Raw genomic sequence first — 288,358 nt, forward strand, 5'->3', positions numbered from 1 at the left:
GGGAGGAGGGGGTAACTTTTTAGTTTTAAAAAAAATTTTATGAATAGAAAAACGCTTCACTACAGATAAGGCTATTGTGAACTTTCTGAGGGAGGAGGGGGAAACTTTTTAGTTTAAATAATTCTAGGAGGAATTGGGTTTTGTTGGATGGTATGGAAAAATGGTACATGTTCAATATTCGGGAGACGTACGAGTAGAAAAAATGCTTCACTACAGATAAGGCTATTGTGTCTTTCTGAGGGAGGAGGGGGGGTAACTTTTTAGTTTTAAAAACACGTGTTAAATATTCGGGAAACATACGACTAGAAATGAACATGATATTTCAACTTTATGAAATAATGCTTATTTCACATAAAAAATAAAACTTTTTTTTCTACAGATTAAAGATATAGCACCACCACCGACACCATTGAGTGATGAACCAAGTGTATTTACAGGACCAATTCTGTCACCACCAACGGAGTTCAGTGATGAACCTACACTAGTTCTAGAGGATATGGAGTGGCATAGGGGGTCCCTTAATGATGTGTTTGGGGATATGACTAGCCTAGACGACTTAAGCTGTGATATTGACATGCTTGAGGATCCGGAGTGGACAGATAGCTTTATGTGTTATCATTTAAGTAATGTTACTATTGCATCTGAACTAGGTCCTCATAAATAAATTCCATCACAGTACAATTCAGGCTGGATTGATCAATTGTCCCCGAACACCTTGGAATATGTACTAGGAGACCTCATGCCACATCCCCCCAATATGATTGAACAGTCTGGGAGTGGTGGTGTTATGGAAAGCTCCTGTCACCCTCCTCCATCATTCCAATTAATGACATAGATGGTAGTAGTAATACAACAGCAAGAATATCCCCTCTTCCGGATTTTTTCCGTTCTAACTCTGCCTTGCAACACACGTTGCTTTACAGCGCCCAATTCGGCGACCTTTTAAATTCCTTAGTGTCAGGGGATATAATAACAGATCCCCTGGTTATTACAAATTCATATACTGATAAGACTCGAGCCATTCTTGAACAACAAATAAGGGTGTGGGGAATGAGGGTCAGTTTAAAGGCATCAATATCACTAAGAATGTTTTTATTAATGAAAATGCAGGGAAGATGTATTCAAAATGCTTGCACACAGACATGTTGGCCATTCACCTGAATTTATGAAATTATCGGGTGGTCTTTCTAAATTGGGCTAATAGTATTCAAAGTAAGTGGGAAAATAATAACGATGGGGGTAGTGGATCTGTGGTTTTATTTATTGAAAGTTTAAATGTTAATATTTGTAGGTTTAAAAAGGATTTTATTGTAAGAGGTGGTCATGGGGGAGGGAGGACAATTGAATTAAAATATAATGCAGATTTAGAGGGGCGGAGAGGCATACAACGAATCTGTTTCGATACGAGGCTACAGTGTTTCAAGTATGCGTTTTTAATTGCAGCATACAGACTAAGTAAAAAATATGTTTTTAATAAGAATTAGTATAAAATGACATTTTATGGGAGGATGTGCTCAAAAGTCCAAAAAATAGAGTTTACTCGTTTAAAAGAACAATTCCCCGTGACGTTCAAAAGCATAAGTCCTGTTGAGCATGCTCATGCACATTTAAAGATTGTTGTCACAGTGTTACGGTATGAACCATAATTTGGAGTGGGCTCGTTTTTCAATAAGATGGGTATATTTTATTCAGCTTGACCTCTTTTAGTTACGTGTATAGATTGCTGTGCGAGGTTTCTATCCCCCCCAATCAAGTAATTTAATACAACTAGCTATGTAGGTACGACTGCGCATTCAAGTAGGTGTCTTAGGTTGGGTAGGCAGCGGAAAGGTGTGTATTATTACTGTCCAACATGCCTCTCAAGATTTCGCTCTGATTTAAAGTTAAACCATCATATGAAACACTGTAAACGTCATGGATACAAGGCTGTGGAGACGGTAAGCGGAAATAGAGTGATCTTACGTTTTAAAAATTTTCAAATCATGATCCTACAGAGCAATAAGATCAGTTTGGACTGCAAAGCTAAGCTCACGGACGTGTGTGATCCGTCAAATTCAAATCGTGTTAAAGTACATGAAGCTATAGGGGTCTCTTACGCTCAGGCACAACAAGATTCCAATAATACTATACAAGTGCTGGATGTAGTGGAGATATTTAGTGACAGAGAAAATTACAAGCACTTGGTATTGGTCAGTCTCAAAACAGCGAACGATGCAATTTCTTGGGCTCATTATACAAGCTCTTCCATGCTCCTATCACCAGATGACATAGTGACTATTAAGAATCGTAAACGTTGTTGGGTGTTCAAAAAGGAATTTGATGATTGTATTAGGACGGGGGGGAGGAGGAAGGTGATCGCGCCTGGTTATATATGGCATAACATTCATTCGAGGAGGGATAGCTTTAGAAGAATAGTAAACCATTCAAGCAATTTTAACGTTAGAGGACAATATTTCTTACCCTTTTTTATAAACAAGTCCAATTGCGACTTAAAGTTTGTTCTTCCGGCGTTGGCCCGCATTGCCAAGGGAGGAGTTGTAGATGACGCATGGATAGATGGTTCTTTTTCATATAATATCATACCCAAATCATCGGAGAAGCTACTGCTGCTAGAATTCACGTGGAAAACAGTTGACAAGGGTAACACGTGCCTGAATTAAATCCGTTTTTAAAACTCTTTCAGCTTCTTCCCCAAATCCTTAATTCAATTGATTCAGGTACAAGAAAAGTGCTAGTTTTGATAGCTTCCTCCTCCTCAAACGGCGCTTTCCTGATGATGAAATGCATGATTTATTAACTTGTAATGGCATATTTACTTATAATTATTGCAACTCTGGCTCGAGGCTAGATGAGGTGTCACTACCGCCAATTGAAGCTTTTTAAAATTCTCTTACTGAGAGTGAGTACACCACTAGCGACTAGGAATTTGCTAAGAGTGTCTGGGTAAAGAACGGGTGTAAAAATGGGTGGGATTATTGTAAACTATACTTGGCCAGTGGCGTACTCACTCTTCTGGACATTGTGTGCAAACCCCAATCTATGGGGAATTTGGGTTGGATTTAGGGTATTTTTTTTCCACTCCCCATCTGGTGATGGACTTGATGCTTAAAATCAGCAAAGAAGAAATAGGTCTGATCACCAATGTGGATCAGCATCTGTTTGTAGAGAGATCAATGAGGGATGGGTATGTTTTTCACGGGGATCGTATCATGAAAACTGATCCGAGTGGACAGCACACCGATGAAAAGTCGGACGCAGTTTTTTTGGATATGAATTCTCTTTACCCATCGGCAGTGTCTCACTACTGTTTACCGTGTGGCAATTATAGATGGCTTGACAATCTGTGTGCTTAGAATTTCCCCGAAATTGCCAGCTTTGAGGTGACTATGACACAGGGATGGTTTTTTGAACTTGACGGTGAAATACCCATGGAAATCCATGACTCGGTAAAAGACTTTGTTTTTCCGTGCATAAATAGACCGGTGGGTAGGGACTCTCTGAACCCCTACAATTTATCTTTAGTAGAGGATTGGAGTATGTACTGGGTACCTTCAAGACAAAAACTAATTGCCGAACTCAACCCGAAACAGAATATCGTTGTTCATCACGTGCTATTGTAATGGATGGTGTCCGATGGTTTCAAAGTCACAAAGATTCATAGAGCCCTCTAGGATTATCAACAACTTTTCACGATTACGTTCATTTACACCTTTGCCAGAAGGCGATCGCAAGTAAAAGCAAAGGCAAGACAAGAAGTATGTGAGCTCGGCTTGAACTCAGCGCCTGACTATCAGGGTGAAGGTAAACATAACGTACTTTGATGCTAGGTACTGACTACTCTTAAATATTGTGCTTGAATTAGTGCGGCTCTATGATTCACATCATTCGAAATCTTTTACTCTGATATGGTTCTCCTACATCGTAAGAAAAGAAACAGTGTATTAAATAAAAATATTGCAGGCGGAAGTGCAATAACTGAAATATCCAAGAAACTCCTGTTGTCATTTTATTATAATGTATGCAAGGTATAGTGGCCGATTGAGGGACAAGTTCAAGTATATTACAGGGACACTGATTTACTCCTGTTATAAGTCAACACTAAAAATCTATTCAATGATTTGGAAAATAGTGAGTAAATTAGCTCACGAATGGACTACACTAATTGGGACGAATCCGTCTACCCAGAACTAGTGAAACGCCAGGCCCCAAATCAATTGTTAATGTTAAAATCTGAGACGGGTAGCGATCTGATATCCAGTGGTGTGTTTCCTGGTCCGAAGGTATACTGTGTGGAAACGCACAGCAAGGATATCAAACAAGTTTGCAAGGGGTACCTACACACTTTATAAAAAATAATTTTGACATGAGTGTGTATAGAAACTGTGTGGAACATAGTTTAGTGCCAAGGGCGAAAGTCATGGCGATTCACTCCTTACAATTTAAAAACTACACAGTTAGAGTTGAGAAAAACGCCATGTCTGCCATATCAGGCAAAGTCTGTGTACTTGAAGATGGTGTGAAGATACTACCACACGTTAATTATTTAATCTCAGACCGAGTTTAATGTATAGATTACATAAAACAACTCGGTCTAAAAAAATTAACTTAAATTCACTAAAAAAAAAAAATATATATAAATTGGGTGGGAGGGTTTTTTGGGTAATTAGGTGTTTTTTTTTATTCTTTTTTTTTCCTTTATCACAAACAATTTTCAATGTATGTGTGTGTGTGTGTGTGCAAGGCAGATCAATTTCCACTATTTAATGCCAGCCCCGGCCCGGGCCCACCGCAGCGGGCCCCCGGCCGCCGCAGCGGCCACCCCCCGGGGGGGGGGGAGGGGGGGACCCCAAAATTTAAAATGTTGTAAATAAAAGTGTATGATATTACTTCACAAGTGTGCATTAGTCCAATAAATGTTGTATTTTTTTTTTATAAAAAAAAAAAAAAGTGTATTTATTTAAGTGTTTTTTTTTTCTTGTGGTTATGTAAATGTTGTATTTTTTTATTATAAATAAATTAAAAAAGTGTTTTTTTTTCATGTTTAATGTGCTTTTTTCAATGTAGTATTTTTTTTTAAGTATTGTCACCTTTTTTATGTATATAATAAAAGAAAATATTATTCATCTTATTCTCGTTATTATTCTTGAACGGAGTAGTAGTAATAGGGAAATTATTTAGTCATTAGACAGCCATAGTCTACAGTTAGTTGTCTAGGTAAACTGTTGAAGGGAACATGTATCAATTTAAAACACCATTCAGATCGTTTCTGTGTGGACAGTCAATGTCTGGCAAAACAACACTCTTAAATAAAATAATTAAAAATTGTGATAAAATGTTTGTGGAAAAGCCGAAAAAAATCTACTATTGTTACAGTATTTGGCAGGAGTCATATGATAAAATAAAAGCATTTGCTGCCACCACCATGGGATTGGTGTAGATACAATTCATAAAGGGACTTGATGTTTTCAGCATTATTGAACCAAACTCTTGGCTTATCATTGACGATCTGGCTGAATCCATTTAACAATGGTCCCAGGAAATACTACAACTGTTCACTGTTCATTCTCATGACGAAGAGATTTCCGTTACTCTGGTTCTACACACTCTCTTTCATCAGAGGAAATGTATGTGAGCATTTGTATTGAACTGTACATACTACATCATCTACAGAGTTGTTCGTGATTCTAGCTCGCTAATAACTCTCAATAAACAAATCTACCCAGGCACCCCTAAATTTCTGCTATTAGCATACAATCAGGCAACCAATAAACTCTAAGTCTTCATCCTATTGGATCTTAATTAAAATAAACCCGAGGATCTACGTGTAGTCACAGATATTTTTGACAATGAAATTACAGTATATCTCCCCGTGAGCAGCAAAAAGATCTATTAGTTGCCATCATGACACTGAAGAAACTACATGAAAAGAGACATTTGTTTTCAGTTCTAAGTACTTCAAAACTTCCGCTTAGGAAAGCCATACTCAAACACGGTATTTACAATGATTTCATTAATCTAATATCCGAACTTTGTTTAAATTTGACCGAGGGTACTGTTCAAGTGCCAGAAGTAGTTAAGCAACAGGCAAAGAAACATCGTACTCTTGTACATAAATTGGCCTCTAAAAATAAAGGAAATAATTTTAAACGGAAGCGACTTTTTCAGGCCGGCGGTAGCTTTTTCATACTTTTACTACCAATAATTGCAGGACTTGTAAACAGTTTTGTATAGAAAGAGAATGGCAAAATCCTATAAATTGACTCCAATAGAACTAGCTCTCTCGCCCGTCGAAAACTTTGAGAACAATCTGAGTAAATTCATTGAGAATAAAAATATTGAGGACGATAAAAAACAGCTTTTACTTAAAGATGCACTTAGCCGAGTGGACAAACACAAGTCCTATCGGTCGAAGACCACTGCTGCTATTGACTCCAAAAAAGAATCATCTCCTCAGCATTCTGATGCTGCTGGAACACATTTGATGAAGGAGTATTTGGATTCGATTGTTTGTAAATTTGTAAATATAATCCCCCAATAATTTCGTCAACAATTAAAACGACTCCTAGCCTATCTCCTGGAAAGTGGTCATGATCATATTCAAGTTGAGAGCAATGGGGAAGGAATTATAATTCGGGGCAAGAGCTATGATCTAATTGATTTAATCTTTGATATGGTTACAAATCGTAAAGGACTATTATCATTTGACACTCATCTATACAACTTTCTAAATACATTAAACTTCCCCAAAAGTCTTATTGGCAATAGACAAATTCTAAAAAAAATAAATGAACTTGCATTATCATCATCATCATCATCATCAACAACACTGAGACCATTAAAAAATGAACTTGAAGAAGAAGAAGATTTTAAATCAATTTTGGAAAATACTAGCACACCACTCATAGCTAGACAAAAGCGCAGACGCATCAAGTCAACGTCACCATCACCAACACCACGACCAACAACCAGTGTAGACAAGGGTAGCGGACGTTACACAACGGGTTTACGTTCAAAATGGTTGAAGTTCTGAAAGGTGTTTATGAAAATATTGGTGAGGCGGGGAGTTTAAGTTCCCCCACCACTCTTTCCAAAGTCACTTGTGTTCACACTAAAAGTGAACAAGACTATCTACAAAATGAACTAAGTTACACTCTGCATAGAAATCATAGACTTCGTGCCAATCAATATCGAAAAACTAAAGCCTTTTACCCATTGCGAATAATGCAAGCAGATATCCTGACTCTAGATGAGCTTCAAAGACGTCATAATACACCGTACAAGTACATTCTACTTGCAATCAGTGCTTATAGTCGCTATGCATATGCAATTCCTTTGCGATCAAAGAGAGGTGTTGAAGTTGCTCAGGCATTTGAATGTATTCTCGAACAGGATTTATATAAAGAAATTCAAACGGATCGTAGTAGTAAATTTTTTAATTCCCATGGTGAGAAAGTACTAGAGAAATGTAATACACTGTTCTATCATAGTCACAGTCCTATAAGGGCTACCATGGCTGGACGATTAATAAAGACTATTCGACTTTTAATTTCAAGATATAGTATATTGAAAAATACTCCGGCTTTAATTCATGATCTTGATAAAATCATGTCGAATTATAATCAGTGATCTCATCAATCATTATCTAACTCTGTGCCTACGAAAGTTCATTATTCGGAACATGATAAAATTGACAATTTTCTTAAACAGTATTCCAATGAATCGTCGGCTTTCAAGAAGAAGAAGACAAACAAATTGAATGTTGATAATACCGTTCTATTTCATAGAACAATAATTTTTTTGAAAGGGGGACTTACTTTTTGTCCAACGAACTTTTGAAAGTGACAAAAACCCAAGACACTAGACCCATAACTTATCACCTGCGTGATACTAAAGATGAAGAGATTCTCGGCAGCTTTTATGTCTCAGAACTACAAAAAGTTAAAATTGCTAGTGAAATCTATCAAATTGAAAAGATATTAAAGACAAGTACTCGCAGGGGTAAGAAACAGTTACTTGTTTTGTGGCTAGGATACAACTCTGATTTTGATTCTTGGATCGGTGTTGAAGATATTGACAATACCCCAAGATTTCTATGTAAATTTCATGTCCAACGTTTGCGATCCTCTCTACATCGACTTGAGTACGACAAGTGATTTTTGGACAAAACTCCCCTACCTTCAAATTTGCCAGTGGATATGAAGTTTCTCTTGTCGACCATATTCTCAAAAATATCTATGACATTCTGAAAAAGGATCGTGTGTATGATATAATAGTTATACAACTCGATTTGAATATGAATGGGTTGGGCTCTGTCGACTATGGATGAGTTGAAGCACTGAAATCTAGGGACTATCCACATGTAAGATTGAAATACATTGAATATGATAATATGGGAGATTTGTGTCGTAAAATCAATAGAAAAATCTCATATCGCAGGAATTGTACATTTCATTTTAATTATTCATAGGAACGTGATAAGATTTACATTAGCTCACCTGTTGACACTGAAACAATTATTCTCAATAATAATTTGAGAGACGTTCTTGGCTTTAAACAGAATATGATCAATGGGAAAAATGCTGGCACCGTTTACGGGATCGATCAAGTTATTTTTGCTGATTATCCACCTGGTTTTGCCTCGGACTCTTGCATATTTCTCTATGCATCCTTTGTGGAAACATCGAGAGTCGGTAATTCAAATGTCCCCCTCCTACGTGTTCTTGAACGAAAAACTACTCATGAACTTGTTCATCACTATAATATAAAGTATCTTCCGTATGTTCCTGTAAACACTTCATATTTGGAACTCTGTCAGTTAACACTAAGAAGTGAATTGGGTGATCCTCTAGCAATAGCAAAAGGCTTAGCAGTGATTACATGTCATTTTCGACCCGTTCTCAACGACAGCACAATCACCTAAAATGAACAATAGGAGAATTCCATTTGTCTGTCCCGATATCGATTGTTATGTTGGTGCTTTGAGTCCACGTCAAATAGGCAATGGATTGGACTACTAAAAGGGGCGTACTACAATGTCTGGCTATGGTCTTGGTAGCTGGTTTGCTAGGCTATTTCGTTCTCCACTACCCCTTGCCAGAAAATATCTTGTAACTGCTGCATCAAATTTTGCTTCCTCCACACTAAAGGACTGGGGGTCGGGCAAGAATTTCAAGGAGAGTGTTAAGGGATATGTTAGATCTTCAGCTAGAGCCGTTGGTGAGCAATAAAATCTCGGCAAAATGGGGAGGGATTTAAAAGGATGCGTGCGCGTCATTCACTCATCAGTCTCCACCCAGGCAGGAAGCAAAGGACATCAACAAGGACTTTGAGAAAAGAAACAACGAAGACCAATCAGCAGCAGAAGAAGAAAGAGAAAAAGTTTGTTAGATCAAAGAAGAATTTCTTCTATTAAGATGACTTATCTCCCCCACAAGGAAGCATATCCATCAATTAGTTCCTCATTGAATCTATTCAATGCTGAAATTGTTGATGTCAGTGTGAATTATGGCTACTATGAACAATTTCATCCTCAACAACCTCAACAAGTGTCCTCAATGTACGTTTAGAGTGTACATTTGCCAATGCTCTGACTGAGAGTATCACGCTAATATCACTGAGTCAATTTGAAACCTATTGGGAAATCACACCCGACGGGAGTGTTCTACTAGACCTTGCACCATGAACACAAACCAAATAATCAACGTATTTAGTATGGATCCATATATGTCCCAGTACAAGTCCTATTGCGTACCTTCGGACTTCATTGAAAAAATTGCAAGTGTTAACAATACCTTAATCATTGTTAATAGCAGTCCATCGACTTTGAAGACAGACCAGTGGTTTTTCATATTTCAAACAGCGAAGAACATTGAATTTTTTTACCCTCTTGGTCTGTCATAAAAATTCTACGCTCCATAAATCAGCAACTTAATTGAAAGCAGGGGAAAAACCATTATTCAAAAACAACGAAGAGTACAGGATTTAATGACTAAGACATGTGGCTTTCATGCACTACTCTTTTTCATATTCAGACGTCGTGGCTACACCTACAAGCAGTTTCTCAACATCTACGTTGACTTACCTCAATTGAATGACTTTCTGATGATTTACTTACAAGTTTATTTGATATTTATTGTAGTGCCCTAAGAATTAAATATTATAAAGATTTATGTTAAATTTCTTATTAATAAAAAAAAAAAATTTATATACATGATAAAACGACTTTTCTACTCTTTAGATTTCATCCACTACTAGGTATTTGTCGACAACAACTAGTGCAGGTAGATTATCTGAATTCACAGTGTACTGATCCTGATGTACTGAAATGTCAGGGTTACATTTTCTACAGTAGAGTGTGACTTCACTCTTGTCATATCTCTTTGTATAGTCAATGACACTATTCTCCTTCATTCTATAGAATTCACATTTTTCAATTTGCTTATTTGAAGCAATTTCACAAACAATGTCCTCAAGTGTCGAATCACATTCCGTCACAGCAAAATAAAAATCAGTGGGATTATAATCATAAAACCCAGTCTCTTCACAACGGTAACTTAGAAAACATATTCTTTTGTTGTTCCAACGGTTGAATTGTTGACCCAGGTCCTCCTCCCAGAACAATCTAAAACCACGACGAGACTAATCTCGTAGCAATAAACTAAAATCACGGTTAGGATTCTTTCCAATCATACCGGGGTATGTATTCTCCGACTGATTACATTTATCATAGTGACAATTGGAGCATAGTTGGCCTTTAGGATGAGTTACACATCCCTTCAAGACAGGAATTACAACCTCTAATTTGTACAGCATATCCTCTATACAATTTACACGGTTTGCATAATCTACACTTTTCTTCATGCTCCTCAATCATTGCACAATTCTCACATGATGATGACCAGCTGCCCAGTGTGTACATACATAACGGACATGTATGGAACATTTTGTCATGTCTTGACACTCTCACTACCACAATGAAACTGAGCTAGCAACAACAACAATTGTCTGAGAGAGAGAGAGAGGAGTAAATCATCCTGGAGCACCATCTTTCTTATGAAAAAAGTCCTAAATTTTTAAACTAATTTTTAAAAGCATTTCCATAATATCATTGTGCCGTGTCGTGATCAATATATCAATAAATTGTGTAAATGCATTTGGAACACGACGTAGAAGTTTCATACAATAGTCTCATTATAGATAATCAGTTTTATTTATATCAGCAAGCATTTACCGAGAAAATGTCTTTCTTCGAATAGACAGCTCTAGAAAATCATCATCTAGAATCAAACGTTTTTCCATAAGAGGTATATTCCTCATGATTCGCTCGTTCTTGAATCTATCCATTTCTTTAGAGTCCTAAATCTCTCACAACCGACTTTAGACTATTCAGAATTTCCTATTGTACCCTAGAAACTATACGCTAGTCTACTATTGAAAGAAAATATATAATTGATTTAGAAACATTTTTATTGATCATAATTACAATAATAATAATATTCACTGATGCATTTTGTTTTCATCAGTATATTTCGATAGGACATCTAATGCTGACCGAAGTTTATTTATATGGAGAATTTTCACTTTTCCAGCAAAACATAGTTGCTCCTCCTGCTTATACTGAATTAATGATATCACGTATCTAGCATACATAATGTCCCATTCAAGGCATAGTCTACAGCCAGCGGTTATTTCCACAGCTACATTGGGTACTCGTATATCGTTGCTGCTGCTGCTGTCGGTTCCATAATTAATCTCCAATAATGTAAATGCACCACTCATTTTTTTTTTCTCCACTAATATCCTCTCAAAGAAACTATTCTCTCACTGAATTCAATTCTCTTACTAATATGAACTACAATGAAAATTACTCCTTACATTTGAATCCAACTACTAATCAAGTTAGTGTGTGACCGCCGCTCTCTCTCTGTTTGACCCCCAAAAAATGCGTGTTACCTCATAAAAAACCCGTCTGCTAAGCCAATGTAACGTTCCTAGTAATAGGTGAATGATCCTGGTAAGCCAATGTACCGGTTAAACTACACGCATATTCATGTAGTTTTTTTTGTAGGTTTTCAATCTTATACACCCTTACTGTGGGTTTTTTTGTAGGTTTTCAATCTATTATCCCCTTACTACTCTCAAGTTGTTCATTCATTGACGCATTATAGAACCGTTTTTGTTTTTTAGTTTGTTTCAGCTTAGCATGACACAAGACAAATAGAAGTGACAGAATAGATGGAAAATATATAATTTGGGCTACATATTTGCACACCAGGGGGGGGGGGTAAAGTATTTGGACATTGTGAAGCTAGAAAACTTACTAGCTTCTTACTACAGAATATGCAGAAAAATTATACCTAACATATCAGGCATGCAGACCCGCTATACTTTTCCCCCCCCCCCCTAATGTGCAAATGTATAGCCCAAATTTGTTTCTAAAGTATTTTATTTTATATTACTTTGGTATATTTCATTAAGATTGAGCGTCAGAGAAACATATTAGAATAATGTTAGGTAGGGGGTATATCATAGAAACATATTAGAAGAATATTAGGTAGTGGGGTATATCATACAAGTACCCTGAGGCTTTAGATTTTGTTTAATAAAAATCATATCAAGTAGGCTTTTAAATTGAAAAGGCAATAAATTAAGGCATGTTGAATTTCATAATAAATTCAAAAAAGGGCTTAGACAACCGATATTTCTGTTTACTGTAATATTTTATATTACACAAAATAAAATCATAATACTCACCCTGTTCGTGTAAGTTTATAAGAAATTTAGTTGGGAAATGACACCCAAAGTTTTGTCAGGGAACAATGTTCACCCAAAGCAGCAAAAACAGGCAGCTTATAGAAATAAAAAAAAACAAAAACATCGAAACTTTAAATCCGGATTTTTTTTTTGGCGGGGGGGAGGGAGGGGAGGGGAGGAGTTTGAACAGTTATATAGTCCATGACTCTAGTGTAGAGTATGGTATCGGTAGAAAAAAGCAGAAGAAAAAAAATATAAATCATAGATATCGATTGAGTAAAAGCAAATTAAACTTCGGGTATAGTTACCTTTCTTTCAGAATAGGGTAGTAAAAACTTAGAAAAGCGTGAGTTATTAAGAGACGGGGTAATTTAGGTGATGAGTGAAGCTTTTAGTCTAACTTAAGTTGGCAATTTTTGCAACAAAATATTTTGATACTAACATTACACAACACCACAAAAATGTTCGAATAATCGATATTTTCAAGTCCTCCACCAATATTTCTCCACAGCCCATCGCTGTTTACGCTAAAGTTTTCAGAACCTTTAAAAGCTTCTTGTTCCAATCCAAAGGTCTTTGTGTTTCAGCAGTCGTTCTTAAAAAATAGGAACCTTTAGCGCAAAGAGCGAGGATTTGAGGAGGGGACATCCAAATTCATATATGAAATGATTCAAAAATCCCCCCTCCCCCCATGAAATGATCAACAGCCCATCCTTAATAATAGCTGATGCGCAACTTCACGTCAGTAAACAAAATTCCATGAAAAATCTAATGATATACTTCGTTAAATCAAGCATTGAGATAAAAGTCCATATTAACCATTTACCACGAATCGACTACATGCCTTTTCAGCAACGAATGTGCCACTGTGTGGCATTACATCCTCTGCAATTGAGAAGGTGAAATATAGTTATGATACTTGTAAATCGAGAACTTTCAAAATAGCAACTTATATTCACATAGCAACTTGGTCTTCTTTGGGGCAAAATCGTATATTGGTGCCAAAAAGTTGCAGAAAATACCTCTTTCCTGTGGCATAATCTTTTTGGTCACTTAAAAAGGGCACAATAACTTTTAATTTATGTTTCAATGGGCCCTCGCCCAATCTTCTAGGAACATCAGTTCGATGCGACCACCCATGTAAAATATATATGAAAAGGTTTGAAAGAGTGAGTGGGGGGAGGGGCTTGAAAGGAAAAAGCTTGAATTTTGATTCATTACCGGGGTTATTTTTGGAATAGGTCTATCGTTTTGTGCTGAGGGATGATAGCTCCCTTCTTATTGCAGATTTTGTTTGTGTACAACGTACAAGATTCAATTATGTACTTACTGGCGCATAGGAGTGGTGTAATTAAATTTAAAAATAGGGGTTGGAAAATGGAATAGTTGTGTCCATTACATTTAAGGGAGTCTTAAATAAACTGCTCTTAGCGATAAACTATGGGCTCATGTAATAAGGCTCGTATATAAGGCTCATACTATAAACATCATAACAGTATTGTTTCACTAGCAACAATGTCAACACTTTTTAACATAAAACTAAATTCGGAAAAAAAAACTCGGAAAACACGGCTTTCAATAACGGGCTAGTTTGTCAGGATCCCGCAACGGTTGGAATTATTACAAACTGGTTCATTTGAGTCAGTTTTTCTTATAAATCTTGCATAAACAGTGGTACGACAATTTTCAAAATAAAAGCAAAATGAAATGGCACCAATTTTTTTAAGTATGGTTACTCCCCCCTCCTGACCCTACCGTTTCTCGATGTTGATATGTATAACGTGAACATAATTTAAACAGCTGCAGCAACAAATAACAGTTAGTGAACTGGAAGCTATTAACCCGGCAGCAAGCCTCAAACCAGATAAAACTATAAATCAACAGTTAAATTTTGACTAATTGACTTACTTATTATAGAATTTCTTATGCAAGCTATTAAATAACTTTATAATTCTTAATAAAGATTTTATGAGTATTAAACATGCTAATTAAAAGATAATTAAGCACATACACTACATTCTAAAATCTCTTTGATAAATTGTTTCTTTGTTCAACAAAATTACTTAGAAAAGAAATTATTTAGCAAAGAGAATTTCTCCTTCATTCATATAGGTAATTTTAAGGGTGAGTTTTCATATAAAGAAAACTCATCATGGAAATCGCCCTTACACAATTTTTGGAGAGCTGTGATATTGAGGGCACGATGAAGCTGGCCTCTTTAAATTGGAGCTTGATCAATTCAAATAAATAAAAAAACAAGTTTTTTAAAAGAAAGTAAGGAGCGATATTGAGACAAACATACACTATTCCATATATGAAAGGGGCTGTCCCCTTCTAAACGCCTCGCTCTTTACGCTAAATTTTTTTTTGTTTTAAAAAATAAAATTGTGAGGCAGAGTCAAACTTTAGCGTAAAGAGCAAGGCGTTGAGGAGGGGACAACCCCTTTCACATGTGGAATAATTTCTGTTCTTTTTAGGTTTAAATGTCGCTCCTTACTTTCAGTTTAAAAAAAACTTTTTTTATTTATTTAATTTCTGAACGTTTTTGAATTAATTCAGGTTTGATTTTGACTCACCGTATATGAATAACTAAAACGAAATTCGCATATCAATTTTATTTTTTTTGGCTAAATGGCTTTCTCAAAATTTTGTTCTGACGTAACTTACGAATTAACTTACGTAACGAACTTCTAAATTCGTATGGTTTTATTACGTATATAAGGGAATTCGCCCCCCAGTTAATACCTCGCTCTTTACGCTAAAGTTTTAATTTTGTTCGAATCAAAAACCCCTGAATCACAAAGGCCGGTTAATTAGAATAGATAGTTCTTTTGAAAATAATTAAAAAACTTGAGCGAAAAGAGCGAGGTATTGACTAGGGGGCGAACCCCTTCATATACGTAATAATTTCTGTTCGTTTTAAGCTTTAATGTTGCTCCTTACTTTTGATTGAAAAAAACTTGTTTTTTTTTATTTAATTTCTGACCGTTTTATAAATAATGCTGGGAAATCCGGCGCCCCCCTTGATAGAAATGTCCCTCCCCCCCCAAGGAAATATCCTCCATCGAAAGATCCTCACTTGTAACCCCAAGGGGGAAACAACCCCTAAAAGTCATAGAACTTTAATGAAAATCACACCATCAAATTCAGCGTATCAGAGAACCCTACAATAGAAGTTTCAAGCTCCTATCTGCAATTAAATAAAAAAAACAAGTTTTTTTTAACTGAAAGTAAGGAACGACGTTAAAAGTTAAAACGAACAGAAATTATTCCATATATGAAAGGGGCTGTCACCTCCTCAACACCTCGCTCTTTACGCTAAAGTTTTTTATTGTTTAAAAAACGTCAAACTTTAAGGACGTAAAAAACGTCTGACTGAGAACGTCAAACTTTAGCCTAAAGAGCGAGGCGTTGAGGAGGGGACAGCCCTTTTCATATACGGAATAATTTCTGTTCGTTTTAAGTTTTAACGTCGTTCCTTACTTTCAGTTAAAAAAAACTTGTTTTTTTTAATCTAATTTTTGAACATTTTTGAATTAATGCAGGTTTTGATTTTGGTACATGAATAATTAAAATAAATTTGCATATTAATTTTACTTTTATTTGGTTAAATGGCTTTCTCGAGACTTGTTTAATTTTATTTAGGAACGTTTTTATTCGTAATAAATATACGTAACTTACCAATTAACTTAAGTAACGAACTTCTATATTCATATATCTTTAATACGTATATTATGGGGTTCGCCCCTAGTCAATACCTTGCTCTTTAAGCTAAAGTTCAAATTTTGTTCCAAAAAAATGACCGCTTAATCACAAAGGCCGTTAATTAGAATAAATAGCTCTTATGAAAGTACTAAAAAAATCTTTGGCTTAAAGAGCGAGGTATTGACTAGGGGGTGAACCCGATCATACATGTATTATTTTCCGTTCTTTTTAAGTTTTGATGTTGCTACTTAATTTCAGTTGAAAAAATTGTTTTTTTTATATTTAATTTCTGATCTTTTTTTTAAATAATGCTGGGAAATCCAGCATCCCCTGCATAGCAATTTCGCTTCCCCCATGAAAATTTCCTTCATGGAAAGATCCTCCCACATATATATATATATATATATATATATATATATATATATATATATATATATATATATATATATATATATATATATATATATATATATATATATATATATATATATATATATGCTGAGAGGGTGGCCAACCCCCGTCTTATTGTTAAGACAATAGTTTGTTCTGGAAATCTATACTTTATCACGAAAAGCAAATGCATTGAATGAGTTGTTTTTTATCAAAGCATTGTTGCGTAAAAGTTAAGCATTGTTGTAAAGGGGAAAAGGAGTGTGAGGGTGGCAGCATTCCTTACATTCAGGTTAGCCCTGTGTTTAGCATTAAAAACGAACACAGATCAAATAAAAAAATGAATGAAAGTAAGGAGCGACACAAAAATTCGAGGGAACAGAAATAGACCTGCATATGAGATGGCTGCTCATTTCTCAACCCCCACTCTTTACGTTGAAATTTGACTTTTGCCATTGCGCTTTGAGAATAAACGCTCAATCACAAGGACAAATGAAACTTGATAGATTATTTCTGAAAATGCTTCAAAAATGATTTAATAAAAAATTATAATTTTCAAATGGAAGTAAGGAGTGCTATTAAAACTTAAAGCAAATATGAATTATTCCATGTACGGGGGCCTTCCTCAACCCCTTGTTCTTTGCACTAAGGTCTTATAGGGCTGTAAAAACGCTTTTTATCACACTTAAACGACTCTTGTGTTTGATCAGTCATTATTAAAGAATTGTAACAAAAGTCGAACTTTAACCTAAAGAGCAGGAGGTTAAGGAGGGACCAGTCCCACATATAAGTAACAAATTAAGCTCGTTTTAAATTTTAACACCGCTTCCTATTTTCATTAAAAAACAAACACATATTTATTATTTAATTCCTGATCATTTTTTTAATCATACCCAGGCCTATTCAAGATATAACGGGGGCTATTGCCTCCATAAGCCCCCAGTGCTTATTGTTATTTTGTATAAATATTTCTACTTAAGTTCTAACAGAAATAAGTATAAAAATATTAAAATCAAGGAAACTATGGGGATCGCTTTAATAATATTGAAGATTTTTGGGTGGGTCAGGGAAGGGGACAGGCCCGAATGCCAGCCCTCTTGTGAATTAACCTATGATCATTAATTTTTAACTGCATCTACCTCTTGTTGATCTGCATTAGTTTCACATTTTCATGTTGGTACGTTTTGCTAACTTACTATTTAAGGGCGGATGACAAAAAAATAAATGACTTGAACGCATCATCTACAGAATAAATGGGTCAAATATCATGACGTAGATGCCCAAATTGGTAAAAAGTCGCTTGACCATCTGCTATGCCAGGAAATACCGCCTGTTCTTCAATAGTCGGAGGATTTGCTAAATTTATATTAATAACCGGTCTTTGATCTCATCTGGATTTTTTCATAGTTTGTTGTGACAATTCCATTGAATATCAAACTGATTTTCGAAGTAACACCATAAACTAGGTATTCTTTTCTTAGACTACACTTCCGTTCAATGACGAACAAATAAATTTTCAAATGGGAATAAATACATTTATTGAGACACTGAAAAAAACAGGTACAAAAGTCCAGATATTTCGATCACAAATACAGGGTTCCATTGCAACTGAACCACCGCGTAACTGAACCCCAACCGACTGTAACTGAACCACTGTACATCTGAACCACCGTGCAGCTGAACCACCATGCAGCTGAACCACCATGCAGCTGAACCACCGTGCAACTGAACCCCCGTGCAACTGAACCATCGTGTAACCGAACCTTTTTGTAACTGAACCCTCGTGCAATTGAACCCCATTTAACTGAGGCCTCATGCAACTCAACCCCCGTGCAACTCAACGCTACTTAGCTAAACATCCGTGTAACTGAACCCCCGTGCAACTGAACGACCGTACAACTGAACCACTATGCAACTGAACCAATGTGCAACTGAATCCTCGTATAACTGAACTCTCGTGCAGCTCAATCACCGTACTTGCCTTGGGTAAAACACAAGTTAGAATCTTTACATGCTCAATCTTGTTGGAATTGTTTGCTTTTTAAATTCATAATATAAATCACTTCAAGATGATTAATAAAAAAGCTCTGTTTTGTTGTCACAAAAACCAAGAAAATTGGACGTCATCAACTCTTAAGGCCAAAATTTATTTCTCCATTTTCTGTTAATGGGGTCCACGAGAAAGTCCACGAAAATAGTCCAACTAAAAAAAAAAAACTACTATATTGACAAAAGCAGGTTGGGATCCCCTCAGAAAACGTTTGTCAAACCTTCGTGACTTAAAAGGGTTCCGTAGCAATTGATGAACTAGAACATAATAAACGCTCTTCATCGATTCGAAAGGTCACACTACATAACACTGCCATTCAACCACTAAAAATAACGCCATCTCTAAGCAACATTCATGCATCCAGAGAAAATATGAGTAAAATCTTTGAAATTGTCAAGTGCAACGGGTCAGACCTCTAAATCCAAGTGCGCAATTCATTGATCAGTAGCAACCTGGAAGATATTGCCATCATGCATGCGACAATCCTTTGGTAAAGAAACAAGCTTCCCATTTCAACCTGAATATGTGATTGGATCTAATGAGGGCCCTCAAACCTTGAAAAAAAGTGCTCATTTTATAGCCTCAACAATATTATTGAAGTAGGGGAGGTCGGGGTTCTACTGGACGTAGGTTAAACCAGACGCTCTCAATTACTAATTGGTTAAAAATTTTACAAAAATTAGTAAGAATGCCATTTAACCTTCATATACCAAGGAAGAATTCCCAATGTGGTTACTGATTTAAAAAAAAGTTAAACTGCAAAAACTGTTCCAGGTAGGTCTTGTTTTTCTGCCACTTTGAATATTTATGTGTTAAGCTATAAGTATAATACCGGAAAGTTTTTCGCTTGTTTCTCTAAATTCTCTTGTCATAGTAGATTCGAGAAAAAGTAATGCTATCTTACTTATCTTTAATGCTCTTAGTCCAGATGACTTTCTCTTTCAGGTCGTAAAGGGGGAGGACGGTTGATTCGGACTTTTTTTTTCGGGTTGAACCGGACGGTGTCCGATTCTACCCTACATGGGTAAGAGTAGATGATTGCTTTCTTTCTTTGCTTACGACCATGAATCTCGAATGGATCTTAAATGTAGAGCATAAACATCTTCAAACTTAAATTAAATCATGATTTCTTTTTTTTTGTAAACAAACGCGTACTTGGTCACTTCAAATTTTACCAAAACAAAATTTACCATAAAATTAGAGAAAAAGATTGCTTGTGGATTTCAGTACCAGGTTCGATCTCTCTCTCTCTCTCTCTCTCTCTCTCTCTCTCTCTCTCTCTCTCTCTCTCTCTCTCTCTCTCTCTCTCTCTCTCTCTCTCTCTCTCTCTCTCTCTCTCTCTTTCTCTTTTGATTTTGTTGCAATTCTTTAAGAATGATCACTGAATCACAAATGCCGTTTAATTAGAATAAATAGTACTTTTGAAAGTACTAAAAAAAACTTAAGCGTCAAGAGAGACGTATTGACTAGGGGTCAAGCCCCCTCATATACGTATTATTTTCTGTTCGTTTTAAGTTTTAATGTTGCTCCTTACTTTCAGTTGAAAAACTTGTTTTTTTTATTTAATTTCTGATCATTTTTCAAATAATGCTGGAAAATCCGGCACCCCCTTTATAGAAAATTCCCTTCCCCCGTGAAAAATTCCTCCATAGAAAGATCTTCTAACACACCTCCCTCCCCGCCAGGAAATACCCCCCCCCCTGAAATTGCCTTTATACTTCCCAATAATTGATGCTATATGTAAACAATGGGCCAAGTTCATAACTTGCAGCCCTACCTCCGAGGACTGTGCAGGATTAAGTGATTCTCACAGACATAGCTGTTAGATTTTTCAACTATGCTGAACAAAATGGCTATCTCAGAATTTTGATCAGGTGACTTTGTGTAAAAATGAGCGCGGGAAGGGGCCTAGTTGCCCTCCGATTTTTATGGTGACTTAAAAAGGGCACTAGAACTTTTAATTTTCATTCGAATAAGTCCTCTCGAAATATTTTAGGACCACTGGGTCGATACGATCATCCCTGGAAAAATAAAACAAACAAATAAACACGCATCCGTGATCTTTCTTCTGGCAAAAAATACAACATACCACATTTTTGCAGATAGGAGCTTGAAACCTGTACAGTAGAGTTTTCTGACACGCTGAATCTGTTGGTGTCATTAGAAAATGTGCCAAAGAATCATTAAGATTCTTATACTTTTAGGGGGTGTTTCCCCCTTTTTTCGAAAATCCGACAAATTTTCTCAGGCTCGTAACTTTTGATGGGTAAGACTTAACTTGATAAAACTATATATTTTAAGTCAGCATAAAAAACCGATTCTTTTGATGTATCTTCTGGTATCAAAATTCTGTTTTTAGAGTTTCTGTTACTATTGAGCCGGATCGTTCCTTACTCACAGTTCGTTACCACGAACTGTTTGATACCGGGAAATCCGGCTCTCTCTCCATGAAAAATTCCGGTATTTGTTTATTATACGCCTCTCACTCATGTTTTCGATCTGTGAAACTCGAGAAAAAAACCGGTTTCTTTATTAGTTTCTTCGTTTCTTTAGAAACAAGTTTGGGCTATATATTTGCGTATTGGGGGGGGGGGGGAGGGGGTTAACTTATAGTGGGTGTGCACGCAAAATGTGTTTTGTACATTTATTCTGCATATTATGAAGTAATAATTGTTTTCTGACTTCTAACAGTCCAAATACTTTAACCCCCACCCCCTATGTGCAATATATAGCCAAAATCATATATTCCCCATTTATTCTGTCACTTGTCTTTGTCTTGACTCACGCTAAGCTGAAACAAACTAACGAAGAAACCGGTTTTTTCTTGAATTTTACACAACATAAACTTGACTGAGTGGCGTATAATACACAAGCACCTAAATTCCTTCCGACTACGGAAAAAAACTCAAATAAAATTCTTAAATTTGAAAAGCATTATTTTCCACGAGGGGGGGGGGCATTTACCTAGGGTATTTTCCATGGGGGGGGGTATTTTCCGCGGGGAGGTACTTTCTGGGGGGATAACCAACGGGGGGGGTAAACGTATAGAACCCTATTTATCTATCTATCTCTCTCTCTCTACCTCTCTCGACTCTTGCAGAGTTAAGAGCAGTTGATTGTTTTATTTTTTGTTTCTTTGCTTACGACTATGTTTTTTAATGCCCAGAAAGTAAACACAAGAGACGCTTGGGGACCGTGGTCCATATAAGGAAAATCTGAGAAAGGCAGTCCGAGCACATTTAGAAAGAAGGATGTCTATCCGAGCGGCTGCAACTCACTTCAAAATGAAGAAATTGCTCTTCTAACCTTTTAGCCGACTCCAACCCTTAGATATTGGTGTTCTTGGTCTTTTCCAGAGTGGTTTTAATCTAAGGTTCAATGAATTGCTCGAGTAAAACCCTGAAAAAAGGGTGTGTATTCACCAAGTGGCTGAGCTTTATCTTGTGCCTTTCCTGGAAAATTTGTATCTTGCCAATGTTATTTCTTCTTTCAAAAAGGCTGGAATCTAGACTTTCGATAGAAATGACTTGAGAGAGGTGCATTTCCTCCCATCCAAAGTGACAGACCAACTCATTCAATATCAAGCAAGTTCACCAAAAAGGGAACATCTAGAGCTACGGATACTGTAACAACCGATCGAGTGGGCCAGTGTCAATTAGTATTATACTTTTCTTAAAAACGCAGGGAGCATCTTTTGATTTTGGATGGCCGTTGTGTATACCTGCAATAGATGAAGGAGGAGCATCCTGTCTACGACAAATCTAATCAATCTCAGGTGTCAATAGCTTCCGGATATATATTGTTGACAAGTAGTGCGTGTCCAGAATCCTTTTAAAGGAAGAGGAAGTCATTTTGTATACAAATGTCCTTCACGGATCCCTGCCCAACAGAAATAAAATTATTTTATTTAGCTCTCGAAAAAAAATATCAAACATGCATGGATATTACAATAATTTTAGCTAATGATGATTGAGGGGTTCAACTAAGTGACTGGTATTTGTCAAATTTCAGGGGAGGGATCTGAACCTCAACACAGCTTTTCCTCTCTAGTAATTGTAGAACAAAAATCTATTTATCTCACCAGTACCTACAGAAACAGTCGTAGGCAACATATTCACAAATTATTATTTTTATCAAACAGTTGGTGGTAACAAACTGTAATTAAGAAGCGGTTCGGCTCAATAGTAACCAAAACTCTAAAAAACGGAATTATGATATTAATACATATATCAAAAGAATTTGCTTATTATTTTGATTCCAAATATAAAAGATTCATTAAGTTGTGTTACTAATCAAAAGACATGAGGCAGAGAAATTTTGCCTGATTTGGAAAAAGGGGGAAGCACCCCTTAAAAGTTGAGGAATCTTAATAAAAATCACACCATCAGATTTAGTGTATCGTATAGCCCTACCATAGATGTTTCAAGCTCCTATCTACAACAATGCAGAACTTTGTATTTTTGCCAGAAGAAAGATCGCGGATGGGTGTTTATTTGTTGTTTTTTTTCTTTCTTTCCTTCTTTTTTTCCCCAAGGAGAGATCGTATCAAACCAATGGTCCTAGAAGATCGGCAGAGGGCCCATTCGAACTGAAATTAATAGTTTCAGTGCCCTGCTTAAGTGACCAAAAAGATTGGAGGACATTTAGCCCCCCGAGCTCCCTCAACCAAAATTATCTGATCAAAATTTTAGATAGGCATTTTTACCACATGTCTCAAAGGTCCAATAACTATACTTTTGATGATTGGTGATGGGGAAAGGGCTGTAAGCGGTATCAAACGTATTGGTATCAAGCGTTTTTTTTTTTTCAATCTTGGTTTTGTGTCTTCTATATGATTACGTGAAGAACCTGTCTCTATTAAGACTGATTACTTTAATTCCTAGACAATACTGGTTTCAAGGCTGTTCAGGGAATTTTTCAAGAGAAGAGTATTTCATGGAAAAGAAATTTTGTGGGGCAATTTTCCAGGAGAAATTTTACATCGGGGGGAGAGGATTTCCTAGCATTATTTGAAAAACCGTCACAAATAAAATTTAAAAAAATCAACTTAAAGTAAGGAGCAAGATTAAAACTTGAAACAAAAAGAAATTATTTCGTATATAAGGGGGACTGCCCCCCCCCCCCCACAAAATTTAAATGTAAGTATCTTGGCAATGTCGTTACCATGTGGTACATCATGCATTTGGCGTCATTATTATAAAACCATAAGAAATTAGATTTTAAAAAACAATTTTTTAAAACTGAAAGTAAGGAGTGACATTCAAACTTAAAACAACCAGAAATTATTCCGGATATGAAAAGGGCTACCCATTCTCAGTAACTCACTCTTTACGCTGAAGTTTTTTATTAATTTAAAAAACCAAGTTGTGACAAATAATCAAACTTAAGCGTAAAGCAGGGGGTATTGAGGAAAACTTTAAAACGTATACAACTTATTATCAAACGTATGTAAAACGTGTATAGAGTTTTATCCCTATAAAACGCATATTTACACAACAGTTTATATAACAGTTGCGATTCTTTTGATTTTGCTCAACAAAATCGTATAAAATTAAGTGAAAACTAAGCAATAGCATACCCCTCCTGGAATAAGTTTCAATTTTTAGATTTCTCTACCTTCTAGACCGAATTTTTTTCAGTTATCCACAAAACTACAACTGATAAGCAGAGTTTTGGCAAAATTTTCGTTAATTACGGTCTTCCACAAAATATGCTATGAATAAAATCGACAAATATTACCGCAAATTCGCAAAGATATGAAGAAAGAATGCAAAACAGTCAGAGCATATTAAATAATGACCAAGACCAACTTCGAATTTGGTATATTATGAAGGAGTAGTTTTTGTAAGGGAAAAAATACTGACAAGATTTTTCATAGGGGCCTGATGATGGAAAACAATTTTTATGCCTACAAAGCGTCATTTCTTTCATAGACTTACTTGACTTAACTTAAGTCATCTTCCAGCTGACCAGCGTAGAGAGGGACGATATTTTCTGCCCCCAGGCTTGACAGTCTTAAACCAATATGAGGGCTTCGTCTGGGAGGACGTTAACCAGGGTCAAAAATAGTCAAGGCTGTCCCGCCAGCTGTACTAAGATCTCCCTCGTGGTCGCCTCCATTTGTGGGATGAAAGGTCGAAGTCAAGTGCGATCTTCGTAGGAGCTTCTGATGAAATTTGGAGTGAATGACCGGACTGCTGAAGGGTTCCAATAGCCAGTTACCAATACAGTGGTAACTGGACAGTCAATAATATAAGTATACCTTTCGAAATGAAGTCATAAGACTTCAGTATTTTAATTCCTCTGAGGTGCTTTCATTTTACTACATCAACTGACCTGAGGATTGGTGAAGCATCAGGCTTGCATAAATAAGGGCTGGAACGACTGACTAGAGGGTTGTTTGTTTTTATTGACCTGTCGTAAATAGTTTAAGACCAAACAGGCTGGCTAGATAACCTTTGACTGGCTAGCTGAGTCTTCCACTGGATGAAAATCGCTAATGTTCGGTTTTGTTAGTATTATACTTATCTTTTTTTTCTTTTTTTTTGTTGAACTATGCACGTGTAACAGATAGAGCGTCACAAGCCCATGCAACCTTAGGCGTGACACTTGATTATAGCTAAGTATGATACCTAGATTCTGAAAGACCCTGGGGTAGGCTCCACCCTCTCTGATGGGTTGGTGCTACCTTGTTTGGGAGTGTATGATTAGGGGTTCACATCATATTTAGTGGCATGTGACGATGGACATGTTTACCACTCAAACGAACTCCCATCACTCCCTTTTTCAATTTTAATGTACGAGCCATAATATTGGTTTTAGTGTCGCAATTCTGGAAAAATTTGTATGTAATAAATTCCTCAGTCCTAAAATATGGTGAAAATAAGATGATTGTCTATGCCATATCAGCCTATGAAGGAGTTAGCTTCTGTGCCTGTTATGGTGACTGTACAACGTCAAGTAAAATAAGTATAAAAAAAAATTTTCGGCACTGGTCAGCTCGATGATGACTTAAGTTAAGTCAAGTAAGTCTATGTCGACATTCCCAAACAAAATCAATCATCTCATAATTTTTACGAAAAAGAGTCAAAAAGCTAGAAACATTCTTCCAGTGAAGCTTTTCCCAATAATTGACCGATAGAGTAGAACTCTGCTTCTGTTTTTTTTTTTTTTTTTTTTTTTTTTTATGTCACCTAATAATTCGTTTTTTAAAGCGGCATCTAATTAGACATTGAAATGTAGATGTCATATTTTAAGCTTGATATTTCTTGCAAATCATTATTATCTGCACTTTACTTTTTTTTACATTTTTTTTTTTTGTATTTCGAGCAGTATGTTTTCATCTGTTATGAAATCAACAAGATAAGAAAGAAAATCATCATAATAAACCAGATTACTGAAAAAAAGTAATAAAGGTAAACTTACTGTAAAATAAATTATGATATTCATTCCGGTTTGTCTGAGCAATTTATATTTGTTAATTTTATTCAAGAAAAAACTTTTAAATATATTTTTTGTTTTCAGAAAAGCGCAAACGACACTCTGGCCTTTAAAAGGGTTAGGGGGCGTTAGCACTACTACTTTTTGTGTTCATTTCTGTTTGTTTAAGTTTGATTTGATTATTCATTGTAATCTATGGCCATTTTGGGTCTCATTTATTCATTAATGGTAATATTTTTTCGATGCAGGATCGAAAATAAAAATAAGGCGTCTTCATGGCCTGAAATTTTAACTAGATCAATAAGAAAAGCAATAATAATTTTTGCAATAAGAATCAATACAGCCTATGCCTTTACAGCCATTTTTTTCCTGAAATATTTATTGTCCTTGATACGCTCTCCTTCGTCTTCTCAAGTGAAAATTTCAAATTTAATTCCCTTCATTCAAATATAAATCTCTCCATTTATATCTAATATTCCCCCAAAATTTAAGCTGTGAATCCTTTAAGCTGTGAAGGAACTGTGTCCCAAGGACTCATGCGTATCAAGTGCTCGAAGCCACTCCTTATACGTCTTTCCTTTAAGCTGTGATCCTTTAAGCTGTGAAGGAACTGTGTCCAAAGGACTCATGCGTATCAAGTGCTCGAAGCCACTCCTTATACGTCTTTTTGACAACCTGGATGCACATAGTGTCTTTTGACTAACTTCAACATCCCCTTCCATGTGCCTGGGAAGTTTCAACTTACTAGCCTAAGCTGTTCCTGAGAATTGCAGAAATGCCCTTTCAACAACCTGGATACAAACAGTCTTTAGTCTTTTTTTTTTTTTTTTTTTTACTTAAACATCCAGATCAAAATGCCCAGGAAGTTTTCACTTAATACCCTTAGATTGCAGATTTGCCCATTTGAAAACCTACATGCACATAGTATTTTTAGATTTGGCTCAACGTCTCACTCATCATTCCCAAAAATTTCTAGCCTTTTGGAGACCCAGGATCAAACCCCCCTTCAAAATAATGAAACCTATATGTAAACATTGGGCGACTTACATAAGTTCCAGCTCTTGTCCCAGGAGCTGTGAGGGGGAGGAGTTCCTGAGACACAGTAATTATACCTGTCAATTATTTGGAACAATATTGGGACCTCAAAATTTTGATTGGAAGTCTTCGGAGGTTGAGCCAAGAAAGAACGGACGGCTAAATAGGACTTGGGAGGGGTTTAATTGCCCTATAATCATATTTGAAAATTAAAAAGAGTCAATGAGCTTTTAATTTCCGATTGGATGAGCCCCCTCCAAAGTTTCTAAAGTAACTCCTTCCGTAACGACAAAAAAAATTAGGGTGAAGCCATATTGGTCTTTACTTAGGTAACGTTATTGCCTATGATTTGCCGTATTTGTTATGATTTGCGTATTTGCCGTATCTTATGACGTATCTTGATTACCTATGACTATGAAATATGTTTTGATTCTAACATTAGGGCTCTACTGTCTCATCAGGACGGAAGTCAAAACTTGGGATATATTCATTTTCGTCTTTTTACATGAAAAAATTCCTAATTTGGTAAATTAGTATGTATTTCAAAAAGCTTACCTTAATTCGGAAGAAGTCTCAACTAGAAGTTTGACGCAATCTAGGCACCCTCTTGCTGCTGCGTAGTGAAGTGCAAGAACGTTATTTGCTGATTTGTCAGCTGAGGCTTGTTCGCCTTCCAGTAACAACCATCGAAGAACATTAAGACGCCCATATCTAAAAAGCAGATATTGATGAATGAAAACATAACCTTATGTATGAATGAATAATATAAGGTATAACAATTCAATTCATATTTCAGGCCTATATACAATATAACCAACAAACTTAGGAAAATTTAATCGTACGATTCTATAGTATGCCCAAACATCAATACGGCTTCGTTATAGAGTTTAGTTGTGGTCACGTACTGCAGCCACTTGTGGCTATCTCGACGATACACATATGCCTGATATCTACCTTTTCTTGGGAAGATTTGACGTATCTTGTGCATTTGAATTAGATATACATGAGCAGCCGCCTCTGAGTTTGCATAAACGAGTGGTGTCCCCCTTTCCTTTATTCATGTTACTACTATTTTATCAGAATCTTAGAGCCAAACTAAGGGTTTTGGCAAAACCAAAAAAACCCTCAATTTGGCTTTCAGATTTAATAAAATTTAATGCCCATTAAATTAAAATTAAAAAATGAATTTATGTCCGAATGACTTTATTCTATAGAATAAAAATCCTAGCTTAATGCATGTACATTTGTAATGCTTTTAAAGCAATCATAGGCATTATTACCATTTTTAAACAAATTTTTGGGATTGGATTCTGTATAAATTGCAGCAGCAAGATAATGTTAAAGCAGCTAAACTATGCCTTTAGTCCCAGAATAAATTTTCATTACAAAGCAGCCCGATGAAGTTTCAATAATATGTTTACACTGCATGCATTACAGTGGTTATATTAATAAGAGGATTTTTACGATTTTAGCAACAAAAGTTTTTCGAAAATTAGTTAGACTGACCAGAATATTCTTAAAATTTGTACCACTGGTCGTGTTTTTTTACTGGCAATATGCACTTTAAAGAGGTAAGGACATAAAACTGAATTATATGACTTCATGTCCTAATTTTTACGGAGTTCCTCTCCTTTGAATCCGGGAAGGAAAGGCTTTAACATGAAAAGCTTAAAGGCCTAAATTTTGTCCAAATTAAAAAAAATATTTTTCCGTTTTGGAAAATTTTACACCTATCGGTTTGAACTTTATGTTTTAATATCTGTTATCTATGATATTATTGAACTTATTTTTCAAAAAAAAAACTTTCAAGCTCCATTCTAATTACTTTTTCCTTAGAATAAACAGAGTTGAAAGTTACTGTATTTAGTATACTTTGAGAAGACCAATCAACAACATGTATAGAATATTTTCCACAGAAATATGGATAGCTTATGATGTATATTTTCCAGAGAAGACAGTGACAGTACATTTAGCTTACAAGCTCTGAATTACATGACGTCTGAAAAAGCCTATACGCAAACGCAACAGGTTCCACCAAAAGGGAAAGATGAGCTAAGCTTCCAAGCTGAGAAATCATGGGGTCTATGAATGTAGGTTGGCTGAGAATTTCTACGGTTCGAAAATGTACGACCTCATGACCACAACCCCAGCCGGTTACTTTAAAGGAATACGGCTTCTCACTGGCTCCTCTGTAAGGCAGAGTGTAAGTCTATACGACGAAGCTGGGAATAAGCTGGACCTAAACGCTATTAATAAGTATTTAGCATGTGTTTGCAGAAGCAATTCACCCATTTCCAGTGTTCCCCTCTTACCTGTTATATCTGATACCTGTGATTTTCCCTCACGAAGTTGCAAAGGTTCTTGAAAGACTTGACCCCCATAAGGGAACTTACCCCGGAGATATTCCAGCAACCCTGTATAAAGAAAACGCAGCTTTTCTAGCTGAACCTCTGACTGCCTTTTAAAACCAGTGTCTGTTGAGTGGTACCTTTACGGATGATTATAAAAAAAAGTCATAACGCCAATGTCTAAAGTTTCGAACGGATGAGTGACCTACGACCTATATCTTTAACCCCTATTGTATCTAAAGTTTTCCAACATTTTCTAAAGAAATGGTTACTAGAAGATTTCTGTGATAAATTAGATCCCTTTCAGTATGGATTTTCAAAGAATATAGCACAGTAAATTATCTCACCGAAATTGTGGAAGAATCCCTGGAGCATTTAGGAAATAAAGATGCATTTGTAGAAATATTGCAAGCAGACTTAGAAAAGGCTTTCGACAAATCAAGCCATCCAGATATTAAGTTATGACAGATTGTAGATCTTTTTTAGTCCGGATAGTTTATAGTTTTTTACACGAAGGGCAACAGTGTGTTAGTGCTGCTGGGGTACAGTCGGATTTCTTGAACTTTTCTGTGGAATACCCTAAGGTACCAAAACGGGACCTGTTTCATTTTTAATAATGTGTAACAAAATTGCGACTTGGCATGAAAATAGAGCCAAGTTTGCAGATGATTTATCATTGCTGATAATTCAGAAGCTAGGATCCATGTTTAGTACGGATGGCATAATTCACCGTTTGGAGGCTGACTTTGAAGAAAAACGGCTTTCAATTAATAGGAAAAAGTCAGCACTTAAGAGAGTCTCGTTTTTGAAAAAAGAGATTCCTAGTCTAAGTGATATAAATGTGCCAATTATAAATAATATGAAAATTTTAGATGTGACTTTTAACTCAAAAATATCATGGACGGATCATGTAAATAATAGTACTAAGAAGGCGAATATAGCAGTGCGTAATCTAGTTACAATTCGACGATTCGGTTTTAGTCGTTTTTCTCTGTTGAATTTGTATAAACTGTACATTTTGAGTATTTTAGAGTATGCTGGTCCTGTGTGGAATCTGAGGCTAAGTAAAGAGCAAAGAAATGACCTTGAGAATGTGCAGAAACGAGTTACCCGTATGATATTAGGTCCAAAATTCACGAATTGCGATGATAGCCTTAAAATCCTAGGCCTAGAAAGACTTGATGCCAAGCGACACCATTTTACAATGGCCTTTGGACAGAAGCTTTTGAAGTCGAGCAAGCATCGAGGCTAACTCCCTGAACCAGCTCAAACAGGGTATGATACAAGGCACCAGAATAAACTGGAGATTTGTAAGCCCGCGGTTACCGACCGATACAGATTGTCTTTTCGACAATTTTTTGTCTCATTTTAATAAGTATCATCAGTCTAATTTAACTGATGTTATTTCATATAATAAATTTGTATCGTATCGTAATAAGTACAACAGATTACTTTTATTACTTAGCTTTACATTTTCAGTTTCAGAAACAGCCTAGATTTTATGCCGAGTTTTGCTTGCACGAAACCGATTTTTTTTATTTTTGGCATCTATAATCTATTTTGATTTAAAGCTTAGATGTCACTCTCGGACACAAGCTTCTGAGGAAAAAGTAATACAGTTGTCTAAAAAAGAAGTCGTAAGAAGAAAAAATTTTAGAGACTAACATTAATTAAGCCTTTGAAATAAAGAAGGAAAGGTGGCCTACCGGTGTTTTGGAAATGAGTACTTCAATCAATTTTTACGAAGTTAACTCAATTACATATTACACATTGATGTTTTAAACATTAATTTACGTGTAATGATATACCATAAGATTAGAGATAAATAAAACCCTTTATAAAGTAATTTTTATCAACTTAATATTAGCAAAAATAGAGATTTTCTATTAGAGATTCTCTAAGTAAATTAAGATCAATATTCATTAAGGTGAAGCTGTTTAGAGAACTTGAGACCTTAATTCACTTTTTATATGTTTCAGCCAGTGTCTGCAATAGCGATCCTAACATAGTAAACAGCGACTATTTTTGTCCATATATATTGACTATTTTTGTCCATAGTAAACTGAGACTATTTTTTTTTGTCTCAGGCGCCTCCAAAACCCCTCGCAGCATCGAATCAAAACTTTGAGATAGCGATTTTGTTTAAATAGTCGCTTTGATATAATCCCATCGATATGGTTCTCGCAGCCGCGGGGCAATAGCCCTAAATTGTATAAATTATTGATTGCTCATATATATATTTTTAAAACAGTTCATGGTTACGAATTGTAAGTAAGGAGCGACTCGGCTCAATAGTAACCGAAACTAAAAAAAAACATATTTGATAACAATATTTTTTTTCGTCTTAAGAAAGATCACGGATGCGTGTTTTTTTTTTCCAAGGATGATCGTATCGAACGAGTGATCCAAGAATCACTTGATTGGATATCAGAAGTTTTAGTGCCTTTTTAAGTGAGCAAAAAGATTGGAGGGCAACTAACCCTCCTCCCATGCCCCTTTTCTCCCTAAGTCATCCGATAAAATTTTTTTAGATAACCATTTGATTCGGCATTAAAGTTAAAAGATTCAACAACTATGTCTTTGGGGATGGCATAGCCCTGCAAAGTCCTTGGGGAAAGGGATGTAATTTGTGCAATTTGCCCATCATTAATGTACAATGTTTGCTATAAGGAAATATACGGACATCCTTTTGGGGGTATTTTCTACGGAGGGGGGGGGGTATTTCTTTGGCGGAGGAGGACTTTTTTATGGGGAAAAAATTATTTTAAATGTTCTCACTTTTGTAAACTTAAGAAATCAAAAATTAATCAATATTTTAAAGAATGAATTTCCGCATATGTATATTAAACTGACAATGCACATTTTTTCAGTAACTTCATTTGAATTTTTTTAGTAAAGTACAAATTATATTCTGGCTTTCAGAAAGCATAGGGGTTTATAACCCTACTAGTATTAATTTCTGCTCGTTTTGAGTTTGACTCTGTTATTTATTTTAATTTCTGTTTGTTTTGGGTTTCATTTATTTATTGATACTGATTTGTTGTAGTTGTATGTTTGGTAAATTATTTGATTCCTTTTTTTGTTTTTTATTTTGGTTTATGGAGTTCTTTAATTTTTTTTAGAAAAACTTATTTTGTGGAAACAGTTTCTTTAATTAATTCTTTAAGACAGGCTGCTCAAACACAAGGGCTGTTGAACTTGAATGAGATGTATTTTAAAGAACTTTAACGCTTAAGCGTAAAGATGAGGTTGAGGAAGGAGCCTCACTCATATGCGTAATGCTTTCTGTCCGTCTTAAGTTTTAATGTTGTTCCTTACTTTCAGATCATAAACTTTTTTTAATTAGTAGAAAAGGCGGGCTTGTTTGGTATTTGCTCCCAGCAAGCTTTGAACTTTAAAAAATGGTTCCTTAGACAAAGATTTTGAGGAGTGCTCCAAGGGTATGCTACTGAAACGACGCATGCTTCAAAGGACGTTATGGGCTTTCAAAACGAGTCAGTTGCAATGTTACTAGAGACTATTAACTTTTTATAGTCGTAGAACCGTAGAAGTAGTTGCATTAGAAACTTTGAAAGGGACTCATTCGACTGGGAATTGAAAGTTCTAGTCCTCTTTTTAATAGACGAAAGTGATTAAAGGGCAATTAGCCCCCCTCCCGACACCCTGTTTTCCCCAAACGCATCTGACCGAAATTGTGACAGGACCATCTTGTTCAAAATAGTCCAAAGTACACATAACAATGCCTCAAGGGTTGACGCAACCCACCTTATTCCAGAATAAGGGTTATAAGCTATGCCCTGGGGACAAACAAAGTTTTTATGGAATGGTTGGTCATACAAACTTCGGATGCGCATTTAATTAGAAATTGGAATTTTTAGTGCCCTTTTTTCAGAGTCAAAACTGATTTAAGGGTAGCAAGCCCTTACCTCCCACCTCACACTCATCAACCCCCCACCTCACGCCCATCATCTCCCAAACAAATATCCAATAAAAATTTTGATACAACTATTTTCTTAAGTATTGTTGAAAGGTCCAGTAATTATGCCTTTGGGGATATCACCCTACCCCCCCCCCCCCCAACAGCCGTCAAGGCAAGGGCTTTAAGTTAGGCGATTCGTTGATTGTTTACAAATAGCAGATGTTAGTATATACCAAGGTACTACTTTGCGCAGGCCCCCGTACCAAACAGGTTTTTCTGTTAGGTAAACAGGTCATTACACTCGGTCATTACACTCTTTGCCGATAGGAATGAGTACAACTTGATTGGTGATTAGGATTTGAATAAAAGTAATAGTTTTATTTACAATTGATATTATTAATATACTTGAATTCAAAGATAATAGTTTTTTTATTTGCAATGATATTTGTGGAGAAAAAAAAAAATGAGTGGGGCATTTACATTATGTGAGATTAATGATGGAACTGACAGCAGCAGCAGCGATGATATACGAGTACATACTATAGCTGTGGAAATAACCTTTGGCTGTAGACTATGTCTTGAATGGGACATTATGTATGTGAGATATTTGATATTATTAAGCAAGTTTATGCAGGAGGAGCAGCTATATATTTCAGGAACATTAAATATTCTCCATATGAATAAACTTTGGTCGGCGGTAGATATTCTATCGAACTATATTGATGAGAACAAACTGCATCTGTGAATATTATTATTGTAACTATGTTAAATAAAACTGTTTCTAAATCAATAGTATTTTTTTTTTCTTTTTCTATAGTATACAAATGTATATTTTTTAGGTTATCAAAAAGATATTATTTTGAGTATGTTGTTGGTTGTGATAGAGTTATGAAGTTTAAAAAGTGATAGATTCGAGAACGATCGGATCATAAGGTCTCTAGGTCATATTGACAAAAGTTTAATTCTAGATGATGATTTTCAAGAGTTGTCTATTCAAAGGAAGATATTTTCTCAGGGGATGCTTGTCGATATAATGAAAACTTAATCTCCATCATTAGACTATTGTATGAAGCTTCTACATCGTGGTCCAAATGAATTTACACAATTTATTGATATATTGATCACGACTCAGCAAAATGATATTGTGGATATGCTTTTAAACATTAGTTTTTAGAAATTTAGGACTTTTTTTTTCATAAGAAAGATGGTGCTCAAGGATGATTTACTCCTCTCTCTCTCTCAGACAATTTTTTTTTTTTGTTGCTAGCTCAGTTTCATTGTGGTAGTGAGAGCGTTAACACATGACAAAATGTTCCATACATGTCCGTTATGTATGTAAACACAGGGCAGCTGGTCATCATGTGAGAATTGCACAATGATTGAGGAGTATGATGAAAAGTGTAGATTATGCAACCCATGTAAATTGCATAGAGTATATGCTGTACAAATTAAAGGTTGTAATTCCTGTCTTGAAGAGGTGTGTGACTCTCGTCCTTGAGGCCACCTATGCTCCAATTGTCATTATGATAAATGTAAGCAGTGGGAGAGTACATATCCCGGTATGATTGGAAAGAATCCTAACCTTGATTTTAGTTTATTGCTACGAGATTGGTATCGTCGTGGTTTTAGATTGTTCTGGGAGGAGGAACCGGGTCAGCGATTCAACTGTTGGAACAACAAGAGAATATGGTTTCTACGTAATTGTTGTGAAGACACTGGGTGTTATGATTATAAGCCCACTGATTTTTATTTGGCTGTGACGGAATGTGATTCGACACTTGAGGACACTGTTTGTGAAATTGCTTCAAATAGGCAAATTGAAACATGTGAATTCTATAGAATGAATGCGAATAGTATCATTGACTATACAAAGAGATATGACAAGAGTGAAGTCACAATCTACTGTAGAAAATTTGACCATGACATTGCAATACATCATGACCAGTGCACTATGAATTCAGATAATCTACCGGCACTAGTTGTTGTCGACGAATACCTAGTAGTGGATGAGATCTAAAGAGTAGAAAAGTCGTTTTATCATGTGTATAATTTTTTTTTTTTATTAATAAAAAATTTAACATACATCTTTGGAACATTTTATTCTCAGGGCACTAAAATCAATATTAAATACACTTGTAAGCATATTCTCCACTAGAAAGTCGTTTAAGTGAGGTAAGTCAACGCAGATGTTGAGAAACTGCTTGTAGTTGTAGCCACGAGTTCTGAACATGAAAAAGAGTAGTGCATGAAAACCATATGTCTTAGTCGTTAAATCCTGTACACTTCGTTGATTTTGAATAATGGTTTTCCCAGTGCTTTCAATAAAGATGCTGATGTATGGAGCGTAGAATTTATACTATAGGCCAAAATGATCAAAAAATTCAATATTCTTTGCTGTTTGAAAGATGCATAGCCAATGGCCAGTCTTCAAAGTCGACGGACTGCTATTAACAATTATTAGGGTATTGTTAACACTTGGAATTTTTTCAATGAAGTCCGAGGGTATGCAAAAGGACTTGTACTGGGACTTGTATGGATCCATACTAAATACGTTGATTATTTGGTTTGTGTTTATGGTGAAAGGTATAGAAGAAAATTGCCATCAAGTGTGATTTTCCAATAGGTTTCAAATTGTCTCAGTGATACTAACGTGATACTCTCGGCCAGAGCATCGGCACACGTACACTCTAATCATAAAGTCAAATTTCATACTATGGTCACATCCTGCGTGACTGACATGTCCAAAACAATTACCTCATGATTTCTTGAAAACATAGAATTAGTTATTCCATTTTCAAAATGTTGAAAGTCATGATCTAGGGATTGCATGGTCAACTCGTACAGAGTTCTATAGGATTTTTTGTCAAATGATAGAGTGTACAGTGGAATAACATTCACTTTGCACAAGAGGCTAGATAGACCGAACAAATTAAAATCATGGGGATATTCAGTCCAGGATCCAACGGCACTGCCACTCTTCACAAAGGCCGAAGCCAATTTTGATGGGATTTCTCCATTGATAAATGATGAATCGCTATAGCTACGAGAACCGGTGGCAATGTGACGTTGATTGGTGATTGTATGGGGAATAAGAAGTTTAATGTTGTTACCATTGGCTCTTAGCTTTTCCACTGCCAATGCAACAGAGCTCATAACTTGTTGTTTTCGAATGTGGAGATTTGCCGATGTGATAATAACATTTGCATCGGGTGCTGCAGGAAGTGTTTTTCTCAAAATAAAATTCGATGGGGCCATCTGCAACTTTATGTAAATCTTGACATTGGGGGGTAGCCATTGGGATATATTGAATATCTCATGATTTAATTTTCCAACTAGATGATACTCCTGGATCACTGCTTTAGTCAACTCACCGTCAGTATCAATACCTGTTCGATATTCATAACCCAATGATTGTCCTCTCATCTCCTTGTATGCCTTTGGCGTCATCATCATAAATTGTATGTAGCTTGCATAGTTGGATAAATTATTGCTAGTGCTCACCAATGTCCCATTTATAAATAAATTAATTGGTTTGAATAGGTTGTGTAGAATACAGTTTTCATAGGAGAGACCCTCGCCGGCATTTGGAGTTGTATTATCTTTCTTTTTCTTCACCACAACATTTAAATCAATAAATGTTGATGACAAATCAATTAAAGAGTCTTTATTTGAAAATATTAGACAGAGTATATGGTCCGAGATATGGTGGAGAGGGTGAAATTGTTCATTGTAGCCATGCTGGAAGCAAACATAAACGTACTCGGAACTACACGGAGTCAATGAGTATCCAGGCTAAGGATTAGGTTCGTGGTATGGTACATAAACCATCCTAGGATAAGAAATTCTTATTTGATCTCGCAATCTTTTTCTTCTTCTTCTGCTGCTGCTGATGCGGATTGTCGTGCGTTGTTTTATTTCTGAAAGTCCTTGTTTATGTCCTTTTCTTCCTGCCTGGGTGGAGACTGATGAGTGAATGACGCGAACGCATCCTTTTCAATCCCTCCCCATTTTGTCGAAATTTTAATTGCTCACCAACGGCTCTTGCTGAAGATCTAATATTTTCCTTAACACTCTCCTTGAAATTCTTGCCTGACCCCCAGTCCTGTAGTGTAGTGGCAGCAAAATTCAACGCAGCAGGTACAAGATATTTTCTGGGCTGGGGTAGTACAGAACGAAATAGCGTAGCAAACAAGCTACCAAGACTATAGCCAGACATTGTAGTACGCCCCTTGTAGTAGTCCAATCCATTGCCTATTTGACGTGGACTCAAAGCACCAACATAACAGTCAATATCGGGACAGACAAATGGAATTCTTCTATTGTTCATTTTGTAGGTTATTGTACCGTCGTTGTCGTTGACAATGGGTCGAAAATGACATGTAATAAATGCTAAGCCTTTTGAAATTGCTATTGGATAACCTAAATAAGTTATTATTGTTAACTTACAGAGTTACAAATATGAAGTGTTTACGGGAATATAATGAAGATGCTTTATATTGTAGTGGTGAACATGGTCTTGATTGGTTTTTCGTTCAAGAACTCGTAGGAGGGGAACATTTGAATTACCAACCCGATATGTTTCCAAAAATGAAGCTTAGAGAAATATGCAAGTGTCCATTGAGAAGCTGGGTGCGTAGTCTACATAGATAAAATTGTCACTACCTCTGAAATTTTCTTTCCAAATAAAACGGTTTTTGAAACAAAGAACCTCACGTAAATTTTCATTGAGGAAAATTCTTTCATTCTCATATGGATTGGTAATATAAATTCTCCTTTGTTCCGTCAAGTAATTGAAAGTGGAACTGCCTTTTTTTCGACTTGCAATTTTTTGTTGATAACTCGACACAGTTCATGCATGTTATTGTATTACATGTAGGAGATGTTAGCACTAGTGTACTGATTAGAGTCAAAAGTTGCCATTGCACCTTCATCACAGAATTCAAACGTTCGTATTTTTATTTCATATTTAAGACCCTTTCTTAGGATGTCATAGGTATTTTAGAGAATACATTCGACAAGAGCCACTTCATACGCACCGTCAAATTTGACGACAGGGCAGAGTTTTGTTCAAAAATCACTTGTACTATTCAAGTCGGTGTAGAGAGGATTAGAAACATTGGACATGAATGTTACATAGAAATGACGGGGCATTGTCAATATCTTCAAAACCAATCCAAGAATCAAAATCAGAGTTGTATCCTAGCCAGCGAACAAGTAACTGTTTCTTACCCCAGCGAGTACGTGTCTTTAATATCTTTTCAATTTGATAGATTTCACTTTTTGCAATTCAAAGTCATAAAAGCCGCCGAGAATCTCTTCATCTTTGGTATCACGCAGGCGATAAGTTATGGGTTTAGTGTCTAGGATTTTTGCCACTTTAAAAAGTTCAGTGGACCACAAGTAATTCCCCTTTTCAAAAACATTAGTTGTTCTATTAATTCGAACCGTATCACAAACATTGAATTCATTTTTCTTCTTCTTCTTGACTTTTGATTCTTTGGAATATTGTTTAAGAAATATGTCAACTGTATAATGATCCGAATGATTAACTTCTGTTGGTGTAGAGTTGGACAATGATTGATTAGGTAGTTGATTATAAATCAACATGATTTTATCTAGATCATGAATAAAAGCCGGCGTATTTTTCAATGTAAAATATCTTGAAATTAAAAGTCGAATAGTTCTTATCAATCGCTCGGCCAATGCAGCCTTTATAGGACTGTGCGTATGATAGAGCAATGTACTATACTTCTTTAGTACTTTTGCAACATGAGGATTAACAAATTCACTACCGCAATCCGTTTGAATTTTTTTATATGAATACTGTTGGAGAATACTTTCAATGGCCTGAGCAACTTCAACACCTCTCTTTGATTGCAATGGAATTGCATATGCATAGCGACTAAAAACACTGATTGCAAGTAGATTGTACTTGTACGGTGTATTGTGACGTCGTTGAAGCTCATCTAGAGTCAGGAGATCTGCTTGCATTATATGCAATGGGAAAAAGGATTTAGTTTTTCGATATTGATTGGAACGAAGTCTATGATTTCTATGCAGAGTGTAACTTGGTTCATTTTGTAGATAGTCTTGTAAAATTTTTGTGCGAATACCCTTGACTTTGGAAAGAGTTGTGGGAGAACTTACACTCCCTACCTCTCCAATATTTTCATAAACACCTTTCAGAACTTCAGCCATTTTGAACGTAAACACGTTGTGTAACGCCCACTAACCTTTTGTATACTGGCTGCTGCTGCTGGTGGTGGGGACACTGACTTGATACGTCTTCGCTTTTGTCTAGCTATCAGTTGTGTTCTATTATTTTCAGAAATTGATTTAAAATCTTCTTCTTCTTCAATTTAATATTTTATTGTTGATGATGATGATGATGATGATGATGCTTGTTCAGGTAGATTTTTTAGAATTTGTCTATTTAAAATTAGACTTTTGTTGACGTTTCATGTCTTTATAAATTTTTATCTACTAGTGTAAAAATATAATAGTCATGTACGATTTTTAACCATGTCATACATTAAATCAAGTAGATTATAGCTATTGCCCTGAATTATAATCCTTTCTCCATTGCTCTCAACTTGAATTTGATCACTTTCCAAGAGATAGATTAGGAGTCGTTTTAGTTTTTCAAAAAATTAGTTTGGCCTTATATTTACAAATTTAAAATAAAATTAAAAAAATTACAACTTAGTTAATTTTTTTCCAGCAGCAGCAGCAGCAGCAGCAGCAGGAGACACATTAGAAGATGATTCTTTTTTGGGATCAGCAGCAGCAGCAGCAGCAGTGGGCTTTGATCGATAGTGTTTGTCCACTCGGCGAAGTGCATCTTGAAGTAAAATCAGTTTTTTATCATCATCAATAGTTTCATTGTCGAGGAATTTACTCAGATTGTCCTCAAAGTGTTCGACGGGCGAGAGAGCGAGTTCTATTGGAGTCAATTTATAGGGTTTTGCCATTCTCACTAGAGAAAACTGTTTACAAGTCCTGCAATTATTGGCAGTGAAAGTGTGAAAAAGCTACCGCCCGCCTGAAGAAGTCGTTTCCTTTTAAAATTCTTTCCTTTCTTTTTATAGGCCAATGTACGTACAATGGAACGATGTTGCTTTGCCTGTTGCTTAACTACTTCTGGTAGTTGAACATTACCCTCGGTCAAATTTAAACAAAGTTCAGATATTAGATTAATGAAATCATTTTCAATACCGTGTTTGAGTATTGCTTTTCTAAGCTGAGGTTTTGAAGTGCTTAGAACTGAAAACAAATGTCTATTTTCATGTAGTTTCTTCAGTGTCATGATAGCGACTAATAGGTCTTTTTAGTGTTCACCGGGAGATATGCTGTAATTTCATTGTCGAAAATATCTGTGACTACACGTAGATCCTCGGATTTATTTTGATTAAGATCCAATAGTATATAACCGTGGGGTTTATTAGTTGCCTGATTGTATGCCAAGAGCAAAAATTTAGGGGCACCTGGATAGATTTGTTTATTGAGGGTTATTAGCGAGCGAGAATCACGAACAACTCTGTAGATGATATAGTAGGTACAGTTCAAAGCAAGTGTTTGCATACATGTGCTCTGATGAAAGAGATTGTGTAGAACCAGAGTAACGGAAATCTTTTCATGATGAGAGCAAACAGTGAACAATTGCAACATGTGCTGAGACCATTGTTCAATAGATTCAGCCAGATCGGCAATGATCAGCCAAGAGTTTGGTTCAATAATGTTGAAAAAATCAAGTCCCTGTATGAACTGTATCTGCATCGATCCCATGGTGATGGTGGCAGCAATTGATTTCATTTTATTGTATGACTCCTGCCAAATACTATAGCAATAGTAGATTTTTTTCGGCTTTTCCGCAAACATTTTATCACAATTTTAAATTATTTTAGTTAAGAGTGTTGTTTTGCCCGACATTGAGGGCCCACACAGAAACGATCTGAACGGTGTTTTAAATTGATACATGTTCCTTTCAACAGTTCACCGGGACAACTAACTGTAGACCCTAATTGTCTAATTAATAAATAATTTTTTTCCCTACTACTACTACTACTACTACTACTACTACTACTACTACTACTCTGTTCTTCAAGAAGAAGAAGAAAAATAAAAAGACAAAAGACAAATAATAATATTTTTTTATTTTATTATATGCACATAAAAAAAAATTAACAATACATTGAAAAAAAAAATACACTTTTTTAAATTTATTTATAATAAAAAATACAACAACATTTACATAGGTATACACACTTTTTTTTTTTTTTATTTATAGAGAGAAAAAAAAACATTAAATTAGAGAGATATCACTTGAAAAAATACACTTTTTTTTTTTAATTTATTTATAAAAAAAAAATACAACAGCAACATTTACATAGGTACAGAGAGAGAGAGAGAGAAAAACACTTTTTTTTTTGTTTATAGAGAAAAAAAAAATTAAATTACACAGGGAACTTGAAAAAAAAAAAAAAAAATCTGCGCAAAGTCAAAAAAAAAAAAAAAAAAGATAAATTTGGTGACGGTGCGCCCCCCCCGCTGGCGGCGGCCCCCCCCCCCCCCGGGCCGCGAGGCCCCCCCCCCCCCAAAGGCCGCGAGGCCCCCTCCCCCCCAAAGGTTTTTTTTAGGTAATTATTTACAGGACTTTATTTAAACCGAGACTTTCCCGGTGGGCAGTACATTCGGTCCGGTCTGAAGTTAAATAGTTACCCAGGGGGCGGGTGGTCACGCCATCTTGACAAACATAGACCTTGTTGGAAATGGTACTCATGGCTATTTTCTCTACATTTACAGTATAGTTCCTGTAGTTTAATGAACGAATTGCCAACAATCTGGCTCGTGGAATTGTATTTTGAACAATACAATTCCTATAAATGTCCATGTCGAAATTCTTGTCCACATAGCGCGTGGGTACTCCTTTGCAACGTTTCTTGATTTCTTCGTCGTATGTCTGTATAAAGTACACCTTCGGACCTACAAACATACCATGGGAAATCAAGTCGTTACTCGTTTCAGATTTAAAAAATAAAAGCTGATTGGGCACCCGACGTTTTAATAGCTCAGGGTAAAGATCACCACTCCAATTGGGGTAGTCCATTCGTGAAGTGATAATTTCACCGTGCGCCAAATCATCAATTAGATTTGGTGTTTTTACTTTGAGCAGTAGAGAATCCGTGTCACTGTAGCAGACCTCTACTTGCCCCTTTTCCGGCCACTGTACCCTAGCCACATTGTAGTAGAATTCCAACATGAGCTTTTTTGAGATCTCCAAGATAGCACTGCCTGCAGCAATATTTTTATTCAAGACAATGCGTCTTTTTTTCCTATTCAAAAGTACCATGTCCGGGCCAATGATTGTAAAGGAAGTGTAATTGGGATCGGCAATAATTCGAGCACATTGTTCGGGATCGGTCACAACGTCACAACGATTCCTATTGCGAACACTCTCACAAATTTTGCCGAAAGCCGAATTTAAAATGAGCTTATAAATTTCTTTTTAGGCTTTCGTCTTTGCTGCAGAACGTTTGATGACAAAAGTGTCAACAAATGTTTTTAAATAATGCTTTTGGCTAAATTCGAGGGCTCGGTTACCATTTCTGACTTTGAAACCGTTTTTACAAATCCATTTTAATGCTACATGATGTACAACTATGTTTTTTTTCGGCAGAAGGTCAGCAATAAGTTTTTGTTTTGAAGGTGACCAATGCAATCCGTCTACCTCGACTAAACGCCTATTGCAAGGGCACAAAGAGTCCCTAGTCATAGGTCTATTGATACACGGGAAAATACAATCCTTTACTGAATAGTGAAGCTCAACTGATATCTCCCCCTCAATTTTAAAAAACCATCCAACCGATCAATTTTATTCAACACTGTCGTCAATGTTGGGGAAATGGGGAGCTTGAGGGTCATTGAGCCATTTATAGTCGCCGCAAGGTAGTGCATACTGGGACATGGCCGTGGGGTAGAGAGACTTCATATTGAGGAAAACCTCATTCGATTTTTCCCACGTATTCTCTCCCGTTGGATCAGTTTCCAAGATACTGTCCCCGTGAAACACAAAACCCCCCCTCATTGACCTTTCGATGACCAGGTGCTGATCACTGTCAGTAAGTAGCCCGATTTTTTCCCCACTAATTTTCAGGATGAGGTCCATCACTAGATGAGGCGAAGAAAAATAATACCCCAAATCAAGATTAAACTCCTCATAGATTTTATCCGTATTTTTACAAATAATGTCTAAAATAGTTAACACGTCACTCGACAAATACAGCTTGCAGTAGTCAAATCCATTTTTACACCCTCCCTCTGCCCAAACTTTCTTAGCAAAACTGTATTCCTTAAGGGTGCACCTACGATCGTGAAGACTGTCGTAAAACGATTCAATACAAGGAATTGCCTCCTCGGCGAATCTCGACATGGAACAATAATAATCATAAGGATATATGCCCTTGACCGTTAACAAATCATATAAATCATTTGGAAATTGTTGCTTGAGAAGGGGGAAAGCATTGCTGCCGTCATCGTTTTTCTGCACTTGAATTAATTCGCTCAATGATTTGGGGAAAAAACTGTAGGAATCTAAAAAGTGAATTTTATTCGTGTACTCAACGCCGGCTTCAACAAATTTTCACATAAATTCCAACACAAGCAACTTTTCCTCGAATTTAGATATGATTTTGTACGTAAAGCGGTTTATCACCCATGGATCATCATCATCCACTGTTCCATTTCTTTGAAGATATGACAATGCAGGTAGCACAAACTTCAGATCGTAGTTAGAGTTATGTATAAAAACTGGTAGAAAAAGTTGTTGTTTAATTTTTAAATTACACAAATTATGAGCCCACCCCCGAAAGTTACTTTGCCCAGTTGAATTGGGGTCAATAAGATGATTGTGGTCCTGCACCGCGTTTTTTGGGGCACAGATACTCTTACACACCCAGCAAATTGTTCCCTTTTCCAGAGTCAGCTGCTCTTTATCCGACAAGGTCATCGGATAATTGGTATGACGTACTCGTGAAATTGCCCTGTTTGTCGTTTTTATTAAAGAAACCAATAAATTTTCCAGACAACCCACCTCGGCCATAGTTAAAAAAAACTCGACCAATATCATTTGAATGTTGGCGTTTTGACGGGCTTGCGCATAGGAACACGCAACTAGTTTGTGTTCCTTGACTATATTTGGCCTTGATGGGTCTGATACCTCAACCAGTCTTGTTTCACAATCTAAAGACACTTTATCAGATTGCAGAAGAGAATTTTGAAAATTTTTAAATTGTAAAATGTCTTTGCCTTCTACCGGCATTTCTATTCTTTGATTTCCATGAAGTTTGCAATGCCCCATGTGATCTGATAACGTTCGCTCAGATCTAAATGGGGAAAGGCACATGGAGCAATAGAAACGTTCACCTTTCTTCACGCTTTGACAGAGGAGTCGACTTATCGCCGTAACGGGGAAAAAATGACCATAAGAATTTACATCTTTGGGAGCCTCATAAATAACCCATACCAAATTTTTAAAATTTTCCACCATCGGTGTCCTCACCGAGTACAAAATCCCTTTTTTATTTGGTTTTTTCCCCCCATCGACAAATTCAATGTCATACTGGAGAACACCCCCCCCCCCCCCCCCATTGTAATTTTCTTTCTAGAAAAATCTACTCTATTTAAATGACCACCGTTATTTTACCAAACAAAAAAAAAAGATTAAATTATGGAAAATTTTTACACCGTTAATTGCAAGTCCGTCAAGATTTTTCATTGTTGAGTCTCGGTTTAATGTCTTATGGGCCGCTGCTAAAAACGCATATTTAAAGCATTGAAGTCCAGTGTCAAAATTGAAACCCTGAACTCCTCCTGTAGTCGACAAATCTGGGTGACATTTTATTCCTTTACCTATCCCACCCCTTAAAATAAAGTTTTTTTAAATCTACTGAGATTCAGATCCGTGCGTTCAATGTATAAAATTGTGGAACCGCTCCCCCTCTCACTAAATGTATCCAAAGTTCAAATTAGTTTATTTACCCAGCTGAAAAAGTTGTCTTAAAAATCTTTGAGACCTGTGTTAAAAGTCTGGGTACGTTTCGAAAAATTACCATAAAAAACTTCTCCAGGAGTTCACTTTTATAAATACACTGTTTGGTTCACCGATGCTGTATTTACCACTCGACATCACCAATTCTGTATCTGGCTCTCACCAATTGCTCAAATTCTGTCGATATAGCTATGGAGATTTTTAACGGGGTCAGTTAAAATAATGCCAGCGTTTTCTTCGGGAAGGCTAAAATCTAACCTGTATGTTTGCAAATGGCTTAGAGCAGACTCTAACAGATAAAAATCAGGCAAGTCAGGGGATGTAGTCCTGTTTTCATGTCCTGACCCAGTCTGTTAAATCACATAGGAGGGATGTGACATGAGGTCCCCTAGTACAGATTCTAAGGTGTTTGGGGACAATTGGTCAAGCCAGCCTGTATTGTCCTCTGATGGTATTTCATTATGAGAACCCAGTTCAGATTTACTTGTAGCATCATCATCTAAATATTCACGCATGAAACTATCTGTCCACTCTGGGTCCTCAAGCATCTCGATATCACAAGTTAAGTCATCCAGGCTGGCCATTTCCCCAAAAACATCGTTAAGGAATCCCTCATGCCACTTCATATTCTCTAGAACCAGTGTAGGTTCATCCCTGAACTCTGCTGGTGGTGACAGAATTGGTTCTGTAAATATACTTGCATCATCATTCAATGGTGCCGCTGGGGGTGCTATATTTTTAATCTGTAGAAAAAAAAAGTTTTTTATTTCGTATTTAAAATAATCATTATTTTTTTTTTTTATAGTTAATAAACTTTTGTCAATTTATCATAGTAATTTTCAAACCACCTGAACAATTAAAATAAGAAGAAAAAAAAGTTAAATTGTCTTATTTATTTCATAATGTTAACTTAACTTTTTAAAAAAAATATTTTTTTTTTTTTTTGTCGGGAAAATTTAGTCTTATTAGAAGGGTAAGTTCGAAAAAGAGAATGATATAAAAAATTAATTGTTTTATTCAAAATTTTTTTTTAAAATAAAAACGAAAAATATGAGTCAAATTCGATTATTTGAGCCTCTTCATTATAACTGTAGATGAAATTTGACCATTGTTCGACTGATGCAGTATGCTGTACGAGCAATTGCTCCTCGGCTTCAGTTAAAGGAAACGAACTCCATATGTCAGAGGTTGGTGGTGTTGTTACTTTCTCAATAATCCGTATTTTCCTCTGTATTTTGCCAATGGATTTTTTTGACCTGGGCTAAATAAATACTTGTAAGAGAGAAGAACTTTTTTCTCCGTCCATTTTAACAATTAAAATGTTGGATGGTCCTTTTTAGAGCCCCCCCCCAAACCCCTCCCGGAGAGAACCCTTGGGACCCGGGAGCTTCCTTCGATGTAGGAGGATCGATACCCTTTCCGAGTTGGAGGGGGTATCGGCCTTCACAACACTTCAAATAGAACAGTCTCAAATTCTTTTTCTTGAACCTTTCAAAAAGGCAATTATTTGCCTGAGTTGTTTCAAAAATAATCATATATTCTTTTGCATGTGAAAGGCATAATAGGTAATTAGTCAAAGGACTCTTCTTCTTATAGTAAAAACATATCCTGTTTCAAGAAGCTCATTTAGAATTCAATGTAGATCAAAAGCAATGGGATATTTGATAAAGCGAAAATGGTTTTAGCGCAATTATACCCGTTTAAGGCATTTATAATTAAAAGTATATTAAAAACGATGGGATCTTGGTTATAAGTTACAATGTAAGTTTTTTTTTTTTATATTTAGAAATGCATGATAAGCACTCCTTTATATATATTGATAATTTGGTTAATGAAAGAAAATTAAATAGCTTAGAAACAAATTTTAAGTTTTTTTAAAAAGCTATGCGCCTGATAAAATTTTGTCTTATTTTTTTGAAAATATTGATAGAAAAAAAAATTATGTATATACTTAAAAATTCTGACTGGACTTCGAGATCTGAACTCTTTGGCAAGACTTGAGGGGGGTTTGCCATGGAACCAACGCGGGGGTCAGAGGGCTCTGTCACTATAAGTTGAGTGCTCGATGCACGATCCCGAACGTGTGTAACTTTTCTAGCGAATTTGATAACAGACGCTCTTGCGGCCTGTATTAATAAAGGTTCGTCATATCTCGCTTTCGTCTCAGAAGGGGGATTATTGCACGTCTCTTCTTCCTTTAAAAAAAAACAAAAAAAATTTAGCATGGAGCACAAATTTATTTTTGGTTTTTTGAAAATAATTCAGTTTATTAGACATCTAAAGTAGTTTAAAAAAAATCTTTATTTAAAAATCAGGGGTTTATAAATTAATTTTTTTTGCAATTTAATATTAATTCGAAAAAAAAAGGGTTTGCCAACAAATTTTAAAAAACATTAATTTTTTCTTTTTTTTTTTTTTTTTTTAAAGAGGAGGGAAAAACCCCCAAAAAGGGAATTAATTTTTATTAAAAAAACACCGTTGGATTCAGCGTATAAGAAAACTCTATTAAATAGCTTTCAATCTCATATCTGCAAAAATCTTCAACTTTTGTATTTTTTGTCAGAAGAAAAATACAGGAATATAGAAGTTAATTTGTAAAGATATCCATTTAGGAAAAGAAAAGTAAAATTTTTGTGCAAATAAAAGCTACATTAACTAAAAAATGTTCAGAAATTAAATAAAAGTTTTTTTTTAAAACTGAAAGTAAGGATCGAAATTAAAAATAAAAGTATTTATTGTAGTTTGTTAGGGGACGTTCCCCTTCCTCAACGAATCTAAAATTAATAATAATATTTAAAGTTTATACAAACTTTTTTTTTTCAAAAACTAAAAAAATTGATATGAAATTGAGAAACAGTACTATTCCCCAAAGAAACTTTTCAACAATTTGAGCGCGAGCATGCAAAAGTTACTCGACGTTTACCCATTTTATTTTTGTTCGAACTTGTGTGACAACACCCTCTCCAGCTCGGATAACTTTCAATAACATCAAATACTCAGAGACACTTCCTCTAGACGATAAAAGCTCCACTCTGGAGCCCCATTCGAACGGAAATTAAAAGTTCTAATGTCCTTTTTAAGTAACCCAAAAAAAAAATGGAGGGCCTCTCGACCCCCCTCCCACACTTTTTTTTTCCAAAAGTCATCCGCCGTGAACTCGTACTTAGACAAACCCCGGTTTTCTACAGATCCTTGTTATTTTAACCCCCCCCCCCAAAACTCGCGAACTGGTTTTAAAACGCAATCTTGTACGTCGATTCATAAATATAAATAATTTTATTTCTTATCGGGATTTATGAATTATTCATTACAGTTTTTCAAAAAAAATAAAAATTGTAAACATACATATGATGGATAGATTTTATTTACATAATAGAAAAAAAAGCGTGCTTTGACGTTTCTATCGAATACAGTTGTCATATTCTTAAGATTTTGTATTGTTGGAGGGGAGGGGGGCTGTCCCTCTGAAATTTGAATTTACTAGTAAAACGTTTTTCTTTATTTTTTTTGGGGAAATAAAAGAATGAAAAGTGTACTCACATTGAAAATAGACAAATCCATTGTTTTCAAAAGTTAAAAATTTTTGGTTTAATATAAAAAATTTCTTAATTCATAATTAAAAATGGAATGCTGTTTGGGGGAATTTTATAGGTTTTTTTCTTTAAATTAATTAAATTTTTGCATTAAAAGTTCTTTTTTTTTTTTTTTTTTTAGAAAACCTATCAATAAAGTTTTTATATTGTAAAATTAAAAAAATTTATATAATAAACTGAACAACAAAAAATAGTTGTCATAATAAAAAAAAACATGTCTGCCAAGCCATGTAGAGCTCATTGTAATAGGCAAATGACCCTGGTAACCCAATTACTTGAAAGTACACACACAACCTGTTTGGTACGGGGGCCTGCGCAAAGTAGTACCTTGGTATATACTGATGTTACTGACTTTCCACAAAGATTATTATTACATAATTATTATTTATTATTATTACTACTATTATTACAGCTATTACTACTTATTTCTAATACGGGTTTTCAAAGGGCGTAATTCAGGAATAACTGAGTATATTAATTCGGAACTTTCTAGAAAATGATACGGGAGATTACCAATTGACAAGATATTAGATGACCGATTGAAAGGTTATATTTGCATGCTAGTACTACTAATACAGCTAACATCCCTACAACTGCTACCACTACTACAACTATTACCGCACTAGTACATTTAAAATATTGAGGGCAAGTTTTTAGCAAAATCAAAAGACACTATGTGCATACACATTGTCAAAAGGGTGTATCTCAACAATGGATTTGGGTATTATGTTGGAACTTTCAGAGATTACTTAAAGGGGAAGATCAATTAACCAGGAAGTAATATGTGCATGCTACTACTAATATTACTAATACTACCACTGCTAAGTTTATTACTACTATTACTATAGCTACTACTTATGTAACAACTACTTGTAAGGCTATGAGCAATAAGATGACAAATTCAAGAAGCATATGGAAATACAGGTTATCAAAAGGACATATCGCCAATGTCAAAGCAACAGCTAATTGTATTAAGTAGAAAATTTCACGACTCGATGAGAGGGATGTTCAACTAACCAAAAGTCAATACGTTAATACTTCTGCTACTGCTAACACTAGTGCTGTTACTATTAATGCTACTACTGTTAATGCTAATACTACTGCTGTGACTACTATTACAACTATACATAAGGGTATGAAGGTGAAACTTTCAGGGAATTTTCAGGAGGAAGACCGACTGTGTCATCAAAATATTTAAATTCTTTGTTTATATTTTAGTTTCACTGTCTAATAAAAGGACCCATCCCTATTTGGAACACTTATTGATTTCGTCATAGAAAAGGCAGTGTGGTCATGGAAAATACCAACGTTCGTGGTAATGAACTGTAAGTCAACAGCGACCCGGCCCAATAGTAGCCGAAACTCTAAAACTCTAACGATACCAGTAGATACATCAAAAGAATCGGATTTTTATGCTGATTTCAAATATGTAAGTTTCATCAAGTTTAGTCTTACCCATCAAAAATAACGAGCCTGAAAAAATTTGCCGTATTTTTGAAAAAAAGGGGGAAACACCCCTTAAAACTATTATAATCTTAAATCAAACCATCAGATTCAGCGTAACAGAAGACCCTACTGTAGATGTTTCAAGCTCCTATCTACAAAAATATGGAATTTTGTATTTTTTTGCCAGAAGAAAGATCACAGATGCGTATTTATTTGTTTTTTTTTAGGGTTGATAGTATCGACCCAGTGATCCTAGAATACCGCGAGAGGGCTCATTCAAACAAAAATTAAAAGTTCTAGTGCCCTATCTAAGTGACCAAAAAATTAGAGGGCAACTAGTCCTCCTCCCATGCTAATTTTTTCCCAAAGTCACCCGATCCAAATTTTGAGATAGCCATTTTGTTCAGCATAGTCGAAAATGTAATAACTTTGTCTTTGAGGATGACTTAATCCTCCACAGTATCCATGGGAAGGGCTGCAAGTTATGAACTTTGCCCATTGTTTACATGTACGAATTGGTTATTGGGAAGTATACAGACGTTTTCAGGAGGGATCTTTTCTGGTGGGGGGGGGAGGGGTTCGGAGAGGCGGTTACGTGGGAGGATCTTTTCATGGAGGATGTTTTCATGAGAAAGGGCCATTTCTATGAAGGGGGTGCTGGATTTCCCAGCATTATTTAAAAACAGTCGGAAATTAAATAAAAGAAATAAGTTTTTTTTCAACCGAAAGTAAGAAGAAAAATCAAAACTTAAAACGAATATAAAATATTACGCATATAAGGGAGTTCACCCCCTAGTCAATACCTCGCTTCTTAAGTTAATGTTTTTTTTAGTACTTTCAAAAGAGGTATCTATTTTAATTAAACGGGATTTATGTCATTCTTAAAGAATTGGAACAAAATTCGAACTTTAGCGTAAAATGCGAGATATTAACTAGGGGGCTAACCTCCTCATATACGGAATAATTTCTTTTCGTTTTAAGTTTTAACGATGTTCCTTACTTTCAGTTAAAAAAACTTGTTTTTTTATTTAATTTTCTATAAGAATCCATAGTTTGGCTTACTATTTGTATGTTCGGAGAAACTTTTTCAATAATTTTTAATTCTAGCACAAATGGTATTGTTTAATTTAGTGTTATACCTCTTCAAGTTGACCAGAAAAATAAAGCTTAATACCATTCCAAAAAAAGTTACCTAGGCTCTTTGATATCCTGGATGCACTTAAATCCTTTTGCTTTATTTAAATTGTAATAGCAGAAGTAGTAATAACAGAATCTCTAAAAGTTTCAACTTAATACCCCTAGTCGCTCTCGACATATTGCTGAGGTGTCTTATTGTTAACTATACGCACAGAACGTTTTGATCTTTCGCCTGGCAAAAAATATAAAATTCCACATTTTTGCAGTGGGAGGGTGAACCCTCAACACCAAGGTTCTCTAATACGCTGAATCTTATGGTGAGATTTTCAATAAGATTTCTTGAATTTTGGGGGATGTTTCGCCCTTTTTCGAAAATTAGGCAAAATTTGTCAGGCTCGTAGCTTTTAAAGAATAACATTAAACTTAAGAGAACTTATATATCTGGAGTAAGCATACAAAAAAAATTTTTTTGGTGTATCATTTGCTGTAAAAATTCTGTTTTTTAGAATTTCGGTTACTATTGGGCCGAGTTGCTCCTTAGTTACAGTTCGTTACCACGAACTGTTTGATCTAAAAAGGAAACCAAGAAAATAACCAACAGGCAAATATTTCATAACAGAATTGATGAATGATATCTGGATAAACAATGATATCGAGATATTTTGACAGTGAAGTCCGGGTGCTCCCTAAATTTTGGGACAACCTCTGTGCAGTTACTTACCTGGAGGAAATTTTGGGACAACCTCTGTGCAGTTACTTACCTGGAGGAAATTTTGGGACAACCTCTGTGCAGTTATTTACCTAGAGGAAAAGGTTTGAATCCGTTCCGCTCGCAGCATGAACAGTTCCTCAATTTCAACAGGGTTATCTATATTTCTTGTATAATACGTTTTCTTTGGTTTTCTAGAATTGACACCACCACACCCAAACACCCCTTATCCCTTCTGCAGCAAATTTATAAGGAAATGTATGTCTCTGTGACTTCTTCTTAATGGATGAAGATGTGAAAAGAGAATACTCGGTATAGCTATAAAATTACAGAGAGCAGGAAGACAAAAAAACAACAAATTGAATAGAAAAACTTACATTTTGCACATTTTCAAGAGAAGCCTGGCATGCCACTATCCTTTAAAATGGTCACATGATAGTGGAAAAGGGATTCACAACCCAAAAAAACGGTACTAGAAAATCCACGTATATTGACAGAGAATAACAAGAATCCTTTCGTTCTTGCATCGAGAATAAAATAGATTAGTCAAGCAACTACTATTTAACACAAAAGAAAAGCAACAAATAAATACCTGATGAAAGGCCAAAATAAAATAACTATTCCCTAAAGCAGCCAATTATTTATAAAATGACCTTATTTTATTGTCTGCTACAACTGTGGCAGAACATCAACTTCTCAAATGGTCTCTAATTAAAATAAGATTAACTTCTCAGATCACCTTAAAAATATGACGAACGGAAAGAAAAGACATTAGATTTTTTTGAGCTAATTAGAGAATAAGTTTAAAATTCAAACGGAAGAGAAATTGTGCCCTACAAAAAGATCATCTCTCGCTAAATCTTGCTTTCCTACAGCCACGTTTTTATTATTACGGTAACGGACATACACGTGTATCTAGTGTTGTGGATTTTTTCTATTTTTGAATCATCGAAATCACAGGTATAAATACAATCTTAACATCAAATGAATTTTCCAAAATGACTTATGCTTCTTAACGTATTAAATAAAAAAAAAAGTTTTTTTAACTGAAAGTAAGGAGCGACATTAAAACATAAAACGAACGGAAATTATTCCGTATATGATAGGGGCTGTCCCCTTCTCAACGCATCGCTCTTTACATAAAAGTTATACTCTTTCTCATAACTATTTTTTTAAATAATAAAAATCTTTAGCGTAAAGAGCGAGGCGTTGAGGAGGGAACAGTCCCTTTCATTTACGGAATAGTTTCTGCTCGTTTTAAGTTTTAATGTCGCTCCTTACTTTCAGTTTAAAAAGAAACTTTTTCTTAATTTAATTTTTGAATGTTTTTAAATTAATGCAGGTTTTTGTTTTGACTCACCGTACTTTAATAATTGAAACAAAATTTCCATATTCATTTTACTTTTATTTGGTTAAATGGCTTTCTCGGAAGTTGATTAATTTTATCTACCAATTTTTTTATTATTAATAAATATACGTAACTTACGCATACTTATGTAACGAACTTCAGTAGTACCCTATCAGGAGCTCGTGACCCTCACCCCTGCTGCCATCTACAATTTAGTTTAATGCTGACGGGACATAATTTATTCAAGGATTATCGATCGAGTCTAATGTGTGTGTGTGTCAAGGTCAATCGATCTGTTGTTGTTTGGCAACGTGCGACTGACAGGTGTGATTATAAACGTAAACGCTGGGGGACATAATTTATTCAAGGATTATCTATCGAGTCTAATGTGTGTGTGTCAAGGTCAATCTATCTGTTGTTGTTTGGCCACGTGTAATGGAACGAAGGGTGATTTACATAATCGATGGGGGACATAATTTATTCAAGGATTATCGATCGAGTCTAATGTGGGTGTTTCAAGGTCAATCGATCTGTTGTTGTTTGGCCACGTGCGAATGACATGAGGGGTGATTTACATAATCGATGGGGGAATTATTGATTCACGAGCGTGGGGAATTATGAAACAATATGGTCGTAGAGTCCCTAGGGAGAAAGATTACGTAATCGCTCAATAATAACTCCGGGACGAAGGTTGCACATGCGCATTGAATTCTAACGGGAACAATGTTATTGATCTAGGACTCGAGGGGGAAGTGAATTTCCGAGAACTTGATTGCGTCATCGATTGGGAATTTTATTTATCCGATAACAGGAAACAGTTTGATCACGTATTTCCTTCTCAGCCAATCAGAAGGCTTGTTTACATATTAGCGGTGGTGGGAATATAAGGAACGGGTTTTTTGCTATAGTTTTATTAGTCTGTGAATAGAATTCAAAGGAGTGAGAAGAACAGTTTTGACTTTACTCATTTGGATATATATTTGTGTTGACGATGGCGATGAGTGGAATGTTTACCCTATTAGAAGTTGATAGTGGAGTTGATGATAATAGTACAAGAGCACCAAACATTGCGGTGGAAATCACGAAAGGATCACGGCTTTGTCTGGAATGGGATGCATTATATGCAAGATATGTGATATCCTTGAGCAAATTTAAAATGGAGGATCAATTATGTTTCGCCGCTAAAGTTGATATAGCACACGTGAATAGACTTCAATGTGCTTTAAGTGCATTGATGAAACATATTGAAGACAATAAACAGTATCGCTGATTGTACATGCTCTGTATTATTGATGTTGTTGTTGTAATTATTCAATAAAATTGTTTCGAAATCGAAAATGTTCTCTTTCTTTTCTGGTTAGGGCTAACGAATCAGGATCAGTCTAGAGTCAGCAGTTGGAGTGAAAGGACTGAAAAATGAATAAATTTGAGAAAGAGAGAATTATATCAAATCTAGTGTTTATTGAAAAAAATTTTATTTTGGATGATGATTTTATCGTGTTATCTCTTAAACGCATGATATTCTCTTGTCGGGGAACACTTGAAAATATAATTAGGAGTGTTTCCCCCCCCCCCCATTGGACTATTGTATGAAACTTTTAAAATGTGATTCAAGTGCTTATAGTAAATTTATTGATATATTAATTGGAACAAAGCAGAATCATATTGTGGATATACTTTTGAAAACATTGCCAATGGATTCAATGTAGATGGCTCCCCCATCATTCGAAAGAGGTAACGTCACAGAGCTACTCCTCTCTCCCACCATTTCCCTCACATTGAATTTATCGAGCGAAGACGATCAGTTTCGTTTTATCTGTGAGTGAGTTGACATCGGAAACCGAAAAATGTTCTATATATGTCCATTGTGCATGTACACTCTTGGCAGTTGGAATCAATGTGAGACTTGTACAATTATAGATGGCTATAGTGAAAAGTGTAAATTATGTAATCCTTGTAAATTACATAGAGGCTATGCAGTACAAATTAAAGGATGTAATTCATGTCTTGAGGAGGTGTGTGATTCTCATCCTAGAGGGCACCTGTGCTCCAATTGTCACAATGATAAATGTAATCAGTGGGAGAATACTTACACCGCTCTGATTGGAAAGAATCCTAAACGTGATTTTAGTTTATTTCTACGAGATTGGTATCGTCGATGATTTAAATTATTATGGGAATAGGAATCTGGTCTACGATTAAACTGTTGGGGTAACAAGACAATTTGGTTTATACGTCATCGTTGTGACGACACCACCTGCTACGACTATAAACCAAGCGATTTTTATTTGGCTGTGACAGAATGTGATTCACCACTTGAAAACAATGTTTGTGATATTGCTTCAAATAGACAGATTGAAACACGTGAATTACCTAATATGAATGCAAATAGTATCATTGACTATAAAAAGAGATATGACAAGAGTGAATTTACATTGTACTGTAGAAAATGGGACCCTGACTTTGCTGCCAATCAATATCAATATACATTGAATTCAATTTATCTGCCGGAATTAGTGGTTCTTGACAGTTGCCTATACATCGAAGATGAAGAAATCTAAAGTGAAGATTTAGAGACATTGTTGTATATATATATGCATTTTATTAATAAACAAATTTACAAACAATCTATGTTCAAATATTTATTCCGTTGTAATATCCATATTTATCACTGTTTTTATGTATACTACCTCAGGAGGTTCTATTATTTGAACCTCATCCTCCTCCACTGATATAATATTTATGGGAGAGGGTATCTCCTCAGCAAATAAATCCTCGGACTCACTCCTCAACAGATCCCCCTCCACTGGCACAATATTTATGAGAGAGGGTATCTCCTCCGCAAATAAATCTTCACGCACTCGAACTTGCGGGATATGTACTCGAACCGAGGACCCACTCCTCAAGAGATCCACCGCTCTACATGTACAGAGAAGTTCTTCCTCCTCCTCAGGGGTGATCTCGATGCTCTCGTTCTCTGCACATGTAGCTAGAAGATTCTCCTCCTCCTCGATAGTGAGCCCCCACTCGCTCCATACATCCTAAAAAGGTTGAGAACACTATGGTCAAAAGCTCTGTGGAAAGGTATAGTCTTCATGAATATACTGAGGGGTGTTCTATAAATTTAATAAAAAGGGTTACTTATTTTTTTCATTTTATCTATAATTTTGTCTGTCTAAATTCATCAATTAGCCATTCGTGGGTTTTTTTTTTATTATTTTTTACATACGGTGCGATTTTTAATGTCATTTATAGAAGAATGTATGAGATTTAATGTATGTAATGAAAACAGGAAAAAAAACTTTTCAAAGAAATATGTTTTTCAATGAAAAGTAAATAGCTACGACATTAAATCAAAGAGAGCAGAAATAAAGTTGAATAATTGCTTAAACGTAAATTTTCTGTAAACATACTTCTAATTAATCACTCCTAAAAAGGTAAGTATTATTCTTATACTCTAGTTCCATGAAGAAAAAGCAAGTTACTATTAAAGAATAAATGAAACCAAAACGAACAGCTATGACTGAATTTATATTTTAGTTTCAAGAAGCAAAAGTAGTTAATACTTCCATGGATTTGACTTATAAAGCTGGAAACCTAAAGTGAGATTTATGAAAATGCACAAATGTAATTTTTATTTTCTACGATAAATACGATAAAGAGATAAAGAGAGCAAAGAGAGCTGAAATAAAGTTGAATAATTGCTGAAACGTAAATTTTCTGTAAACATACTTCTAATTAATCACTCATAAAAAGGTAAGTATAGACCGCTCATCCTCTATGGTGGAGGAGCATGCACAGCTGGCTAAAGCAGTTAACATTTGCCTGGAAGCTCGAAATGTAGAGTGAGATTTTGGAAAATGCAGAAATTTAATAATGGTTCTTGGAAATTTTCGGTTTGATTATGAAATAAGAAATTTTTTAAAACATGAAATTTTTTGCAATTAAAAACGAACAAAAATTAATTAAAAAACTTTCCGAAAAATATGTTTTCAAAAGAAAAGTAAAAGTCATTTTAAACTTAAGCTCAGCAGATGCAAATACCATTTAAAATTTAAACTCGAAACAATCAGAAATTACTATTAAAGAATAGATGAAACCAAAACGAACAGCTATGACTGAGTTTATACTTTAGTTTCAAGAAGCAAAAGTAGTTAATACTTTCCTGGATTTGACTTATAAAGCTGGAAACGTAAAGTGTGATTTATGAAAATGCACAAATGTAATTTTTATTTTCTACGATAAATACGATAAAGAGATAAAGAGAGCAAAGAGAGCTGAAATAAAGTTGAATAATTGCTTAAACGTAAATTTTCTGTAAACATAGTTCTAATTAATCACTCCTAAAAAGGTAAGTATAGACCGCTCATCCTATATGGTGGGGGAGCATGCACAGCTGGCTAAAGCAGTTAACATTTGCCTGGAAGCTCGAAATGTAAAGTGAGATTTTGGAAAATGCAGAAATTTAATAATGGTTCTTGGAAATTTTCGGTTTGATTATGAAATAAGAAATTTTTAAAAACATGAAATTTTTTGCAATTAAAACGAACAAAAATTAATTAAAAAACTTTCCGAAAAATATGTTTTCAAAAGAAAAGTAAAGGTCATTTTAAACTTAAGCTCAGCAGATGCAAATACCATTTAAAATTTAAACTCGAAACAATCAGAAATTACTATTAAAGAATAGATGAAACCAAAACGAACAGCTATGACTGAGTTTATATTTTAGTTTCAAGAAGCAAAAGTAGTTAATACTCCCCTGGATTTGACTTATAAAGCTGGAAACGTAAAGTGTGATTTATGAAAATGCACAAATGTAATTTTTTATTTTCTACGATAAATACGATAAAGAGATAAAGAGAGCAAAGAGAGCAGAAATAAAGTTGAATAATTGCTGAAACGTAAATTTTCTGTAAACATAGTTCTAATTAATCACTCCTAAAAAGGTAAGTATAGACCGCTCATCCTCTATGGTGGGGGAGCATGCACCGCTGGCTAAAGCAGTTAACACTTGCCTGGAAGCTCGAAATGTAGAGTGAGATTTTGGAAAATGTAGAAATTTAATAATGGTTCTTGTAAATGTTTTAAATATGAGCCATTCTATTGAGAAAACACGCCAAACTTAAAAAAAAATGCACAATGTTCCCGAATAACCTATTAATTGAGTCATAAATAGAATAATTCATAAAAATTTTCAAATAGCTCCTGTGACGTTATTTTTATTATTATCATTTCTATTGAGTAATCAAACAACAGTTCGAACAAACTGAAAATGGTACATATTGAAATAATAAATTCTTCTATAACATTCTTACTAAAAATAATTTTATAATAGATAATGGATATATTTTATTATTTTTTGACATAATATTTATTAAAAAAAAAAAATTTAGAAAAAATAAAAAATTTTCCTTTATTACCTCTGCAATACAGCTAAAAATGAAGAATTCATACACATTTTCAACTAGCTAAAGTGTATATGTTTTAAATATGAGAAATTCTATTGTTTAAACACACAAAAGTGATAAATTTATATTTATTTAAGATTTTGTAAAATTCTATTCGTATAAAAATTTATTATAAATTAAAAATTAAAAATATATAAAGTGAATATTTTTTATATATGTGCCTTAATATTGCGTGAACACACAAAAGTTAGGCATCTATCAAATTGTTCCTTTATTACAAAAGCATTACAGATAAAAATGTAGAATAAATAAAATTTTAATAAAAGATAATTGTACTATTAAAATTATATAGCAATTAAAATGAGTAATAAACCAAAAGTGTTAATTAAAGCGAATAGTTACTTTTATTACTCAGCAATAAGGCTAAAAATGTATTATTCATTCAAAATATAAAAATGCTAAAGGGTAAATATATTTTTTAATAGAAATTATATTGCGAAATAACTACTCATATAGAAAAAATGACTTATGTTCCTTTTTTAAATATTAAATACGTCTAAAAAATATTAATTAATACCCATATTAAACTAGCTAAAGGGTAAAAGTTTTAAATATGAGCCATTCTATTGTAAAAAAAGTAACCATTAAGAAAAAATTAAATATTTTACTTGAGTAAAAATTCTATTCGTCTAAAAATTTATTTTTCTGTATAAATTTCTTAAAGAGCAATTGAATATGTTTTATTAATGAGCCTGACAATTGCTTTATATAGCAAAAGTTAGACAAAATGCTATTTGTTCATGTTTTACATCTGAAATACGGCTAAACATGAAACTTTAAGCTGGAAACGTAGAGTGAGATTTTTGAAAATGTATAAATATGATCTTTATTTTTGAAGAGACATTCTGAATTCTATTCGAGTCATGCGATCGTGTTCAAAGACTTCGTGTTAACGTTGTGTAAGTAAGGAGCGTCCCGGCTCTATGGTAACCGAAACTCTTGAATACAGGTTTTTAGCTCCATGAAGGTAAAGCAAGTTGACATTTCCTTTAAAGAATCAGATTTCAATGCTGATTTTAAATATCTAGTTTAGTCCTACCCATCAAAAGTTACATGCCTGAGAAAATATGACTGATTTTTGGAAAATGGAGAAATACCCCCTAAAAGTTATAAAACCTTAATGAAAATCACATCATCATATTCATCGTATCACAGAACCCTACTATAGAGGTTTCAAGCTCATATCTACAAAAAATGTGGAATTTTGCTTTTTTACCAGAAGAAAGATCACGGATGCGTGTTTATTTTTATTTATTTATTTTTTTGTTCCAGGGGTTTTCGTATCGACCCAATGGTCATATAATATCATTGGAGGACTTATTGAAACGGAAATTAAAAGTTCTAGTTCTCTTTTTAAGTGATCAAAATGGAGGGCAAATAGACCCCCTCCCAGGCTCATTTTTTTCCAAAAGTCACCTGATCAAAATTATGACTTTCAGGGTCGAGTATTTCTAGCAAAAAATATAGTTAATTCTAATTAGTGGTATGCAAAATGTGGCTTACAGATACCTAATTTACAGATTTGGATATTCCAAATCGTAACGTTTTTGTAAGAAAAATTATAGAAATAAAATATATTTCTATGGTTCAAATATGTAAAATCCATAGGGGAAAATATAAATTAAAATTTAAACATACATTAACCATCGAAGGACCGGTGACTTCATTTGAACTATTCATTACTTTATATATATATATATCTTTATTTCAATATGCACTGAGGTTGATGTCATCTAAACACTAAATAATATGCGGTAATAACGGTATATTTCCTTTCCATAATCAAATTAATAAATGTTGACCTATAGGTTCATGGAAAACAAGTTCATTTTATGTCTTCTTTTCATTTGCATAAGTCCCCCAATGACATAAGCCATTCTATGAATTGTTTTTCAGAAATAAAGTTATTTTTTTTATGTGAACAAAGTAACTCCTGATATTTGAAATTTCTCGTCATAATGTTAATATTTTTCCAAAATCTTATAATCAATTTTTAGATGTATCTTTTCTTCAACATAATTAAAAGCCACAATAACTCTTTCTTTAGAGATAAAATGGACTCTTCAGCATTGGGGGGATAGCCTTTTAAGTTATGAAATTTATAAATAAACCGATATAAGTTGGGGCTTGAAAAGATTTGTACTCCAACTCGAAACACAACAGTCGAGAGAGGGATCATTCTAATTGAAAAAGATTCTAGTGATCCTTTTAAGTAACAAAAATAATTGGAAGGGCAACTAGCCTTCACCCTCCCGCATCACCTTTTTCCTAAATCGTCTAATGGGAGCCACGGATCCGAAGGCTGACCACGGACGGACACCACACCACCCGGGATCACAGACTGAAGGCCCACCGCAGGTGGGTCCCCCCACCCCCGGACTCATAAGCTATAGGTCCACCGATGGTGGGACCCCCCCCCACCCTCGGGGTCACAGACCAAAGACCACCACGGAACAGAAACCCCCAGGGGTCACAGGCCGAAGGCCGACTGCAAACGATCGGAGCCCCAGTGGGACCCCCCCCCCGGCCTCATAAGCCAAAGGGGTCGATCCCCACCCCAGGGGCCACCGGCTGACGGCGGCACAGTCTGGGTCTCCATCCCCAGTATTGGTTTGGTTAAGTGGTCTTAACCTAACCCAGTTTAGGTTAGGTTACCTAACCTAACTAGGGTTAGGTTAGGTTAGGTTAGGTTAGGTTAAGTGGCCGGCCACTTAACCTAACCTAACCTAACCTAACCTAACCCTAGTTAGGTTAGGTAACCTAACCTAACCTGGGTTAGGTTAAGACCACTTAACCTAACCTATCCTGGGGATGGAGACCCAGACTGTGCCGCCTTCAGCCTGTGGCCCTGAGGTGAGATCGACCACTTGGCTTATGAGTCTGGAGGTGGAGGGTCCCACTGGGGCTCCGATCGTTGCAGTCGGCCTCGGCCTGTGACCCTGGCGGATCCTGTTCCGTGGTGGCCTTGGTCTGTGACCCCGAGGGTGGGGGGGTCCCACCATCGGTGGACCTTTAGCTTATGAGTCCGGGGGTGGGGGATCCTACCTGCGGTTGGCCTTCAGTCTGTGATCCCGGGTGGTGTGGTGTCCGTCCGTGGTCATCCTTCGGATCCGTGGCTCCCATTAGACGAGTTAGGAAAAAGGCGATGCGGGAGGATGAAGCTAGTTACCCTTCCAATTATTTTTGTTACTTAAAAGGATCACTAGAATCTTTTTCAATTAGAATGATCCCTCTCTCGACTGTTGTGTTTCGAGTTGGAGTACAAATCTTTTCAACCCCCAACTTTTATCGGTTTATTTATAAATTTCATAACTTAAAAACCTATCCCCCCGGTGCTGAAGAGTCCATTTTATCTCTAAAGACATAGTTATTGTGGCTTTTAATTATGTTGAAGAAAAGATCCATCTAAAAATTGATTAGACGATTTTGGAAAAATATTCACATTATGACAAGAACTTTCAAATATCAGGAGTTACTTTGTTCACATAAAAAAATAACTTTATTTCTGAAAAACAAGTCATAGAATGGCTTATGTCATTGGGGGACTTATGCAAATGAAAAGAAGACATAAAATGAACTTGTTTTCCATGATCCTATAGGTCAACATTTATTAATTTGATTATGGAAAGGAAATATACCGTTATTACCGCATATTATTTACTGTTTAGATGACATCAACCTCAGTGCATATTGAAATAAAGATATATATATATATAAAGTAATGAATAGTTCAAATGAAGTCACCGGTCCTTCGATGGTTAATGTATGTTTAAATTTTAATTTATATTTTCCCCTATGGATTTTACATATTTGAACCATAGAAATATATTTTATTTCTATAATTTTTCTTACAAAAACGTGACGATTTGGAATATCCAGATCTGTAAATTAGGTTTCTGTAAGCCACATTTTGCATACCACTAATTAGAATTAACTATATTTTTTGCTAGAAATACTCGACCCTGAAAATCATAATTTTGATCAGGTGACTTTTGGAAAAAAATGAGCGTGGGAGGGGGCCTATTTGCCCTCCATTTTTGATCACTTAAAAAGAGAACTAGAACTTTTAATTTCCGTTTCAATAAGTCCTCCAATGATATTATATGACCATTGGGTCGATACGAAAACCCCTGGAACAAAAAAATAAATAAATAAAAATAAACACGCATCCGTGATCTTTCTTCTGGTAAAAAAGCAAAATTCCACATTTTTTGTAGATATGAGCTTGAAACCTCTATAGTAGGGTTCTGTGATACGATGAATATGATGATGTGATTTTCATTAAGGTGTTATAACTTTTAGGGGGTATTTCTCCATTTTCCAAAAATCAGTCATATTTTCTCAGGCACGTAACTTTTGATGGGTAGGACTAAACTATATATTTAAAATCAGAATTGAAATCTGATTCTTTAAAGGAAATGTCAACTTGCTTGACCTTCATGGAGCTAAAAACCTGTTTTCAAGAGTTTCGGTTACCATTGAGCCGGGACGCTCCTTACTTACAATTCGTTAACACGAACTCTTTGAATGCGATCGCATGACTCGAATAGAATTCAGAATGTCTCTTCAAAAATAAAGATCATATTTATACATTTTCAAAAATCTCACTTGACGTTTCCAGCTTAAAGTTTCATGTTTAGCCGTATTGCAGAGGTAAAAATTGAACAAAGTGCATTTTTTCTAACTTTTGTGTGTTTTCTCATATTTAAGTCTAGATTTTATTAAGATATCCAATTTGATTTTATAATATTTTAAAGACTAAGTCAGCTTATTACGAATCGAATATTTAATCAAGTAAAATTTTGAATTTCTTCTAACGTTTTATTGTTTATATAATAGAATGGTTCATAATTATTACATTTACACACTAGATATTTGAACATGTGTATGAATTCATGCTGTAGTTACGTATTGCATTTGTGTTTATTGTACATTTTGCATTCTGTCTAACTTTTGTGTGTTTACGTAATTTTTATTCACAATTTTGTAAAAGAAACCCTCTATAAAGATTAAATTTTTAATTTCTAATAAATTTTTATACGTTTTGAATAGGTAATACAGTAACTTGTTTAATTTTTCTTAAATTTGTGTGTTTTTTCTATTTAATTCCAATATAAATACCAATTTACCCTGATATTTTTTAAATATTGTTGTAATTCTAAATTTTTAGCCGTAAGGCATTTTTAATAAAGGAACATTTTGCATTTTTTCAATTGTTTGTGTGTTTTCTCTAAATATAGGCACTTTTATAAAAAATTATCACTTTAGAAATAATAAATTTAGAATTTAAAATAAATTTTTATACTAATAGAATATTAAAAAATTGTAAATAAATATAATTTTATATCGTGTTTTTTTTGACACACTTTAATTTCACTAAATTTAAAAAATTTAACTCTATCTATTTTAAAATGTGTATGAATTCTTCATTTTTAGCCGTATTGCAGAGTTAAAAAATTTACAATTTGAATTGTTTCTAACTTTTGTGTGTTTTCGCAAGATACTCGCACAAAAAACAACAATTTACCATTATAGATATGATTAATATTATTAAGTCTAAAATTTTTTAAGTATTTAATATTTCATTCAGTAAACTGTTTCATTTTTTCAAACTGTTGTGTTTTTTCGAATTAGAAAGTTTCATAATTACAATAATTTTAATAGCGATCGATGAATATTTGTATTAATTCTAGATTTTTAGCCGTATTGCAGTGGTAAGACGGGAAAATTTTTCATTTTTTCTAACTTTTGTGTGTTTTCGCAATAGAATGGTTTATATTTAAAACATTTACAAGAACCATTATTAAATTTCTACATTTTCCAAAATCTCACTCTACATTTCGAGCTTCCAGGCAAGTGTTAACTGCTTTAGCCAGCGGTGCATGCTCCCCCACCAGAGAGGATGAGCGGTCTATACTTACCTTTTTAGGAGTGACTAATTAGAACTATGTTTACAGAAAATTTACGTTTAAGCAATTATTCAACTTTATTTCTGCTCTCTTTGCTCTCTTTATCTCTTTATCGTATTTATCGTAGAAAATAAAATTACATTTGTGCATTTTCATAAATCACACTTTACGTTTCCAGCTTTATAAGTCAAATCTTGGGAAGTATTAACTACTTTTGCTTCTTGAAACTAAAATATAAACTCAGTCAGAGCTGTTCGTTTTGGTTTCATATATTCTTTAATAGTAATTTCTGATTGTTTCGAGTTTAAATTTTAAATGGTATTTGCATCTGCTGAGCTTAAGTTTAAAATGACCTTTACTTTTCTTTTGAAAACATATTTTTCTGAAAGTTTTTTAATTATTTTTTGTTCGTTTTTAATTGCAAAAAATTTCATGTTTTAAAAAATTTCTTATTTCATAATCAAACCGAAAATTTCCAAGAACCATTATTAAATTTCTGCATTTTCCAAAATCTCACTTTACATTTCGAGCTTCCAGGCGAATGTTAACTGCTTTAGCCAGCTGTGCATGCTCCCCCACCATATAGGATGAGCGGTCTATACTTACCTTTTTAGAAGTGATTAATTAGAACTATGTTTACAGAAAATTTACGTTTAAGCAATTATTCAACTTTATTTCAGCTCTCTTTGCTCTCTTTATCTCTTTATCGTATTTATCGTAGAAAATAAAAATTACATTTGTGCATTTTCATAAATCACACTTTACGTTTCCAGCTTTATAAGTCAAATCCAGGAAAGTATTAACTACTTTTGCTTCTTGAAACTAAAATATAAACTCAGTCATAGCTGTTCGTTTTGGTTTCATCTATTCTTTAATAGTAATTTCTGATTGTTTCGAGTTTAAATTTTAAATGGTATTTGCATCTGCTGAGCTTAAGTTTAAAATGACTTTTACTTTTCTTTTGAAAACATATTTTTCGGAAAGTTTTTTAATTAATTTTTGTTCGTTTTTAATTGCAAAAAATTTCATGTTTTTAAAAATTTCTTATTTCATAATCAAACCGAAAATTTCCAAGAACCATTATTAAATTTCTGCATTTTCCAAAATCTCACTTTACATTTCGAGCTTCCATGCAAGTGTTAACTGATTTAGCCAGCTGTGCATGCTCCCCCACCATATAGGATGAGCGGTCTATACTTACCTTTTTATGAGTGATTAATTAGAAGTATGTTTACAGAAAATTTACGTTTAAGCAATTATTCAACTTTATATCAGCTCTCTTTGCTCTCTTTATCTCTTTATCGTATTTATCGTAGAAAATAAAAATTACATTTGTGCATTTTCATAAATCTCACTTTACGTTTCCAGCTTTATAAGTCAAATCCATGGAAGTATTAACTACTTTTGCTTCTTGAAACTAAAATATAAACTCAGTCATAGCTGTTCGTTTTGGTTTCATCTATTCTTTAATAGTAACTTGCTTTTTCTTCATGGAACTAAAGTATAAGAATAATACTTACCTTTTTAGGAGTGATTAATTAGAAGTATGTTTACAGAAAATTTACGTTTAAGCAATTATTCAACTTTATTTCTGCTCTCTTTGATTTAATTTCGTAGCTCTTTACTTTTCATTGAAAAACATAGTTCTTGGAAAAGTTTTTTTTCCTGGTTTTATCACAGACATTAAATCTAATACAGGATTCTATAAATTACATTAAATATCGCTCCTTATTTAAAAAATAATAAAAAAAAAACCCACATCTGGCTAATTGATGAATTTTAGACATACAAAATTATAGATAAAATGAAAAAAATAAGTAACCCTGTTTATTACATTTATAGAACACCCCTCAGTATATTCATGAAGACTATACCTTTCCACAGAGCTTTTGACCATAGTGTTCTCGACCTTTTTAGGATGTATGGAGCAAGTGGGGGCTCACTATCGAGGAGGAGGAGAATCTTCTAGCTACATGTGCAGAGAACGAGAGCATCGAGATCACCCCTGAGGAGGAGGAAGAACTTCTCTGTACATGTAGAGCGGTGGATCTCTTGAGGAGTGGGTCCTCGGTTCGAATGCATAACCCGCGAGTTCGAGTGCGTGAAGATTTATTTGCGGAGGAGAGACCCTCTCTCATAAATATTGTGCCAGTGGAGGGTGATCTGTTGAGGATTGGGTCCGAGGATTTATTTGCTGAGGAGATACCCTCCCCCATAAATATTATAACAGTGGAGGAGGATGAGGTTCAAATAATAGAACCTCCTGAGGTAGTATACATAAAAACAGTGATAAATATGGATATTACAACGGAATAAATATTTGAACATAGATTGTTTGTAAATTTGTTTATTAATAAAATGCATATATATATACAACAATGTCTTTAAATCTTCACTTTAGATTTCTTCATCTTCGATGTATAGGCAACTGTCGTGAACCACTAATGCTGGTAAATCATCTGGATTCACTGTATATTGATCTTGATTGACGGCAAAGTCAGGGTCACATTATCTGCAGAATAATGTAACTTCACTCTTGTCATATCTCTTTGTATAGTCAATGATACTATTTAAATTCATATTATTAAATTCGCGAGTTTCAATCTGTCTATTTGAAGCAATATCACATACAGTGTTTTCAAGTGGTGAATCACATTCCGTCACAGCCAAATAAAAATCGTTTGTTTTATAGTCATTGTAGGTGTTGTCGTCACAACGATGACTTAGAAACCAAATTGTCTTGTTACCCCAACATTTGAATCGTATACCAGATTCCTCTTCCCAGAATAATTTAAATCCTCGACGAGACCAATCTCGTAGAAATAAACTAAAATCACGTTTAGGATTCTTTCCAATCATAGCGGTGTAAGTATTCTCCCACTGATCACATTTATCATTGTGACAATTGGAGCACAGGTGTACTCTAGGATGAGAATCACACACCTCTTCAAGACATGAATTACATCCTTTAATTTGTACTGCATAGCCTCTATGTAATTTACAAGGATTACATACTTTACACTTTTCACTATAGCCATCTATAATTGTACAATTCTCACATTGATTCCAACTGCCACGAGTGTACATGCACAATGGACATATATAGAACATTTTTTGGTTTCCGATGTCAACTCACTCACAGCTAAAACGAAACTGATCGTCTTTGCTCGATAAATTCAATGTGATGGAAATGGTGGGAGAGAGGAGTAGCTCTGTGACGTTAGCTCCGTCGAATGATGGGGGGAGCCATCTACATTGAATAATTTGGCACTGTTTTCAAAAGTATATCCACAATATGATTCTACCTTGCTTCAATTAATAGATCAATAAATTGAGTATATGCATTTGAATCACATTTTAAAAGTTTCATACAATAGTCCAATGGGGGGAATCACTCCTCATTATATTGTCAAGTGTTCCCCGACAAGAGAATATCCTGCGTTTAAGAGATAACTCGAGAAAATCATCATCCAAAATCAAATGTTTTTCCATAAACACTAGATTTGATCTCATTCTCTCTTTCTCAAATGTATTCATTTTTCAGTCCTTTCACTCCAACTGCTGACTCTAGACTGATCCTGATTCTTTAACCATAACCAGAAATGAAAGTGAACATTTTCGATTTCGAAACAATTTTATTGAATAATTACAACAACAACATCAATAATACAGAGCATGTACAATCAACGATACTGTTTATTGTCTTCAATATGTCTCACCAATGCACTTAAAGCACATTGAAGTCTATTCACGTGTGCTATATCAACTTTAGCGGCGAAACATAATTGATCCTCCATTTTAAATTTGCTCAAGGATATCACATATCTTGCATATACTGCATCCCATTCCAGACAAAGCCTTGAACCTTTTGTGATTTCCACCGCAATGCTTGGTGCTCTTGTACTATTATCATCAACTCCACTATCAACTTCTAATAGTGTAAACATTCCACTCATCGCCATCAACACAAATATATATCCAAATGAGTAAAGTCAAAACTGTTCTTCTCACTCCTTTGAATTCTATTCACAGACTAATAAAACTATAGCAAAACTCCCTTCCTGATATTCCCACCACTGCTAATATGTAAACAAGCCTTCTGATTGGCTGAGAAGGAAACACGTGATCTAACTGTTTCCTGTTATCGGATCAATAAAATTCCCAATCGATTACGCAATCAAGTTCTCGGAAATTCACTTCCCCCTCGAGTCCTAGATCAATAACACTGTTCCCGTTAGAATTCAATGCGCATGTGCAACCTTCATCCTCGAGTTATTATTGAGCGATTACGTAATCTTTCTCCCTAGGGACTCTACGACCATATTGTTTCATAATTTACCACGCTCGTGAATCAATAATTCCCCCATCGATTATGTAAATCATCCCTCATGTCATTCGCACGTGGCCAAACAACAACAGATCGATTGACCTTGACACACCCAAATTATACTCGATCGATAATACTTGAATAAATTATGTCCCACATCGATTATGTAAATCACCCCTCTTTAAATTTCACGAGGACACACAACAACCGATCAATTGACCTTGACACACAAACATTAGAATCGATCGATAATCATTGAATAAATTATGTCCCCCAACGATTATGTAAATCACACCTCATGTCATTCGCACGGGGCCAAACAACAACAGATCGATTGACCTTGACACACACACATTAGACTCGATCGATAATCCTTGAATAAATTATGTCCCGTCAGCATTAAACTAAATTGTAGATGGCAGCAGGGGTGAGGGTCAGGACCTCCTGATAGGGTACTACTAACTTCTATATTCATATATTTTTAATACTAAAATTAGGGGGTTCGCCCCCTAGTCGATACCTCGCTCTTTACGGTAAAGTTCGAATTTTGTTCCAATTCCTTAAAAATGACCCTTAATCACAAAGGCCGTTAATTACAATAAATAGCTCTTATGAAAGTACTAAAAACAAATCTTTGGCTTAAAGAGCGAGGTATAGACTAGGGGGTGGACCCAATCATATATGTAATAATTTCTGTTCGTTTTAGGTTTTAACATTGCTCCTTACTTTCAGTTGAAAAACTTTTTTTTAATTTAGTTTATGATCGTTTTTTTTTAATAATGCTAGGAAATCCGGCGCCCCCTTCATAGCAATGTGCCTTCCCCCATGAAAGCTTCCTCCATAGAAAGATCCTCCCACATAACCTCCGACATGCCCACCCCACCACAACCAGAAAAAATCACCCCTGGAAACGTCTGTATACTTCCCAATAACCAATACTATATGTAAACATCGGGTAAAGTTCATAACTTTCAGCCCATCCCCCGGGGACTTTGGGGGATCAAGTCATCATGAAAGAAATAGTTATTATTTTTTCGACCATGCCGAACAAAATGGCTATCTCAAAATTTTGATCGGGTGGTTTTGGAAAAAAAGGGGCGGGGAGGAGGCCTAGCTGCCCTCCATTTTTTGGTCAATTAAAAAGAGCACTAGAAATTTTAATTTCTGTTAGAACGAGGGGGAGTTGGTTGGTCAATCATGTGGGAGCCTCCTCTTTCTTATTCATGTATGTTGATATAACCAAAATCTATCTTTATTGTATAAATTCAAATAAAGAAAAAAGAGGCGCCATTGTACGCCACTAAGAGTACAGTACCAATTTTCTCTTACCAAGGATGGGAGAGGGGGTTAAGATCATGGGGGTATGGAGGGGGGCAGGGGGATTCTTTCTCCCCTAGAACTTCAAATTTACACTAGATATGGTTGTAAAAGCAGATGGTTGAAAAAGCAGATGGCTAAAAAAGCAGTTGATAAAACGAAGATGACTAAAAAAGCTGGAAATAAACAGCCAAAATGACAGAATAAAAGTCAAACAAGAAGCAATTATCCATAATGTCTTGGAGATTGTTAGCTCTGATCCAAGTATATTAATGCTGAAGCTTATTGATGATTTTTGGTGATACTTATTAATAAAGATTTCATAGGTATGATAGAGCTTGCTGGCAATGTAAGGTTTTTTGAACTGACAATATAACTTCAGCTTCCCCCCACCACCCTTCATCACAGAATGATCTTCACCCTCCCCCCCCTCCTAGACAAGAAGCTACCTACGCCTAAGGTTCAGATCCCTTGGAAGCCCCTCCTTAGACTAAACTCATGAACTATATGAAGTCATTATTAGAATTAATTCCTGCAAGAGTACCTGTATTGAGGTGAAAATTAATATTTTGTTTTATATCATGCCTGTCATAAGATAATTTTTACTGCCGTATGGTAATTGATAACAATGTGTCTGCTTGGACTTATAAGATCTTTAACAAAATCATTATAAACATTGACTATTTAACAGTGCCATTTTCATAGCAGCATCATTCCTTGCAAGATCAAATCGGCTATTCAGGAAGCACGATGTAACATTTCATCATTCTTTCACAATTCGTTTGAACCTATGATAGCCAAACTCTGCGCAGTTTTGCTTTAAAAATATTTATTAAACATACTTATGGAATAGCAATGGAACTGGTTGAGGCCAGGCCAGAATTCACGCATAGGCTCGGGCCTAGAGGCTTAAAAAAAACACCGAGGGATTTTTTTCTTACCAAAACCGGACTGATGTGATTTATCGTCAAAGTACCAGGTGCACTTTGCTGCTGCGCTGCCTATTCACAGAAAAGTGAATTACAAACAAAGTTGGAATTCCGCGGTAGTTTAGAGACTGTCGGATGTCTCCCAAGAATGGCGGCTGAGAGCTTGGTATCACCTCTCTCTTGCATTACTTTTGGCTCATCACTCATCAGTCGCCTTCTTTTTAGGGCTACCACTATCCCCGAATTTTCGGGATTTCTCCGTAAATTACATGGGTCTGGAGGCGCCAAAAACGGTTGGGTCTAGGGACGCTAAAGACTTAAATCCGGCCCTGGTTCAGACAAAGTTCTTTTTTTTAATAATGTAAAAGCGAACGCTACGCGCACCTCGAAGTAAAGAAGGATCCGATGATCAGGGAATTTAGTATTTAAAAATTTCATGAATTTACCCAAAGTAGTCTACATGGTAATCGCACGCATCAGCGGGTCGAATTACTTTAAAAAGTAGAGTTGTGACCAAGAGTCAAAATTTAGCGTAAAGAGCGAGGTGCTGAGGAGTGAACAGCTCCTTTCTTATACGGAATAATTTCTGTTCGTTGTAAGGGTACTTACGTATTATAGCGACCCCACTCAAGAAGTGAAGTTATGTTAGTCATAATGGAATATACCAAAATATGATGAAAAGATAATACTTTAGTATCAAAATTATGGAAATTACATGGAAGCCGCCAAGAACGCATATATCAAATACCCAGCCTATCCTAACCAACTCTATACATTAAATATATAATTAAAATCTACCTGGATGGTAGTTTATCTCACTCAGGCTAAGCTAATTATCTCCGAGTGTACACAGAGCAACCGGTTTTACAACAGACCAAGAAAACAGTGGGATTGCTATAATAAACAAGTACCGCTTCAGGTTTTAATGTCCCTCCTTACTTTCAGTTGAAAAAACCTTTTTTTATACTCAGTTTAAGTTTAGCATTTATATACCAGTAGGTCAAACCATTCAAATGCCTTAAGAGGAAGAACAGATGCTTACTTTTTGACTTACTTGACTTAAGGCTCCTGCCGAGGGTTCGGCGTAGAGAACTATGAGACTAGGTGCCTCCAGGTTGACCTATCGCTTGCCAGGATCGCAGCTTCTTCCGCCGGGATGCAGGCTTGGGTGAGGAATTCATCGACTTTATCTTTCCACCTAGTGGGTGGGCGTCCTCTGGGTCGCTTCCATCCGTGTAGGGTGGGGTCGAAGTCGAATAGACCCGTGCTGGGGCTTCGCGTGGCATGCGAAGGAGGCGGCCGTACCACCGAACAGCACGCTGGGCGAGCTGCGTCGAGAAGGGAGTTTGAGCCGTACGAGACAGGAGAGTCTGGTTGCTAACGAAGTCAATCCAGTGAAGTCTTTCGATTCTTCGGAGATGTTTCGTCTGAGCGACATCGACGGCGCTGAGGATAGATTTTCCAGCTGGCCACGTCTCCGCTCCATACAGCAGGACGGTGCTGACTGACGTATTGTAAATGCACATTTTGGTAAAGCGGCTTATGTTTGGCTTTTGCCAGATGCTGCTAAGCCTCCCAACAAGTGCTGAAGCTTTGGCAATTCGAGATGTAAGCTCTTTTGTGATCAAGCCATCATTCGACAGAATAGATCCCAGGTAAGTGAAGTCTTCAACTATATCTACTCGGTTGCTTCCGATGTTGACTTGCTTGACAGTAAACAGGACATGGGGGGCTCAAGGAGCATAACTTTGGTTTTCTGCCAGCTGATCTTCAGTCCAACTTTCGAGGCTTCTTCTGAGAGCACCTGGAGAGCTTTGGTGATCTTTACGACGGTGCTCGCAACTGGCACTATGTCGTCGGTGAAGTCAGCATCAGAGAGTAGTTGGTCTCCGAACTGAAGACCAAACTGAAAGCGATTCGTTGTTCTAGTTATAACATGATCTAAGACGCAGTTGAAAAGCTCAGGAGCGGTGGGGCAACATTGCCGGACGCCAGTCTTTACCGAGAATGTGGGACTGCGTCTTCCGTTGACTTTCACGCAGCTTTCCGTATCCTCATACAGCTTTTCAAAGAGTGAGCAATACTTTTTTGGGTAGACCCGTAGTTCTTAGCATCAGCCAAAGTGAACGGCGATCAACAGAATCGAAGGCAGCCTTAAAGTCCACGAATGCGATGTACGCTTTTTGGTGGAACTCTCGCGTCTTCTCGATCAACTGGCGCATAGTAAACATTTGCTCGGTCGCCAACCTGCCGGGCATGAATCCGGCTATCTGGGCTCTTCTCTTTCTACGCAAAAAGGTGGAACACCTGTCCAGGAGTGACATGGCGAAGAGTTTACCAGGAACGGAGAGAAGCGTGATCCCACGATAGTTGGAACAGATTTGACGGCTGCCCTTACGTTTCCAGAGCGGCAATATGATGCCAGCACGCCAGTCATTTGGTATGCTTTCCGTCGTTCATACAGCTGAGAAGATTAGCTGGAGCCACAGAATCATCGCTGCACCCCCGTACTTGAGGAATCCTGCAGAAATACCACAGACGCCGGGGGCTCGATTATTATTTAACCATTTTACAGCATTTTGGGTCTCAAAGGTGGTAAACGGTTGCGACACGAGGTCGGAAGTAGCCTCGCGTGTGGTCATTGCTGCTTGAATCAGATCAGGGTCGAGATGAGCAACTGCTTCGGCATTCAGAAGCGTTGAGAAGCGGCTACTCCAGGCAGAGAGTTAGCCTACATCGTCATCCGGCATGCTTCCGTCAGCAGACAAAACACGGCTCACGGTGGAAGTCTTCCGTTCCGTCAGCTCGCGAAGGTGTTTGTACAGGGAGCAGGTGTCTCCTTTTCTTGAGGTATCTTCAAAATCGCTGGCTTTCTTGTCGACAAAGGTCTTCCTATCACTGTGCAGTAGGCTATTCCGCAGGCCATTGAGTCGTCTGCACTCTGGCATATTCTTTGCTAAGCGGGCCTTCCGGCGCAGCTCGATTAGAGACAGAGTCTCCTGGGATATCCAGGGTTTATTTTTGTGTCTACTGTGACCAATGGTACTGCCAGCCGAATCGAGTATATTATCTTTGAAAGACTTCCAGGAAACTTCAGGGTCGTCCAGAACTTTGAGGCAGCTAAACCGGTTAGAGATATCGAGAGCATACTTCTGTTGCATCTCAGATGTAGCCAGACTGCTCAGATCGAGCTTGGGAGGCCGTCTTTCTTGTCCTTGTGCTCTCAGGCGTAGCCTCAGTGTGGCGACTACCATCCTATGGTCTGTGTTTCCAAGCTCGGCCGACCTATAAGTCTGGCAATTTGTTATTGACGAGCGCCAGCGACCCGAGATCTTAACATAATCGATCATCTGCTTTGTCTGGCCGTCGTTAATATACCAAGTGTATTTGTGTATATCTCGTCTCTGAAAGAGCTTGTTTGATATGACCAGATTATGCATATTGCAGAGCTGGAGGAGTCTTAGTCCGTTGTCGTTCAGTGAATCTGGAGTCACAGAGCCGAGAACACTTCTCCACACGCCCTCCCTGTCATTTACCGTTGCGTTAAGGTCTCCCAGAAGAGTGACGATGTCGTGGGGTAGGACTCTAGACAGGGTTGTTGAGAGCTCCACATAGAACTGATCCTTCGCTTCCGCAGGACTCGGATTGGTGGGAGCATAGCATATAATAATTGTACACTTTCCATGCTTGTGCTGGAGCTAAGCCATCAGTATTCTATCTGAAATTTGTTTATAGGAGAGAGGGCATCTTTTGGCTCTGGCGTTCAGCGCGAGGGCTACAACATTTGTCTTGCTTTTTGGGTCACCAGACCAGATCAGATGATATCCTTCATCAATATCCTCGAAATCTCTTCCGACAAGGCGGGTTTCCGTAAGGCCAACCATAGCTATATTGAAGCGTTTTAGCTCATAGGCAAGCATTGATTTAGCTCCAGGAAAGTTGAGTGTGAGTACGTTCCAGGTGGCAAGTCGTATTCCACCTTCGTCAATAAGGTTCATTCGATGGTCTGAAATCGGTCCAGGGACTTGCTGGGGTTGTGGAAGGTAAAGGGGGGGGGTAGGTCATCCGAGGCAGTATCATTGTTTTCCGTTGCGGTAAAATTTTCGGGTGGAGGGTTGCAGGCCCAACCGACCCTAGGCCTGGGATCTAATTAGAGCTAAGACTTGCCTAGAAACTGAGAGTCCTGGGGTGGGCTCCACCCACCTCATAAGGTTGAGGCTGCCCATTAACATGGGCTTACTTTTTGGCGTTCGAAAATTCGCAAAAGACATGAAAGGGTTTATTTGGTTTAAATTAGAGGCACTCTTTTAAAACTCATACCGTATTTGCAAAGAACTTTCCAAAACATCATTCGATGTTAGAAATTACTCAATTTTAGAAGATGCATTATTGAATTATAGAATGTATTACGATTGTTTTATGTATAGCGATAATTACAGAATTATAATTATCTATAAGGTATTGCGATTCTTTTATGCATAAAAAATGCACATATGATTGAAGGAGTTTATATTTAATGAGAAAGAATCAGAGCCCTTTTGGACTCAAAGCTTCGAAAATGTTTTTACTTCGAAGAATATTTTGCATTCTATTTTTCAGGTTGTTCGATTAGAAAATTAGAATTGAAGGTGAAGTATTTTTTACCATCTCAAAAACCCATTATCTAGTTCAAGTGTAATCTTCCTTACAATCCAGTATAACCTGATCACCCAATTTCTTTTCTGGCACAATTTAACCCGTTTCCCATTTAATATCAAAGGCCATAGGCTAGAAAAAAAGGTAGATTTCAACGCACTTTCTGAGATTGAACATCCTTCAATCAAACAAAAATGGATAGTCATGTCCAGGTCATGTCAATAAAAAAAAACATTAAAAATTGCTATGAGCGTCTTCCTGCCCTAAGTTATGCCGTAGACGTTTGAAGCCATACTGAGTGCATACAGCTATTGCAGTTGTATTCACAACAAGAATAATTCCTAAAACATTACCCAAAGATACGTTTTATTATGGTTGCATCGGCAGCTGCAACCTAGTAAAGAGCGAACCACTGCCCACAGTAATCTAAAGTTGAAAAACGGGTTTTCAAGAAAACTGCTTGTGAAAAAAATTGCCTTCTGACTCTGACTCAGGAATGGTAACTATTATTTTGGTTAATCTTAAAAGTAAAAGTTTATTGCGAAAAGAAATTTATGGTGATTTCGAAAAAAGCCTGAAACCCCTTGAAAATGGCGTCAGATCGAAATAAAATGTGTACCATTGGAATCAGAATGGTCCAAAAAAATTTTTAGAATAATTACAGTCCCCCACCTTGAACACCAAGGAGAACTACATTTGTGCATGGGTAGCACTAATGTCTCCTTTTCCCCCCTTTTTTTCACCAGGGCTAGCGATTGACCAAAACATCATAGAGAGATGTTTAATCACTCATTCGAATGGTAATTAAATTTTCTAGTGCCTTTTTAAAGTGACCAAAAAGATTGGAGGGCAACTAGCCCCCTCACTACAGGCCCCCGCCCCCCCTCCCTCCTAACCTTGTTTTATAAAGCTCAAAGGTCCAATATATATGGTTTTGCTGATGATACGGCCCTCCATAGTCCCTGGGGAAGGGCTGTATGCGGTATCGGTCGTCTCGATATCGCGCGTGTTGGTATCGGGCACATTGGTATCGCATGTATCGTATTGGGAATATCGGTATTGGCATTCGTTGTTTTTTTTCAGTCATTTTCTAGGCTATTTTTAAAGCATGTCCCGGCAAGGTATCATGGTTGCAGCAGTAGCTGCAACCTAGTAAGAGCGAATCACAGCTCATTGTAACCAAAGTTAAAAAAAACACGATTTGAAAAAAAACTGCCTGGTGAAAAAAAATGCCATCCGACACTGATTCAGGAATGGTAACTATTATTTCGGTTCGTTTTAAAAGTAAAAGTTAATTGAAAAAAGAAATTTAACTTGATTTTGAAAGAGCATAAAAACCCTCAAAAATGGCGTCAGATCAAAATGAAAAGTGTACCATTGGAATCAGCATGGTCAAAAACCTTGCTCAGTATTGGTGTTATAGCTGGCGAGACCAAAATACTGCTTAATAAATCAATCCAATATTTCTGTATGTTGTTCAATTACTTCGCAGTTATTAGAAAATATTTAGTTTTATGCTTATGTTTTTAAGATAATTTTAATTGTATACTGAAAGTTACTGATGTCAAAACTGGTGTAAGACTATGAAAAGCTTTATAGATTCGTTTAATGTAGTCCGGCTACATACTCACTTTTGACTCTTAAATCTGTAATCCTGTTTTTTATACTTGACTTTTGTGTTTCCAGTAAAGCACTAGTTTTGTATATTCCTAAAAGCATAGGGAAAGATAATTAGCTGGTTTATTTGTACTAGTTTTATTGATATATATTAAATAGGCTGGGCAGTAATAATTTTTGTCCGTTTTAAGTTTCAACTTCGCTCTTTACTTTCCTCGGAAAAACTTTTTTTTTTAAATTGATTTCCTTAAGAAGCCCCTTTTTCATGAGTTGTTTCATTAAGTAAATTTAACGTCACACAACAAGAGCTAAACTTTGAATCAGTTTAGAGTATTGGAGCCAGGATCATATTTTGAATTAGGACTATGTTGTTCATGGAAACGTCGCATTTGCAACGAGGGTATTTTACAAGGGTTACGTTATCAAAAAGTGGTGATAGGTGTATTCCCTTGGAAAATTCCCTTTGAAATATCCCCTTGGACAATCCCCCAAAAAAATTCTCCGTGGAGAATTCCAGCAGAAAATCCCCCAGTGAAAATACCCCCTGTCGGAGATTCCTACAAGCATATTAAATTAAACAGTCAAAGAGAAATTATAACAACTAAAAATAATGAAGACAAGAAGAAATTTTTGAATATTCTATCTATATTCTAGAATACCCTACAGAATTTTTTTTTTTTTATTCTAATTGTTGTTTTTTTTCGTGTTTTGGGGGGCCGTGTTATTCTATTATCAATAATACTACTACCAACTAACTTCAACGACAAGCCGCCTGAAACCAACACAGCTTGTCCTCCATCCCATTGTATTCAAAGCCTCCCTCTTTACACCCTCCCAGGATGCTCAAACGTCCGTATATCTTTCCTCATGACCTCCCCCCTCCCATTCGGGGACGGAGAGCTTTGGGTCTGGCCCTAGATGGTTGGCTGGCAAGGACGATCTTTGGCAATCTATCATTCTTCATTGACAGAGAAGTATCCTAGCCACCCCAACCTTTCTCTCAGTACAGTCGAGAAAGTGGGTTGAGCCAGATTTTTTATACAGGTTACTGTTTGAAATACGATCAGTCAAATGTTCACCCAAAACTATCATAAAGTTATCATAGCAGAATAAAATAAAGATTAGAGAAAATAAGCTGAAAATATGAAATAAGTGGCAAATATAGAAGAGTTGATTTATGTGCACAGAGACAACAGGCCGGGATAAGAATTACGAGCAATTACTTCCCATGGACTTGGTCTGGTACTGACCAGAGACATCACTAGCCAAAATATTTGCGGGGGGAGAGAAAAGGGCAATGGACTTTACCGACAGGCTGATAATTTTTTTTCCAAGCTGATTTGAGTAATATTGCTATTAAAATTGCTTAATTTTTTGTTCTTTACCGATAAAGATTGATCTTCTTTGATTGGTATTACTTCATATACTTCCAACAGCCCATTTGCTCTAAATGAAATTATTTTACCGACTCAAATTTTTTATTCAACTGGCTTAAAACATTGGGGGAGGGGTGTCCTCACTCCCCATACGTGACACCTCTGCCGACAACTATAATACATGTTAGCAGTTGACCCCTCTTGAACGAGAGCGTGTCCACTGGGCTTCCAGCAAAGGTTTTCCCGTCTGATGTACCTTAAAGAGGCATTTTCTTTTCTCTGATTTTCTTTAAATAAAAAGGAATCAAACTCTAAGTCAGAGCCAAGCAAATTTAGAATTGACAGAGCTGCTTATTCCAAAAAAGCAAGCAATTGTTTAAGTAACCAAGGTTTCAAAAAGTCATCAAGCCCTGTGGACAAAAAAGTATTGGGCATTGTCAACTAGGCATGCATCTGAAGGGTTTTCCCGTTTGAAGGACCTTTACTTGTATGGACTACCTGACTTTTCAGGAAAAGAATGTGCAACCGTGAGGAATTATTTCTTCCGCAAATGGGCAGCTTAGCATATATATATTTTATACTTATAAATCGGATGGTTATTTCAGAATTTCTAATGGCTGTCAACTTGGTCCTCCATGTGGCAAAACCGAAGTTTGGTAAAACAAAATGGAAAGAAAACGTCACTTTCCCGTGGTAGAGCTTGTTGGGGGGTTTTTAATTTCTTTTCGAATGAGCCCTATCCCGATCTTCTGGGACCATCGTTTAGGTACGATCACCTCTGGGGAAAAAGCACCAAATAAATACGCGTCTGTGATCTTTGCTTTGGGAAAAATACAAATTCCATATTTTTATAGGTGAGAGCTTAAAACCTCTAAATTAGGATTCACTGATATGATGAATCTTATGGTGCGATTTTCATTTAGATCACATGGCTTTTGGGGGATGTTTCCCCCTTTTTTGATGTATGTATATGAAAAAATAATCTTTTGATAGTATGGTGCTATAAGACTGTACGAAAATATAAAAACAAGGTTAATGAGCAATAAAAAGAAAAAAGAACATATTTGAAATTAATAAAATAAAGCCTTTCGACCAATATTGTGTCAAAGGAACAAGGCTAATGATAAAAAAAAGAAAGAAAAAAGAACTTGTTTGAAATTTACAAAATAAAGCTTTTTTGATCAATATGGTTTTAAAGGAATGTAGAAAATCTAAAAACCCGGTTTATGGGCAATAACAGAAAATGTTTCAAATTAAGAAAATAAAACCTTTCGACTAATATAGTGTTAAAGGAGTATACAAAAATGTATAAGAACAAGGTTAACGATCAATAAAAAGAAAAAGAACTTGTATGAAATTGAGAAAATAAAGCCTTATGACTAATATAGTGTTAGAGAAGAGTACGAAAATGTAAAAAAGTTTCATTGAGAAATAAAAAGAAAATAATTTGTTTGAAGTTAATAAAATAAATTAGAAAATTGATAAATTGATTTATCAAAACAAGGTTAATGAAAAAACCTTGTTTATAAAAACAAGGTTGATGAGCATTAATAAAAAGAGGTTATAAAAAGGTTAATAAAAAGAAAAAATAAAAACACGGGCGGCCGAAAAGCGTAGAGAAACCCTAACATGGTGGGATATAATCTCACCCGTTCGGTCCAAAAAACAATATAAAATAAACTAAGCTAAGAAATCAGAGAAAAGGCGTAAATTAGAGAGGTCGAGGAGGACGACCGGCCCAAAAGCCTCCTGAAATAGCATATGGGGGAAGGTCTCCCATACGATTAGAAAAGTAATAAACTAGAACTGTGAGTCCCCAAAATGTCAATCTGTCCGTTTGCCCCCGACGATCTAGATAGGTCAGAAGTCGGGGAAAATTCGTTAAGAGCCTTAATCCTGGTTTTTGCAAATGGCATCATGTACTATGTTATTACATCATATAAGCATTTCTTATGACATCAAATATGACATCGTTTAAGTATTCTCTCATATGATATCATGCATATCATAAATAAGATTATTGAGTTTCCAACGCAACAGCTAGTTATATAAAATAATGTCTGTTGAAAGGCCAAAAAAAACGAAAGTTTGCAGTTGCAGTTACTCTAAATGATGATTCTTTGGAACCAACACCTGAACTATCAAACGTGATAAGATGTGAAATTTGACAACCTGGGCCATCAATTGCGACAACACCAACACGGACAGCTAAAGCAAAGGCCATTGCTAAATTGTCTGAAGGAATCAAAATCCAAAAACGTGTAAATAATGAAAATGAAGAAGAAAGGCACGGGCCGTTCGAAGATATGCGAAAACAACAATTAGAGCATGTTAAAAATGAAAATGAAGGGCAAACACACACGCGGATAGAAGACATACGACAACGAACAACTGAGGGAGTCAAAAATGAAAATGAAGAGCAGGGAATCAATGCAAATCAACCTGGACAGCGAGAATCAAAATGTGTTAAAATTGAAATGATAGCGAGATTTGGGATTTTGACGTGGATAAGATCATCAATGCCTACAATACCTTTGTTAAAAGAACAAAGGTTCGGCAATATGTTTTTCATAATGATGAAAAATAAGCCGAGGTGTAACCAAGCAAACAAATTGAAAATGGTAGCGACGATGATTGGGTTTCGGCTTTTGGCATGGATAAGGTCATCAATACCTACTACACTTTTGAAAATCATAAATATGGACTGTATAAATCGTTGGAAGAAAAAGAAGTTTTTGCCCCACCACCTGAACAATTAAAAGAAACAAATGTTCGTTGATATGTCTTTCACAATGACAAAAGACAAGCCGAGGCAAAAGTTAAAGGTCCAATAAAAAAAAAGTAGTTTTACAAAGGCACTACTTCTAATTTTAGGTTTATTTTGACGTCATGACATAAAAAAAAAGGCTCAAATTGTCTGCGTTTAGAAGACAAGCAACAGTGAGAATATATATAATAGCCGGCCGCGTGCCGAGTACCGGGGCCCGACACGAATACAGTTAGTTCCATTTTCCCGTATGAAAAACCTGCGATTCATGGTTAGTGAATAGCAAGGTGAACTCTTAATTCACTATGCTTTGATTGGTTCCAAAAATGTTACACAGTGTTGGGAGCGGCAGGAAAGTCAATCGGCTTATTATACATGATATTATAAAAGATAAGCAGTTAGGCAACTTCTTCTATTGAAATTATCAGTAACAAAGTTTTGCAATACCCTTTAACACTAATACTCGATTAAATATTTAATTTTATAGTAAATAAATCAAATATTTAATATCCTACTAATAAAAGGCATAAACGTACTGGTCTCCAGCGTAATTTATCTATAATTACATTTTAATTAAATTTGATTTAATTTAAAGATATTACCCCTAATTGTCGAAAATTTTAAAGGGTCGACTATGATAATTTTTATAATATAGGGATTAAGATCCTTCAGGGCCATTGCTGGCGCATAGGGCCTCCTATACAATTCTTATAAACTTTTCGACAATTTTTTGCAGTAAAAAACATCGTATTATAAAGAAATTCGCAATTTTTATTTTACAAAAAAATTCGTCCTATTTGGAAAAGTGTTAATACAACTACCCAGTAAAACACTGAGATAAATAAACAATGGGACACAAATAAATAATAAATCTATCACCATCTCTAATAGAAAATAATTAACAAATAGATTAGTGCGTGTACAGCTCCATTTTTAACTTGATGTATGGACACAAACTGACGTAAGGGGCAGCAAGTTTTCTTTGAGAAATTCAAAAAAATTATTGTGAAGAGATTTTAGGAGGATGAACATGAAGCAGAATATATCAACTTTTCACTGTATTAGGAAATAGCGGCATAAAGTTTAAAACAATTGAATCTTCTGACTGGATTCTTGGGATTCAAATGTTCGATAATTCTATAAATAAATTTGGATAATTAATTAACTAGAAATAAATGAATTAATTAAATAGTTGACTTAAAAATCAATTTAAAATATATAGAGAAAAAGGAGTTTTAAGTATTTTTACATTTTGTATCTTTTTTTTCAGTTATTAGATGCACTTTCAAACAGTTCGTGGTAACGAACTGTAAGTAAGGAGCGACCCGGCTCAATGGTAACCGAAACTATAAAAATGGAATTTTGATACCAATAGATGCATCAAAAGCATCATATTTTAATGCTGATTTCAAATATATAAGTTTCATCAAGTTTATCCTACCTATCAAAAGTTACGCGCCTGAGAAAATTTGGCTGATTTTTGAAAAAAGGGGGAAAGACCCCCTAAAAGCTATAGAACCTTAATGAAAATCACACCATCATATTCAGCGTATCAGAGAACCCTACTGCAGAGGTTTCAAGCTCCCATCTGCAAAAATGTGGATTTTTGTATTTTTTGCCAGAAGAAAGATCACGGATGCGTGTTTATTTGTTTTTTTGTTTTTTTTGTTTTTTTTTTTTTTTCCCAGTGGTGATCGTATCGATCCAGTGGTCCTAGAATATCGTGAGAGGGCTCATTCGAACGGTAATTAACAGTTCTAGTGCCCTTTTTAAGTGACCGAAAAAATGGAGGGCAACTAGGCCCCCTCCCACGCTCATTTTTTCCCAAAGTTACCCGATCAAAATTTTGAGATAGCCATTTTGTTCATCAGGGTCGAAAATATGATAAATATGTCTTTTAGGATGACTTAATCCCCCGAAGTTCCCGGGGGGAGGGCTGAAAGTTATGAACTTTACCCAATGTTTACATATAGTATTGGTTATTGGGACGTATACAGACGTTTTCAGAGGGAATTTTTTCTGGTAGCGGGGGGGAGTGGTTTGGGGGTTATGTGAGAGGATCTTACAATGAAGGAAGTTTTCATTGGAGAAGGGACATTGCTATGAAGAGGGCGCCGGATTTCCCAGCATTATTTAAATAGAGATCAGAAATTATATATAAGAAAAACAAGTTTTTTAACTGAAAGTAAGGAGCAACATCAAAACTTAAGACGACAGAAAACATTACGTATATGATTGGGTTCATCCCCTAGTCAATACCTCGCTTTTTATGCCAAAGATTAATTAGTACTTTCATAAGAGCTATTTATTCTAATTAACGACATTTGTGATTAACGGGTCATCAAAGAATTGGAACAAAATTCAAACTTTAGTTTAAAGAGCCAGGTATTGACTAGGGGGCGAAACCTCTAATAAACGTATTAAAAATATAAGAATATAGAGGTTCGTTACGTAAGTTAATTCGTAAGTTACGTATATTTATTACTAATAAAAACGTTCGTATATAAAATTAAACAGATTTCGAGAAAGCCATTTAACCAAATAAAAATAAATTAATATTCAAATTCTTTTTTAATTATTCATGTTCGGTGAGCCAAAATCAAAATCTGCATTAATTCAAAAACGTTCAAAAATTAAATAAAAAAAACAAGTTTTTTTTTAACTAAAAGTAAGGAACGACGTTAAAACTTAAAACTAACAGAAAATATTAAGTATATGAAAGGGGCTGTCCCCTCCTCAACGCCTCGCTCTTTAGGCTAAAGTTTGAAATTCTCACAACTCTATTTTCTTTAAAAAGGAGACAGCCCCTTTCATATACGGAATAATTTCTGTTCGTTTTAAGTTTTAACGTCGTTCCTTACTTTCAGGTAAAAAAACTTTTTTTTTATTTAATTACCTGTAGAGAACAAACTTTTTCTTTTTCCGGTTCCTTTGCACAAGGAACCGGAAATTCACGTATTGTAAATTCACGTATGGTTACCGTGATTTCAAGCATTTCAGCAACGTGATCTGCGCTGTTTGCATTACTGTCTGTAGGGTACTCCCTGACTACTTAGAAGGCCCCATAAAATGTGAATTTAAAATTACGCATTAGAATTAACATAATGCCAATCTTAGTACAAAAACAACAATGTTTGGAAAAACAAAAATTAGCTAATGAAAGCATTTCCCCGCATTAAATGGCACGTATTTAAACAAGACAGTAATGTGGTATACCTATAAAAGTTAGACTTATAGATTTGACTGAGTAGGACATCCCTTCTTAAAAAGAAAAATGGGGGTTGGAAAATACAATAAAAATGTTACGGATTACGCATTATCCCGCTATAAAGCATTATCCCGTCATTTTTAAAGAATTGGAACAAAATTCGAAATTTAGCTTAAAGAGCAAGGTATTGACTAGGGGGCGAATTCCCTAATATACGTATTAAGAATATATGAATATAGAAGTTCGTTACCTAAGTTAATTCGTAAGTTACGTATATTTATTGCTAATAAAAACGTTCGTGAATAAAATTAAACAAGTTTCGAGAAAGCCATTAACCAAATAAAAATAAAATTAATATGCAAATTTTGTTGTAATTATTCATGTACGGTGAGCCAAAATCAAAACCTGTATTAATTCAAAAACGTTCAAAAATTAAATAAAAAAATTAGTTGTTTTAGTTGTTTAACTTTAATACTTAAATGAAACACTACATTAGCCTAATAATAGTACTTAATACTTGGAAAACGGTCATTGAAAGAAAAAAGAACTCTTAACACTTGGAAAAACACTTAAAAGTTTACGCTGTATAAAACTTGAGAACAAACCGGTTTCTTCGTTAGTTTTTTTCAGCTTAGCGCGAGACAAGACAAAGACAAGTGACAGAATATATGGGAAATATATAATTTGGGCTATATATTTGCAAATAAGGGGGGGGGGCTAAAGTATTTGGATAGTTTGAAGTCACAAAACAATTCTTTCTAGGTACGGCCACTAAAAAAAATACAGAAGAATAGCCAGGTAACTGGAAATTTTGTTAACTAAAAAAAAAAAAAAAAAATCTCTGTATAAAGCAAATGTAATGTTTCATAAGTGTTATTTTCCGCGGGGGGGTATTTTCCATGGGAGGGTGTTTTCCGCGTGGGTATTTTCAGGGGGGAATATTTTCCGGGGGGGGGGGGGGTATTTTCCGGGGGGAGGTATTTTACGTGTGTGTGGGGTATTTTCCATGGGGTAATCACCGGGGGGGGGGGGTAAAAGCCTAAAACCAATGTCGACATCGACATTCACTGGTGTATGTCCGAAATTTTTATCTGCTTGGATTAAATTTCCTTTACGAATCCACTTTTTCAGTTTTATGCAAACTTTCATGGTAAAAGTTATGTCAAATTAGGTTATAAATCTCAGAATTGTGTTAAAAACCTGACCTAATCCAACCTGTTACCAACAAACTTTGCATAAAACTGGAAAAGTTGAGTGGCAACGAGGACTAAATCCAAAGAGAAAAAAGAGAAAAAATGGTGTTTCGGACATTAAGCGGTGAATGTCGACATTCACCGATTTCGGACATTCACGGTAACATATACATAATATTTCAGGGGTGGTCTCTTTCGTATGAGTCCAGGGTGCTGTCAATTATTTCTTTCACTTCAATTTGCCAAGTATCGAGGAACCCCTCCGTCGTAGGTTTTAAAAATACCTACATTTAGTAGTTTTATTGAAAACAAGCTCTTTTCTATTTTATTGAAAAAATTTAAAAGAACAAAATTGCCCCTCCCTAGATACAAAAAAGTTGCTCCTCTCCTACAAAGTACGGAAATAATTTACTTACAGTATGCTTTAAAAATAATCAAACAGTTCGTGGTAACGAACTGTAAAATTCCACATTTTTGCAAATAGGAGCTTGAAACCTCTACAGTAGGGTTGTCTGATACGCTGAATCTGATGGTGTGATCAAACAGTTCTTGGTAACGAACTGTAAGTAAGGAGCGACCCAGCTCAATGGTAACCGAAACTCTAAAAAACGGAATTTTGATACCAATAGATACATCAAAAGAATTAGATTTTAATTTTGATTTCAAATATGTAAGTTACACCAAGTTTATTTCTACCCATCAAAAGTTACGCGCCTGAGAATATTTGGCTGATTTTCGAAAAAAGGGGGAAAGACCCCCTAAAAAATATAGAACCTTAATGAAAATCACACAATCATATTCAGCGTATCAGAGAACCCTACTGCGGAGGTTTCAAGCTACTATATACAAAGCTGTTGAATTTTGCATTTTTTGCCAGAAGAAAGATCACGGATGCGTGTTTATTTGTTTGTTTGTTTGTTTTTTTTTGTTTTTTTCCCCAGGGGTGATCTTATCGACCCAGTGGTCCTAGAATATCGGGGGAGGGCTCATTCGAACGGAAATTAAAAGTTCTAGTGCCCTTTTTAAGTGACCGAAAAAATGGAGGGCAAATAGGCCCCCTCCCACGATCATTTTTTCCCAAAGTCACCCGATCAAAATTTTGAGATATCCATTTTGTTCAGCAGGGTCGAAAATATGATAACTATGTCTTTTAGGATGATTTAATTCCCCAAAGTCCCTGGGGGGAGGGCTGAAGGTTATGAACATTACCCAATGTTTGCATATAGTATTGGTTATTGGGACGTATACAGACGTTTTCAGAGGGGATTTTTTCTGGTAGCGGGGGGGAGTGGTTCGGGGGTTATGTGGGAGGATCTTACAATGAAGGAAGTTTTCATGGGAGAAGGGACATTGCTATGAAGGGGGCGCCGGATTTCCCTGCATTATTTAAATAAAGATCAGAAATTATATATAAATAACAAGTTTTTTAGCTGAAAGTAAGGAGCAACATCAAGACTTAAAACGATAGAAAACATTAAGTATATGATTGGGTTCATCCCCTAGTCAATAGCTCGCTCTTTAAGCCAAAGATTATTTATTACTTTCATAAGAGCTATTTATTCCAATTAACGGCATTTGTGATTAAGGGGTCATTTTTAAAGAATTGGAACAAAATTCGAACTTTAGCTTAAAGAGCAAGGTATTGGCTAGGGGGCAAACTCTCTAATATACGTATTAAAAATATAAGAATACAGAGGTTCGTTACGTAAGTTAATTCGTAAGTTACGTATATTTATAACTAATAAAAACGTTCGTAAATTAAATTAAACAGGTTTCGAGAAAGCCATTTAACCAAATAAAAGTAAAATTAATATTCACTTTTTTTTAATTATTCATGTACGGTGAGCCAAAATCAAAACCTGCATTAATTCAAAAACGTTCAAAAATTAAATAAAAAAATAAGTTTTTTTAACTGAAAGTAAGGAACGACGTTAAAATTTAAAACGAACAGAAATTATTCCGTATATGAAAGGGGCTGTCTTGACTTTCTCACAACTCTATTTTTTTAAACAATGAAAAACTTTAGCGTAAAGAGCGAGGCGTTGAGGAGGGGACAGCCCCTTTCATATACGGAATAATTTATGTTCGTTTTAAGTTTTAACGTCGTTCCTTACTTTCAGTTAAAAAAAACTTTTTTTTTATTTAAAATAGCAAACAGAGCCATAATAAACATGTTCTCGTCTTTATTCAAAAGATTGTGGTTTCATCGTGGCTAAATCTTGGAATATTTAATTAGCATCAATCAACACAAAATTTAGGCCTAAGGCATTGTCAGTTATAAAATTTGACACGTCTCATCAATTAATTGCAAAAAGAAGATTTCTTGAAGGACGAGATTTAACATCTTTTTTTTGAGATTTCACTCGGCATTGGGCTATTTATTTCCTCTTTACGTTACTATTCCTGTAGGACATCTTTCAAGATTTCAACCATATTGGGTTATTTCTCAATTGTCTACACCAGGGGTCTCCCAACTTTCCAGCCTTAGGGCCATACTGATTGCTCAAGTAAGTTCCGAGGGCCAAAACCATATTATCATTGTTGTTGGTGGTAAAAAGTTAAATAGTCCACTGATGAAAAAAAAAGTCTAAAAAAGTACGCTACGTTTAAAAGGGGCTGCAAATCGGACTAAAGTCTGCAAAACGGCAACACTGCACTAGCGCAACCACAAGTCAGTTCCTATGACACTGTTGTGAAATAAAATAGTGCGTACCTCCTTAAAACGTGTTTGTGCGTGTTTAAGTTTAGTACATCTTTGTAATAGTATTTTGATTTGAATTGTTGCTTTTGTGTGTGATTTAGCAGTATGGAAAAGTAGCGAAAAATTGATAGTGAATGCAGAAAATTTAAAGATCAGTACAACATTCAGTATTTCGTAATTGAATCCAGTAACAATGCAATATGTTTGATTTGCAATGAAAGAATATCCGTTCTCAAGGAATATAACATTAAAGGTCATTATGAAACAAATCATTTTCAAAATTATTCAAAATATACAGGGAGTTTGCGGACAGAAAAATTCGAAGCTATGAATTGAGGATTGGAATGGCAACAATCTTCATTTACAAAACTCAAAACTGGACAAGAGGCTGCAACTCGTGCCAGCTTTCGTGTGGCTTCTTTAAATTGCAAAACATGGAAAATCATTCACCGATGGAGAAATTATCAAAGAATGCATAATTGCAGTAGCCGAAGAATCTGCCCTGAAAAGGTGAATTTATTAAACACTGTCAGTATGTTAGCAAATACTGTGGCTCGAAGGGTAGAAAACATCGCTGAAAATACATCCTCTCAACTGTTCCGACAAAAATGGGCGTGTTGAGTGGTTTTCTTTGGCCGTTGATGAGTCAACGGATGCATCAGATACTGCTTAGGTTCTGATTTATATTCGAGGAGTAGATAAAAGCTATGAAGTGCATGAAGAACTTTTTGATATGTATATTATTCTTGACACAACTGCTGCTACAGATATTTTTAAAGGAGTTGAAATGGCCATTAATCAAAAGAACCTTCGATGGAAAAACTTGAAATGTATTACAATTGATGGAGGCAAACACATGAGCTTACATTGTATCATTCATCCACAGTCTTTGTGCGGAAAATGTTTGGATATGTGTGAAGTTCTGAAACCAGTCATATCAACTATTAGTCTTATCCGATTTTTTGGGCTAATCTCTGACAATTCCGGCAATTTATTGAAGAGATTCGAGAAAATGACTTAGCCTATCATACTGCCGTGCGTTGGCTTAGTTGTGGGAAAGTCCTTCGGCGCTTTTTTGAACTTCGAGCAGTGATCGAATTTTTTTTGAATGAAGAGCATCGCCCTCTTACTGAATTACAAAACAACGTATCGCTGTGAAAGCTAGCATTCTTTATTGATTTGACAAAACATGTGAACTAACTGAATTCGAGATTGCAAGGAGAAAACCAGCATCTTCCTGATTTATACACTAATATCAAAACATTCCGGAAGAAATTGATGCTGTTTCAATCACAACTACCAAGTAAATGTTTTTCACGTTTTAAAACATGTGAAACATTTAGCCGCACCACTGAGACTGAGTTTCCTATCGATTTTGCAATCGAAACTACGAGTGCTTTTAAAATAAATTTTGATACTCATTTCTCGGACTTGGATGCCATTGCAAATCAAATTAAGATTTTTCAGAATGCTTTTAATACTGACATTGAAACCCTAGCCCCGGAACTTCATGGAAATGATTGATCTACAGTACAGTAATATAACTAAGAACAAATATCAAACTCATCTTTGTTCGAATCTGATAAGAGTCTTCTACTGACACGACTTGATAATTTGCATAAATACGCTCGTGGGCTGTTTTCTGTTTTTGGTACTACTTATTTGTGTGAGAAGACCTTCTCCAAAATTAAGTACACAAAAAATGTTTACAGATCTAAATTAACTGATGAGCATCTTAAATCTCTGTTAGCCATTGGTACAAGTAAAATTAGTCCAGAACTACAAACTATTGTCAGTGGAAAATCTCAATTACAAAAATTTCATTAGTATTTCATATGTCATTATGCTTGTTATAAGTTATGTTTTTATTTTAAATGTATAAAATGCTAGCTGGATTCATTTCAATAATTTGTTAGTTATTATATATTGAAATTAAATTGTCTGCATGTTGTACATGTCTTTACTCATTACAATTCTGTATTTTTTTATCCAACTTATTACAAAAACGATAACAATAAACCTACAACAATGTTATGAGGATTTAGCCCATTACTATATCAATGTAGATGTCATATTAATAATTATTCAACATAAAATTAGAAGACTTCAGTAAACTAAATTTAATATGCTATAAAAAATATGTTCTCTATAAGGAGTTTTCAAGTATGCTAGCTCTGCGCGGGCTGGACAAAATCTGTCCGTGGGCCGGATGTGGCCCTCGGGCCGTAGTTTGGAGACCCCTGGTCTACACCTTTGGTACTTTTTTTTTGCTTAGTTATATAGCAATTTATATAGGTGCACAAAAATGCCACAGTAAGTAGGGGTCAGAAGGTTTTTTGGAGGGGAAAAGGAAGGACAGTTTATGATGCCTCAAAAAGCATACTTAAGGTAACAAATTGTCAAAGCCTCCTACAAAGAGTGCTATTGAAACAATTTGATAGAGGTTCCTTTTCCGGAAATTATCCGGAAATCCGACTTTCCTAGACAAATGTACTATTATCTTCTTTTTCTTAAGTTTCCAAGATTCTGCGTCGCACTTGGCTAGTTAAAACCAAGGTCGCAACAAGAGGGAGTTTTAGAGAATTTCCTTGGTCAAACGCCAAACTAGGCTATTAAAATGTGCAGAAATAAATCAGTAGCCTTTCTTCACTGTCACCTTTAGAGGTAGTATCTGATATTTTGTCACTTCTAATATACATTTCTAAAAACACTGCTAATCTGTTCACACAAAGAGGATCGTCAGGGCAATATATGATCAATCAAACTTTGTTCCTCCTTATCAACATCGCCCTGCTGATTATCCCTTTGAGAATTAAATAAAAAAAAAAATTTTTTAACTGAAAATAAGGAGCGACATTAAAAATTAAAACGAACAGAAATTATTCCGTATATGAAAGGGGCTGTCCCCTCCTCAACGCCTCGCTCTTTACGCTAAAGCTTTAAATTGTTTAAAAAAATAGAGCTGTTAGAAAGAGTCAAACATTAGCGTAAATAGCGAGGTGTTGAGGAGGGGACAGCCCCTTTTTATACGGAATAATTTCTGTTCCTTTTACGTTTTAATGTTGCTCCTTACTTTCTGTTAAAAAATTTGTTTTTTTTAATTTAATTTCTGAACGTTTTTGAATTAATGAAGGTTTTGATTTTGACTCACCGTACATGACTAATTAAAACAAAATTCGCATATTAATTTTATTTATTTTTTTGGTTAAATGGCTTACTCGAAAGTTGTTTAATTTTATTTACGAACGTTTTTATTAGTAATAAATATACGTAACTTGGGAATTAACTTACGTAACGAACTTCTATATTCAAAGTTCAAATTCTGTTCCAATTCTTTAAAAATGACCCCTTAATCACAAAGGCAGTTAATTAGAATAAATAGCTCTTATGAAAGTACTAAAAAAAACTTTAGCGTAAAGAGCGAGGTATTGTCTAGGGGGCGAACCCAATTATATAGGAAATAATTTCTGTTTTTTTAAGTTTTGAAGTTGCTCCTTACTTTCAGTTGAAAAACTTGTTTTTTTTATATTTAATTTCTGATTGTTTTTTTTTAAATAATGCTGGGAAATCCAGTACCCCTTCATAGCAATGTCCCTTCCCCTACGAAAACTTCCTCCATAGAAAGATCTTCCCATGTAACCCCCGATCCACCCCCCCCCCCTACCACTAAAAATCCCCCCTGAAAACGTCTGTATACTTCTTAATAACCAATCCTATAGCCTATGTAAACATTGGGCAAAGTTCAGAACTTGCAACCCTTCCCCCGGGGACTGTTGGGGATTAAGTCATCCTCAAAGACATAGTTATTATATTTTTCGACCATGCTGAACAAAACGACTATCTAAAAATTTTGATTGGGTTATTTTGGGAAAAAACGGGCGTGGGAGGGGGCCTAGTTGCCCTCTTTTTGTCACTTAAAAAGAGCACTAGGACTTTTAATTTCCGTTCGAATGAGCCCTTCCACGATGTTCTAGGACCACTGGGTCGATACGATCACTCCTGGGGAAAAGAAAAAACAAAAAAACGAATAAACACGTGTTCGTGATCTTTCTTCTCACAAAAAAATACAAAATTCCACATTTTTTCAAATAGGAACTTGAAACCTCTACAGTAGAGTTCTCTGATACGCTGAATCTGATGGTGTGATCAGACAGTTCGTGGCAACGAACTGTAAGTAAGGAGCGACCCGGCTATATGGTAACCGAAACTCTAAAAAACGGAATTTTGATGCCAATAGATAGATCAAAAGAATCAGATTTTAATTCTAATTTCAAATATATAAGTTTCATCAAGTTTAATCTTACCCATCAAAAGTTACGCGCCTGCGAAAATTTGGCTGATTGTCGAAAAAAGGAGAAAAAACCCCCTAAAAGTTATAGAACCTTAATGAAAATTACACCATAATATTCAGCGTATCAGAGAACAATACTGTAGAGGTTTCAAGCTCCTATCTACAAAAATTTGGAATTTTCCATCTTTTGCCAGAAGAAACATCACGGATGCGTGTTTATTTGTTTTTTTTTTCCCCCAGGGGTAATCGTATTGACACAGTGGTCCTAGAATAACGTAGGAGGGCTCATTGGAACGGAAATTAAAAGTTCTAGTGCCCTTGTTAAGTGACCAAAAAAAATGGAGGGCAACTAGGCCCCCTCCCACGCTCATTTTTTTCTCAAGGTCACCCAATTAAAATTTTAGATAGCCATTTTCTTCAGCATAGTCGAAAATCTAATAAATATGTCCTTTAGGATGACTTAATCCCCCACAGTTCCCAGGGGAAGGGCCGCAAGTTATGAACTTAGCCCTTTGCTTACATTTTGTATTGGTTATTGGAAATTATACAGACATTTTCAGGAAGAATTTTTTTCGGGGGGGGGGGGGCGGGAGGCGGGGGTTACTCGGGAGAATCTTTCCGTGGAGGATGTTTCTTTGGGGTAAGGGACATTTCTATGAAGGGGGCGCCGTATTTCCACGCATTATTTAAAAAACGATCAGAAATTAAATTAAAAAAAAACAAGTTTTTTCAACTGAAAGTAAGAAGCAACATTAGAACTTAAAACGAACGGAAATTATTACGTATATTAGGGGGTTCTCCCCCAAGTCAATACCTCGCTCTTTACGCTACAGTTTTTTTTTTAGTGCTTTCAAAAGAGCTATTTATTCTAATTAAACGGCCTTTGTGATTCAGGGGTTTGTGAATTAAATTTTCTTTAACTTTTAACGTAAAGAGCGTGGTATTGACTAAGGGAAGAACCCCCTCATATACGTAATAATATATACGTAATAAAAAAAAAAACAATAAAAAAAACAAGCAATATACGTAAAATTTAAGGCCAAGTGCCTTAAATTTTAGTTTTTTGGGGTTTAGGTAGGGGAAAGTTACCTAGATTAGGTTAGGTCATGTATTTAATATATGCTTTGTTTTACCCCTACCCCCCTAATGTGCAAATATATAGCCCAAATTTGTTTCTAAACTATTATATTTTCATCACATTTTGTTGGATTTCATTAGCATTAACCAAACTTCACTTCTCCCATGCTGCCTAGCTAATAGAACAGTACCGACTTGACCTATGCCCCCTCCCAAGGTCAGGCGGTACTGTTGTATTAGCTGGAACCCACAAGGGAACCACACGAGAAGTCAAGTTTGGTTAATGCTAATGAAATAAAACAAAATATGATGAAAATATAATAGTTTAGAAATAAATCTGGGCTATATATTTGCACATTTGTGGTGTGGGGGGTAAAGAATATTATATATTAAATACGTAACCTAACCTAGGTACCTTTTCCCCCCTAAACCCCCCCCCCCCCAAAAAAAAAAGTTTAAATATTGTAAACGCAAAGACAAACAACGGTTTGCAATCCAATTCTCTATTGAAAGAAACCCGTTGGACAAGTTTCTTAAGTATCTTCCCTATATGACATATCGTGTAAAACTTCTTCGTATAAGCCTAGATATTGGGTCGGCCTTGAATTTTACTTTTATCAAAGTCAAATCTGTAATACCCTGCTTCTCACCTTCCCCCTAATGTGTGTCACTTAGTAAAATTACCGTTGAAATGCGTTTTTTTCCTGAGGTATCCTTTTTTTATTAAACTCGTACTAAGTGTGTCCTGGAAAAACTCACTCTTAAATTAAATTTCTAGAATTATCATAATAAGACAACTTCCTTGGAAAGTCTTATTCCCTTTGCACATGATTGACTTCCACTAGAAAATATAGGAGAAAAAACTAAGTTGTAAAAGTTCTTCCTGACAGCGTTGATAATTATTCTGAGATTATTCCGATGTGTAGGGCCATTTAGAGGGCAATAACCTAAACTTATATTCCAGAAGTCTTAAAAACAGGTCATATCTTAAGGTCCGTTTCATTTTGAGAAGGTCAGTAGCCATCATCTTCGTGACATAATTGTATAAGAGGCAAAAATAGCTTGTGTTATCGGAGCTGGGGGGTTAAGAAGTAATTCTAAAATAAAACGTTATATTATAAAAAAACGAAAGTAATTCTGACCTGTTTCTTCTGCTATGATTATCTTGGCAAACATGTCCACTAAATAATGTGTGTTTATCCTTAATTTTTCCAAGTAAAGCTTTTTTGCCAACGATGTAACAATGATCAACCACTAGCGTCTGTATATCACTTTTCATGGTATGGCAACAAGGTTTGAATGGGTATTGATTTGTTGTTACAAAACTTGAGCGGTTCGCAACATTAATTAAGATCTAATTCAAGGTAACTTTCTCGCAAGAGCGTGAGAGTGACAATTTTTTACTTTTTTCTGGTAGAATGATACAAATTAGCATGTTTAATGCATCACTCGCATTTTTGCATCTTGCATTTTGATTAATTTTGGCCATAATTGTCTCTGGCAGTTCACTTCTGTTTTTCTTTGTTCTTGATGGGTTTTTTTTTTTTCACACAAGGTGTTTGATTCTGATAATAAGAGCATACTAGAGTAACAATTTTTTTTTACAATTGAAAACAGTCAGATTAAAAAAAAGGCCTTTCACTGGATAGACCAGTGAGAGAAAAAGTTTGCAAGATAAAACCTACGCGAGAATAGGAGCCTAGTTAGGGTAGACACAAAAAGCTGTGGATTGAGATAGATCTTAAAATTCTCACCCAAAATCTTCTAATTTTGGTGTTTTTCTCATTATGTCTTGTACATTCCACATAATTCTTATGTTATCTTGCTTTGTTGTTTTGCAGCCTGAGAAAGACTTGGTCTTTTCTCAGGATTTTTTTTCCGAAAAGTTATTTTTGGCACAGACTCAGGACTTAGCTCGTTTCTGTACTGAATTAAATAAAAAAAAAGTTTTTTTTTTCCTCTGAAAGAAAGGAGCAACTTAATTAAAAGTTAAAAGGAACAGAAACTATTGCATATATGAACGGGGCTGTCCCCTCATCAACACGCCGCTCTTTACGCTAAAGATTAGCGTAAGTAGTGGTGCTCGTTTGGAGATAGTTCCCATGCAATTTGGCGCATGATGAACGACCCTCCACGTGCTTCTGGATATCCGGCAAGCCACAGGGGAACCAAATGCACCTAGGGACGGTTGGATTGACAGCCCTCCTCCCAAAACCCTTAATGCTACGAATGGAATCAGATATATTTTAGCCTCGAATATGTATTCTCAAATCTCGGCTCGACCCCGGACCGCCCAAGGACGATCCTCTCTGAACATCGTTGACCAAGATGGCACCAATGTGGCCATCTGGAACGTCCTGACGCTGAACCAACCCGGTTCGAAGCTTCTTTTAGCAAAAGAACTAAAAAAAAATATAAAGTCACAATAGCTGGAGTCACCGAAACACACCTCCCTGGACATGGTGAAGAGGACCTAGGTGAAGGACGCACATTGCTGTGGTCTGGCGGTAGCCAAAGAAGAGGAGGCGTTGGCCTAGTACTGAACAGTGCTGCACGTAGGGCCCTCCTGTCATTCGCACCAGTATCGCCTAGACTCCTGACCGTAAGACTGGATGGGAAGCACGGCAAAATAACTGTCATTAAGTGCTATGCCCCCACAAACGACGCTGATGAAGAAGACAAAGACGATTTCTATAACCTGCTTAGTTCTGAACTATCTTCTGTACCTCCCCATGACTACCTCCTCCTCCTAGGAGACTTGAATGTAAGTATTTCAAACGAATCAGGCCTGTGGGATCTCCCTGTTAGACCTGTTACAGTGGATAGCCTAAACGATAATGGAGAGAGGCTGCTGAATTGCTGTCTGGCCCACAATCTAACGATTGCGAACACATGGTTCCAGAGACCAAATATAGCCAAGTACACCGGGTATAGCAATGATGGATCAACAAAGAAGATGCTTGACTACATCATCGTACGTCGACGATGGCTGTCGTCTGTCCAGAATTGCCGCACCTACCGTGGCGCTGAGCTCGGGAAAACCGACCACCGGCTGGTAGCAGCCAAAATTAGGCTCCGCCTCAAAGCTATGAAGAACAGCCAGTCTTCTCGGAAAATTGATGCCGGTCGCATCCAACAGGACCCCGCTCTGGCTGAGCGGTACCATGTGAAGATATCCAACAGATTTGAGGTCCTCGGCCAATGGGATGATAGTGCAGTTGCATGGAAGTCCTTCAAAGAGAACACTCTTGCGGCAGCAACTGACGTTGTTGGAATGAGGCAACGGAGGAAAAAGGACTGGATTAGTAATCACTCCCTTGCCATCATAGAGCTCAGGCGAGAAGCACGTCTTGGCGGGGACATGGCTACATACAGACTGCTAAACAAAGAGCGCAATTCCATGCTGCATAAAGACCGCAAGGCTTTTATTGACAGCAAGGCATCCGAACTGCAAGAGGCCGCCAAGAAAAAGGACAGTGGAGCCACCTACAAGATTCTTCGTGAGCTCTCAGGTCAGCACACTCAAACTACGTCATATCTTCGAAGCGCTAGCGGTGAGAATATCTACGACCAATCACAATGCCTCCGCCAGGTGGAGGACCACTTTGAGAAACTGCTCAACTCAGATCCACCAGACCAGACGGACCACGAGCTAGCGGCTGCTGCGACTAATACCATACCTGCTCCTGATGGTCCTGAATTTACAACTGAGGAGATAAAAGCTGCCACCCGCAAGCTAAAGAATAACAAAGCGCCAGGAATATGTGGCCTAACATCGGAATTCCTTAAAAATGGGGGTCCAGCCATGATCCTCTGGCTACAAATGCTGTTTAACCTTGTGTGGCACTCTGAAAAAATCCCCTCAGACAATTATCGTGGCATAACTTTACTCTCAGTTCCTGGAAAGCTCTTCGCTATGCTGCTTCTCAAACGGGCAACAAGCTACCTCCATGCCCTCCGTCGCCCCCAGCAAGCTGGCTTCATGCCAGGCAGGTCCACCACCGAGCAAATCCATACGATTAGACAGCTAGTAGAGAAAACTCTTGAATATAAGAGGAAGGCATACATTGCCTTTGTCGATTTTCGATCTGCCTTCGACACTGTCGATAGGCTGTCACTATGGCTAATCCTCCAGTCTGCTGGCGAACCCACGAAAATCGTGCGTCTCCTCAAAGAGCTGTATAATAACACTGAAAGTGCGGTGATCGTAAATGGACGGCCTTCCGGATATTTCAAAATTAAAAACGGTGTCCGGCAAGGATGTGCCGCTGCACCTGAGCTCTTTAACTGTGTAATAGACCACATCCTGAATAAAACACAGCAGGTGCAGTCGTTTGGCATAGGCTTTGCTGGAAGTTCTTTCAGACGTCGACTTTGCCGACGACGTGACGCTAATATGCAAAAACATTAGTGACCTCAAAACTACACTGGAAACACTGGCCTCTGCCAATGAGAAACTCAGTCTGAAAATAAATTGGTCGAAGACCAAGATAATGACCGTTGAGAAAACGCCGTCCAACCCCCTGTCATCTGTGGAAATTTGTGGCCAAACTGTAGAGGTAGTCAAGCAGTTTACCTACCTTAGTTCAATTGTCTGCTCAAACGGAAGCCTAGATGTCGAAATATCAGCAAGAGTGGCAAAAGCAAACTCAATCTTCGGTCGCCTTCTAAAAACAGTCTTCCATAAACCCCAGATCAGCCGCCTCAACGAAGCACGAATATATTCTGCTTCGGTTGCCAGCGTTATGCTCTATTCTGCCGAGACTTGGTCGTGGACTCAGACCCAGACGCTGAAGGTAGATCCAGACGAAACACCTCCGAAAAATCGAACGCTCCCGATGGTCCGACAGGGTACGAAATTCGGAAATCCTCAGGTCATTCAAACTCCCACCCCTGTCCGAGCAGCTTGAGTCTCGCTCGCTGCGTTGGTATGATCATCTGCTCTGTCTGCCTGCCCAAACACCCGCCCGGCTCATCTTCGATTTCGAGCCAGCTTCAAACGGATGGAGGCGTCCTAGGGGAAGACCACGCACCAGATGGGCCGACGTCATCCGTGATCGGCTCGCCTCCAGAAACTTCAACCCGGCTGAAGCGACAACCCTCGCCCTGAACCGACCACTCTGGAGAAGACTGACAGCGCTGACGACTGGTTCCCTCTACGCTGGCGACGCTGCCGAGCAAGAGCTTTAAGTAAGTAAAAGTAAAAGTAGCTTCAAATAGAAATTATTTTTAAAAAGACAAAGTTTTTCCGAGGGAGGTAAAGAGCAAAGTTGAAACTTAAAACGGACAAAAATTATTACTTCACAGCCTATTTAATATATATTAATATAACTAGTACAAATAAACCAACTAATTATGTTTCCCTATGCTTTTATGATTATAGAAAACTAACGCTTTGCTGAAAACACAAAATAATATAGGTGTTTTGGTACAGTAAGAGCAAACCAATTAAGGACACTTTTTATAAAGTCAAAATATTATCAATCCCTTTTAGGATCAATCCCTTTTAAGATAAAGCAACAATCTATTTTAGGATTGCCTTTATTTTTTTACGATTAATTTGGTATCACTTCTGCACAATGGCTCAGTTCAATTATTGGCTCTCGTTTTGGTTCTTAAAAGGACGTGTCATGATTAGTTTGTACACAAGTTTGAAGTAAAGCCATCTTGATAGTATTATGACTATAGACTAGATTTAGAATTTGTATCATAGCTTGAAATTCACTCTTGTATAGAGAGAAATAATTGGATTTCTAGAGTTCATATTATGTCTTGTTTGATCTTCATTTCAAGTGATACGAAAGTATATTCCTCACAATTTAAGACTGTATATTACCTACTATTAGTATTATAGCTGGCGAGACCAAAATGATGCTTGATAAATCAATCCAAAATTTCTGTATGCTGTTCAATTACTTCGCGGTTATTAAAAAATATTTAGTTTTACGCTTATGGTTGTAAGATAATTTTAATTGTATACTGAAAGTTACTGATGTCACAAATGGTGTAACACTGTAAAATTTTTATAGATTCGTTTAGTTTTGTCGGGCTACATACCCACTTTTGACTCTTAAATCAATAATCTTGTTTTGTATACTTGACTTTTGTGTTTTCAGAAAAGCGCTAGTTTTGTATAATCATAAAAGCATAGGGAAACATAAGTAGTAAGTTATATAAAGCTTTCACACCTACATTCAACCCTACAAGAATATGCTCAAAAGTGTACGCACTTTCACACCTACGCCTGAGGCATGGATATGCGTGTAGTTTAACCGGTACATTGACTTGCCAGGGTCAGTCGCCTATTACTACGAACGGTTCTTGCCCTACCAAACGGGTTTTCTAATGTGACACTCATTTTTTTGGGGTCAATCGGTGCAAAGTGCTATGGGCTTCCTTGAAAAAATACCATTTTAAAAAAAAAATAAACATGTATCAATGTTCTTTCCTCTGGCAAAAAAAATGCAAATTCCAATCAAAACTGGTCAAACATGTTAATAACCTGTAAGTTAGAGCTATCTGATAACTCGTTCAGTATCGCATATATTATTAGCGGTATCAATGGTATTTAATTTGCGTAAAGCTATCTCGATTTGCCAAAACTTTTATCGTTCGCATAAAACTAACTCAATTTGCTAAAATGGTATTCTATTTGCGTAACTCTGCTCTGAATGTCCTTAATGAGGATATAAATAATATAGAATGACATTGTGTCTTGACCTAGCTTTACCTCTCCGATGTGGTCTGTATAATACACAAGTAACGTTTGAAAAGTATTGTCAATTTAAAATAGGATCTTAAGTTCCCTTCGCCCCCCATTTCTGAGGGGGAAGGGGATGGTAGGAGAGGGGAGGGGGAGTCAATTTTGGAGATTTCTGATAACAAGTACCATTCATTGCGATCGTAGCTCTATGTTGGCTCGTTTTAAATACTTCAGCTTATCTATTCATTTGTGTTAAATAAAAATCTGGAATCTGGAAAATGAAAAAAATAAGTATTTAAACAAAATGTACGATGCTGCTAATTAAATAATAGTAGGCTACACTCAGAATTGTTTGCATGAGGGTACAGTTAAAGAGGTCTCACTTGCACGAGGGTTCAGATGCATGATGGTTCACTTGCTTAGGGTTCAGTTACACGGGGATTCAGTTACAATGGAACCCACACAAAAACAATGGGGCACACATAAAAGCCAAATGAATGACATTGCGACTTGACCTAGCTTTACCTCTCCGATGTGGTCTGTATAATACACATCTGGGGAGGAGAGAATGGAGGTAAGTATTTAGTTTAAGAAATGCTAGGAGGATTTAAGTTTTGTGGGTAGGGTGAGAAATGGTACTTATTCAATATCCTCGTAAACATTATACCTCATTCTTTTATTCTAACTTAACTTCTAGGAATAGGACTTCATTCCATCGGCTAAATTAGTTTATTCATCTATAACGGTGAACAAAAAGACTATTAATTCTCCGTATTCTTCTGATCATGCGCCCATTCCTCCTTCTCTCTTCTTCTTCTGATCATGCGCCCACTCCTCCTTCTCACTCGGGGTCAGTTGACGTCTCAGTATCCGGTAAAAATTGCATATTCCACTCGTTCTCCACACCTCATAATATCCATCATGAGTAATATAGTGGGAGTCATCGATCTTAGGTTCCCGATTTAGACATGAAAATTAAAAGGCTTAAAATATATGGAATTTGTATAAGCTGTAATGGGCAAAAATTATTACTTCACGATCGATCTTATATACATAAAGATAATGTATTAAAAAGACCGTCAAAAATTTTTTTTTTTCAGTGTAAGCCCGTGCAACTTCTATGGTAAGCACCATTTATCAGATAGCTAAGGAGGGTTCAGTTACATGAGCGTTCAGTTAAAGAGGGTTCAGTTGCATGGGGGATTCAGAAGCTTGGTATTCAGTTAAAGAATACCTCCTCGACAGGTATATTTTTTTAGTGTATTTTATAGCTATTACCAAAACGTCTAGCATAAAGAGCAAGGTATTTCGGAGGGGGGCAGCTCGCTTCATATACGGGATAATTTGCATTCGTCTAAGTTTTTAATGATGTTCCTTATTTCCACTTGAAAATGCTTATTTTTTAATTTAATTGGGATGAAAAGTTAAAGTCTAGCTTAAAGAGCAAGGTATTTAGGAGGGTACTGTTCACTTCATATACCGGATAATTTCTATTTGTCTTAGTTTTAATGATGCTCCTTATTCCTTGTTGAAAATGCTTAGTTTTTAGAAGTCACCTCTTGCATACACAATGGAGAAATTTCATTAAAAAAATTATGAAAAAATTGTAAGGCCCGTGCAACTTCTATGGTAAGCACCATTTATCAGATAGCTAAGGAGGGTTCAGTTACATGATGGGTTCAGTTAAAGAGGGTTCAGTTGCATGGGGGATTCAGAAGCTTGGCATCGATAAATAAATGAAACCCAAAATGAACAGAAATTACAAGAATTAACCTATGCAGACTGAAAACAATCAGAAATTTACCTAAGTTGGGCGTGAACCCCATTTATATTCCCAAGACAAGAACAAAATATGCACTTTATTAAAAAAAACAAGTGACTCCGCAATATCAGGTTAATTTACATATGTTGATTTCTAGCAATCAAAATTTTAATATCATTTGGTATGTGTATCATTTCCCCCCAAATTTTTAAGATGGTACATTTTTATAAATAAAAAAAAAGCTCATTAACATTCTACGGTACTGCTATATTAGCTGTAAACCCTACAGGACGTAAAGTTTGGTTAAAGCTAATGCAATAAACAAAATAGGATAAAAATGTAATAGTTTAGAAACAAAATTCAGTTTTTGCAAAAAAAAAATAAATAAATAAATATCGGAATGCTATATGATTCCTTTGTCAGTTATATTAAAATCTGCAAAATGGCAACTAGTTAAAGAGATAAAAACTGGTAAAACTGAAAAAAATAAATAATATATAAATTAACAAATGTTTAAAAAACAACATAAAAAGGGGATATGGAAAAAAAAGAAGAAAAAAAAAGAAAAACGAGCTGTTTCCTTTATCACATAAGAGATAAGATAAAATTTATGTACAAATTAAAAAATATTCCCCAAAATTTTTAAGATAGTACATTTTTATAAATAAAAAAAAAGTTTAGTAAAATTCTACGGTACTGTTCTATTAGCTGTAAACCTTACAATAAGTAAAGTTCGGTTAATGCTAATGAAATAAAACAAAATAGGATAAAAATGTAATAGTTTAGAAACAAAATTCAGTTATTGCAAAAAAAATAAATAAATAAATATCGGAATGCTATACGATTCCTTTGTCAGTTATATTAAAATCTGTAAAATGGCAACTAGTTAAAAAGATAAAAACTGGTAAAACTGAAAAAAATAAATAATATATACATTAACAAATGTTTAAAAAAAAACAACTTAAAAAGGGGATATGGAAAAAAAGAAGAAAAAAAGAAAAAACGAGCTGTTTCCTTTATCACATAAGAGATAAGATAAAATTTATGTAGAAATTAAATGCATTTAATACTTTTCATTTAAACTTAAAATATGCTAAAAGAAGGTTCTCGTGAAACTATTGCAGTTTCAATAAAAATTACTGAATTACAAAATCAAAATTAAATTGCATTTACTACTTTTCGTTTAAACTATTGCAGTTTCTATAAAAATTTGAAAGCTAAAAGTTAAAAAGCTGCTCACCAAGTTAAGCGAAATAAAAGCGTCTATTTGTGTTCCACTTCATGATTCGAATTGTAAGAAGGAACTGAGCACACATCACTCCATTTTTAAGGTATTTTATATGTTATATCATGAAAATTAAAAGAAATTAAGCCCCATTCTTATCAGATTCAAACGCTTAATATCCCCAAGCATATGCGGCAACGGTTAATTATTACGAAAATCATAAGGGAGAGGAATCTATATCTTGGGAATTAGAAGAAATTAAACCTCTTCTTATCAGATTCAAACGCTTAATAACCAAAGCATATGCGACTCAAATTTCACTTTAGAGTGCTAACGTGTATCTGATGAAACAATTTAAGTCCAGTATCAGAATTCCTATCAAGTCGAATAGTAAAGCAAAAACGAAAACAACTGCAAAAAAACCCTAATTTTAAACACTTTTTGGGAAACAAGGTGAAAGTAAAGTGCAACTTGTATAAATGAAACCCAAAACGAACAAAACTACAATAATTAACCGAGTCAAACTCAAAACGAGCAGAAATTAACATAAGTTGCGCGCAAAACCCCTATGCCTTCCCAAGACACGAACAAAATTTGCACTTTACTGAAAAAATACAAATGGTTTTACTTTTACACCTTTAATAAATCAAATGTTATTAACATTTTGATTACTAAATATCAGTATATGTATATTAAACTGACAATGCACATTCACTTGTATTTTTCAGTAAAGTGCAAATTTTGTTCTGGTCTTGGGAACCCAAAACGAACAAAAACTACAATATTTAACCGAGTCAAACTCAAAACGAGCAGATTTTGTTCTGGTCTTGGGAACCAAAAACGAACAAAAACTACAATAATTAACCGAGTCAAACTCAAAACGAGCAGAAATTAACATAAGTTGGGCGCAAAACCCCTATGCCTTCCCAAGACACGAACAAAATTTGCACTTTACTGAACAAATACAAATCAAACGCTTTCTGGGTCTCATTACAAAAATGACGTTCCTTGCAAAAACATAAGTTGTTCCCACAAAAGGATTTTTGTTCTTAATTAGAAAAAATTAAAAAAAAAAAACTTTTTACACAAAATAAGTTTTTCAAAGAAAAGTAAAGAACTCCATTAAACAAAAAATTAGCAAAAATAAAATCAAATAATCTACCAATCGTGAAACTGCCACAAATCAGCATCGATAAATAAATGAAACCCAAAATGAACAGAAATTACAATAATTAACCGAGTCAAACTCAAAACGAGCAGATTTTGTTCTGGTCTTGGGAACCCAAAACGAACAAAAACTACAATAATTAACCGAGTCAAACTCAAAACGAGCAGAAATTAACATAAGTTGGTCGCAAAACCCCTATGCCTTCCCAAGACACGAACAAAATTTGCACTTTACTGAACAAATACAAATCAAACGCTTTCTGGGTCTCATTACAAAAATGACGTTCCTTGCAAAAACATAAGTTGTTCCCACAAAAGGATTTTTGTTCTTAATTATAAAAAATTAAAAAAAAAACACTTTTTCCACAAAATAAGTTTTTCAAAGAAAAGTAAAGAACTCCATTAAACAAAAAATTAGCAAAAATAAAATCAAATAATCTACCAATCGTGATACTGCCACAAATCAGCATCGATAAATAAATGAAACCCAAAATGAACAGAAATTACAATAATTAACCGAGTCAAACTCAAAACGAGCAGATTTTGTTCTGGTCTTGGGAACCAAAAACGAACAAAAACTACAATAATTAACCGAGTCAAACTCAAAACGAGCAGAAATTAACATAAGTTGGGCGCAAAACCCCTATGCCTTCCCAAGACACGAACAAAATTTGCACTTTACTGAAAAAATACAAATCAAACGCTTTCTGGGTCTCATTACAAAAATGACGTTCCTTGCAAAAACATAAGTTGTTCCCACAAAAGGATTTTCGTTCTTAATTAGAAAAAATAAAAAAAAAAACACTTTTTCCACAAAATAAGTTTTTCAAAGAAAAGTAAAGAACTCCATTAAACAAAAAATTAGCAAAAATAACATCAAATAATCTACCAATCTTGATACTGTCACAAATCAGCATCAATAAATAAATGAAACCCAAAATGAAGAGAAATTACAATAAATAACCGAGTCAAACTCAAAACGAGCAGAAATTAACATAAGTTGGGCACGAACCCCATATGCCTTCCCAAGACCAGAACAAAATTTGCACTTTACTGAAAAATACAAGTGAATGTGCATTGTCAGTTTAGTATACATATACTGTTATCTAGTAATCAAAATGTTAATATCATTTGATATGTGTCTCATGTCCCCCAAAATTTTTAAGATAGTACATTTTTATAAATATAAAAAAAGTTTAGTAAAATTCTATGGTACTGTTCTATTAGCTGTAAACCATACAAGAAGTAAAGTTCGGTTAATGCTAATGAAATAAAACAAAATAGGATAAAAATTTAATAGTTTAGAAACAAAATTCACTTATTGCAAAAAAAAAATAAATAAATAAATATCGGAATGCTATATGATTCCTTTGTCAGTTATATTAAAATCTGCAAAATGCCAACTAGTTAAAAAGATAAAAACTGGTAAAACTGAAAAAAATAAATAATATATACATTAACAAATGTTTAAAAAACAACATAAAAAGGGGATATAAGTTAGGCGCAAAACCCCTATGCCTTCCCAAGACACGAACAAAATTTGCACTTTACTGAAAAAATACAAATCAAACGCTTTCTGGGTCTCATTACAAAAATGACGTTCCTCGAAAAAACATAATTTGTTCCCAAAAAAGTATTTTCGTTCTTAATTAAAAAAAAAAAACACTTTTTCCACAAAATAAGTTTTTCAAAGAAAAGTAAAGAACTCCATTAAACAAAAAATTAGCAAAAATAACATCAAATAATCTACCAATCGTGAAACTGCCACAAATGAACATCGATAAATAAATGAAACCCAAAATGAACATACATTTTTTTTGGAGGGGGAGGGAGGGATTTCTCCGTGGAGGTAGGGCTAGATTTTTTTAGACGTTCCTTGCAAAAACATAAGTTGTTCCCACAAAAGGATTTTTGTTCTTAATTAGAAAAAATTAAAAAAAAAAAACTTTTTCCACAAAATAAGTTTTTCAAAGAAAAGTAAAGAACTCCATTAAACAAAAAATTAGCAAAAATAAAATCAAATAATCTACCAATCGTGAAACTGCCACAAATCAGCCTCGATAAATAAATGAAACCCAAAATGAACAGAAATTACAATAATTAACCGAGTCAAACTCAAAACGAGCAGATTTTGTTCTGGTCTTGGGAACCAAAAACGAACAAAAACTACAATAATTAACCGAGTCAAACTCAAAACGAGCAGAAATTAACATAAGTTGGGCGCAAAACCCCTATGCCTTCCCAAGACACGAACAAAATTTGCACTTTACTGAACAAATACAAATCAAACGCTTTCTGGGTCTCATTACAAAAATGACGTTCCTTGCAAAAACATAAGTTGTTCCCACAAAAGGATTTTCGTTCTTAATTAGAAAAAATAAAAAAAAAAACACTTTTTCCACAAAATAAGTTTTTCAAAGAAAAGTAAAGAACTCCATTAAACAAAAAATTAGCAAAAATAACATCAAATAATCTACCAATCGTGATACTGCCACAAATCAGCATCGATAAATAAATGAAACCCAAAATGAACAGAAATTACAATAATTAACCGAGTCAAACTCAAAACGAGCAGATTTTGTTCTGGTCTTGGGAACCAAAAACGAACAAAAACTACAATAATTAACCGAGTCAAACTCAAAACGAGCAGAAATTAACATAAGTTGGGCGCAAAACCCCTATGCCTTCCCAAGACACGAACAAAATTTGCACTTTACTGAACAAATACAAATCAAACGCTTTCTGGGTCTCATTACAAAAATGACGTTCCTTGCAAAAACATAAGTTGTTCCCACAAAAGGATTTTCGTTCTTAATTAGAAAAAATTAAAAAAAAAACACTTTTTCCACAAAATAAGTTTTTCAAAGAAAAGTAAAGAACTCCATTAAACAAAAAATTAGCAAAAATAAAATCAAATAATCTACCAATCATGAAACTGCCACAAATCAGCATCGATAAATAAATGAAACCCAAAATGAACAGAAATTACAATAATTAACCGAGTCAAACTCAAAACGAGCAGAAATTAACTTAAGTTGGGCGCGAAACCCCTATGCCTTCCCAAGACCAGAACAAAATTTGCACTTTACTGAAAAATACAAGTGAATGTGCATTGTCAGTTTAATATACATATACTGTAATCTATTAATAAAAATGTATTTTTTTTAGAGTCGCGCGCGACTCTAAGTGGACCTAGATCAACCCAACTTTTTGGATATCTCTCTCACTATGACTCTGTTTGTGTGTCGTGTCTGTCTAATTCCCGAGCTTATTTCCCCGACAAAAACATACAGGGTATCTTTTTTAAAAGCGTGGCATGTCAAGCTAATGAGTGTTTTAAATTTAGAATTACAGATATGAATTAATTAATAGCTTGCTCTCATGCTCTTACAAAACTCCTGGTTAATACAAAAATCGCGAAGACTAAAAGCTGTAGTGGATTAAATAAAAAAAAACTAGTTTTTTTCCACCTGAATGTAAGGAACAACACTAATAGTCGAAATGAGCATAAATTATTCCATATATGAAGAAACTGTAAGGATGTTCGTATTGTAAAGCACCAGTTTTTTCAAAGAGTTCATGGTAACGAACTGTGAGTAAGGAGTGACACAGCTCAATAGTAACCAAAACTCTAAAAACCAGAATTTTGATACCCATGGATAAATCAATAGAATCATATTTTTATTCTGATTTCAAATATATAAGTGATTTCAAATCATTGAATTTAGTTTTATCAATCAAATTTTATGCCCCTGAGAAAATTTGCATTATTTTTGAATAAAGGATGAAACTCCCCCTAAAAGTCATAGAACTTTAATGAAAATAATACCATCCGATTAAGCGTATGAGAAAACCCTACTTTGGAATTTTAAAGATCATATCTCCAAAAATGGGGACTTTCTTTTTTTTTGTTTTTCAGAAGAAAGATCACAGATGCGGTTTTATTTTTTTTTATTGTGTTCGTGGTTACGAACTGTAAGTAAGGAGCGACACGGCTCAATAAACAAAATTTTAGTAACACATTCTACACTGTGAGCAGTGTAAAAACAAATCCTCTTGATATTATTTGAAGAAATCATTACATAAAAATTAAATTAAAAACAAAAACATATTTTTCCAATTGAAAGTAAGGAGCAACATTAGAACTTAAAACAAATGAAAATATTAGGTATATGAAGGAGATTGCACTGCTCATCAACACCTCACTCTTTGCGCTAAAATCTTGGTACTTTTAAAAGAGCTTCTTATTGTTCTAATTAAACGAACCTTGTGTTTTAGGAGTCGTTCTTAAGGAATTGGACCAAAATTCAAACTTTAGTGCAAAGAGTGAGGTTATGAGAGGGGAATCCCCTTCGTATACGTAATAATTCTCTTCGTTTTAAGTTTTAATTTTGCTCCTTACTTTCAGTTGAAAAAACTTTTTTTATTTATTGTATTATCGTTTTCTAAATAATGCCAGTAAATCTAGCCCCACCTCCAAGGAGAAATTCCTCCCTCTCCCTCCAAAAAAAAAAATGTATGTTCATTTTGGGTTTCATTTATTTATCGATGCTGATTTGTGGCAGTTTCACGATTGGTAGATTATTTGATGTTATTTTTGCTAATTTTTTGTTTAATGGAGTTCTTTACTTTTCTTTAAAAAACTTATTTTGTGGAAAAATTTTTTTTTTTTAGTTTTTTTGTCTAATTAAGAACGAAAATCCTTTTGTGGGAACAACTTATGTTTTTGCGAGGAACGTCATTTTTGTAATGAGACCCAGAAAGCGTTTGATTTGTATTTTTTCAGTAAAGTGCAAATTTTGTTCGTGTCTTGGGAAGGCATAGGGGTTTTGCGCCCAACTTATATCCCCTTTTTATGTTGTTTTTTAAAAATTTGTTAATGTATATATTATTTATTTTTTTCAGTTTTACCAGTTTTTATCTTTTTAACTAGTTGGCATTTTGCAGATTTTAATATAACTGACAAAGGAATCATATAGCATTCCGATATTTATTTACTTATTTTTTTTTTGCAATAAGTGAATTTTGTTTCTAAACTATTACATTTGTTTCCTATTTTGTTTTATTTCATTAGCATTAACCGAACTTTACTTCTTGTATGGTTTACAGCTAATAGAAGAGTACCGTAGAATTTTACTAAAAAATTTTTATATTTATAAAAATGTACTATCTTAAAAATTTTGGGGAACATAAGACACATATCAAATGATATTAACATTTTGATTACTAGATAACAGTATATGTATATTAAACTGACAATGCACATTCACTTGTATTTTTCAGTAAAGTGCAAATTTTGTTCTGGTCTTGGGAAGGCATATGGGTTTCGAGCCCAACTTATGTTAATTTCTGCTCGTTTTCAGTTTGACTCGGTTAATTATTGTAATTTCGGTTCATTTTGGGTTTCATTTATTTATCGATGCTGATTTGTGGCTGTTTCACGATTGGTAGATTATTTGATTTTATTTTTTCTAATTTTTTTTTTAATGGAGTTCTTTACTTTTCTTTGAAAAAATTTTTTTGTGGAAAAAGTGGTGCAAATTTTGTTCTGGTCTTGGGAAGGCATAGGGGTTTCGCGCCCAAATTATGTTAATTTCTGCTCGTTTTGAGTTTGACTCGGTTAATTATTGTAATTTCTGTTCATTTAGGGTTTCATTTATTTATCGATGCTGATTTGTGGCAGTTTCACGATTGGTAGATTATTTGATGTTATTTTTGCTAATTTTTTGTTTAATGGAGTTCTTTACTTTTCTTTGAAAAACTTATTTTGTGGAAAAAGTGGTTTTTTTTTTATTTTTTATAATTAAGAACGAAAATCCTTTTGTGGGAACAAATTATGTTTTTGCAAGGAACGTCATTTTTGTAAGGAGACCCAGAAAGCGTTTGATTTGTATTTTTTCAGTAAAGTGCAAATTTTGTTCGTGTCTTGGGAAGGCATAGGGGTTTTGCGCCCAACTTATGTTAATTTCTGCTTGTTTTGAGTTTGACTCGGTTAATTATTGTAGTTTTTGTTTGTTTTGGGTTCCCAAGACCAGAACAAAATCTGCTCGTTTTGAGTTTGACTCGGTTAATTATTGTAGTTTTTGTTCGTTTTGGGTTCCCAAGACCAGAACAAAATTTGCACTTTACTGAAAAATACAAGTGAATGTGCATTGTCAGTTTAATATACATATACTGATATTTAGTAACCAAATGTTAATAACATTTGATTTATTAAATGTGTAAAAGTAAAACCATTTGTATTTTTCAGTAAAGTGCAAATTTTGTTCGTGTCTTGGGAAGGCATAGGGGTTTTGCGCCCAACTTATGTTAATTTCTGCTCGTTTTGAGTTTGACTCGGTTAATTATTGTAGTTTTGTTCGTTTTGGGTTTCATTTATACAAGTTGCACTTTACTTTCACCTTGTTTCCCAAAAACTGTATAAAATTAGGGGTTTTTTTTGCAGTTGTTTTCGTTTTTGCTTTACTGTTCGACTTGATAGGAATTCTGAAACTGGACTTAAATTATTTCATCAGATACACGTTAGCACGCTAAAGTGAAATTTGAGTCGCATATGCTTTGGGTATTAAGCGTTTGAATCTGATAAGAAGAGGTTTAATTTCTTCTAATTCCCAAGATATAGATTCCTCTCCCTTATGATTTTCGTAATAATTAACCGTTGCCGCATATGCTTGGGGATATTAAGCGTTTGAATCTGATAAGAATGGGGCTTAATTTCTTTTAATTTTCATGATATAACATATAAAATACCTTGAAAATGGAGTGATTTGTGTTCAGTTCCTTCTTACAATTCGAATCATGAAGTGGAACAAAAATAGACGCTTTTATTTCGCTAAACTTGGTGAGCAGCTTTTTAACTTTTAGCTTTCAAATTTTTATAGAAACTGCAATAGTTTAAACGAAAAGTAGTAAATACAATTTAATTTTTATTTTATAATTCAGTCATTTTTATTGAAACTGCAATAGTTTCACGAGAACCTTCTTTTAGCATATTTTAAGTTTAAATGAAAAGTATTAAATGCATTTAATTTGTACATAAATTTTATCTTATCTCTTATGTGATAAAGGAAACAGCTCGTTTTTCTTTTTTTTCTTCTTTTTTTCCATATCCCCTTTTTAAGTTGTTTTTTTTAAACATTTGTTAATGTATATATTATTTATTTTTTTCAGTTTTACCAGTTTTTATCTTTTTAACTAGTTGGCATTTTACAGATTTTAATATAACTGACAAAGGAATCAAATAGCATTTCGATATTTATTTATTTATTTTTTTTGCAATAACTGAATTTTGTTTTTAAACTATTACATTTTTATCCTATTTTGTTTTATTTCATTAGCATTAACCGAACTTTACTTCTTGTATGGTTTACAGCCAATAGAACAGTACTGTAGAATTTTACTAAACTTTTTTTATATTTATAAAAATGTACTATCTTAAAAATTTTGGGGAACATTTTTTAATTTGTACATAAATATTATCTTATCTCTTATGTGATAAAGGAAACAGGTCGTTTTTGTTTTTTTTTCTTGTTTTTTTTCAATATACTCGTTTTTTTTTTTTTTTTAAAAAATTGTTAATGTATATATTATTTATTTTTTTCAGTTTTACCAGTTTTTATCTTTTTAACTAGTTGCCATTTTGCAGATTTTAATATAACTGACAAAGGAATCATATAGCATTCCGATATTTATTTATTTTTTTTTTTTTGCAATAACTGAATTTTGTTTCTAAACTATTACATTTTTATCCTATTTTTTTTTATTTCATTCGCATTAACCAAACTTTACTTTTTGCATGATTTACAGCTAATAGAACACTACCGTAGAATTTTACTAAACTTTTTTTATATTTATAAAAATATACTATCTTAAAAATTTTGGGGAACATAAGACACATATGTAATGATATTAACATTTTGATTACCAAATAACAGTATATGTATATTAAACTGACAATGCACATTCACTTGTATTTTTCAGTAAAGTGCAAATTTTGTTCTGGTCTTGGGAAGGCCTAGGGGTTTCGCGCCCAACTTATGTTAATTTCTGCTCGTTTTGAGTTTGACTCGGTTAATTATCGTAATTTCTGTTCATTTTGGTTTTCATTTATTTATCGATGCCAAGCTTCTGAATCCCCCATGCAACTGAACCCTCTTTAACTGAACCCTCATTTAACTGAACCCTCCTTAGCTATCTGATAAATGGTGCTTACCATAGAAGTTGCACGGGCCTTACAATTTTTTCATAATTTTTTGAATGAAATTTCTCCATTGTGTATGCAAGAGGTGACTTCTAAAAAATAAGCATTTTCAACAAGGAATAAGGAGCATCATTAAAACTAAGACAAATAGAAATTATCCGGTATATGAAGTGAACTGTATCCTCCTAAATACCTTGCTCTTTATGCTAGACTTTAACTTTTCATCCCAATTAAATTAAAAAATAAGCATTTTCAAGTGGAAATAAGGAACATCATTAAAAACTTAGACGAATGCAAATTATCCCGTATATGAAGCGAGCTGCCCCCTCCGAAATACTTTGCTCTTTATGCTAGACGTTTTGGTAATAGCTATAAAATACACTAAAAAAATATATCTGTCGAGGAGGTATTCTTTAACTGAATCCCAAGCTTCTGAATCCCCCATGCAACTGAACCCTCTTTAACTGAACCCTCATGTAACTGAACCCTCCTTAGTTATCTGCTAAATGGTGCTTACCATAGAAGATGCACGGGCTAACACTTAAAAAAAAAAAAAAAAATTTGAGGGTCTTTTTAATACATTATCTTTATGTATATAAGATCGATCGTGAAGTAATAATTTTTGCCCATTACAGCTTATACAAATTCCATATATTTTAAGCCTTTTAATTTTCATGTCTAGATCGGGAACCTAAGATCGATGACTCACACTATATTACTCATGATGGATATTATGAGGTGTGGAGAACGAGTAGAATATGCAATTTTAACCGGATACTGAGACGTCAACTGACCCCGAGTGAGAAGGAGGAGTGGGCGCATGATCAGAAGAAGAAGAGAGAAGGAGGAATGGGCGCATGATCAGAAGAATATGGAGAATTAATAGTCCTTTTGTTCACCGTTATAGATGAATAAACTGATTTAGCCGATGGAATGAAGTCCTATTCCTAGAAGTTAAGTTAGAATAAAAGAATGAGGTATAATGTTTACCAGGATATTGAATAAGTACCATTTCTCACCCTACCCACAAAACTCTAAGTCCTTCTAGCATTTTTTAAACTAAATACTTACCTCCATTCTCCCCTCCCCAGATGTGTATTATACAGACCACATCGGAGAGGTAAAGCTAGGTCAAGTCGTAATGTCATTCATTTGGCTTTTATGTGTGCCCCATTGTTTTTGTGTGGGTTCCATTGTAACTGAATCCCCGTGTAACTGAACCCTAAGCAAGTGAACCATCATGCATCTGAACCCTCGTGCAAGTGAGACCTCTTTAACTGAACCCTCATGCAAACAATTCTGAGTGTAGCCTACTATTCTTTAATTAGCAGCATCGTACATTTTGTTTAAATACTTATTTTTTCATTTTCCAGATTCCAGATTTTTATTTAACACAAATGAATAGATAAGCTGAAGTATTTAAAACGAGCCAACATAGAGCTACGATCGCAATGAATGGTACTTGTTATCAGAAATCTCCAAAATTGACTCCCCCTCCCCCTCTCCTACCATCCCCTTCCCCCTCAGAAATGGGGGGACGAAGGGACCGTAAGATCCTATTTTAAATTGACAATACTTTTCAAACGTTACTTGTGTATTATACAGACCACATCGGAGAGGTAAAGCTAGGTCAAGTCACAATGTCATTTTATATTATTTATATCATCATTAAGAACATTCAGAGCAGAGTTACGCAAATTGAATACAATTTTTGCAAATTGAGTTAGTTTTATGTAAACGATAAAAATTTTGTCAAATCGAGATAGCTTTACGCAAATGAAATATCATTGATACAGCTAATAATAGATGCGATACTGAACGAGTTATCATATAGCTATAACTTACAGGTTATTAGCACGTTTGACCGGTTTTGATTGGAATTGTTTTTTTTTTGCCAGAAGAAAGATCATTGATACATGTTTATTTTTTTTTTAAACTGGTATTTTTTCAATGAAGCCCATAGCACTTTGCACCGATTGACCCCAAAAAAATGAGTGTCACATTAGAAAACCCGTTTGGTAGGGCAAGTACCGTTCGTAGTAATAGGCGACTGACCCTGGCAAGTCAATGTACCGGTTAAACTACACGCATATCCAGGCCTCAGGCGTAGGTGTGAAAGTGCGTACACTTTTGAGCATATTCTTGTAGGGTTGAATGTAGGTGTGAAAGCTTTATATAACTTACTACTAACATAATTAGCTGGTTTATTTTTACTAGTTATATTAATATGTATTAAATAGGCCGTGAAGTAACAATTTTTATCCGTTTTAAGTTTCAACTTCGCTCTTTACTTCGCTCGGAAAAACTGTTTTTTAAAATTAATCTTTGTTCTTTTTTGATTAAAAATTTAATGCAGAAACAACGCTGCCGTGATCTTTTTTATTTATTAATTATAAAAAAACTTTCAGAAAAATAAGTTTTTCAAAGAAAAGTAAAGGCTATTTTAAACTTAAGCTCAGCAGATACAAATACCAGTTAAAATTCAAACTCAAAACGACCAGAAATTACTATTAAAGAATAAATGAAACCCAAAACGAACAGAAATTAAATAAACAATCATAGCAAAAAACATACAAACCACCAGAAATTACTATTAAAATATATATGAAACCCAAAAGGAACAGAAATCAAATAAAAAATCATAGCAAAAAACATACAACAAGTAATAATATAAATGAATAAATAGATCCTAAAGCGAGTAATGCTTAGATTGAATATGAAAATCAAGCTTAAAACGAAAACAAATATTTTGCTATTAAAGTATAAATGAAACTTAAAATGAACAGAAATTAAATAAACAATCAATGCAAACAAACATACAATAGATATTAATGTAAATTAGTAAATAAATCTGAAAACGAGTGAAACTTAAATTGAATATGCAAATCAAGTTTGAACCGAATAAAAATAACTACAAACAAGAGTTTGGGTATCGTATTACTGCAGAAGCCTAAAACCTACTGCGCCGTTGGCGCTTTCCTGAAAACAATTCTTTGGAATATTTTCACTTTTGTAACTTTAAGAAATCAAAAATTAATTAAGATTCTAGGGAATAAATATCAGCATATGTATATTAAATTGACAATGCACATTTTTATTCAGTAAACTCATTCGAATTTTTTTCAGTAAAGTACAAATTATATTCTGGCTTTTAGAAAGCATAGGGATTTTGAACCCTACTCACATTAATTTATGCTCGTTTTGAGTTTGACTCTAATATTTATTTTAATTTTTGTTCGTTTTGGGTTTCATTTGTTTATTGATACTGATTTGGGGTAGTTGTATGCTTGGTAGATTATATGATAGTCCGGACGCCAGGTGTTGAAAATGTCAACCATACCACGACGGAATGGGGCTGCTACGAGAATTAGCCTACCCTCCACCCCCTAAATTGACCATGCGGATTCAAAAGTACCAATGGCACTTGCTTGCGAGTGGTGGAACACTCCAAAACTTGACATTTTATTATATTTTGGTGTTTCAGGCAAGAACATGCACGTTCCACAAAGTTTGAGGTGCAGTTTTCCGTTAAAATAGAAATGCCTAGAAGCCATAGAATGTTTTCATAACAAACTAACACGATTAGTGACAAAAAATGGCAGAGTTAAAAAAAATGGCAAAACTATATGAGTCTTGAACAGTCTTGGAAAGTATAAACAAAATCAAATTGAATATTAGATATATAATGATATTAATTGTTGAAAGATCTATCAGTTCAAGATTTTTTCACTGTAATTTTTATTTTCATTGTCAATGCTGTAAGAACTGGAAAATAATAAATTTGTAATATACGAGTAATTCGTTTTCAGTGAAACACCAATGACGCAGAAGGCTTTAGGTTTTTACAGTTAAAGAAGGGGGCAGTATCCAAATTTTGCTTGTAGTGAAACTATATTTGTCTTGACCATTCTTGAAAAGAACTAATAAATTAATCTGAATATTTGATGCATAATGATATTAATTGCTAAAAGCTCATCAGTTCAAAATTTTACTGTAATTTTAATATTTATTTTCAATATTGAGTACAAAAGAAAACATTTGTAATATAATCCGTTTTCAGTAAAGCGCCAATGCCGCAGTAGGTTTTAGGCTTCTGCAGTGAGACGATACCCAAACTCTTGTTTGTAGTTATTTTTATTCTATTCAAACTTGATTTGCATATTAAATTTAAGTTTCAATCGTTTTAAGATTTATTTATTTATTTACATTAATATATATTGTATGTTTGTTCGCATTGATTGTTTATTTAATTTCTGTTCGTTTGAAGTTTAATTTATACTTTAATAGCAAAATAATTGTTTTCGTTTTAAGCTTGATCTTCATATTCAATCGAAGCATTACACGCTTTAAGATCTATTTATTCATTTATATTATTACTTGTTGTATGTTTTCTGCTATGATTGTTTATTTAATTTCTGTTCGTTCTGGGTTTCATTTATTCGTTAATAGTAATTTCTGGTCGTTTTGAGTTTGAATTTTAACAGGTATTTGTATCTCCTGAGCTTAAAACGTTTAAAACGGCCTTTACTTTTCTTTGAAAAACTCATTTTTCGGAATTTTTTTTTTATTAATTTTTGTTCGTTTTTGATTGCAAAAAGTTTCAAGTTTGTATGGCATGGGGGGGGGGGTTCTTACTGTCCGATTATTCTTGACTTTAAAAAACGGATCTAGAACATTAAATTAAAATTGAATGAGGCTTTTTTTAAAGTCTATACGATTACCTCTTGGATATAAACCTTATATATGAATAATAGACAGCTTGCATAACTTGTGGACAGCGATTGACAACAATGAATGGATTGAAAAAATAGCTCCAATAAGGGGGTCTAGACCATTTCACTTGCCGACACAAAGGGATCCCGACTGTTTGGAATTGACCTTAATAGGAATTTGTGTGCCAAAACAATTTTGCATCTATCACAGAGTATGTATTTTAACCTTATAATTGGATAATTATAATAGATTTCCTATGTGTTCTTCCCATAAGTTATAAACCCCCCTTAATAAGTTATGCCCCAGGGAATAGCTTACAACGCCTACCCCTGGGCCCTGGTGGGCTGTTTCAACACCGGAGTTCTTTGTTATCAGAACTTAAAACTATTTTAACAAAATGTCTATTTCAAAATTTTTAACTGATGCTTTTAGGGCGTGGAGGAGGTAGAGGGGCTATTTGCCCTTCAATCTCTTTTGACTCTTAAAAAGTGAACAAGAACTTGCAATTTTCAATCAAATGAGCCCTCTCTAAAGTTTATACGAGCATTTCTACCATAAGAAATAATATTAAGAATTCGGAAAATCCTTAAATTACAAGCCGTGCCGTGAGGACTTTTGGGGAGTTGTAATCATCAAAAACCTAATTTCTAGAACTTAAAACTACATTTAATAAAATGGCTGTCCTGAAATTCTCAGTGTATATGTTTGGGGAGAAGATGGGCATGAGAGGGGGGTTAGTTGCCCTCAAATCACTTTCGACTATTAAAAAGAGCAGTAGCCCTCGGAATTTCCAATCGAATGAGCCTTTTTTGAAGTTTCTACGACACCGCCTTCAATAAATACCTCATATGCCACCAGGGCATAACTTAAAACACTTGCCCTGAGGGCTGTGAGGGTGTATTGTACTCAAAAATATATTTTCTATCTGGAAATCAACTCTGCTTACCAGATTGACGATCTGGAAATTTGAATTGGTGGTGTTTAGATAATTGATTGGCGTGGGGGTGATGGGGTCTAGTTACACTCCAATCACTGTCGACTGTTAAAAAGGACACTAGCTCTTTAATTTCCAATCGAATGATCCTTTTTTGAATTTTCTACGACACCGCCTTCTATAAAAACCTTATATGCCCCCAGGGCATAACTTAAAAGCCTTGCCCTGAGGGATGTAGGGGAGTATACTCCTCAAAAATATATTTTCTATCTGGAAATCAACTACGCTGAGCAAAAGGGCTATCTCAAAATTTTGATTGGATGTGTTTGGGGGAATGATGGGGGTGGGGGGGGGGGGCTAGTTGCCCTTCAATCATTTTAAACTATTAAAAAGGGAACTATCCCTTTGAATTTCCAATCGAATGAACCTGTTTTGAAGTTTCTACGACAACGCCTTCTACAAATACCTTATAGGACCCAGGGCATAACTTAAAATCCGTGCCCTGAGGGGTGTGGGGGATTGTCCTCCACAAAAACATATTTTCTATATGGAAAACAACGAAGCTGAAGAAAATGGCTGTCTCCAAATTGTGATGGGATGTTTTTGAAGGAATGAAGGGCGGGGGGGGGGGGGGCTAGTTGCCCTCCAAACACTTTCGACTATAAAAAAGGGCGCTCGCCCTTTGAATTTCCAATTGAATGTGCCTCTTTTGAAGTTTCTACGACGACGCCTTCTATAAAAACCTTATATACCCCCAGGGCATAACTTAAAACTCTTGCCCTGAGGGTTGTGGGGGAGTGTCCTCCTCAAAAACATACTTTCTATCAGCAAATCGACTATGATGAACAAAATGGCTATCTCAAAATTTTGATTCGATGTGGTTGGGGAAATGATGGGCGTGGGAGGAGGAGCTAGTTGCCCTCCAATCACTTTCGACTATTAAAAAGGGCACTAGCCCTTTAATTTCCAATCGAATGAGCCTGTTTGAAGTTTCTACGATAACGCCTTCTGTAAAAACCTTATTTGCCCCCAGGGCATAAACCACCCCTTGGGCTCTATCGGTTTTGGGAGATGTTAATACACAAAGACAAATGTGCTGCCAGGGAATCAACTCCATTGAACAAAAATGGCTATAACAAAATTCGGAGTTTTGTCGTGGATTGAACTAATTAGAGGAGGGGGGGACTAGTTTACCACCAGTCAATTTAGACTATTAAAAAGGACACTAAATCTTTGAATTTTAAACAAAATGAGCGCTTTTTGAATTTACCATGATTGAGCATTTTATAAAAACCTTACATTCCCCCAGAGCATAACTTTAAAAACCATGCTTTGATGTTATTCGTGGTGTGTCCTCCTAAAAAAAATATTTTGTAGGTGAAAATCAAATAAGCTGAACTTAATGGCTGGCTCAAAATTTTAATTGAATGTGTTTGGGGAAACGATTGGCGGGGGAGGGGGAGATAGTTGACCTCCAATCAATTTCGAATATTAAAAAGGGCACTATCCATTTGAATTTCCAATCGTTTGAGCCTTTTTTGAAGTTTCTACAACAAAGCCTTCTATATAGACCCCGTTGCCGCGCCGGCGGATCGACCGAACGCCGCCGACGAGAGGCCCGGGCGAACGCCACCGAAGTGTCGTAATGCCACCGGCGAGCCGCAGGCACACCGCAGGCACGCCGCTGTCGGCAGAGGCGGCGGCGTTCGGTCGACTTTAAATTGTTTTTGCGGCAATTCTTTATTGCTTCAACCGCAAAGTCGGAGATTTTCCTTCTCGTGTGGTATAGTATTTCGATTTTCCTGATTAAAAATCAAGCAGAGCTTGCACTATCCCCGAATTTTCGGGTATTTCCCCTAAAATCTATGCGTCACCCTGAAAACAAATTTGGTTCCCCGAATCCCTGAAAATCACGCAATCACGATGTCACCCCTAGCGATTTATCACCAATGACTTTCCCTGCCAAATATTACTTTGCACACCATAATTCTTCACTACTCTCTTGTTGATTAATTTTTGTCTCTTTTATTACTTTGCATAAAAACCAGACAGATGCAATATGCTATTGCAAATATTGCAATATACACAGTTTTTCATATGTTGACAAAAAAAGTATCGTCTTCATGAAATGAGTTTAAATCATTTCGAATGCAGTTTCCCAATCGCTATTTCTTACATCATTCGTAGTCAAGAATTTTATTTTCAAGTTGAATAGAATTATAGAAAGCATTCACTACTATACAGCTTCAGCCTTTTGTTGGATTTTGAAATTGATAGCCGACAGATTGTTTCTACAGCTGAATTGTAAGTTTGCAGCTTCTTTTTTTGCTGTTTTTATATAAGATTTTCTTAATTTTTAATACTCAATTATTTAACGCCTGATAGAAAATACAATCTTATTTCTGGAAAATTTTTACCCCCCCCCCCCCCAAAAAAAAACAACCTTCAGATGAGACAAAATTTAGCTATAGACTAAGCTATGTACAAGGTTGGGGAATTAAATATTGAACCGGAAGTTACCCCAAAAATATGATTCATAAATAAAATTTAAATTATTGCCTATAGGGGGGGGATAGGGAGCTATCATTTTAAAATGATAATACCTCTTTTTTTATTGAAAGCAGGGATGCCAAAAAGATGATTTTTTTTTTTTCATTTTAAAGTGGAGACAGAAAAAAATGAAATCAATTTCCCTGGGAAACCATTGACATATTTTGATAGACTCTGGACCCCCCATAGGGACTTGTTCATTGTCTTGGGTATTTTGCGATTTCTCATAAGCTACTGGCCTAATTTGGCTTTTGTGTGTGCTCCCTTTTAATTAGATTCTTTGTATCTTATTGAATGCCATGGCGAATCTATCACTCACTTTTCCAAAAATTTGAGGTATATCTAAATAATTTCGACATTTTTGTTGTTGTCTTTGTACCCCTTTGCTTAAACCCTCAATTTTTTTTCAAGGAACACTAAGCTGTTTAACGTATTTTGCGTGTTTTTTTGAACCGTATAGTGACCTAGTTATTTATTAAGTAAATTATTTTTCTAATGAAAGCTGGGGCGGTATCCTATCAAGGTGGTATCCAGAGGGAGGGGATAGGGAGGTATTATATTTAAATGATAATAGCTCTAAATTTTATTTATTGAAAGCAGGGATCCCAAAAAAGCAGAGACAGCATCCTATCAAGGTGGCAGCATCCTATCACATCATACCGGCGGCGCGCCGCCAACATCTTACCGGCGGCGCGGCGTGGCGCGCTGTTTTTGGCCCCGCCGCCGCCGGTCTTCCCTCATCGGCGCGGCGCCGGGGTCTACTTATATGCCCCCAGGGCATAACTTATAACCCTTGCCATGAGGGTTCTGGGTGAGTGTCCTCCTCTAAAACATATTTTCTATCTGGAAATCAACTACGCGGAACAAAATGGCTATCTCAAAATTTTGATTGGTGTGTTTGGGGAAATGATGGGTGTGAGGGGGGGGGGCTAGTTGTATTCCAATCACTTTTGACTATTAAAAAGGGCACTAGCCCTTTAATTTGCAATCGAATGATCCTGTTTTGAAGTTTCTACGACAACGCCTTCTATAAAAACCTTATATGCCCCCAGGGCATAACTTAAAACCCTTGCCCTGAGGGTTTAGGGGGTTTGTCCTCCTCAAAAACATATTTTATATCTGGAAATCAACGACGCTGAACAAAATGGCTATCTGAAAATTTTGATTGGATGGGTTTGGGGAAATGAGGGGCGGGGGGGGGGGAGGGGACTAGTTACACTCCAATCACTTTCGACTATTAAAAAGGGCACTAGTTCTTTAATTTCCAATCGAATGAGCATGTTTTGAAGTTTCTACGATAACACCTTGTATAAAAACCTTATATGCCCCCAGGGCATAACTTAAAACCCTTGTCCTAAGGGTTGTGGGGGAGTATCCTCCCCCACAAAAATATATTTTCTATTTGGAAATCAACTACGCTGAACAAAATGGCTATCTCAAAATTTTGATGGGATGTTTTGGGGGGAATGATGGGCGTGGGGGGGGGGCTAGTTGCCCTCCAATCATTTTCGACTATTAAAAAGGGCACTGGTTCTTTAATTTCCAATCGAATGAGCCTGTTTTGAAGTTTCGACGACAACGCCTTCTATAAAAACTTATATGCCCCAGGGCATAACTTAAAACCCTTGCCCTGAGGGTTGTGGGGGAGTGTCCTCCTCAAAAATATATTTTCTATCTGGAAATCAACTACGCTGAACAAAATGGCTATATCAAAATTTTGTTTGGATTTGTTTGGGGAAATGCGGGGGGTGGGGGGGGGAGGGGGGGTAGTTACACTCCAATCACTTTCGACTGTTAAAAAGGGCACTAGCTCTTTAATTTCCAATCGAATGATCCTGTTTTGAAGCTTCTACGACAGCGCCTTATATAAAAACCTTATATGCCCCCAGGGCATAACTCATGACCCTTGCCCTGAGGGTTGGGGGGGAGTATCCTCCACAAAAATATATTTTCTATCTGGAAATCAACTACGCAGAACAAAATGGCTAACTCAAAATTTTGATTGGCTGTGTTGGGGGGAATGATGGGCGTGGGGCGGGGGGCTAGTTGCCCTCCAATCATTTTCGACTATTAAAAAGGGCACTAGAACTCTCAATTCCCAATCGAATGAGCCCCCTTGGAAGTTTCTACGACGACCCCTTCCATATGAAGTGCCTCTGGGAATAAAAAATAATAATAAAACATTGGAGCCGTATGGCCTTTACAATAGGCAATGCTACAGCGTTGCCTCTGATACGGAATAATGTATGTTCGTTTTAATTCTAATGTCACTTCTTAGTTTCAGTTGAAGACTTATTTTATAATATAATTACTAATTACCACTGTTCTAGGGGAGATAGGGTATGGCAAAAAAACGCAGCAAACAATCTAGATAGCTAAGAAGAGTTTTGTTCTATAAGACAAGGTTTTTTATCCATAATTCGCAAAAGAATACATGTTTTTCAGGAGTATTTGTTTTTCGAGGATCAAAAAGTTGTTTTTACTCGGCTAACTTCACCAGACAAAGCCATAATGAAAACAGGGCTTTATAAATCGCCTATTGACTAGCCGAAACTAGAAGGCTTCTGCAACATAAGAAAGCTTTTTAAGGGATCATTTAAAAGCTTATATTTATGCTTAATCTCTTTTTGTAAATTTGGCTTTATAGAACAATCCCACGAAGTACACTTTCGGTTGTTTCCCCAACCTTTTTAACTGAAACAAGTGCCTTTTCCAATGAAATTACCTAGAAAAGGTAATTTCAAAACCTAGACAAGAGCAAAAACTGAGAGAGCAAAAATGTCAATCTTCCTCGATTATTACTGTCGTTAGGAATTCACAGGCTTTATAGACGAGTAAAGACAGAAGATTTAACCCCAATCGGTTTTGAAATCAAATCCTATGTTCAGTTTTTGTTTTGTTTAAAAATTTTTTACTTCGCCTAAATGGTTTCCATCCTAATTTTTTACTTTTAATTTATGAAACTTATTAAGAGGGTCTAGAGGGGGAGTATATGTGAGGGAAATTATAGTCCAAAGCCCCAGTTAAGGGCTTTGGACTATAATTATTGCAATGGTACAGTTTCATGCTTCCAAACTCTTCCACTTAAGAAGTGGTACCAAAAGTGCCGTTTTTAGTGCTATATGGTACTTTTGGATGGTAAAATCGATAAAAAGCACGTAGATATGAGTAGTAGCCTAAGTTTAAAATCTGTCTTCCCGGGATATACCTTAAAAATTAGTGCCATTAAACATCACTTTTTAAAGTTCTGCTAGCCCAATAGCCCCACACTGTAAAAAATAAATCGTTTGAGATTCAACAAAAATTGTTAGTAATGTTTATCAACAACAAAATTTAAATTTCAATAGCTAAATTTGAATATTGGAGACCATTTCGGAATTACATGGTCATTATTGAATTTCCAATGTGTTGAGAAACAAAAATGTTGAATTCCCATACCCGAATTGAATTTTCAGTTTGTTGACAAAACAACATGTTGGATTTTAAGATCCTTATTGGATTTCCATCTTGTTTGCTGGATTTCCCGTTCTCTTATTGGATTTCCATTACTAGCGTTGTTTAATTTCCTAGGTCTACAGTCTAATATCTAGTTCTCAGGATTCAGTTTCCCTTTCTTCTTTCTGAAGCATCAATAAATACAAAAAAACAATCTCATTTATTTTACAAGAACAGAAAATTACAACAAAAAATTTCTCCCAGACAATATGACACCATTTAACGGCCGCATTTCTTATGCTGGAAATCAGTAAATCAATGGCGTAGTAGCAGGCCGACAGAAGACACTTGAGTAAGAAATATCTTCCAATCAGGAAAATAGTGACACATGGACCTGAAGTGAAATCAAATCGAGGCATAAATAAAAGAAAGACTTCCCCCCCCCCTTTTCTACCTCTAGAGGTGAACGGTTGCAATAATAATGCTACGAATCCTGTCTTTTCTGAATACCTTTGACTTACTCATCATATCTCATCAAATCTCTTGTTCGCCGCCTCATAAAATCTGTGTGTTATAAAACTGAAACCTTGCAAAATAGATCTTCTGCTTAGATGAAATACAACAAAAAATTTTTCAGCTTCACAACTTTGCTCAATCCCAATAAGGTTTTAAAGATATACAAATACATTTCCTACATTTTGAAGAAAAAAACATTGTTATGGCTTAAAATTCTCCTCAAATAACAGGAATTGCATTTTTGAACTAAACCTTGAGAAAAAGAAACTGATAAAGGAAAATTAAGGTAAACTGTTGCTTTGTCAAAATTTCAATAAGTATATACCTGTCATGTAGGCAAATTTAAGGACCCTCTAGAGGGAAGGGGAGTGGAGGTAGGCACTTCAAAATACCTTCCCTTGACATACTTCGATACTTATGTACTATTGGAACACATGCGCTAACTTATACAGGGAAGATGCGGGTTTCTTTCGAAATGGGTTTCTTTCAATAGAGAAATGGATTGTAAAACGTGGTTTGTTATTGGGTTTACAGTATTTAAACTATTGTTTAATGCGGTTTAGGGAAAAAAAGGTACTTAGGTTTGGTTAAGTATTTAATATATGCTATGCTTTACCCCCCCCCCCTAATGTGCAAATATATAGCCGAAATTTGTTTCCAAACTATTATATTTTTATCCTATTTTTGTTGTACTTCATTAGCATCAACCAAACTTCATTTTTCACGTATTTTCCAGATAGTACATAAGTACCCATACTTTAGCCTGTAGACAAATCCCTGAAAGTTTCATTTTCCTAACCAAACCCCTTTCCAAGATAGCCAAAAGTAGCTAAAGTAGAATTGGTATTGTTCTATTAGCTGTAAGCCACGCAAGATAGATGATAAAAGAAACTAGTCAAATGGGTTCTTTTAATGGAGAATCGGATTGCAAGCAGTGGTTTCCAACTGCGTTTATAATATTGAAACTATAGTTTTGTTGGATTTAGGGGGGGGGTAAAGGTACCTAGGTTAGGTTACGCATTTAATATATGCTATGCTTTAGCCCCCCCCCCCCCCCCCCCCCCCTCAAGTACAAATATATAGCCGAATTTTATTTCTAAACTATTACATTTTTATCCTATTTTGTTTTATTTTATTAACATTAACCAAACTTCACTTCTTGCATGGTTTACAGCTAATAGAACAGTACCGTAGAATTTTACCAAACTTTTTTTTATTTATAAAAATGTACTATCTTAAACATTTTGGGAAACATAAGACACAAGTTATCAATATTAATAAACTAAACTGAATACTTACCATCACAATCAGAATGTCTTCTCTCTCTGATCTGAATGCCCCCTGGGTAAAATCGTCGCTTCGTCGTTTGAAGGTCTTAACATTAGATCTACTTATGTATTATACGTTTGTAGGTAGTTGAAGGAGATTTTGGTTTTTTTTTGTCAAATTGATCTCAAATCATAACATTCGAAAACAAAATAAGAGACAAATTAGGTCTTGGGAGGAGGTTTAGCTGCCATCTAATCTTTACGGTCTCTTAAAAAGGACACTAGAACAAAAAAACAACAAATAGAACGCATCCGTGATCAGTCTTCTGGCAAAAACATAAATTCCACATTTGTGCAGATAGGAGATCATAACCCCCGCAATAACATTTTCTGATACGCTGAATCTGAAGGTCTGATTTACATTAAGGTTTATTCACCTTCTCGGGAGCGCATCTCCAATTTTCTAACAACAGGCACCCTTTTTTCAAAACCCTTTTTTCTCTTAAGGTTTGGAGCGTTTGGTGATTAAATATTAAACATAATAATATTTATATTGTTACAATCTGCATAAAAACCCAATTCTTATCAAAATTCTGTTTTTGAGTTTCGGTTACAATTGAGTTGAGTCGCTCCTTAATTACAGTTTAGCACTATGAACTGTTTGATAAAAGTTATTGGACTAACGTCCTTTTTTTTAATTAATCCTGTAGCAAACCGGAGTTTTTGAAGCACGATTCATGCTATTAAGTGTAGTATTTCTGAGTCCAGTTGAAATGTGCACCACTTTAGAAAATTCTCTTTTTTGGGGAAGCCTTTGGTTCCTTTACGTGTACGTAATGGACTGAAACAACCCTTACAGGCGTTTTCTTTTATTCGATATATTTGCTTACTTGGTAATTCAACGTAAGCAGCAAATTCATGCCAAATCCAGGGAAGAATTTTTTTTTTGAAAAGCTTTTTGTGCTTCATTACAAAAATTACATTAACCGCAAAAAAATAAGTCGTTCCCAAAGAAGGATTTTCGTTCCTAATTAGAAAAAATTGAATTCAGAAAGCAATATATTTTCACCGTTAGTACTGTTAAGGTTAGGGTAGCATCTTAAGAAATTTTCTACAGAAACTCACAAAAAATGTATTTTAAAAAAGCGATTGTAAAAGTTTAAAGATAATTTTTGTACATAAATTTCTGCGTGTTCATTTTGCAGACAAGAAAGCTCAACTTAAAAAGTAAAAATATATTCCTTTATTTTTATAATCAAAATTCAATTAGCATTCCCCTTTTTCTGCTATAATTCAACTACTTAGATTGAATTTGTACTGAACATAGTAAGTTCAATAATCCTACGTACAGTCAGCTTTCAATTGATATTTAGGATACTTCATATTATTGTTGAAATTCAAAACGTGCTTATAAATGTAGCCTATTTACGGTGAAAATTACATTTTTTTCTACTGAAAAGTACAATCTTAATAATTTCAATAATTTGTTGGAATTCAATAAGCAAGTCACAATTCCAACAGAAAAATTAGATTTTTTGTGTGACTTATTTGAATTAAATAAGTAAGTCACAATTCCAATAGAGAAATTGGATTTTTTTTTGACTTGCTTGAATTCGAGCCAAACATTTTCTTGGAAATCAATTTTTTTTTACAATGCAGTTTTTCCAATTAAGACACGACACCAAAAGTGCCGTTTTTAGTGCCATTTGAACTTGATGATGGTGGAATTTATATGAAAGACGTAGATATGTGCAATACCTTTTATATGAGCTATCAAAGATCTACCAACGATGTTCTGGTAGCCTGCTAGTGCCACCCTTTGAGAAATAGAACAAAAAGTTTCATTTTAGTACCATACGGCACTTACAGATGGCAGAATTTAAAAAAAGCACGTAAATATGAGAAATAGCTTTTGAATGAGCCATTAAGAATCTCTTTATGATGTTCTGGTAGCTCGTTAGACCTGTAGAAAAAAAAAAAAAAAAAAACGGGAGACAGATCAGTGCTACCGATGCAAAAAGTGATTTCAAGTGTTGTTCAGGGAGGGGGACTTTAAATTGCCTGTACAAGGTTTTGACCATGTTGATTCCAATGGTACAATTTTCATTTTCATATAAAGCCATTTTCGAGGGTGTGGCTTTTTTTCGAAATTAACATAAATTTCTTTTCGCGATAAACTTTTACTTTTAAGACGAACCGAAATAATAGTTAACGTTCCTGAGTCAGCGTCAGATGGAAATTTTTTCAAAGCACGTTTTTTAACTTTTGGTTACTATGGGCTGTGGTTCGCTCTTTACTATGTTGCAGCTGCCCAGGGTTGCCACCCTGACCTGGAAGAATTTACTAAATTGGAGAGGAAAAATTTACTAGATCGCATCTGTTTTTACTAAATGCTAAAAAAAATATTTTGCGCGTGTGGCTACGCCGTACGCGCACCATCAAGCATCGATTTTTACAATAGGAGCACAATGAGTTTCATTTTTTCTACTGTTTTTCTCCTTTCCTCTTTTCGTTTTGCTTTTTTTCCCCTTTCCTCTTTTCTTTCGTTTTCATAGTATGATTGAAAATTCCGGAAACCTACAAGTTCATATATATATATATATATATATATATATATATATATATATATATATATATATATATATATATATATATATATATATATATATATATATATATATATATATATATATATATATATATATATATATATCTGCATATTAATTATATACATATATATATATATATTTCCCAAACAGAAAAACGCAAAACGGTACGATTATCATGTCAAAAAATGTGGTTCTTATCCCAGTAAGTTTCTTTATATTTTTCTGCCCATGTCCGCCAGATTTCAAGCTCTTATCATAAAATGACGATGATTGATGCTTATATACTTAACTTTTTATTTTAAGTAGTGTGGGAGTATCTTAATACATATTTCAATTACTTATTTCGTCATTTATATTTTCAATAAATGCGACTCATGCGTTAAAAATATACTTTCAAGTTGAATCTTGGTTAAATATATTTAAAACATTTTATAGATAAATGAAAAACTAAGAATGAGTTTTTATTGTAAATTTTACGAGTGGAAAAGTAATTTAAAACCTATGTATCGATTGAAACACTTTTAATATAAAATTGTTATAAAGACTGTTAAACTTTCCAATAGTCTTATCTTAATAATCATAGAAGTTTTACAATTTTTGAATAGCCTCAGCAGGGAGATCCAGTTAACGCCGGTCACTCTAAATTGAGGCTTCAATTAGTATATCTAGGGTTGCCACTGTTATTAGTATTTACTAGATCTAGTAATTCAGAGAATCTAGCCAGTGGTGCCAAACGTAGTGTTGGGCGATAATTTGATCAAACGATATATCGAAATATCCATATTTTTACTTTCGATAATCGATATATCTATTTTGATATTTCTGATCAGTTTTTATTCAGATTAACTCTTGGCTTTGCAAAGTTAAAAAAAATTGGGTACTTATCTGTTAGCCACTACACACTCGAGAATCTGAATCTATAAAATCATACAACAACCGGTTTATTGCTGTTTGTATAAGGTTACAATTAGCTTCGATTCAGTGGAAAACTACATTGTAGCTATGTTTTAATAAATATTTAGTTGGTATTTTGGTTTATTTAGGTTAGGTTACTTATTACATGCAGCCCCGCTATACTTAACCCCCACCCCACCATCCCCCTAGTGTGCAAATATACAGCCCAAATTATATATATATGATTGATGATTTTATATGATGATTTTTTTTTACATATGAAAAAGATGATTGATATCGAATCTACACGGGCCAAAATTAATCCTTCTCTCCTTTGGCGTTTTCTGTCCTCTAAAAGCGATGAGTCTTTATCCGCATCTTCTATCCCTGATTCTGAATGGTACGCATATTATAGATTCAATATATATTATTATATCCTATCTATTTCCCAGGCATAGCGGTTGTTTCTACCCCATACCTGTAGATCCAAATTCTCGAATGTGTACTGGCTGATAGAAAAATACCAACAATTATAATAAAAGTGTATTTTGCACAATTTTTTTAAACTTTGAATAATAGAAAATCAAGCAATAAAAACAAACTTCGATTACAAGAGTGAATATCATAGAAATCTAGACTTGAAATTACTCGGGCTCAGGGTAAAGAAAGATGATCTACTGACTAGTTCTGGCTATTCAAACTCAGCAACATGTCAATGTTTTTTCCCTGAGCATTTGTTCTACCTTTCAGTGATTAAATAAAAAAAAAAGAAAACAGGTTTTTTCAACTGAAAGTAAGGTTGAGCATTAAAACTTAAAACGAACAGAAATTATTCCGTATATGAGAGGGATGCCCTTCATATACGTTTTTTCTAGTATTTTTAAAACAAGCTTCTTATTCTAATTAAATAGCCCTTGTGTTTCAGGAGTTGTTTTTAAATAATTGGAACTCTTTAAAGGAGGGTGTAACTCCCCTCGCATACGGTAGGGTTTCTTTTTGTTTCAAGTTTCAATATGTCTCCCGAGTTTCCGTAAAAATTTTTTTTTTTTATTTAATTTTTGGTTGTTTTCATTTAATACCAGGAAATCATCACTACATATCCGTCCCTGCTGAAAAATCCACCCAGATATTTTCTTGTGGACAATTTCGCCTAGAAATTTCTCTAACGCCTATTTTCATTTGAAAAAAAAAGACTTGTCTTTCATTTAATTTTTGATCTTTTTCAAATCATGCCGGAAAACCCCTTCAACAGGAAATTTTTCATTGAAATCCCATCCTCCGAATGGAAAGTTTCTTCCACGGAAAATCCTCTGATGAAGAATTTCTCCCGTGAAAAATTTCCACATGGAGAATATCTCCTGCGAAAAATTCCGCCACGAAGAATTGCTCCCACTGAAAACTTTCCCATGGAAAATGTCCCCCGTGGAAACTCCCTCCCTCCCAAAAAAAAATCTCCCAGGCAATTTTAACCTCTCTGAAAATTTACCCCGGACAATTTCCCCGGAACATCTCTAAATGTTAAATTGAATCGGCAAAGAGAAGGTAAAATAAATTTGATATAAGAGTTCTGGCAAATTCTCCCGTGTAATACTTCTCCTTGTAAGTTCATCTTCGGAAACTTCCCTGCCCATGGACAATTCTCCCGTGGAAAACCCCTTTCGGAAAATTCCCCTCCCTAAAAATGTCTGTTTACTTCCAAATAACAAATACTATTTGTAAGCCATAGGCAAAATTCATAACTTACAGCCCTTCACCCGGGTACTATGGGGGGATCATGACAATTTCCTCGGAACATCTCTACATCAAAAATTGAATCGGCAGAGAAACATGACGACGAATTTCGTATAGGAGTTATGACAAATTCTCCGTTGTAAAAGTCCCCCTTTTTAGTTCATCCCCTGAAACTTCCCTGCCCATGTTAAATTCTACCTGTGGAAAATCCCCCCACCGAAAAGCCCCCCTCCCCTGAAAAGGCCTGGTTACTTAGAAATAAAAAATACTATACGTAAACAATAAACAATAGGCAAATTCATAACTTAAAGCCCTTTCCTCAGGTTGCGGGGAGTCAGGTTATCTCCGGTGGAACATTTTTTCGATCTTTCAACTATGGTGAACAAAATGAATATCTCAAAATTGGGATCGGGTGTTTTCAGGGAAAAAGTGTGTGGGAGAGGGCTATTGGCTCTCCAATATCTCGGGTCACTTTAAAAGGGAACTAGAACTGTTATTTTCTTTCGAACGAGCACTTTTCCAACATTCTTGGGCCTTTGAATTGATGCGATCACGCTGGCGAAAGAAAGAGGAATAAATAAACATGCATCCGTGATTTTTATTCTGACAAAAAATACAAAATTCTACATTTACGCTGACGGGAGGTTAAAATCTTTACAAGTTGGGTTCCATGATATGCTGAATCTGATGGTACGCTTTTCTTTAAGATTCTTTGACTTTTTGGGGTTTCTCCCCTTTCCCAAAAATCACGAAAATTTTCTCAGGCTCGTATCTTTTGATGGGAACACTAAACTGAATGAATCCTATATATTTGGATTCAGCATAGAAAGCCAATTCTCTTTTATATGAGCAAGGCCTATCAGCTTAGAAGGCATTAATACAGCCAAGGCCTTTTGGAGGTTCTCAGCAACATTTGGAAGTCCTCCTGACTAAACGTATTTTGAGTTCGAGAACAGGCTATGCCAATTTATGAATGCAGGCATGTATGCTGTTTATCAGCATGTATGAGTCAATGGATTAAATACATCATTGTTCTTCTTCCCGGCCACTTTCCAAACAATTTTCTATGTTGGATCTTTTCTGCATGACTTTCACCAGTAGCAGAAAAGGCCGAAAATAGTCAAATATGTTCAAATATCGTTTTCGATATCGATATTTTCGTTTCGATATTCGATATCGATATTTGCTCTGATATATCGATATATCAATATCGATATTGAATATCGCCCAACACTAGCCAAACGTGGTACAATTGTACCATTTTGCTACATTTCACCTCTACTGATACACTCAGGGTTGCCTCCGTTAATAGGATTTTACTACGTCTAGTAAAAAAAAAAATCTAGTAAATTTAGAGGATCCAGTAAATTTAGCAAAATCTAGCAATAAGTTTATAATAAGCAAAACTCTTTTTATTTTCCATGAATTCAGGGAAAAAAGTTACCGTAAACACATGACAATTTCCAATGTTTGCTTTTATGTTTTACAATTTAAAATTTTACTTGTCTGTTTCAGAGACAGACAAGTAGTCACCCATTTTAATAAACAGACACTTCACTTCCGGCGTCTAAAGGTCGACAAAATCAGCTTTCTGTGTATCAAATCTTACCAAATAAAAATGAAGCTATAATGACTCTTGGATTTGTGATGATCGGGAATCTATTGGAATCAAAACAAAAGCCAACCACCCAAGGTGATTAGATGAATCTCCTCAGTTTGAAAATTTTTATTGAGAAAAAAGGAGCATGTTCTTCATTTTTATTTGGTAAGATTTGATACACAGAAAGCTGATTTTGTCGACCTTTAGATTCCGGAAGTGAAGTGTCTGTTTATGAAAATAGGTGACTACTTGTCTGTCTCTGAAACAGACAAGCAAAATTGTAAATTGTAAAACGGACAAGCAAAAATTGGAAATAGTCATATGTTTACGATAATTTTTTCCCCTGAATTCATGGAAAATAAAAAAAGTTTTGTTAACTATAAACTTTTTACTAGTTTTTGGGAAATTTACTAGATCCTCTAAATTTACTAGATTTTTTTTTACTAGATCTAGTAAAATCCTACTGACGGTGGCAACCCTGATTGTATCAGTAGAGGTGAAATGTAGCAAAATGGTACAATTGTACCACGTTTGGCTAGTGTTGGCCGATATTCAATATCGATATTGATATATCGATATATTAGAGCAAATATGGATATTGAATATCAAATCAAAATCATCGATTTCGAAAAAGAAATGTGAACTTATTTGACTATTTTCGGACTTTTCTGCTACTGGTAAACGTCCTGCAGATAAGATTCAACACAGAAAATTGTTTGGGAAACGGGCAAGAAGAAGAACAATAATGTATTTAATCCATTGACTCATACATGTTGATACACAGCATACTTACCTGTATCCATAAGTTGGTATAGCCTGTTCTCAAACTCAAAATATGTTTAGTCAGGAGGACTTCCAAATGTTGCTGAGAACCTCCAAAAGGCCTTGGCTGTATTAATGCCTTCTAAGCTGATAGGCCTTGCTCATATAAAAGAGAATTGGCTTTCAATGCTGAATCCAAATATATAGGATTCATTCAGTTTAGTGTTCCCATCAAAAGATACGAGCCTGAGAAAATTTTCGTGATTTTTGGGAAAGGGGAGAAACCCCAAAAAGTCAAAGAATCTTAAAGAAAAGCGTACCATCAGATTCAGCATATCATGGAACCCAACTTGTAAAGATTTTAACCTCCCGTCAGCATAAATGTAGAATTTTGTATTTTTTGTCAGAATAAAAATCACGGATGCATGTTTATTTATTCCTCTTTCTTTCGCCAGCGTGATCGCATCAATTCAAAGGCCCAAGAATGTTGGGAAAGTGCTCGTTCGAAAGAAAATAACAGTTATTGTTCCCTTTTAAAGTGACCCGAGATATTGGAGAGCCAATAGCACCCCTCCCACGCCCTTTTTCCCTGAAAACACCCGATCCCAATTTTGAGGTATTCATTTTGTTCACCATAGTTGAAAGATCGAAAAAATGTTCCTCCGGAGATAACCTGACTCCCCGCAACCTGAGAAAAGGGCTTTCAGTTATGAATGGGCCTATTTTTTACGTATATCATTTTGTATTGGTCAGTAAACTGGCCGTTGTCGGGGCGGGGGACTGTGCTGGGGGGGGATTTTCCACAGGTAGAATTTCACATGGGCGGGGACGTTTTAGGGGCTGAACTAACAAGGGGGAATTTTACAACGGAGAATTTGTCAACTCCTATACAAAATTCGTCATAATGTTTCTCTGCCGATTCAATTTCTGATGTACAGATGTTCCGAGGAAATTGTCATGATCCCCCCACAGTACCCGGGTGAAGGGCTGTAAGTTATGAATTTTGCCTATGGCTTACAAATAGTATTTGTTATTTGGAAGTAAACAGACATTTTTAGGGAGGGAAATTTTGCGCAAGGGGATTTTCCACGGGGAGAATTTTTCATGGGCAGGGAAGTTTCCGAAGATGAACTTATAAGGAGAAATATTACACGGGAAAATTTGCCAGAACTCTTATATCAAATTTATTTTACTTTCTCTTTGCCGATTCAATTGAACATCTATAGATGTTTCGGGAATATTCTCCGGGGTAAATTTTGAGAGAGGCTAAAATTGCCTGGGAGATATTTTTGTGGGAGGAAGGGAGGTTCCAAGGGTGAATTTGTTAATAGGACAATTTTCAGTGGGAGCAAGTCTTCGTGGTGAAATTTTTTACAAAAGATATCCTTCATATGGAATTTCTTTACTGGAGAAATTCATCATGAGAGGATATTCCATGGATGAAACTTTCCATCCAGAGGAAGGGATTTCAATGAAAAATCTCCTGTTGAATGGGTTTTCCGGTATGATTTGAAAAAGATGAAAAATTAAATGAAAGACAAGTCTTTTTTTTCAAATGAAAATAGGCGTAAGAGAAATTTCTAGGCGAAATTGTCCACAAGAAAATATCTGGGTGGAATTTTCAGCAGGGACGGATTTGTAGTGATGATTTCCTGGTATTAAATGAAAACAACCAAAAATTAAATAAAAAAATTTTTTTTTAACGGAAACTAGGGAGACATATTGAAACTTGAAACAAAAAGAAACCCTACCGTATGCGAGGGGAGTTACCCCCTCCTTTAAAGAGTTCCAATTATTTAAAAACAACTCCTGAAACACAAGGGCTATTTAATTAGAATAAGAAGCTTGTTTTAAAAATACTAGAAAAAACGTATATGAAGGGTATCCCTCTCATATTAGGAACAATTTCTGTTAGTTTTAAGTTTTAATACTGAACCTTACTTTCAGTTTAAAAAAACTGTTTTCTTTTTTTTTTATTTAATCACTGAAAGGTAGAACAAATGCTCAGGAAAAAAACATTGACATGTTGCTGAGTTTGAATAGCCAGAACTAGTCAGTAGATCATCTTTCTTTACCCTGAGCCCGAGTAATTTAAAGTCTAGATTTCTATGATATTCACTCTTGTAATCAAAGTTTGTTTTTATTGCTTGATTTTCTATTATTCAAAAGTTTAAAAAAATTGTGCAAAATACACTTTTATTATAATTGTTGGTATTTTTCTATCAGCCAGTACACATTCGAGAATTTGGATCTACAGGTACGGGGTAGAAACAACCGCTATGCTTGGGAAATAGATAGGATATAATAATATATATTGAATCTATAATATGCGTACCATTCAGAATCAGGGATAGAAGATGCGGATAAAGACTCAACATAATTTCAGTACCGTGAAGTTCTGGAGTTAGGGTTCAGAACACGACTTAGGTCATTCACTTGAATCAGGAATAACAGTGGGCCCGAAATTGAGCCTTGTGGCACATCGAAGTTAACAACGGTGTCATTCAGCGGATCGTTTCCTATATAAACACGTCGGCTACTAAGGTAAAACCGGAACCATCGTAAAATCTCTCCTCTAGCTCCAATGTGCTCTAGTTTACCTAGTAGAATACCATGATCCGTACTATCGAAAAGTTATTTTTATGTCAAGCAAAATAGCAGCTGGTACAAGTCTCAGGTCAAGTGCTTTATTAATGAATAGGCTTAGTGATGAAATGAATAGGCTTAGTGATTTGATAAATAAAAATCTGGTAATGTAATTAGAATTGGTGAGGTTTCAATGCTAGCACCACTCTGTCCACCTTCAACCTCAATAAGAGGGATTGGGCGTTGAGGAAGATCGCCCAACTCGCTGAGCATAACGTCTAGTTTATTGGGACTTAGTTGATTAGCCATGTCGAATTTATTTAGTGGAATATTTTGTTCTTGAACTGTACATGGTTGAGTCGGTGTGGTATCCATTAAAAGAGTGGTTAGAGTATCTCCAAAATATTAATTTAAAAAGCTATTTTTCCCTTCTGGGTCCTCATCCATGTCAGTGGCATAGGTCAAGTCATCTAAGTTATCGAGATCACCAAAACACTCTTTCAAAATTCCCTGTGCCATTCAAAGTCAATGTCAATAGATAGTAACTCAATAACTTGAGCATAGTCTTGAAATTCCGTTGACGGTGAGAATATTGTTGTATCCTCAATTATATTACCTGACCCTTGAGTTGATGATTGTGATGGATTTTTTTATGAGTCTATTAAAGATGCTCTTCTCGATATTTGTTCTGTTTCATCTTCTAATCGTAAGTCTAAGAATACTTTTCCTCTAAATCCTTGGATGACCCCTGGTCTCCTTAGGAGTTGTAGGAGAAAAAATAATCTCTGGAGGGCTTTAAGTCTGCTAGCCCTTCAATGAAAGCTATTTGCTTTCAGTGATTTAAAATTTATAGGAATATTTATAATTCTGTTTGTCGAAAGGCCAAGTCCCAGTATTATTTTAATTGATTTTCAGATTGTAGTAAAGATATACGAAAAACTTGGCAGGTTATAAATTCTGTGCTTGGGCCCTCTTTTCAGTCTCCATCAGCCCCTTCTTTTTGGATCTTGATGGCAAAATCATCGAAGGTGAACTAAATGTTCAAGATGCATTTACTTCATATTTTGCGAATATTGGTAAAAGGACCGCTTCGGCTGTTGGTTCTTCTCCTTCAGGATTCAACTTCAGGTCTTATCTTGGGCCACCTTGTATGAAGTCAATGTTTTTGGAACCAGCGACGGAGAAAGAAATTGCTAAAATTGTTATGGGATTTGAAAAATTGTTCGTCGTCTGGCCCTGATAACATTCCTACTAAAGTAATTAAGTTCATACTTCCTTCCATTATTTATCCCTTAACAAAACTTATTAACCTCTCCTTTCAGCATGGTATTTTCCCGAGTAGTCTCAAGCGTGCTCGAGTCATCATATTATATAAGGGGGGGACACGAAATGATCCAGCCAACTATCCGCCAATTTCTTTGTTGTCTGTGTTTTGCAAAATATTTTAGAAGGCGATGCTTTCTCGTCTTAATCATTTTCTTACTTCTAAACATTTTTTTCACGATTTTCAATTTGGTTTTCGAGCAAATCATTCGACTGAGCATGCTTGTGTGGTTTTACTGAATTATCTTCACTCTGCCATAGACTCCCACTTGATTCCTGCTGCTTTGTTTCTGGATGTTCGTAAAGCCTTTGATTCTTTAACCCACAGCGTTCTTCTATTTAAACTTTCTCATTTTGGCGTAAGAGGTTATGCGTTTTATTGGTTCAAGTCTTTCTTGTGTGGTAGAATAATTTCTATTGATCCATTTTTTCGCTCACCATCAAGTGTTGACCAGGGGGTCCCTCAAGGGTCAATTTTAGAGCCGGTACTGTTTTTAATGTATATAAATGACCTAATTTTTGCAGTTAGAAATAAAAATCCTCTTTATTGCTGTCGTCTATGTCATCCAACAGTTTCCCTTACCCATAATTATAGTTTGCATACCTCGGAGTCTCTTGTAACTGTTGCCGATGATACCACCCTTATTACTTCTGGGAGAACAGAGGATGAGGTTCGTACAAAGCTAGTGGACCTCTTTGAGAGAGTTTCAATTTGGTTTGATGATAACTCTCTTGCCTTAAATGTTTCTAAAACTAGATTTTAATTTTTTTTTCTCGTATATCCCAGGCTTGCCCTCAATTATCTGAAATTCATATATCCAAACGCTTTATTAGTAGACCAAAGGATGGCCATGGCCGTTTCCTAGGTATCCTCCTAGATGAAAATATATCTTTCAAACACCATATTGATTTGATTAAAATGAAGGTATGCAGAAACCTCGGTATTCTAAGAAAACTAAAGCATATCTTCCCAGGACCAATTCTAAGAATCCTATTTCATAGCTTAATTCATTCTTATGTTTCCTATTGTTCAGTCATATGGATGTCTGCTTTCCCTTCTTTTCTCAAACCGCTTTTGAATATTTATGATAAAGCTATAAATCTTATCCAGGATGTAAATCGTTCGGCAACTAAACTGTTACTCGATATTAAAAAACTTTATATTCTTTCCTGTGCGTCTTTCGCTTTTCTTCAGCTCCATGGTAATATTCCTAGGTCCCTTAGGTTTACGTCTTCTTTTGTATCTGATCGGTCAAATTATCAACTCCGTAGTTCTCAAAAATATCCAAATTCCCCATACACCAACAATAAGATCCGATTTTAATCCTCTTGTTAATTGTCATTTGACATGGAGCACCCTTCCCGATTCGGCTCGAGAATGCCACTCGTTTGGCACCTTCAAAAGACTAGTAAAAAAATATTTGTTTTCATGTGATTAATTTGCTTTACTTTTTCCTGCTGCCAATATTTTATTCATTTTTTTTTTTTTTTTTTTTAGATGTTGTGATTCACTGTATTTGATAAAGTTTATTTAGTGAACCATCCTTGTTTTTTTTGTTTTTTTTATGAAGCAAATGTTTCACATGTTAAAAGTTCAAATGCGTATGTTTATATGTTTAAATATTAATGTTATGTCTATATTGTTTAAATCTTAAGCGTTTAAATGTTTAATGTTTATTTGATATTTTCATAATCCCCCTCCTACAGGCCATGGAGCCTTTGTTGGGATTTGTAGATTGTTATGTAATTATTTTACTGATATATGGAAAATAAACCTATCCATTTATCTATCTATCTATAAGTTACATACTACAGGTTATTAAGGCAGGCTTAAAATTTAGAACATTTACACGATTTCACTAATCCAGGGGTTTTTCACTAATTCAGGGGCGAAAAACGACTAATTCGTCGTTTTTCGCCTCGCTTTTAGATGGTGTTCGTCCAGTATTTTATACAAGTTTTGCCCCGAATGTAACATGTTCTCTAGGTTTTTTACTATATACACGTCGTTGTACGCGTCAAACCTACACATAGGATACTACTCTTAATCATAAGAAAGCATGTGGATCCAGGTTCTCAAAAGGGATTCTCTGTGATATGTCAAGAACAGCTGAGGTTATGAAATTCAAATTTTCAGGGAGTGTTGAGGGGGATGTTCAACTAAATCAAAATACTCTATGTGTATCCAGATTGCCAAATAAACGCATCTCCAGTATCTGAGGAATCGCTAAGGATGTTAGTTTGAAACTTCCACGGAATATTAGGAGAGATGTTGGACTGAATAAAAAGACACTATGTTTGTCCAAGTTGTCAAAAGGACGTATGGGCAATATCTTAGGAGCAGCTGAAGGTATAAAGTGGGAACTATCAGGGAATATTGAGTTTTTTTTTAACTAGAGCAAAAGATAGTATGTGCATCCAGGTTGTCGAAAGAGCGTATAAGCAATATCTCCGTGACAGTTAAGTGTATAAAGTCGAAACTTTCAAGAGAGAGATATCGATGAGGATGCTGAACTAAATTAAAAATCACTATCTGAATAAAGATTGTCAAAAAGGCACCTGCGCAATATCTCAGGAACAGCAGTTTGTGCAACTGCCCATTAAATAGTGCATATGTGCAAGATCTGAGGAACAGCTAAGGGTGCTAAGTTGAAACCTTAGGGGAATGTTGAACTAAATCAAGACACACAATGTATATTCATATTGGCAAAATCCTGGGATTCGACCGGGCCCCGGTACTGGGCACGCGGCAGGTTTGTATATATTTGATTTTCTAGTTATGTATTAGCATAATCATCGTTGAACTAAGAAATTTAGGCGTGAATTCAATTCCTTCTTCCTGTTTATCCTTCACAGCGTCATGCATTTTACAGGATTTGTATTCTACTAGTATTTGTTGTAATTCTCGCTGTTGCTTCTCTTCTAGCCGCAAACTTTGTTTACGATTCAACGTGATCATCGTTGTCGTTTATCTTTCAAACTATAGACTTTATTGTTCATTTTCATTCATCATTACCCCATATATTTTTTCCATGCCTTTTATTTTAGTAGTTCGTGTTCATTCATCATCTTGTATAATTTAGTAAAACGTCATAGATACAAAAAAAAACGTCTTTTCCAGCTTCTAACAACAGATCGCTATGCAAAATTTTTGTTTGCAATTCAATATGATTCTCGGCGCTCTCGTTTGTTCCATGTCTTTTGCTTTGGCTGTTGCGAGTAGAATAGGTCTATGCAGTTTGCCAAGGCCCCCGTACAAACAGGTTTTTTCTAGTAGTTACAGATCATCACACTCTTTGCCAAGAGGAACGACGCAATTTCAAAGTTAAATGTCTTTTTTTTTTTTACAGATAATCACACTATTTGCAAATAGGAAAGACGCAATTTAAAAGTTCAATGTCTTTTTTTTTATTTCAAAAAAACCGGTGTCTCTTCTTTTTTACTCGCCTATTATTTTTTGTATATATTTAGGTTCCATATTTGATTCTCCATCAGTTTCGAGTCGTTTATATTCGAGATAGCATTTTTTGTAATTACATAGAAAAAATGGATAATTCTAACTTTTTTCTGGTGAGTAAAAAATATTCGCATTATTAAAAAGAAATTGTCATTAAGTTAAGGAAGAAATTCTTTCCTTACACTAGAACTAAGGGATACTTATACACTTAGAAGCCTGTTGTTTTTAGGAGCTGAAAAAACCTCTAATTCTCTTATAGGTTGAAATTTACGGTGTGATTTTTTTTATCAGGATCAATGGGTCTTTTAGATGTTTTTTTTGAAAAAAAGTGCTTAGCTTTTAGATCAGTAATTTGGGAATTAGAATAAAATGTTGATTTTTTTAATGTATTAATTGTTACAAAAGTTTCTTTTTTTATCAAGATCAGTGGCTTTTTTTTTTTTTCTTGGTATTTTTTTGAAAATAATTCCAGGCCATTCTGCATTTAAGGTGTGATTTTTTTTTATAGGGATAAATGGGTCTTTTATATGTTTTTTTTTGAAAAAAAGTGCTTAGCTTTTCTATCATTAATTTGGTAATTAGAATAAAATTTTTATTTTTTTAATTTTTTTATTTTTAAAAAATCTAAATTTTTTATCAAGATCAGTGGCTTTTTTTTTTATCAAGATCATTGTTTTTTTTTTTTAGGGGTTGTTTTTTAAAAAAATAAATGCCCGTCTTCCGTTTTTTTTTTATTTTTTATAAAGATCAGCTGCCTTTTTCATGTTTTTTTTGAAAAAAAAAAGTGATAATCTTTAGATCGTTAAAGTGAGATTATAAAAAAATTTTTATTATTTTAATTTATTAATTTTTACAAAAGCTTACTTTTTTATTAAAGTGCTATTTTTTTTTTTATCACGATCAGTGATTTTTTTAGGGGTGTTTTTTTTGAAAATATTTCCTGACCCGTCTGCGTTTAATAATCTCGTACATAAATTTATTGCTTTAAACACCCACACCCCCCCCCCATTTCCTCAAAAATAAAATTTGTTACCTTATAACCCTCTTTAATAAATAACATTTTTAGCTATAGTTTTTATTTAAAGGAAGTAATTATATCATAATAGGGATTTACTGAGCCGTGCTAATTAACTTTTCTAATTCTGAAATTTCTATTTATGTCTACATTTGATTGAAATCTGATAGTTTTACTTGACTGTCATATGCAATTCTTCTCCATATTGTTTAATAAGGAACGCAAATACTGCTTTTTAAGTTTGAATTTACAAATACAGTCACGGAAGCATGGACATAGGAGGGGGAGGGTGGAGGGGGAGGAGCAGTTTATAAAAGGTCCTCCATCCCACAATCAAAACCTCTTATTTTTAAATAAATTTGTCTAACATAAACTCAATTATTTTCCAAAAACCCAAAATTCATTTTTGCTACATGCTAATTTTTTTTTTTTTTTTTTTAAGGAAGAAGAGACTTGAAATAATCCCCCTTCCGAGAAGAAAGCAAAATATGGCGAACCTTCATTAATACAGCCCACAAGAGCGTCTGTTATCAAATTCGCTAGAAAAGTTACACACGATCATGCATCGAGCACTCAACGTATAACGACAGAACCCTCTGACTCCTGCGCTGGCTCCCTGGCAAACCCCCCTCAAGTATTACAAAGGATTTCAGATATATAATACCAGTTAGATTGTGTAAGCATATACATATTTTTTTTTCTATCCTTATTTTCAAAAAAAATAAGACAAAATTTTCTCAGGGGCATATATTTTTAAAAACTTAAAATTTGTTTTTAATCTATTTAATTTTCTTTCATCAAACAAATTAATTATATTTATGGAGTGATTATCATGCATTTATATAACAAAAAAAAACCTTCCCTCTTAACTTATAAATAATTTGAATTATAATGAAATTTTCCTTTTAGACAAAAAAAACTAACTATTTGAAAAAAAAAAAAAACGAAAGTTAAAAAAAATTCTCCAAAAAAGTTAAAGCGCAAATTTATAAATGTATTTTAGTGCCGAATTCATTTGATAAAATATGTTATAATTTATAAGATCTATAACCGCCTTTTAAGCCGATTTGAATTCTAAGTAGGGTCATATGCAAATTGGACTTTGAATAGCCAGATGTTTATCTTCAATAAGCAATGTACACAGCGAAAAAAGGTTTTTTGATAATTTCCAAATATGTCTTCGCGGCAATGTTAAGAAGCATTATTTGGATGAAGCGGTTTATGGCCATTTCATTGAAACACTTAGGTGTTTTTCAAGAAAAAAATTTGAGACTATTTGAACAGTGTTGTGAAATCTGATACCCCTCCAACGCGGAACGGCCATCGATCCTCCTCCCTCGACGGAAGCCCCCGGTTCCCAAGGGTTCTCCCTGGGAGGGGTTTGGGGGGGGGGGCCATCCAACATTTTAATTGTTGATATGGATGGAGAAAAAAGTTCTTCTCTCTCTTACCAGTATTTATTTAGCCCAGGTCGAAAAAATCCGTTGGCAAAAGACAGAGGAAGATACGGATTATTGAGAAAGTGGCACCACCGAGCTCCGACATATGGAGTTCGTTTCCTTTAACTGAAACCGAGGAGCATCTACTCGTACAACATACTGCATCAGTCGAACAATGGTCCAATTTCATTAACAGTTATAATGAAGAAGCTCAAAGAATTGAATTGGACTCATATTTTGCGTTTTTATTTTAAAAAAAAATTTGGAATAAAACCATTATTTTTTTCTATCATTCTCTTGGTCTTACTTACCCTTCTAATACGACTAAATTGTCCCTACAAAAAATATTTTTTTTTTTAAAATTGTCATTTTAAATTATTAAAGACATAAGGCAATGTAAATTTTTTTATTCTTTTAATTGTTAAGGTGTTGGGACAATGACTATTAGAAATTGACAATATTTTATTAACAATAAAAAAAAAATAATGATTATTTTACATAAAAATAAAAAACTTTTTTTTTTCTACAGATTAAAAATATATCACCCCCAGCGGCAACACCAGTGAGTGTTGATGCAAGTATATTTACAGAACTATTTATGTCACCACCAGCAGAGTTCAGGTATGAACCTAAACTGGTTCTAGAGAACATGGAGTGGCATGAGGGGTTCCTTAATGATGTTTTTGGGGAAATGGCCAGCCTGGAGGACTTAACTTGTGATATTGACATGGTTGAGGACCCAGAGTGGGCAGATAGTTTCATGCGCGAATATTTAGATGATGATGCTACATGTAAATCTGAACTGGATCCTCATAATGAAAATCCATCAGAGGACAATACCGGCTGGCTTGACCAATTGTCCCAAAACACCTTAGAATATGTACTAGGGGACCTCATGTCACAACCATCCAATATGACTGAACAGACTGGGTCAGGACATCAAAACATTACTACGTCCTCGAATTGGCTGATTTTTATCTGTTAGAATCTGCTCTAAGCCATTTGAAAACGTACAAGATAGATTTTAGCCTTCCCGAGGAAAACGCTGGCATTATTTTAACTGACCCCATGAAAACTCTCCATAGCTTTATCGACAAAATTCGAGCACTTATTGATATTGAGATCCAGAAATGGGGAGGTCGGGGGGGAATTAAAGCATCAGTGAACCAAAAAGTTTCTTTGCAAACGGGGACATCTGGGGATATTTTTTATTGTCATTTTTCGACGGGCACCCAGACTTTTTACCCAGGTCTAAACGATTTTGAAGACAACTTTTTCAACTGGGTAAATAAACTAATTTCAACTTTGGATACATTTAGCGAGAGGGGGAGTGGTTCCACCATTTTATACATTGAACGAATGGATCTGAATCTCAGTAGTTTTAAAAAAAAAACTTTATTTTAAGGGGAGGGAGGGGTAACAAAATAAAATGCCACCCAGATTTGTCGATTACAGGAGGAGTTCAGGGTTTTAATTTTGACACTGGACTTCAATGATTCAAATATGCATTTTTAGCGGCGGCCCATAAGACATTAAAAAATGAATCAAAAATGAAAAATCTTGACAAACTTGCACGTAACGGCGGGAAAAATTTCCCTAAAGTAACTTTTGATTTTTGAGATTTATAAGATCCGTTGTAAATTAAATAAAGAATCAGATGCTAGAACTCACCGTACACTCGGGTGGGGGGTGGATGGGGACGCCAGACCGACCCTTCAGGGGGCGCGTGGTTGAAAAAAACGAATACCACAGTAGTTGTGTACTAGGTGAGGACACAGATGGTGGAAAATGTTAAAAATTGGGTATGGATTATTTACCAGCCTCCCAAAGATGTACATTCGTATGGTCATTTTTTCCCAGTTACGGCGATAAGTCGACTCCTATGTCAAGGCACTACCAAAGGAGGAGAATGTTTTTATTGTCCCATGTGTCTTTCCCCATTTAAATCTGAGCAAACTTTTTCAGATCACATGGGACATTGCAAAATTCACGGAAATCAAAGAATAGAAATGCCGGCAGAAGGCAAAGACATTTTACAATTTAAAATTTTTCAAAATTTTTTTTTACAATCTGATAAAATGTCTTTGGATTGTGAAACAATACTGGTTGAGGTATCAGACCCATCAAGGCCAACTATAGTCAAGGAACACACACTTGTTGCATGTTCCTATGCACATGCCCGTCGCGATTCCAACAATAAAATGCACTTGGAAGAGTTTTTTTTTAATATGGACGAGGAGGGCAGTATGGACAAGTTATTGGTTTCCTTAATAAAAACTACAAACAGGGCAATTTCACGATTACGTCATACTAATTACCCGATGACAATGTCGGATAAAGAGCAACGGGCGTTGGAAAAGGGACCAATTTGCCGGGTGTGTAGGGGTGCCCTTGCCCCAAAAGACGCAGTGCAGGACCACAATCACCTTATTGACCCCAATTCAACGGGAAAAAGTAACTTTCGGGGGTGGGCTCATAATTCGTGTAATTTAAAAATTAAACAACAACTTTTTCTACCGGTTCTTATACATAACTCTAACTATGATCTGAAGTATGTTCTACCTTCATTGGCACATCTTCAAAGAAATGGAACAGTGGATGATGATGATGATGCATGGGTGATAGACAGCTTTACGTACAAAATCATACCTAAATCATCGGAAAAGTTGCTGGTTTTGGAATTTATGTGGAAATTTGTTGAAGCCGGTGTTGAGTACACGAATAAAATTCGCTTTTTAGATTCCTACAGTTTTTTCCCCAAATCATTGAGCGACTTAATTCAAGTGCAGAAAAACGATGACGGCAGCAATGCTTTCCCCCTTCTCAAGCAACGATTTCCAAATGATTTATATGATTTGTTAACGGTCAAGGGCATATATCCTTATGACTTTTATTGTTCCATGTCGAGAGTCGCCGAGGAGACTATTCCTTGTATTGAATGGTTTTACGACAGTCTTCACGATCGTAGTTGCACCCCCAATGAAGACAGTTGATCTAAAAAATTGGATGCAGAATACGGAATCATAACGTGATTTGACGACCGTTAGATATATGGTTCTTGGGAAGTTTTAAAAAGCTTAGGCATTAGACGTAAAAATACATATAATACATATGATTGAGGTTGTAGTGATGGGTGGTATTATTTTTCTTCGCCTCATAGCTTGCTATACATGATCCCGACCATCAGTTGTGGCAAAATTGGGATGATCACAGACATTGATCAGCATCTGGTCAGCGCGGAGTCCCTGAGGGGGGGTTTTGTTTTTCACGGGGACCGTATCTTGGACACTGAGCCTACTGGGGAGAAGACGGGGACAGAATCGAATGCAGTTTTCCTCGATATAAATTCTCTCTATCCCTCAGCCATATGCCATTATGCACTACCTTGCGGTGACTATAAATGGCTCAATGACCCTCAAGCTCCCCATTTCCCCAACATTGGCGACGACAGTGTTGAGGAGAATGGACCGGTGGGATGGTTTTTTGAAATTGATGGAGAGATACCAGTCGAGCTTCACGATTCAGTAAAGGATTTTGTTTTCCCGTGTATCAATAGACCTGTGACTAAAGACTCTTTAAGTCCCCGCAATAGGCGTTTAGTCGAGGTGGACGGCTTGCATTGGGCGCCTTCAAAACAAAAACTTATAGCGGACCTTTTGCAGAAAAAAAACATAGGTGGACACACTTGATATAGCCAATTTATATTTTAATACTTTTAAAAGTTAACAAGTTTTCACAGGTAACTCTAGTGTATTAACAAGAACTATTTTTAAACATGTTCATTCTAATTTTAAGTCAAAAGTTCTTAATACCATAAGCACAATGTCCAATAACTGTTGACAATAAGTTAAAAGAAATAGTTAGGTAGTATGTGTGAGAGTGTCAGCACTCGGAAGCGGGGCGCCTTTGTGACCAATAACGACCCATGCGCCCGAATTCTTTCCGGTCTTACATATAATTCCTTTACAATCATTGGCCCGGACATGGTACTTTTGAATAGGAAAAAAAGACGCATTGTCCTGAATAAAAATATTGCTGCAGGCAGTGCTATCTTGGAGATCTCAAAAAAGCTCAAGTTGGAATTCTACTACAATGTGGCTAGGGTACGGTGGCCGGAAAAGGGGCACGTAGAGGTCTGCTACGGTGACACGGATTCTCTACTGCTCAAAGTAAAAACATCAAATCTAATTGATGATTTGGCGCAAGGTTAAATTATCAGCTCACGGATTGAATACACCAATTGGAGTGTTGGTCTTTACCCTGAGCTAGTAAAACGTCAGGCGCCCAATCAACTTTTATTTTTAAAATCTGAAACTGGTAGCGACTTGATTTCCCGTGGTATGTTTGTAGGTCCGAAGGTGTACTTTATACAGACATACGACGAGGAAATCAAGAAACGTTGCAAAGGAGTACCCACGCGCTATGTGGACAAGAATTTCAATATGGACATTTATAGGAATTGTATTACTGAAAATACAATTCCACGAGTCAAATTGTTGGCAATTCGTTCGTTGAAGTAAAAGAACTATACTGTAAATGTAGAGAAAATAGCCATGAGTACCATTTCCGACAAGGTCTATGTTTGTCAAGATGGTGTGACCACCCTCCCCCTTGGACACTATTTAACTTCAGACCGGATCGAATGTACTGCCCACCGTGAAAGTCTCGGTTTAAATAAAGTCCTGTAACTAATTTCCTAAAAAAAAAACCTTTGGGGGGGGGGGGGGGGCCTCGCGGCCTTTGGGGGGGGGGGGGGCCTCGCGGCCCGGGGGGGGGGGGCGGCCGCCGCCAGCGCGGGAGGCGCACCGTCACCAAAGTTATCTCTTTTTTTGGACTTAGAGCAGATTTTTTTTTTTTTTTTTTCCATGGTCATCTAGAAATTAATATTTTTTTCTCTGTAAAAAAAAAAAAAAAAAAAAAAAATGTTTTTCTCTATCTCTGTAAATTACATTTAAATGTTGTTGTTGTATTTTTTTTTTAAAAAAATTTAAAAAAAAAATTTATTTTTTAAATTTCTCTATCTATATTTTAATGTTTTTTTTTTTTTTTCTCTGTAAAAAAATTTTTTTTTTTTCTGTGTTTAACTATTTAAATGTTGTTGTTGTTGTTGTATTTTTTTTATTATTAATAAATTTTAAAAAAAAGTGTATTTTTTCAATTTATTGTTACTTTTTTTTATCTGCATATAATAAAAGAAAAAAAATATGATTATTTGTCTTTTTGTCTTTTGGAAGAACAGAGCAGTAGGGAAAAAAAAAATTATTTAGTAATTATACAATTAGGGTCTACAGTGAGTTGTTCTCCAGGTGAACTGTTGAAAGGAACATGTATCAATTTAAAACACCATTCAGATCTTTTCTTTGTGGGCCCTCAATGTCGGGCAAAACAACACTCTTAACTAAAATAATTAAAAATTGTGATAAAATGTTTGCGGAAAAGCCGAAAAAAATCTACTATTGCTATAGTATTTGGCAGGAGTCGTACAATAAAATAAAAGCAATTGCTGCCACCACCACCACCATGGGATCGATGAGGCAGATACAGTTCATACAGGGACTTGATGTTTTCAACATTATTGAACCAAACTCTTGGCTGATCATTGACGATCTGGCTGAATCCATTGAACAATGGTCTCAGCAAATGTTGCAATTGTTCACGTTTCGCTCTCATCATGAACAGATTTCTGTTACTCTGGTTCTACACAATCTCTTTCATCAGAGCAAATGTATGCGAACACTTGCTTTGAACTGTACCTACTATATCATCTAAAGAGTTGTTCGTGATTCTAGCTCGCTAATAACCCTCAATAAAAAGATCTATCCAGGATCCCCTAAATTACTGCTCTCAGCATACGATCAGGCACCTAATAAACCCCACGGTTATATCCTGTTGGATCTTAATCAAAATACACCCGATGATCTGCGTGTAGTCACAGATATTTTCGACAATGAAATTACAGTATATCTCCCGGTGAACAATAAAAAGACCTATTAGTCTCTATCAAGACACTGAAGAAACTACATGAAAATATGCACTTGTTTTCAGTTCTAAACACTTCAAAACCTCAGCTTAGAAAAGCAATACTCAAACATGGTATTGACAATGATTTCATTAATCTAATATCTGAACTTTGTTTAAATTTGACCGAGGGTAATGTTCAACTGCCATAAGTAGTTAAGCAACAGGCAAAGCAACATCGTTCCAGTGTACGTACATTGGCCTCTAAAAAGAAAGGAAAGAATTTTAAAAGGAAACGACTTCTTCAGGCGGGCGGTAGCTTTTTCACACTTTTACTGCCAATAATTGCAGGACTTGTAGACAGTTTTCTCTAGTGAGAATGGCAAAACCCTATAAATTGACTCCAATAGAACTCGCTCTCTCACCCGTCGAACACTTTGAGGATAATCTGAGTAAATTCCTCGACAATGAAACTATTTATGATGATAAAAAGCTGATTTTACTTCAAGATGCACTTCGCCGAGTGGACAAACACTATCGATCAAAACCCACTGCTGCTGACCCCAAAAAATAATCATCTCCTCAAGAGTCTCCTGCTGCTGCTGCTGCTGTAACAAAATTAAAGATGGTGTATTTGTTTTAATTTTTTTTTAAATTTGTAATTCTAAGCCCCAAAAAATATCGTTAAAAAATAACACGACTCCTAACCTATCTCTTGGAAAGTAATCAAATTCAAGTTGAAAGCAATAGGGAAAGGATTATAATTCAGGGCAAGAGTTATAATCTACTTGATTTAATGTATGACATGGTTACAAATCGTAAAGGACTATTATCATTTGACACTCGTCTATACAACTTTATAAATATATTAAACTTCCCCAAAAGTCTTATTGACAATACACAAATTCTAAAAAAATTAAATGAACGTGCATCATCATCATCATCAACATTAAAAGATGAACTTGAAGCAGAAGAAGATTTTAAATCAATTTTGGAAAATACTAGCACACCACTGATAGCTAGACAAAAGCGAAGACGTCTCAAGTCAACGTCTCCGTCACCAGCAGCAGCCAGTAGACAACAGTGTAGTTGACATTACATATTGTGTTTACATTCAAAATGTCTGACGTTCTTAAAGGTGTTTATGAAAATATTGTCAAGGCGGTGCGTTGCAGCTCCCCCGCAACTCTTACCACAGTCAAAGGTGTTTACGCTCATATTGTACAAGACTCTCTACAAAATGAACCCAGATAAACTCTGCGTAGAAATCATAGACTTCGTGCCAATCAATATCGAAAAACTAAAGACTTTTACCCATTGGATATAATGCAAGCAGATCTCCTGACTCTAGATGAGTTTCAAAGACGTCACAATATACCGTAAAAGTACATTCTACTTGCAATCAGTGTTTTTAGTCGCTATGCATATGCAATTCCATTGCGATCAAAGAGAGGCGTTGAAGTTGCTAAGGCCATAGAAAGTATTCTCGAACAGGATACATATAAAAAAACTCAAACGGATCGTGGTTGTGAATTTGTTTATCAGCCTGTTTCAAAAGTACTATACAATCATAGTACGCATCTATATCATAGTAATAGCCCTATAAAGGATGCATTGGCTAAACGATTGATACGAACTATTTGACTTTTACTTTCAATATATTTTACATTGAAAAATACTCCGGCTTTTATTCATGATCTAGATAAAATCATGTTGATTTATAATCAACGACCTCATCGATCATTGTACAATTCTAAACCAACTGAAGTTCATCATGATGATCATAATACAATTGACACCTTTCTTAAACAATATTCCAATGAATCACAAGTCAAGAAGAAGAAGAAGAAAAATAAATTCAAGGTTGGTGATCCTGTTCGAATTAATAGAACAACTAATTTTTTTGAAAAGGGGACTTACTTGTGGTCCACCGAACTTTTTAAAGTGGCAAAAATCCTAGACACTAAACCCATAACTTATCGCCTGCGTGATACCACAGATGAAGAGATTCTCGGCGGCTTTTATGACTATGAATTACAAAAAGTTAAAAATGCTAGTGAAATCTATCAAATTGAAAAGATATTAAAGACACGTGCTCGCAGGGGTAAGAAACAGTTACTTGTTCGCTGGCTAGGATAAAACTCTGATTTTGATTCTTGGATCGGTGTTGAAGATATTGACAATGCCCAATGATTTCTATGTAACTTTCATGTCCAGCGTTTCCGATCCTCTCTACAATGACTTGAATAGGACAAGTAATTTTTGGACAAAACTCTCACCCGCCATCAAATTTGAAAGTGCATATGAAGTGTCTCTTGTCGACTGTATCCTCAAAAATACCTACGACATCCTGAGAAAGGATCGAGTGTATGATATAAAAGGTATACCATTCGAGTGGACTATGAGTGGATTGGTCTTTGCCGACTATGAATGGGTTGAAGCACTTAAATCTAGTGACTATCCACATGACGAATTTAAATATATTTAATATGATAATATGAGGTATTTGTGTCGTACAATCAATATAAAAATATCATATCGTCAGAATGGTACATTCAGTTTTAATTATTCATTGGAACATGATAGGATTTACATTAGCTCACCTGTTGACACTGAAACAATTATTCTCAATGACAAGTTGAGAGATGTTCTTGGCTTTAAACAGAATATGATCCATGGGAAAAATGCTGGCGCCGTTTACGGGATGGATCAAGTTATTTTTGCTGATTATTCACCTGGTTTTGCCTCGGACTCTTGCATATTTCTCTAAGCATCCTTTGTGGAAACGTCGAGAGTCGGTAATTCAAATGTACCACTCCTACGTGTTCTTGAACGAAAAACAACTCATGAACTTGTTTATCACTATAATATAAAGCATCTTCAGTATGTTCCTGTAAACACTTCATATTTGGAACTCTGTCAGTTAACACTAATAAGTGAATTGGTTGATCCTCTAGCAATAACAAAAGGCCGAGCAGTGATTACATGTCATTTTCGACCCATTGTCAACGACGGTACAATCACCTAAAAAAATGAACAATAGAAGAATTCCATTTGTCTGTCCCGATATCGATTGTTATCTCGGTGCTTTGAGTCCACGTCAAATAGGCACTGGATTGGACTACTACAAGGGGCGTACTACAATGTCTGGCTATGGTCTTGGTAGCTGGTTTGCTAGGCTATTTCGTTCTGCACTACCCCTTGCCAGAAAATATCTTGTACCTGCTGCATCAAATTTTGCTGCTTCCACACTACAGGACTGGGGGTCGGGCAAGAATTTCAAGGAGAGTGTTAAAGAAAATATTAGATCTTCAGCAAGAGACGTTGGCGAACAATTAAAATCTCGACAATATGGAGAGTTGTTGAAAAGGATGCGTTCTAGTCATTCACTAATTAATCTCCGGCCAGGTATGAATCACAGGAACTCTACAAGTACTTTTAGAACTAAAACAACGAAAAACAAAAAGCAGAAGCAGAAAAAGAAGAAAAAACCGAGTGTTAGATCAAAGACTGAGTTCTTCTCTTAAGATGACCGATCTCCCCCACAAAGAATCATATACATCACTCACGTCCTCATTGAATCTATTCAATGCTGAAAATATTGATGTCAGTGTCAGGTATGGCTATTATGAACAATTTCATCCCCAACAACCCCTCTCGGAGAATTTACACTTTGAGATATTTTACAATAAAGACTATTTCATTTATTTGTCATAAACATTTATTGATTTAAATGTTGTGGTGAAGAAATAGTCAGAAAATACAATTCCAAATGCCGGTGATGGTCTGTCATATGAGAACTGTAGTCTGAATAACCTCTTCAAACAAATTAATTTATTTATTAATGGTACATTGGTGAGCACCAGCAATAATTTATACAACTATGGAAGATACATACAATTTATGATTATGACGCCGAAGGTGTACAAGGAGATGAGAGGACAATCATTGGGCTATGAATATCGAACAGGTGCTGATACTGACGGTGAGTTGACTACAGCAGTGACCCAGGAGTATCATCTAGTTGGAAAATTAAATCATGAGATATTCAATATATCCCAATGGCTTCCCCCCAATGTCAAGATTGACATAAAGTTACAGATGGCCCCATCGAATTTCATTCTGAGAAAAACACTTCCTGCAGCATCCGATGCAAATATTATTATCACATCGGCAATTCTCCATGTCCGAAAACAACAAGTTATGAGCTCTGTTGCATTGGCAGTGGAAAAGCTAAGAGCCAATGGTAACAACATTAAACTTCTTGTCCCCCATACACTCACCAATCAACGTCACAGTGCCACTGGTTCTCGTAGCTATAGCGATTCATCTTTTATCAATGGAGAAATCCCTTCAAAATTAGCTTTGGCCTTTGTGAAGAGTGGCAGCGCCGTTGGATCCTGGACTGAATCCCCCCATGATTTTAATTTTTTTGGTCTATATAGTCTTGTGTGCAAAGTGAATGGTAGTCCACTGTACACTATATCGTTTGATAAAAATTCATAGCAAACTCTTGATGAATTGAATCTTCAAGTCCGAACTCATTACTATCACATATTTGAAAATGGACGCCCTAATTAACTTTTTTCAAAATATCCTGTGTTGTGAGTTTTGTTTCTGTCGTGCCCACAGGGTTTAAGCATAGTACGAAAAGCTACTGTAAAGTTAGTGTTTAAAATTTACAATGATCTGGCACAGAGTATAAAGATACTCTAAATCAGCCAATTTGAAACCTTTTATAACATCCCAACTGACGGCAGTGTTCTACTAGACATTGAACCATGAACACAAACCAAATAATCAATGTATTTAGTATGGATCAATACATGTCCCAATACAAGTCCTATTGCATAACCTCGGACTTCATTTAAAAAATTCCAAGTGTTAACAATACCCTAATCATTGTTAATAGCAGTCCATCGACTTTGAAGACTGGTCATTGGCTATGTATCTTTCAAACAGCGAAGAATATTGAATTTTTTGATCCTCTTGGCCTCTCGTATAAATTCTACGTTCCATACATCAACAACTTTATTGAAAGCAGTGGGAAAACCATTATTCAAAATGAACGAAGAGTACAGGATTTAACAACTAATACATTTGGCTTTAATGCACTACTCTTTTTCATGTTCAGATGTCGTGGCTACACCTACACGCAGTTTATCAACATCTACGTTGACTTACCTCAATTGAACGACTTTCTAGTGGAGAAAATACTTACAAGTGTATTTAATATTTATTTTAGTGCCCTAATAATAAAATTTTCTAAATATGTATGTGAAATTTTTTATTAAAAAAAAAAAATTATATACATGATAAAACGACTTTTCTACTCTTTAGATTTCATCCACTACTAGGTATTTGTCGACAACAACTAGTGCAGGTAGATTATTTGAATTCACAGTGTACTGATTCTGATGTACTGCAATGTCAGGGTCACATTTTCTACAGTATAGTGTGACTTCACTCTTGTCATATCTCTTTGTATAGTCAATGATACTATTCGCATTCATTCTATAGAATTCACATGTTTCAATTTGCGTATTTGAAGCAATTTCACAAACAGTGTCCTCAAGTGTCGAATCACATTCCGTCACAGCTAAATAAAAATCAGTGGGCTTATAATCAAAACATCCATTGTCTTCACAACAATGACGTAGAAACCATATTCTCTTGTTGCTCCAACAGTTGAATCTTTGACCTGGTTCCTCCTCCCAGAACAATCTAAAACCACGACGATACCAATCTCGTAGCAATAAACTAAAATCCCGGTTAGGATTCTTTCCAATCATACCGGGATATGTACTCTCCCACTGCTTGCATTTCTCATAATGACAATTGGAGCATAGGTGGCCTCTAGTATGAGAGTCACACACCTCTTCAAGACAGGAATTACAACCTTTAATTTGTACAGCATATCCTCTGTGCAATTTACATGGGTTGCATACTCTACACTTTTCATCATACTCATCAATCATTGTTCAATTCTCACATGATGACCAGCTGCCCTGTGTATACATACATAGTGGACATGTATGAAACATTTTGTCATGTGTTAACACTCTCACTGCCACACTGAAACTGAGCTAGCAACAACAAAAAATTGCCTGAGATAGAGAGAGAGAGAGAGGAGTAAATCATCCTTGAGCACTATCTTTCTTATGAAAAAAAAGTCCTAAATTTCTAAAAACTAATGTTTAAAAGCATATCCACAATATCGTTTTGCTGTGTCGTGATCAATATATCAATAAATTGTGTAAATGCATTTGGACCACAATGTAGAAGCTTCATACAATATTATAATGATGGAGAATAAGTTTTCATTATATCGACAAGCATTCTTCGGGAAAATATCTTCCTTTGAATAGACAAGTCTAGAAAATCATCATCTAGAATCAAACGTTTGTTCATAAGAGTTAGATTCCTCATGATTCGATCTTTCTAGAATCTATCCATTTTTTAGGGTCCTAACTCTTTCACAACCAACTTCAGACTAATCAGAATCTCGTTTTGTACTCATAATATACGCTAGTCTACTACAGAAAAAAAGAAAAAATACTATTGATTTAGAAACAGTTTTATTGAACATAATTACAAGAATAATATTCACTAATGAATTTTGTTCTCATCAATATATTTCGATAGAACATCTAATGCTGACCGAAGTTTATTTATATGGAGAATATTAACTTTTCTAGCAAAACACAGCTGTTCCTCCTGCTTAAATTTTCTTAATGATATCACATATCTCGCATACATAATGTCCCATTCAAGACATAGTCTACAACAATCAGTTATTTCCACAGCTACATTAGGTACTCGTATATCATTGCTGCTGCTGCTGCTCTCAGTTCCATCATTAATCTCCAATAATGTAAATGCACTACTTATTTTTTTTTCTCCACTAATATTCTCTCAAATAAAAAACTAATCTCTTTGAATTCAATTCTCTTACTAATATGAATTGTAGTGAAAACCATTCCTTATATTCAAATCCTAATCGCCAATCAAGTTATACACGTTCCTCTTGGCAAAGAGTGTGATGACCTGTAACTACTAGAAAAACCTGTTTTGTACGGGGGCCTTGGCAAACTGCATAGACCTATTCTACTGTTGCGATCCTCACTATCGCTTGTTTTCTAATCACATAATTATTCGTGCTTCATTTTTGTTAAGCATCCCCTTGAACATTTTTTCCACGAAACTACGAAAACTTCAAAACTACGAAAGTATTTCAAAACTACTAAAATAAAAATTGTAATTTTACAAAGGTGCTACTTCTAATTTTATGTCCCTCTGCTTAAACAAAATACAAACAACATGACATGATTTAACTGACAGTGGTTGAAAATGATACGTCGTCTGAACAGCGAGAATTTTTTTTCTGTCTAATAGCCCGGACCATCAAATGTGACAAGACACATCCAAACTGCTGTAGCAAAGTGAATGGAAAAAATGTTCAAGGGGATGCTTAACAAAAATGAAGCACGAATAATTATGTGATTAGAAAACAAGCGATAGTGAGGATCGCAACAGCCAAAGCAAAAGACATGGAACAAACGAGAGCGCCGAGAATCATATTGAATTGCAAACAAAAATTTTGCATAGCGATCTTTTGTTAGAAGCTGGAAAAGACGTTTTTTTTTGTATCTATGACGTTTTACGAAATTATACAAGATGATGAATGAACACGAACTACTAAAATAAAAGGCATGGAAAAAATATATGGGGTAATGATGAATGAAAATGAACAATAAAGTCTATAGTTTGAAAGATAAACGACAACGATGATCACGTTGAATCGTAAACAAAGTTTGCGGCTAGAAGAGAAGAAACAGCGAGAATTAGAACAAATACTAGTAGAATACAAATCCTATAAAATGTATGACGCTGTGAAGGATTAACAGGAAGAAGGAATTGAATTCACGCCTAAATTTATTAGTTCAACGAAGATTATGCTAATACATAACTGGAAAATCAAATATATACAAACCTGCCGCGTGCCCAGTACCGGGGCCCGGTCGAATCCCAGGATTTTGCCAATATGAATATACATTGTGTGTCTTGATTTAGTTCAACATTCCCCTAAGGTTTCAACTTAGCACCCTTAGCTGTTCCTCAGGTCTTGCACATATGCACTATTTAATGGGCAGTTGCACAAACTGCTGTTCCTGAGATATTGCGCAGGTGCCTTTTTGACAATCTTGATTCAGATAGTGATTTTTAATTTAGTTCAGCATCCTCATCGATATCTCTCTCTTGAAAGTTTCGACTTTATACACTTAACTGTCACGGAGATATTGCTTATACGCTCTTTCGACAACCTGGATGCACATACTATCTTTTGCTCTAGTTAAAAAAAAACTCAATATTCCCTGATAGTTCCCACTTTATACCTTCAGCTGCTCCTAAGATATTGCCCATACGTCCTTTTGACAACTTGGACAAACATAGTGTCTTTTTATTCAGTCCAACATCTCTCCTAATATTCCTTGGAAGTTTCAAACTAACATCCTAAGCGATTCCTCAGATACTGGAGATGCGTTTATTTGGCAATCTGGATACACATAGAGTATTTTGATTTAGTTGAACATCCCCCTCAACACTCCCTGAAAATTTGAATTTCATAACCTCAGCTGTTCTTGACATATCACAGAGAATCCCTTTTGAGAACCTGGATCCACATGCTTTCTTATGATTAAGAGTAGTATCCTATGTGTAGGTTTGACGCGTACAACGACGTGTATATAGTAAAAAACCTAGAGAACATGTTACATTCGGGGCAAAACTTGTATAAGATACTGGGCGAACAGCATCTAAAGTGAGGCGAAAAACGACGAATTAGTCGTTTTTCGCCCCTGAATTAGTGAAAAACCCCTGGATTAGTGAAATCGTGTAAATGTTCTAAATTTTAAGCCTGCCTTAATAACCTGTAGTATGTAACTTATAGATAGATAGATAAATGGATAGGTTTATTTTCCATATATCAGTAAAATAATTACATAACAATCTACAAATCCCAACAAAGGCTCCACGGCCTGTAGGAGGGGGATTATGAAAATATCAAATAAACATTAAACATTTAAACGCTTAAGATTTAAACAATATAGACATAACATTAATATTTAAACATAAGCATTTGAACTTTTAACATGTGAAACATTTGCTTCATAAAAAAAACAAAAAAAAAACAAGGATGGCTCACTAAATAAACTTTATCAAACTACGCTGAATCACAAAATCTAAAAAAAAAAAAAATGAATAAACTATTGGCAGCAGGAACAAGTAAAGAAAATTAATAACATGAAAACAAATATTTTTTTACTAGTGTTTTGAAGGTGCCAAACGAGTGGCATTCTCGAGCCGAATCGGGAAGGGTGCTCCATGTCAAATGACACTTAACAAGAGGATTAAAATCGGATCTTATTGTTGGTGTATGGGGAATTTGGATATTTAGAGAACTACGGAGTTGATAATTTGACCGATCAGATACAAAAGAAGACGTAAACCTAAGGCACCTAGGCATATCACCATGGAGCTGAAGAAAAGCGAAAGACGCACAGGAAAGAATATAAAGTTTTTTAATATCAAGTAACAGTTTAGTTGCCGAACGATTTACATCCTGGATAAGATTTATAGCTTTATCATAAATATTCAAAAGTGGTTTGAGAAAAGAAGGGAAAGTAGACATCCATATGACTGAACAATAGGAAACATAAGAATGAATTAAACTATGAAATAGGATTCTTAGAATTGGTCCTGGAAAGATATGCTTTAGTTTTCTTAGAATACCGAGGTTTCTGCATACCTTCATTTTAATCAAATCAATATGGTGTTTGAAAGATATATTTTCATCTAGGAGGATACCTAGGAAACGGACATGGCCATCCATTGGTCTACTAATAAAGCCTTTGGATATATGAATTTCAGATAATTGAGGGCAAGCCTGGGATATACGAGAAAAAAAAAATAAAAATCTAGTTTTAGAAACATTTAAGGCAAGAGAGTTATCATCAAACCAAAAAAAAGGTCCACTAGCTTTGTACGAACCTCATCCTCTGTTCTCCCAGAAGTTATAAGGGTGGTATCATCGGCAAAAGTAACAAGAGACTCCGAGGTATACAAACTATAATTATGGGTAAGGGAGACTGTTGGATGACATAGACGACAGCAATAAAGAGGATTTTTATTTCTAACTGCGAAAATTAGGTCATTTATATAAATTAAAAACAGTACCGGCCCTAAAATTGACCCTTGAGGGACCCCCTTGTCAACACTTGATGGTGAGCGAAAAAATGGATCAACAGAAATTATTCTACCAGACAAAAAAGACTTGAACCAATAAAACTTATAACCTCTTACGCCAAAATGAGAAAGTTTAAGTAGAAGAACGCTGTGGGTTAAAGAATCAAAGGCTTTACGAACATCCAGAAACAAAGCAGCAGGAATCAAATGGGAGTCTATGGCAGAGTAAAGATAATTCAGTAAAACCGCACAAGCATGCTCAGTCGAATGATTTGCTCGAAAACCAAATTGAAAATCGTGAAAAAAATCTTTAGAAGTAAGAAAATGATTAAGACAAGAAAGCATCGCCTTCTCAAATATTTTGCAAAACACAGACAACAAAGAAATTGGCGGATAGTTGGCTGGATCATTTCGTGTCCCCACCTTATATAATATGATGACTCGAGCACGTTTGAGACTACTCGGGAAAATACCATGCTGAAAGGAGAGGTTAATAAGTTTTGTTAAGGGATAAATAATGGAAGGAAGTATGAACTTAATTACTTTAGTAGGAATGTTATCAGGGCCAGACGACGAACAATTTTTCAAATCCCATAACAATTTTAGCAATTTCTTTCTCCGTCGCTGGTTCCAAAAAAACATTGACTTCATACAAGGTGGCCCAAGATAAGACCTGAAGTTGAATCCTGAAGGAGAAGAACCAACAGCCGAAGCGGTCCTTTTACCAATATTCGCAAAATATGAAGTAAATGCATCTCGAACGTTCAGTTCATCTTCGATGATTTTGCCATCAATATCCAAAAAAGAAGGAGCTGATGGAGACTGAAAAGAGGGCCTAAGCACAGAATTTATAACCTGCCAAGTTTTTCGTATATCTTTACCACAATCTGAAAATCAATTAAAATAATACTGGGACTTGGCCTTTCGACAAACAGAATTATAAATATTCCTATAAATTTTAAATCACTGAAAGCAAATAGCTTTCATTGAAGGGCTAGCAGACTTAAAGCCCTCCAGAGATTATTTTTTCTCCTACAACTCCTAAGGAGACCAGGGGTCATCCAAGGATTTAGAGGAAAAGTATTCTTAGACTTACGATTAGAAGATGAAACAGAACAAATATCAAGAACAGCATCTTTAATAGACTCATAAAAAGTCCATCACAATCATCAACTCAAGGTTCAGGTAATATAATTGAGGATACAACAATATTCTCACCGTCAACGGAATTTCAAGACTATGCTCAAGTTATTGAGTTACTATCTATTGACATTGACTTTGAATGGCACATGGAATTTTGAAAGAGTGTTTTGGTGATCTCGATAACTTAGATGACTTGATCTATGCCACTGACATGGATGAGGACCCAGAAGGGAAAAATAGCTTTTTAAATGAATATTTTGGAGATACTCTAACCACTCTTTTAATGGATAACACACCGACTCAATCATGTACAGTTCAAGAACAAAATATTCCACTAAATAAATTCGACATGGCTAATCAACTAAGTCCCAATAAACTAGACGTTACACTCAGCGAGTTGGGCGATCTTCCTCAACGCCCAATCCCTTATATTGAGGTTGAAGGTGGACAGAGTGGTGCTAGTATTGAAACCTCACCAATTCTAATTACATTACCAGATTTTTATTTATCAAATCACTAAGCCTATTCATTTCATCACTAAGCCTATTCATTAATAAAGCACTTGACCTGAGACTTGTACCAGCTGCTATTTTGCTTGACATAAAAATAAGTTTTCGATAGTATGGATCATGGTATTCTACTAGGTAAACTAGAGCACATTGGAGCTAGAGGAGAGATTTTACGATGGTTCCGGTTTTACCTTAGTAGCCGACGTGTTTATATAGGAAACGATCCGCTGAATGACACCGTTGTCAACTTCGATGTGCCACAAGGCTCAATTTCGGGCCCACTGTTATTCCTGATTCATGTGAATGACCTAACTCGTGTTCTGAACCCTAACTCCAGAACTTCACGGTACTGAAATTATGTTGCGACTAGAAATTTCGAGCAACGATAAAAAAATGGATGAACTTGTGGCATTCGCGGATGACACTACAATGGCTTCCTTTGACACTGAGATGTCAGCGCTCCAGAATAAACTTGAGGTCATCCTAGAAGAAACCTACATTTGCATGGATGACAAACGATTTGTAATAAATGTTGACAAATCTTGCGTTCTCTACTTCTCAAGAATTGGAACACTTCACCCGGAAGTATTGGGAATAACGACTTCTTGAGGAACAATCAGACGACCAAAAATGGCTATGCCAGGTACCTAGGTGTTCTCCTTGACGAAAACTTATCCTTTGTACATCACATCCAAACTGTGGAGCTGAAGCTCTCCAGTAATCTTGTGATTATCAGGAAACTGAAACACACATTCCCTCAAAAAACCCTTCGTCTACTTTATAATGGACTTATCAAGCCTCATCTGCAGTATTGTTTGTCAATTTGGCAGTCAATATTTACTTCCCACCTGAATAAGCTTGATTCAATCCAAAAACGTACCCTGAAAATTATCGGAAATATGGAGGATTTTCTTTCCTGTGAATCACTTTATCATTTATCACTCTCAGCTATCGTTTTCAAATTTTTGTTCGGAATACTTCCATGGGCATTCCACAGTCTATTCCAGTTCGTATTGGGACAACATCCTAAGAACACGAGATCTGCCTCAAACCTTTTGGTGAGACGAACACCTACAGTACGGTTGGGTTTGTCACCGGATGTGGCGTGCGTCAAAGTTTGGAACGTGTTTCCACAAGAGCTGAGATGTAGGAGCTCCTTTGGTCTTTTTAAAATGATTTGAAGAACTATCTTATTGAAATCCAAAAATAGAGTTAATTAATAGTTGCGATTGTTTTTAAAATTTTATTAAAATTATATCGTTTTTTTTTTTGCTTTTTATTTATTTATTATTAGTTTGTAAGTTTAAAGTAGCTGTGATTTTGGGTAGGATGGGGGAATCTCTTAGATAATGGATTGTATGGATGAGGGATGTGGTTGTGTTGAAGAGGAAAGTGAGAGTCGTAAAGCGTTATTAGGAGGAATCATTATTTTTTAAGGGACTAAAAGTGCATTTTATGCAATGAGATGTTTATTGATGTTTATTTATTTCTATTTGTTTTAATAAAAATTAAATTAAAAAAATATATACAGATAAGGGAGTGGCGTGATAGGGACAGTCTAAAAGTGTCAATAGCATAAAAATCGTTTTATTTAAATGAAAATGCGGGTGAGGTTTATTCAAAGTATGTACATACTGAGACGCTACCAAAAAGTCTGCATTTGCAAAATTATGAAGATATATCTATGGAGTGGGTCATTAGTATAGTGGCTAAATTAGATACTTATAATCTATTTTGGGGGGTAGTGGGGCAGTGATTTTCTTTATAGATAATTTACATTTAAAGGTATGCCTGTTTAAAAAATTTTTTATTTTAAGAGGTGGGGGAGCGGGGCCAAGGGCCTTAGTTTTAAAATATAATTCAGATTTGGAAGGATGTCAAGGTATCCAACGAATCTTTTTCAACACAAGGCTAAAGTGTTTCAAATATGCTTTTCCTATCGTCGACTTCTGACCCCTGCAAGATAATGCTTCTAACACAAACTTGGACAAATGGGTACATAACGGGGTTGGGGAGGGGTAAAGGTTTCTTAAAATAGAGTTCAATTGTTTAAATGGTCAGTATTCTTTAACACTCAAAGGGATACGTAATTTTGAGGAGGCTAATGAGCAATTAAAGACTGGTGTTACTGTGTTATAATATGAAACAAAATTTGAGGAGGTTGATCACAGTGATAAAAAGGGGTTTATATTTCCAGTGAGGGCTCCGTCCATTGAATCACTGAAGTATGTGGTATGGCTTCTATACACGCCTCCTACAGAGACTTATTCATTTGAACATTTTAATCCAATTATAGACATTAGTAGGGTTCTGGGGGAAGGGAAAAACGTGGAGTACGCTACTATAGTCCGGCTTGTATTTTCATATTTTGGACTTATTTAAAACTAAAACATCAAATGAGACACTGTAAACGTCATGGGTACCAGTCTGTGGAATCATTTAACGGTTACGAGGTAATCTTACTTTTTAGAGATTTCCAGAATTCACTCTTACAGAGCAACAAGATCTGTTAGACTGCGAAGCCAAAATCACAGATGTGTACGATTTATCAAATCCAAATCGTGTTAAGAAACATGAAGCCATAGCAGTCTCTTATGCCACGGCCCAAAGAGATTCTGGTAATACTATGCAAGTAGTAGATGTAGTTGAAACATTGGGTGGGACAGATTGTATGTGCACATCCTTGACAAAACTTATTATAACAGCAAATAAGGCACTCAAGCGTTTGCGTCATACACATTATCTAATGACTCTATCACCAGAGGACAGGTTGGCCGTTAAAAATCGGAAAATATGTTAGGTTTGTAAGGGAGAATTTGATAAGGGTAAAGGGGAAGGGTGCAAAGGGAAAGGGGGCAAGAGGAAGGTACTCGACCATGATCATTTCTGGCAGGAAATTTCATCGGGAGGGAGAAATTTTTGGGGGGTGGCCTATCGATCATGTAATGTAAACGTTAGTGAGCAATATTTTATAACTATTTTTATACACAATTCCAATTATGATAAGTTCATTTTCCCGCCGTTGGCGCGTACGCAGAAGGGGGAAGTTGTAGATGACGCATGGGTAGACGGTTCTTTTTCCTATAATATCATACCCAAATCATCTGAGAAGTTGCTGCTCTTCGAATTCAAATGGAAAACAGTAGATAATGGTCGTACTTGCCTGAACAAAATCCTATTTTAAGGCTCCTTTAGTTTTTTCCCCAAATCCCTAATCCAATTGATTTAGGTACAGAAAAGCGGCAATTTTAAATAGTTTCCTCCTCCTTAAACATCGCTTTCCAGATAATGAAATGTATGATTTATTAACGTGTAAGTTCATATATGCCTATGACTACTATAACTCAACCTAGAGGCTAGGTGATGTGTCACTGCCTTCTATCGAAGCATTTTATTATTCACTTCATTATCTTCAATGTACCACTGCCGACTATGAATTGCCAAGAGGGTTTGCGCAGAGGGTGGATGTAAAAATGGGTGGAATTTTTGCAAAATGGACTTGGCAAGCGATATAATGACGTCATTGGATACTGTATGTAAGAACGGATAAAATCTATGGGGAATTTGGGTTGGGTTTGGGTTGTTATTTTTCAACTCCTCGTCTGGTGATGGATTTAATTCTAAAAGCCATCAAAGAATAAATAGATCTGATCACCGACGTGGATCAGCATCTATTTGTATAAAGATCAATGAGGGGTGTGTATGTTTTCCACGGGGCCCGTATCTTGAAAACTAATCTGACTGGACAAAATAGCACCAGTAAAAAGTCTGATGCAGTTTTTTGGATATGAATTCCCTTTATCCGTCGGCAATATTTTACTACTGTTTGCCATGTGGTAGTTCCAAATGGCTTAACAATCCTTGTGCTTCAAATTTCCCCAATATTGCCTCCGTTGAGGAGAATGGGCCGCAAGGATGGCTTTTTGAAATTGATGGTTAAATACCGGTGGAACTTCATGACTCGGTAAAGGATTTTGTTTTCTCTTACATAAATAGACCGGTGACCAAGGACTCTTTGAGTCCATACAATTTATTTTTGGTAAAGGATAGGGGTATGCACTGGACACCTTCAAAGTAAAAACTTATTGCCGACCTTAATCCAAAACACAATATCGTTATTCATCATGTACCATTGCGGTGGATAGTATGCAATGGTTTCAAGGTCACAAAAATATATAGAGCCCGCTAATTTTACCATAAGCCATACATGAAAATGTTTATTGATACTTTTGTCAGTAAACGTTCATAAGCGAAAACGAAGGTTGAAAAAGAAATCTATAAGCAAATTTTAAAATCTGCCTTCGATAACTTAAGCTAAGTACATTTGTGATAATGCTAGGTGGGTGTGGGGTGGTGGGAATATTTTTTGTTGTTGACCAAAATTTGTGTGCATTTGTAAGGTAGAGGTATATTTCAATGTTTTTCATAATTTAAAAAATTTGCACCCACCGCAACGGGTCCACTTTTAGCCCGGCCACCTCCTGGGGGTGGAGGGATCCCCACCCCACATATAAAATGTATTGTGTATTTATTATTGTTGCAAATAAAATGAAAAAAAGAAGTGTTTTAAGCTGCTGTGCTATTATGTTGATTAAATTTGTCGGATATATATATTGTTAATAAAAGTATTTTTTTCTGATAATTAAAATTCTGTTGATTAATTGTAAAATTTGTCTGTTCAAAATAAAAGAAAATATGATTCTAAATTGGTGTTGTTGTAGTTTTTGAAGGGCGCAGTAGTAGTAAGAATGTGATAGGGAAATTATTTATTCACCGTACAACTATAGTTTACCTTTAGTTGTAGGTGAGCTGTTGAAGCCAAAACAATATATATCAATTTAAAACACTATTCAGATCGTTTCTGTGTGGTCCATCTGTGTCGTGCAAAGCAACACTCTTAATTAAAATAATTAAACATTGTGGTAAAATATTAACGGAAAAGACGAAAAAAACTACTATTGCTATAGTGTTTGGCAAGAGTCATATGATAAAATAAAAGCTATTTCTACATCTCTGCAGGTACAATTCATACGGGGACTTCATGTTTTCAGTATTATTGAACAAAAGTCTTGGCTTATTATTGATGATTTAGCTGAATCCATTGAACAGTGGTCTCAGGAAATGCTACAATTGTTTACTGTTTGCTCACATCATGAATAGATTTCCGTAACTCTAGTTCTACACAATCTCTTTCATCAGAGCAAATGTATGAGGGCACTTACTTTGAAGACTTTCAGTCTTCAACCAAAGTTCAGCCTGTTAGCACCTATTTGGTTTATGCCTTTCCGAATTAAACTCAGTTAATTCAGTGACAAAGCTGATTAGCTGTGACCTAACTTCCGGATTTTGTCACCAGCCATCAGGTAAATTGAACTTTTTAACCCTTTATATTAATCAACCAAATGATTAAAGGACAACCAAAGGACTTTAAGAAAGTGTCCTGAGCGTAGATTAAGGGCAACAATCAATTGCCTGGTATGTAGTACTTGCAACTCTTCCGTTCATAAGCAATGTGCGGGGATAGAATTTCCCCAGTGGAATAAGAACTGGTTATGTTTAGGTTGTTCCTTGAAGCAAAACATCACCAAAAATGAAGAATATACCACCCCTAATTCTTCGAAAGCTAATGATACCCCACGAGGCCGATTGTCAGGAATAAATTCTACCTTAAAAGAAATTTTAGAGGATATCAGGTCGCCCCCCTTTGCCCCGCCTTGCCAAAGGGATGGTAAAGCTTTAATTGCAGCCCAAAGCAAGTGTCAGCCTACTCTCCTACCGTTTTTAACCAGTGTTGCCAGACTGACTTTCTGCTAGGAACTAAAGATGCCAGTACCCAGACTGGTTTTGAATCTAATTGTGAGCCTTCTAATGATGCCTCCTGCCAGACTGAAAATTTTCCTTGCTGCAATTGTGATTCCAGCCCCCTATATGGCCCTTCTCACCCCTCCCTCTTAGTGCTGAAAAAAAACTCGAGTTCATTACCAACGAAATTTCTGCTTTCATTGATCTTAGGGGACATATAATTAAGAACACAATTAAGTATGTGAATAAAAATCAACAAATCGCTAATTTGAAACCAACTGCAGTTCAATTCAGAAGCGAAAACTCTAAACACATGAATATTAATGAAAAAAGTGTTAATTCAAATCTGAATTTAATCAGTGACCTAGTTCCATAGGTCAGTGACAACTTAAATGAGAACTCAATCAATATTCTAGATCCAGAGATCAGTGACAATTTAAGTGTAAACTCAGCTAATATTCCAGACCCAGGGGTCAGTGACAAACTCGAGTATTATTAGTAAATCGGTTCCTGAAGTCAAATCAGGGAGGAATTCTATTGCCTGCCGATTTCACTTGGCCAACAAGTGTATAAGAAAGAGTGATTGTACCTTTGTTCGCCCATGTATGTCTTTTTAAACTACTGGTAGCTGTAACGACAATTATTGCCCCATTCCAAACCTGCCATAAATTTCAAAGTGGTCTATGTTATGAAACTAAGTGCGTGTTATTACATTTGAAAAACAGGGATTAATGTGCTATAGCCAGGTGCAGTAAAACTTTTAATATGAAAATAGTTACAAGTTCTCAATCAACCCTCAAGCGGAGCCCCCTTTATTCAATTAGTAAAATTAGCTCATCTGCGCATACTCTTCGTTTTTTATGCCAAATCCACCCTGATCACTCAAAAATCTTCCACCTTTACCATCCAGAAAAAAAATCCATATTCTCAGCGAAATCCCTTCCCCCTCAACCTTCTAGTTAATCCTTCCCAAGTTGATAGCCCCTCCCAAGCCCTGAAAATACCACCGTCTTATTTCCCTCCCAAATATTATCAGACAAGAGTAACCCAGGTTTAAAAGATGTGGCTCCTTTCTCCCAAACCCTCCTTGCTCCAACTCACCGAGAAGTTCCTACTTCTTCATATCAAAATATCCTATCACCAGCCTCAAGAGCCGTTTTCCCTACCCCCAAACTTATAAATAGTGCTAAAAAATCATCCCTTAACTCCAAGCCCCAAACGGAAAGAACATCTTGGTATGCTAATCGGTTCAAGTTATCTGAGTTCCTACTTACCAGTGCCGAGAGTCTAAACTTCGAAAAACTAACTAAACTCGAGGCTATAACTGAAATTCAGAATATTGACGTCATAGCTGTAACAGAGGTTCAGGCACAAAACCCTGAATTCCTTATAATAAAAAATTACTCCTAGTTCCTTAAGCTTCGTCCTTCTGACCACCCTCTCGGTAAAAAAGGGGGAGGTATTTTATTCTTTGCTCAAAATAAACTTCAGCCGAAACTCATTTCCACTCCTAACCTCTCCGATTATGATAAATTCCTCTGGCTTAGTCTAAAACCAAAGGTTCTTCCCCGTCCTTTTAATATAATAGTAGCAGCAGTTTTTTCTTATTCCCCAAACCAAAATATCGACCAAAAACGTAAATTTTTATAGTAATTCCAGACAGGTGCTGACTTTGTTTTTTCCAAGTATCCAAATGGTGGTATTTTTTTTTTACTAGTTGATGCAAATGACCTCAAGATGGACTCTATTTGTACTTGTCTTAATATTAAACAATTAGTTAAATTTCGACAACAAGAGGAAACACGTTCTTGATGTCATTTGTTCTAACATGAACAAGTTTTACAGTCCTCCCCTAGCACTGCCTCCATTAGGTGGTAGCTACCATTACTGTCTCATTTTATCCCCTTCCTTGCCTTTACTATACTCGTTCGAACCCGAACGCGGATCTTACTGTCCCTTCAGTAATTTGGATCTTTTTTCATTAGGCTCATGGTTGTCAAAGGAATGTTGGCCCGACATTATTGATCTGAATAATCTTGATGACAAAATCCTTACTTTCCACAAAAAACTGAATGACAATTATATGGCTCATTTTCCCGAAAAAAAGTTTAGAAAATGCTCTAATGATAAACCCTATACAAATGATTTTATTAAAATCTTAATCCGGAAAAAATGAATTTATTCAAAAGAGGTAAACTAGCGGAAGCAAATAATTTAAGAAAATATTAAAAACAAAAAATTAGAAAATCTACCAGAACTTATTATAAAAATAAAGTTAAAGACATATTCCAGGATAAACCCAAAAATTGGAATTCGCAGATCAAAATACTTGCCGACAAGAGACCAGAACCACTTAACTTTAATTTACATGAGCCTCCAAAGACAACAGCAAATAATTTGAACGAGTTCCTTGATTCAATTGTCCAAAGCCTCCCTCCCCTATCCTTTGTAGCTCCTAGTGTTGCAACCCCCTTTAATTTCCCTAACATTTCCCCATTTGACGTGGTAAAAAAATTGAAAAATTAAAAAAAAACAAGCACTTGCCCACTGGATATTCCTGTCCTAATTATTAAAGCCTTTAGTGATCACCTCTCAAAGCTGCTTTCTATTCTTTTCAATCAATGCACTCAATCTGGACTGTTCCCTTCCCTTTGGAAACAAGGTTTCATAGCTCCAATAAAAAAGAAAAACGGCAAGCCTGGCTTTGACTGCATGTGTCATTTCTTTCTGACTTTTATCTTTTCAAAAGTATATGAAAACTTTCTTGCGGACAGGCTCATTGATCAAGTCCATCCCCTCGTTGATCTTAGGCAGTTCGAAAAACTCAAATCTACATCCACCTCACATTACCCTATCCACTTCGTTAACTCCATGGGGAGACTACTTGAGAGACCAAACACCTGGCTAAACCTAATTTCTGTTGACCTACAAAAGGCTTTCGACCTGTATAACCATAATATCTTGGTAAAAAACTTATCGAAGAATTTCAGGTCGAGACATTTTCAGTAAAGCTCGTTGCCTAATTTCTTTCTAATATATCACTGGCAGTCAAATATCAAGATTGCTATCCCAGCCACCTTCGTATTCACAATGGCATTCCCCAAGGTACTATTCTTGGCCCCCTCCTGTTTTCCGTCATCATCAAAAGCCTTTCAATGGATTTCCCTGACAGGTGGTAATTTGTCGACGACCTAACAGTTGTAGAGACATGTTATAAAAATATTTATAGCAATCCAATGGGTATCCTCCATGACATTGCAGGCGAGGCTTCTTCTCTTGATATGACGGTTAATCCTTGTAAATCCGTCATAGTATCTGTCACTTTCATGAAGTTCCCTCTTCTTTTCCTTCATCCTATTCTTCCTGAGATTTCAGCTGCTTCCTTTAAACTTCTAGGTGTTATCATACCTTCTGATTTGAAGTGGGACACCCATGTAAATAACATCCTCCGTCAGTTACTAAAGGTATATATTTCTGTTGTACGTCCTTTGTTCGAGTACGCTTGTCCTGTCTTGCATCCGGGCCTTTCAATTGATGCAGCCAAAAAAAAATCAAAAATATTCGAAAAAAAGCCATAAGGATTATTTATAAAGAAGGCAAGGTTCCATATTCCTACCTAATTGAAACTTCAAAACTTAATACCCTCGAGTCCAGAAGAAAAAAAATTACGCCTCTGTCTTGGGAAGTCAGCACAAATAAACCCCCGTACTGAAAACCTCTTTCCTAGCCACCACTCACCCATAAGAAATCGCCACCCCTGTATAGTGTCCCATTCCATCCCCATCCTTTCTCCCATACCCTTTCTACCTTACGTTATAAAAAAAAACTTTTATTCCCTTTTTTACAAAAACAACCAACCAAAATCACAACCCGTAAGTTTGCCAAAAAATTAAACTGTTTTGTATATATTATTTTTTATTTTGGAATATTTGGTTATTTTGTTTGTTACCCTTTTTATCTTTTTATATTATAACTTATAATTTTTTTATAATTATGACCTATATTTAAGAATTTTGTATTTTCAGACTGTTACCTGTTGTGTTTCGTTACAGTGGGAAATATGTAGGGGGGGGGAGGTAGTTGCCATCCAATGTCTTGACTCTAAAAAACTGGAATAGGACGGTGAGTTTCTGATACACTGAGACCCTATCGAAGTTTTACGGACATCCCTTCCAAACGAGTTATGTATTATAACAGGACAAGATTGGAGACGCCTGCCCTCGGGCTCTGGGGGGCTGAGGTAGCCCTAGAGTTTTCGTTATACTACCATTGGAATATTTTTAAATAAATGGCTATCTCAAAGTTTCTTATAAGATGGGTTTGAGGAAAAATGCGTGGAGTGAAGGAGCGTGGGGGGCTTGATACCCTCCGATATCTTCTGACGTTAAAAAGTGAACTAGAACTTTCAATTTCCAATCAAATGAGTCCTCTGAATTTTATAAGAGTATTACCTCTTTAAGACCTATATATGCACCCAGGGTATAACTTATAACCATTGCCCTGAAGACTGTGGGGGAAGTGTCATGCTCAAAGATATAATTTCCAGATCTTTCAACTACGTTGAACAAAATGGCTATCTCAAAATTTTGATCGGATGTGTTTGGGGAAATGGTGGGTGTGGAAGGGGGTGTTATTTGCCTTCCAATCACTTTTGACTATTAAGAAAGGCACTAGCCATTTAAATTTCCAATCGAATGAGCCCTTTTAGAAGTTTCTACGACAATGCTTTCTATAAAAAAAAACTTATATTCCCACAGGGCATAACTTACAACCTTTGCCCTGAGGGCTGTGGGGGGGGGGTTCATCCTAAAAGATCTAATTCCTTGAATTTTCAACTACGTTGAACAAAATGCCTATCTTAAAATTTTATTGGATGTATTTGGGGAAAAGGTCGGCGTGGAAGGGTATGTTAGTTGACTTCCAATCAGTTTTGACCCTTGAAAAGGGCACTAGAACTCTCGATTTTCAATTCAATGGGCCCCCTTTGAAGTTTATACGACGACCCCTTCTATATGAAGTGCCTTTGGGAAAAAATAATAAATAAATAATGAAACATTGGAGCCGTATGGCCTTTACTATAGGCAACGCTATAGTGTTGCCTCTGATTTAGTTTATGAAAAGTATCCGTTGAGCTGGACTAGCAAGAAAAGCATCGAGACGTGCTTAAAATCGAAGAAAAAAGCAATCGAAGCGAAGCGCAGATCGTCCCCAAGGTCGACTGACAGGTATCCATTCCAGCGAGACGGCGTGTCGTTTGCAAAAGTTGTATATCTCAATAAGAAAACAAAGAAGACAAACGATCCCTTCATATGAATTAAAGACTTCGAAGATACTGTGTAAGCAGTTTGCGAGAAACGATGAGTCAGCTGGGGGAAACACAACACGAACTATCATAAAACATTTTATCTGAGTTTCACGAGTTTAAAGAATGTTTCCAAAAAACATGCAAGTACTCTTCCTGAAAGCAAAGACTTAGGAAAAGGGTGGCCTCGAAAGGATGAGCAAAGTGACGCATTTGAAGAACTGCAGCATTCTCCAAGGCAAATGATTATGAACTGTTGGCGATCAACAACATGGTTGATAAAATGAGTAAATTTCTAGGGGAAAAGCACAGGAAAAGAGTGATCAACAAAAAGTGTGGGAATTGACTCATATTCTCTGGTATTTGCTCAAAGAAGAATATCATGACGTTAAATTGTAGAATCCATGCTTGAAGAATTGTGCTTTGAAGATGAGGAGATTAACATCAACGGAAGGAAATATGAGGGTTTCAAGACAGAAAATCGCTTACTTAAGGGCAATATCAAAGACGTAACATAGAGTACCGAATTGTATCATGACTTTAAAGAGACACTAAATGTAAAATATGCAGTTGTTTTTTTCCCCTCAGTTTCTTTACTTATTTCTTAATTTTCTATACGTTGGCTTAGAAAATAAAAACAGTAAAAAGAAAACAGACCCGACGCATCAATGTATCCTGCGAGCAACAACTAGGCCAAGGTCTACTTGAATCACTCTGAAGCTTGCACTTTCTATCTGTGCCAATCACCATTTGAACAAAAAAGACCGGGTCGACTGGCAAACAAAAACCTTTGCGAGAAGGGTTCCGGTTGCTAGTTTGCTGGATCTCAGGAAGTTCATTGAGGTTGGAAATGAAGACCATATTGAGTACGCTGCTGACACCGTTTATCATAACTTTTGTGCTTTGGACAGCTAACAAACATTCCATGGCCTCTATACCACAGCAGTATCACCGCCATAATCCAACTTAGCGAAGAGAAACGAAGATGCAAATCAAAGAGAATCATCAAAGAGAGGCCAGCAGTACGAGGATCAGTTACTTGTGACAAACTAAAATGCCACTAACATTTCACTTTGGGCCTTTATTTTTCCAAGAGGAAGTATCAAACACTATTGCAGGCTATGCATGGAAAAAATCATGAATTTTTTTTTTTAATTTCTTTAGCTGGCAAGATGCCAAGAATTCTGTTTACTCTCTCAAAGAATCAGAAGACTATCCTGTTGAATCCATTTTCTTCATTTTTATGATGGATATAAACCCATGTGATCTTTCATGCATGCACAAAACCTTGTGGTTTGTAGTTGGGCAGTGTAACGAACTGAACTTAAAACCAAATTTTACGTTCGACTTGGTTTTGTGCCTGAAAGCCTTTAAGTTAATCGAGCTGAAGCCTTTATGAAACTTTGCTCTGAAGCTCGGTCCAGTCTACAGGGCTTTGAACTTAATAGCTGCCTTAGGAAACCCAAAGCAGGAATCGGGACTGAAAGTAATAAGGGAAGCGATTAATGGTTTAAACCCTATTACCATAATCTTAAGTGGAAAGATGCATTCAAGGGGTTTACGTTGACAGCTTCTTATTTCTTCGGTAGTGCATACTCTCCTTGTCACGGACTTGTTGAGTGTAGATGCGAAAGACCTATATGGACAGCGTGAGCTCAAGAATTATTGCCTTGAAGAGCTGGTTACCATGTCTAATGGTCTTCCTGGTAAAGTTATGACTCTAGATGAAGTTAGGAGTGAATAGTTAATTTCTTATCTGGAAAAATCTTGAAGACCACTTCTCTAGTACTTCAAAATAATGGCTAATAAACCAGGTCTGGTACTTGATAGTTGCTAATCGTAGGAAGTACAGGGGATACTGCCTTACTTTACAGCTACGAACCATTATCACTACGTGAATGTTAGGTGAATGTACTTGCAGTCTATAAAAAGGCTGTAGTATACATCTTCTACGACATCTTTCAAGAAGATTTTCACCGTATCAAATGGTCGTACAGATATTGGGCTGGGCTTTCGCCTGACGTAGTACTAGAATTGGTTTTCGGTGAAGGTGCTGAAAGTCAGGGGAGGATTGGCAAGGCATCGGATAGGAGGTAATTGGTAAGTTGACCAGCAGGTATGTGAATACCTGCTTGTTCGAATGGAAGGAAGCAACAGTACTAGTGAGTTCAAAGGCTGCAATCAAAATAGATGACGAAAAGATTGCAGCGAATCCAGCGTTGATATTTCGGTTTCTTTTTTTTATTGCAAGAAATCAGAGAACCCACTTCAAGAAATATTGAAGCACGAGTTATGCTCACCACCTCCATCTCTGTTCGACCCAACCGGCGTCTTGTGATGACCAGATAATTAGTGCTTAGCTGAAGAGCTGTGGAAGATGACTTACGACGAACAGTGCTCAAGTGATGTTGGCCAGTTTTTAGATGCCAACTACGTATATACGGCAGGTCTCTACTCAGCAAACTCCTTGGAATAAGAATGTATCATATGATAGAATTTGCAAAAATTAAGTGCCTTACGTAAAGTGACCCTACAGCAAGGTAACAATTGCTTTCAATGGGAATTCACCTGGTCCAAGTACAAAATAATCTGCTCACCGCCGAAGATTGAATTCAAGTTTGTGCACTTGCGTCCAATTTATAAGGCGGTGATTTTCAACCAGATGAAAAAGAATTTCTTGACCAACTCTTCCCGTAGGCAATACATTCTCTTCACGATCACCATTGATGGCTGGGGAAATAAGCGAAAGAATTTATAAAGCAGTGGGGTGAGGGGGACACTAGCCTTTAGGTACTACCTCGATTCCATGCAAAACCCGAAAACACGAGAAGTCCCAAGCGAGGAAATCCCCAAATCCGGAGAAGAGGCAATGTTGAAAGTTCACATGTGCCACCGCAAGTTTTAAGAAAAGGTAACTTTCTTTGAAGTCTTCAAAAAACCTAAAAACCTACGTACAAATTCAGATGTATGCAAATTTCGTTAATTAACACTTTACTAATAAGTGCAGCAGTGGAAGGATCTAGATTCTTCACTAAGCCCTTGTTTGCACAGCTTGAGTCTTGAAGGCGGAATCTATGTCCCTGGTCACAGTGAAATTCATTTTGCCCATAAATGTTGTTGGGTCTGCAAGGAGTACAGAAAGACAAGCTGCACAAACTTAGCAACAGTTAATGAGAGCTAAGAAGAAGATGATCAAGTCTCAACAAACTTTTTCTACGCCAATTTTTTTGTTTAACTTTATGGCAGGAATACATTTAACTCTATAGTTTTACTTTATGCCTTATTACTTGTAATATATCCTGTCTTGTATTCGTGTATTTAACGATTCGACGTTCAGTAAGTACCAGATCAGCATAGACGAGGAAGTTCCGACACGCTATAGTTTCCGCCTCCTTTATTCCGTTCTATCCCAAAAAGCTTAGACGGTACGGAATAGCTAGCCCCTTAAAAATAATCTGGAAAGCAAAAATGATGTCATATTCTTTTCCTATGTGGGTTTTTTCCCTAGAATATGAGCTTTCAGCTTCATCTGTAGTTAGCAATTTGGAAATTGAATTTTTCATCTACCTTTCAACCTCAAATTTGGCAAATTTCTGAAAGGTATTGGTCAGTAAACTATCTCTTCGTAATCAGCAATTTTATAGGTCTTGATAGTGAAAGAAGCCTTTGTATTTCTATTTGTTTCAGGTCAAACCGTCAGTCAGTGAGAGAACACTAAGGTAGACATATTTTTTTACAGCAGTCGGCTTGAATCTTATTTGTATACGAGTCTTTGGCTAAAGATACGTGCAAATACTGACTTTCAGGGGGTTATAGCCCTTCTCAGACTTTTGCAAGAAGATGCATCAGACCCAATTTGAATTTATTTGGTAAAGACAAGGGAACCACGGGGAAAAGGGGGTGGATTTTCAGAGACGTAAACCACTTCGGAAGTAAACCTATCTTCCGCCCAAAAGTGCCTCGAGTCTCATGAAATTGGCTAGTCATACACCTAAAGCCGAGGAGACTTTACTTAAGATGTTTTAAATCAGCGACATTAATGGTCAAGACGCTAGAAGGCTACAGAGTCTCATAGCTGTGGATTTTTTTTTTCATCACGAAAAGTATTTGAAGAGTCTATCAGGCCAAGATTCATTTCTATAAGGAAGAGTGTTAGCAAGAACCTTAAAGCATCGTTAATATCTGCGGAAAGTGGGGTTAGATACACACAGTAAGAAACTAAAATTTGGTCTAATATATACATTTTAGAGTAAGAAAATTTTGTCAGAATTTTGTCAAAGTGACCTGTCAGAAATAGATAAAAGGTTTTAACTTGGATCCAAAGTAATGTCATCTGTGCTAATACATTTTTTGGCATTTCTGATAATTAATTAAAAAACACTTTTCGAAAAAGAAGTTTTGTAAAGAAAAGTAAAGACCCTACTCAACTTGAGATCGTAAGAAATAGAAACCTACAACAACTCAAACTCAAAACGACTAGAAATTAATACTAAAGAATAAATAAATCCCAAAACAAACCGAAATTATATAAACAATCATAGCAAAAAACATGCAACAGGTACTGATATGAATGGATAAATAAATCTTAAAACGAGTAAAGCTTAAATTAAATATGCAACTTGAGCTTAAAAAAAGCAAAAATATTTTGCTATTGAAGTATAAACAAAACCGAAAATGACCAGAAATTAAATAAACAACCACAGCAAACAAACATAGAGTAGGTACTAATATAAATGAATAAATAAATCTTAATACGAGTCAAACTTTAATTGAATCTGCAAATCAAGCTTGAAACGAACAAAAATCACTACAAACCAGTGTTTTGCCTCCTTCTCTCACTGTAAAAGTCTAAGACCTAATGAGTCATTGGGCTCTAGAAGTTCCTATATCTAATTATGCAGAGGGGATTTATGAAAATGAAAAGCTCATTTGCTTGGAAACTAAAAATTCTAGTTCACTTTTTAAGAGTCAAAAGAGATCAGAGGTCCACTAACCCCCCCCCCCCCCAAATGCCCTTTTCCCCCAAGCCCATCCGATAAAAATTTGAGATAGTCATTTTATTGAAAATAGTTCAAACATCAGATAACAAAAACTCCGGGGTCAACGCAACCCCCCAGAGCCCGGTGGCAAGGGTTTTAAGTTATTCCCCGGGATCATATAAGGTTTTTATGCAAGTGGTGGTCGCATAAACTTCAGAGGTAGCTCATTTACCTTTATAAGAGTCAAAAGCGATCGGAGGCATCTACCCCTCCCCCTTCCCTCCCCACACACCCTCTTTTCCTCAAATGCATCCGATCAATTTGAGCTAGCCATGTTCTTTGAAATAGTCCAGCGATCAGATAACAAAAATTTCGGGATCAATAATCCCCTCCCCAGAGCCCGGGGGAACTCAGGGTTTTAAGTTGTGCCCTGGGGGCATGTAAAGTTTTTATAGAACAGGTGGTCGTATAAACTTTGGAGGAGACTCAAATGACAATAAATTCAAATTGCTAGTTCCCTTTTTAAGAGTTAAAAATTATCCGATAGCAACTAGCCCCCCGCCAACCTTCTTTTCCCCAAATGCGTCCAACCGGATTTTTTGTATAGCCATTCTGTTCAAAAGAGACCAAAAATCAAAATTTTAAATATTAAAATATAGACCAAAAATAAATTAGAACTTTCAATTTCTAATAATTTAAGTCCCCTCCAAGGTTTATACGAACACTTCTTCCATAAGAACCTTACACGTCCCCAGGGTATAAGTCACAACCCTTTCCTCAGAATCTGGGGGGGATAGGGTTTGTTGACCCCAAAGTTTTTTGTTATCTGATCGTTGGATTCTTTCAAACAAACTAGCAATCTCAAAATTTGGATCTGATACAATTGGGGAAAAGAGGGTGTGTGTGTGGGAGGGAGGGGTAGATGCCCTCCGGTCCTTTTTAATCATAAAAAACTTACTAGAAATTTCAATTTCCAGTCAAATGAGCCACCTCTGAAGTTTATACGACCACCCCTTCCATAAAAACCTTATATGCCCCCGGGGCAAAGCGTATAATGCTTGTCCCTGGGCTCTGGGGGGTTGTTTTGACCCCGGAGTTTTTGTTATTTGATGATTGAACTATTTTCAACAAAATGGTTATTTTAAAGTTTATATCGGGTGAGTTTGGGGAAAAAGACATGGGGGGGGGCTAGTTGCTCTCCAATCTCTTTTGACTCTTAAAAAGTGAACTAGAACTTTCAATCTCCAATCAAACGAGCCCTCTCTGAAGTTTATACGATCCTCCCTTCCATAAGAACCATATTTCCCCAAGAGCATAGCTCCCAGTACCTGCCTCCAGGTCCTGGGGGGTTGTGTCAACTCCGGAGTTTTTGTTATCTGATCTTCGAACTATTTTTAACAAAATGGTTATCTCTAAATTTTTATTGGATGCATTTGGGGAAAACAGAGCGTCGGTGGGGGGGGGGGCTAATTGACCTTCGATCAGTTTTAACTCTTAAAGGGGGAACTAGAACTTCCAATCTCCAATCGAACGAGCCTCTTCCGAAGTTTATAGAACCATCCCTTCTATATGAAGTACCTCTGGGGAAAAATTAAATAATAATAATATAACATTGAGGCCGTATCAGAGGCAACGCTATAACGTTGCCTCTGATAGCAACATATGTTGAGCTTGGTTTTCTGTTTTTGGGGAAAGTACTAAAACCCTAGCTTGCATGCCCGGTGCATTTCAAAGTAAAAACACTGATCGGGCTTCAAGAAATAATTTTAGATAAAAACAGCTCATTTTAAGACCACCTTTATGACCAGGAACATGGTCAGAAAGAAACATTAGGAACATGTTAACATTTCAAACTTTTTTGGAAGTCTAGATGACTTCCAGAATTGACATTTATAAGATTTATTTGAAATACTCACATTGTCATTTTGAATTAATACATTATGAAACATGGCTGGTACTTTATAATTTTTCTCCTCCCTCTTTCATAATTGAATAGATCTTAGTACGACATTACTTAGTAGTAGCTCCTGCTGCTTATCAAACAGTTTGTGGTGACAAACTGTAAGTAAGGAGCGACTCGGTTCAATAGTAACCGAAACTCAAAAAATAGAATTTTGATACCAATAGATACATCAAAAGAATCAAATTTTGAGGCTGATTTTAAATATATAAGTTTCATCAAGTTTAGTCCTACCCATCAAAAGTCATTAAAGAGCGAGGTATTGAGGAGGGGACAGCCCCTTTCATATTCACGGAATTATTTCTGTCCGTTTAAAGTTTTAATGTCACTCCTTTCTTTCAGCTAAAAAAAAAATGTTTTTTTACTAAATAACGTATAAGGTTTATCAACTAACCTGAAATTTGGCGTTTTTCCAATTCTTTGGTTGTATTGGGAAGAAAGCGGCTGGTTTGTAATTGCATTTCTTTCAACCTCATCGTGAAATGCTGAACCAAAGCTGGACTTTTCACTTCTAGGAAGAGTCATGCATTTGCTGTCCTTTGATCTGTGTTTACTGCAACTCAAAAAAGTGTTTATGAGGCTGTAACTGTTAAAGAATCTATTTGGTTGTAACTTTTCTGAAAAACAGCAATCCGCAAGACCTAACATTCTGAGTGCTGTAGTACTTGATAATGCAATTGTATTTGACTTTCTTTGCGTCGAGTTTGATAAAGATATCACCTGTGTGAGGATTTTATTTTTGCAATTGGCACAACAGGTTAATTTTCTGTTCTTTTGAATGACACCAAAGTGATTTGAACCTAATGGTTTGATGGAAGTATCAGTCGTCAGTAAACCCAAATTGTCATTCACCGCTGATTTTTCAGAGTGCAAGTTCCTTAGGTTTCCACCACTTTGTGGAATTTGGATTTCAGTTCTGCTTAAATCTTCTCTACTCTTGCTGAGACTTTTTCTTGGAGGTTTTACTGGTGGTTGTTTCGGTGGTATTGGAGGCGCTCTATTCTTCTTCCTCGGTTGAGCTGATTTAATGTTACTTATGTTAGGTAATGATTTATATTTTTCTATTTGTTGCACACTTTCCTGTAAGAACTGCAAGTTCATATACATGTTTTCACCATTGGATGTATCCTTGATTTCATTAAATTTGGCATTAAGTAATTCAGTACTTTTAGATTTGACGAGCGCGCTTTTGTGCACATTGAACATTTTACGTCCATCACGATTTGGCATAATCAACATTAATCATATTCTGCTTTCGATTTCATTATGAAATTGGCATATCCATGTTGGTGTTAATTACTAATACCTTGTCCAGTTGTCCAATTACCCTGTCAAAAATAAGGAAATTTTTATTTTTTAGATTTCGCAAAATCTGGATGTACAAAAATCTTAACATATGGGGCTGTAAGAAAAGTGAAGGGGGCGGAAAGAGATAATAGTTTAAAGATTTATAAATAATTTCAAGATTACCTCTGTAAGAGTTCGTGAAATATCAAACAGTTTATGGCAACGAACTGTGATTAAGGAGTATCTGGTGCAAATGGGGACAGAAACTTCAAAAAAGAAGTTTTGATAATAATATATTCGTATAAAATTTCTGGTCTATGGGGATTCCAAATGTATATTGTTCATTAAGTTTAAAGTTATAAGCTAAAAGTCAAGAGCCTGAGAAGATTTACCTGGTGGTAAAAAAGGGATAGCCTAATTCCAAAAAAGCGAATGATATTAATGGAAATTACACCTTCAAATTCAGTTTATCACAGAGCCCTCGGGTTGAGGTTCCAAGCCCCTACCTGCCCCCTATCAAGCCCCTCTTTGTTTGTTTTTATCCAGTGTGATCGTATCGAGCCAGTTGGTCATAAAATTTTGGGAGAAACCTCCTTAGATTTTTCTTGGTTATTTGGATTGGAACAGGGGGTCAGTGGCATGAATCTGTAAGCTCAGTCAGTGTTGACTTAGCTCTAAATGGGTACCTGAAGAAATCTGGGGTAGGTAAATATGAAGGGTGTGCCAAAGCACAGAATGGCTGACCCCCCCGACCCCCCATTGCAGTTCCTGGCTGAAGGGCTATGAAACGGAGATCAGCACCACCTGTAGAAACTGTAAAGTCTAATGCTATTTCCTTTAGCTTGTTAAGTAGCAAAAGAAATTGCGGCACAGCGAAGTGATGTTTTCTGACTTTTTGTGGTGTGAAGTCACGATTTTGGCCCAAAGATTACCACAAAGCCGTCAAGTGAGAATCCAGAGATAACTGAGCAAACAGATTTTCAATTGTCAAAAAAATACTGTGTAAATTGAGCTTTCTAGTTTCAAAGGCAGCAATGTCCCCCTGGATCCGCCACTGACCAATGGTGCTAGGAAATTGGAACAGGTCTAATTTGAATGGAAACAAAAAGTTCTAGTGCCCTTTTTAAGTGACCAGAAATATCAGAAAGGAAATATCCCCCAGCCCACACCCCTTTTCTCCCCAAAATTCTCCGATCAAAATTTTGAAATATCCATTTTGTTCAGCATAGTTGAAAAGTTAAAAAACTATGCCTTTGGAGATAACACCCCCCCCCCCGCCCCGAAGGATAGGTCTTTAAGTTAATAAATCTGCCCATTGCTTATGTATGGTAATTCTTATTGGGAAGTATACAGACATTTTTTTGGGGGAGGGGAGGGGATTTTTGATTGGAGAGGGTTTCCATGGGGATAATATTCCGCGTGGAGGGAAATTTCCAGGGCTTGACTTTACAGGATTGCTCTTGACGCCAGACTTTGAATGTTTGACCCAATTTCTTAAGAACAACTCCTGAAACACAATGTTTCAGTAAAGATTTTTTAACTGAAAGTAAGGAGCGACGTTAAAACATAAAACGAATAGAAATTATTCCGTATATGAAATGGGCTGTCCCCTCCTCAACGCCTCGCTCTTTACGCTAAAGTTTTTATTGTTAAAAAAATAGAGTTGTGGGAAAGTCAAACTTTAGCGTAAAGAGCGAGGCGTTGAGCTGGGGACAGCCTCTTTCATATATAATGTAGTCAAACTCAAAACAAGCAGAAATTAACAGAAGTAGCTCTCAAAACCCCTATTCTTTCCGAAGGCCAGAACATAATTTGCACTTTAATGAAAATATATAAATGTTTTTACTTTTATAACTTTAATAAATCAAATAATATTAACATTTTGATTACAAAACATCAGTATATGTATATTAAACTGACAATGAACATTCATTTGTTTTTTTTCTAAAGTCAAATTGTGTTCTGGCCTTGGGAAAGCATAAGGGTTTTGAGCTCTACTCATGTTAATTTCTGCTCGTTTTGAGTTTGACTCCGTTATTTATTGTAATTTCTGTTCGTTTTGGGTTTCATTTATTTATCGATGCTGATTTGTGGTAGTTTCACGCTTGGTAGATTATTTGACTTTATTTTTGCTCATATTTGGTTTAATGGAACTCTTTACTTTTCTTTGAAAACTTATTTTGTTGAAAAAGTTTTTTTTAATTAATTTCTGTTCGTTTTATTTTGACGTAGTCTTTTCAGGGAAAAAGAAAATAATTCTTTAAATCTTTTCGTTTCTTTAAGACTTTATAGTTTAGTCTGCTATTTGTATGCTGGAGAAAAAATTTTCGGCAATTTTCAGCAACATACACCCTTTTATAAATCTGGACGCAAATAGTAGTATTTAAATCTTAAAACTTAAAAATCTTAAATCTTAAAATCTACTCATGTTAATTTTTGCTCGTTTTGAGTTTGACTCCGTTATTTATTGTAATTTCTGTTCGTTTTGGGTTTCATTTATTTATCGATGCTGATTTGTGGTAGTTTCACGCTTGGAAGGTTATTTGACTTCATTTTGGCTCATTTTTGGTTTAATGGAGCTCTTTACTTTTCTTTGAAAACTTATTTTGTTGAAAAAGTTTTTTTTAATTAATTTCTGTTCGTTTTATTTTGACGTAGTCTTTTCAGGGAAAAAGAAAATAATTCTTTAAATCTTTTCGTTTCTTTAAGACTTTATAGTTTAGTCTGCTATTTGTATGCTGGAGAAAAAAGATTCCCAGACTGATGCCAAGATTCCAAGAGATGCGTTATTGGGAATTAGCATTATCACAGTACAATGTGATTTAATCTTATCAATCAATCAATCAATCAATAAATTCAACAAAATATACTTCAATATAAACTCTCCCGTAAGGCTCTATGGCCAGGAAAAAAACAGGGGAGAAACAAAAATGAGACAAATACTTAAAACAAAAACATTTTCAACATCATGCATTCACACCTTTAAGAGACTCAACACGAGAGAAATCATAAGGAATAAAAAAAATCATAAGATACAATGATCAACATAAAAAAAAAAAAAAAAAAAAAAAAAAAAAAAAAAAAAATTTACTAGCTAGAAAATCCCTAACATAATTTTTGAACATACTTAAGGCAACACTTAGTTTTTACATATAATGGGCAAATGGGAGGGTGGACGTGGGAGGGGGAATAGTTGCCCTCCAATCACTTTCGAGCATTAAAAAGGGCATTAGCCCTTTTTATTTTCAATCGAAGGAGTCCTTTTCGAATAACCTAAGACAACTCCTTCGATACGAAGGGCCCAGGTCTAAATAAAAAAAAAAAAAAATAATAATACATTTTACCCACATCGATCTTTACTATACAAAGGTCGAACCGTCCAATACCTTTTGACTATCAAAGAGGGCCATGGCAACTGAAGTTTTCAATCAATTGTACCCGTGGCAAGTGTCAATGTCGAGATTGTTCATGAGCTACTCATGTGCCCCCAGGACAATTCTTAAACTCCTAGTCCCGAGGGCTGTGAGGGGGTTGTCACTGCCAAGGGCTAGAGTTCCCGACCGTCTAAAGTCGTTGAACAAAACGGCCGTCTCAAGACTTTGAGTGGATTTGTTTGGTGAACTGGTTGGCGTGAGAGGGGCGTTTGTTGCTCTCCGATCGCTTTCAACTGTTAAAAAAGGCACTAGCCTTTTCAATTTCCAATCGGCTGAGCCCTTTTGAAGTTTCTACGACAACTCTTTCAATAAAAACCATATATGCCCCCAGGGCATATTTACAACTCTTGCTCTGAGGTTGGGGAGGGGGGGGGTGTCATCCCCAAAGACCTAATTTCCAGAACTTTTAACTAAGTAGAACAAAATTGCTATCTCACAATTTTGATTGGATGTGTTCGGGGAAATGATGGGCATGAAAGGGGGTTAGTTGTCCTCAAACCACTCCCGACTATTAAATAGAGCACTAGCCCTATTAATTTCCAATCGAAATAAGCCCTTTTTGAAGTTTCTACAACAACGCTTTCAATAAAAAACTTATATGCCCCAGGGCATAGCTTACAACCCTTGACCTGGGGGCTCTGAGGGGGTGTCATCCTCAAAGACATATTTTCCGGACCTTTCATCAACGTTGAACAAAATGGCTATCTAAGAATTTTGATTGGATGTGTTTGGGGAAATGGTGGGTGTGAGAGGGGGGTTACTTGCCCTCCAATCACTTTCGACTATTAAAAAGGGCACTAACCGTTTTAATATCCAATCAAATGATTCCTTTTTGAAGTTTCTACGACAACACTTTCTATAAAAAACCTTATATGCTCCCAGGGCATAACTTATAACCCTTGCCCCGAGGGTTATGGGGGGGGAGTGTCACCTTGAAAAACGTAATTTCCAGATTTTTTAACTACGTCGAACAAAATGGACGTCTCCAAATTTTGATTGGATGTGTTTGGGGAAATGGTGGGTGTGAGAGGGGTTTTAGTTATCCTCCAATCACTTTCGAGGGTATTAAAAAGGGCACAAGCCCTTCTAATTTCCAATCGAATGAGCTCTTTTTGAAGTTTCTACAACATTGCTATCTATAAAAACCTTATATGCCCCAGGGTATTACTGCCAACTCTTGCTCGAAGGGGTATGAGGGGGTTAACATTCTCAAAAACCTTATTTCTAAAACTTTTAACTATGTTGAACAAAATTGCAATATAAAAATTTTGATTGGATGTGTTTGGGGTAAAGGTGGGCGTGAGAGGGAGGTTAGTTGCCCTCAAATCACTTTTGACTATTAAAAAGGGCACTAGCCCTTTGAATTTCCAATCGAATTAGTCCTTTTTCAAGTTTCCACGACAAAGCTTTAAATAAAAACCTTATATGTCCCCAGGGCATAACTTACATCCCTTATCTTGATGGCTGTGGGGGGAGTGTCATCCTCTTAGATATAATTTTTGGACCTTTCAACTGCTTTAAATAAAATTGCTATGTCAAAATTTTGATTGGATGTGTTTGGATAAATTGTGGGCGTGGAAGGGATGTTAGTTGCCTTCCAATCATTTTTGACTGTTAAAAAAGGCACTAGTCATTTCAATTTCCAATCAAATGAGCCCTTTTTGAAGTTTCTACGACAACACTTTCTATAAAAAAACCTTATATGCCCTCTAGGGGTATAACTTACAACCCTTGCCCTGAGGGCTCGGGGGGGGGGGTCATCTTCAAATATCTAATTTCCAAAACTTTCAACTACGTTGAACAAAATGGCTATCTCAAAATTTTGATTGTATATGTTTGGGGAAAAGATGGGCACGGGAGGGGGGTTAGTTGCCCTCCAATCACTTTCGACTATTAAAAAGGGCAGTAGCCCTTTAAACTTCCAATAGCAAGAGCTATTTTTGAAGTTTCTACGACAACGCTTTCTATAAAAACCTTATATGCCGCCAGGGTATAACTTACAACCCTTGCTCCGAGTGCTATGGAGGGATGGTCATCCTCAAAGACATAATTTCTAGAACTTTCAACTACGTTGAACAAAATGGCTATCTCAAAATTTTGATTGGATGTGTTTGGGGAAATAGTGGGTGTGGAAGGGGTGTTAGTTTCCTTCCAATCACTTTCGACTATTAAAAAGGGCACAAGCCACTCCAACTTGCAATCGAATGAGCCCTTTTCGAAGTTTCTACGACAACTTCTTCGATATGAACTGCCCTGGTCTAAGACCAGGAAACCAAAAAAAATACAAATACATAATACATTGTTCCCACATCGTTCTTTACTTAGGCAGCGCTATTGCGCTGCCAATGATACTGCGTCTTTTTGTCTTCTGTCAGATCCGCATTACAGATATAAAATATATTTTTCCAAGCTTTCATCTAATCTAGATTCGAAAAATTATGCCCCAACTTTGACTGTGATAGGTCAACAAACATTTTTATGCTTGGGGGTTGAACAACATTCTAGTCAGAAAATTACTAATGCCAAATAGAGTTGTTGCTACTGTCGAGCTCGTGCGTAGTTTTGATTTAAGATGCAACGCTATAGCATTGCCAAAAGTAAAGGCCATACGGCTCCAATGTTTTATTATTTTTTTCCAGAGGCACATCATATGGAAGGGGTCGTCGCATAAACTTTAAAGGGGGCTTATTTGATTGGAAATCGAGAGTTTTAGTGCCCTTTTTAAGGGTCAAAAGTGATTGTAAGGCAACTAACACCCCTTCCACGCCCACAATTTCCCAAAACATATCCAATCAAAACTTTGAGATGGCCATTTTTTTCTACGTAGTTGATTTCCAGATAGAAATTGTATTTTTGAGGAGGACTCACCCCACAGCCCTAAGGGCACGGGTTGTAAGTTATGCCCGGGGGGCATATAAGGTTTTTTTATAGAAAGCTTTGTCGTAGAAACTTCAAAAAGGACTCAGTCGATTGGAAATACAAAGGGCTAGTACCATTTTTAATAGTCGAAAGTGATAGGAGGGCAGCTAACCCCCCTCTCACACCCGCCCTTTCCCCAAACACATCCAATCAAAATTTTGAGATAGACATTTTGTTCGATGCAGTTGAACAAAATGGCTGTTTGAACAACGCAGTTTTTGTTCTTCAGGGCAAGGGTTATAAGTTATGCCCTGGGGGCATATATGGTTCTTATAGATGGAATGTTCGTTTAAACTTCAGACAGGGCTCATTTAATTGGAAATTGAAAGTTCTAGTTCGCTTTTTAAACCTCAAAAGATATCGGAGGGTAGCCAGCTCTTTTTTCCCAAATGCATCCGATAAAAATTTAGGGGCAGGCGTTGTAAGTAATGCTCTGGGGGCTTACATGATTCTTATGGAAGGGATGCTCGTATAAGCTTCAAAGAGGGCTCATTTGACTGGACATTGAAAGTTCTAGTTCATTTTTTAAGAGTCAAAAGAGATTGGAGGGCACCTAGCCCCTCCTTCCACGCCCTTTTTTCCTCAAGCCTATCCGATAAGAACTTTGAGATAGCCATTTTTTAAAAAAAGTTCAAAGACCATATAACGAAAACTCCGGGGTCGACACAGCCCCCCAGGGCCCGAGGGCAGGCGTTGTAAGTTATACCCTGGGAAACATATGTTTCTTATGGAAGGGATGCTCGTAAAAATTGTGAGAATGCTCATTTGACTGGAAATTGAAAGTTCTAGTTCAGTTTTTGAGAGTCAAAAGAGATTGAAGGGCAACAATTCCCCCCCCCCCCCAAACACCTTTTTCCCCAAATGCATCTGATAAAAATTTTGAGATAGCCATTAAGTTAAAAATTGTTCAAAAGTCAGATGATAAAAACATAGGTGTCAACACAGCCCCCCCCCCCCCCGGGACCGGGGGCAGGCGTTGTAAGTTAGCCCTGGGGCATATATGGTTCTCATGAAAGGGATGCTCGTATAAACTTCAGAGAGGGCTCATTTGATTGGAAATTGAAATTTCGAGCTCACTTTTTAATTGCCAAAAGAGATCCGAGAGCAACTAGCCCCCCCCCCCCACCCACACCTTCTTTTTCCAAATCCATGTGATGAAAATTTTAACATCGAAATTTGGTTAAAAATAGTTCAAAGGTCGGATAAGAAAAACTCCAGTGCCAATACAACCTCCAAGGGCCCGGGAAACGGTGTTCTAAGTTAAGGCCTAAAGACATGTATGGTTCTTCTGAAAGGGATGATTGTATAAACTTCACAGAGGGCTCATTTGATTGGAAATTGAAAGTTCTAGTCTACTTTTTAAGAGTCAAGAGACTTAAGGGCAAATAGCCTCTTCTCCCCACCCTTTAAACCCAAATCCATCCGTTTCAAATTTTGTGATAGCCAGTGTTTTGAAAATTGTTCAAAAATTAGATAACAAAAACTCCGGTGTCAACACAACCCCCAGGGCCCGGGGGTAGGCGCTATAAGTGTTGTCCTGGAGCGTGTATGGTTCTTATGAAAGGGATACTCGTATAAACTTCAAAGGGGGCTCATTTGATTGGAAATTGAAAGTTCTAGTTCCCTTTTTAAGAGTCAAAAGCTATCCAGGGGCAACTAGCCCCCTCTCCCACACACTCTTTTTTCCCCAAGCTCATTCGATAAAAATTTAAAATAGCCATTTCATTAAAAATATTTCAAAGGTCAGATAAGAAAAAATCCTGTGTCGAAGCAACCCCTTATAAAAGGGATGCTTGTATAAATTTCAGAGAGGGCTCATTTGATTGAAAATAGAAAGTTCTAGTTCACTTTTAAAGAGGCCAAAGGGCAATTAGTCCCCCCCCCTCCTACGCCCTTTTTCCCCAAACCCATCCGATAAAAATTTCGACAGCCATTTTGTTAAAAATAGTTCAAACATCAGATAATAAAATCTCGAGGTTGACACAAACCCATTTTTTCACTTTGATATTGTTACTTTGATGCCAGTTTTGATACTCTAATGAACATTTGATTTTTTTTTTAAGTTTGATTTTGAAATAAGGAATTTTTAAAAACTTGAAACTTTTTGCAATTAAAATCGAACAAAAATTAATTATAAAAAATTTCCGAAAAATAAGTTTTTCGAAGAAAAGTAAAGGCCATTTTAAACTTAAGCTCAGCAGATACAAATACCTGTTAAAATTCAAACTCAAAACGACCAGAAATTACTATTCGAAATTCAACGACTGAAAACTATATTTGTCTTGAACAGTCTTTGAAAGTATAAACAACATCAAATTGAATATTTGAAGCACAATGATATTATTTATTGAACAAATATCCATCAGTTCAAGAGTTTGTTTCGCTGTCATTTTATCGTTATTTTCCATTCTGTAAGAACTGGTAAACTAAACATGTGTTTTTTAATTCATTTTCGGAGAAGCGCCAATTACGCAGTAGGCTTTTTGTTTTTATTTACAGTTGAGGAAGGGGGCAGTATCCAAACTCTTGTTTGTAGTGAAGCTATATTCGTCTTGAACAACTTTAGAAAAAACTAATAAATTAAACTGAATATTTGATGCATAATGATGTTAATTGCTGAAAGCTCATCAGTTCAATGTTTTACTATAGTTTTAATGGTTATTTTCAATATGAAGTACGACAGAAAATATTTGTAATAAAATTGGTTTTCAGTAAAGCACCAATGACGCAGCAGGTTTTAGACTTTTACATTGAGAGAAGGAGGCAAAACCCATACTCTTGTCTTCAGTGACTTTTGTTCGTTTCAAGCTTGATTTGCATATTCAGTTTGAGTTTCACTCGTTTTAAGATTTATTTATTCATTTACAATAATATCTATTGTATGTTTGTTTGCATGATTGTTTCTTTAATTTCTATTCATTTTAAGTTTCATTTCTGCTCGTTTTGTTCGTTTGTTCGTTTCTATTCATTTAAAGTTTCTGTTCGTTTTGGGTTTCATTTATTCTTTAATATTAATTTATGGTCGTTTTGATTTTGAATTTTAACATGTATTTGTATCTGCTGAGATTAAGTTTAAAATTGCCTTTACTTTTATTTGAAAAAACTTATTTTTCGGAAAGTTTATTTTAATTAATCATCAATTGTGACCATAGTGTGTCCTAGGCATAAAGAACAGACGTGATTTTAGCATAGCCAGTTGATGTGCAAGTCGGCAATAGCTGGTAATACATATGTAAGTGGATCCCTTTTAACAACCCATATACACATAACGTATTTTTTTTAGGCCAACACTCCCCTCAACATTATTTGAAAGGCTCACCTGGAAGCATTTCGTAATTTTGTAAAGTAAACGTCAAACACGCCCATCTTTCTCAATAACATATACAATGTGTAAACAATGGACGTATTGTATAACTTATAGCCCTTAACCTGAGGGCTGGGGGGTTGATATCCCCAAAGACATAACTACTGGACCTTTCAACTATAGTAAACAAAATTGTTATCTCAAAATTTTGTCTGAATGTGCTTTTGAAAATGATGGGCGTGTGGAGGAAGACTGGCTGCCCCCCAATCACTTTTGGCTCTTAAAAAGGACACTAGAACTTTCAATTTCCAATCGATTGAGCTGCTTTCGAAGTTTGTACGACATCTCCTTCAATACTAAATGCCTTGGTTGTAAAAGAAAAAATAAAATAAAAATAAACAAATAAATATTATATTGTGCCAACTTAGCTCTTTACTTAGGCAGTGCTATTACGCTGCCTATGACGGATCCTAGTAATTTTGCTATGATCTAAGTCACGACTCACTACTTTCTGCATGAATGATTTCAAGGTAGTCTGGCCACAAAACATAAATTATGAAGCTATTACTTTTAAAATATTATTCTTAAACAGAGTAATGTCAATAAATATTTGTTTGAAACAATTCAATGCCAAAAATTTGAGATTAGGTACAGAAAAAAGTTATGGGTAAAGTATTCTTTCCTACCGAAGAATTAGATAAATAAATAAAGTTTTTTAAATTAAATTTAAGACCAAAACTGAAATTTAGAATGAACGAAAAATACCCTGTAAATTAGGGGGGTTGCCTTCCTTTTCTCCCCACCCACCCTTTAGGCTACACTAACTTTTGTAAGTTTTTTACTTTTTAAACTGAAAACCCCTTTTAAACTTTTCAGTATAACAGATATGCCCAGTTGTTAGGTTCAAGGTTTTCTACCCAGCATCAATCAGGCCTTCATTACGTGAGCCGTTATAAAAACACTTTTTATTCTATTTTCCCTCGCCTTTTGTTTAGAGCATTCTTTCTTGAAGAAGCATGGGAATAATTCAAACCTTGGCATAAAGAGTGAGTTTTTGAAAGGAAGGGGTAGTAGTATTCCGTCATATACAGGATAATATCTGTTCAATTTAAGTTTCAATTGACTTTCATTTGAGATTTCATTTTCTTTACTTTCATTTGAAAAAAAAACTGTATTTTATTATTTAATGTCTGCTCATTTCGAATACCACACTCCCAGTTATGCTTAATACAAGGGGGGCTACCACCCCCTGAATTACCCTTTCTTTTCATTAAAGTTATACTTTTCCATTACCAATCTCAGAGCTAAAGGGTTTATTTCGTGTATTTGCTTCTTAATTTAAAATAATTTTTCGAAATAAACTATGGTTCCTGGTACAAGAGGGCATTTATTCCCTCAGCCACCATACTGTACCTTTGATCTTATATTTATTCACATCTGTATGTGTACACTCTTCCAAATAAAGGGAGTTCAACCTCAGCTGAATCCATACTTATCTGACTGTTTCTCCACTTCATCTGAAGTACTTCTCATGGAAAGTTTGAAAACATAGACCTAAAAACGTATTTTTGAGGCCTTAGGTACTTCTCCTCAACCGAAAAATAGCCCACTGGTCTCCAGCCTAATCGTTGGTGAGCAGCTACGAGATGCAATATAACCGTCAGTTTTATTCAATAAACAGACGCTAATAAGATTGTATCAAATAGTTCGTGGTAACGAACTGTAAGTAAGGAGTGACCCGGCTCTATAGTAACCGAAACTCCGCATAGTAACCGAAGAAATGAAATTTTGATACCAATAAATATATCAAAAGAATCGGCTGATTTCAAATATATATGTTTCATTAAGTTTAATAGTACCCATCAAAAGTTACGAGCCTGAGAAAATCTGCCAGATTTTCGAAAAAAGGGGGAAACATCCCCTAAATATCATAGAATCTTCATGAAAATTATACCATCAGATTCAGTGTATCAGAAAACCATACTGTAGAGGTGTCAAGCTCTTATCTGCAAAAATGTGGAATTTTATATATATTTTTTTTTTGTCGAAGAAGGATCACGGATCCGCGTTTTTTTTTTCTTCTGGGGTGACCGTATTGAACCAGTGGTCCTAGAATATCGTCGACCCTTCCAGCAACGTTCTAGTTAGTGACCCTTCTAGTAAATGACGATGTCGACCTATTTTTTCCTGTTTGGATTTGAAATTTCGATTTGGTTTAACTCAGGCATCACAAGCTTACTTTTAACTTCAATTTTGATTATTCCTATAATTTCATAAGGAATAAGAAAAAAACAACTAAAAGAAATATATTCAAATCATTCTTCATCACTTTTCAAACAGCTTGATCACCCCTTTAGCTCGAAGAGGTTAAGGGTAACTGTTAACCTAGTGATCCTAGTATATCGTGAGAGGGCTCATTCGAACGGAAATTAGAAGTTCTAGTGCCCTTTTTAAGTGACCGAAAAAATTGGAGGGCAACTAGGCCCTCTCCCCCGCCTATTTTTTCTCAAAATCTTCTGATCTAAATTTTGAGATTGCCATTTTGTTCAGCATAGTTGAAAAGCTGGATAACTCTGCCTTTGGAGATATCATGAACCCCCACATCCCCTAAGGAAGGGTCTTTAAGTAACAAAGTTTACCCACTGTTTACGTACAGTATTTGTTATTGGGAAGTATACAAACATTTTTCAGATGGGGGGGGGGATTTTCTGTTGGTGGGATTTTCCAGGGGGATAATTTTCCATGGATAGGGAGGTTTTCAGAGGATAGATTTTTCAGGGGAGATTTTACACTAGGAGAATTTACCAAAATTGCTATACGTAATTCTTATGTCTTTCTTTCTCTTTGCCGATTCAATTTTACGGGTGTAAATGTTAAGGGTAACTGTTCGCGGTAAATTTTCACCAGAATTGAATTGTCTAGAGAATAAATCCGTGAGAAGGAGGTATTTTTCCGTGAAGGTGTAGCCAGGTTTCCTGGCATTATTTAAAAACACTCAGAAATTAAATAAAAAAAAATAGTTTTTGCAACTGAAAGTAAGGAGCAACACTAAAACTTGAAACAAACAGAAATTATTACGTATATGAGGAGGGCTGCTCCTCCTCAACACCTTGCTCTTTACGCTAAACTTTGAATTCTATCCCGATTTTTTTTAAAATAACTCCTGAAACCCAATGTTCGTTTAATTAGAGCAATAAAAAGCTTCCTTTAAAAGTACTAAAAAAATTTAGCGTAAAGAGCGAGGAGTTGAGGAGGAGTAGGCCTTCTCACATACGTAATAATTTCTGTTTGTTTTTAGTTTGTATTTTAAGTATAGTGTTTGCTTTGTGATGCTGTTGATAGCAACTAAGCAGTTTCATGAGGAATCTGTGGTCATCTTGTTTGTTTTCTATGAGCTCATTACATATTAATGTTTTCAATATTTAAGAGGGCCTGGGGGAATGCATCCCCAAAAATGACGCAGTTTTATAAACGTTTTTATTTTCTCCTTAGTTTTTCTTGTTATTTGGACCGTTTGTTGTTTTGACAACGTCGACCCTTCCAATTTGCGGGTGCTCAACTATTGTAAACGCGCCTTAATTTTTTAATAAGAAATTAAAGGCATTAAAAAAGCAAGATATTAATAGTAAATAAAATAGGACGCTTTGTTTCTATTTAGTTTTGAAGTCTCGAGTTGGTTTAACTCAACAAGCTTACTTTTAACTTCAGTTTTTATTATTCCTATAATTTCATAAGAAAAAAAAAGCAACTAAAAGAAATGTATTCACATCAGTTTTCATCGCTATTAAAACAGTTCGTGGTAACGAACTGTAAGTAAGGTGCTACCCGGCTCAATAGTAACCGAAACTCTAAAAACGGAATTTTGATACCATTAGATACAACAAAAGAACTGGATTTTTATCCTGATTTCAAATACATAAGTTTCATCAAGTTTAGTTAAATTTTAATCTAACTAACATCAAGTTAGTTAAATTTACATAAGTTTCATCAAGTAATTAAAAAATGTTAGGTACCCATCAAAAGTTACAAGCCTGAGAATATTTACCTTATTTTTGAACAAAGAGGGAAAACCCCCTAAAAGTCATAAAATTTAATGAAAATCACATCATCAGATCCAGCGTATTAGAGAACCCTACTGAAGAGGTTTCAAGCTCCTATCTGCAAAAATGTGGAATTTTGTTGTTTTTTTTTACAGAAAAAAGATGACGGATGCGCGTTTATTGTTTTTTTTTTTCTTTGTAAGATATTTCTTTGGAGGAATTTTTCATGGGGGAAGGGAATTTTTTATGAAGGGGGCACGGATTTCCCAGCATTATTAAAAAGGCGATCAGAAGTTAAATAAGTTTTTTTTCAACTGAAAATAAGAAGTAAGAACATTGAAACTTAAAATAAACAGAAATCACACGTATATGAGGGGCCTTTGTGAAACGGCCTTTGTGATTAAACGGCCTTTGTGATTAAGGGGTCATTCTTAAACAACTGGAACAAAATTCGAACTTTAGCGTAAGTAGTGTAGCTACAATGCTTACAACGGGGGTATCTCACCATATAGCTACAATGCTTACAACGGGGGTGTCCCACCATATAGCTATAATGATAAGTAGCGGACAGTACTCCCGCCATACAAGCAGACAGTACAATGACCGGATTCAACCTACCATGAAAATTCGTGCTGTTCACGAAACCATGGTTTTGGAGTTAAATAACATGTTTCTGTTAAGAGTCGTGAGTGTTTTCATCGTATGGTGATTCGTTCACTCTGACATTGAGCGTGGATATAAAAAGCCCGATACCGAATCACTATCTCAGTCAATAAGTTGAATTTGATTAGTTTACAATATTTTAAATTGGAGAAATAAACGTTCAAATACTGTGAAAATGAGTAGTTTCACACTATTACACCTCGAAGGAGCCGACAGTGATGTTGTGAAGACAAGGGCCCCCAATGTAGCAGTTGAAATTGGAAGGGATTCCAAAGTAACATTTAAGTGGGATGAGATGTTTGGCAGATACGTTATATCATTGAGTAAATTTAAGTCAGATGAACAATTATTCTTTGCCGCAAAAGTGAATATAATGCATATATCATGACTACAGCATAGATTGAATGCTATTATGAAGCACATTGAGGAAAATGGATTGACTCACCTAACGCAAAGAGAGTGAAAATACATTCTTTTATTACATTTCTGTCAATGAAAATGTTTTTTATAATATTTTATTGGATTAGACACTCTAGATGGTCTTTTACTCCACTCTCTCTCTCTATGGTGGGTGGTGGTGTCCAAGAGGTATTGAGATTATGCACAAAGTAGAAACTTGCAATTGTTATTTTAGTCTATAGTTGGTAGTGGGAGTATCAAGAATGATTGGATTTGAGAAACAGAAGATCTTACGGAATCTAGTCAAATTGGAAAAATGTTTAGTGTTAGATGATGAATTTTTGGAATTATCTCTTCAAAGGAAAATATTTCCTCCAGAAATACTTAACTGTATAATGGGATCTGATTCTCCATCCTTGGATTATTGTATGAAGCTTATGCATTGCGAATCAAATGCATTTACTCAGTTTATTGATATATTAATTGAAATAAAGCAAAATTACATTGTGATTCTGCTTTTAACCGCTACCTAGAAAATCATTCTTTAAAACAGTAGGAAATAAGTTTTTGTGACGATGCTCGATTACTCCTCCTCCTAGAAGACAATATTATTTTTTTATTGATTTTGAGTCAGTTACTTTTTGGCAGTGAGACGGACAACATCGAAAAAATGTATCATACATGTTCACTATGTTTATATACATTAGGCATCTGGTCTTCATGTGAGAACTGTACTACAGTTGATGACTATAATGAAAATTGTAGACTATGCAATCCGTGTAAATTGCATAAAGGATATGCTGTACAAATTAAAGACTGTAATACCTATCGTGAAGAGACTTGCGAATCTTATACATATTGGATATCTATGTTCTGATTGGCATTTTGATATGCACGACCAGTGGGAAAATACTTACCTTGGTATGATTGGAAAAAACCCTAAACGTGACTTCAGTTCATTTCTAAGGGTTTGGTATCGTCGCGGCTTTAAATTGTATTGGGAAGAAGAATTTGGAGCACGTTTCAATTGTAAAAACATGAAAAGAGTCTGGTTCCTGCGTCATCGTTGTGAGGACAATGCAAGTAATCATTATAAACCTAGCGATTTTTATTTGGCTGTGATAGAAAGTGATTCGTCATATGAGAATATTGTGTGTGACATTAATTCAAATAATCAGATAGGAACAGGTGAATTTTTCAATATGAATCGTAATAGTATCACTCACTTCACAAGGAGATTTAATAAAATTGAAGTTACATTATATTGTGCAAAATGTAACCATGACTTTGCACAACAGGATCAGTACAAGTTGAATCCAAAGGATCTGCCACCACTAATCGTTGTCGATGACGATGACTATGATGATGACAATCTAAATGACTATGAAGAAGAAGAAATCTAAACAATGAAGACAATTGACTTTTTTATAGTGCATATATATTTTATGAAAAAACAAATTCACATACATTTTTAAAACACTTTATTCTTAGGGCACTGAAATCAATACTCTACAGATCTGAGAGGGTATTTTCTACTAGAAAGTCATTCAAACGTGGACTGTGTACATAAATGTTGAGAAATTCACTGAAAGTGTACTCACGACATCGAAAAATGAAATAAAGTAATGAATGAAAACCACAGCCTTTGGTTGATAAATCTTGTACTCGCTTCCGATTTTGAATAAATGTTTTCCCACTTCCTTCAATGTAATTTTTGATGTGTGGTGTGTAGAATGCATATGGTAGACCAAGACGATCAAAAAATTCTATATTCTTCGCTGTTTGAAAGGTGCATAGCCAATGACCCATCTGCACAGTCGAAGGACTAGTATTAACAATGATAATGGTTTTGTTAACAGTATGAATATAATCAGAGAAATCTGAGGGTATACAATAGGATTTGTTTTTGGTCATGAAGATATCCATAGCAAATATATCGATTATTTGATTGGTTTTCATAGTGCCAAGTTTAAAAGAACTCTACCAGCGGGGGTAATTCCACAGTAGGTTTCAATCTGAGTTCGTGAGAATCATGCTGCACTCTCCGCCATTGGTTTTTTAAAGTTACACTCAAGACGTTGAGTACCCGTTCGGACAATACTCATATCTTGAGTACCAGACAAGTCCAAAACAATGATACCATGACTTTTTGAGAACATTGAATCGGTAATACCATTTTCCTATAGTTGAGAATCTCGATCTAGGGATTGCATAGTCAATTCGTATAGGGTCCTATAGGATTTATCAAAGGACAAATTGTAGAGAGGAATTCCATTTACTTTATATACAAGAGAGGAAAGTCCAAATAATTCAAATTCATGTGGCGAGCTTGTCCACGATCCTATGGCACTGGCACTTTTTACAAAAGCCAAGGCAAGTTTCGATGGAATTTCACCATTGATAAATGAACAATCGGTGTAGGTACTTGATCCAGTGGCAATACGACGTTGATTGGCGATTGTGTGAGGAACGAGCAGTTTGATATTATTTCCAGAGGCTCTTAGTTTTTCAATTGCCAAAGCAACAGAACTCATAACCTGTTGTTTTCGCACATGAAGTATTGCCGAAGTGAGATTGACATTAGCATCGGGTACTGCATCAAGTGTTTTTCTCAAAATGAAATTTGACGGAGTGAGTTGTAACTTTGTCAATTTTAACATTAGGGGGCATCCATTGAGATATGTTGAATATTTCATGATTAAGTCTACCAAGTAAATGATAGTCCTTGCTCACTGCCGAAGTGAGTTCACCGTCAGTATCAACAATTGATCTATAGTCATAGCCCATTGGCATAACTCTCAATTTCTTATAGGTCATTGGAGTCATCAACATAAATTGCATGTAACTAGCACAGTTTGATAGATTGTTGCTAGTGTTCACCAATGTACCATTTATGTAGACACATATTTGTTTAAATAAATTGTATACCATTTTCATAGGATAGTCCAACGACGTTGGAGGGAGGTGAATTGTCAGTCTTTTTCGTCACCACAACTTTTAAATCAATAAATTTGGATGATAAATCTATGAAGTAGTCTTCATTGGAATAAATTTGAAAATGTATGTTTTCAGAGAGGGGTTGCTGTGGATAGAATTGTTCATAGTACCTGTGTTTTACACTGACATCAACACTTTCTGCATTGACAAGATTTAGAGATGTGGTGACAGTGGGATGAGATTCTTTGTGGGGAAGATATGCCATATAGGAAAAGAAATCCCTTTTCGATCTAACAATTTTTCTTCTTGGTTTCTTTTTCTTACTTTTCTTTGACAAGAGTGGTGATGATGTCTTTCGCTTCTGACCTGAGTAGAGACTGATGAGTGATGAGAAGTTTCTCCTCCTTTTAAAACCTTTTCCACTTTGTTTCAATCGCTCGCCCGTGGATCGTGCGCTGGACCTGAGATTTTTTGAAACATTTTCTTTAAAATCTTTACCATCCCTCCAATCGTGTAGCGTAGAGGATGCAAAATCTGCAGCACCCGGCGCAATATATTTTTTAGCCAGCGGTATTGCAGAGCGAAACAGCCTAGCAAACCAACTGCCAACACCATAGCCAGACATTGACGAACGGCCTTTATAATAGTCCATTCCATGACCCAATTGTCGTGGTTGGAGAGCAGTAACATAACAATCAATATCAGGGCATACAAATATATTTTTTCTATTAGCCATTTTGTTGTTGTTGCCGAATGGGTCGAAAATGACATGTAATCACGGCCAAACCTTTTGTTATTGCTAGAGGATCACCTAATTCACTTCTTAGTGTTAACTGACAGAGTTCCAAATACGAAGTGTTTACACTAACATAGTGAAGATGCTATTATAATGTAGTGATGGAAATTATCAAGGGTTGTTTTTCGCTCAAGAACACGTAGGAGGGGTATATTTTAATTACCGACTCTCGATGTTTCCACAAAGGATGCATAAAGAAATATGCAAGAGTCCGAAGCGAGACCAGGTGGATAATCAGCAAAAATAACTTGATTCATCCCGCTAACAGTGTCTGCATTTTTCCCATTGATCATATTCTGTTTAAAGCCAAGAACATCTCTCAGATTATCATTGAGATGAATCATTTCAGTTTCAACAGGTAAGCTAATATAAATACTATCGTTTTCCATTGAATAATTAAAATGGAATGTACCATTCCTACGAAATGACATTTTTGTATTGATTGCACGACAGAAATCCGTCATAGTACCATATTCTTTATATCTCAATGTAAAATCCGGGTATTCACTAGATTTAAGTGCTTCAACCAATTCATACTCGACAAAGAGTGACCAATCGAATGGTATAGCTTTTATCCCATACACACGATCTTTTCTCAGAATATCATAGGTATTTTTGAGAATGCAGTCGACAAGAGCTACTTCATACTTTCCGTCATCGAATTTGATGGTGCGGAAGAGTTTCGTCCAAAAACCACTTGTTTTATTCAAATCATTGTAGAGAGGGTCGGAAACATTGGACATAAACGTTACATAAAAATCATTGAACATTGTCAATATCTACAACACTGATCCAAGAGTCAAAATCAGAGTTGTATCCTAGCCAACGAACAAGCAACTGTTTCATGCCCTTGTGAGTACGAGTCCTTAATATCTTTTCAATCTGATAGATTCCGGTGTTTTTAACTTTTGGTAATTCATAATCATAAAAGCCGCCAAGAATCTCATCATCTTTCATGTCGCGTAGACGATACGTTATGGATGTAGTGTCCAAGAGTTTGGAGACTTTAAAAAGTTCAGTGGACCACAAGTATTTACCCTTTTAAAAAGCATTAGTTGTTCGATTGATTCGAACAGAATCACCAGCATTAAATTTCTTCTTTTTCTTCTCATTGCCACCATTGGAATATTGTTTAAGAAAAGTGTCAAGTTTGTTGACATCATGATGAACTTCTGTGGGGGTTGAGTTGGACAGGGATCAATGTGGACGTTGATTATAAATCAACATGATTTTATCCAAATCATGAATAAAAGCAGCAGTATTTTTAAATTGCAATATCTTGAAATTAAAAGTCGAATAGTTCTTATCATTCGTTCGGCCAATGCTGCCTTTATTGGGCTATGACTATGATAGAGGATTGTATTATATTTCAGTAGAACCTTCTTTACATGGGGATTAACAAATTCACTACCCCGATCCGTTTGAATCTTCTTATAGCAATCCTGTTCAAGGATGATTTCAAGAGCTTTAGCAACTTCATCACCGCTGTCTGACCGCAGTGGAATGTATACGCATAGTGACTAAAAACACTGATTGCAAGTAGAATGTACTTGTAGGGGTGATTGTGACGTCGTTGAATCTCATCCAGAGTCAAAAGATATGCTTGTAGTATTTGTAATGGGAAAAGGGCTTTAGTTTTTCGATAGTGATTACCGCGAACTCTACGATTACGATGTAGAGTGTAAATTGATTCATTCTGTAGAAACGCTGCCGCCCAATTCTTTTCAAGTCCAGTGACTTGAGCAGGTGTGGTGGGTGAACTTAAACTTCCCAGTGCACAAATATTCTCATAAACATGTTTCAATGCTTCAACGATTTTGAACGTAAACACTTAGTGAAGTGTCCATTGCCCATTCGCATAATAACAGGAGATGGTGAGGGGGATGCAGTGATATTAAGACGCATCTACTTGAGTCCTCCCCCAATTGCTTTTTTCAAATCATTTCCACTTGGCATGCTTCTATTTTCCAAGAATAATTTAAAACATCGTTAGATATTTGACTAAATTCCTCTAATCAATTTAGAACATGTTTATTGGCAATAAGGCTTTTGGGAAAGTATGATGAATTTAAAAATGTATGCAGGTGACTGTCAAATGATACAAGTCTTTTACGATTCGTGACTAAATCTGATAATAAATCAAGTAGAATATAGGTCTTGCCATGGATTACAACTTGATTCCCATTAGCATCAATTTGAACATGTTCACTGTCATTGAGATATGTCAAGAGTCTTTTACACTGTTCACAATAAGAATGTGACATTAGATCTGCAACACTTGTCAGAACTTTAGACAAATATTTTTTTTTGGTATTATTGTTGTTGATGATGATGATGGAGTCATTTCCTTATTGTGATCAATGACATTTACTTTGAGTGGTCTCTCACGATAGGGCTTGTGTTTGTACACTCGGCGAAGTGCATTTTGAAGCAGAATTAATTTTTCATCGTCGGCAATTGTCTCATTGTTAATGAATTTATTGAGATTGTCCTCCAAATTTTCCTTTGGCGAAAGGGAGTTCAATTGGAGAGTTCAATTGGAGTCAATTTATAGGGTTTGGCTATTCTCTCTCTCTCTAGAGAAAACTGTTTACAAGTCCTGCATTGATTGGCAGTAAAAGTGTAAAGAAGTTACCAACCGCTTGAAGAAGTCATTTTCTTTTAAAATCGTTTCCTTTATTTTTGCTTGCTGGTGATGCTAGGGAGCGTACAAGGGAACGATGTTGATTTTTCTGTTGCTTAACACCTTCTGGCAGTTGAACATTGCCTTCAGTTAGATTTAAACAAAGTTCTAATACGAGATTAATGAATTCTCTGTCGACACCATGTTTGAGTATGGCCTTCCTAAGTCGTGGTTCTGAAATACCTAGGATGGTGAATGAATATAGATGTTCATGTAGTTTCTTCAGTGTCATGATTGCAACTAACGAGCTTTTTTACTGTTCACCGGCAGATATACATCATTGTCAAAAATATTGGTGACTACACGCATATCCTCAGGTGTGTTCTGATTCAGGTCCAATAGAATATATCCGTAGGGTTTGTTGGTAGCCTGATTGTAGGCTGAGAGTAGAAATTTCGGTTCATCCGGATACACCTGTCTGTTTAACGTTATGAAGGAACTGGAATCACGAAAAACTCTGTAGATGATATAGTAGGTGCAATTCAAAGCAAGTGTTCTCATACACTTGCTCTGCTGAAACAGATTGTGTAAAACTAGGGTTACGGACATCCGTTGATGATGAGATCGGACAGTGAACAATTGTATCATCTCCTGAGACCATTCTTCAATGGACTCAGCCAGATCGTCAATAATCAACCAAGAGTTTGATTCAATACTGTTGAAAATGTCAAGTCCATGTATGAATTTCGTGTCTGGGGCAATAGTTTTTATTCTATCATAGGATTCTTGCCAAATACTGCAGCAATAGTAAATTTTAGTTGGATTTTCTAAGAACATTTTATCACGATTTTGAATTATTTTTGTTAAAAGTGTCGTTTTGCCGGACATTGATGGTCCGCAAAGAAACGATCTAAATGGAGTTTTAAATTGATACATAGCTTGCATCAATATCAAAACACAACTGACTGCAGATTGCATCATTCCCTTCAATTAATAATAGTAGTAATTTCCCTAATCAGATTCGAGAAGAAGAACAAGAAAACGTTTTTTAAGAATGATACATGTTTTTTATTTACAGAATAAACACATCACTGCAAAAAAAAACTAAATGTTTGATTGATATACACACACATATAAAAAAACATGAAAAAGGCACTATCACATAACAAATTCAAAACAAGACACCAAAAAACACTTATCACAAATAAAAGGGGTGCCCCCCACCCCCGGAAGGGCGCGGCAGTCTCTGGTGGCGGCCGGCCGAAGGCCGGTACCCCCCCCCCCCCCCCCCCCGGGCCGGCCGCGGGGCCAAAAAACAATTTGAACGCTTTTTTATTTACAAAAAAAAACATACGACTCTGCCTTGCTATAAAAAAACTGCTGAGTTGGGGAAAAAACTGCTGAGTTGTGAAAAAAAACTAATGCTGAATTGGGAAAAAAAAATCTATTAAAAAAGGATCCCACCACCACCAAACCATTTACTATTGAATTTTTACCGACCGAGGCGATGTCTATAATCTCGACACACACTTCGGTCAGAAGTTAGATAATGTCCATGGGGTAGCACCTTCACACCATCCGCACACACATAGACTTTATCCGACACGGGACACATGGCTATTTTGTCAACTAAAACTGTGTGGTTTTTAAATTTTAAAGAGCGAATCGCCATGACCTTCGCCCTTGGAACTATACTATTTTCCACACAGTTTCTGTATACATTCATGTCGAAATTCTTCTTCACGTAGTGTCTAGGCACCCCCTTTCAGACTTTTTTGATTACCTCGTTGTGTGTTTACACACAGTAAACCTTCGGACCTGCAAGTACACCACTAGAAATAAAGTCACTTCCAATCTCTGATTTTAACATTAATGACTCAATTCGGGCCTGGCGCTTCACTAGCTCCGGGTAAATGGACTCGTTCCAATTAGTAAAGTCCATTCGAGAGCTAATATGCACGCTTTTTTCCAAATCTTCCAATAAATTCGCGGTTCTAGCTTTTAGCAAAAGTGAATCGGTAAACCCGTAATATACTTGAACTTCTCCCTCCCCCGGCCATTGGCGCCTACACACATCGTAATAGAATGACAACATGAATTTTTTTTTATATTTTGGTTATTGCACTGCCACCTGCAATATTTTTTTTTAAAATAACGTTTCTTTTTTTCTATTCAAGAGCACCATATTCGAGTATGATGGTGAATGATATAAAGTATGGATAAGCAAAGAATCCAGCACATTCTTTTGGGTAAGTCACAACGTCACAACGACTTCGATTACGTACAGTCTCGTACATTTTACCGAAGGCTGAGTTCAAAATGAGTTTAAAAATTTCCTTTTCAACCTTCGGTTTCGCTTCGGAATGTTTACCGACAAAAGTGTCAATATAAGTTTTCAAATACGGTTTTCGGTGAAATTAGAGAGCTCTATGTATCCTTGTGACGTTGAAACCGTTGGCTACCATCCACCGCAAAAGAACGTGATGTACAACGATATTCTCTTTTGGATGAAGGTCAGCGATAAGTTTTGTTTTGAAGGTGTTTAGTGCACACCACCATTCTCTACCTTAGAAATATTGTGTGGACTCAAAGAGTCCCTAGTCACCGCTCTGTTTATGCACGGGAAAACAAAATTCTTCACCGAGTCATGATGCTCCACGGGTATTTCACCATCGATTTCAAAAAACCATCCCTGCAGTTCATTCTATTCAACATTGCCAATTCTTGGGAAATTTGAAGCACGAAGATCGTTAAGTCATTTATAATTTCCAAACAGCAAAGAGTAGTGAGACATTGCCGACGGATAGAGGGAGTTCATATCTAAGAAAACTGCATCCGACTTTACACCGGTATCTTGTCCAGTTGGATCAGTTTCAAGGATACGATCTCCATGTAAAACATACCCTCCCTTCATTGATCTCTATACAAATAGATGCTGATCCACGTCGGTGATCAAGCCTATTTCCTCTTTACTGATTTTAAGAATTAAATCCATCACCAAATAAGGAGCGGAAAAATAATAACCTAAATCCAACCCAAATTCCCCATAGATTTTATCCGTGTTCTTCCACATAATACCCAGCTACGTCAATACATCACTTGCCAGATACAATCTGCAATCATCCCACCCATTTTACACCGTCTCTTAGTCCGAACCTTCTTGGCATATTAATAGTCGACAGCAGTTTATTGACGATCGTAAAGTGAATCATAGAACGAAGCGATGGGCGGCAATTGTTCCTCAGAAATCCTCGTGGTAGAGATTTAGTAGTAATATGGGTATTTGCCCTTACACATTATTAAATCATACATTTCGCCGTCTGAAAAGTGATGTTTAAGGAGGTATTGCTTAAGAAGGGGGAAACTATTAAAATCGTCACTTTTGTGTACTTCAATGAGCTGGCTCAGGGATTTGGGGAAGAAGCTAAAGGAGTCTAAAAAACGGATCTTATTCATGCACAATTTATCATTATCTATTATTTGCCATTTGAATTCTAAGAGCAGCAGCTTTTCAGCCTATTTGAGTATGCTATATAAGAAAAAGAACCATCTACCCATGCGCCATCTACAACTCCACCTCGTTGCAATCTTGCCAATGCCGGTAAAATAGATTTCATGTCATAGCTGGAATTGTGTATATAAACAGGTAGAAACAATTGTTGACTAACGTTTAAATTACAAGATTGATGGGCCACTCCACGAAAATTGCTCAATCCCGAAACAATCGGGTTGCCCAAATGATCGTGGTCGCGGACCATCCCTTTACCCCCTTTCCTCTTACCCCCTTTCCCCTTACCCCCTTTCCCTCTTTCCTATTACCCTCAAAAAATTGCCCCTTACAAACCCAACATATTTTTTCAGTTTTTATGGCCAACTCGTCCTCTGGTGATAGAGTCATTGGATAGGATGTATTTCACAGCCGTGATATCGATTTATTTGCGGTTTTGAGTGCTGTCACGGCTGAGAGTATACAATCCTCACCACCCAATCTCTCAACTACCTCTACCAATTGCATGGAATTATACGAGTCTCTTTGTGCGTGAGCATAAGAGACTGCAATGACCTCATGTTTTTTAACAAGCTTTGATTTCAATGGTTCATACACATCTATGAGAGTGGCTTTGCAGTCTAAGGCCACCTTGTCACTCTGTTGGAGTGAATTTTGAAAGTTCTTAAATCGCAAGATGGCCCTGTCACCACTAACCGTTTGCACAGATTGACATCCGTGACGCTTGCAATGCTTCATATGATTGCTTAACTTAATTTCTGAACGGAATCTAGAAAAGCATGTCGGACAATAGTAACATGTACCCCCCCCCCCGTTGATTCCCTTTACCCTCTCCCAGAACCCGACTAATATTCGGTATTGGAAAAAATGTCCAATTGAATCAGGATCACTGGCTGGCTTGTAAAGAAGCCAAACGCAATGTTTGGGTTGGTGGAGTTGGGGTGTGGACGACTGTGGCATAGTTGGGGGGTGGGGAACTTTGGGCCGGAATCATAATAAGTATGATTTGCCTCATGTACTAAGCTCGCAAGTCATTTAAATGCAGTGTTTACAGACTTTGTTCTTGTTTTGATATTGCTCTTTGCCGACCTCTAAAGATCCAGATTCAAAAATATTTAACAATCTGTTCCGATAAATTTTATTAGAATTAATTTCTTTACCCACTAAGAATATAAAAGAATAACTTACTTCTTGCGTGTAGCTTTTGTCAATATTCCTTTTGTTAGAATGCATCATTGTATTTCAAATGCCAATTTTGAACTGAGAAAATAACTCATCGACAAAGTTTTTATACCCGTGTTCAAGGTTAAACATAAAACAACCACACCTAACAAATTAATCTACAGAAAGAATTTCATAACATTATACCAGGAAACGAATCACCATACCATGAAAATACTCACGACTTTTAACAGAAACATTATTTAACTCCACCAATATTATTTAACTCCAAAACCATGGTTTCGTGAACAGCACGAATTTCCATGGTAGGTTGAATCTGGTCATTGTACTGTCTGCTTGTATGGCGGGAGTACTGTCCGCTACTTATCATTTTAGCTATATGGTGGGACACCCTCGTTGTAAGCATTGTAGCTATATGGTGAGATACCCCCGTTGTAAGCATTGTAGCTACACTAATAGCGTAAAGAGCGAGGTATTGACGAGGGGTCAAACCCCTTTATGTACATGATACAACTATACGAATATAGAAATTCGTTACGTAAGTTAATTTGTAAGTTATGTATATTTATTACTGATAAAAACGTTCGTAAATAAAATTAAAAGTTCTAGTGGCCACTTAAAAATAAGTCACCAAAAAAATTGGAGTTCAATTAGGCCCCCTCCCCACCCTTTTTTTGGCAAAATCATCCAATCAAAATTTTGAGATGGCCAGCATAGTTTTGTTCAGCATAGTTGAAAGGCCGAATAACTATGCATTTGGAGATGTCATGATCCCCCACGGCCCCTGGAGAAAGTTGTTTAAGTTACAAAATCTGCTTATTGTTACATATAGTGTTTGTTATTGGGAAGTATGCATACATTTTTCGGGTGGGGGGGGGTGAATTTTCTGCTTGTGGGATTTTCAAAGGGAATAATTTTCCATGGGGAGGGAAGTTTTCAGGGAGTGAATTTTCCAGGGGAAATTCTACACTGGGGAGACTTGCCAGAATTCCTGTACTAAATTCGTCTTGTCTTGCTTTTTCTTTACCAACTCAATTTTACGCGTGGAGTTGTTTTGGGTAATTACCCGGGGCAAACCAAACAATTCGTGGTAACGAACTTTAAGTAAAGAGCGACTCGGCTCAATAGTAATCAAAACTAACCTAACCAAACGGAAATGAGGTGGTTACATCTCCTCAATAGCTCGCCCTTACGCTAAAGTTTTTTTGTTAACTTTTAAAAGAGGTTAGTATTCCAACTAAAGAACCTTGGTGATTCAGAAGTCATTCTTAAATAACTGGAACAAAAATCAAACTTAGGTTATCATAAGGCTATTATTAGTTTAAAAAAAAAATAATATGTACATTTTGTTTTAATTTTTCATGTACGGTGAGCAATCTTCAAAACCTGCATTAATTCGAAAACATTCAGAAATTAAATTAAAAAAACAGGTTTTTTAAATTGAAAGTGAGGAGCAACATTGAAACTTAAAACGAACATAAATTATTCAGTATATGAAAGGGGCTGTCCCCTCCTCAACGCCCCGCTCTTTACGCTAAAATTTGACTCTCTCTCACAACTCTTCTTTTTTAAGCAGCAAAAAACATTTGTTTTTTGCTGCTAAATAAAAAAAAAAGTTTTTTTTTATTTAATTTCCTTTAAGCCCATCAGAAAATTAACAAATCTCAGGCGTTCATTCACCTAAATGAAACAAGAACTTGCGAACATGTTTGGGTTGAGGGGGGAGGCTTGGTCACAAACATATAGTTACAGCAAATAGCGGGTTGGGGTGTAAAAGCAAGACTGTCTATTCAAGTGAAGTTAGATGACTTTTACAGCAGTTTTAAGTATTTAAAATAGCTAAAAGAGCGTGATATAATATGGCTGAAATATAAATGCTTCTGACCTTTGGATGGGGTCTTCTCACCCCTGGTTGCACCTACGCATCTTCACGACTGATGGAAGATATAACAGGTCCAGAAAACTGACAGTTTATTGGGTCATTTTCCACCCTTAAGTATACTGACTTTAATATAAGCCTTGTCCAAGCCCCTATGAGAATCGGAGGCACCCCTTTCTATCCCTCCCCTCTCATTAGTGCAATCTATCTGCTCAAGATATTTAATTGTAAAGAGAGTGCATATTCAAAGAACAATTGAAGATATATACAATTGTGCAGCTACTTGGAGAGGCCATAAACCTCCATACTCATATTTTATTTTCTTGCTAAGATACTTGTCTCTCTGGATAGGAGGGACTTAAGCCAAACCCCATGGGCTATCCACCTCTAGACACCCTACCCCTCCCCACCTAGTTACACTAGAGGTCAGACACATAGAAGAGTACGTGCGCGATCATTGTTTATGTACATGAAATTGTACATTCTTACCTATTTGAAAAAAAAGATAAAATTGATTTAAGAGTTTCGTAGATTAAATGATTTTTCTAAGCAATATCCAGCAAATTTGCAATTTTGTTACACAGTCAACAATTATAAAAAAAAACAACGACTCTGTTCAACATACTTCGTTTTGAGTAACAGTACTTTGTAAATATCTTTTTTGATTTTGAAGAACAGCCGTCAGATTTTAAATTACTGGAGACTCTGAGTGATATAATTACCAAATGCCAGATGGCTGACCGTACTTTGTGCACCTTAACCGAAACTGCCAACCTGAAACCGTTTTTTTTTTCAAACAATCAGTTGACAAACAAATGTTCCGTCTTAGCTAATTCAACATAATATTAACATTTCTTTTAAACTATTCATGCTAATGAAGGGTAGGTAAAAAGCTATTTTTGGCAGATGAGGCTGAAGCTAAAAGAAAGGAATTTCGCTAAAAAAAAAAAAAAAGAATATGCAACAGAATAGGTTCGATCTTAATGAAAATGAAATAAAAAAGAACAAGTTTTTTTCAACTGAAAGTCAGGAGCAACAGTAAAACTTACAACTAACAGAACTTAGTACGTATGTGAGGAGGGTTGCCCCCTCCTCAACACCTCGCTCCACACACTTAACTTTTTCAGTACTTTAAAAAGTTTCTTATTGTTCTAATTACACGACCATTGTGTTTCAGGAGTCGTTTTTAAAGAATTTGGGACAAAATTTACACTTTCAAACAGTTTGTGGTAACAAATTGTAAGTAAGGAGCGACTCCAAAAATGGAATTGATACCAATAAATACTTCAAAAGAATTGGACTTTTATGCTGATTTCAGATATATAAATTTTATCAAGTTTAGTCTTACCCATCAAGAGTTGAGAGCCTGAGAAAATCTGCCGTATTTTCAAAAAAGGAAGAAGCATCCCCTAAAAGTCATAAAATCTTGATGAAAATCACACCATTAGGTTCAGCGTTTCAGAGAACCCTACTGTATAGGTTTTAAGCTCCGATCTGAAAAAATGTAGAACTTTGTATTTTTTTTTTGCCAGAAGAAAAATCACGGATGCGTGTTTATTTGATTTTTTTTCCCAGGGATGATCGTGTCGACCAAGTGGTCCTAGAATATCGCTAGTGGGCTCATTTAAACTGAAATTTAAAATTCCACTGCCCTTTTTAGCGACCAATAAAATTAGAGGGCAACTAGGCTCCCACCCACGCTCATATTTTCCCAAATTCGCTCGATCAAAATTTTGAGATGGCTATTTTGTTCAGCATAGTCGAAAAACATAATAACTGTGTCTTTGAGGATGACTTAATCCTCCACAGTCCCCGGTGGAAGGGCTGCAAGTTATGAACTTTACCCACTGTTTACATATAGCAAAGGTTATTAAGAAGTATACAGACGTTTTCAGGGGGGATTCTTTCTAGTGAGAGGGGTCAGGAGGATAAGGTTACATGGGAGGATTTGTCCATGGAGGATTTTTTCATGGCAGAAGAGAATTTTCAGTTAAGGGAGTGCTGGATTTCCCAGCATTACTTAAAAAAAGATCAGAAATTAAATTAAAAAAAAAAAAAATTCAACCTAAAGTAAGAAGTAACATTAAAACTTAAACAAATAGAAATTATTACGTATATGAGGGGGTTCACCCCATCGTGAATACATCGCTCTTTATGCTCAAGTCTTTTCAGTACTTTCAAAAGAGCTATTTATTCTAATTAAACGGCTTTTGTGATTCAGGGGTCATTCTTAAACAATTGGAACAAATTTCGAACTTTAGCATAAAAAGCGTGGTATTGACGATGAGGTGAACCCCTTCATATATGAAATTTGTTGTGTTTGTTTTAAGTTTTAATGTTGCTCCTTACTTTCAGTTGATTTTTTTTTATTTTATTAGCGTAAAGAGCGAGGTAGTGAGGAGGGGGTAACCCCCCTCATATACATAATAATTTCTGTTCGTTTTAAATTTTAATGTTGCTCCTTACTTTCGGTTGAAAAAACATGTTCTTTATTCAATTTTAGATCGGGTTTTGAAAAAAATACCAGGAAATCCGGCAAATACTCTAGAAACTCCCCTCCCCATGAAAAATTCTCCCTTTGCAAAATCCCCCAGCAGAAAATTCGTCCTCCTTTCCCCACCCGAAATATGTATGCATACTTCCCAATAACAAATACTATATGTAAACAATGAGCAAATTTCATAACCTAAATACCTTTCCCCAGGGGCTGTGGGGGGTTATGTTATCTACAAAGGCATAGTTCTTTCCAAAGGTCTTTTAACTATGCTGAACAAAATAGCTATCTAAAAATTTTAATCAGACAATTTGGGGAAAAAGAGGCATAGGAGAAAGTTTAGTTGCCCTCCAATCTTTTTGGTCGCTTTAAAAGGGTACTATAACTTTTAATTTCTGTTCGAATGAGCCCTCTCGCGATGTTCTAGGACGACTGTGTCGATACGACCCTCCTGGAAAAAACAAAACAAATGAACACGCATCATTGATCTTTCTTCTGGCAAAAAATACAAAATCCCACATTTTTGCAGATAGGAACTTGAAACATCTACAGTAGTGTTTGCTGATGTGCTGAATCTCATGGTGTGATTTTCATTAAGATTCTTTTACTCTTAGGGGGTGTTTTACCCTTTTTCAAAAATCCGTGACATTTTCTTAGGCTCGTAGCCCTTGATGGGTAACACTAAACTTAATGGAAATTAAATATTTGGAGTCAACAAAATAAACCAATTCCTTGATATATCTATTGGTATAAAAAAATTCCTTTTTTTTAGAATTTCGGTTACTATGGAGCTGCATTGCTCCTTAATTACAGTTCGTTACCACGAACTGTTTGAGCGAAATATGAAATTCAACATGTCTGAAAATTCTACATTGAGGTGTTTCAGGCTCGTGTCTACCAAACACGAAATATGCAATTTTTCCAAGAATAAATGACCAGATATATGTGGTCAGGAGTGATCAAGTGATCAAATCCTGAATGATCAGGATTTTTCAAAGCAGTAATCGTATCAATACAGCGTTGTAGAATACCAGTGGAGGTGCAAAATGCCTATGTTGCTGATAAAAAGTTTGCAGTGAGAGGAAAAAAATTACAGCGAGTTGTCGAAAGTTTATAGCTTAGGTTTAGCTTTTTCTTGGCACGGAGTCAGTATTTAGCTTGTTTTCGCAGAGAGTAATTATCAATTTTTTTTTGTCTTTCAGTAGGCGACTCGACATTTTAGTCTTCAACCAATTGAAAATCACTGAATGGTTTATCTTAGAAGTTTTTACGTAAATAATGTTATCTGATTTGCGAGATGCCAACCAAAAACAGCTAGTAATAATGGATGAAAGTACGCACGGACGCGCGGAAAACACTCCCTTTTTAGATCATAAAATGTTTCCTTTACTGTTAGCAGGTTTTCTTTTTTGTATGGAACCATCGCGAAAATTAAGCACTTTTAGATTTTAACTTAAATTTAACGTGAAATTGCTGCCTGTCTGCTCACTTCCAAGAACGGAGTTCGCCTCGACATTAGAAATATGGCTCAAAGAAACGTTGAATTAAAAAGAACTCCAGATGGCCTCCTTCGACATAGACTGTGAAACTCCACTTTGACTAGCACACACCTTGGACTTTGGCTGAAGGACAAGTAGAAACCCTTGTTCCAGCCCCTGGGAAGAATGATGCACAGCTTTCCCAACAACAATTTATTATTCATTAGTCCAGTGAGAGGTCCAAACTTTCTATACAACCACACAAGTTAGAGTCTAACGTCGTTAGACTGAAATTGGCAGCATCGGAAAAAGACCCCAACCGCCCCCCCCCCAAAAAAAACAACATAAAATCCAAATTATTGACCAAAAAATTATATATATGGGGGGGTCTACCACCCTCAGTCCTCCACTGCTTATACCATAGTAAAACTGCTTTCAGAATGAATGCACTGTCACAAGGGATAAAATGTTAATATTATTCAATGCATCCAGAATGAACGGCTTATTCTTTCGTGTCTACTTTAAATAAATTATTTTGAAAAAAATCAAAGTTTCTCTGATGAAAGTAAAGAGCAATGATGAAACTTAAGACGAAAAAAAATGACTCCTTCGCGGTTTATGCAACATATTTTCGAAAAATTGTGTCAAACAAACTGGATCGTGGTATTTCCCTATATCTCTAGAATTCTGAAAAACTAGCGCTGTGGTGTTCTTTTGTTTCTATGGTCTAAAGCAGAAAAAAAGGACTCATCAGTGCTGCCCGATTTTCTTTTTTGTTCAAGGTGAGAGGCGGTCTGAGCAGGGTTTTCAACAATGGAAATTTCAATGGCGCATTTTTCTTTTTGAGCCGTCGCCATGTTCTAGAAGTTTCAGGCTCTTTTTCAAAATTTCTAAAAAAAAAAAAATTCAAAATAGCATTCTCCTGTTAACAAATAATTCTATACTATTATAGTATTGCTATATATTCCTATTAGCATTATTATGTTACATTTATTATACAGTAATAATTATTAAGAATTAATCGAAATAAGAGCTGCTATATCTACTCATCAAGAAACGCTAATTTTTTACTTTTGCTAATGTGCGCACTTTATAAAAATGTACGGTATTTTTAAATTCTCGATACTACTAAGGGTTGTCGTTCGCTCTTTAATAGGTTGTAGCTACCGCTGCAACTATGATACAAACATAAGGTCAAATGTCTTCAAAAGCAATTGGAATACTAACAATTATCAAATGGTTTTGTTCACCTGGACGACAGACCGCCACCGCACATGGGTATTTTCTATTGGCTTTAACCTTTATTTTTGAAGCTTGATTTCTAAAGGTTTAACATCAACCAGATTTACGTTGCAAGGCAATGTGATGTTAATGTTATATAAGAAAGTTAGGTCAGTCCTGCCGACAAAAGCGTCCCTGGAGCAACACTTTGATTTTTTGCCTCGATTATGTTTCAGCGACTCGACTAATTTCCAAAAAAATATTTTCTTTTAAGCGTAAAAAATAACTTACCACAACCCATGTTGTTATTTCTAAAAATTAAAGCATAAGTAAGCTAAGGCCTCATAATATAGCACCTGTTAATTCATCCTATGTGATTGATTGTAAAAATAATCCAATTCTACATCTGTGACTTCTACATTAACACTTTACTAATAATTGGATAACTACGTGATTAAGTTGTAGCATTATTTATAATTATTGCCTGTGTATACCAGCCAGAGCAAGTAAATAGCCTTTATCCCTAAAGAGTCTTCTTCCTTAAAGTCTTTCTTGTCTACAAGACAATTATTGTGACAAATTAACTTTTAAAAATAACGAGGTTTTTCTGATGGAAGTAAAGAACGAGGTTGAAGCTTCAAGCAAACGAAAACTATAGTATTACACCTTATGGAACGCACTCTTAGTATCCTGCAGATATAGAAGACTAATTTACAAGGATTTCAATAGTGGTTTGCCAACCATCAAGCGTAGCTTACTATAAAGCGGTAGTTTTCAGATTTAAAATCATGGGGAAAGTAAACGGGGAGTTAATTAATTTGATCTAGTTTTGGAAATATATGCTGCATAAACTACAATTATATTTCAATGCACATAATAAATCTTAAAAAAGATCTGTGTCTAACTTGGACGATGAAACTAAAGAAGTTAATATGTGTTTTTATTAAAACATGGCATAAAACATAACTAAAATACTGCTCATATCTCTTAAACATTGTCACGAGATATGTCGAATTTTATCCCATAAGGAATCCAAGGAGCATGGGCGTAGGCAGCATCTTGTGTAGAGGGGGGCAGCCGCTTCTGTGATGGAGGGGGAGGGGTCTTACTAATACTTCCCGAGGTCCTTTGAATATAGGTCTTTAGAAACTAGTAATTCTATATTTCGCTAAAACTCGGCCTTTAATATTTTCCATGTTCTACTTTTCCTGCAACAGTATAATATAAGAGACCCACTATCCAACTTCCAGAAAACATTAACACCAAAAGCGATTTGACACAAATCACATTATGGTTAGATAACAGCTTCTTCTAAGAATACAATTCAAAAGTTTACAGTTGGGCAAAATTAAATATCAAAATTGGTATTGGGGAGACTGGCCCACCATTAGCCAAAGCAAACAGTTTCAATATAAGAGCCTATGGGGCTTCTGGTGGATTATAAAAGCTCTCACAGATGGCAGTGTATGTTTTTAAAATGTCTAACCTTAAATAATACTTTTACCAAAAATATCAAATTGGATCAGGTTTTAAGGTGATTAACTCTGGAATTTTGTTCAATTTTGTCTCAAAGCCTACGCCTAATTACGAATACTAGAAAACTCGCGTTGCAAACTCACATTGTATTCTATTATTATTTGCCAGTTTTTGGCAGCTTCCGAGACGTGCCATCTTCACGAGTTTGCTGTTAGTATTTTTTCACCGTGCGGGATAGCGAACTCCAATGTTCGGCCACAATACCTGGGGTAAATTCCGCATGCTGTACCAAGGTGTCCAAAAGTGGGCTATGCTTGTAAAAGCAGTGCAAATAGCATATTTAAAGGTTGAAGGCAAGCTTAATACCCAAAACTGTGTTATTTCTGGCGTTGTTTAATCCTGTCAGAACAGTAGGTGAACTGAAGTTCTTTTTTTTCTGTTAAATTTCATTCAAGATAAAATGATTAAAGTAAAACAGAAGAGAAAAGAAAGAAAGGTGGCTGTGATCCAGAAGAAAATAAAATAGCAGTTTTTTCTGTCTTATTCTACAAGAAGTCAGTTGAATTCTCTGGAAGTATGGGTGTCCTAGAGGAACGCTGCAAGACTACATAAAAAAAAAGTTGAGAAGCTGATTATCCCTCTAAAAAGTCTGGACCTGAATTTCCCTACACCCTGTTACAACCCATGATCAATATTTACAGAGGAACAAGCAAAAAGACTAGAAACTTACTTGAAAACGATAGCTGATATGCTTTCGACTGTATTCCTCTAGAAGCATGTAAATTTGCATACACTTATGCCATTATTAAGAGCATAAAAGTACCGGATAACGAAACTGCAAAGGCAGTGGAAACAGTGGAGGAATTACAGGTAAAGATTGGTACCGTGGTTTTATGGATTGACTTAAAACTCTATCAGTAAGAACGCCAATAAGTACAAGCCTATGACGGACAACTGCTTTCAACTGTCACAGTGTAGGAGCTTTCTTTAACAACCTGGATTGAGGCCTATATAAACACATGTTCAGACCACAAGATATTTGAAATTTTGACGAATCAGGTCTGAAAAAATCCACAAGCTTGGTAAAATTATTGCACAGCAAGGCCAGAAGTAAGTAGGGAAGGTCACGTCAGCAGAAAGAGGTCAGTTGACCACGATTTGTCCTGGTGTTAATGTGTTTGGAACACAGTCCCTCCTCTACTTATTTCCCCACAAAAACAGTGTCCGGAAATTTTACTCAGGGGAGCTTCACCAGGAGCCATCATGATCGGCTCAGAAAATACTTCTGGCTGGATGACTGCTTCTCATTCTTTGCTTTACTTGCAGAATTTTATCAATCAAGTCAAACCCAAAAAATCAACAGGAAAAAAATATGAAAAACTCAGAAGTGCTCACTGACACCCTTATAAAAGAATGTATTACTACTAGGATAAAAGCTGTATCTGCCAAAAAGCCCTAGTCCTGGAACGGAAGAAAGTCAGGCAAGTGAAAAGACTAAAAAGCAAAAGGCGTGTCTCTGGCAACAAGAGTTACACTTAGAGTGACGATTCTGACGTAGATGATCCTGAATACAACAACTCTTCAGACCCCAGCATAGACATTGAAGACAAGCCCCCTACCAGCAACTTCTAATTAGACACTGAGAAAGTCAAGGCTGGTGATTACATTCTGATTGAGCTGAAGAGCAAGAAAGGGAATTCTGTTCACAATGTTATCATTATCAAAAGTAGCAACTGAAGAACTTAAGGTCCTCTTTTGGAAGAAGACTGGAGCAAGAGACATTGTGCTTATTGACGAGTTGGATAGTATCTTAAAGACAGAAGTTGAAATAAAACTGCCACCACTGACATGTAGAACACCAAGATTAGCGGAGCAGCTTACTTTTGGTGTTGATCAGTCATTATATGATTTGAAATTAATGTTTTTTATTTTTTTTTAAACCTTAATGAAATTAATTTTGTAGTTTTTTATTCTGACCATATTCTTTATTAATTTTGTAGCCGAAGAACAAGCTTTAACGTTCCTCTGGTCACTTTTCTTTTTCTTTTGTCCGGTGGCCAAACGTATGGCAGAGACGACTGAACAAGTGCCGGGATGGCCCAGGTTAGGCACTCTTGACCACTTGGATAGAGAGGCATCCAGGAGGAAAAATGGCGGAGTGTTTCTAATTGTCTTTTTCAAGGATAGTATTGAATGAGTTACTTTTGCTTTGACATGCTCAGCAACTTCTTATCGCTTGAATCAATTCATGGAGAATTAAACAGGTCAAAATCAGCCAATCGTGGGCCAGTCTCCTATCTATATATTGGACCGAAAATCAATATTGAAGATCGAAACGTAAAGGTTGATATCGCAAACGATATTTGGAAATTTCTGTTTATTTCCAGCTTTTTAACCATCTACCAGGTAACATCCAACAAAAAGTTCCAACATACTAAAAGTTCTCGCTAATATCTATCGTAAATTTGAAGTTCTAGGGGGGGGCATCTGCCCCCCCCCCCTTCCCACCCTTCCCTAAGCCCACGGCTGTCAGAAAAGTAGATGAACTGAAGTTCCATTTTTCCTCTTAAATTTCATTCAAGATAAAATGCTTAAAAGTAAAACAGAAGAGAAAAGAAAGAAAGGTGGCTGTGATCAAGAATAAAATAAAACAGCAATTTTTTCTGTCTTATTCTACAAGAAGTCAGTTGGATTCTCAAGAAATTCCATGGCTGTCCTTAGAGGAACACTGCAAGACTACATAAAAAAAGTTGAGAAGCTGAATATCCCTCTAAAAAGTATGGACCTAAGTTTCCTTACACCCTGTTACAACACATGATAAATATTTACAGAGGAACAAGAAAAAGGACTAAAACTTGAAAACGATAGCTGATATGCTTTCGACTGTATTCCCCTAGAAGCATGTACATTTGCATACACTTATCCCATTATTAAGAGTATAAGAGTACCGGATAACGGAACTGCAAAGGCAGTGTAGACAGCGGAGGAATTACAGGTAAAGATTGGTACCGTGGTTTTATGGATTGCCTTAAAACTCTATCAGCAAAAACGCCAGAAAGTACAAGCCTATGACGGACAACTGCTTTTAACCATCACAGTGTAGGGGCTTTCTTTAACCACTTGGAGGGAGGCCTACATAAACACATTTTCAGACCACAAATTTGAAAAAGTAGCAACTGAAGAACTTAAGGTCCACTTTTGGGAAGAGACTGGAGCAAGAGACTTTGCGCTAACTGACGAGATGGATATTGTCTTAAAGACAGAAGTTGAAATTAAACTGCCACCACTGACAGGTAGAACACCAAGATTAGCGGAGCGGCTTACTTTTGGTGTTGATCAGTCAATATGTGATTAGAAATTAATACTCTTTAGTTTTTTTTTAAACCTTAATGAAATTCATTTTGTAGTTTTTTATGCTGACCATATTCTTTCTTAATTTTATATCCGAAAAAAAAGCTTTAACGTTCCCCTGGTCATTTTTCTTTTTCTTTTGTCCGGTGGCCAAACATAAGTCAGAGACGGCCGAACTAGTGCCGGGGTGGCCCAGGTTTGGCACTCTTGACCATTTGGATAGAGAGGCATCCAAGTGGAAAAATGGCGGAGTATTTTTAATTGTCTTTTTTAAGGATGGTATTGAATGAGTTACTTTTGCTTTGGCATGCTCAGCAACTTCTTATCGCTTGAATCAACTCATAAAGAATTAAACAAGTCAAAATCAGCCGATCGTGGGCGTAAACTCCTTGGCACGGAGTTTACTATCATCGATATCTCTGATAAACTGTAGGTAAAAAAAAAAAAAAATCCGTTACTTTATAATTATTGTTTTATACAAAATTACATGAAAATAAATTTTTTAACCTGAAAGTAAGGAGCAATATTAAAGCTTAAAATTAAATGAAATTATTTCACATATTAGGGAGGCCGCCTTCTCCTCAATCCCTCGCTCGCTACGCTAAAGTCTCTTAGTCATTTGAAAAAGATTTATATTCCAATCAAGCGGCCCTTGTGTTTCTGCAGTCGTTCATACAGAATCCGGACAAAAAGTCAAACCTTAGCTTAAAGAGCGTGGGATTGAGGAGGGAAGTAATAATTTCTCTTTCTTTTAAGTTTTAATGTTGCTCCTTAATTTCAGTTGACAACATTTGTTTCTTTTACTTAATTTTTTATTTCTTTCCAAATCATACGGGGAAATCCATGGGAAACCCCCCCCCCCAACGAAAAATTACTCCCGTAGAAAATTCTACCATGGAAAATTCCTTAAGTGTAAAATACCAGCAGAGAATTCCTCCTGGGCAATGCCCTCCTCACTAAGAATTTCTCCAAGAAAAATTCTTTCGGATAATTCCCCGGGAAAATTATTCTTACTTTCATTTGAAAAAAAATTCAAATCATGCCGAAAATCCCTTCTTGGAAACGTTTTCCCGGAAAACCCCCTCGGATACTTTCCTCTCGACAGAAAAATCTTCCCTCGGAAAAATCCCTCCCGCAGAAAATTGCCCCAAAAATGTCCGTATATTTCCCAAAAACATACATTACATGTTTGGCAAATGGGCAAATTACATAACTTAAAGCCCTTTCTCCAGAGGCCATGAGGGGTCATATTATCCCTAGGAGCATTTTTATTGTACCTTTCAACTATGTTGAATAATGTAGGCATGGGAGGGGGCTCCTTTTCCCTCCAGTCTTTTGGGTCACTTATATAGTGCATTAGAGCCTTTTATTTCCGTTTGAATGAGTTCACTCTTGATTTTCTAGGTTCATTGTTGGATAACCCCACCCCTGGGAAAAAACAACAAATAAACACGCATCTGTCACCTTTCTACTAACAAAAAAAAATACAAAATTCCTTATTTTTGCAGATAGGAGCTTGAAACCTCTACAGGGTTTTCAGATACGCTAAATCTAATAGTATGATCTTGGCTAAGACCCCTTGAACTTTTAGGGTTTTATCCCCCCCCCCTTTCAAAACTCAGACAAATTTTCTCAGACTTGTAGCTTTCGAGCGTAACATTAAACTTGATGAATATTATGTAATTGGAATCCGCATAAATTTTTTTAATATAATAATTTGACCAAATCTCATTTCTTAGAGTTCCGGTTACTATTGAGTCGAGCTGCTCCTTACTTATAGCTCATTACCGCAAACTGTTTGATATATGGAGACTTTGGAAAACTGTAGGACTTAAGAAGAACTTTAAAGCTATAGTCCATATACTCTACAGAAATGCGTCTTACTATGACTGCAATTTTTCTGCAGCTATGCTGCAAAGAACTTTAAACTTCTCATAGGAATAAGTAGTAAGTTATATAAAGCCGCGACCGGCACAAGAAACGGGACAAGATAATAGTGTATACAATATGAACGGTACATGAAAAAATACACGGAAAACCCACGCCTTTGACACTATATTTAGACATGGACATTTTAAAAAGCTGGCACGCTATAATGCATGTTATGAAACAATAGTCAAGGTTCTATTGCACAAGAAATTTCACAGGAATGTGCGTCGTAAGTTCACGTGGACATTGTTGTCAATTGCACAATGAATTGCACTTCAAGTTCACGTGGACATTTTTTTTTTTTTTTTTTTAAAGCTGGCACGGTATAAAGTGGTCCAACATGTTTTGGGAGTATGGTCGAAATTATATAAGTCAAGCGGACTGGTTTTCGAGCCAACATCCATTTTTTAAGAACCAATCAGAGACATTGGTGCTTGCTCAATATACGATAACTCGAGTGGTGATTGGTTATAAATAAACGGACTGGTTTTTTATTCGTCCTTGAGATTTTGTATAAAATGTTCATACCTTACGATTTAATTTTCATTATGATTTAACGTATCATAGATAGTACACTGAATATTATTAACTTTAAAGCAATGGATACTTCAATTTTCAATGTGAGTAGAGTTTACTAAATTTCTTAATTTATTTCCAAATAAAATCAGTTTACCAGTAAATTCAAATTCAGGGGCATAGGCCCCCCTCCCCTCCAACAAGTCAAATCTTACAATAGTATGAGTATACTCGCTATAAAACGCAAAGTACGCTCTTTTTTTCTATTATGTAAACAAAAACCCTCCCCCACTGCTCTATAGAAATAGTTATTTCGTTCAAAAATGTCCTTGTTCCAATTATCAAAAATCTTTTTCTGGTCTAACTAAAGGCATCTGTGTTTGTAATTAGAGAAAGGGTCCCTTTTGGAAGCAAAACTTCGCACGTGTCCTATCTGAAAACAAAAGCTTGGTGATTAAGACGGGTTTTGTTTAATTCTAGCCAGAAACTCAGAATTGATATGGGAGCAAGATGGAACGATGCCACATTGACTGTGTGTGTGAGCGGTGCATGCGCTGTTTATTTTTCTGTCTACTCGATAATTCATTGAGAAAGTGCAATGAATATTGCAAATTCAATAACAACGTAACGATTTTCACTATTTTGTTGTTTGCGTGACTGTGTGTTTGTGTGTGTGTGTGTTTGTAGATTCTTTTTATTGTCAAATTAAAGGTGAGTAAAGCCTTTGAAATGCGATGCATAAGTGATGTTTGAACAATGTTGTCAATTTAACAATGGGTCTAGCGTTATGGTATACTAAAAAATTGATATTAAAATCATTAATTAAAGAATAGTACGCTAAAAATCAGAATCAACTTTAGAGGATAAATTATGTTATGGCAAGATGTTTTTGAAATCACCCTCCCCCCAAACTCAAAATTTTCCAAAATTTTACTTTAGAATCTTTTTAAATATTTCTAAAGCGCTAAGATATAGAGCGCTACAAACATCAGAATTGACTTTAGGGGGTAATTTATATCATGGGAAGATTTTTTTGAAATCCCCCTTCCCCCCAAACTCAAAATTTTCCAAAATTTTACTTTAGAAGCTTTTTAGAAATATTTCTAAAGTACTAAGACATAGAGCGCTACAAACACCAAAATCCAAATTAGAGTACAAATCTTTTTATGAAAATATGATTTTTATACACTCCTTTCGCACCATGTCAAAATTTTCAAAATTCTAACCTTATGAGCTTGTTAAAAAAATTTTCTGAAGTGCTCAACCATAGAGTACTACAAGCATCAGAATAATGTTTAGAAAATAAAATATATTATGGCAAGATGTTTTTGAAATTCCCCTTCCCCCCAAACTCAAATTTTCCAAATTTTACCTTAGAAGCTTTTTTTCAAATATTTCTAAAGCGCTAAGACATAGAGCGCTACAGACATCAGAATAAACTTTAGAGGGTAATTTATCTGTAAAAGAGAGGTTATTATTTCCTTACAAAATTTTTCTTCTTTTTAAGGGGGAGGATGTGGATTCATACAATTACTCTCCCCCAGAAAAGAGACCAAGATGGAATGGTTCCACATCAATTCAAGCTGAAAGGCCATTCATTACAAGTTCTCTTGATCAACCCGAAACCTTTCAAGCCAGTGTCAGCTCTGCACAGAACACTATGTAACCTGGCAGAAAATTCAATAGGGAATTGATACTTTCTCATAATGCATCGGTCTTGTCTACTCAAGATCGTGAGGGGACCCCCCTTCATGCTTTGCCAGGGGCTTCAGGCATACAAGTGCAGTCTGAATTTGTAAATGTAGGTATTTTACCTCTACCTTATATGTGATTATTTACTTAAAAAATACTAGGAGGAATTGAGTTTTGTGGGTGGGTGGTGTGGAAAAATGGTACGTGTTAAATATTCGGGTAAACATACGAGTAGAAAAATGCTTCACTATAAATAAGCCTATCGTGTTTTTCTGAACTTTCTGTGGAAGATGGGGGTAAGTATTTAGTTTAAATAATTCTAGGAGTAATTGAGTTTTGTGGGTGATGTGGAAAATGGTACGTGTTAAATATTCGGGTAAACATACGACTAAGAAACGCTTCACTATAAATAAGGCTATTACATCTTTCTGAACTTTCTAGGGCGGGGGTAACTATTTAGTTTAAATATATCTAGGAGGAATTGAGTTATGTGGATGGTGCAGAAAAATGGTACGTGTTAAATATTCAGGTAAACTTACGACTAGAAAAATGCTTTACTATAGATAAGGCTATCGTGTTTTTCTGAACTTTCTGTGAGAGATGGGGGGTAAGTATTTAGTTTAAATAATTCTAGGAGGAATTGAGTTTTGTGGCTGGTGTGGAAAAATGGTACTTATTGAATATTCGGGTAAACATACGACCAATAAACGCTTCAACATGAATAAGACTATCAAATCTTTCTGAAGTTTCTCGGGCGGGGGTAACTATTTAGTTTAAATAATGCTAAGAGGAATTGAGTTTTGTTGATGGTATAGAAAAATGGTACGTGTTAAATATCCAGGTAAACATACGAGTAGAAATGAACATGATTTTCAACTTTACGAAATAATGCTTATTTTACAGAGAAAATAAACCTTGTTTCTATAGATTAATGAAATAGCAGTGCCATTGCGTCATGGAACATCAACATTTACTGGACCTGAACCAATTCTAGCACCACCAATGGAGTTCAGAGATGAACCTGCATTAGTTTTAGGCAATATGGAGTCGCATAGGAGTTTTCTAAACGATTGTCTTGGGGAAATGGCCAGCCTAAACGATTTAGCTTGTGACATTGACATGATGGAGGACCCGGAATGGACAGATAGATTTATGCGTGAGCATTTAGGCGATGATAGTAGTGCATCTGAACCGGGTCCTCATAAAAGAAATTCCATCACAGGAAAATAAAGGCTGGCTCGATCAGCTATCCCCAAACAGCTGGAATACATACTAACAGGCCTAGGGAACTTCATGCCATCTCCAACCATTGCAATTGAACAGACTGGGGGTGGTGCTATTGACAATTCTATGTCATCCCCCACCATTCCGCTTAATAATACACCTAGTGCTAGTAATAGTAGTAGTAGTAACTATACAGCAACAACACAAATAACCCCTCTTCCAGATTTTTTTCTGTCCAACTCTGCCTTGCACCACACAAAGGTCTACAGCGCCAAATTCGGTGATCCCTTCAACTCTCTAGTGTCGGGGTATATAATAACATATCCCTCGGCCATTAAACTTTAATATAATAATAAGATTCGAGCATTTCTTTAAAAACCGAGGGGGGTGTGGGGGTGGGGGTCAGTTTAAAATCATCAATAGCACTAAAAATATTTTTTTAAATGAGAATGCGAGCGAGCTGTATTCGAAATACTTGCACACAGAGATGTTGGCAATTCTCCCGCATTTATGAAATTATGGGGAGGTTTTTCTAAATTGGGTTAATAGTATTCATAGTAAGTGGGAAAATTATAACGAGGGGGGTAGTGGGTCGGTGGTTTTATTTATTGAAAGTTTAAATGTTAATATTTGTAGATTTAAAAAGGATTTTATTTTAAGAGGGGGTGGGGAGAGGGCTATAGTTTTAAAATATCATACAGATTTAGAGGGGTGTCAGGGGGTACAAAGAATCTGTTTCGATACGAAGCTACAGTGTTTCAAGTATGCATTTTTAATTGCCGCCTACAGACCACTTCAAAAAGATGCATCTTGGAAAAAGTTGGATGAAATGGCAGTTAATGGTTGGGAGGGTTCAGAGTTCCCCAAAGTAGATTTTAATTGTTTAAATGGTCAATTTCCCGTGACACTAAAAGGAATAGATAATTTCGAGCGGGCTAATGGACATTTAAAGACTGGTGTCACGGTGTTACAGTATGTAACATAATTTGAGGAGGGTCACCGTTCCGATAAGAAGGGGGTATTATTTCCAGTGCGGGCTCCTTCAATTGAATCAGTGGATCATTGGGTGTGGCTTCTATACACTGCACCCACGGACTCCGATTCAATTGGTCATTTCAATCCAATTACCGATATTAGTCGGGTTTTAAGTGAGGGTAAACACCGGAATGTACGTTATTACTGTCCAACATGTCTCTCAAGATTTTGGACTGATTTAAAGTTAAAGCATCACATGAAACATTGTAAACGTCATGGATACCAGGCTGTGGAGACGGTAAGCGGGGATAGAGCGATCTTACATTTTAAAAATTTTCAGAACACGCTCCTGCAGAGCAATAAGATCGATTTGGACTGTAAAGCAAAACTGGCAGACGTGTACGATCCGTAAAATTCAAATCGTTTTACAATACATGAAGCTATAGGGGACTCTTACGCTCATGCGCAACGAGATTCGAATACTACTATGCAAGTGCTGTACTTAGTTGATATTTTGAGTGACGATGAAGACTGTATGCGCTCGGCATTGGTCAGTCTAATCAAAACAGTAATCGGAGCAACTTCGTGCCTTCGTTACACAAACTATCATGTGCTCCTATCACCAGATGACATAACGACCATTAAAAATCGTAAAATGTCTTGGGTTTGCAAGGGAGAATTTGATGATGGTGTTGGGAATAGAGGGAGGAGGAAGGTAATCGACCACGATCATTTATGGCAGGAAATTACATCGGGAGGGAGTAACTCTAGGGAGGTGGCACATCAGTCATGTAACTTAAACGTTAGTCTGCAATATTTCGTACCTGTTTTATACATAATTCCAATTACGACTTAAAGTTTGTTCTACCGGCGTTGGCCCGCATTGCCAAGGGTGGAGTTGTAGATGACGCATAGATAGATGGTTCTTTTTCATATAAAATTATACTCAAATCATCGGAGAAGCTACTGCTGCTAGAATTCATGTGGAAAACAGTTGACAAGGGTAACACGTGCCTGAATAAAATCCGTTTTTTAGACTCTTTCAGCTTCTTCCCTAAATCTTTAAGTCAATTGATTCAGGTACAGAAAACTGATAATTTCGATAGCTTCCCCCTCCTCAAACAGTGCTTCCCCGATGATGAAATGTATGATTTATTAACGTGTAAGGGTATATATCCATATGATTATTACAACTCTGGCTCGAGGCTAGATGAGGTGTCACTACCGCCCATTGAAACTTTTTACAATTCTCTTACTGAGAGTGAGTGCAGCTCTAGCAACTATGAATTTGCTAAGAGGGTTTGGGCAAAGGGCGGATGTAAAAATGGGTGGTATTATTATAAACTATACTTGGCCAGTCACTTACTCACTCTTCTGGACATTGTATGCAAAAATACGGATAAAATCTATGGGGAATTTGGGTTGGATTTAGGTTATTATTTTTCCACTCCCCATTTGGTGTTGGAATTTATACTTAAAATCAGCAAAGAAGAAATAGGTCTGATCGCCGATTTGTATCAGCTTCTGTTTGTAGAGATATCAATGTGGGGTGGGTATGTTTTTCATAGGGACCGTATCAAGAATACTGATCTAACCGGACAGCACACCGGTGAAAAGTCAGACGCAGTTTTTTTGGAGTTGAATTCTCTTTACCCATCGGCAATGTCTAACTACTGTTTGCCGTGTGGCAATTATAAATGGCTTGACAATCCGTGTGCTTCGAATTTCCCCGACATTGTTAGTGTTGAGGAGAATGGGGCACAGGGATGGTTTTTTGAAATTGACGGTGAAATACCCATGGAAATCCATGACTCGGTAAAATGTGTGAAAGCGTACGAAACAGAAATCAATGTGACAATGTAACCAATCCCACACACTGTGCTCAATTTATTGTAGATACCATGTTCACAATGTCTGCAATAATATGTTCTAATATGGTACTTCAACATCGCAAGAAAAGAAACGTTTTATTAATTGAAATTGTTTTATGTAGAAGCGAAATCGTGGAAATATCCGAGAAACTCATGTTGTCGTTTTATTATAATGTATGCAAGGTACTGTGGCCAATTGAGGGACAAGTTCAAGTGTATTACGGGGACACTGATTCACTCCTGTTAAAAGTCAAAACTGAAAATCTATTGAATGATTTGGAAAATGGCGAGTACATTAGCTCACGAATGAACTACACTAATTGGGACGAATCCCTCTACACAGAGCTAGTGAAACTTCAGGCCCCAAATCAATTGTTAATGCTAAAATCTGAAACGGGTAGCGATCTGATATCCAGTGGTGTGTTTCCTGGTCCGAAGATATACTGTGTGGAAACGCACAACAAGGATATCAAACAAGTTTGCAAGGGGGTACCTACACACTTTGTAAAAAATAATTTCGACATGATTGTGTATAGAAACTGTGTGGAACGTAGTTTAGTACCAAGAGCGAAAGTCATGGCGATTCGCTCTTTACAATTTAAAAACTACACAGTTAGAGTTGAGAAAAACGCCATGTCGGTCATATCGGACAAAGTCTATGTACTTGAGGATGGTTTGAAGTTACTACCACACGTTCATTATTTAATTTCAGACCTATTTGAATTTATAGAGTACAGAAAACAACTCGGTCTAGAAAAATTAACTTAAATTCATTTAAAAAAAAGTATAAATTGGGTGGGAGGGTTTTTTGGGTAATGGGGTGTTTTTTTTAATTCTTTTTTCTATGTCAAAAACAATTTTCAATATGTGTGTGTGTGTGTGCAAGGCAGATAAATTTCCACTATTTAATGCCCCCGGCCCGGGCCCGACAAAGCGGGCCCCCCGCTTCCCGGCCCCGCGGCGCTTGCCGCGGCGCTTCCCGCGGCGCTTCCCGGCCCACCGCAGTTGGCCCCCCGGTTACCGCAGCGGCCTCCCCCGGGGGTTGGGGGGGATCCCAAAATTTAAAATGTTGTAAATGAAAGTGTTTGATATTATTTCAAGTGCATTATTCTAATAAATGTTGTATTTTTTCTATAAATAAACAAAAAAAAGTGTATTTATTTAAGTGTTTTTTTTTTCTAGTACCTATGTAAATGTTGTATTTTTTATTATAAATAAATAAAAAAAAAGTGTATTTTTTTCATATTTAATTTACTTTCAATGTAGTATTTTTTAAGTGTTGTTACTTTTCTATGTATAATAAATGAATATATGATTCTTTATTAGTCTTCTTCTTCTAATTATTATTCTTGAAGGGAGTAGTAGTAATAGAGCAATTATTTAGTCACTAGACAGCTATAGTCTACAGTTAGTCTTTGGGGTGAACTGTTGAAGGGAGAATGTATCAATTTAAAACACCATTCAGATCGTTTCTGTATGGGCCGTCAATGTCAGGCAAAACAACACTCTTAACTAGAATAATTAAAAATTGCGATAAGATGTTTGTGGAAAAGCCGAAAAAAAATCTACTACTTTTACAGTATTTGGCAGGAGTCATGCAAAAAAATAAAATCAATTGCCACGACAGGATAGGTGTAGATACAATTCATACAGGGACTTGATGTTTTCAGTATTATTGAACCAAACTCTTGGCTGATCATTGACGATCTGGCTGAATATATTGATCAATGGTCCCAGGAAATGCTGCAACTGTTTACTGTTCGGTCGCATCATGAACAGATTTCCGTTACTCTGGTTCTACACAATCTCTTTCATCAGAGCAAATGTATGCGAACACTTGCATCGAACTGCACCTTTTATATCATCTACAGAGTTGTTCGTGATTCTAGCTCGCTAATAACTGTCAATAAACAAATATACCCTGGCACCGCTAAATTTCTGCTTTCAGCATAAAATCTGGCAACTAATAAGCCGCACTACTATACCCTATTGGATGTCTGTTGAAATAGACGCGAGTATCTACGCGTAATCACAGATATTTTTGACAATGAAATTACAGAATATCTCCCTATGAATACCAAAAAGACCCATTAGTTGCTATCATGACACTGAAGAAACTACATGAAAATTGACATCTGTTTTCAGTTCTAAGCACTTCAAAACCCTCGCTTAAGAAAGCCATACTCAAGTATGGTATTGACAATGAATGCATTAATGTAATATCCGAACTTTGTTTAAATTTGACCGAGGGTAATGTTCAACTGCCAGAAGTAGTTAATCAACAGGCAAAGCAACATCGTTCCGTTGTACGTACATTGGCCTCTAAAAACAAAGGAAAGAATTTTAAAAAAACGACTTCTTCAGGCGGGTGGTAACTTTTTCACACTTTTACTGCCGATAATTGCAGGACTTGTAAACAGTTTTCTCTAGAGAGAGAATGGCAAAACCCTATAAATTGACTCCAATAGAACTCGCTCTCTCACCCGTGGAACACTTTGAGAACAATCTGAGTAAATTCCTTGACAACGAGAATATTGAGGATGATAAAAAACTGCTTTTACTTCAAGATGTACTTCGCCGAGTGGACAAACATAAGCCCTATCTTGCGAAGGCCACTGGTATTGATCAAAAAAAATAATCATCTCCTCAGGATTCTGCTGCTGGAACACAATTAACGATGGAGGAATTGGATTCACTCATATCTTGAACAATGTAAACGACTCCTAACCTATCTCATGGAAAGTGGTCAAGACCATATGCAAGTTGATGGCAATGGGAAAGGAATTATAGTTCAGGGCATGAGCTATAATCTACTTGATTTAATCAATGATATGGTTACAAATCGTAAAGGACTATTATCATTTGACACTCATCTATACAAACTTCTAAATACGTTAAACTTCCACAACAGCCCTATTATCAATGGACAAATTCTAAAAAAATTAAATGAACATGCATCAACAACAACGACAGCAACACCATTAAAATATGAACATGAAGAAGAAGAAGAAGATTTTAAATCAATCTTGAAAATACTAGCACACCTAGAGGAAACTTGACATTGATGGCGAAGAAAATACGAAAATGTATCAAGTCACCATCACCAACCAAATCTAGTGTACAAAAGGGTAGCAGACTTTACACAGCATGTTTACATTCAAAATAGTTAAAGTCCTGAAAGGTGCCTATGAAAATATTGTTAGGCCGGGGAGTTTAAGTTCACCCACCACTCTTTCCAAAGTCACTGGTGTTCACACTAAAAGTGTACAAGACTATCTACAAAATGAATCAAGTTACACTCTGCATAGAAATCATAGACTTCGTGCTAATCATTATCGAAAAACTAAAGCCTTTTTCCCATTGCATATAATGCAATTAGATTTCCTAACTCTAGATGAGATTCAAAGACGTTATAATACACCGTACAAGTACATTCTAATTACAATCATTGTTTTATGTCGCTCTGCATATGAGTTTCTGTTGCGGTCAAAGAAATTTATTGAAGTTGAGAAAGTCATTGACAGTGTTGACGAAAAGTCGACGTATAAAAAAATTCAAACGGATCGCGGTAGTGAATTTGTTAATCTCCATGTTGCAAAAATACTAGTGAAATATAGTACACTGCTATATCATAGTCATAGTCCTATAAAGGCTGCATTGGCCGAAAGATTGATAAGAACTATTCGACTTTTAATTTCAAGATATTGTACTTTGAAAAATACACCGGCTTTTATTCATGATTTAGATAAAATCATGTTGATTTATAATCAACGACCTCATCGATCATTGTCCAACTCAACACCAACGGAAGTTCAACATTCTGATCATGATACAATTGACACCTTTCTAAGATATATATTGTAATGAAACGATTGCCAAGAAGAAAAATAAATTCAATGTTGGTGATACTGTTCGAATTAATAGAACAACTAATGTTTTTGAAAAGGGGAATTACTTGTGGTCCAAAGAACTTTTTAAAGTGGCAAAAATCCTAGACACTAAACCCATAACTTATCGCCTGCGTGAAACCAAAGATGAAGAAATTCTTGGTGGCTTTTATGACTATGAACTACAAAAAGTTAAAAATAATAGTGAAATCTATCAAATTGAAAAGATATTAAAGACACGTGGTCTTAGGGATAAGAAACAGTTAATTGTTCTGTGTCTCGGATACAACTATGATTTTGGGTATTGGATCGGTGTTGAAGATACTACCAATGCAAAATGATTTCTATTTAAAATTCATGTCAAGTGTTTTTGAGCTTCTCTACAGAGACATCAACGCGACAAGTGATTTTTTAAAGAAACACTCCCCCGCCATAAAATTTGATGGCGCGTATGAATTGGTTCTTTTCGATTCTATTCTCAAAAACGCCTATGACATCCTTAGAAAGGATCGATTATATGACATAAAAGTTATACCATTCGATTGGACACTCTTTGTCGACTATGAATGGGTTGAAGCACTTAAATCTAGTGAATACCCACATGTCAAATTGAAATATATTGAATATGATAATATGACAGATTTGTGTCGTACAATCAATAAAAAAATCTCATATCGTAGGAATGGTAAATTCCATTTTAATTATTCATTGGAACACGATAGGATTTACGTTAGCTCACCTGTTGACACCGAAATAATTATTTTCAATGATAATGTGAAAAATGTTCTTGGCTTTAAACAGAATGAAATCAATGGAAAAAACGCCGTCACCATTTACAGGATGGATAAAATTATTTTTGCTGATAATCCACCTGGTTTCGCCTTGGAATCTTGTGTATCTCTCTCTGTAAGCTGTGTGTGAATATCGAGAATCGATCATTCAAATGTCCCCATCCTACGTGTTCTTGAACGAAAGACATCTCATGAACTTGTTCATCACTATAATATAAACCATCTTCAGTATGTTCCTGTAAACACTTCATATTAGGAACTCTGTCAGTTAACACTAAGAAGTGAATTGGGTGATCCTCTAGAAATAACAAAAGGTTTAGCAGTAATTACATGTCATTTTCGAGCTATCGTCAACGACTGAACAATCACCTAAAATGAACAATAGAAGAATTCCATTTGTCTGTCCCGATATCGATTGTTATATTGCTGCTTTGAGTCCAAGTCAAATAGGCAATGGATTGGACTACTACAAGGAACGTACTACAATGTCTGGCTATGGTCTTGGTAGCTGGTTTGCTAGGGTATTTCATTCTGCACTACACCTTGCCAGAAAATATCTTGTACCTGCTGCATCAAATTTTGCTGCCTCCACACTACAGGACTGGGGATTGGGCAAGAATTTCAAGGAGAGTGTTAAGGAAAATATTAGATCTTCAGCAAGAGCCGTTGGTGAGCAATTAAAATCTCGGCAAAATGGGGAGGGATTGAAAAGGATGCGTGCGCGTCATTCACTCATCAGGCGGGAAGCGTCATCTTTACCAGGCGGGAAGCGAAGGACATCAAAAAGGACTTTGAGGAATAAAACAAGGAAGACCAATAAGCAGCAGAAGAAGAAGAAAAAGAAAAAGATTGTTAGATCAAAGAAGGACTTCTTCTCTTAAGATGACTTATCTCCCCCACAAGGAATCATATCCATCAATTAGTTCCTCATTGAATCTAATCAATGCTGAAAATGTTGATGTCAGTGTCGAGTATAGCTACTATGAAGAATTCCATTCTCCACAACCCATCTCGGAAAATATACACTTTCAAATATTTTCCAATGAAGACTTTTTCATTGATTTGTCATCAACATCTATTGATTTAAATGTTGTGGTGAAGAAAAAGTCAGATAATGCAACTCCAAATGCTGCCGATGGTCTCTCCTATGAAAACTCTATTCCACACAATCTGTATAAACAAATTAATGTATTTATTAATGGAACACTGGTGAGCACTAGCAATAATTTATCCAACTATGCAAGCTATATATAATTTATGATTATGACACTTAATGCATACAAGGAGTTGAAAGGACAATCATTTGTGTATGAATATCAACCAGGTGTTGATACTGATGGCGAGTTGATGCTGCAGTGAGCCAGGAGTATCATCCGGTTGAAAAATTAAATGATTATATATTCAATATATCTCAACGGCTACCCCTCAATGTTAAGGTTTACATAAAGTTACAGCTGGCCCCATCGAATTTCATTTTGAAAAAAAAACAATTCCTGCAGCACCCGATGCAAATGTCATTATGACATTGACAATTCTCCACGTCCAAAAACAACAGGTTATGAGCTCTGCATTGGCAGTGGAAAATCTAAGAGCCAATGGCAACAACATTAAACTTCTTGTCCCCCATACGATCACGAATCAACGTCACATTGCCATCGGCTCTCCTAGCTATAGTGATTCATCATTTATAAATGGAGAAATCCCATCAAAAGTGGCTTTGGCATTAGTAAAGAGTGGAAGTGTCGTTGGATCCTGGACTGAATCCCCACATGATTTGAATTTTTTTGGTATATTTAATCTTGTGTGTAAAGTGACTGGTATTCCACTGTACACTCTATCTTTTGACAAAAAATCCTATAGAACTCTGTACGAGATGACCTTGCAATCCCTAGATCATGACTCTCAATTATTTGAAAATGATATAACCGATTCAATGTTTTCAAAAAATCATGGGGTAATTGTTTTGGACTTGACGGGGACTCAGGATATGAGCATAGTATGAACAGGGAATGTACGTTTAGAGTCTACATTTGCCGATGCTTTGACTGAGAGTATCACGCTAATATCACTGAGTCATTTTGAAACCTATTGGGAAATCACGCCTGACGGCATTAATCTACTAGACCTTGCAACATAAACGAAACTCAAATAATCATGGCATTTAATATGGATTCATAAATGTCCCAGTACAAATCCTTTTGCATACCATCGGATTTCGTTGAATGAATTCGAAGAGCGAACAATACCCTAATCATTGTTAATAGCAGTCCATCGACTTTGAAGACCGGCCATTGGCTATGCATCTTTCAAACAGAGAAGAATATTGAATTTTTTGATCCTCTTGGCCTATCGTATAAATTCTATGCGCCATACAACAGCGACTTCATTCAAAGCAGTGGGAAAACCATTATTCAGAATCAACAAAGAATACAGGATTTAACGAATATATGGCTTTCATGCACTACTCTTTTTCATGTTCAAATGCCGTGGCTACACCTACAAGCAGTTTCTCGACATCTACGTTTACCTAACTTGATTTATTTAACGACTTTATACTGGAAAATATAATTAAAAGATTGTTTAATATTGATTATAGTGCCCTACTAATACAATGTTAAAAAACTGTATCTGAAATTTTTTACTAACAAACGATATAAATGTACACACACTATAAAACGACTTTTCAACTCTTTAGATTTCATCTTCTACTAGGTATAGGTATTTGTCGACAACAGCTAGTACAGGTAGATTATCTGAATTGACAGTATACTGAACCTGATGTACTGCAATATCAGGCTCACATTTTCTACAGTAGAGTGTAACTTCACTCTTGTCATATCTCTTTGTATAGTAAATGATAATATTCGTATTAATTCTAAATAATTATCATTTTTCTTTTTTCTCATTTGAATCAATTTAATAAAAATTTTACTAAATTGGATCATCACAATACGTAAATGAAAAATAAAAAAAAGTATGCTTATAATCATAAGACCCATTGTCTTCACAACAATGACGTAAAAACAATATTCTTTTTTTGTTACAACAGTTGAATCGCTGACTCGCTTCCTCCTCCCAGAACAATCTAAAACCAAGACGATACCAATTTCGTAGTAATAAACTAAAATCACGCTTAGGATTCTTTCCAACCACACCGGGATATGTATTCTCCCACTGATTACATTTATCATAGTGACAATTGGAGCATAGGTGCCCTCTAGGATGAGAGTCACACACCTCTTCAAGACAGGAATTACAATCTTTAATTTGTACAGCATATCCTCTATGCAATTTGTACGGGTTGCATAATCTACACTTTTCATCATACTCATCAATCATTGTGCAATTCTCACATGATGACCAGCTGCCCAGTGTGTACATACATAGCAGACATGTATAGAAAATTTTTTCATGTGTTGACATTGTCACTGCCACAATAAAACTGAGCTAGCAACAACAAAAAATTGTTTGGAAGAGAGAGAGAGGAGTAAATCATTCTTGAATGCCATCTTTTCATGAAAAAAAAGTCTTAAATTTACAAACTAATGTTTAAAGGCATATACACAATATTATTTTGTCGTGTCGTGATCAATAGATCAATAAATTGTGTAAATGCATTTGGACCACAATGTGGAAGCTTCATACAATAGTCTAATGATGGAGAATCAGTTTTCATTATATCGAGAAGCATTCCCCGTTAAAATATCTTCCTTTGAATAGACAGCTCTAGAAAATCGTCATCTAAAATCAAAGTTTTTCTATAAGCACTAGATTCCTCATGATTCGCTCTCTCTCAAATCTATCCATTTTTTAGAGTCCTAACACTCTCACAACCAACTACAGACTAACCAGAATTTTTTCAACTCTAAAAAATATGCGCTTGTTTTCTATAGAAAGAAAAATACCTTTGATTTAGAAACAATTTTATTGAGCATAATTACAACAATAATATTCACTGATGCATTTTATTCTCATCAATATATTTCGATAGCACATCTAATGCTGCCCGAAGTTTATTTATATGGAGAATATTAACTTTTCCATCAAAACATAGTTGCTCCTCCTGCTTAAATTTGCTTAATGATATCAAATATCTAGCATACATATCTTCACATTAAAGGTATATTCTACATAGTCTCCGGTTATTTCCACAGCCACATTTGGTACTCGTATATCGTTGCTGCTACTGGCTCCATCATCAATCTCCAATAATGTAAATGCACCACTAATTTTTCTCTACTAATATCTTTTAATAATAAACTATTCTCTCTAAATTCAATTCTCTTACTAATATGAATTGTAATGAAAACCATTTCTTTTATTCAAATCCCAATCACCAATCAAGTTATCGTATATTGAGCAACCACCGATGTCTCTGATTGGCTTCTAAAAAATGTCTTCGTCAAACGGTACAATCCTGTGCAATTCATATCAATAACAAAAACCAGTTTCTTGTATGGTTCATATCTATTACACTATTATCTTGTACCGTTTCTTGTGCCGGTCGCGGCTTTATATAACTTACTACTGGAATATACTTTAGTTACTTTTGGCTCTTTCGATTTCAATATTTTAGGAGAACAGATCATTAAAATTGTATTATTGTAAAGAATACAAGGTTAAAACCAGCAAATTCTCCAATTTCATGGGGGTCAGCACCCCATCCCCAAAAGATAAGCACGTTTGTTACGTCAGAACCATTGACCAATTCATGCACTCCTAGACAGGGTTGGTATGTGAGACCCTAATTGCGAAAACTTTGCTGTGTTACTCATTTCAAAGCCTCACGATGATGGAGTACCTCGTTGGCACTGTAAAAAAACAGAAGAGAGAAATCAGGGTTTCAAGCTTTTTTGGAAAATCCTAAAAATAATTTTTCGTAATTAGCTTTTAATTTTCATACAAACATAAATATCATTTATTATCATTTCTTAATCAGCTTTGATTATTGATATGGAGTGAAAGCATTTTCCTACTGGGAAGTTTTTTTTAACTCATTGTTTAGTTTTGACTTACCAAGGAGCCTAGGAGGGGGTGTGAACAAGAGAGGTAATCATCCGTTTAAGGATCTTTGACCTTGTGGTTACTAAGGTACACTGCTTTTTCTTTCAAACCTATCCACTCTGGATAAGACACAAGAAGTCCCATTTATGGTGCCATTACCACTTTAAGATATTGTTTTCAGGACGAATATGTTATAATAATCACATATATGCAAACAGTAGCTTTCAAATGAACTGCCAAACAGTCTCGTCGACGTTCCGGTGTCCCTAGTGCTGGGTAAAATGGAAAAGATAGACGTAGACGCTTCAGCCCTGTGATAAAAAAAACCTTTTTTTCAAAATGTGACATTTAGTTTTAAATTAATGAGGAGGTTGGAAAGGATAGCATATAAAATAGGAATTATAAGCCAATGGTTAAAGGATTTGCGACAACGGAGGTTATAATGGTATCCTTGTTATGATTCCTGACCTTTCTATCCCAGAAAAGGCACTAAAAGTGCTGTTTTTGGTGTCACATGGCCCTTTAAGATGGCTTTATCATGACAGGCTTAGAAAAACATCTACTTATGATCTTAGAAAAACATCTACTTATGATCAAGATCTTTGAGATGATCCATTAAACATCTCGTTAAGACTTAAAAATGAGACAAAAAAATTTAAGAAATATTGCTGCTTCACATTTTAAAAAGAAATTATCCTTATTTTTCAAGATTTGTACCTGCTTTTCATTTCACATTGCCGCCATTTTTGAGAAGTTTCTAGCTCTTTTTTCAAAATTAATTTAAAAAAAAATTCCGAAAAAATCAGTTTTTCAAAGAAAAGTAAAGGCCATTTTAAACTTAAGCTCAGCAGATACAAATACCTTTTAAAATTCAAAATCAAAACGACTAGAAATTACTATTAAAGAATAAATGAAACCCAAAACGAACAGAAATTAAATAGATAATCATAGCAAAAACATACAACAAGTAATGATATAAATGAATAAATAGATCTTAAAGCGAGTAATCCTTAGATTGAATATGAAAATCAAGCTTAAGACGAAAAAAAATATTTTCCTATTCCTATTGGGGAAAAAGGGCGTGGGGGGAATAGATTAAGCTTCAGTTTCTTTTGACTCTTTAAAAGTGAACTAGAACTTTCTATTTTCAATTAAATGAGCCCTCTCTGAAGTTTATACGAGTATCCCTTCTATAAAAACCATATAAATCCCCAGAGTATAACTTACAACGCCTGTCCCTCGGCCCTGGGCGGTTGTGTTGACCCTGGAGTTTCAAGATCGGATGGTTTAACTATTTTTAACAAAATGGTCACCTGAAATTTTTATCGGATGGGTTTATCCAACCGATACGCCCAAAAGGGTGGAGGGCGGGAGGGGCTAGTTGCCCTCCGATCTTTTTCACTCTGAGAAAATGAACTACAACTTTTAATTTCCATTCAAATGAACCCTCTCTGAAGTTTATTCGAGTATACCTTCCATAAGAACCATATATGCCCCCAGAGCAACTTAATGTCTATCTCAAAATTTTTATTGGATGCATTTGGGGAAAAGGGGCGTGGGGGCTAGTTGACCTCCAATATCTTTTGACTCGAAAAAAACTTAACTAGAAATTTCAATTTCCAATCAAATGAGCCATCTCTGAGTTTTTTACGAGCATCCCTTCAATAAGAACCATATATTCCCTAAGGGCATAACTTACAACACCTGCCCTCGGGCCTTGGGGGGTTGTGTTGACCCCTGAGTTTTCTTTATACGGTCTTTGAACTAATTAAAAAAAAGATATATAAAAGTTCTTATTGGATGGGTTTGAAGAAAAAAGGGCGTGGAGGGAGGGGGGATAGGTGCCCTCCAATCTCTTTTGACTCTTAAAAAGTGAACTACAACTTTCAATTTCCAATCAAATGATCCCTCTTTGAAGTTAATTCGAGCATCCTTTCCATAAGACCCATACATGCCCCCAGGGCATAAACTTCAACGCCTGTCCTCAAGACCTGGTGTGTTTTGTCGACACTGGAATTTTGTTACATGATATTTGAACTATTTTAAAAAGAAAATCTATCTCAAAATTTTTACTGGATGCATTTGGGAAAATAGGGTTTAGGCGGGGGCAGCTGGTTACCCTCCAATATCTTTTGACGCTTAAAAAGTGAACTAGAACTTTCAATTTCCAATCAAATGAGCCTTCTCTGAAGTTTATACCAGAATGTTGTCTATACAAAACCTTATATGCCCCCAGGGCATTACTTACAACCCTTGCCCTGGGGGCTGTGGGGGATTTTTCATCCTCAAAGACCTAATTTCCTGAACTTAAAACTACGTTTAATAAAATGGCTGTCTCAAAATTTTGATTGGATGTGTTTGGGGAAAAGGTGGGTGTGAGAGGGGGGTTAGTTGCCCTCAAATCACTTTCGACTGTTAAAAAGGGGCTGGCCCTTTCAAAATCCAATCGAATGAGCCTTTTTTGAAGTTTCTACGACACCGCCTTCTATAAAAACCTTATATGCCCCCAGGGTATAACTTAAAACCCTTGCCTTGAGGGTTTTGGGGGAGTTTCTTCCTCGAACACATTTTTTTCTGAAAATCAACTACGCTGAACAAAATGGCTATCTCAAAATTTCGATTGGATGTGTTTGGGGGAATGATGAGCGTGGGGTGTCTAGTTGCCCTCCAATCACTTTCGACTATTCAAAAGGGCACTAGCCCTTTGAATTTCCAATCAAATGAGCCTTTTTGAAGTTTCAAAGACAACGCCTTCTATAAAAACCTTATATGCCCCCAGGGTAAAACTTAAAACCCTTGCCCCAAGGGTTGTGGGGGAGTATCCTCCTCAAAAACATATTTTGTATCTGGAAATCAACTACGCTGAACAAAATGACTATCTAAAAATGTTGATTGGATGTGTTTGGGGAAATGATGGGCGTGGGGGGGGGGGGGCTAGTTGCCCTCCAATCACTTTCGACAATTAAAAAGGGCACTAGCCCTTTGAATTTCTAATCGAATGAACCTTTTTTTAAGTTTCTACAAGAACGCCTTCTATAAAAACCTTATATGCCCACAGGGCATAACTCAAAACCCTTTCCCTAAGGGTTGTGGGGGATTGTCCTCCTCAAAAACATATTTTCTATCTGGAAATCAACTACGCTAAACAAAATGGCTATCTCAAAATTTTGATTGGATGTGTTTGGGGGAATGATGGCCATGGGGGGGGGCTAGCTGCCCTCCAGCCACTTTCGACTCTTAAGAAGGGCACTATCCCTTTGAATTTCCAATCGAATGAGCCTTTTTTGAAGTTTCTACAACAGCACCTTCAATAAAAACCTTATATGCCCCCAGGGCATAACTTGAAACCCTTGCCCTGAGGGTTGTGGGGGAGTTTCCTCCTCAAAAACATATTTTCTATCTGTAAATCAACTACGCTGAACAAAATGGTTATCTTATTATTTTGATTGGATGCGTTTGGGGAAATGATGGGCGGGGGGGGGGGCTAATTGCCCTCCAATCACTTTCGACTATTAAAAAGGGCACTAGTCCTTTCAATTTCCAATCGAATGAGCCTGTTTTGAAGTTTCTACGACAACACCTTCTATGAAAACCTTATATGCCCCCAGAGCATAACTTAAAACTCTTGCCCTAAGGGTTGTGGGGGAGTGTCCTCCTAAAAAATATATTTTCTATCTGAAAATCAACTACGCTGAACAAAATGGCTATTTGAAAATTTTGATTGGATGTGTTTGGGGAAATGATGGGCGTGGGGGGGGGGGCTAATTGCCCTCCAATCACTTTCGACTATTAAAAAGGGCACTAGTCCTTTGAATTTCCAATCGAATGAGCCTGTTTTGAAGTTTCTACGACAACACCTTCTATAAAAAAACTTATATGCCCCCAGGGCATAACTTAAAACTCTTGCCCTGAGGGTCGTGGGGGAGTGACCTCCTAAAAAATATATTTTCTATCTGGAAATCAACTACGCTGAACAAAATGGCTATTTCTAAATTTTGATTGGATGTGTTTGGGGAAACGATGGGCGTAGGGGGGGGGGGGGCAGTTGCCCTCTAATCATTTTCGACTATTAAAAAGGGCACTAAAACTCTTGATTTCCAATCGAACAAGCCTCTTTGAAGTTTCTACGACGACCCCTTCCGTATGAAGTGCCTCTGGGGGAAAAAAATAAATAATAATAAAACTTTGGAACCATATGGCCTTTACTAGGGCGTGGGGGGGGGCTAGTTGCCCTCCAATCACTTTCGACTATTGAAAAGGGGCACTAGCTTTTTGAATTTCCAATCGAATAATCCTTTTTTGAAGTTTCTGCGACAACTCCTTCTATAAAAACATTATATGCTCCCAGGGCATAACTTAAAACCCTTGCCCGGAGGGTTGTGGGGGAGTTTCCTACTCAAAAATATATTTTCTATCGTGAAATCAACTACGCTGAACAAAATGGCTATCTAAAAATTTTGATTGGATGTGTTTGGAGAAATGATGGGCGTGGGGCGGGGGGGGCTACTTGCACTCCAATCATTTTCGACTATTAAAAAGGGCACTAGCCCTTGAATTTCCAATCGAATGAGCCTGTTTTGAAGTTTCTACAACAATGCCTTCTGTAAAAACCTTATATGCCCCCAGGGCATAACTTAAAACCCTTGCCCTGAGGGTTGTGGGCGAGTGTCTTCCTCAAAAATATATCTTCTATGTGGAAATCCACTACACTGAACAAAATGGCTATCTCAAAATTTTTTATTGGATGTGTTTGGGGGAATGATTGACGTGGGGGGGGGTCTAGTTGCCCTCCAATCATTTTCGACTATTAAAAAGGGTACTAGAACTCTCGATTTCCAATCTAATGAGTCCCCTTTGAAGTTTCTAAGACGACCCCTTCCATATGAAGTGCCTCTGGGAAAAAAAACATAAAACATTGGAGCCGTATGGTCTTTACTATAGGCAAGTTTTTTAATTAACATTCTTATTGTGGGTAGACTCATAAAACTATGTTGAGGCTCAGGTCAGATTGCCTTCACGCCAAATAAATTAAAGATAAAAATGGTGAGCACCATTAGCCCCCTCGAGTGCGGTATTTGAGATAGGGTTCCCATGTTTCTTTTTCTCCCTATGTAGAAAAGCTGTTTTTGGTAGTGTCAAGAATACCACTATCGTTTTCCACCATCCCTAGAACCTCACCCACAGCTTCAGAATAGCTTTGTGAGGCAATAGTCTCCCCTCAAAAGAGAGTCCATTCACCAGCCATCAGCGACATCTGGCCTTTGATCTTCAGAACCGATACTAGCAAGAGAAGTGCCCTCCCTCACCTCAGATTACTCCTCAAAGCATCTTTTTTACCCCAAAGTTGGCGCTTCATGGGTCCAGAAGAATTGCCCCTCTGGACGGGACTTGCTAGCCATTACTGGCTTTATTTCATTCAATCTTGGTAGCGTGTTTCACAAAATAACCTATCCCAAGGTCAAATGCCAACAGGATGGCCAGATTGGACGACGACTGAAATCAGTATTAGTATGTCTCTGTCTGTGCCAACTGCTCTGGGGAGCATCCCTTGTGAATCGTCACCACTACCCCTAAAGTCTTCTTCGCTTCTGTCTTCTGAATAATTTGAAGTGGGAGCAGAAACTTAAGTATAGAAGGAAGCTAGGGCTTCAAAGTGTTGGATGCATCTGAAGATCTACGCGCTTTGTCTTCTTTGCCTAAAATTACTCGCCCCATGAGTTTCGAGTAGATTGGAGGTTGAAGAAGGAGGACACATCTCTAATAAATGATTATTATCTTGTCCCATTGATATTGGTTACATGTGCTCAATATTATCCTGACTTATTCGTGAGAAAAATGTCTGCCTAAATGCATGCTGAAAAGTTAGTCTCGCAAGCTAGTCTTTGAGGGCCATGAACCCGAGTTGTATCACTGATCATGCAGACCGAAAACTCTTGCATAATTCTCCTTAAAAAAAAATGCACCTTGTCTTAAAAAGCTGGCGATGAAAGGGTAGGACAGGCGCTCTTGAAGAGCCATGGTTCCCTTTATTGTCTCTGACACATCAGGTTGAAATTATTGCACATATTCAATTTAAAGAAGGTGTAATATATAAGGAAAGGCCTACCATTCCATTTGAAAGTGAAAAGGATAAGTGGGGAGGTGAAGGGATAGCAGTCCCAATTTGGTTCTCTAATCTTGCAGATGGTAAATCCCTCTATGATTACGGTTCAAACAAGATGATGCATGACTCACGTTCTGCTAAGAAAAACTTTAGCGTAAAGAGCGGGGGTTGGGGGGGGGGGGGGTGACATCCCCTTATATACGAAATAATTAATGTTCGTTTTAAGTTGTTTGTTTTGAGTTTTTATGTTTCCCTTTACTTTCAGTTGAAGGAACCTTTTTATTATTATTATTTGATCTCTGGTCTACAACGACAATTTATCTTGCATGTAAGACTTGCTCTGAACCACAGCAAGTAAATTATGCTTGGCCTTTAGCAAGTCAAATACATTAATACAATTAACATCAATATATTTTTGAATAAGAGTCATCCGCAATTTAGTCATAATTCATAATTAAAGATCCGCGCCTTAAGTTAATTATTTAAGCTTTGATGATAGTATTTGCTTTCTTTTCCTTAGGAATTAATTTTGCGACCAGCAAAATTTTGACCTACTCAAAGAATACGACGGTAAATAGCTTGAAGAAACAGATTTATCACTTTCACTAAATGCCAATTTGGTATTGCTTTAAAGTTATGAACCATGGCTGTTTACTTGAGAAAGACTATCATTTAAAACCTTACTAAGAAGGAGAAAACAGGACAAAACCAAAGAATGTACCCAAGGGTATAAGGTAATCCTGTGAATTAAATTATTTCCCGTATTTCCAACACATTTCATAATATTTGCAATTTTTTTGCATATGAATTAGACGGGAGCCGGTGTTTACTCCCCCGGGAAATCCCCCCAGAAAATACTTCCCCGGAAACTACCCTTCAGAAAATCCCCCCCCCCGAGGAAAATACCTCCCGTGAAAAATACCTCCGTGGAAAATACCCCGGAAAAATACCCCCCCCCCCGCGCAGCTGGTTGGTCTCCAATCACTTTGAACTTCAAAAAAAAAAGACTAGGAGTCAATTTCTGATGTAATAAGCACCCTGCAAAGTTTCTGCGACTATGAAGTGGATATGGGGATAAGGAAGGGGTATTCCCCTTCCTATGCAGAATAAATTCTACTCATTTTGAGGTTTAATGTTACTCTTTACTTTCATAATAACACTGTAGACGAGAAATATTTCCACAAACCAATAGGGATTAAATATCAATTTCACATTTTTGATAATTCTTTTAAAGTTTTGTGGCTCCCCCCCCCCCCTCGAGAAAAATAACACCCCCAAACAAAAGTCCTGGAGACGACCCTGGAGATTTATATCAATTTCTAACTCCGCTTTCCCCTCGCCTCTCCCTTAGATCTAATTTTGTGTTTATCTGAAGGCTCAATGAGAGCTGGGATGTCAATGAGAGCTTTGAGGCATTTGCCTCCCAACAGACATTTGCATGTAAAGGCTTTAAATCTCTACAATGGAGTTCTCTGATTGTTTTGTAGTTAGGGAGGGACGAAGGTGTCTCAAAGGGTGTATTTTTATGCGAAAACATCCAAACTGTCATTGAGCCTTCAGATAAATTAAATAAATAAAAAAAAACAAGTAAAAGAGTTTTTTTTTAACTGACAGTAAGGAGCAACATTAAAAATCAAAACGAACAGAAATTATTCCGCATATAAAGGGCTGCCTCCTCCTCAATACCTTGGTCTTTACGCTGAGGCTTTTAGCAATTTTAAAAAAGCTTCTTATTCTAATTAAATCGGCCCCTGTGAATCATTAGCCGTTCCCAAGAATTGGGACAAACGGTCAATCTTTAGTGTAATCAAATAAAAAAAACAAGTTTTTTAAACTGAAAATAAGGAGCGAAATTAAAACTTAAGACGAACAGAAATTATTCCGTATATGAAAGGGGCTGTTCCCTCCTCAATGCTTCGCTCTTTACGCTAAAGTTTTTTATTGTTTCAAAAAATAAAGTTGTGAGACAGAGTCAAACTTTAGCGTAAAGAGCGAGGCTTTGAGGAGGGGACAGCCCCTTTCATATACAGAATAATTTCTGTTCGTTTTAAGTTTTAAAGTCGCTCCTTACTTTCAGTTTAAAAAAAAACTTGTTTTTTTAGTTAATTTCTGATCGTTTTTTAGTTAATGCAGCTGTTATTTTGGCTCACCGTCATTGAATAAGCAAACAAAATTTGCATAAAAATTTTACTTTCTTTCGCGAAATGGCTGTCTCTAAAATTGGCTCTGACGTTATTTACAAGTTAAGTTACATAACGAACTTCTATATTCGTATATTTTTCTTTTGGCAAAAAATACAAAGTTGCTGATTTTTGCAGATATGAGCTTGAAACCTATGTAATAGGGTTTTCTGATACGCTGAATCTGACGGTGTGATTTTCATTAAATTCTTTCACTTGTAGGGGATGTTTCCCCCCTCTTTAAAAAATCAGGTAAATATTCTCAGGCTCGTAGCCTTTGATGAGTAATGCTAAACTTAATAAAGTTTATATATTTAGGATTAGCATTATGGCCACATTCTCTTGATACATTTATTGACATCAAAACTTCATTTTTAAAAGTTTCTATCACTATTGAGACGTGTGACTAGTTTTTTTTATTGTTTTTTTTTATTACGCATATAGTATAACGTATATAAGGAGGTTCTCCCCTTAGTAAATACCACGCTCTTTACGTTAAAATTTAAAATTTTTTTAATTCACAAACCCCTGAATCACAAAGGCCGTTTAAATAGAATAGATAGCTCTTTTGAAATCACTAAAAAAAAAAATGTAGCGTAAAGAGCGAGGTATTGACTTGGGGGTGAACCCCCTCATATACGTAATAATTTCTGTTCGTTTTAAGTTCTAATGTTGCTTCTTACTTTCAGTTGAAAAAACTTGTTTTTTTATTTAATTTCTGATCGTTTTTTAGTTAATGCAGCTTTTATTTTGTCTCACCGTCATTGAATAAGTAAACAAAATTTGCATAAAAAATTCAATTTTCTTTTGCTAAATGGCTGTCTCTAAATTTGGTTCTGACGTAATATAAAAATTAACTTACGTAACGAACTTCTATATTCGTATATTTTTCTTCTGGCAAAAAATACAAAGTTGCAGATTTTTGCAGATATGAGCTTGAAGCCTATGTAATAGGGTTTTCTGATGCGCTGAATCTGACGGTGTGATTTTCATTAAATTCTTTCACTTGTAGGGGATGTTTCCCCCCTCTTTAAAAAATCAGGTAAATATTCTCAGGATCGTAGCCTTTGATGAGTAATACTAAACTTAATAAAATTTATATATTTAGAATCAGCATTATAAGCCCATTCTTTTGATATATTTATTGACTTCAAAATTCCGTTTTTAAAAGTTTCGATTACTATAGAGCCGTATCGCTTATTTTTTTTATTGTTTTTTTTTATTACGTATATGTTATTACGTATATGAGGGGGTTCTCCCCTTAGTCAATACCACGCCCTTTACGTTAAAAGTTAAAATTTTGTTTAATTCACAAACACCTGAATAACAAAGGCCGATTAATTAGAATAGATAGCTCGTTTGAAAGCACAAAAAAAAAAAATGTAGCGTAAAGAGCGAGGTATTCACTTGGGGGAGAACCCCCTCATATACGTAATAATTTCTGTTCGTTTTAAGTTCTAATGTTGCTTCTTACTTTCAGTTGAAAAAACTTGTTTTTTTTATTTACATTTCTGATCGTTTTTTAAATAATGCTTTGAAATCATGCGTCCCCTTCATAAAAATGTCCCTTACCCCTAAGAAACATCCTCCACGGAAAGATTCTCCCGAATAACCCCCTCCTCCTGCCCCCCCCCAGAAAAAAATCCTTCCTGAAAATGTATGTATACTTCCCAATAACCAATACAATATGCAAGCAATGGGCAAAGTTCATAACTTGCAGCTTTTTCCCTGGGAACTGTGGGGGATTAAGTCATCCTAAAAGACATATTTACTAGATTTTCGACTATGCTGAACAAAATGGCCATCTCAAAATTTTTATCGGGTGACTTTGAGAAAAAAATGAGCGTGAGAGGGGCCTAGTGGCCCTCCATTTTTTTGGTCACTTAAAAAGGGCACTAGAAATTTTAATTTACTTTCTAATGAGCCCTCCTACGATATTCTAGGACCACTGGGTCAATGCGATTACCCCTGGGGAAAAGAGAAAAAAAGACAAATAAACACGCATCCGTGATCTTTCTTCTGGCAAAAAATGGAAAATTCCACATTTTTGTAGATAGGAGCTTGAAACCTCTACAGTAGGATTCTCTGATACGTTGAATATGATGGTGTTATTTTCATTAAGGTTCTATAACTTTTAGGGGTTCTTTTCCCCTTTTTTCGAAAATAAGCCAAATTTTCTCAGGCGCGTAACTTTTGATGGGTAGAATTAAACTTGATGAAACTTATATATTTAAAATCAGAATTAAAATCTGATTCTTTTAATGTATCTATTGATATCAAAATTCCGTTTTTTAGACTTTCCGATACCATTGAGCCGGGCGCTCCTTACTTACAGTTCGTTACCACGAACTGTTTGAAAAGCAAAGTATTGAGGTGGGGTAACCCTTCATTTATGGAATAAATTCTGTTGGTTTTGAATTTTAATGTTGCTTCTTACTTTCAGTTAAAAACTTGTTTTTTATATTTAATTTCTGATCGTTTTTCAAATAATACAAGTAAATCTGGCAAACCCTCAACGACAATACCCTCCCCTCACAGGAAACTTCTCCGTGGAATTGTCATCCAACGTAAAGTGTACCCCCTTTCCCGTCAAATTCCCTCCAGAAAGTTCCATCCTCGCTGAAAATCCCTCCTCTCCGTAAAATTTCTTGCGGACGATTCAGACTGAAAAATTTTCCTTATGATACTTTCATTTGAAAAAGACTTTAATCTCCAATCGGTTTCTCGACCACTCCGGAAATGCCCCCTTCCGTGGAATTTTTTCTCGGAAATCAAAACACACTGAAAATAGCACCCGAATATTTTCCCCAGAACATCTCCACATGCAAAATTGAGCTGGCAAAGAGAAAGTAAGACAACTAAAAAGAATTTTGTATAGGAATTCTGTCAAATTCTCCAAGTATAAAATTCCCCCCCCCCCCTGAGAAATTTTCCTCCCCAAGGAAGATTCTCGCTATGGAAATCCACGCCAAGCATAAGACCAACCCCCTCCGGAAAATGTCTGTATGCTTCCCAATAACAAACACTATGCGTAAACAATGAACAAATTTCATAACTTACAGGCCTCTCCCCACGGACTATGGGGAGGGGGTTATTTTACCCCTAAGGATATAGTTATTTGATCTTTGAACTATACTGAACAAAATGGCTATCTCAAAATTTTGATCAGATAACTTTGAAAAAAGGTGGGTGTGGGAGGGGGGCCAGTTGCCCTCCAATCTTTTTTGTCATTTAAAAAGGGCACTAAAGCTTTTAGCTTCCGTTCGAATGCACCCTTTCCCGATTTTGTTGGACCGTTATTTCAATACGATCACCCCTGGGGGAAAAAAACAACAAAAAACAAATAAACACGGATCCGTAATCTGCCTTTTGGCAAAAATAGCAAAATTCCACATTTTTGCAAGTAGGAGCTTGAGACCTCCACAGTAGGGTTTCCATGAATGCTAAATCTGATGGTGTGATTTTCATTAAGATTCCTTAAATTTTAGGGGATTTCCCCCCCCCCCCCTATTTCAATAATAAGGCTAATTTTCTCAGGCTCATAAATTTTAATAGGTTGTATTAAATTTGATGAATCTTATGTATTTGGAATCAGCATAAAAAATTGATTATTTTTATGTATTCATTTATATCAAAATTCCGTCTTTTAGAGTTTAGGTCACTATTGAGCCGAGTCGCTCCTTACTCACAGTTCGTTACCACAAACTGTCTGATACAGAATTAGTCTGTCGGCAATTCAGCCTGTTCTTTCGGAAGTGATAACAGATGACTCGAATGAAATGGTCTTTATTCATTGGTTAATTCTTTTGCAAGTATCTTTATATGCCGCTTGGATGATAAACCATTGCTCCCCCTCCTCCTCTAAAAATCAAAACCTATCCTTCTGTCTCTGTATTTGACATTGACAAAACTTTTCATGCCCAGGGCTCGATCGCTTTTGAGTCTCATGGTTTAGATAGCTATTATTTAGATTTGTCTTAACCACAGTTTATAGAATTATCCAGTAAGTTTATCGCAGATCATTTGTGGTCTTCGTTCTCGGTGCGAACAAAAAGCTCCTCCCACTTATTTCTGCATTAGCGGGAATGCGGGTTAGTCTGTTTCCGATTGTTTCCATGCACTTTGTTGGAAACAATCGGAAACAGACTAACCCGCATTCCCGCTAATCTGACTCCGCTTATGTTTATATCTGCAAAAACGTTCTCCAGAGCACTCGCACCCCGGTCCGGGTTTTTATAATGGGTGAGATAGAGAATGATCATACTGGATAATTATATGAACTGTGGTCTTAACAATAGAAGGTTTTTCCCGAAGCAAATTAAGAACCCACTGAGCCCAATAGTAACCGAAACTCTTAAAACCGAAATTTGTATTACAATAAATATATCAAGAGAATTTACTTTTTATACTGATTCTAAATACATAAGACTCATAAGGATTAATGTTACCCATCAAAAACTATAACCATGAGAAAATTTACATTTTTGTCAAAACAGGGGGGAAACACCGCCGAAAAGTCAAGGAATCTTAATGGAAATCATGCCATGATATTCAGCGTATCAGAGAACCGCACTGTACAGGTTTAAAAAACCTATCAGCACAAATTTGGAATTTTTTTCCAGAAGAAAGATTAGGAATGCATGTTTATTTGTTTGTTTGTTGTTTTTTCCCGATGATGAAATAGATTCAATTATCCTAGAAGATTAGGAAATGTCTAAGTCGAGTTTTTCGTGGGGGGATTTTCCATAGATGGGATGGCGGATTTCCCGGCATTTTTTGAAAAACGATCAGCACTTAAATTAAAAAACAAGTTTTTTAACTGAAAGTAAGGAGCAACATTAAAATTATTTTATTAGTTCGTATATGAGGGGCTGTCTTCATCTAAATACCCCGCTCTTTACACTAACCTTTGATCTTTTGTCCCAATTTTTAAGAACAACTCATAAAACACAGGGGTTGTTTAATTAGAATCAGAAGTATTTTTAGAAGTACTAACAATCTTCAGCGTGAAGAGCAAGGGATAGAGGAGGGGACAGTCCCCCTCATATACGGAATAATTTCTGTTCGTTTTAAGCTTTAATTTTGCTCTTTACTTTCAATTGAAAAAAAACTGAAAAGAAATGGAGACACTGATAAGTCTCCTTTTTTTGTTTTCTATTCTCCAGTGCTAATTGGACAATAGAATATCGAAAGTCAAAGTCATTTGAAAGCTATCATCCCTACATCCGTATTTAACTGTTATGTATAATTTCTAGCCCTTTTTAGGTGCTCCACCTGTTATATATTAATCACAATTTTGAAACTTTCATTTTGTTCAAACTTTGTTCCTAGCCGTCCGTGTTCCTAACTTTGTTCAAGGCTAAAACCTATCGCATCATTTGCTCTTTACTGAACACGAATTACATTACAAATATTTTCTTTTATATTTACAACATTGATAAATATTGTAAGAAATACAAAAAAATAAAAATAACAGTGAAATAAAATCTTGAATTGCTGAGTTTCAGAAATTAATATCATTATATACTTAATATTCAGTTTATTTTCATTAGTTCTTTCTAGTCATCTTGATTTTTAAAGTGACTTAATTTTTATTTGTCGTCGATGTTATGAAAATCAAAAACGCACTGTTGCAGTGTGAATATAATATGTACTCTACTGGAAAAAAATCATTGAATTTACTGAAAAAATGTGCAATGTCAGTTTAATATACACATGCTGATATTTATTCCTTAAAATCTTAATTATTTTTTTATTTTTTAAGGTTATAAAAGTGAAAACATTTACAAGAATTTTTTTTCAGTGAAGTACAAATTATATTCTAGCTTTTAGAAAGCATAGGGTTTATTACCCTATTCAGATTAATTTCTGCTCGTTTTTAGTTTGACTTATTTTAATTTCTGTTTGTTTCGGGTTTCATTTATTTATTGATACTGATTTGTGGTAGTTGTAGGCTATGCTTGGTAGATTATTTGATTCTGTTTTTTTTTTTAATTTTTGGTTTAATGAAATTTTTTACTTTAAAAAAAAAAAATATTTTTTACAAAGTTTTTTTAATTAATTTCTTTTCGTTTTATATTGATATAATCTTTTTCAGAGAGAAAAACTGAGCCTCTTCTGAAGTTAAACAACCATCTCTTCCATAAGAGCCATAAATACCCCCTGGGAATAGCTTACAACCCTTGCCTCTAATCTCTGGGTTTTGTTTCAACCCCAAAAGCCTTGTTATATGATATTTAGACTATTTTGAATAGAATGGCTATCTCAAAATTTCTATTAGACACATTTCAGGACAATACGAAGTGTGTTTAGGGTGGAGGGAGTAGCTGCCCTTCGATGACTCTGACTCTTTAAAGGAGCACTAGAGCGTCTGATTACCAATCCTCCGAATGTTTATATCACCACACTTTCTATAAAAACCGCATATGACACCAGGGCATAACTTAAAGCCCTTGCCCCTAGGTCTGGGGGGATTTGTTATCCTCTAAGACATAATTTCCAGACCTTTCTGATGGGCTACACAAACTGGCTATATCAAAGTTTGCCCTCTGATCACGTTCGGTTTAATAAAAAATTACTAGTCTCTCAATTTCCAATCGAATGAGCCCCTTTGAAGCAGCTACGACAAAACTTTCTATAAAAGCCATATACGTCCCAAGGGCATAACTTACGACCCTTGTCCCAAGGGCTATGAGGGGAGGGTTGTCATCCTCAAAGACATAATTTCCAGGCCTTTCAACTACGTTGAACAAAATGGCCATATCAAAATGTTTATCGGAAATATTTTCGGAAATGATGAGCGGGGGGAATTCACCCTCCGATCACTTTCGACAATTAAAATGACCGCTAACCCTCTCAATTTACAATCGAAAGAGTCTTTTCGAAGTTTTTATGACAACACTTTCTGTAAAAACATTATATGCATTTAGGGCATAACTTACAACCTTAGCCCTGAGGGCTGTGAGGGGGTTGTCAAACCCCCACATCAAAATGTCTATCTCAAAATTTTGATTGGATGTGTTTGGAGAAATGGTGGGCATGAGAGGGGCGTCCGTTGCCTTCCCATCACATTCGACTATTAAAAGGTTCGAACGCTGGAATGTTTTATTTTAGTTATGCTGACTGTAACATGTTTTATTTAAATTATATTAAAAAATAAACATGCCCAAAATAGCCGTGAGAGGGGGGTTAGTTGCCCTCCAATCGCTTTCGACTATCAAAAACCGCACTAGCCTTTTGAATTTCCAATCGAATGAGCCCTTTTTCAAGTTTCTACGACAAAGATTTCAATAGAAACCTTATATACCCCCAGGGTACAACCTGCAACCTTAGCCCTGAGGCCTCTGGGGGGAGCGTCATTTTCAAAGACCTAATTTCCAGAACTTTAATCTTCTTTGAACAAAAAGGCTATCTGAAAATTTGATTGGATGTGTTTGGGGAAATAGTGGGAGTGGGCGGAGGGCTTGTTACTCTCCAGCCACTTTCGACTATTAAAAAGTGCACTAGCCCTCTCAATTTCTAATTAAATGAGCCCCTTTTGAAGTTTCTACGACAACGCTATCTATAAAACCTTATATGACCCCAGGGCATAACTTACAACCTTTACCCTGGGGGCTCTGGGGGGTTTGTCATCCTCAAATACATAATTTCCAGAACTTTCAACTACGTTGAACAAAATTGCTATCTTAAATCTTTGATTGAATGTGTTTGGGGAGATTGTGGGTGTGAGAGGGGGTTTAGTTGCTCTCCATTCAGTTTCGACTATTAAAAGGAACTCTAGCCTTTTCAATTTCCAATCAAATGAGCCCTTTTTAGAAGTTTCTACGACAAAACTTTCTATAAAAACCTTATATGCCCCCAGGGCATAATTTTAAACCCTTTCCCTGAGGGTTATGGGGGAGAGGGGGAAAGTTGCCATCCTCAAAGACCTAATTTCCATAACTTTCAACTACGTTGAACAAAATGACTATCTCAACATTTCGATTGGATGTGTTCGGAGAAATGGTGGGCGTGAGAGGGGGGTTAGTTTCCCTTCAATCAGTTTCGACTATTAAAAAGGACACTAGCACTTTCAATTTCCAATCGAATGAGCCCTTTTTGAAGCTTCTACGACAAATCTTTCTATAGAAACCTTATATGCCCCCAGGACATAACTTACAATCGTTGCCCTGAGGACTGTGGGGGGGGGGGGACATTCTCAAAGATCTAATTTCCAGAACTTTCGACTATGTTGAAAAAAACGGCTATCTTAAAATTTTGATTGTATGTGTTTGGGGAAATGGCGGGTGTGAGAGAGGTATTAGTTGCCCTCCAATTACTTTTGACCACTAGCCATTTCAATTTCCAATAAAATGAGCAGACTTTTTGAAGTTTCTACGACAACGCTTTCTGTAAAAACCTTATATGCCACAAGGGCATAACTTACAACCCTTACCCTGAGGGATGGGGGGGGTCATCCTTAAAGACCTATTTTGCAAAACTTTCAACTACGTTGAACAAAATCACTATCTAAAAATGTTTATACAATGTTCTTGGGGAAAAGGTGAGTGGAGGTGGAGGGTTATTTATCTTCCAATTACTTTTTAATATTAGAAAAGGTCCTAGCCCTTCAAGCTTTCAATCGAATGAGCCCTTTTTGAAATTTTTATGGCAACGCTTTCAATAAAAACCTTACATGCCCCCAGGACATATTTTGCAACCCTCGCCCTGAGGGCTCTGAGGGGGTTATCATCCTCAAACGCCTAATTTCCAGAACTTTCAACTACTGTGAACTTTACCGCAGAAAATAAGAATTGGTGAGGTAAAAGATTTCTAAGGAATATATTTCTTTGTGAATCAAGTTGAGCCAGGAGAAACGTATGGCAGACGAAACACTGGTGGCAAAATGTAAGCGGTCAAAATGTAATTTCAGAGCAATCAAACGACTTTGGTCTGTAGAATAATCAAAGAAAATCTTTTTCAGATGATACCTCATCAAAAATACAAAAAAAGACGCCTTACTGGAAGAAAAAAGGAATAAACTATTTACATGCGAGATATGTAGTACACTTTTTTTTTATCCCTGTTCTCTTTTATTTCACAAATTTTAAGACATTTCACATTTATACACCTCTAGAAGGTATGAATACATTATGTACACCTAAATCTATTCTCAGAAATTCGCTTTACTTGTCCATAAACATATTTCCACAGGAAAAAAGATGCCCCCTTTTATAAGAATTCAACTTCACCTTTAGATATAAAGCTTCATGCAGGAAGTCAGATGCCCAAATTTGCAAAGGAGCTAGGATAGACCTAAAGTTTACCCAGAAAATGGATACTTCAACTTGATAGTGAAAGGTTGAACAGATATTCTTTTTTTGTTCAAAAATTTTACAATGTATTCCTTTTATCAATTTTTTCATTTTTCTAGAATATGGTTAACTGACGATCATTTATCGTAAGAGAATGTATAAACGGAATTAAAATTGGAGAAAAAAATTACGAAAGATTAGAAAAAATCTAAAAACAATCCAAAAACTTACAAAAACTTGAAGATCTTTGAAAACTTTAAATACAAATTGAAACTGTCGAAGAAAACACGCCAAAAATTGAGAATCTTTGTTTTTCCACGATCAAATTAAAAAGGGTAAGACATATCCCATCAAAAAAAATTATGGAGAATTGAAAATGGGTTAAAACTCATTTGATCATGCTTAATCCTGTAAACAATGACGATTGAAACTAGCTCCTAGATTTATTATTGGGATTTATTCAGGTTAAATTAACCCAAGTTACACTTGGTTTGGTCTAAATTAGTTTAATTTAGGTTAAGCTGGCACGTAAGTACGAATTGGGCATAGTTTCTTTCCATTTTCATCATAATAAGGAACCCTTATACCAACACCTGGATATGAAAGTTATTTTTAATTCAATTATTTCAAACATAACTCTTATTTTGAAATCGTATAGAATGGATTTTTTTCTCATATCCGTCAACACGGATGTTAAATCAACACCGAAAATAAGTAGGGTTTGCGCGTAATTTTTTTTTGGGGGGGGGGCTTCTGCTATAAAAATTTATTAGCACTTACGGGTAAGAGCAAAAACATAAAATGTTAGAGGAAATGTCAGGCTTCTTTATACAAATCTTAGCTATAAAAATATGCCTCTTTTTTTGTCGTAAATTTCAAACAGGTGTTGTTTCACAGTGGCGTATTCAAGTTCGAAATCTTCCTCGCATCCCCCACTGAAGGAAAGAATTGCAGCCCTTGAGGCTGAAAATTTTGTTTTAATGAATTTATCTAAAATAATCAGAGGCAGACGACAATGGTTCGATAGTTATCAAACCAAAAATTACATTTTTTTTTTGCAATTCCTGTTCATTTGAGGTTTTGACTTAATTGCTGGCGGACTTCCTGTTCATTTTGAGCTATCAATTTTTTTTTAACTTTTACTTCTTTTACAAATATACTTCGGCCCGTTTTTAGTTTAAAAATTGTTCATTGTTTTTCATTAAAAAGCCTATTGTTGTACAGGATTTTTTATATACCTTATTTGCAGTAAATTTGTTAAATGGTTTATTAATTATTGTAATTTGTGATGTATTGCCCTACAGTTATTGTCAAAATTAAACTCTCAATTGCAACTACTTGCTATATCTACACGTTAGAGATCCCAGGCATTTGAACTGATCTACGTTTTTAAACAACTGCCATCTAGAGGAGCGCCATTTACTACATCCATACCATGAAGTTTGTCTGAGCTTTGGTTTTATACCTGTTGATGTTCGGCCTAATTACCCCTGCTGCGGGCACTAGATTACACGGCACGGATTCTGCATTTTGCACCTAGCCCACTAGCAGGACTGCGTAGTTCAGGTCTATCGCAATGAGACCATCCCTGGAAGATGTGCATCAGCTTCACTGAAACACAGTCTTTCCGCAATGCAGTCAACGCCCCATCTTATGTCAGCAACCAAAGAATAATAAAATAAATAAAGATGGCAATATTGATTTGACTGTTTTTCATGCAATGCTCTACTACTTGTTGGAGCGTAAAGAGCTGGTGCATTCAGTCCATACTATGTCGCTCACCTAGCTCATGTGTCTGGTCGTGTTTCTGACCAAGCTATAAGATTGAGAAGAACTATAGTGAATATTTTGGAAGCAATACTTATGAGGGACATTCCTCGGTAGTTTTGAACAAGAAGATGATGAGTAATACTTTCCGACGTTTTAGAAATACCTCTTTTTCCCAAATACAAGTTTTGTAGGGGGGGGGGATAAGCATAGAATGTTCCGCATTTAGGAATGATATAAGTAAGTATTTTAGAATGTGTCACAGCAGTTTTCAGAATTATATATATATATTCCTTCTGGAGATTGGGAATTCCAAACAAACACCTTTATGATTGTTTTAAAGTATGATTGGTTGCAAGACACTTGTTTACTAGATACTTTCTCCAGAAGGAAACACTGTAAAATTCGGAAAGCTACTTTAAAACATTCTAAATTACTCATTTATATCATTTCGAAAGGCGCATCGCTTTACCTTACGACCATTCCCCCACACCCTAATATGTGAATATACCATGGCTTACTTTCAAATTCGGAATTATAAAAAAAAAAACTAGAACTTTTTTTGTCATCTGTGACAACCAAGACTTAGTTTGGTCAACTATTACAACACTGAGATACAACTCTGCCCTACATATTAGTTAGCCCCGTATCAGAGGCGACGCTATAGCGTTGCCTATAGTGAAGGTCATACGGCTCCAATGTTTTATTATTATTTATTTATTTATTTTTTACTTTTTTCCCCAGAGGCACTTCATATGGAAGGGGTCATTGTAAAAACTTCTAATGGGGATTACTCGATTGGAAATCGAGAGTTCTAGTGCCCTTTTTAAGGGTCAAAAGTGATCATGAACCATATATGCCCTGGGGGCATGTATGTTTCTTATGGAATGAATGCTCGTATAAACTTCAGAGAGGGCTCATTCGATTGGAAATTGAAAGTTCTAGTTCACTTTTTAAGTGTTAAAAGATATCGGAGGGTAACCAGTCCCCACCCCCATGCCCTTTTTTCCCAATTGCATCCGATAAAAATTTTGAGATAGCTGTTTTGTTAAAAATAGTTCAAAGACCATACAAAAAAAATTCCGGTGTCGACAACAACCCCCTAGGGCCCGGGGCAGGCGTTGTAAGTTATGCCCTGGGGGCATATATGGTTCGTATAAAAGGAATACTCGTATAAACTTCAAGGGCTCAAGGGCTCATTTGATTGGAAATTGAAAGTTTTATTTCAATTTTTAAGAGTCAAAAGAGATCCGAGGGCAACTACCCCCCCCCCCCATACCTTCTTTTTCTAAGCCCATCAGATGAAAATTTTGAGATAGACATTTTTATTAACAAAAAAATAGTTCAAAGGTCGGATAAGAAAAACTCTGGTGTCAATACAACTCCCAGGGCCCGGGAGAAGGCGTTCTTAGTAATGCCCTGAGGACATGTAGAGTTTTTTATGAAAGGGATGCTCGTATAAACTTCATAGAGGACTCATTTCATTGGAAATAGAAAGTTCTAGTTCACTTTTTAAGAGTCAATGGATTTAAGGGCAACTAACCCCCCCCCCCCACACTCTTTTCCCCAAACCTATCCGCTACAAATTTTGAGATGGCTAGTTTTTTTTTTTTACAAATTGTTCAAAAATTAGATAACAAAAACTCCGATGTCAACACAACCCCCCAGGACCCGGGGGGTAGGCGTTGTAAGTGTTGTCCTGGGGGCGTATACGGCTCTTATGAAAGGGATGCTGGTATAAACTTCAGAGAGGGCTCATTTGATTAAAAATTGAAAGTTCTAGTTCCCTTTTTAAGAGTCAAAAGCTATCCAAGGGCTGCTAGCCCCCCCCCCCCCCACACACACCCATTTTTTCCCAAGCCTATCCGGTAAAATTTTTAAAATAGCCATTTTATTAAAAATAATTCAAAGGTCAGATAAGAAAAACTCCTGTGTCGACGCAATCCCCCAGGGCCCGGAGGCAAAAATTCACTCATTTCAAAAGGGGCAAAAATTTTTACTTTGATATTGTTACTTTGATTCCAGTTTTGACACTTTGATTAACATTTGATTTTTGTTTTTTTAAGTTTGATTTTAAAATGAGGAATTTTTAAACACTTGAAACTTTTTGCAATCAGAAACGAAAAAAAATTAATTAAAAAAAAACTTTCCGAAAAATAGGTTTTTGAAAGAAAAGTAAAGGCCATTTAAAACTTAAGCTCAGCAGATACAAATACCTGTTAAAATTCAAACTCAAAAAGACCAGAAATTGCTATTAAAGAGTAAATGAAACCCCAAACGAACAGACATTAAATAAGCAATCATAGGAAAAAACATACAACAAGTAATAATATAAATAAATAAATAGATCTTAAAGGAAGTAATGTTTAGATTGAATATGAAAATCAAGCTTAAAACGAAAAAAAAATACTTTGCTATTGAAGTATAAATGAGACGTAAACCAAACATAATTAAATAAACAATCAATGTGAACAAAGATACAATGGATATTAAGATAAATGAATGAATAAATTTTAAAATGAATGCAAATTAAATTTAATATCCAAATCAATCTTGAAAAGTACAAAAATCCCTACAAATAAGAGTTTGGGTATCGCCTCCTTCTCTCATTGTAAAAGTCTAAAACCTTCTGCGTTATTGGCGCTTTACTGAAAACTATATACCTCTTGAACAGTTTTGGAAAGCATAAACAGCATCAAATTGAATGTTTGATATATAAAGATATTAGGTGTGGAAAGATCCGTCAGCTCAAGAATTTATTTTACTCTGATTTTATTTTTATTTTCAACGCTGTCAGAACTGGAAAAGAAAATATTGGTAATATGATTCATTTTTAGTGAAGCATAAATGACGCAATAGGCTTTTAGTTTTTATTTACATTTAAGGAAGAGGGCAGTATTCAAACTCTTGTTTTTAGTGAAACTATATTCGTCTTGAACAACTTTAGAAAGAACTAATAAATCAAACTGAATATTTGATGCATAATGGTATTAATTGCTGAAAGCTCAACAGCTCAATATTTTACTACAACTTCAATGTTTATTTTCAATATTAAGTGCAAAAGGAAATATTTGTAATAAAATTGGTTTTCAGTAAAGTGCCAATGACGCAGTAGGTTTTAGACTTTTACAGTGAGAGAAGGAGGCGATACCCAAATTCTTTTCTGTAGTGATTTTTGTTCGTTTCAAGCTTGATTTGCATATTCAAGTTAAGTTTCACTCGTTTTAAGATTTATTTACATTAATATCTATTGTATGTTTGTTTGCATTGATTGTTTATTTAATTTCTGTTCGTTTTAAGTTGCATTTATACTTCAATAGCAAAATACTTTTTTCGTTTTAGGCTTGATTTTCATATTCAATCTAATCATTACTCGCTTTAATATCTATTTATTCATTTATATTATTACTTGTTATATGTTTTTTGCTATGATTGTTTATTTAATTTCTGTTCGTTTTGGGTTTCATTTATTCTTTAATAGTAATTTCTGGTCGTTTTTAGTTTAAATCTTAACATGTATTTGTATCTGCTGAGCTTAAGTTTAAAATGGTATTTACTTTTCTTTTAAAAACTTATTTTTCGGAAAGTTTTTTTTAATTAATCTACTAGTTAATACTTACATGCTGGAGAGTAACGTCATAACGATCACCTCATATCAGATTGTTTTTGGAAGGCCTGTAAACGCAGCCTACTTTTGAAGTGAAGAACAAGCAATGTATTAAAATAAACCCTGGAGCCCTCTCTTTTAGCGGATATAATAAGGGAACAATGTGGTCAGCTCCTACAATGCTGGGAAAGGAAATCTGCGCAGGGGTGCAATACAAGTTTTCATGTTTGTAGCCATCTACCACCCACTTCCCAGAGATAGCAGTAATGCTTCTGAGAAAGTTGGAGCCAAAGTTATGGCTGCCCATACAAAAGTTTAGCACCAATCAGTCTCAAACCCTAGCAAACTACTGTAATAAGTGATAATTTTTCAAGTTGGCGGCATCATGAACAAGAGGTTGGATTCAATACTACTACTACTTCAAACTCACTGTATCACCAAGCCACATAAACACGCTCCTCCGCTATCCCAATATGGCGATAAACAACTGGAGTATCCTTAGGGAACTGCTACTATCTTATTGAGATCTAATATCCCTCAAAAAGATCATAGGATTCTATTTTTCAGGGCATTGGCATGTAAAGCAAGCACAAATGAGGTATCAACTGCAAATACTGACCTGCCATCTTGGAGTGAATAACAATGAGGAGCTAGTTCCCATTCTCCTTCAAATAACATCCAGTTATTTGAACAGCAGACATATCACCGAATTTCTCCAGAAGTTATTAATCAAGGTATACTTGGGATGGAGAGGCTAAAAGTAGGACACGGTTGAAGCATTTTACTGATGAAGAAAATAAAACAAAAATTTAAGTAGAGGTGATAGCAATAAACCCGGTGTTAACTGTGATAACGTTGAAGGGATATGTGAGTCTTCTGATAGTGAAAGGTTTACAACTTCAAAGAAGAGGAGAAAGACCTTTATAGATTTAGTTCTTCTTTTGTCAATAAACATCTTCCATTATATCATCTGGACTACATTCTGAGCTATCCCCTTTCCAGCTCTTGGAAGATTTTACTTCAGATGCAGCTTATGAAAACTGAGATAACCAGGTAAATTTTGACAATCGATTATCTCGGGAAGACCACAATCATGTTTATGAGCCTTATTATGCAGACTATGCTGTGTGCGTAATTGACTCATTAGTGCAAGGTCTGGGGGACAAAATGAAGAAAATAAACTTGAAAAAATCACTGAAAAAGAAAGAAGTAAATTCTATTGATGACCCACCTCCAAAACGAGTTCACTCGGGCAAAGATAAATTTCAGAGAAAAGTTGAGAAGCATCCATTTCTTGATGTAAATGTAAAACTAGCAATTGATGTAAAAACTAGCAAATGCGCGTATTCATGTTAAACGTTTTCCAGTGAAGAAGTCAGAAAAACTTATGAGACATGCTGGGACAAAGAATATAAATCAAGACAAACATGGCTCGCTTCTTTATTGAAAGTAAATTATAAACAAGTTTTTTTTTTTTTAACTGAAAGTAAGAAGCGACATTAAAACTTAAAACGAACAGAAATTATTCTGTATATTAAAGGGGCTGTCCTCTCCTCGACACCTTGCTCTTTACGCTAAAGTTTGACTCTTTGTTAAAACTCTGCTTTTTAAATAGTATAAACTTAAGCGTAAAGAGCAAGGCGTTGATATGATCACCCCTGAAAAAAAAGTTCACACGAATTCTTCTGGCAAAAAATACAAAATTCCACATTTTTGCATATTGGAGCTTGAAACCTCTATAGTAGGGTTCTCTGATATGCTGAAACTGATGGTGTGATTTTCCTTAAGATTGTATGAATTTTAAGGGGTGTTTCTCCTTTTTTCAAAAATAAGGCAAATTTCCTCAGGCTCCTAACCTTTGATGGGTAAGACTAAACTTAATGAAACCTATATATTTGAAATCAGCATAATAATCCGATTATTTGGATATATCTATTGGTATCGAAATTTCCTTTTTTAAGTTTCGGTTACTATTAAGTCGGGTATGCTCCTTACGCACACTTCGTTACAACAAACTGTTTGATTCCTACCAGTGAAAAGAAAGACTTTTGCCCAAAAAGCTACACATAGAAGAAAATACAGTTAAGTACAGTCATCCTGGAAACTTGAATGAAAACCCTGTACTTACCCCACAAGTTGAAAACTTGCCAACTTGAAAGTCTATCAACATTCCTAGGCAGTCTAGGATTAGGAAACAATGATAGAGGAATTTTTATAATCAAGTCAAAATTGGAAGAAATGCTCTTGTGAATGAGCTAAGGGATGAAGTGTGCCATGAAGTAAGACCACCAGAAAAGTTGATCGGCGTCGAATGATGCAGCACATTGAATGTTTAAAGCTTGCAATTCTACACTATCTTTGGGCTCACATTCCAAATGTTCGTGTGATTCGAGCTATAAATTCACGAGGAAAGACAAAAAATCAGTGATGATTATTAATGGTATTAAAGTTTCACTATGCATACCAAAAAGTCTGTCGGACTAGCGTCGACGCGTCTAGCAGAGGGGAATGCGCGCTTTATTATCATATTGATGATGAAATAAAACGCATGGGGTACTGGAAACATTCATACCTCACCCCAATATCTACGTCAAAGAGACAGGATAATACTCAACAACTGCACTACACACGCACGAACACATGAGGCCATCCCTGGAAGATGTATATCAGCTTCTCAAAAACAACATCTTCCGTGGTGCAGTTGAAACGCCATCTTTAAAGATGTCGCCAAAGAATTATATTACAAATATAGATAGATATAGCGATATGACTATTATTCATGCAATTGTCTAGCATTTGTCAGAGCGTAAAGCGTAAAGAGCTGGTATATTCAGTCTATACCCTGGGTAGCCCACCTCGTTACTGTGTGTGATCTTGTTTTTGACCAAGCCATAACGTTGAGAAAAACCATGGTTAATATTTTGGCAGCTATGCTTATGGGGGACATTCCTCGGAAGTTTTGAACAAGGGGATGATGAGTGATACTTTTCCACCTTTTAGAAATACCTCTTCTTCCCAAATATAAATTATGTAGGGCATGAGCAAGAGGCCTTGGGTATGCCTTGTAAATTTCTTCTAGTGCTGAATCAATTACCCGGGTTTTATTATTTTTCAGTTTTTGAGTGCTGCCAGTATTTTACCCTCATTGGGATCGGAGCCTGGCACCCGCATGTAGACTTATAGGAGGAGCAGAGAATCGGTGAAAACTAGTAGAGACACAAAATGGTAAGGACGATAATTAGTTTCGGGTTTCATCTCGATTTGTTCTTGTTCGGCTCTAAGAGAATCAGTGTTCTTTATTTCTTCCCTGTGAACTCTTTAAATTGTTGGTATAGTATCTGAAAGGCCAGATGCTTCTTGCACCTTTACTGCCATTTTTTCCAAAAAGTTTCCTCCACCTGGCGGTCCTGACTTATGTCAGGACCAGATTAAATGCTTAAATCTGGATGAACTGCGTGATTGTAACACCCTTTTCATTGATGCAAAGCGGACAATCTCTTCAAACGCATACTGAGTCCATCTTCACTTCAATTTTTTTTAGAATTCCGTCATCTGCTTCATCTCTATTGACTATTGCATTAGAGTTCTTATTTACTTACAAATCATTAGAATTCAAACCTTCTAAGGCATCGAATTGGTTTCAGAGATTGTGACCGAATAACTCTACATTTACGGGGTCTTTGAGGCGGGCAACGTCGTATTTTGTAGGAATTCCTTTCGTTTACGCAGTACCAGGCAAAAAATCTTGTAGAACCTAAGATAAGCCTGCACAATTCAAGTATCCTGATAAACAGGTTAGTTTTCTTTAGTATATCTTTGCCTTTATGGTAATGTATTCATCATTTTTCAGTTTTCACTGTCATTTTCATTTGATTTGGGAAAATTCACTCTAACTCCCCCCCCCCACTATAATTATGCCACTTTAAATTATGGGGCTACTCGCTCTAAATTACGCCACTAAATTACGCTCTAAATTGTTCGATCTAAATTACACCCCTGCACTGCATTAAATCTCAAAATGATAAGAGACAGAAGTTGCTTGCCAATATTTAGGCCCCTAAGATCCTCCGTGCTCCCAAAAAGTGCATGGTTCCATTGTTCCAGGAAGCGATCCATGAAAGTCTCAAGTGAATTGGAAAGTCAAGACTAAATATTAAGTGTGTTTTCTGAATTAAAACCTGTCTGCTATCGAAGAGTTCGTGGTATCGAAAAATGGGGGAAAATCTGAGAAAGATTAAGGGTGGTCCTCATATACTGAACACTTTCTGTTTGGTTTTAAGTTTTAACGTCATTCTTTACTATCGGTTGAAAAAACGTTTTTTTTTATTTCATTCTGTCACCTGCTATCAATTAAAATGTATATAAATATATATACATTTTAAATGTATATATATATATATATATATATATATATATATATATATATATATATATATATATATATATATATATATATATATATATATATATATGTATATATATATATACAGCGAGAACAAATGAAAAAAAAATATTAACAGTATATACAAGGAAGTGAAAATGCGAAGATCAGTATAAAAAATTCCCCAAATTCATCAAAATTACCGCCTAAACATTACAAATTACAACCATGAAATTATAGAATTATGTTCATCTTTATGCCAAAGCAAAGAACATAGAGTAGTGGCATAAAGAAAAGGATATAGAGGAGAGAAGGAGGGAGTGAAAGAGAGAGCGCACGTGTCTCCACCTGACCCTATCCAATGCTGCAGTTTGAAGTTAAACGTAATAAAAGTCACACTTGGCAGATGAAAGTTCCTCCTTCTTCACGTCGATTCTCCCTTAGACCTCCGGGTAACAAATGTTGTTTCAGCTTCTTAACTTATAAGTTGACAATGCTAAGATCAGTGTCTTTACAAAATTCTCCAGATTCATCGAAACTACCATCTAAGAACTTGCAAATTACAAACATGAAACATAGAATGATATTCATTTTATGTCCATAAATTAGATTTTTATCTAGTTGAATTCACTTCCTCATATTACAGTAAATCATATAAGAGTAATGGTACAAAGAAAAGGATAGGCCTATAGAGGGGAGAAGGAGGGAACGAAAAGGAGCGTTCAGGTGGCTCTAGCTGACCCTAACCAGCGCCATTGTTCGAATTTAAACGTAATATAAGTCGCGCCTGGCAGAACGAAACGTTCCTTTCCTTCTCTTCAATTCTTCCTTAAATTAATTTAAAAAAACGAAGTTTTTCTGAGGAAGGTAAATAGCGAAGTTGAAAGTTGAAACCAACAAATCCCAGTCTATCCAGCAAGTATTGATAAAACTAGTGAAACTAAACCAACCGATAATATTTCCCTAAATCTCTATGATTATAGTAAAACTAGCACTTTATTGAAAACACAAAACAATATTTGAGTTTTGGTACAGTAAAAGCAAACCGATTAAGCACACTTTTGAAAAAAAAGTTAAGAATTTTAGGAATGTTGCATAATTTTTTTCATTTAAATTGTTATCACTTCCGCACAATGAGCTCAGTCCAATGATTGGATCACGTTTTGTTTCTGAAAAGGACAATTCAGGATTAGTTTGTAGACAAATCTGAAGTGAAGGCATCTTGATAGTATGACTATAGACTAGCTTTAGGATTTGTATCATAACTTGAATTTTTTTTTGTTGCATAGAGAGAAATGACCGGATTTCCGGAGTTCACATTTTGGTTTATTCATTCTTCGTATAGAGTAATAGCAAAGTGTATTTTTTACAATTTAAGATTGTATATTATTTAATTTCCGTTCGAATAAGCCATTAAACATCTCTATGGTGTTCTGGTCATTCTCTAGCCCTAGTAGAAAAAAAGGAGGCATGTCGGTGGTGGCGTTTACCCCCTGCAAAATACCCCCCCCCCTCGCGAAAAATTACCGCCAGTGTAAAATAGCCCCCTTGAAGATCCCCCCACCGATGAAAATACTCCTTCCCCACCGGAATATACCCCCTCCCGTGAAATGTCCCCGCGGAAAGTGTCCTTCCACAGAAAACACCTCCCCCACGCGGCGGGTTGGTCTCCAATCACTTTGGACTTAAAAACAGGACTAGAAGTCTCAATTTATGACCTAATGAGCATACTCCGAAGTTTCTGTGACTATGAGGTGGAGGTCTTGATGAGGAAGTGGCAGTCCCTCTCCTATACATAATAAATTCTGCTCATTTTGGGGTTTAATGTTACTCTTTACTTTCATAATTGCCGCGTAGATCAGAAATACTCTCAGAAATCACAAGGGAATAAATATCAATTTCACACATTTTTAATGAGTTTTTAAAGTTTCTTTTGTACCCCCCTCCCCCGAAAGTACCTCCACCACCTCCCTCCAAAACAAAAATCCTGGATATGGCCTCGGTAATTATGTATTTATCTGATGACTCAATGAAAGCTGGTATGTTTTTGCATTAAAATGCACCCTTTGAGGTATCTCCCTCCTTTCTTAACTACTAAACAATCAGAGAAACCAATTATAGACGTTTTGGTGCCTTTTTAAGTTTTTTAATTTGTCCATTACTTACAGATACTATTTGTTAATGGAAAACATACGAACATTTTTATACACTTAAATGTTCTCACTTTTTCGGCTTTAATAAATAAAGAATTATTAAGACTTTAAGGAATAAATATCAGTGTATGCATATTTAACTGACAATCCACGGTTATTTTTTTTTTATTAAAGTGCATGTTATGATCTGTTCAAACAGTTCGTTGTAACTAACTGTAAGTAAGGAGTGACCCGGCTCAATAGTAACCAAAACTGTAAAAAAAAGAATTTTGATGCCAATAGATATATGAAAAGAATCGGTTTGATTTCAAATATATAAATTTCATTGAGTTTAGCCTTATCTATCAAAGGTTACGAGCCTGAGAACATTTACCTGATTTTCGAAGAAAGGGGGAAATCAGTGGCGGATCCATGGAGGAGGGGGAGCCCCCTAGCGTAGTCTAAAGTAGTGTAATTTACTTAAATAACCCAAGTTCGCGTTTATTAAACTTGCTCCTAACGCAAGTTTATCGGATCAACCTATTTTGTGCCCCCCCCCCTAATTTTGTTTTATCAGATCAACCTATTTTGCGCCCCCCCCCCAAAAAAAAAATAATCCTGGATCCGCCCCGGGGGAAATATCCTTTAAAATTCATAGAATCTTATGAAAATAACACCATCAGGTTCAACGTGTCAGAGAACCCTACTGTAGAGGTTTCAAGCTCCTATCTGTGAAAATATGGGATTTTGTATTTTTAGCCAGAATAAAGATCACGGATGCGTGTTTGTTTATTTCTTTGTTTTTTTTCCATGGTTGATCGTATTGACCCATAGGTCCTAGAGTATCAGGAGAGGGTTCATTCGAACTAAAATTAAAAGTTCTAGTGCCCCTTTTAAGTGACCAAAAAATTGGGGGGCGACAATTCACCCCAACACACACAGCCCTAGGGGAAAGGTCTTTAAGCTATAAAATTTGCCCACTGGTTACGCATAGTATTTCTTATTGGGATGCATGCATACATTTTCGGGTGGGGGGGGGGCAAATTTTCTGCTGGGAGTTTTTCCACGTGAAAATTTTTCATAGGGAGGGAAGTTTCCAGGGAGGGAACTTGTCAGGGGAAGTTATACACTGCGTGACTTTGTCAGAATTCTAATACAAAATTCTTTTTATATGTCTTGCTTTCTCTTTTCCGTCTCAATTGTACACATGCAGTGGTTAAGAGTAATTATCCAGAGTAAATTTTTACTGGGATTGAATTGTCTAGAGGATATTTCCATGGGTAGGGGGTTTCTCCGTGGATTCGGGGTCAGATTTCCTGGCATTATTTAAAAAACGATCAGAAATTAAATAAAAAAATTAGTTTTTTCAACTGAAAGTAAGAAGCAACATTAAAACTTAGAACGAACAGAAATTATTACATATATATAAGACTAGTAATAAGAATAGTAGAGAAAGCTTAACTGTAATCCACCTCAAAGCGAAAAAAAATATTCCACAATGGGAGATATAAATTGTAACTTATTTGGCTAACCAGCTTATTTACATCTTGCCCAGAGAAGGGAGAGGGGATATTAGACAGGTACGAAAAAATTTATTTGAGTTGGGATTCAAACACATGGAAAATCGACGAATTGCATGAAAATATAGTGATAGTTAGGGGAAAACCGTGAAAATTTGGGAGGGAGAGTCCGAAGGCCTTCTTCCAGTAAATAAAGTGTTTTAACAGGGATTTTCCTTTTTGGGTTGTTTGAGGTTTACTACTTGGTACTTTCTTTTAAGAACTTTTTCTTAAGATATGTGAAAGGTCGAGCATAAAAATCTAAAAATTCAAAGGGTTAGAAGAAATGAAATCCATAATTTGCAAAAATTCTTGCATTGCGAAGGGTTTTGTTGTCAAGATCGCAGAAGAATTATGGGATTTTGAAAAAAGGCTTTGATTCTTGAAATGTGAAAATTTTAGTTATACAAACATAAAAATTCAAAGAATTAGAAAGAAGAAAATACGAAATCTGTTAAAATTTTTGAACTGGGTAGTGTTTTGTCGTAAAAAATCAACGTAAGATCTGTGGAATCATAGGCAGCGCCATATTGCTGCCTATGTTAAGAACGATGTTGGCACAAAATATTTTTTTTTCTTTTAGATCAGGGCATGTCGTGTCGAAAGAGTTGTCGTAGAAACTTCGGAAAGGGCTCAATTGATTGGAAATTGGAAGGGCTTGTACCCTTTTTAATAGCCGAAAGTGATTGTGATGAAAGATGAAAGTGATGAACATCCCTTCCACGCCAACCCTTTCCCCGAGCATATCCAATCAAAATTTAGAGATATCCATTTTGTTCAACTTGGTTGAAAGATCTGGAAATTATGTCGTTAAGGAGGACACTCGCCCCAGAGCCCTCAGGGCAAGGGTTGTTACTTAACAATTCCTTCGTAATATTCTCACCATACGTAAGATTGTGCATCCAAAGAGGTAGAAAGACAAATAAAAACAGTTCTGTAGGAAAATTCAAGTAATTCTTCCGAAAATTTTTGAAATGAAAACAAACTTAATTTGTAATAACATTTATCGTACCTTCACAAGAAATGATCTTTTTTTGAACTTTCGATTCATTTCCAAGTAATGAGTGGCTTTTCTATTTAGGGACAGGTCAACTAACTCCCTAGGCATAAGGGCATATTTCTGTTGAGCTAGCAAAATTTGCCACAAGTATGTCTGGATATGGAGAGCTGTCCGCTTGGTTAACCTTTTGTGTCGAAGCTACTCGCCTGAAGCTACTTTCTTAAGTGCTAATAAAATTGATTTTTTAAAACAACGAATTATTGATCTATTTCTTTTATTTATTTTCTTTTTACAAAAAGAAACGACATTATGTTTTAATTTTTTTTTTCATTCTAAACTTATTTTTCTCTTCAATTCTTGTACGGCTTCTTTGTTCATCAAACAGTTCGTGGTAACGAACTGTAAGTAAGGAGCGACCCGGCTCAATGGTAACCGAAACTCTAGAAAACGGTATTTTGATACAAATAGATACATCAAAAGAATCAGATTTTAATGCTGATTTCTAAAATATAAGTTTAATCACGTTTAATTCTACCCATCAAAAGTTAGGCGCCTGAGAAAATTTGGGTGATTTTCGAAAAAAGGAGGAAATACCCCCTAAAACTTATACAACCTTAATGAAAATCACACCATCATATTCAGCGTATCAGAGAACCCTACTGTAGAGGTTTCAAGCTCCCATCTACAAAAATGTGGAATTTTGCATTTTTTGCCAGAAGAAAGATCACGGGTGTGTGTTTATTTGTTTATTTGTTTTTTTGTTTTTTTTCCCCGGGGGTAATCGTATTGACCCAGTTATCTTAGACTATAGTAAAAGGACTCATTTGAATGTAAATTAAAAGTTATTGTGCCTTTTTTAAGTTACCAAAAAAATGGAGGGCCCATAGGACCCCTTCCACGCTAATTTTTTCCCCAAAGTCCCCTGATCAAAATTTTGAGATAGCCATTTTGTTCAACATGTTCGAAAATATAATAAGTATGTCTTTTAGGATGACTTAATCCCCCTAAATTCCCAGGGGGAGGGCTGAAACTTATGAATTTTACCCAATGTTAACATATAGTATTGGTTATTTGGAAGTATACAGACGTTTTCAGGGGAGATTTTTCCTGGTAGTGGGGGAGAGGGGTGGGTCGGGGGTTATGTGGGAGGATCTTTCCATGAAGGAAGTTTTCATGGGGGAAAGGACATTGCTATAAAGGGGACGCCGGACTTCCCAGCATTATTTAAAAAAAGATCAGAAACTTAATATAAAAAAACAAGTATTTCAACTGCAATAGCAGCAACATCGAAACTTTAAACGAACAGAAAATATTACATATATTATTGGGTTCACCCCGTAGTCAATACCTCAGTCTTTAAGCCAAAGATTTTTTAGTTCTTTCATAAGAGCTATTTATTCTAATTAACGACCTTTATGATTAAGCGGTCAGTTTTAAAGAATTGGAACTAAATTCGAACTTTCGCTTAAAGAGCAAGGTATTGACTAGGGGGCAAACCCCCAATAATCAAATTAAAAATATATGAATATAGAAGTTCGTTACGTAAGTTAATTTGTAAGTTACGTATATTTATTACTAATAAAAAACGTTCGTAAATAAAATTAAACAAGTTTCGAGAAAGCCATTTAACTAAATAAAAGTAAATTAATATGAAAATTTAGTTTTAAATTATTCATGTACGATGAGCCAAGATCAAAACCTGCATTTATTCAAAAACGTTCAAGAATTTAATAAAAAAAACAAGTTTTTTAAACTGAAAGTAAGCAGCGACATTAAAACTTAAATCGAACATAAATTAGTCCGTATAGGAAAGGGACAGTCCCCTCCTCAACGCCTCGCTCTTTACGCTAAAGTTTGACTATGTCTCACAACTTTATTTTTTAAAACAATAAAAACTTTAGCGTAAAGAGTGAGGCCTTGAGGAGGGGACAGTCCCTTTAATATACGGAATAATTTCTGTTCGTTTTAATTTTTAATGTCGCTGCTTACTTTCAGTTTAAAAAACTTGTTTTTTTTTTATTAAATCTCCTTAATAAGGCTTGAGGTGTCTTATCTCTCATAGATTGGAGATGATTAGAAATTATATAAAAAAAAGTTTTCAACTGAAACATAGGAGCAACATTAAAACTTAAAACGAACAGAAATTATTCCGTAAAAATAAAAAAGATCATGGCAGTGTTGTATCTAGAATAAATTTTAACCAAAAACGAGCAAAAATTAATTTAAAAAAACGAAGTTTTTCCGAGATAAGTAAAGAGCGAAGTTGAAACTTAAAACGAAAAAAAATTATTACTTCACAGCCTATTTAACATATATTAATAAACCTAGCGCAAATAAATCAACTGGTGGTATTTTTCTATGATTGTAGGATTACAGAAAATTTGCGCTTTACTGAAAACACTAGCTCAGTTCACAATGTTCACAATGAGCTCAGTTTGACTGTCGTTTTCGATCAAAGGGATATTTCATGATTATTTTGCAGACAAGTTCGAAGTGTAGCAATCTTGATGATATTAAGACCAGAGACTCAATTTTGAATTTGTTTCACAACTTGAAATTCTCCTTTTTATAGATAGAAATAACTGAATTTCCAGAGTTCATATTACGGTTGATATATTCTTCATTTCGAGTAATGCTAAAGAGACCAAGATGCTGCCTGATTAATCAACTTATTCTTTTGTATGCTGCTTAATGACTTTAAACTTATTATTTTTATGCTTAAGTTTATAAGATAATTTTGATTTTATACTGAAAGTTACTGATATCACAGCTCCTGTAAGACTATGAAAAATGTTATAGATTAGTTTTTTGTTCTGAGGCTACGTACTTACTTTTGACTCCTAAATAAATATTCTTGTTTTTATACTTGGATTTTGTGTTTTCAGTAAAGTGCTAGTTTTCTTTAATCCTACAAACATAGGGAAATATCACCAGTTCATTTATTTGCATTAGTTTTATTGGTATATGTTAAATAGGCTGTGAAGTAATAATTTTTGGTTCGTTTTAAGTTTCAACTTCGCTCTTTACTTCCCTTGGAAAAACTGCGGTTTTTCAAATTAATTCTATAAAAGTGACAAATGAAACAATGGAAAAAATCATAACACTTGGCCGTTAAAAACTCTGATGCTTTGCCTGACCACAAAAAAACGATGAAGGATTTTGTAATCACAAAAAAAAAAAAAAAAAAAAAAAAAAACACTGAAAATTAATCTGGTGGAAAAAATATCCTGGCCCGTTTTGTAATAATACTTTTGGAGATAAGCAAAAAATAAAGGACTCGAACGATGGAAAAACATTTTTGTAGCAAACTATATGGACTCTTCTACTAGCACCAGGGCTTCCACTATCTCCAGATTTTTTTGTGATTCCTTTAAGTCCCCCCAAAGAGAATCGAGTGTTCCGAAACCTCCTCGAAATTAACGTAAATAGAAATCAGCAATTTGCATCTTATGTTAAAGTTCGTGTAATTCAGGAAAACTCCAAAAAATCCAAGGGTAGTAGAAACCCCGACTAGCGCTAATGTAATCTGCATAGTCTAATGCTTCGCGTTATCTTCCAAACAGCTTTTAGTAATTAGTACATAGCTCCTTGCATAGTAAACATTTTAGCGTGTTAGTATACATCATAATTGCAGGGAACAGGTTTGCCTATTGCGTACCGTCTTTCATCCTACTGAGTAAATTAAATCACAGCAAAATAGTATGAGCTTTACCTTCCAGGAATGTGTGAAAACAAATCTGATTCCTGAGAACAATTAAAATTCATGCAAAGTACCGTTCTTTATGTTGCCTGATCATTCATTGAAAACTATTACACTTCATCAAAACGGTCGAATTTAGCAACACATATGGGATCGGGCCCAAATTTACTACTAGTCCCAGGCCTAGGGGCGCACAGTGCCAGGGGGCACAATAAATTATTACTGAGTGTTTCTTTCTTAGCAAAAACAGGACTGATACTGATGTAATTTATCTTCAAAGTACCAAGGGCACTCCACTGCCTCATTGCCTATTCACAGAAAAGCGATTTGATAAAAAACAAAGGATTTCCGTGGCCACTTATAAACTGTCATATGTCTCCCAAGAATGGAAGATGAGAGTTCGGTATCACCTCTCTCTTTCATTACTTTTGGCTTATCAGTTGCGTTCTGTTCAGTTCTTCCACCAAAAAATATAAATGTTATTACTTCCATAACTTTAATAAATCAAATAATATTAACATTTTGATTACTAAATATCAGTATATGTATATTAAACTGACAATTCACATTCATTTGTATTTTTTTCAGTAAAGTACAAATTATGTTCTGGCCTTGGGAAGGCATAGGGGCTTTGGGCCCTACCCATGTTAATTTCTGCTCGTTTTGAGTTTGACTCGGTTATTTATTGTAATTTCTGTTCGTTTTGGGTTTCATTTATTTATCGATGCTGATTTGTGGTACTTCCACACTTGGTAGATTATTTTTTTGCTCATTTTCGGTTTAATGGAGTTCTTTACTTTTCTTTGAAAAACTTATTTTGTGGAAAAAGTTTTTTTAATTAATTTCTGTTCGTTTTATATTGACATAGTCTTTTCAGGGAAAAAGAAAATAATGCTTTAAATCGTTTCGTTTTTTTTAAGACTTTATAGTTTGGCCTGCTATATGTATGCTGGAAAAAATTAGCAGAAATTTTTAACAACATGCACCCTTTAAAAAATCTGGACACAAATAGTGGTTAATTTAGTTTCATACCTCCTCTAGTTGACCTGAAATAGAAAACTTGATACCATTCGCAATAAAATCTGTTTACTTTCTTTGATAGCTTGGATACACTTAAGCTATTTTGATTTGGTTAAATTTTAAGAGCAGAAGTAGCCCCAAAAGTTTGAACATAATACCCTCAGTCATTCTTGGAATACTGCTGAGATGCCTTATTTTGAATTATTGCCTTATTGGGATGCCTTATTACCATTAACGCAGTGCATTTTGATTTAATCTTAAGGCAACATTTAGTTTTTAAACATAATGGTCAAATGCGGGGGCGGGCATGGAAGGGGGACTAGTTGCCCTCCAATCACTTTCAACTATTATAAAAGGCATTAGTCCTTTTTATTTTCAATCGAATGAGCCCTTTTCGAAGTTCCTACGGCAACTCCTTCGATACGAAGTGCCCTGGTTTAAAAATAATAATAATAATAATAATAATACATTGGACCCACATTGATATTTACTATAATTAAATAAAAAAAACAAGTTTTTTAAACTGAAAGTAAGGAGCGACATTAAAACTTAAAACGAACAGAAATTATTCCGTATATGAAAGGGGCTGTCCCCTCCTCGACGCCTCGCTCTTTACGCTAAAGTTTTTTATTGTTTTAAAAAATAAAGTTGTGAGACAGAGTCAAACTTTAGCGTAAAGAGCGAGGCGTTGAGGAGGGGACAGCCCCTTTCATATACGGAATAATTTCTGTTCGTTTTAAGTTTTAATGTTGCTCCTTACTTTCAGTTTAAAAAACTTGTTTTTTTTATTTAATTTCTGATCGTTTTTTAGTTAATGCAGCTTTTATTTTGGCTCGCCGTCATTGAATAAGTAAACAAAATTTGCATAAAATTTTCACTTTTCTTTTGCTAAATGCCTGTCTCTAAATTTAGTTCTGACGTAATTTACAGATTAACTTACGTAACGAACTTCTATATTGGTATATTTTTCTTCTGGAAAAAAGTAAAAAGTTGCAGATTTTTTCAGATATGAGCTTGAAGCCTATGTAAAAGGGTTTTCTGATACGCTGAATCTGACAGTGATTTTTATTAAAAATTTTTCTCTTTTAGGGGATGTTTCCCCCCTTTTTAAAAAATCAGGTAAGTTTTCTCAGGCTCGTAGCCTTTGATGAGTAATACTAAACTTAACAAAATTTGTATATTTAGAATCAGCATTATAAGCCCATTCCTTTGATACATTTATTCACATCAAAGTTCCGTTTTTAAAAGTTTCGCTTACTATTTAGCCGTATCGCTTGTTTTTTTTTTATTGTTTTTTTTTTATTACGTTTATGTTATTAAGTATATTATGGGGTTCTCCCCTTAGTCAATACCACGCTCTTTACGTTAAAAATTAAAAAAAAATTTAATTCACACACCCCTGAATCACAAAGGCCGTTTAATTAGAATAGATAGCTTTTTTGAAAGCACTAAAAAAAGCTGTAGCGTAAAGAGCGAGGTATTGACTTGGGGGAGAAACCCCTCATATACGTAATAATTTCTGTTCATTTTAAGTTCTAATGTTGCTTCTTACTTTCAGTTGAAAAAACTTGTTTTTTTTTATTTAATTTCTGATCGTTTTTTAAATAATGCTTGGGAATCCGGCGCCCCCTTCATAGAAATGTACCTTACCCCAAAGAAACATCCTCCACGGAAAGATTATTCCGAGTAACCCCCTCCTCAAGCCCCCCTCCCCCCCCCCACCAAAAAAAATTCTTCTTGAAAATGTCTGTATACTTCCCAATAACCAATACAATATGCAAGCAATGGGCAAAGTTCATAACTTGCAGCCCTTCCCCTGGGAACTGTGGGGGATTAAGTCATCGTAAAAGACATATTTATTAGATTTTCGACTATGCTAAACAAAATTGCTATCTCAAAATTTTAATTGGATGACTTTGAGAAAAAAATGAGCGTGGGAGGGGGCCTAGTTGCCCTCCATTTTTTTGGTCACTTAAAAAGGGCACTAGAACTTTTAATTTCCGTTGAAATGAGCCCTCCTACAATATTCTAGGACCACTGGGTAAATACGATTACCCCTGGAAAAAAAAAACAAAAAAAAAACAACAAATAAACACGCACCCGTGATCTTTCTTCTGGCAAAAAATGGAAAATTACATATTTGTTCCAATGGGTTCTTGGAAACTCCGAAATAGGCTTTTTTTATGCTCTGATTCGGATGGTATAAATTTCATTAAATATCCACAGCTTTTAAATAGTCTTTTCCCCATTTTTCAAAAATCCGCCAAAAATTCTTAGGGTCTTAACTTTTGCTAGGTAAGACCAAACTCGATGAATCTTATATTTTTGAAGTCAGAATTAAAATCTGATTCTTTTGATGTATCTATTGGTACCAAAATTCCGGTTTTTAGAGTTTCGGTTACCATTGAGCCGGGTCGCTCCTTACTTACAGTTCGTTACCACGAACTGTTTGAAAATGTCAAGCCTTCCAATCACTTTCGACGATTAAAAAAAGCACTAGCCCTTTCAATTTCCAAACAAATGAGCCCTTTTTAAGTTTCTACGACAACGCTTTCCATGAACACATTATATGCCCCCACGGCATAACTTACAACCCTTGCCCTGAGTGCCGTGAGGGGGTTTTCATCCTCAAAGACCTATTTTCCAGAACTGTCAACTACATTAAACAAAATTGATATCTCAAGATTTGGATCGGATGCATTTGAAGAAATGGTGGGCGTGAAAGGGGGGTTAGTTTCTCTCCAATTACTTTCGACTGTTAAAATGGGCACTAGCCCTGTCAATTTCCAATCAAATGAGCCTTTTTGAAAATTCTAGGGCAAAACTTTCTATAAAAGCCTTATATACCCCCAGGGCATAACTTACAACCTTTGCCCTGAGGGTTGTGGGGGGGGGGATGTAATCCTCAAAGACCTAATTTCCAGAACTTTCAACTACGTTGAAAATAATGAATATCTCAAAATTTTGATTGGATGTGTTTGTGAAAATGGTGGGCGTGAGAGGGGGATAGGTTCCTCTTCAATCACTTTCGACTATTAAAAAGGGCTCTATCCCTTTCTATTTCAAATCGAATGAGCCCTTTTTGACGTTTCTACGACAACTGTTTCTATAAAAAATAACCTCATTTGCCCCCAGGGCATAACTTACAACCCTTTCCCTGAGGGCTGGGGGGGGGGAGGGGTTTGTCAACCACAAAGGTATGATTTCCAGAACTTTCAACTACGTTGAAAAAAATGGCTATCTCAAAATTTGGATTGTATGTGTTTGGGGAAAGGGTGGGCGTGAGAGGGGGATTAGTTGCCCTCCAATTACTTTCGGCTATTAAAAAGGACACTAGCCATTTCAATTTCTAATCGAATAAGCTCTTTTTGAAGTTTCTACGACAACACTTTCTATAAAAACCTTATATGCCCCCAGGGCATAACTTACAACCCTTGCCCTGAGGGCTGTGGGGGGTTTGTCATCCTTAAAGACTTAATTTCCGAAACTTTCAACTAAGTTGAACTAAGTTGATCTAAAAATTTTGATTGGATGTGTTTGGGGAAAAGGTGGGCGTGAGAGGGGGGTTAGTTGCCTTCTAATCAGTTTCGACAATTAAAAAAGGCACTAGCTCTTTGAATTTCCAATCGAATGCACCCTTTTTCAAGTTTCTACGGTAAAACTTTCTATAAAAACCTAATTTGCCCCCAGGGCATAACTTGTAACCGGTGCTCTGAGGGCTCTGAGGGGGAGGGGTTGACATCTTCAAAGACGTAATTTCCAGAGTTGACAACTACGTTGAACAAAATGGCTATCTTAGAATTTTTATTGTATGTGTTTGGATAAATGGTGGGCGTCAGGAGGGGGGGGGGGTTGCCCTCCAATTAATTTCGACTATTATAAATGGCCCTAGCCCTTTGAATTTCCAATCGAATGAGCCCTTTTTCAAGTTTCTACGACAAAGCTTTCAATGAAAACATTATATGCCCCCAGGGCAAAACTTATAACCCTTGCTCTGAAGACTATGAGGGGGAGCAGTGTCCTGCTCAAAGGTATAATTTCCAGAACATTCAACCACGTTGAACAAAATGGCTATTTCAAAATTTTGATTGGATGTGTTTGGATAAATGGTGGCCGTGGAAGGGGTGTTAGTTGCCTTCCAATTACTTTCGACTATTAAAAAGGGCACTAGCCATTTCCATTTCCTTTCAAATGAGCCCTTTTTGAAGTTTCTACGACAACGTTTTCTATAAAAACCCTATATGCCCCTAGGGAATAACTTGCAGCCCTTGCCCTGAGGAATGTGGGGAGGGGGGTTGTCATCCTCAAACACCTAATTTCCAGAACTTTTAACTACTTTGAAAAAAAATGTCTATGTCAATATATTAATTGGATGTGTTTGGGGAAAAGGTGGGCGTGAGAGGGGAGTTAGTTGCCCTCCAATCACTATCGGCTATTAAAAAGGGCACTAGCCCTTTGAATTTCCAATCGAATGAGAGTAGTATGTACATATTGAATTTCCTTGCGTATATAGCAATTTCAACGTTATTTGCTTGCGTCTCTACACCTTTTCAAAGAGATTCAGAGCTCCCTCACATGGCATATGGAATTCTATGGACGCTATAGCAAGGACTGGTTTGGTGGGTCTAGTCTGGTTTGGTGGAAATAGTCTGGTTTAGTTTTTCACAGAGAGTGAGTATTTGACATTTTTGCAAAAAGGGATTCGCAAATTGGACACTATGAACGATATTAATTAATGTTTTGAATAATAGGAGTGTGAATGATTCTAATTAGTGATTGGATTGTATGACGGTGCAGAAAAAAAAGGATTAAACTGATTAACAGTTAAGGTAACCCCGATGGGGTTTTTAACTCAGGTAATTTGTTATAAATTTGAAACAACATCAGTCTATGAAACTGGCTAACGACGATAGAATGACATTGTGAGTTGGCCTAGCTTTACCTCTTCGATGTGAGAATTTTGGAGGGAAAATAAAAAATAATCAGAATCGAAAATAAATAGGATCTGCCTCAAGAGGAAGGCTCAGAGCCCCTTCGTTCCCCAATATCTGAGGGCAGGGGAGGGGGGGGGGGTCAATTTTGGAGGGAAAACCAAAAATGCTCAGAATCGAAAAAAAAAGGTATCTGCCTCAAGGGCAAGGCTCAGAGGCCCCTCCTTTCTCCATTTCTGAGGGCAGGGGAGAGGGGGAGTCAATTTTGGAGGGAAAACCAAAAATACACACAATCTAAATTCAACGGGATCTGCCTCAAGGGGAAGGCTCAGAGGCCCCTCCTTCCTCCATTTCTGAGGACAGGGGGGAGGGGGAGTCAATTTTGGAGGGAAAACCAAAATTACTCAGAATCGAAAATAAACGGGATCTGTCTCAAGGGGAAGGCTCAGAGACCCTTCGTTCCCCCATTTCTGAGGGCAGGGGAGGGGGAGGTCAATTTTGGAGGGAAAACCAAAAATACTCAGAATCAAAAATAAACGGGATCTACCTCAAGGGGAAGGCCTGGGTTGATGTTTGCAAGTCAAAGAATTTGTCTTTGTTGGTTTGAATGTCTAAAGTGCCTGTCTTTCTCTGTTTACATGTCTGATTCTTTTTGTTTGCATGTCCGGGTTGGTGTTTGCAAGTCCAAGTTGGGTTTTCAGACCTAGCAATTTCTTTCTTGAAGTCAACTCTTGGATACACAATACGGAAATTTCATTCAAGAAATTATGAAAATATTTGTAAGTAAGTAACAAACTCTTTATTGATTTCACCTCTTGGATATACAGTACAGATACTTCATTCAATAAATTACGAAAAAATCGCAAGTAAGTAACAAACTCTTTATTGTTTTCACCTCTTGGATATACAATACGGAAATTTCATTCAATAAATTATGAAAATTTGTAAGCAAGTAATAAACTCTTTGAAGTCACCTCTTGGATACACAATACAGAAATTTCATAAAAGAGATTATGAAAAAAATTGTAAGTAAGTAGCAAATTCTTTCTTGAATTTACCTGCTGGATAAACAAAAAGACATTTCGTTCAAGAAATTATGACAAAATTCTAAGTAAGTAACAAACTCTTTATCGTTTTCACGACTTAGATACACGATGTAGAAATGTAATTCAAGAAATTATGAAAAAATTCTCAGTAAGTAACAATTTCTTTCTTGAAGTCAACTCTTGGATACACAATACGGAAATTTCATTCAAGAAATTATGAAAATATTTGTAAGTAAGTAACAAACTCTTTATTGATTTCACCTCTTGGATATACAATACAGATACTTCATTCAATAAATTATGAAAAAATCGCCAGTAAGTAACAAACTGTTTATTGTTTTCACCTCTTGGATATACAATACGGAAATTTCATTCAATAAATTATGAAAATTTGTAAGCAAGTAACAAACTCTTTCCTGAAGTCACCTCTTGAATACACAATGCATAAACTTCATTTGAGAAAGTATGAAAAAATTGTAAGTAAGTAAGTAAGTAACAAATTCTTTCTTGAATTCGCCTCTTGGATAAACAAAAAAAGTCATTTCATTCAAGAAATTATGACAAAATTCTAAATAAGTAACAAACCCTTTCTTGAATTCGTCATTGGGTTGCACAATACAGAACTTTAATTCAGGAAACAATGAAAAACATTGCAAACAAACTCTTTCTCGAACTTGCTTCCTGGACAGACAATACAGCAATTTCAATCAACAGATTATGAAAAAATTGTAAGTAAGTAGCAAACTGTTTCTTGAATTCTCCTCCTGGATGCACAAAACAGATATTTCATTGAAGAAATTATAAAAGAAATTGTAAGTAAGTAACAAACTCTTTCTTGAATACACCTCTCAGATACCCAATACGGAAATTTCATTCAAGAAATTATGAGAAAATTCTAAGTAAGTAACAATCTCTTTCTTGAAGTCCCCTCTTGGATACGCAATACGATACGGAAATTTCACTCAAGAAATTATGAGAAAATTCCAGGTAAGTAAAAATCTCTTTCTTGAAGTCCCCTCCTGGATACACAATACGGATATTTTATTCAAGAAATTATAAAAAAGGAAAGTAAGTAACAAACTCTTTATTGATTTCACCTCTTGGATACAAAAAAAGACATTTCATTCAAGAAATTATAACAAAATTCTAAGTAAGTAAAAAAAACTCATTCTTGAATTCGCTGTTTGCATGCACAATACAGAGATTTCATTCTATGGGACCTCTACACGTGATTAAACACGTTATGAAACTACATGCTATTTGCTTGCCTTTCCTTGGTACCTTTCCAAACGAGCGGGGATTCCCCACTGGTTCCTACACATTGCAAAAAAGTGAGCAGTACGAAAACTCCACGTTTTCAACCAGACTGGTTTTTTAGACAACACCCCATTTTTTTTAGGGGTCAATCAGAGACAGCGGAGATTGCTCAATATACGATAACTTGATTGGTGATTGGTTACACACCGCAACGGCGCATACATAGTGAGAGAGACACGCAAAGTCGACATACCTTTATTTCATTTTTTAAGGTTAATTTAGACGAGGTTAAGTGCGCGCACGTAACCTCGGCTAAATTAACCTTGAATGAAATGACTTTTTTTTTGTTTATCCAAGAGGCGAATTCAAGAAAGAATTTGTTACTTACTTACTTACTTACAATTTTTTCATACTTTCTTAAATGAAGTTTCTGCATTGTGTATTCAAGAGGTGACTTCAGGAAAGAGTTTGTTACTTGCTTACAAATTTTTATAATTTATTGAATAAAATTTCCGTATTGTATATCCAAGAGGTGAAAACAATAAAGAGTTTGTTACTTAATTGCGATTTTTTCTTAAATTATTGAATGAAGTATCTGTACTGTATATACAAGATGCGGAATCAATAAAGAGTTTGTTACTGACTTACAAATTTTTTCATAATTTCTTGAATTAAGTTTCCATAGTTTGTATTCAAGAGTTTAATTTAACAAATATATTGTTTTTTACTGAGAAATTGGTCATAGTTTTTTTAATTTAATTTATTAATCGTATTTCTAAGTCGTGTAAACAATAATGAGTTTTTTAATTAATTGGAATTTCTTCATAATTTATTGAACGAAATGTCTTTTTGTTTATCCAGCAGGTGAATTCAAGAAAGAATTTGCTACTTACTTACAATTTTTTTCATAATTTCTTTTATGAAATTTCTGTCTTGTGTATCCAAAAGGTGACTTCAAAGAGTTTATTACTTGCTTACAAATTTTCATAATTTATTGAATGAAATATCCGTATTGTATATCTAAGAGGTGAAAACAATAAAGAGTTTGTTATATACTTGCGATTTTTTCGTAATTTATTGAATGAAGTATCTGTACTGTATTTCCAAGAGGTGAAATCAATAAAGAGTTTGTTACTTACTTACAAATATTTTCATAATTTCTTGAATGAAATTTCCGTATTGTGTATCCAAGAGTTGACTTCAAGAAAGAAATGGCTACTTACTGAGAATTTTTTAATAATTTCTTGAATTTAATTTCTACATCGTATATCTAACTCGTGAAAACAATAAAGAGTTTGTTACTTACTTAGAATTTTGTCATAATTTCTTGAACGAAATGTCTTTTTGTTTATCCAGCAGGTGAATTCAAGAAAGAATTTGCTACTTACTTACAATTTTTTCACAATTTCTTTTATGAAATTTCTGTATTGTGTATCCAAGAAGAGACTTCAAGAAAGAATTTGTTACTTACTTACTTACAATTTTTTCATACTTTCTTAAATGAAGTTTCTGCATTGTGTATTCAAGAGGTGACTTCAGGAAAGAGTTTGTTACTTGCTTACAAATTTTCATAATTTATTGAATGAAATTTCAGTATTGTATATCCAAGAGGTGAAAACAATAAAGAGTTTGTTACTTACTGGCTATTTTTCCATAATTTATTGAATGAAGTATCTGTACTGTATATCCAAGAGGTGAAATCAATAAAGAGTTTGTTACTTACTTACAAATATTTTCATAATTTCTTGAATGAAATTTCCGTATTGTGTATCCAAGAGTTGACTTCAAGAAAGAAATTGTTACTTACTGAGAATTTTTTCATAATTTCTTGAACTACACTTTCTACATCGTGTATCTAAGTCGTGAAAACAATAAAGAGTTTGTTACTTACTTAGAATTTTGTCATAATTACTTGAATGAATTGTCTTTTTGTTTATCCAGCAGGTGAATTCAAGAAAGAATTTGCTACTTACTTACAATTTTTTCATAGTTTCTTTAATGAAATTTCTGTATTGTGTATCCAAGAAGTGACTTCAAGAAAGAATTTGTTACTTACTTACTTACAATTTTTTTCATAGTTTCTTAAATGAAGTTTCTGCATTGTGTATCCAAGAGGTGACTTCAGGAAAGAGTTTGTTACATGCTTACAATTTTTTCATAATTTCTTAAATGAAATTTCTGCATTGTGTATCCAAGAGGTAACTTCAAGAAAGAGTTTGTTACTTACTTAGAATTTTGTCATAATTTATGGACGAAATGTCTTTTTGTTTATCCAGCAGGTGAATTCAAGAAAGAATTTGCTACTTACTTACAATTTTTTCATAATTTCTCTAATGAAATTTCTGTATTGTGTATCCAAGAGGTGACTTCAATAAAGAATTTTTTACATACTGATTTACAATTTTTTCATAGTTTCTTAAATGAAGTTTCTGCATTGTGTATCAAAGATGTGACTTCAGGAAAGAGTTTGTTACTTGCTTACAATTTTTTCATAATTTATTGAATGAAATATCCGCATTGTATATCCAAGAGGTGAAAGCAATAAAGAGTTTGTTACTTACTTGCGATTTTTCCATAATTTCTTGAATGAAGTATCTGTACTGTATATCCAAGAGGTGAAATCACTGCATTAAAAAATAAATTAAATTGATCATACGATCTAAATTATTTCATCAGATACGCCAGCATTCATAAATGATCCTTTTGAAATTCAGCTAACAACATTGATGGTCAAGGTAAAAGTTTGAATTAAACACTTTTAGGATATCGAATGTTCTTACTGAAAAACTAGTGCATTAAAAAATAAATTAAATTGATCATACGACCTAAATTATTTCATCAGATACGCCCATGAAAATTTAAAAAACGTAGGTCTGAAAACCCAAACAGTTAATTAACTATTCTAATTCATGATTTCAGGCATGTCAAACCCCGAAATACTAAAGTTAAATTCTCAAATAATAAACCCCAGGAAACAAACACCCACGAAAATCTACAAAACCTAGGTCTGAAAACCCTAAACAGCTAATTAACTATTCTAATTCATGATTTCAGGCACGTAAAACCACAAAATACTAAAGTTAACTTCTCAAATAATAAATCCCCGGAGTAAAACAAACACGAAAACCTAAAAAACCTAGGTCTGAAAATCCCCAAACAGCCAATTAAATATTCTAATTCATGATATCAGCCATGTCAAACCAGGAAATACTAAAGTTAACTCCTCAAATAATAAATCTCAGGAACCTAACACCCACGAAAATCTAAAAAACTAGGTCTGAAAACCCAAACAGCTAATTAACTATTCTAATTCATGATTTCACGCACGTAAAACCACAAAATACATAAGTTAACTTCTCAAATAATAAACTCCAGGAAACAAACACCCACGAAAACCTAAAAAACCAAGGTCTGAAAATCCCCAAACAGCCAATTAAATATTCTAATTCATGATTTCAGGCAAGTCAAACAATGAAATACTAAAGATAATTTCTCAAATAATAAATCCCAGGAACCTAACACCCATGAAAATCTAAAAAACTATGTCTGAAAACCCAAACAGCTAATTAACTATTCTAATTCATGATTTCAGTCACGTAATACCAAAAAATACTAAAGTTAAATTCTCAAAAAATAAACTCAAGGAAACAAACACCCACGAAAACCTAAAAAACGAAGGTCTGAAAATCCCCAAACAGCCAATTAAATATTCTAATTCATGATTTCAGGCAAGTCAAACCATGAAATACTATTGTTAACTTCTCAAATAATAAATCCCAGGAACCTAACACCCATGAAAATCTAGAAAACTATGTCTGAAAACCCAAACAGCTAATTAACTATTCTAATTCATGATTTCAAGCACGTCAAATCACGAAATACTAAAGTTAACTTCTCAAATAATAAACCCCAGGAACCTAACACCCACGAAAATCTAAAAAACTAGGTCTGAAAACCCAAACAGCTAATTAACTATTCTAATTCATGATTTCAGGTACGTCAAACCATGAAATACTAAAGTTAACTTCTCAAATAATAAACTCCAGGAAACATACACCAACTAAAATCTAAAAAACGTAGGTCTGAAAACCCTAAACATGTAATTAACTATTCTAATTCATGATTTCAGGCACGTAAAACCACAAAATACTAAAGTTAACTTCTCAAATAATAAACCCCAGGAGTTAAACATCCACGAAAATCTAAAAAACCTAGGTCTGAAAACCCTAAACATCTAATTAAATATTCTAATTTAGGATTTCAGGCACGTAAAACCACAAAATACTAAAGTTAACTTCTCAAATAATAAACCCCAGGAGTCAAACACACACGAAAACCTAAAAAACATAGGTCTGAAAATACCCAAACAGCCAATTAAATATTCTAATTCATGATTTCAGGCACGTCAAATAAGAAATACTAAAGTTAACTTATAAAATAATAAATCCCAGGAACCTAACTCACACTAAAATATAAAAAAATTGGTATGAAAACCCAAACAGCTAATTAACTATTCTAATTCATGATTTCAGGCACGTAAAACCACAAAATACTAAAGTTAAATTCTCAAATAATAAACCCCATGAGTCAAACACACACGAAAATATAAAAAACCTAGGTCTGAAAATCCACAAAAAGCCAATTAAATATTCTAATTCATGATTTCAGACAAGTCAAACTATGCAATACTAAAGTTAACTTCTCAAATAATAAATCCCAGGAACCTCACACCCACGAAAATCTAAAAAACTAGGTCTGAAAACCCAAACAGCTAATTAACTATTCTATTTCATGATTTCAGGCACGTCAAATCACGAAATACTAAAGTTAACTTCTCAAATAATAAACCCCGGGACCCAAACACGCACGAAAATCTAAAAAAAACGTAGGTCTGAAAACCCAACTTGGACTTGCAAACACCAACCCGGACATGCAAACAAAAAGAATCAGACATGTAAACAGAGAAAGACAGGCACTTTATACATTCAAACCATCAAAGACAAATTTTTGGACTTGCAAACATCAGCCCAGGCCTTCCCCTTGAGGTAGATCCCGTTTATTTTCGATTCTGAGTATTTTTGGTTTTCCTTCCAAAATTGACCCCCCCCCGCCCCTGCCCTCAGAAATGGGGGATCGAAGGGCCTCTGAGCCTTCCCCTTGTGTCAGATTGCCGTTTATTTTCGATTCTGAGTATTTTTGGTTTTCCCTCCAAAATTGACCCCCTCCCTCTCCTGCCCCTCAGAAATGGAGGAACAAAGGACCTCTGAGCCTTGCCCATGAGACTGATCTCGTTTATTTTCGATTCTGAGTATTTCTGGTTTTCCCTCCAAAATCGACCCTCCCCCCCCCTCCCCTGCCCTCAAAAATGTGGGAACGAAGCGCCTCTGAGCCTTCCCCTTGAGGCAGATCTAGTTTATTTTCGACATTGCAAAGTAAACATAGCTTTATTTCATTTTTTAAGGTTAATTTAGACGCGGGTACGTGCGCGCCCGTAACCTCCTCTAAATTAACCTTAAAAAATGAAATAAAGCTCTGTTGACTTTGAATGTCTCTCCTGATTGGTCCCTCAAAAACCAGTCTGATTGAAAACGTGGAGTTTTCGTACTGCTCGCTTTTTGCAATGTGTAGGAACCAGTAGGGAATCCCCGCTCGTTTGGAAAGATGCCAAGTTTTCGTACTGCACACTTTTTGCAATGTGTAGGAACCATTGGGGGATCCCCGCTCGTTTGGAAAGGTGCCAAGGAAAGGCATGCAAATAGCACGTAGTTTCAAAACGTGTTTATTACTTACTTACAAATATTTGCACGTAACCTCGTCTAAATTAACCTTAAAAAATGAAATAAAGCTATGTCGACTTTGCATGTCTCTCCTGATTGGTCCCTAAAAAACCAGTCTGGTTGAAAACGTGGAGTTTTCGTACTGCTTGCTTTTTGCAATGTGTAGGAATCAGTGGGGAATCCCCGATCGTTTGGAAAGGTGCCAAGTTTTCGTACTGCACACTTTTTGCAATGTGTAGGAACCATTGGGGGATCCCCGCTCGTTTGGAAAGGTGCCAAGGAAAGGCATGCAAATAGCATGTAGTTTCAAAACGTGTTTATTACTTACTTACAAATATTTGCATAATTTCTTGAATGAATTGTACTCTATGCTTGTCCCTGAGACACGATGTGGCTTCTCATTTTTCGATAATCAGGCAATTTTCTCAAGCTCTTTTCTCCAGGTCATAGCTTTTGACTGACAACACTAACATCAAAACTTAAACGGTCAGAAATAGAGGCTGGGCTGTTTCCAAAGATTTAGCTAAAAAAAACAGTCTGGTTGAAAACGTGGAGTTTTCGTACAGCTCACTTTTTTGCAATGTGTAGGAACCGGTGGGGTTACTGAGAATTTATTCATAATTTCTTGAATTAAATTTCTACATCGTGTAGCTAAGTGAAAATTGTTTGTTATAAATAGAAAAAAAAGTTACTTGCGATTTTTTTTTTCATAATTTCTTGAATGAAGTATCTCTACTGAATATCCAAGAGGTGAAATAAAAAAAAAGAGTTTGTTACTTAATGAGAATTTCATCATAATTTCTGGAATTAAATTTCTGAACCGTGTATCTTAGTCGTGAAAACAATTAAGAGTTTGTTACTTACTAATAATTTTGTCATAATTTCTTGAACGAAATGTCTTTTTGTTTATCCGGCAGGTGAATTCAAGAAAGAATTTGCTACTTAATTACAATTTTTTCATAATTTCTTTAATGAAATTTCTGTATTGTGTATCCATGAGGTGACTTCATGAAAGAATTTGTTACTTACTTACAATTTTCTCATAGTTTCTTAAATGAAGTTTCTGCATTGTGTATCCAAGACGTGACTTCAGGAAAGAGTTTGTTACGAAAGAGTTTGTTACTTGCTTACAATTTTTTCATAATTTCTTAAATGAAATTTCCGTATTGTTTATCCAAGGGTTGAGTTCAAGAAAGAAATTGTT

Source organism: Artemia sp. Qi Xiang Cuo, chromosome 6, assembly GCF_049724085.1.
Source record: "Artemia sp. Qi Xiang Cuo chromosome 6, ASM4972408v1, whole genome shotgun sequence".
Taxonomy (NCBI): Eukaryota; Metazoa; Arthropoda; class Branchiopoda; order Anostraca; family Artemiidae; genus Artemia; species Artemia sp. Qi Xiang Cuo.